This window comes from Anser cygnoides, chromosome Z (genome assembly GCF_040182565.1).
Source record: "Anser cygnoides isolate HZ-2024a breed goose chromosome Z, Taihu_goose_T2T_genome, whole genome shotgun sequence".
NCBI classification, from domain to species: domain Eukaryota; kingdom Metazoa; phylum Chordata; class Aves; order Anseriformes; family Anatidae; genus Anser; species Anser cygnoides.
In genome coordinates this window covers 49,276,778-49,565,135 of record NC_089912.1, presented here as the reverse complement: position 1 = coordinate 49,565,135, position 288,358 = coordinate 49,276,778, and the positions used below count along the sequence as shown (strand labels likewise).

The following is a 288,358-nucleotide window of genomic DNA, read 5'->3' as shown; positions in this document are numbered from 1 at the left end:
GGATGAGGATTGAAGTTGACATCTCTTGCGAAATCCTATCTCCTGTGTGCCCAATACAATGCATCCAAAGGTGCTGAGCAAGCCAGCTGACACCTTAGCAATGTTAATCCTGAACGTCTTGACATGTCATGTATCTTGGGGGAGTATCTCCTAGTGACTAGAGAAAGGCAAATGTGGTACCCACCCCTAGAAAGTGCAAGAAGCATGATCTGTTGAACTACAAGCCAGTAAGCTTCTTTTCAGTCCCTGGGAAAATCATGTAAAGACTCCTCTTAGAAGCCTCTTCAAAGCACATGAAGGTTGTGGTGGTGACAGGTAATGGTCAGCATGTACTCACCAAGACTGAAATTGAGAGCAGTAGATGTCATTTACCTCAACTTTAGTAAAGCCTTCAATCCATTCACCCACAGTATTTTTATATTCAGGTTTGGACATTAAAGTCTGGGTGGACAGACAGCTAGCATGGGTAAAAAAAAAATAGATGTGGCTTAAAGGTTGATGATTAAATGAGTTTGTGCTCTACCTTTAAACCAGTTAGGGGTGGCACTCCATCAGAGTCTCTGTTGGTATCTGTCCTGTTTAACAGCTTTATCACTGACCTTAAGGTGGAGATGTAGTACACCTGCCTCAACTTTGCTTACAACAATAAGTTAGGGTGCCTGTAGTCAAACACTTTGAAGGCAGGGCTGCACAAACAAGTTGTGTGGGAGGAAGGCAATGACAGTGACACCCTGAAATTCAACAAGGGCAAATGCTGAGTTCTTCCCTGGTAAGGCAGAGCCCTGCAGTGATGCAGTCTGGATGTGGGGAGCAGCTTTTTGGAAACGGTCAGGCAGTGAACTGAGCAGGGGCCAGTCGTGTACAGGAGGGCCGGCAGCACCCTGGTTGGCATGAGCAGGACATGGCCCTGAGAGCTGCCGGACTCCGCCTTCTTTGTGCTCAGACCATGTCATGAATACTGCCCTGAATGCAAGAAAAAAAAAGTCAAATTAGCAGGAGAGAGGGGAGGCACCAAGGCGGTGGTGCCGGCAGCCTTGCCCTGTGAGGCGAAGCTGCGGATCGGGACTGGTTCAGCTGAGAAGGGGCGGCTGCGGGGGGCTCCCAGCAGCAGCCCCAGCACCGTCAGGAGGGGATGGAGGAGACACGCCCGGGATCTGCCCAGCGGTGCCTGGCAGGAGGGCGGGAGGCAGGGCACAGGCTGAGGCACGAGGGGCTCAGGCTAAAGGTGAGGAGAAGCCTTTTCCCCACCAGGACAGCCTGGCCATGGAGCCGGGGCCCAGGCAGGTCGGGCCTCTGTGGCCTGGGGGTTTCACACCCCAGCTGGGTGAAGCCCTGAGCAGCCCGGCCTGAGCCCAGGCTGAGCCTGCTCTGGGCCAGGACTGGGCTGGGGACCTCCTCAAGGCCCTTCCTATTTAAAATGTTCTGTCATTTCATTTTTCTGCAAACATGCTCTCTTTCTTTTACTCCACTTAGACAGGTTACAATATTGCGATAGAAATTAAAACTGTCAAGACTTGGCAAAATAAAAAGTGTTCAGGACCTTTCCAGGAAGGTTAATAACATCACTATTTTAATCCTATTAACCAAAAGTCTTCCTAACAAACTCTGTAAGGTGCATTCATAGTTTCTACATGAATGGGTAACATAGGTAGGACCATGCTGTATCTCCTCCTATTTCCTCATTTTCCCTTAAAAAAACAAACAAACAAAAACAAACAAACAAACACGCAGATTCAATCTTTATCCAAAGTTACTGTAACACAAAAGTGATAATCAATACTTGCTCAAGCTTTCACTCTAATTATCACAATAGAACACTGGTGTTTTGTATCTGCTCTCCTTTAAGAACTATTCAAAGTTTACCCTGGTGTTGGAGAGGCTCACTGTCCAGTCATCCATGGTTATTCAACAGCACTGTCCTTGAACTACTCTTCCAAATACAGTAGAAGTTTGGTAGGAATCCTGAGGGTTGTTCTGGTATTTCCACCATTAAAACCATCATCCTGCAAAGAATCATGCAAATCTCAGAGTAGACTGCAAACCACGTACGTTGGTTTTCACAAGCCTGGGAAATAACAGAGCAATGCCATTCATTGTTTCAATAGCTACTTTAAAACCAATCCCCATACAATTACGATGGAGGCACATCAGCCCAGTGAAGCATGCTACCAAGCTGGGGGTTTTCAGCCTGGAGAAGAGGAGGCCTGGGGGAGATTATATCAGTGTATATAAATACCTGAAAGGATGGTGCAATGAGTATAGAAACAGATTCTTTTCTATGGTGCCAAATGACAGGACAAGAGGCAACGGGCATAAACTGGCACCCAAGAGGTTCTGTATGAGCATCAGCAAATACTTCTTTACTGCACGGTAAAGGGAGTACTGTCACAGATTGCACAGAGAGGTTGTGGAGTTTCCCTCCTTGGAGATCTTCAAAAGTCACCTGGCCGTGGTCCTGGGCAATCTGCTTTTGGTGGCTGTGCTTGAGCAGAAGGGTTGTAAAAGATAACCTCCAGAGGTCCCTGACAACCTCAACCACTCTGTGATTCTGTGACCTCCATTTCACTAGACACTGTTGATCTATAAAGTGGTATCTTGTAGAAATACAAGCCTTCTTGCCACTGCAAGAAGCCAGCAGAAGGTGAAAAATTTAATATTCGCCTACATCTGAAAAGCTGGATCCTGTCTAAACTGAAAAAGAAGGCATCCAGCAAGTGACATACAACAGTTTTACTACCTCTGTAGTATAACTGAGTTCTGCAGTGGAAGCCAGAATGCACACTGACACCACTGGTGTTAAAACAGGAGGCTCTTGTCAGATGTAAGATTGAATGAGATCTAAAGACAACTGATTCTCACAAAAAGTCACGTTTATGGAAGACTCCTTCAACTTGTCTATTTAATCTTCTAGGTGATGACTACTAGGAGGAGTTTTTCAGTAAATAAGAACAAAGACTACAGTATCTTAAGGGACGTCATCATCTTAACCACTAAAAAAGTAAGAGAGGCATTTTGTAGTGGGCAAGACATTTCATTGAAGTCCTTTTAGAAATCTTAAGGAAAGTATAAGCAGATTACGTGGGCCATACATTAATTGAGTGACTCAAAAGTTTCCCAAAGTACTGGTACAGAATTGACCTACAATTCCACAGGTTGTAGGGTCAAATTTCCTTATGAAAACTGAAGCCAAGAAAGATGAAGAGGATTGCTGACCATCTATAGCAAAACAAGCTTTTCCAAACTTCACTAAAGGTTCATCAGAAGTCCTGTCATTGCTTTGGAGTCACAGATCTTGTGCTAGTCTCTTTGAATGCACCCTCAAGGATGTCCAATTCAAGGATATTTTGTCCACGTAGAAGAAAGTGAGATTATTCTGAGATATCAGAATTCAAACTCATGATGAGTTTGATGACCCAAACTAGAGCCATCTACCCCATGCCAAAGTGAGATTGTTGATGTACACAGTGTCTTTTTGAAAGTTCAAAAGAAAGAAACAAGATTAGGTTCACGGAGTGAAGAACATCATCCAGTTATCTCTTCCAGAAACTGAAGATTTTTCTGCTGCTGTAGTATTGTAAGTGGACTGTCAGAAATCTCTATTGTAAGAATACTTCAATTTGTTTAAGACCAGAATAACTCTCCGTGGTCATTTCTTCAAGCTGAGGAGAATTCTGGCACCCAGTGAAGTTGGCCCACAAAGAAGTATGAGCAAGTTTTCCACAGGTTCCAAGGGGAGATCCAATATTGAAATGGAACAAAGTATTTTACCAAATTTATTATTTCAGAGGATGATACAGTATGTGCATTAAATGATACTAGAATCTGCAAATCTTTAATATCTTTATTGATGATCTGGATGAGGGGATCGAGTGCACCCTCAGTAAGTTTGCAGACGACACCAAGTTAGGTGTGTGTGTCGATCTGCTCGAGGGTAGGAAGGCTCTGCAGGAGGATCTGGATAGGCTGGACCGATGGGCTGAGGTCAACTGTATGAAGTTCAACAAGGCCAAGTGCTGGGTCCTGCACCTGGGGCACAACAACCCCAAGCAGTGCTACAGGCTGGGAGATGAGTGGTTGGAAAGCTGCCTGGCCGAGAAGGACCTGGGAGTATTGGTTGATAGCCAGCTGAATATGAGCCAGCAGAGTGCTCAGGTGGCCAAGAAGGCCAACAGCATCCTGGCTCGTGTCAGAAACAGTGTGGCCAGCAGGGCTAGGGAAGTGATTGTCCCCCTGTACTCGGCTCTGGTGAGGCCGCACCTCGAGTACTGTGTTCAGTTTTGGGCCCCTCGCTACAGGAAGGACATCGAGGTGCTCGAGCGAGTCCAGAGAAGGGCAACGAAGCTGGTGAGGGGTCTGGAGAACAAGTCTTACGAGGAGCGGCTGGGGAAGCTGGGCTTGTTCAGCCTGGAGAAGAGGAGGCTCAGGGGCGACCTTATCGCTCTCTACAGGTACCTTAAAGGAGGCTGTAGCGAGGTGGGGGTTGGTCTGTTCTCCTACGTGCCTGGTGACAGGACGAGGGGGAATGGGCTAAAGTTGCGGCAGAGGAGGTTTGGGTTGGATATTAGGAAGAACTTCTTTACTGAAAGGGTTGTTAGACATTGGAATGGGCTGCCCAGGGAAGTGGTTGAGTCACCATCCCTGGAGGTCTTAAAAGACATTTAGATGTAGCCCTCAGTGATACGGTTTAGTGGAGGACTTGTTAGTGTTAGGTCAGAGGTTGGACTTGGTGATCTTGGAGGTCTCTTCCAACCTAGATGATTCTGTGATTCTGTAATATGGTTAGTGCAAAATCCGTAGCCACACAAGTATATTTATACTGTAAAGCAGAATATTTAAATTGTTAAAAAGGCTCCTTTAAGATGATTTCTGTTTACTGTTAGTACAGGAAGGTTTGAAAAAAAAATCCAGAAGGTAAAACCCTGCTCTGAAAGTAACAGCGACATAAGATTTTTGAGATTGTGCCTGCACGTTCATAGCCACATTTAGCTTACCAGGACACTCAGTGCAATACCAAGAGCTTCCTAAAGGGTCTGTACAAGGCCAATGGGACTTGCATGGAGAAACTATACAGTTGGACCAGATGACCTCCAAAGGTCCTTTCCAAACAAAACAATTCTGTGAAACTGTAATCTTACTACCTTACTTCAACTCTTTCAGGGAAGAGAAAAAAGAAAAAAAAAGAAAAAAGAAAGAAAGACAGCAGTAGATGCAGTGTGGATTTAGGCCATCAAAGGCTGGACAGATGTCCAATACACAGCGTTGTCAAGACATTGCATGAGAAAACTCGCTCTCTCCAAAGTTAAAAAAGAAAAATAAATTCTGTAACTGCAGAGGCAGAGGGTAAAGGATAAAAAAATTATCAGAGGAACCAGCATCATGACTAACCCAGAAAAAATTCAACTTAATAATTCAAAGCAATGCACTGTAGAATTCTGTCCTGTAGCTGCAAAATGGTAGCAAGTGCCTACTCTAGCTACCCACTCCTGTTACCTGCAATAATGCAAAGAGAAAGTGCTGTTCAGCACTGAAAAATCCAAGAAAATATTAATAAAAAATCATTTTAATACAGATGGCATGCACGTAACCAAGGGAGCTTAGGCAACTGACAAAGGCTAATTCCGTACCTTAAACAAAAATATGCCTTATCTCATGCTAAGATAGCCTAATTCACACATACTATAATAACTACAGAAATATTGCTAGGTCCCTGTTCTCACAAGCCACATCCTAATATTAGATGTGTACATATTCACAGGAACTTCATCTTATTTCACTTTCTTATTAACCACTGTGCTAACAAAAAGTGTCACTCTAATAAAAGCAGTATTAACTTCTTTCCACGCTTAAGGCAGTTTGCAAAGGAAAATATTTCATAAGCTTTTATCTGCTTATTAAAGAAGCAACTACCACCTTCCACTTCTATCTTCTCATCCCGTGCCCCCCAAAAAGTAACCATAGCAGAATTACCCCACCCCTAGCCTAATTCTATCCCAAACAAACCTGAAACTCTTGAGTGGGACTAATAGCATTGTAAAAAAGAATGAAAATATTTAGTTGAATAAGCAAAATAAAAGCTTAACTGCTAAAGAAAAATGGAGAAAACTGCTTTATCTCAGATAGCCTGGGTGGCGCTGGCTGAGCCTATCTTGAATGTCTTCTCTGCACTGCTCAAAAACTAAGCCCTCCTGCTGCGTTTTGCACTGTTTTCCAGACCACCCACTCAGACGTGGATACACAAACCACATGTGCTAGGAATGCCTGCCCTGCACTGAAAGCAGTATCAGCGTTACGACCTTATTACTTGCGTGGCCGGGCTTTTAATGCAACTCATTTGTTTTATCTTTTCAATATCTTTTATTTCGTAGAGTTTTATACGTAGTCTCTCTGATGGCCTTGAGATGCTTATGGATTTGAAAAGGGAATGTTATGGGGGGAGAGGGGGGGGAGGGACACGACATGGACAAAACATTATCAGAGTGAAAATGTTTTTAGAGGATTTTTCTTCCCTAATTCTGAGATGACCTTTATTTCTAGGTCTTACTAAAAACAGGTAACTGACAGCATCACAAACCATTTCCTGAACACAACGCAAACCTCTAATTATGCCTCCCTGTCAGCAATGATAAAATGTAATCATTTTTGCCTTTCAGTGCAGAGAAGGGCAAAAACTGGTAGGACTAGTTTTATAGCATCAGCTCTCTGAAGGAATGTAGCAAAATGCATGACCCATTTAATGCAACATTCTGGACAGGGGCACTTCTTCCACTCAGAATCACACTGAATGATGATGAAAATACGTCATCTCCTCTATTCACAGGCCTACATTTGATTTTGCTCAAATCTTCAGAGTGGGAAAATTAAAAGTAAATGAAGAATGAAAAATGCAAGATTATCACTGCAGCAAAATCACTCCGGCTGAGGTAAAACAAAATGTAAGATGTAATATTCACACAAACGTGAAGCAGACACTAGCATTTCAAACCATAAAACAACTTAGATTTTTGTACTATGCAGCGATACATCTCTCATCAAGACAGCAACAACACGGTTATTACAGCTGTGAACTGAAGAAGCTGACATTCTGCAAGCTGTGTCATCATGGTATCTTACAGCAGAAAGAACCGCTGACCCAGCAAACTGTATTTTCTTTGTTAACGTAAGAATCACTTTCAGCTACCAAAGGATCTCTCTCTCTCTCTTTTTTTTTTTTTTTTCTCCCTCTTCCCTCCTGAAAGGGTATTGTTCTCACTCTGGTAATATTTCTCCTTCCTGTCTAGTCACAGTGGCATTTCTTGCTGCTCAAGCAAATGCAAAGCCCTTATATGATTGTGCTTTGATGTTAATTTATCTGCTCACTCACACAGAGCTGGCCTTGTAAATGTCATTGTTTTAGCTGTGTTAATGCACTGATTAACCCCCAAGCTACACAAAAGCACTGCAGAAATATGAGTTGCAGTCCCCATCATCTGTCTGTAAGCCTTTTATGCCCAACAATAAATCTTCTCAGTACAGTACACAGAAGAGCTTCCTGGTGTAAGCCATATACTGCTGTATACTGCTTAACAATTAAACAAACTACTGAGACTGAAAAGAAGACATGCACTTGTTGAACTTTGGAACGTATTTTATACTGGTTATTTTTGTGGTTCCTGCTAGCTGCTGCTACGGCTGAAGGTTTGACAGAATTTTCACTAATAAACCTCAATCTCAATCTTAAAATCGCATTGTACTACAAGGACCAAAATATATACTTAGGTTATAGACAGTGGCATTTTTGCCTTTCCAATTAAAAAATAAATAAAAACAGAAAACATGTTCTCAAGGCCACATCACTACAGAGCACACAGAACAGCCCTGAGTAAATAAGAACCTATAGCAGCTCAAAATACACTCCCAGTTTAGCACCAAATCGTGGAAACCAATGGACCAACGAGCAAACACAGAAATACAAACTCCTCTTATACGCTGAAGCAAGAGTTTGCCAAAATATTGAATGCTAACTATTACATTGCAATTGGTAAAAGATAGGCGATGATGTGTATGAACAAGGACACCATGAAGTAAACCAAACATCCTACTCCAGTCACTGTTCCAATGGTAAGATAATGCATACGACAACTGGACAGGGTAGTTTTCTTTTCTCTTCAGACCACTCTACAACTTCCCCATTCATTTTGGAAACTAATGGGGCTTGACATCAGTAATCTCTCTCAAGAGAACCCAAAACACTAATATACCTTCTAAGAAATTAAAATTATACTTAACTTCCAAGGACCTGAAACACATAATGAACATACTTTATTTCACCGTGAGAAAGGGAAGGAGATAAAATGGGTCAGGCAAAACCTGAGAACTCCCAATTTTCCTTCTCCTAGACTAAAAGAAACATCAATAGAAATACACTGGGACCCCCCAAATGCACTGTTAATATAATATTTCCAAAATGAAAAGAACAGAATTAATCTAACAAACCAAACCAGTGAAAAGTGTAAGTTCACCAAGAGAAATGATTGATGATTTGTTACAATCCAAACCCTGTGGAAGAAAAAGCACAGGTTTTGTTTAACCTTGGAAGACTCTCAGAGTACACCCTTTCTTGCTCTCTTTACTGTGGACTAAGATATCTTTCAAATTTAGATTCTGAGTATCTTGTAAAGCCTCTCAGTGCATCCAGACTTCTAGAAAGATCCTAAAACTTGCCTCCACAATGTATATCCAGTTCCTAAGGTGAAGAGTTAGTGGCAAGAAAGAAAACTGTCTTTAATGCTGGATACAAATGCTATTCTAGTAGCAGTGACTCACTTGCACAGAAAAAAAAAAAATATCTTTTATGTATTGCAACTCACTACTAACCTCTGTCTGGTCACTTTAGCCCAAATTCTCACACAGAAGTTTGTTTAAATAGCTTGGCGCTACATACAACTCCAAAACATTTATTGCTGAAACATTTTAACCAGTCCCAAAACATCAATGATTTTATATGTTGAAAAACTTGGTAGGGTATCTTATTACAATTTCTTTGAGAGAAATATGACTGTTTGAAATCAATTTAACAATGATTTATTTTGTTTCGGTATACAAAATTAGATGAAAATAGCTAATGTATTTTTTAAATTGAAATCAACATTTGGTAACTCTTATTCTATTGGAATTTTGTGGAAAACTCAACATGCACACAGGCACACATACACACAACTCTTCAGTCTATTTTCTTCCTTCTCCCAACCTTAATGAATTACAAAATTAGAGTTTAAGGATGCTCCATGATTCGCAATAAAGTCATTAGTAATTTGACACTGCAACTGCTGTCATCTCTTTTATGCTTGTTTTCCTACTTTCTGCTTTCTTCCACCCCTGTTCTCAATGAACAATAAAGATTATCCATTATTTTAACAGTAAAATCATACATTTTGCCATTTCTAATAAGACAGTGCAATATTCATACTAGCAGTATCATGGGATCCTTCCCCCTCCTGAGACTGAAGGAGTTGTTACCATAAAACTTAGAAAAGTCAAAACTGACAAAATTCCACATGTATGTTGTGTAACTAAAACATAGGAAGTTGAACACGCACTAGTAGACCAAAGGCTTTTAAGGTTGCTTTTAGATTTCCAAACATTTTCATATAAAATATCAATAAAAATTGAAGTTAATCCCCCTCACATGCACCCCTTCCTCCTCCCCACCATCACCTGTCTTATGCCAAAAGTAACTTTAAGACGATCCCCATCCCCCTCCAACAATTGCACATTAAGACATGGACTTAACAACATAATGCTTCAAGTATGCTTCATGCCAATCGTCAATAAGAGTCATAACATTACTGAAAAAGTACACTTGTTCTTTGGAAGCCTGAGAAGGTCTTCCTGCAGAGTGTGGTCAAACAACATTTTAAATATGAAAATAGTCCCCCAACCCAATCCCCAACTCACCCTCTCAAAAACAGAGAAGTGTAAAATTTTCTTTGGACTTAAAGAAACAGTATGAAGATCTACCATCTGAATAAGAAATAACCCCAATAGGAATTTAGTATTACAGTGCTGCACAAACTGTGTGCATGAAACAATATATGATACAGACACTACTGTTCAACTCTAGATATACAGACTACATGTGGCATAAAAGCATATACATGACATATACTGGCCTGTCCAGAAACAAGATATATTTTTAAGACTGGTAAACCTGAATAAAATTTTGCATCCAGAAGTATGATTTTCTGTTTGTTCATTTGGGTTTTAATTCTTTTCTCTTTTCACTGGGGACTTTTTTTTACCTTGGAAGGTAAATAGAAAGGTGATGGCTTCATCAAGAAACTATCAGCAATATGACAGCACCAATCTTCAACGTGAAACCAAGAACAGGTCCTCTCATTGGATCATGCATGAACAAGGATTCCAATTTTAAGGAATAAAAGATAGTATGAAAGAATTTTGATAGTCAGGAAATCCTTCTGGAAGCACAAGCAGGTTATTGAACAGATACTAAAATATGGAAAGTGTAGCAGATGTGTGTGTATATATATGTGTGAATATGTGCATGTATACACACACATATATATCATATATGTATTTATTCCAACATGTAACTGTATAACAACCAATTTTTTTCTCTTCAAATAAAAAGTTTTAATTTAGCAGTTGTAAAACAAACAAACAAAAAAAGCCAACAAAACAAAAAACAAAACAGTCTAAACAGACCATATACTACATGAACAAACAAAAATGTTATGCCAATAGTTTTATGGTATAAGTCACACACTGGCAGCAAAGGAGTGCAGAAACTCATAGTAATAAATAGCTCCAAATTAAGAATTTTCTACAACATTTCCTTAGAAGACAGGACCAGTATTTCTTCTTTTATGATGATCCTGCAGTACACCTTCACTCATATATATTTAACTTTATAACATTAAAACAGACACAAGAATGCAGACTGCAAAAGATGCTGGATTCAGGACAGTATACATAACATCTTTTTGTTAGAAGTCCTACTGGTTTATTCGCTAAGGCTAGATAGCAAGTCATGTTCCTATTTGGTGCATTTTCTACCATGGTCAGGATCAATAAATGGATAGAGCCTAGGACCTGCAGTCCAGCCTGCTGTGGTCTGGCCCACTGTGACAGCGGAAACAAAATATAGGACCACTGTTTGGTCCCCCACTTTGTATCTTGATTCTTGGAAGTGAAGGAGTGGAAAACAAGACTGTAGTGTTTTCAGTGACTACAGAAAGTCAGCAAGAAGTGACAATTGAACATGAATAAGGTTACTAGGCTTTTGATGGGACTGAATCAAAAGAGCATACATGGGATTCCACTACTTGCAACATCTGGTAGTGTCATTCAGTGACTCAATGACTGGAATACATGTATGCAATAATAAATAGATCAGTAATGTAATAAGGCAGTGTGTTGAACATGCATTCATCTTGTGGACTGGAACACCACAGAGAGATACATGATACCATACACATTCATTAAGACCAAGGTTTTTTGTTTGTTTGTTTTTGTGTTTGTTTTTCAAGGCTATCCAGGCAAACTCTTCCGGAGCATTTTCTTGTTGAGAAGAGCAGTCCTCTGAGTCTTGTCACTTTTCCTCTCCTTCATCAAGAGATGATGACTGGCTTTAAGGAAAAATAAAGCTGAAGAGGGTTGCTTTGTTTTTCCCCCATTTCGGTTGCATCATTCTGAATGTTTCATTTAGAGAACAGTCTTTGATACAGCCAGATGCTCAATTCTCATGAAGTTCCAGATGTTTCCAGATAACTCTGTAGTTTACGGACTGTGGTTTTGTCCAGTGAGCAAAGATCAAAGTCAAAGGTTGTATTTGTGATATGAAAGTGTCCAGTTTCTTCTATAAGATTTACTATCTGAAAGGAAAGAAAAGATGCAGTTGAACATTTTAGTTTTATCAGACATCCACTGTATCTATTAACATGCCTCTAAGTATCACAGTAAAGGCATAGAACAAACCCACTTCACCAACACTTGCAAATCGAACCTCGATCCTTATCACCGTCTTTCTGACACAGAACTATGGTCCAGACTACAGTACCTTGTCTTTTTTTTCAGACCATCATCAACTGTAACACCAGCCTACCCATCTGCTGTTCCAGAAAACATTACCATTGAGAATATATTTTTCAAATGTTAGAAGAAAATCTGCATATTTTCTAAGTCTGTCTTTTAATACAAAATCCAAAAAATCCCTCAACCCCAACCAAACACAGCAACAATGAACCACCCTAACAACAAACAAACCAGATAAGTCTCTCTGGACTATCTACTGTGTGCATAGCTGCCAAACAAGGCAGCAAAATAACTGACATAAGCCTTTCTGCAAGCAAGAGAAAGAAATCCTTACAAAATCTAGTCTAAAACAACAAAAAATTTACGCAAGAGCTCTCAAACCTATCATTAGTTCATGTACTAGCATTTTGTTCTTGAATAACAGACTTAAAAATCATTAAAAAACAAACAAAGACAAATCACACGTGAAAGACTCATATTAATGAAGTAAGACCATTTCCTTTAGTGACTACTCAATCTACAATCACAGCTTTCATTCAAACAAGAAGCAGAAGAGCTGTAAGGAGTCCTTGTGAAGAACAGGGACTGGAGCACCTCTCCTACACGGAATGGCTGAGAGAGCTGGGATTGTTCAGCCTGGAGGAGAACGGGGTCAGCGGGGATCTTACCGATGTATATAAATACCTCAGTGGAGGGTGTGAAGAATATGGAGCCAGGCTCTTTTCAGTGGTGCCATGTGACAGGACAAGAGACAATAGGCACAAACTGGAACACAGGAGGTTCCCTCTGAACTTCAGAAAACACTTTTTTTCTTTGTGAAGATGACTGAATACTGGCACAAGTTGCACACAGAGGTTTTGGCTTCTCTGTCCTTTATGACATTTAAGTCATCTGGACATGGTCCTGCGCAACTGGCTCTAGGCGGCCCTGCTATAGCAGTGACAAGATGACCTCCAACAGTTCCTTCCAACCTCAACCAGTCTGTGATTCTGTGATATCAACAGTACACATCCAAGTAGTGCCTTTCTACTGTTTTGACATTCTGTACTCTCTGAATTGTAGTCTGTATTTTTAAAGAGTACTTACGTTCAACACTGAGTTTCTGTAGTAAGTAACTCCACATACATGTAAGTGCTAGGATGTGCATCTACCTAAAATACCTATAAAGTATCTTGGAAAGCCAAAGCATAACTTGTCACAGGGCTAGCACAGTGCCAACACACTATGGCTATGGATCTCCTATGTGTTTCTTCATTCCAAAAGACAGATATTCAAAGTGAGCACATGGAAAGGCAACCCACCCCATCCTAAAGTGGGCCTCTTGGTAATGGCATGGACTGACAGAACACTGCTCTTCTGCTCTGTCTTTCCAGCCATCTTTTTTAAGGCCCTCTGGATAGGCTCAATGTCATATTTGCACCCCTCAGTTTGAAACCCACACAGCTCTAGGCCTTCCAGACACACATCCACTGAAACACTGCTCTTTAATACTGAGCTTTATTGCTCTATTTCCTTTCCCACAGCTGAAAGAGATACCTATTTACATATGGTTGACAGAACATACCTTAAAATGACAAATCTGCTAGAAATACACCAACTTGTAAAAGAACAATGAATTTACACTAAATGTTTTAAGATTTCCCTCTCCCCATTTCATTATATAAGCAGATGTTTTTTTCTGTTTAGACCACAGAAGAAAAGATTACGTCGGTGATAATGAAATAACTTCATGTACATTGCCAGGCATGGAATGACACAGCCCAGGGTGGATTAAATGGAATGGAAATGAGAAATATTACGAGGTGAATGCCTGTTACAGTAAAAATCCCCCTTTCCCATCACATCCTGTTTTCGACTTTCCACAGGTTGGAAAAAAATAAAAGCAAAATCTATGTTTAATTTGCTTTGCAGCTGTCCAAAATTCTGAAAGTACTTAGGAACGATCCTCCTCTTATTGACACTTCATTTAAATCTGTGCCTCTTGGCTTTAATTTTTTTCCGTATGGGAATTTTTACTCTAAAATTGTGTACTTCATTTGTCCACTTATTGATTTGTTGATTTTTGTAACGCTTTTTCATCTCCTACTGTCCTGCAACCAATACAAGAGAAAAATTCAAATGGAATACAACTGATTGTTATTAGAAGGAAATTTCAATGTGCTATTTATCATTCTCATTTTCATTCTCATTTCTATTGAGCCTCATCAAAGAGAGAAGATAAGGAGTCAATCCAACTCCTAACGCTAGAAACCTAATCACAGACAGTCCTCGAATATCCACCGTGTGATAAATAACTAGCTGTACAAGAAGTTCACAGAAGCTGTGGCCAGGAAGAATGAACTGAACAATTCTGTCTAATGCTTCTTTGTGTTAGTTACAGTGGAAGAATGCCGCCTCTCAAGAATACAACCCTCACAGCAATATACCTGATTTGAAGAACAAAGATTACACAAATGTGTTACCACATGTATTTTTAAGCAGCACTGTACATTAAAAACAGCAACTGATAAGCACTTTTATTTTTCAGGTTCTGATTTGGGCTTTTAAGCCCTAGACCAAAGAAAACAAATATTTTTAACATGCACCTCATCCTGCCCTCAAGAAATATAGCCACTGTGTCAGGGCACCAGACTGAAACCATAGTAAACCAGATTGAAATGAACTTCCAAAGTTTTAATGGATGTACAAAAATATATCAAGATAAACCCAGACGGCTCAATGAAAAACATCTGCCTGTATGCCTGTCAATGAGGAATTCATGACTTACAGTATTAGCATTCACATCCTCATGCTATTCAGAAATACTTGAAAAAGAAAAAAAGGTTGAGATTAGCTGCCAGGAAGTCTGACAGTTAAAATGTTAAAAACACAGCATTAAAATGTTTTATACAGAGAGCTCAGGCTGCAAAGTACAAAAATATCTCATTTGTTCCTGCTATAGTAAACTTTGCTTTTCTGCTGTAATGTACATCTCTGTTTACATAATGTCTCTCCAGCTCAGTTTCATCATTATCCATCATAGTACAACTATTTATCTGCCTTTAAACAAGCAAATGAGTGTGTATGTTTAAGGAAGCTGAAGTGCAACTAATGACATAGTCATTTTTCAGTTTATGGAGGGTTTTAGGCCATTTGATAGTTTCCAGACCTGTAAGCTGCCCCTTGCAGAAAATTTTCAGAAGATAGTTGCCATCTGAATTTAAGTACCTTGTAGACATGAGCAATGTAATTTTCAGCAGTGCTGCACACTCTCAATTTCTTCCTTACGCCTGTGCTGTCTAGTACGCTGGCTTTAAGGAGGTTTTTCAGCAGATGAAAATATACCTTCTGATACTTCAAAATAAAAGGCAAAGTCTACCAGAAATCTTGTTGTCTTTCACGGGGTCACGATAACACCATCTACACCAAAACCACAGATTTAGGAACCCAGCTTCAGACAGCCAAATTTGAACATAGGGGACATGCAGCATTAACATCTCATTTCAGACTTAAATATCCCTACTATATCACTGCAAATCACAGAGGGAAAAGAAGATGCCTTATCGCTGTAAACCATTTCTTTACAGTGAAAGAGGTCAGGGAGATTGCTTTTTAAAATGTAACTTCAGACCAACTGCTGTCTAGCCAATGGTCCAGCATTGGTCTAAATGGTCCAACATTTAGATCAAGATGCTCAGGATTGTCTCACAGGACTCATTTCTTGGTCAAATGTTCTTTTCCACCTGCCTTCTCCCTCTTGAATAATTCTTATATATCTTTAGGTATAATTATACTTCAGGATAACTTAGCTACAGATCCAGGCGCTTGCAAGCTCAGTACCACACCTTTCCTATCTTCTCCTTCTTTGGGTGGATTTATTTGAGCTTCCTTTAACGAAGCATCTCAAGGAGAAACGCCTCTCCTGGGCAAAAGCCACATTCTCAAACAGATGCATTATTGTCATTTCCAACTCAGCTGCATTCCTAACTGCTGTCATTGCCTATAGACTTGGTAACAACTGAGACTGCAAAAACCATCCTTTCCTTTTCACATCCCTCAGCAGCTCAGGTACTAGTTCAAGCTCTTTGACATCACCATTCCTTACAACCCTGATCTATACCTTCATTCTTCTCATGCAACATGCTTCTGTAAAAACTCCTTAAAAATGTGCAGTTAAGACTTTGACATGTACAAGAGATTATTACTTGCTCCAACATAAACTGAAGAGATGACAAACATTGCTCAGGAACACAGACCTCTGCTGCCACTCCATTTCAACATCACAATCACCTTTAAAACCTCTTGCAGCTATTTAGAGCTCTCTGTTGCACATTTCTGCACTCTTTCCATTGGCTCATGAAAGCCATCACCCTTCTCAAGTTTTATCCCTTGCTTTCCTGTCCTTTTCACTAGTCTCTATGGATTCGTACCTTTTGGTCTACAAGTCATTCCTAAACATGTTATCAATTATGTACTCTTTCCATATATTCGCTGGAAATATTTTACATTAACTACATAGCTTTAAAGCAATAAGGACATTTAAAATGGCATGACACATTATTTGTAATGCAGAGAAGCACCAGTTGTTCAGTATTGTGAATGTATTTCTGTGAACTGACAAAATCATACGAACTAGAGAATTGCACAATATTAAGGGATTAAAGGCTTTAAAACCAAACTGCTTTTATTACAGTGTTATTTGTTTTGTAACAGCAAAAACCATTAGCTAGTGTAAGCGCGACTGTAAAGGCTAACAGACAAATGGTAAGTAACATGGCTCTTCCATTGAATTCTAGTAGCGCTCTGCAGCCAATATAAGACATCTGCCGACTGTGTCAGTAGAGTACTGCACCACTGTCCTGGAGTGCATAATCTGGCCATTAAGCCAGAAACTTTCACAGAGGTACATCGACAGCTTACATGCACTCCAAACTGAGGGAAATAATTTGCAAGAACAGCTCCCCAAAACACGACAACACCAACTCTATATGAACCTGAAGATGGTTTTCAAAATTGCTCTTGTAGCCACCTATGTTCTATGCATAGACACCTCTGTGCTCTGCTGTGTCAAATGAAACAAATCACAAATTATGCCTTGGAAAACTGGTGAAATATTTGCTTAGGAAGCAAATGTAGCCAGCAGGACTGGGGAGGTGATCATTCCCCTGTACTCTGCTCTGGCCAGGCTGCACATTGAGTACTGTGTTCAGTTTTGGGCCCCTCACTACAAGAAGGACATCGAGGCCCTAGAACGTGTCCAGAGAAGGGCTACGAAGCTGGTGAAGGGCCTGGAACACAAGTCCTGTGAGGAGCGGCTGAGGGAACTGGGGTTGTTTAGTCTGGAGAAGAGGAGGCTCAGGGGAGACCTTGTTGCTCTCTGCAACTACCTGAAAGGAAGCTGTGGGGAGCTGGGGGCCGGCCTCTTCTCACAGGTAACTAGTGATAGGACTGGAGGGAATGGCCTCAAGTTGTGCCAGGGGAGGCTCAGGTTGGAAATGAGGAGACATTTCTTCTCAGAAAGAGCAGTCAGGCATTGGAACAGGTTGCCCAGGGAGGTGGTGGAGTCACTGTCCCTGGGGGTGTTCAAGGAAAGGTTGGACCTGGTGCTTAGGGACGTGGTTTAGTGGGTGACATTGGGGGTAAGGGGATGATTGGACCAGATGATCCTGGAGGCCTTGTCCAACCTTAACGATTCTATGAATTTACAGTGTGGTGGCTTTTCAGTTTCACTTTTTATGTAAAAACTATAAGAATTAATGACTAATGTAAAGTGGACAGGGTGCTGTAATTCCTACATTTTACTTTCATGCAGTTATTTCCCAATATAGATAAAAACGTGCCATTCTGCAAGTGTGCTTTGGTGAAAAAAAGTACTAATTTGTACTAATGAAAAAGTGAACTTGTGAAACTACAGTACATTTAATAAGGATAACAAATATGTATCATTGTATTTCATAGCATGAAATCTAACACAGCCATCAGGATCCCTCTTTAACTAAGAATATTCATAACCATGATCTTCCTTTTCACTGCCCTGTGAGTTGTTTTCTGATCTTTACACACAATATTAACCCTGGACTAATAAACACTCACAGATTAATGCTGAGGCTTACAAAAAAAATTTAAACACACTTATCCAAGTGCTGAGAAATTTGATAAGTGATTGCAATCATTTAGAAGTGGTACATATTTCCGTCTTTATAACAGGTTGACAAGTGGCACTTAATGGTGCAAAACATAATATAACAAAACAGACGTAATTGTAGAACAGATGGTTAATACTGCTTATTGCTTCATCTTCACAGTTTGTAATCTAATAGTATCTGACAATGCCACCCAAAACACAGAATGACAGCTCTTACTATTGGGTAACATGTAAATACATTTGGAGTCTTCTCAATTTGTACATTTTTTTATTTTACTACTTGCATGATTTCATAAGACTCAACCATACGTGTTTTCCCCAAAGTGAGTTTGACTTTAAATTCCATCAAAGGAAGCATTTTAATTGTGTCTGAGAAAATGCCTGCCATTTTCAGCAAAAAGCAACGAGATTTTTATCAAGTTATGGTGCACAGCTGTATATATTCTCCCATCCTGTTTTCATTATTAGTGATTCAATCTGTTGAAAAATATAATAACAAATTGGTGAAAAACTTCTCATAGACTTTCTTTTTCTGTCTTTGTTTTTTACTCTTGTCATTTGGTGTGGCAACACAATTTAAAGTTTGTATAAAAATTCCCTAAGCTGCACTGAAAGTGTAAGGGGTAGTAAACGGATTATACAGGCTTAAAGGATATTAAACCTGATTAGAGAGATTTAGATGAAAGGGAAAATAAATGTGACTTCACAACTTCAATGAGCACACTGTTATTTTTCATGAGAGTGCTCCTCACCTGCTGCAGTACATGTCTCTCTCTCAGTGTCATTAATCTTCTGTGGAGTTCTACTAGTTCATCGAGATATGCCTAGAAACAAATTCCCCCCCCCATAAACAACTTGTTAATTAAGTCATAGCTGTGTATTTCAAAAATTTCAGATGTCTTCAAAAACAATACAAAAGAAAATTTTATTTTAAATCTTCCTTGAGCTAAATTTTCTTACTCAACAGCCTGGCTTTCCTTAGCTTAATACAAACCAAATTTAAGTTTTTATGGGCTTTCTTAGATACTTCGTGACACTGAAAATCTTAAGGTACTGCTAACAGTATTAAGCCACCATTAAAAGTTATTCTGTCAGAAATTCAGAATAATCTTGGATAGCTGGGCTTGCCTCCAAGTATGATATGAGAACACAAAAACCCTAACAGAATAAACCAATTCATACAAAAGAAGTAATTAGTAGGAACCTTCCACTTCATTCAAAGTATATTTTTCAGATGCACAGAAATATATTTTAAAGAATTACAGGAGTTCAGGGGACAACCACCTTTTCCTTTTGGAAATGAGATGGTTCTTTGCTGTAGAAGAGAACCTCTCCACCTTAGCTGAGGCAAAAGGTGTGTAACAGACTTGGGATGTCAAAACGGCATCTTTAAAAAACATCTTCCACCTTTCCACACAAGACATGCAACCAAAGGCTCACAATCAAATCCCCCTTTCTCTCAAGCTGCATCATTAATTTTCTGTGTCAACAAGGAGACGTAAGGGGAGAAAGATCAAGAATGATTAATCCAATGGTAAATTCCACTTTCCTCCGTCATGGGGTATCAAACCTGTCCCACTTCTCCAAAGTATAAACTTTCTCCTTTAGCATGAGACATTAGAAACATTTTTTTCCTTTTCAACACAAAGAAATACACCACCAAGCTTAGGAAATTTAAAAAAAGTGCATGAAACAGGCCACTGAAAATCTAGCAACAGGTACTTCAACACTGGTCTCCTACCTCATGTTAGCACAAAGGAAATACTGCCCTATATAAACCTTGAGAGGAGATTGTCCACACTGGGAAATTACATTATGTTCATTCACACAAGGACTTAAGAGCTCTTATCCATGGCCAGCTGATGTGATTTTGAACAAAATTACCTTTCTAAGTGGTAAATGTAACTGTCGCTTCACATCATCCTAGTTAAAGTGTTAAATCACACTGCCGTTTCCTAATACACAGTCCTTTGAAAGGATTCTTGACAAGGGTTTTCATCAATGGGTTTATTGACTAGGATTACAGCTGTGAAGATTCCTGTTCAAAGACTATCCCTTCAAATCTAAAGCACAATGCAAATTCATGGTGGAAAGTAGAGAAAATAAGTGGTAAAAAAGAAAATAAGAAAATTCATGGCAGATTCCCACCTTGTGACATTTGCCAAATCACCAACATGGAGATAGAAAACATTTCTAGATAGCACGGAAGAATTACAACTCCCCCACACCCCCCAAAAAAAAACCAAAAAACAATTCCAAAAACAAAAAAGGAAAACAGAGAATGATCTGCATTTAAAGGAACCCAAAGCAAAGATATGCTAATGACTGAGGTTTTCACTCTGTAACAAACAGTATTTTAAGCTTGTTTCCAGCAAACATATTAATATCACATTTAAGGGTAGTTTACTGTTATTTCATTGCCATTTACCTTATCACAATCTCCATTCTTAATTTGTTTCTCAGATTTGTTTTGCTTTATTGGACTTTTCACTTCTAAAATCTGGAAAACAAAGAAAATCTATTAAAAAATAAATGCATCATTGGATACAATTACATAAGAAGAATTCTTTTATCTGTTAATAACACAAGGAATATTACTTCTGGAGAAAATAATCAAACTGGGCTGCTCATTATTTAATTCATACAACCTGCCCAAGTTATTCAGGAAAAAAAGCAGAAAATGCTGAGTTGCTGGAATGAGGTGATATCAACATTACCAATCCTAAGAGGAATTAATTTAACATCATTTAAAGCCTCCTCAACACTGTTCTGTATCTTTTGCATGCTGGTAAGAAAAGGTCTGATTTTGCAGATACAATATGATGCTGAAGTACCCTCCAGTGCCTTTGAAGTAACACATAATCAGTATACTTTTACTACAGGTTTTTTATCAAGGCTATCTCTTTCCTTCTGCAGTAGAGAAAGAGAGATTCTGAAACAGTCTTTGAAATGACTGCATGAGATATAATTAGGAAAAATATTACTAGACAGAAATTTGTCTTGCACTTATATGGTACCCTTCTTTCAATGCAATACAAAGCCACTTACTACAACATCTATGAATGAAGAATGCTTCATCCAGTACTGAAGCACAATTAAAAAGAGCATGTCAACAAGCAGCAGAACACCTTGCTTAATGTGAAAATTTTAGGACACAAATGAGGAGTGTTTAGGGGAAATAAAATTGTTGTTTGTTCTTTCAATTTCTATACACACAACATACATTTTTTGAAGTTAAAAGTAAACACCACATCATTCCCAACTTGCAATATCATCAGTTCTTCTGAAAAACATCAAGTGTTTCCAGCAAGATCCTGCACTTGGGCCAGGGCAATCCCAAACAGCACTACTTGCTGGGCAGAAAACATATTTATAGCAGCCCTGAGGAGAAGGACCTGGGGGTGTTGGTTGATGAGAAGCTCAACATGAGCCAGCAATGTGCGCTTGCAGTCCAGAAAGCCAACCATATCCTCGGCTGCATCAAAAGATGCGTGGCCAGCAGGGTGAGGGAGGGCATTCTCCACCTCTACTCTGCTCTCGTTAAAAAGCACCTGGAGTCCTACATTCAGCTCTGGAGACCGCAGCACATGGACCTCTTCAAGTGAGTCCAGAGGAGGGCCACAAAGATGATCAGAGCGCTGGAGAACCCTTCCTATGAATAAAGACAGATAGCTGGGAATGTTCAGCATGGAGAAGAGAAGGCTCCAGGGATACCTCATTGCTGCTTTCCAGTACCTAAAGGGGCCCTAAAGAAAAGCAGGAGAGGGACTCTGACAGGGAGTGTAGGGATATGACAAGTGAGAATGGTTTTAAACTAAAAAGGGGTGCATTCACATTAGATATTAGGAAGAAATTCTTTATACAGAGGGTGGTGAGGCACTGGCACAGGTTGCCCAGAGAAGCTGTGGATGCCCCATCCCTGGAGGTGTTCAAGGCCAGGCTGGATGGGGCTTTGGGCAGCCTGGTCTGGTGGGAGGTGTCCCTGCCTGTGGCAGGGGGGCTGGAATTGGGTGATCTGTAACTGTCCTTTCCAATCCAAACCATTCTAAGGTTCCATGATTCTGTGATCAAAGGACAATACATATCAGACCATGGAGATTTTGTTTCACATTTTCTTGTAAATAAGACCAACATCAATTCGTGTTGATTTTTCCAAAATCATCCTGGACAGTCACAGCACAGTACAAAACTCAGCAAATAAAACAATGGAAATAAGGCCTGCAAAAACAAGTGTTCTAGACTACCCAGAACCCTCACAGACAGCTTTCTCCAAGTTGCTTCCAATTTCTACTTCCCTTGGTATAAATGACTAAAATTGCATATACGTTTCCCAGGGTGACAAGCACCATGAAAATATAGCAGACAGGTAGCTACTTCCCTGCAAACAGAAAACTGCAAATCTGAGTTAACCTTACCTAAAGTTTTATTTAGCCAAGAGTGATGCATGGCCAGAAAGCAAAACAGGAAACTTTTCAGAAGAAAAATCCCAGTTCTTCAAATTCAACACCCCTGGGGTTATTGCAGTGTAGGCCAGTGGAAGAAAACGTCTTGTCTTGAAAAAACAGGCCTCTAGGCATGGATCCAGTAGCTTTTAGATGCTTTTCTTGTTTTCAAACAAAGAAAATTCTTTGTTTTAAAAAAAAACTTAGCAAGGACACACTGTATTTGAAAAAGCTGCTTTCTTATAGTGCCGTTGATGTGTTAGTGGAATTGAACTTCTTAAGCACTCTTGTTTTAAATGAGATACAGCACTAATCACATCAGAGGACGCTGATATAGAAATATTAGCTTGTTCTTAGCCCCTTAATTCTACAAATGGACTTAGTCTACACAAGCCTGATTTCATCAGTCAAAAGCACCATCCTAGCAAGCAGCAATATGCTACCAAGCACAAACTTGAAACACTGCACATAATTTGAACTCTTGTAATACTTCATGTACCCTAAATTTTTCATTTGCAGCTCAGTTACAAAAATGTCAGAAAATAATGAGACATTCAGTTTTAGCTAGCTCACTGCTATTGTTTAGAGCATCTAAATGTGCAGGCAGACCTCTTGTTAGGTCACTGAAATGGAAAGGAACATGAAAAATGTGACTGAGTGGACTGCTGCTTATTGAGACTCACAATTTCTTAAAAATTATATTTCCTCTTTAGAAGTAAATGTATTCATTAAACAACAAGCCACAGATAGATGTTTGATTTTTCTTATGCTTATGTCTCCAGTAAATGCAATATTCTCTAAACTTTATGGTTTGTTTATTTCCAGAAAGAATCCCTTAAAAAAACTTGAAACTTATATACAGGTAATCTTAGAAAAGCCTACAGAATTTGTTGTAGATAAGAATGCTTTCTGGTCATGGAACCTCCTTTTTCGCTATGCACACACTCTACTGCCTGGTTTTCCCTCCAGAATATTTAACTGACATGAATACAGTTTTGCATTGTCAGTAAGCTTGTATTGGAAACCTTATTTAAGAAGAGGAGGAGAGGGGAGAGATAAATAAAATAAAACAAAATAAAACAAAAAAAAATAAAATAAAACAAAACAATTTGGGGAGAATATATAGGAAGGACTCATCCACAAGGCTCACCCTCTAAACTAAAAAAATTTGTTAATAAACATAGACTAACTACATAGACTCTATGTTAATACTGTAAAGAGCCATTTGTTGCCACCCAGTATATCACATGACTATGCTCTGCATGACACAAGTGATGCCAGGAGTCAATTATAGCTCCCTAAAATAAAAGAAAAATGATCTATTTTGTAAATTACAACAATCAATTACTTAAATAACATCAACTTTTACGTTTAATTTTTATGGTTAGAGATTACTGTACTGGTGACTGGGGGTGAAGTAACTAATTTTGATTGCTCCTTGCCACTTTTTGTAGCTGTAGCTTATTTATTTTTTTCCCCTAAAAAACAGAACTACCTTACTTTCCAACCTCAAAAATAATAATAAAAAGTTAGCTTTTATTGATATAAAATGAGTGCTTTTTCTGCTGGTGAAGTAAAGCCCTATGTCTCCTAGTAAAGTAAAAAATACTGCATCTTCTAGTCAAGCACTGGTGAGGGAAAGAGGACAAGAATAATGAATAAATTCCTGAAAAAAGGCCTATTAATCTGAACTGTGTCTACTGCTAACACAAGCCCAAAACTGTGTGAATTGTAAAACCGATGCTGTAAAGCCAGCTTGCAACTGCTTACCTTACAAAGTTAATACATATGGAAAGAACATATTCTGTAAATACTGATAAAAATGATAGTTTACTCTACAGTATTTGCTAAACCAAATACTTATCCATCTCCTAAAAAAAAAAAAGCAAACAACCCACCCTCTTATGTAAATTTTCAAAGTAATTTCATTTAAGTAATCAGTTACGTAAGTTCCCCATCTGCAAGACATGCTCCTATGCCAGGCTTGCATTTATGAATCCTGACTTTACCTGGTTGTTGTTGGTTTTTAATAAAGGTGGCGCTGCTTCATGATGTAGTGGTGAGGAAGCTGAACTGCTGTCACTGTCACTGCCATCACTCAGACTAACCCTATGGAAAAGCAGAGGCAAGAGTTTATACTGTGAGTCAAAAAGCTTCTTACATGGGTGAACCAAGCTTATACTTTGTGAAAGGACACCAAGAATTGGCTTCCCTTGCTAAGGAACCTATCATTAATCAAAGTCCCTTGGAAAAGTGCTGCTCAGTAGTGCAGGGCTGCACTCTGGAAAAAATTCTGTGTAGCACAGAGAACGAGACTGCCTGCCTTCACTTGGCTGAAATTACACTGCCCAGTTACCAGCAGCTAACATTAAAGAAACGATTAAATATTTAGAAAATTAAACTGCTGTTTCTAGCATTTCTGGAGTGAGTCTGTATCTCAGCCATGTGAAAGGAGGAACGTGTTTTTCAGAGACACTTTTCTGCTCTTCTAAAAGCTTTCTAAAAGTTGTACTTCCTGCTTGGAAATGTGATTCACTGAAAAGTTCTTTGTTTCTTGTCATAAATAACACTCTTTTTCCTGGCTAAAATTTAAAAACTTAGTATCACAAGAAAGGCCAAGTGAAAAAGCTCATATTCTAGTCAGTCTCACCCTTCATTTACTTAGGAACAACAGGGAATATTTACTCACAAGAAGGAAAAAAAAATATTGAGGATATACTAGAGAGAAATATTAGCCTTAAGTTTTGTTAAAAACTAGAACAAAACTTGTAAATTTAAAACAAGTTGATCATAAGAATCCGTTACACAACTATGGATGTGAACAAATTCTCAAATTGCTGGTCTTCCTGCTCTTTTTCTCTATGATTTCAGCTCCAAAAGTGCACCAGGGAAGCAGCTGATGTTCACTAATACTTTCCTACTACCCTCCCATTTAAGCAGTTGCTGATAGAGGCACTCAGGTGTTACGCACTAACAAATTGTAGAACAAGCAAAACCTTTCAGATCAGACAAAGAACCCACTATGAAAAGGTTTGAGGGAGTCTGTGCTTCAGGTTTTCCATAACCTTCAACAAGATGCAGATAGAGCTTCAAGCTGCCTGAACAATAGCTGAATTTTGGAATGCCCTCTTGAGGATGCAGCTAGGAAGCTGAACCATTTTTAAAAAGTAGTTTCTGTAACTGATACTTGCTTTACCTTCTGTCTGCACTTTTACTTATCATTTACTATATGCAGTGGAAAACTAGCTTGGAATTCCACTTGGTTGATTCTGATCCTATTTAACAACCTAAACTAAAGCTGGTAAGCAGAGAGGTCTTGAAAATGATACACTATGTACAGAATAGCTCATCTGGCAATTAAAGGACTTAATTTTATCTCTTTTATGCCAGAGAGTAATTATGACTGCTCCCTGAAGTCACAATGGCATGAAATCAAGGAAAGTCAGATGGATGTGGCTCATCATAACCATGTGGTTTAGAACAGAAATAGTTTATATTGGGAATGGCTATATCTGACAGTTTTTAGGAGAAGCACTTTTATATGCACATCCCTTAAAAATAAGAGTCTGAATTATCTGTCCATTTGCTACTCAACACTCTTTAAGAACATTAGAACTCACCCCATTAGTAACAAGCAAATTGTTTTGGCCACCAGGCTATCTGCAATCACTAGACACTCACCTGCGACTCCTGCTCCCTCCTCGTGTATTTATAGGACGTTCCAATTCAGAATCATTGTCATTCTCATCTGCTTCATCTGATTCATCTTCATTATCATCTGAATGCAGATCTTTCATTATAGACCTCAATGGACCTGAAACAACAGAAACAATAAAATACGCAAATGAAGTTCACTTTGCAGTGTTCAAGGCAAAACACTCAACTTTGCAGATTACAGAAAGTTACCCTCCCAGCATGGTGTTGGGAGGGGAGTGTCAAATATTAAAAAAATGAAGTAATACACTGGGGGCTTATGCTGCTGGCACTTATTAATGAATCATTTACTTACATGAGCAATGCAGTAAGCTTCAATAGACTTACTCATGACAGTGAAGTGACTTGTGTTCAAGTGTTTGCAGGTTTGGCCCCCTGGAACATAGCTGAAGTAAATAAAATACTGTCATGACAAGCATTCTCTGTGCATATTCTAATTTAGGAGAAATGTAGTATTACTGTGTTATTATCAGAAGCAAGATTCTTTCACATTGCTGGGCTTTAGCTTTTCTTGCTTTCTCAAAGGGTATTATACACCAGTACAGATCTATAGGGGCCTATTGGTAATAGTACATTTGTTGTGTTAATTCATGTATTGAGAAGCAGCGTCTAATAAATCGTTCTGACTGTAACTTGTACTGGCCAAGGCAGTCTTTGTCTTCCCATTTTTGATATATTTAAATTTAGCTGTTCCCTGTATTTCAAGGTCAATTTCAGGTCAAGTAAGCACTTTGCCAATGTTTGTATGTAGACAATGCATCGATTCCACACATCATCATCCTCTTTTCCAGAATTAATATAAGACACGGAGCTCGACTTGCTCATAAAACTGTAAGAAATTCAGTTTAGGATTTTAGTTCAACTTTACTCAATTAATTTTGCTGTAAAAGACAGTTACAGAAAAAAAACATATTTAACATATCTGGGAAAACTGCCGCTGCTTGAAAGAACAATGGGTAAAAGCAGCTTAGAAGAGCAAAGGAAGCAAAGTTGATGCCCCAGGGCATTAAATTCTGAAGAATCTCAGCACATCTGAGATACAAAACTGCTAGCAAAAGCAACAGTGATGGCTGCAATATCCGCAGTTACTATCAGGTTTCTTTAATACCCTCAACCGAGGAACCATCAAGTACCAATGTTAATGAAGTAGGCCTCAGTGCTCTCCAAAGGGAGAACTTTACCACTCTGTATTTGTTAACGGGAAAGAGTCAGGGAGAGTTAACCCTGGTCACAGCCAAAACAGAAGAGAGACCTCTGCCTGCCCATACCCCTAACAGGGAGGGTGCTCCCCTGATAGGAAGAGCAGCCCTGTGGATTACTCCAGACCTGGCAAGACTCCGGTCACAGGCATTTTGACCTGTTTTGTGCAAGTGACTTCAAAGCCACTGTTGAGAATGATTTATCGTTAAGGCTGCACAAGAAATTTCCTAAGTTGGGCAGTGTGGGAAGGTTCAGATCCCTGGTTTCTTTTATCTATTTGCACATCTTGAGGTTGGGTGGCAACAGGCCCAGATGGTGCCACTCAGAAAACTTCTGGTGGGCCAGACACTTGCACAGGCCACAAGGAAAGGTGAGTTCTTGTCCATAAGGCAGACTTCTTGTCCGTACAACCACTGCTAATCTGCAGAAGCAACTGATTTGTGCTTTGTTTTCTGCTTCTGCTTCAGTACCAGGCAGACCATGCTCAGCCATTTTCAAATGCTAAGTTGGAGTCCATCTGATTATCTAACCATCCAAACTCTTTCCTCTCGGGAAAGGGTTCCCTCCTTGGATTTTCATAGGAGTAGTGACCATATTTCCTTTGAAACGGAGGAGAGAGGGCACTTGTAGGGGCATCAGCACAGGAATGAAGGAAGAATCTGCCCATTTTGCAAAATATTTTTGCTGACAGGCTTGGCTCTTGGCATGGAAGACATGCCAACAAGAAACAACAAATAGGGGACTAAATAAATTGAGGTAAAGGGTTAGAAAAGAGAATTAAATTACAAATATATGAAAAAGAAATCCATATTTTAAGAGAGATAAAGAGATAAACACATGGGTATTTCCACAGGCTAGCTTTAACCTAGAAAGGCTAGTTTCCTTACTAGGCGAAGATACTAACAACTACTTTTGCAGTCCTACTGAAAACAGTAGTCTTTCTCTGTCTGCACTAAGAGCAGAGACGTTCTACTCAACTCCATTGACCAAAGTCAGCTCACAAGAATGCATTTGTCTCCTCACCACAAAGTACAGGCAGGAAAAAAAATACAGAAGAGACCAGATAAAAAGATTGATGAAAGGAAAGAATCATCATGCTCTTGATGAAAAAGCAGAACAAAAGGACAATGACAGGGAAGGTAAAATCAACCCAAAACTAATTTTGTAATGAAATTTAGTGTGACATGAATAACAGATCTTGCATAAAAGATCAGCACATAACTCAAAAATATGGAAAATGGTAGCTATGCTGGCAGTAGGTTGCAAGTCATTCAGTCCTTTATTTTATTTTTAAATAGAAGAAAAATGAAAAACAGCACACTCTCCTCATGCTCTACATAGGCTGCTCTTCCAAGTTTGAGCTAACTCATTATCCTTGCCTATGTCCTTTTTTCCACGTACAGCAGAGGGATATTTTATCTTCTCCCTTGCTATCTTCAGGGACAATCTGACAGCCCTATCTCAAGCTCACAACAGGCTGATACTTCCTTCTTGGAGAAAAATGAGCGCGGACTCCTGACATGCATCCATGGCAGACAGCCCTATAGGCCTTCAACAATCTGACATTCAGACGTGATTTCATGAAATGGAAGACCATGTCTGCGACTCTGAACAGGTGTTTTGTAAATAAGCTGGTTGACTTCTTCAGAAGACCTTAACAATCTGTAAAGTGTTAAGTTTTAGGCCTTTTTGGTAGCCATGTTACTGTTAGTACTCTGCTCCTTGCTAACACTTCATTTAAAATTTCATGACAATGTCTTTTTAAAGGTTAGAGAAGTTGTCCTCTCCTAAAGGGTCAGAGTGGCTCAGGAGAAACTGAAAACTAGGAGTTGCCCAAGGGAAAATGTTCTTGGCAAGGAAACACAGAAAACTCAGAGTAAGCCCTGAGGGCGAAAGAACTTGAGAAAACTTCAGTTAGCCCAATGTTTATCTGAGAAGAGGTGAAGAAAGTTCATCCTGTGGTGGTTCTGACACTTGAGTGAGCACTTGATTCTGAATACAAAGGAAAAAGAGCAATGGCCCTTGCAAGTAACATTTAGTTAGGGAATAAAGCATGGGTTCTGACCAGAACACAACATATACAATGCAAACATATTAGAGTATGCCAAGTGCTTCATCCCTTGTTATATACAAATGCACAACACCTGGGCACAGCTGATGCTGTTAGTTAACAAAAAGTCCCAGAAAGAAGCAATAATCACTATTTACTTGACAAGAAAGAGGAGATGCATATACCACTTCAACATTTTTCACACCAGAAGGAAAATCTCCCACTTGTGCTTGAGAAGGTACAGAACTGAAAGACAGTCTGTGGTTTGTCTTATATATATGACCCAGGAGAAATAGATGGATCCAGTTTGCCCAGAAGAAAACACCACATCAACTTGTTATCGCCCAACATAAGGATAAGGAAGGTAACATAACAGGAATACAGGAACGGGTATCCAAATCTGTTGGCTTGTAATGACAGCTCACACCACTAATGAGGTTTTCATGAGTGCAGAAATGTTGTTTCAACGAGATAGGTTTTTGTTTAGCCTTAGTTAGAAATCAAATGCCTGAAATCAGCCATCAACCACAGTGCACTTCAAGGCTTGCTTTCTTTCACCTGTAGTAATGCGTCCAGAACATGTTATAAAATCAGTACCAGTCACCTCCAGAAAGGCAGCAGGACAGACACGTATAATACATAGACCTTTGTAAAAACTGTCTGCCTGAGGTACTAGTGTATTTTCATAACCTTAAAAGCAAGTCTACCATTGAGGAATAAAAATGGATAAAACAGATGCAATATTAATTAGTCAAAAGCTGCTTTTTTAATGCTTCCAGATCCAAAGAACAAAACAAAAGCTGATTAAGAATGTATCAGTTGTAAAACCTTACAGCTCAGGGAAAATTGCCAAGCAGGAACTAAGTAGTTTAATAGATCATGTAGAATGAATCTCAACTGATTTATAGAAAACCTGCTTTGGCAAGCTCTCTGGGAAGAAAATTGCATTTCTTTACTGAGTTCTGAGTAAACCATAATTATTGGCCAAAAAAACAAAATGTAAACTTAACGTCAACTTAAAATCTAACTATATTCTTCCCCTGCCATGTTTCCAAAGGTAAGCCGGCATGCTCTGAAAACTTCCCCATAGCACAGGAAGATCACGACCCTTGGGGGGGATATCCACATACACACAGTCATGCACTTCCCGTTGGAAGCAATGCCAGCCTGAGCAGGGCTCCAGATGGCACACAGGTGCCACGCGACACAAACCTGCAAAAGGAAAGCCTCAAGAGCAGAAGCTCTTTGGAGTTTAGCATTTAAATTGACTGGCATGTCATCTGGTGCTTTAGAACAAATAGCCTTCGTGCAGTTTTCTCAGATAGACACACATCATCTCCCCTTTTTATCTGCCCTTACAGTCAGATCTGCAAACACCTGAGCAAAAGTCTCTAAGGCAAAACAGTGACCAGGCTGTAAAGTCAACAGAAAAGTGAGAATGAGATGCCATCAGTTGTTTGTATTGGCCCCTTCATTTCACACATTTCTTTCAATTTCTTTTCCTTCCTGGGTACCTTGTTGTCTGCTGTTTTGAGATGGTGTAAAACTGGAGCTGGAACTGGAGCTGGAACTGGCAGGACTGGGCTGTTCAGACTTAAAAAGAAAAAAAAAAGAAAATAAATAACATTGTAATAAACATTTTTTTTTGCCTACAACTCTTACTTTTAGCTACTGTTTAAGGCATGCTGTGAAGAAAAAAACTACTGAACAGAAAATACTCTCGGATCTCCAGGTGCCAGCAAGCCAAACGTTATTCAAATTGCTATGCACTCAACATACATGTACACTGTATCATGTACAGGCTTTACTAAAGTCAGTTTCTCAAAAAGAAGATACCATGTTTGGAAGGCTATTCAACATGTAAGCCTAAATGAGTTTATAAGAGAATGGACCTAAGGCTACTCTGTCCTCGCCATACTGCGGTTGCAACATTTTCCAAATTAAAAATGATTTAGTGGAATATAAAGAGAGAGAAAGACATAAGAAGATCAAGCTAAACGCCAGAAAACTTTAATCAGTTTTCTTTCCTCATCCTTGGAAAATAAGTCTTAAGATGAGTGTTTAGAATAATTTTTCTTTGCTGTAACTTTATTTCTTAGTATCACAAGATTTTCCTTACATAGTAAGGTCCTATGGATTGCAACTGTGACTAAACCAGAAAGACTTCATTATTTTACACAGGGAAATTATTCTGAACCCACAGATTTAGTTTTCTATCCCAAGGCTAGTTTTCTATCCAAAACAGAGTTGTTAACATCAGTTTACATTATTTATCAAGCAGTCAGTTATATGCACTGTTTTCTACTGCTGTTTAAAAAGTACATATTTCCCTCTAAAATTCTAAAACATTTCTTAGAAAGTCCTATTACTTCATCTAGACTCAATTCTATACAGATTTTCCCACACTGTCTATGGCTTATGAGCATTGCACTGAGAATTCTTGCCTCCTGACCTCCTTGTGTTATCTTAGGCTTGGTGGCTTGCAGTGTGCGGTTGGTATGTACTTGCACACACAGCTAGCTGAGTATATGAGACAAGAACAAATCTCGTACATGGGTATAGGGAATGCCAACAGAGAACACAAAACAGGAAGTGTCCACATGGAAAGCTTGGTGAAAATGTAGGTTACGTAGTAATGATCTAAAAATCTACTACTGAAAATAAAACCTGCTTAATCTTTGAACTTCATATGACTTCATTACTATGACATGTTAACCAGGCTAATGGAAGTTCTCTGACTCTCCTTGCCCGTATAACAACTCTTGAGATTAATCTGGAACTAAAATCCTTGTCAAAAATCACAGCAGTAATATCCAGTCATTGCAAAACTTAAGAGTTTTCATGCACATCGGTAAGTAAGCCCAACAGTTGCCTTTTCTCCATAAAACAATCTATTGTTGCTTTTCATAATGAACAGGCAGATTTACGGCCTTTCACCGCCTTTTCTCACACTGAAAGATGCCTATCTGGGCAACAGAATGTTTGAGAAAAACACCACTGACATCTGCTCTCCTGGAATGAACACAGTTCTCACAAACACAGTCAAAATATAAATTCTGGACATGATTGTATGGGTATATACAAATTGTATACATGTGAACCAACCCTCTGCAGGTAAACCCAACCCAATGAAGAATAAAATCCCTTTCTGACTTCTCACTGACAAGTGCAATTCTAACATGGTTCACAGGATGGGAACTTTTTTGAAGATATGGCAGCACTGCTTGGCACTACTTCAAAAAAGCCAAACAATTCTCTAAAAAAAAATTTGTAATGCCTGAATTTTCTGCAGAACCTTTTTTTTTTTTTTTTTTTACTGGCTGATTTTCTGATTTTAGCTGTAAAATAAATCTGATGAAATGACATGATACAGACTGTACTGCTAAAGAACACAAATCAATGCAAACTTTAAAAACATTACCATTCTGGAAACTAATTTCAGTCTTCCAGCTGCAGGTTAGACATCTGGCTTATCTCTCACTTTCTGCTTTTTGCAGCAAAATTACTAGCTGACTACTGGTTTCTGCAGATTTCCATGAAAAATATTTTTTCCTTTATTAATATCCACACCAACAGTAGATTATGTAAAATCCATTCCTTTAATAAAAATCCAAACACTATCGTATTCAATTTAAAATACTTAAAGAAGTGCTAAAACTGTAAAAATAAAAAAATAAATCACATAGCTGCAGAGTATTTACTAGTAAAACTTCATTTTCCTTTTGAGCCACTTTAAAAATGAAAAAAAGAAAAAAGGGAATAGGACTGATCTTGTTCACAGCATAAGGCATACAAATATCAGTGCAATTCCTCCATTTCAAAACTTTCTCCCAGTATTAACTTAAGAAAAAGGACCACAGCAGTAATGGTTATGAATGCATATAGGAGGGAATTGCACTAACTTTAAGAGGCCAAACCACAGAAACTCCCAATGAAACACAAATGGTCATCCCTACTTGTTTAAAAGGGGTTTTTAATGCCACTTGAAACCATTACTTCCTTAAACTGCCCTACCTGAACATTTATTCCAAGAAATACAGATTTGCATAAATGTTAAAAGTGTTAACTGCTGAAAATGAAACATTTTTTCTGCTCTGAGAAACCTGAAGTGCAAACACACTCAAAGGACGGAGCAAACAGCTGCTTTTAGCATAAGAACGAACATTATTAACAGAAACAACTTGACTTTCAGAAGGAACTAAAAATATGCCTTCCATATATGAATATGGATTAGCGCCTATAGCACTACAGCTTCTTGTTAGCAGAAGCTATCTTTTGTCACTTAAGCAATGCTTTTTGACAGCTTTACAGGCTGTTATCCCAAGGACTTAGATATTTATGGCTTTATTCACTTGGGCTTTCTACTCTTATCCACTGGTTACTAACCACCAAGTAGATTTTTTTAATGGGTCTGAAATTAGCTAAAAGGGTGCCCTTCAACAATAGAAGCCGAAGACAGGACCAGCAAAGACCTTCTCTCATGTCCTTTTCCTGTTTTACTGGTTTTCTCTTCCTGCAGACAAACTAATGAGATTTGGGCCCAAACTGTTCATTAGTGCAATGACCCGATATAATTTATTGTGCTCAGTCTATTTTGTTTTACTGCTCTTGCACTGATGCACAGGAGACGCTGGCTGCTTTATTACTCGTCTCTGAGGGATTCTGTGTTTTGAAACTGTTCATCAAGAAAAGGGACTTCTCCCCAGCTCAGGTTTTGCCTGAAAAGGTACTGTTTTGATCAGCTCACTTGGCTTCTGTCCATTATGAGCTCTCTCTTCTTTGTTTTCGGTAAGTAGCACAACAATTTATTCTCAAGCTAGAAACAATTTTCAGGTAAACTCACCCGTTTATGACATGGCATAAAAGAGAGCTGTTTGCATAATACTTCATGGCTGGTTGGAATCTTGTAGCAAAATGAAAAAATAAACCCCATCATTTAAAGCTCCTTACTTACGCTGAAAAATAGAAAACATCTGCATGTGGGTGACAAGGGCTTTTCATACCTTCCCCTGAACCACCATTAAAGGAACCTAGTGTATTACTTCCTGAAATAAAATTGAAGTGCTGTAGTAATATCCCACTTCCTATCAGCTTCTCTACATATTTCCTGGTTTTAGGCACAACAGTCTGAAGACTGAGGTTTCCCTGTGCTATACGTACTGAAAACTCTACCCACTTAAAACCGCTTATAGTTGGGTATTATTTCTACTTCCACTTTGCCAGAAGTTAGCTTCTCAAGAAGAAGGAACACGTGCCGTAGGACAAACCTTCTTCTAACAGGACTGTTGTACGTAAAAACTTCTGCTCCGAAGTGCCCTGTCATCGACCAACGCTTTGGCTTTCAGGAGAGAAATCCAACCTACCTGTAGCTCAACAAACACCACCAGAGAACAACCCCGCCTCAACCACCCACATCTGCCTCTGCCACGGGAAGGCACCGCTTCCGTGTCCTCAATGCTCTAAGTCAGAACTGAGCTGCCTGCGCCCTGCCAAATTCTGTGCCACCACATCGCAGCTCCAGCACCTGCATTGGCAATTAACCTGCAAGGCAGGGTAAAACTGCCCCTTTTTAGCCATTGAGAAAAGTTAGCTTACAGACTGCAAGCTCACAAAGATGGTGGAAGAACAGAAGTACTGAGAATAAAAAAAATCCTTTTCTTACAGAAATGGAAAAAAATATTCCTAACTATGATGTTTGAGAAATAACAAAATATTGAGAAAAGTAGTTTAAAACTAAGAAGATGCAAAATTTTAACAGGAAATGCCAGATCATGTATTTTTGAGAGGTATGGGGAACTAAAATGGAATTTGATCTCTCACAACAAAAGCTAACATGCAGCTTAGGTAACAACTGAACCTTTATTGCATATTAGCATATTATTCACTTTAAAAATATATGTGCCTAAATGCAAATGCATATGGATGTATAGTTTCTGGATGACTTTTAATTAATTACAACAAATACAAATGCATACAGATGTGTATTTTCTTGAGATTTTTTTTTTTACCAGAATTATGCATTAAAGAAAAAACATATCCAAACAAAAGAAAAAATGGGAAGATGAAGATATGCTACGTAAATTACTTTTTCAATGAATTTTCTCTATCTTGTAAACTCAGTGGTACAAAAGCCTTGTGGAGAGAGAATGACAACTGTGCTTATGTACTCTTGTAGATGTGGAAAGGCCAAGCTAAGCCAACAAGCAATATACAGGTATTGATTTTCTGGGAGTTTGACTTTACAACTCTTTTAGTTTTCCTTTAAAAACTTCCACACACTCTATCCACAAAGCTCTCACAAGCCAGCTGGGCACAAAAGAGAGAAATGGATTTTAGGAAAAAAAAAGTCTAACTCTCAGTCTTAGAACTAGATAAAAGCTAGAAAATTCAGACTAGGCGTTAAAGCCAATGAGATAGTTTTCACTCAACTAATCTACATGTTCTGTTCTATGACTGGACTAATAGCAAAACGAGAAGATAGGTGGTAGCCGTTCTGGTCAGCCCTGACAGCTGCTGCATGGGAAGTCAAAACTTTCCAATTCTCTTCTGTTGCCCTGTTTTCTCTGCTGTGCCTTATTTTATATACCAGTGCTGAGAAGGGCAGATGTTGTTGTAGTCTCAGTTCACTATCTGGGAGAGTGAAAGGACAGTCTCTTGTCACCTTCAGTGCCATAAGGCGGCTGATCATCTAAATTCTCCCAGATTTAAGGTCCTAGTATTAGAAATCAACGTGCTCCTATTAACAAAGAAACAGCTGGAGAACCGCCTGACTACTTGTAAAACTTTTATGGATGTTATTCTGCACTACGGTACATTTCCATACCATTAGAGAGTGGGTCTTCTCTGCAGGTACTCACAGACTTCGCAAATTCACCGTAGTTCCTCTCTCTTCTTATGTAGCTCAAACTCTGTGCAGTGCTCCCAGCACAAACCTACTCTAAATATTCAGTGTGCAGAAATCCGTGAAAACCATACACATCAAGTAAAAACAGACCTAAACATCTGAGAAAGAAAAAAAAAAGCAGCTTTTCTTCTAAACTGCTGCAGTGGAGTCCCTGCACACCATCTTTGCTATTACCACTGACTCCTAAACCAATGTACCAGGAAAAAAAAGTTATTCTCAAAATTTCACACAGAGTACCAATGCAGCTCTTCCATGACAGCAGTGTTGGCCTTGTCAGTTTTTATAGGGAGGTTTGTTATATTTAGTCTTTGCTCAAATGTAATTCCTGGGATTTAAGTAATTACATTAAGATCTCAGCTTTCATTTCTGTACCTTCCAGTTTCAGTAAAAAGCTGTACGGAGAAATAAAAAAAGCTTTGTAATTAAAAAATCTCAAATGCTAGAACAAATTAAAGCCGTGCAAACCATTTTCAGAGCTTGGTATTTATTAGCCAGTCTAGTAATACCGTAGAGTGAACAATAATTTTCAGATGCCAATGCTGCGGTTGCCAACAGCATGACACATGAACGTTTTTCTCAATAGATATTTTTGAAGCATCTGTCAGTATGGTTCCTAAGCACTCGCTCTATGCTAATATTACTATGCATTTGTGTAATGGCTTTCACAAAAGTTTATGCATATTATAAACACATCGTACTGTGCAGTGCTGATTCTCTGAGAAAAAAAAAAAAACAGAACACAGAACAGATTGCCAGATTTTTACTGGTCTTTTACCATTTACAGCTGACATCTGTGTCCTGTATCGTTGCCTCCAAATGTATTTCTACCAATTAATACAAAAAAATAATGCTCATTTAAAGCTCCTCAATACTGAGTCCACTTTGCAGACTTAGAATAGATTTCTGACATTGTGATTTCAGCTCTGTTAGTAGAGAGAATTTTGCAGTTGTTACATAACAAGTAATAAGTTAATAACACAAGATAAAAAACAATAACATCTCTAAAAGAAAGAGCTGTGTATTTTTAAACTACATTTTACTCAAAGCATTATAATGCATTGTCATATAGTTGTAATTGATACAGGTAACTGAAGTTATTATAGTACTAAAAATACTGGCTAAATTAAGGTCTCTTTCCATGTATTATAACCCTTATCAATCAATCTGGAGTTTCACAACATTCAAAGGATCAAAAAGACTGTATATGGCACAAATAAACCAAGCTGAATCATCACACCTACAAACTGTTTTCTTTGGCTAAAACTGTAACATCTACCTTGCAAAATTTTATCTACTCCTCATGGTCCTCTGCCAAAGCGAATTTAGGTTAACAAGAACACTAAGAGTGGCTGTTTCCCTTTTGCAGTCTCCAGCCTTGAGCCTGTGAACTGCTGTGCTCCAGAATATTCAGACCATTTTTTAAAATTGATATTCAGGCCCACTCATATTTTATTCTCCTTAGGGAAGGTGCTATGCAATAGGCACCATCTTGAAATCACATCCTTTTCATCTATAGAATAAAATGACAATGTATTAAATAAACTCTATTACTGGGCAACAAAAAATATGGATACAATGAAAGAAATTAAAATTATCATAGCTTATATTTACTCCTTTTTTGTCATGGTTTAAACCATAACACTTTTGAAGCTGATAATTTGAATCATTACAAGCATACAGGTCGGACTCATATGTAATCTCCTGATAAGAGTAAGGAATGGCAATGACATTGGTTCAGTTACTGCTGTTCCTGCTATCCACTATCCACAGATATATCTTCCCTCAAGAGTGCTCAGGCACCAGAAGAGCTGACTCTCAACTTCAGCTGTAAAATACAGCTCTCCTGGTGACAGGGTATATATTAGCCTCCTTTAAACATTCTCCTGTATTGCTCCGAGGCTGTGATGCAAATTCTCTGACTACCTAAGCAGATTCAGACAGGTTCACTGCTCCATGTATCCCTATCTCCTAACTCTGCTGCCTGACGCATCAACTCCTCCAACATGGAATATCATTTCCTTCACTTCTGCCAGGTGGCTTGCAGCGCTGTTAGTTTTCAGTAAGCAATTCCTTCACAGAGATTCCAACATATGACAAAAACAGCTAGCGTGTCTCAAGATCATTAAAAAAAACCTACATACAGTCCCCTAGAATTATGCAGCCCTGTCTTGCTATCCTACATGTCTATGCAAGGAGTATCATTTTCAATGGGATAAAATCACCACTAATGACCACATTTTTAGCAAAATAACAAGTTAAATACAAATTTTTGAATGGTATGAGATGTTGCTGCTTGGACAGGAGCATTTGACATCTCACTTAAGTCCTCAAAGTCCTCAAAGTATTTCAGTTTGCCAAGTAATTTATATTTTCAAGGGGAGATACAAACCTTGGCTTTTAACAGAAAAAGATATGTTTTTATGGGAATTACTACCAACATAGCTGAATGTTTTACTCAAAGTTAATTGTTTATTTGTTCAAAGGAATTAGTTTGAAGAAAAATCCATCTTACAACAACCTGTTTTTTTTTAAAAAAAAACATCAGCTGTGCTAAATTACTAAGCTGATTAAGACAGCACCACTGAATGACAAAACAATTTAGTTAAACCAAATTCACACCAACACTTCTTAATACAAGTAAATGACAGTTTTCCTGTTGCCAGTGTGGTGATGGATGACTATCTTCAGCTAATGCAAAATTTATTAGCAGAATTAGTTACAGGCGTGTTCTCTGAACAGTAACTGCTGCTCGACATGAACTGATTTTGAGATGGAGGACTGGATGCTATTGCTATGTGGAAGCAGGCAGCCACGCAAAGGGCAAGAAATGGCACTGCTGGATTACATCTGCTTTGAGTTATTTTGTATACCAGGGTCACATGCACATGTCGACACTGAAAGAACAATTACATACAGAACAATCGTCTACAGGTACTGGCATCCTTGAATTTCAGGCAGCCATCAGATGATCACCTAAAACATCCCTCACCCATTCAGGAAGAGCCCCCCAAGACACCCCCAAGGTACAACATCAACCACAGACACCTCAGACAACTCCAGGACTCCCTCCGCAGCATGGACTGCTGAAAGGTGTCACCTCATCAGCAGGCAATAAAATGCCATCAATTCTACACATCCATGATAGATACTCCACCCACAGTAGCAGTGTGCTCAGACAGCCCTCATTCTCCCTGACAAAATTACACTCCAGAGGATTACTAAGCCTTTAAAATATAAAAATTACATTGTGCGTTTATGGTCCGTCTTGGAGAAATCACATCAGTCATCACTCTAGATTGCATGTTTTTGAATGGGAAATTCTATGAAAATTATCTAAGGAATTTCACAGTGAGCTTGGCAGCAAACTTTCAAAAGTACATGCCATTTTTGCCAAAGAAAACAACTATAAACTTGGTGGTTCCGCATTAAAAAGGCATAAAAGCCTCAGATAGATCTAACTGTTGTAGACAGAGTTAAAGTATTTCAGCTGGTAACTAACAGGTGTTGGATTTTATGGTAATTATATAAAGCCATTTCACTAGATCACAACATAATAGACGTAAGCAGATAAAGCAACTTAAAAGCAATGAAATCTACACCAAGGAGATTTCACATGATCATGATTAACATAAGAAATCTACAGCATTTCAGCCACAATCATCTCAACACTGCAAAACTGTCATGACTTTATTGGTCCAAACATATAGTCTTCAATGTCACTGAAGAATTAAGATATTGGCACTGCACGTACCCAGTTGAAATCCTTACTTGCTGCAGGCAAATGTATGAATAGAACTTTCTGGGGCTAAAAGACAGAAAACAAGGCCCCAGTCCAAAAATGCATTTATGCAAATAGTTGAGTTAATCCACGTGAGTGGTCTCCACTGAAACAGATGTAGCCACTCTTGTGAATGAGATCAAATACTGAAGACTAAACCAGTAGCCTAATAACATACAATGATATTCACGTTTTCTGTGTTGAAATATGACACCTCCTAAAATTGAAAAAATAATGCAATACATATGACTTTGCTTCAAGAATGCAATATTTCCTGACTTTTGCAAAGTTGCAGTTGTAACCTGAACATTTAACCATACCTACACAGTATTTCTCCCGTTTAATTTCTAAATCTGCAGTATTTTTGTAAGCCAATGAATTCCAAACACACCGTAGTAACAAAAGCTCAACATCCCAGCTTGCTGCCACAACAGCATCACTGCCTGTTAGTCTCACCGCTTCCTTATCCCACAGTGACTCATCTCACCGCATACAGAACAGTTTAATGTGCACTTAAGCTTTTGTGAGTGAAGCAAAAACATTTTCCCTCCATAGCAATAGATGACGAAAATAGGCTCAGTACAGAAGCTGAATGGCCTCACGCTACAGTAGATGCTGATGACCATTCAGCATACTTGTGCCTGCTATCTCTACTGTTTCTGTACAGACGATTGACCAGCTTAGGCCACCATTTCTCTCTGAGTAGGATCTGGAAGTAAGTATTTTGGACTGTATGGTATTTTATCTGCTATCGCCTGCCCGTGACTACTGAAATACCTCATCCACACTGGAGTGCCGTAGGCAAACAAACCCACAGCAATGGTTGACAGTGGCAGAAAAAATGGATAAAAACATTAAGTAAAAAGTAAAGACTCTAAGAATATGACAGCTTGCAAATCCACAATCCACAGCCTGAAATTAAGGACGTGATCAGTATAAACTTATCCCCTCTGTTCTCAGTATTCAACATCATTAATGATGTTAAGAGAATCCCAATTTCACACACAAAATTCAAACCTAGCATTTTTATATTTTTTCCCCAGAAAACATAGGTTAACTACATGAAAACTCCACATGGAGCTCTCGTTCACTGCTATTATTTTAAACTAAGTATTATCTGAAAGAGATCTTACTTTGGCTCCCAGCCCTGGCAGAATGCAGGACTGCTCAGCTAACAAGGACCTGGAGGTTTTACAAGACAATGGGGGTTTTCCAGATATTCTTGCACATTTGTAATAGTCAAATTAATAGATCTTATGCCAGATCCAAAGTGCTATTTTATGGATTACTTTTAAAAGGTACTCATGTTGCAACTTTAAGACTGCTTTAAGACATGCAAGCACTTCATTAAATACAAGACCCTAGTCTATGCGAGCGCTGCTATATATTCATTGTTCTGTAATGGACTTCCTAAGAAGTTTTTGCATTTTTTCTATAGGCAAATGGCTTGCTAAAGTACCATGCTTTTAAAAACCAAAATGCCTCACCCTCGAGCAGTCACAATTTGCTAGCATGCATTTCTAAGTTTGTATCCCAATAGGCTTCAGCATGCCAAAAAGCTACTACTACTAATGGCAAGGCTGTAATTGCAGGAAGAAAAATACAACACTCATCGTGTGCAACATAATCAGTCTGGAGGCAGCATTTCATATGAGAGAGCTACATTCACTCTCTAAAACATCCACAAACCTCTGGTTTCATACGTGGTGAATTTTAAGAGTTTGCATTCAGATCCCTAGAACCGCTGATGTACTGAGATTAGCAACATCTAAGCTTCATCTCCTTTGTGCTACTCTGCCGCTACAGATTCATTTAGAGCTTTGCACTATTTTTTCTCCCTATCCAGCCTTGCAAAATTGGTAACAAACATGGAAGAAATAAGACAGTATCCCTTCTGCTGTGATTCCACAGTTCAGAAGGGGCAGCTCTGGCCATGGAAGAAACCTACCTTGGAACCAAACCTTTGTATCTCCCCCACCCAGTGTACAGTCGCTTTAATATTATGAGATCATTACTATATTTCATGATCAGAAAGCAAAAACAAGGTCAAGACCATTTTATATTTTATCACATTGCTGCACTGTCCCACATAAGAAGCATACAGTTTTCTTCAATTAAAACATCCTGTTATTGAATTTAAAAGCATAATCCTTGAAGTTTTTCAAGTGGACTCTGCTAATACTCATACACCTCATTAAAGCTATAAATCTAGCATGATTTTACTCCCTGCTTGACTTTACACACTACAGCAAAGCCAGTAAAGCAAATCCTTGGCCATTTCTAACTGAATTAACTAAAGCTCCTGAATAGTTCTGTTAGCTCATGTGACTCGAAAAGACCCATACTGTTTTGAACACCGAGTCTATCAGCAATGCTGAACTCCAATTACAAACATATTGGAAAAGCAATACGCAACAAAGCTGCACAAATTAAAACTGGGACACACACTTCACTTGACAGCAACCCAAAGTCAACAGAAAAACAGCAGTGCCCCATACAGCAACATATGCGATATACCACAGAGAAATCACCACACATGGTGATTAACTCATACGTTGAAAGGTTATTTTAAAGGAGCAGAAAGTTTATCACTAAGCAGAGATGAGATTTGTTTTGTTTCCTGCTGTAACTTTGTAAGTGCATTAGGAGATCAGAACAGGTGCTGACTACTGGACATTGCAGGGTAGCGCCTGCCTTTTTTTCCCGTCAGTCACCTGCCAGGCAATAACAGCATGCTAACCGGCCTGAGTACTTGAGCCCAAGTTGCACGGTGTAGTTCAGAAGCTGGACAAGCCACTGGCAGACATGCGCTACCCTAGAAAGGCAAATTCCTCCTCTCAGGCACTAGATCCTAGGTTGTGATATCACCCGGCAGGCAGCTCAGTCCCACACAGCTGCTCGCTCACTCTCCCCAGGTGGGATGGGGGAGAGAATCATAGAGGTAAAAGTGAGAGAACTTGTGGGCTGAAATAAGGTCAGTTCACCAGGCGAAGCAAAAGCTGTGTGCACAAAGTCAGACAAGGAATTGTTGGGCTACTTTCCAGGCAGTGTGCTCAGCCACTTCCAGGAAAGCAGGGTCTGTCATACCTAACAGTTTCTTGCGAAGTCAAAACACCATCACTCTGAACATCCCTCCCTTCCACCTCCTTTACCCCAGCTGTTGTTGCTGAGCATGACACTACATGGTGGTAGTGTCTACACTGGCTCTCTACATTAGAGAATCTTTTGATGTTGTGGAACTCCAGGCTGGGAATGATAAGGTTGAAACCCTGTGGGTTAGGATCAGAGGGAAGGCCGGCAAGGCTAGCATCCTGGTCGGGGTCTGTTATAGACCGCCGAACCAGGATGAGGAGACGGATGAGGAGTTTTATAGGCAACTGACAGAAGTTGCAAAATCGTCGGCGCTTGTCCTTGTGGGGGACTTCAACTTCCCGGACATATCCTGGAAACACAACACGGCACAGAGAAAGCAGTCTAGGAGGTTTCTGGAGAGCGTGGGAGATAGCTTCCTGACACAGCTGGTCAGCGAACCTACCAGGGGTGGTGCCCCGCTAGACCTTCTCTTCACAAACAGAGAAGGACTGGTGGGAGATGTGGTGGTCGGAAACTGTCTTGGGCAGAGTGACCACGAAATGGTAGAGTTCTCTATTCTTGGCGAGGCCAGGAAGGGGACCAGTAAAACTGCTGTATTGGACTTCCGGAGGGCTGACTTTGAGCTGCTCAGGACGCTGGTTGGCCGAGTCCCTTGGGAGGCGGTTCTGAAGGGCAGAGGAGTCCGGAAAGGCTGGGCGCTCCTCAAGAAGGAAATCGTGATGGCACAGGAGAGGTCCGTCCCCACGTGCCCAAAGACGAGCCGGCGTGGAAGAAGACCGGCCTGGCTCAACAGAGAGTTGCGGCTTGTGCTTAGCAGAAAAAAGAGGGTTTATAATCTTTGGAAAAAAGGGCGGGCCACTGAGGAGGACTACAAGGATGTAGCGAGGCTGTGCAGGGAGAAAATTAGAAAGGCCAAAGCTCATCTGGAGCTCAACCTGGCTACTGCCGTTAAAGACAACAAAAAATCCTTTTACAAATATATCAACGCGAAACGGAGGACTAAGGAGAATCTCCATCCTTTACTGGATGCGAGGGGAAACCTAGTTACTAAGGATGAGGAAAAGGCTGAGGTGCTTAATGCCGCCTTTGCCTCAGTTTTTAGCGGCAATACCGGTTGTTCTCTGGATACCCAGTGCCTTGAGCTGGTGGAAGGGGATGGGGAGCAGGATGTGGCCTTCGCTATCCATGAGGAAATGGTTGGCGACCTGCTACGGAGCTTGGATGTGCGCAAGTCGATGGGGCCGGATGGGATGCACCCGAGGGTACTGAAAGAACTGGCGGAGGAGCTGGCCGAGCCGCTTTCCATCATTTATCGGCAGTCCTGGCTATCGGGGGAGGTCCCAGTTGACTGGCGGCTAGCCAATGTGACGCCCATCTATAAGAAGGGCTGCAGGGCAGACCCGGGGAACTATAGGCCTGTCAGTTTGACCTCAGTGCCAGGAAAGCTCATGGAGCAGATTATCTTGAGGGTCATCACGCGGCACTTGCAGGGCAAGCAGGCGATCAGGCCCAGTCAGCATGGGTTTATGAAAGGCAGGTCCTGCTTGATGAACCTGATCTCCTTCTATGACCAAGTGACGCGCTTGGTGGATGAGGGAAAGCCTGTGGATGTGGTTTACCTTGACCTCAGTAAGGCTTTTGACACAGTTCCCCACAACATTCTCCTCAAGAAACTGGCTGCTCGGGGCTTGGACTGGCATACGCTTTGCTGGGTTAGAAACTGGCTGGATGGCCGGGCCCAGAGAGTTGTGGTGAATGGAGTCAAATCTGGTTGGAGGCCGGTTACTAGTGGAGTCCCCCAGGGCTCGGTACTGGGGCCGGTCCTCTTTAATATCTTTATCGATGATCTGGATGAGGGCGTCCAGTGCACCCTCAGTAAGTTTGCAGATGACACCAAGCTAAGTGCATGTGTCGATCTGCTCAAGGGCAGGAAGGCTCTGCAGGAGGATCTGGATAGGCTGGACCGATGGGCTGAGGTCAACTGTATGAAGTTCAACAAGGCCAAGTGCCGGGTCCTGCACCTGGGGCGCAACAACCCCAAGCAGAGCTACAGGCTGGGAGATGAGTGGCTGGAAAGCTGCCTGGCCGAGAGGGACCTGGGAGTATTGGTTGATAGTCGGCTGAATATGAGCCAGCAGTGTGCCCAGGTGGCCAAGAAGGCCAACAGCATCCTGGCCTATATAAGAAGCAGTGTGGCCAGCAGGTCTAGGGAAGTGATTGTCCCCCTGTACTCAGCTCTGGTGAGGCCGCACCTTGAGTACTGTGTTCAGTTTTGGGCCCCTCGCTACAGGAAGGACATGGACGCGCTCGAGCGAGTCCAGAGAAGGGTGACCAAGCTGGTGAGGGGTCTGGAGAACAAGTCTTACGAGGAGCGGCTGAGGGAGCTGGGCTTGTTCAGCCTGGAGAAGAGGAGGCTCAGGGGCGACCTTATCGCTCTCTACAGTTACCTTAAAGGAGGCTGTAGAGAGGTGGGGGTTGGTCTGTTCTCCTACGTGCCTGGTGACAGGACGAGGGGGAATGGGCGAAAGTTGCGACAGGGGAGTTTTAGGTTGGATGTTAGGAAGAACTTCTTTACCGAAAGGGTTATTAAGCATTGGAACGGGCTGCCCAGGGAGGTGGTGGAGTCACCATCCCTGGAGGTCTTTAAAAGACGTTTAGATGTAGAGCTTAGCGGTATGGTTTAGTGGAGTACTTAGTGTTAGGTCGGAGGTTGGACTCGATGATCTTGAGGTCTCTTCCAACCTAGAAATCTGTGATACTGTGTGATATGGTGTGGGACACCCCTCCAGCCAGCCTGGGCCAGCCGTCCTGGCTCTGTCCCCCACCACCAGGCTCCTCACTGGCAGGGCAGCACGAGGAGCTGGAAAGGCCTCGGCTTCCCTTGGTGAAGCAGATGGGTAACCTTGTCATAAAAGGAATTTAAGTTTGTTAAATAGGACTTTCCCCTCATGAACCCATTTTGTTTATGACCAGTGACTGCATTGTCTTTCAAGCATTTTTCAGTAACTCCCAGAACGATCTTCTCCATAGTTTTACCAGGCACCGAAGAGTGAGTGACAGGCCTGTAATTACCAGGGTCTTCTTTTTCACCCTTCTTGAAAACTGGCACAACACTTGCCAGCTTCCAATTGACTGGGACATCTCCAGATTCCCAAGACTGTTGAAAAATAATTGAGAGATGTCTTATGATGACATCAGCCAGCTCTTTCAGTACCCTGGAATGAATCCGATCGGGCCCTGTATATGCAGTCAGACGGAGCAGCAAATCCCCTACAAGTTCAGGGTCAGCTGGGAGATTCGGGGCTCCAGGGGACACAGGGCCCATCATCACTGTTAAAGGCAGAGGCAACAAAGCCATTAAATGTCTCTGCTTTGCCTACGACTGTATGTGTGAGGTGACCAGCCTCATCAAGTTACAGACCAATGTCATCTCTTGTCCTCCTTTTGCTGCTGACATACTTAAAGAAAGCCCTTTTTGTTGTCCACTATAGTACTGGCAAAATTCAACTTTAACTGAGCTTTTGCCACATGAATTTTCTCCCTACAATGGCAAACAGCATCTCTGTAGTCCTCCTGTCTAGCTTCACCTTGCTTCCAGTGTCCATATATTTTCCTTTTTTTGCCTATGCTCTAGAAGTGTGTGGAGGCACACGAACAGCAGAAAAATGAAAGAATAGATGAATTAGCATGTTTGGGAAGACTTTCTATCCTGCTGACTACTTCTAGCCATAAGCACAAATGAAGGCACCAAATAACCCTTCTCTTCCTACCTCTTCCCTTCTCTACTCATCTGTCTATGAAAGACGATCCTGGAAGCCTATTAGGAGAATGATTTAAATCCTAATCATCAAAAGAATATTTTGCTTGAAACAAATGGGCAGGCACGGTATAGAAGTATTTTCAGAAAATCAAACTACAGTAAAAACACTTCCTTGTTCGGTAAGCCTATTATCTTTGGATAGATTCTATTCATCAGAACGAAGATTCTAGGAACTCCTTCAGAAACTGGCATCACTTAGAGAACTGCCCTTTTCAGCAGAAAGATAACAAACACTCTACATTACTGCAGCCTTTTCCTGAATTTACTCTATTATCCAATAGATGAACACAAACCCTTAGCATGCAAAATACAAGTACTTAAATCAATTTCCCTCAGACTCACAGAAAGCACGAAATTTAAAAAGAACAAGATCAAAAGAGTAATACTTATTTATAACCATCTCCCCTACGCTCATTATTCATAATGCTGGCAGATTTATAAATGGAGTAGACTTGAACAGGTAATACAATTGAAACAGAATACGCATAAGTTTAAGCAGCCAGCAGTCAGCATCCTTCAGTTTGAACAATTTGCCAATAGACGAGAGAAGGGTAGGGGAAAATACAATATGGTGCACAATCGCACAGACTGGAAACACTCAACACACATGAAAAAACAAAACACCACTTACTTCAGATTTAGAAGACAAGTTCTCTTCCATGTCAGAATCATTGGGATCTATAATATCATCAAATGGTGGTAAAGTAGGCGTCTTCTTTTCCAGTGTATCTCTTTCAATTTTCACTCTCCCCGTCTTGAGTTGAGATCTATCCTTTGTTTGTTTTTTGTCAGCTGAACAAGTAAAAATCAGTGGTGGAGCACTAGAAAAACTTTTAAATAATGACTCTGACACACCTTTTTTTCTTTTTTTTGCAGAAGATTCATCAGAGTCCAGAACAGAGGGCCTTTTTGCAGGGGTCTTCTTTTCTTGCTGCTGTCCACCTGTAATGGTAAGGATGGTGGTGTTTTCAGATTTTGGCTCCTTGGACATAGATTTGGGTTCCTTGAAGGCCATCTTAGGAACTATTTTTTCATCTTTTAGTGGTTTGTTTTCTTTGGGTTTCTTAGAGGATTCTTTGGAAGATTTGTTGTGTTCCCTGGAAGGTTCTTTGAAGGCACTTTTATGTTCTTTCGAGTCTTTAGAAGTTTTTTCCTTGTGCTCCTTTGTTAACTTGTGGGGCTTTGAAAAACTGTTACTACTGCTGCTACTGCTATTTGTGTTCAGAAGCTTAGTTGGGTCCTGCAGAAGGAAATGCAAAACTTTACTTCAAAAAACATCAAACAAACAAACAAACACTAAAGCCCAAAAGACAAATGCAATGTAGACATGGGATTCATATTAGAAACTTTGAACTGCAGGGTTAAAACTAGAAACTACAAATGACTATGCAGGAATAGATACAGAAACAATCACTTTGGTCAATTTATATGTTACAAAGTGGTTGTAGGTGAGCAGTTACCACTGCTTGTTGGTATTTCAAAGGGTTAGTTTTTATTTCTGAAGAATGAGATATCGCCTTTAAGATACATTTGAAGATAAACAAAAAGTCTAGGAAATGTTAACGAACGACTATTAAATAGCAGAAACAAAACCATCACAAATTCATATATGTACCATACACTGTTTACACTTCAGGATCAGTGCTGACATTTCAGGCAAAGCTTGATTTCCCGACCATGATTCCCTCTACAGCCCTAGTCAGAGCCTCTCTCATAAAAAAATGGTAACTGTGGGTCCAGCCTGGCTATTGTGGACATGATTTGACATGCAACATTTCACAGTCAATGTTCATTAATGGAAAGCCTCTACAAAAAGGGTTTTCTTCTTTGTATTTATTGCTGCTGTCTATGTTGAATATTCCATTGCATTTTTAAATTCAACTGCTGTAAATGAGACAGGTTTCTGAGATAACTGAAATGACTTGGAGGTCCTATATGATAGACGAAACAAGAGAAGGCCTTAACAGTGGGCAGAAGCATCAACCCAGCATGCAAGCTTCCAGAAAATAACCAACCACAAGTCTCTGAAGAGATGTGAACATGAAAAAGAATTGTCCTAAGAGTCAAATATGGGCACTATGGATTAATGTAAAAAGCAGATCTAATGCGTGCTAAGCGTGTGGGGAGCTGTTGCACTAAAGGGTAAGGAAGTTTGGCAGAACCTAAACCCCCTTGCGTTCTAGCTTGTCCTCAGATATCAGAGGGGTTGGGGGTGGCTGGGCTTAGATTCTGAGTGATGCCCAATTTGGCACTGTAAGTCCAGTTGCATTCAATATGCTGAATTATTACAATCACAGATGCACAAATAGTGCAATACACTTTAAGTCTAGTAAATGACTGGTGCAGTTTATTGAAGCAACAGGAGTATAGGTTCTTTTGGATTGCCGGTAATAAATACACTGTCTGTAAAGTATGTGCAAATACCAAGAGTATGACAAACACAACCAACTACACCGGTGCTAACTTATAAAACAACTCTATAGCGAATGTTAGGTTTCCCAGGGAAGTACTCGGTATAACCAAGAGTTTGCATCTCACCCAGCAGGCATCCCTATGGGGGGGAGGAAGAGAGATTCAGCCCATCGACTGATCCCAGAAGTCAAAAATGTCCTTCCAACTTGTCTGCGATACTGTCTTCCCCTACATTTTCCTCTCTTGAGCCATTTCTATACTATTTTGTTACTTTTAGGTGGAGCTTAAGTGACTCTACTCGTATGTGTCTTCACTGTGATTGTTATAAACTTTTCTTGCTTTTGTTTTAAAGGTACGGGCTCAGAGAAATTCAGAGTGCATGCTCATTGAGGGGTGGTTGCGCCTTGAAGGTGGGTAGCCTTTGGGATGGAGGTGTGTTTGGGCATTATAATGAGATTATAATGAGCAAAGTTCACCCAGAGGACATGATTTGGTTATCAGTTAGACTCAGGGTTGGCCACACAATCTACGCATTCCACAGTACATCAGGTTCCCTATTCCTGCAGTGATAACACGCAGCCTGGCCCTGGTGTCTTCACTCTGCTCCATAGTTTGCACTATATCTCTTAGACTCAGCACACCAAGCTTACCTGGTGTCACCAGTACCTAAAAGGATGCAGGTTATGTTGCCAAGGGGACTATCGTGGAATAGATTGCTCGAGTATCTGCCACATCTCGCCCTGGAATTTTCCTCAGTGCTGAACCTTCTCCTAAAATGTCAATAAGTCACCTCCAGCAATTATTCCACATAATCCACCCCGTGACTATAGCCACTCAAGTTCCACAATGTTCAGAGGGAATTGAGGACATCATATGTGTTCTTGTAGTGAGGATTATCGATTACATGGGAAATGCATAGATGAGTTAGGTATTTCACCATAATCCAGAGTTTAACAGAGAGAGATTGTCAATATGAAAAACAATACATAGAGTATTAATAAAACAATGAGAGGGTGAGCAGTCTTCCTAACAAGGTGAGATTCATTTCAACAGGGGTAGGCAGCAGGTCATGAATTAGCATACAGTTGGATTGTAATAATTGTTAAGAGGTGACAGGAGCTGAGTAACTGAAACCACATCCTAGAATTTTGACCAAGTTAAAAACACAAACATTAGAGTGATTACTTGTATCTACAGTAGTATTATCTATGACTACAGAATCACAACAGGTTCTCATAAAAACACATCCTTTCCCAACATATGCAAGTACAGTTGCTGGAGTTTTGTCAGGATGTATTTCAAAATGATAAATGTTTTGTTCCATATCCAGACAGATGTCTTGGGCCTTAGCATCTATGCTATTTAATATCCCTAATCCTGTTCCAAATAACTCAGTGATATCTCATGGCATGCATCAAGATTGTTTCAGAGAATGTCCATATAAGCATGCCAACCAGCCAGTGTGGACAGTTCTCAAAAAGGTGGCAGATTTTGAGTTGATTTCTGAGATTTCAATGTGCAATGCTAGCTCTACCCTTTTTAGAGACCAGCTAGGATTAAAGAGAACTCATTATTGTCCCATGTTTTCAATTAAGTAAGGACCCTTGTGGAAGATGTGAGTAGTTAGCTCAACAGGAGGCCGAGTTGGTACAAATAGCTGTTTAACTTCAGTTTTGAACTAGAGTGCCATGGTGGAATGGGTCTCAAAATTAGTCCAGGAACCCATTATGAGCACTGAGCAAGATATAATTAAAGTGGATCAACATTCACATCCATGGGGAGAGGCATGTATGTGATCAAAGCCATGTTTGAGCTTACTCCCAGCATCTTCTATAGTAAGCTGGGAAGCCATTGCACATTCAGTACTGTTTTCAATTTGGCATCCTATTATGGTGTCTCCGCTTTTCCCTATTAGAAGTGGAATCTGCTGACCTTTGTCCTCATTTTTTATAACCCATTTTCATTTAGAAAAGGTGTAATTGTTTTGTAATGCTACCACAGACAAACTTATAAATTTGTGGGGGAAGTTCCAAGTGTGTATCCATTATAGCCAGCTTAAGCATGGATCCAGGGCCACCCCGTTGTACAGGTATTCCTTATATTTTGTTTATTAATCAGAAATTAATGTACTCAATTATAGGTTTGCTAAAGGTGAAATTATGCCAGCAATCCAAGTTAGATTGTTTTTTTATAACAATCATCATTGTTCTTTTCTGGTTTGGTAGAATCAAAATTCCACTAGGCCTATAAGTAGACCCTTATAGGCCTATAAGTAGACCTGCAGCCAATTTGTACTTTCTCTCCAGGCATGGCATAGAGTCTAGCCATCTAAAGAGAGGTGTTCCAACCCCATTCATCCTTTAAGCATATTTTGTTTCCACATAAAACCAGAGAGATTTAGGTCTGCCTTACTTTGAGATGTTCCAGTGCTTGCAGTGTATTTGAGCAGTGCATGGTCCCAATGGTCTTGTGCTTTGACCACGGTGAGTATAAACCTACATGTAAGTCCTTTTCATCCTTGTTGCCAAAGACACAAAAGTGGCTTCTACTAGAGTACAGTTACATCAACAATCCCACTTTTCAGTGACACAAAGCTTCATTGTTCTTGGGCCTGAACACTATTTCTTGTAACCTTTTCATGTGTAGATCCATTGACCATTCTACACCTTATCTGAATTTCTTCTCTGGCTATTCCCCTCAGGAGGGGCAGCAATCTTTCTCTACCCCAGTCCCACTCATGTTTGGAATACACTTCAGCCCCATGCATGACCACAGTGGCCAAGTTTAAATTTTCTTTGATGGACCGTAGTCCCATACTCCCAGTGTATTTCACATAAACTTGGGACCATGGCCATTCTGAGTCCTTCTGGCTACAAACCAAAGGGCATTGCATTAAGGCCAGGGTACAGCATAGTATTATCAAACTGCTGATTTGCCATTTTCCAGCTGTCCACATGCTGTTCACTCAGGATTTCTGTGAACACAAAAACAGGGAAAATATGCTCAGTTGTATTCAACCAGAAGGGTCAAAAAAATGGTGAGATTCATCTGGTGCTAATCTGGCACACCTTTCCTGAGCAATCTGGCTTTCCATACATAGGGATTTTTGGGTTTAGCCAGTACCATTTGTACTCCAATCCGAGGCATTTTCACCAGCACAGGCTGGCCTGCATAAAAGCTACTCTAGGGTGCTCCCCTGTTTTTTCACCTGCTTTTGGTAGCACAGTTGTGGCAGAAGGGCAAAAAGCTTTCATCTTCAGTCAACCATCTCAGCTCTATCTATTATTTAACTGATAGATGGCATTAGACAGTCGTAGATACCATTCAGATTCGTAAGTTTTAGCAAAACGCTTGACCAACCCATTTGTTCTCTCAGCAATACCATTGGCTTGGGGGCAGTATGGGTTGTGAAATACCCACTGGATCCCTTCTTCCTTTGCCCAGTCTTGTACACTGTGGCTGTAAAGTGTGATCCATTATCACTTGGAATCTCCTGTGGAAGGGGAAGTGTACTAAACAATTCCTTCAGGCTATGGACTGTATTTTCCCCTGTGGCAGCAGTAGCAGCTGTGGCCATGGTAATTTCTGAGATTACTTCCACCCCTACCAATATGTATCTTTTACCCCCTGAGGGTCATAGTGGGCAAATATAATCAATCTGTCAGCTGTGCTACAACGTTTTCTTATCTCAGATACACAGGGAAGGTGCTTTACTCAGGTGGTCTTTGTTAAGTCATAAACGACATTGTGAACAGGCAGTCACAACTCATTCACAGTTTAACTGATACAGGCCATCCTCGGCTATGCCTCCCCAATATAAATCTGTTTGTCCAGCGGGGCCGCATTTAACACGTAACCATTCAAGTAAGCGATCCCATTCTTGGTCATCCTTTAAGACACTAATTTATTGCAGTCAGGCTGCCTACCTGTTGGTTAAACTCAGCAGCCATCAAGTTTCGATGACCATGTTCGTTCACCCAGCCAATATGTAGTGCCCTCTTTGTTCTACCTCCAGCAATTGTTTCCAGCCATCAGTTGGCCAAACTGAGGTTCTGTTTACCTGCCAGTCATTGACTGCCCAGTGCCCTATCCATTCAGTGGCTCCCTTAAAACAGCATATGAGTCTGTAAATATGGCTGGCACCATGATGTGCAGCTAATAAGACTGCTCTAAGTTCCCCCACCTGTTCACTACCTTTACCTGTTTTACTTAATCTTTGTCCTGTGCCTACTTCTAGTGCTACAGCTTTATTCTCCCTATGAGAGATTTCTCCCTATGAGACGACTCATCAGTGAACTACACCCCAGTGAGATCACTGTCTTCCTTCAGAGGGGTAACTTCCTGAATTGGAGAGGGCTTGCTGGATATAGGTTGGAACAACAGAGTACCACCTACGTCCTTTTGCAGTTTAGACATTTTAATATTACCCTTGGTAATCAGCATTATTTCATTAATTCCTTCCAGGTAAGCATACCACTTATGAACCGTGGATTTCTGGGCAAAACCAGCAGGCAGTGCTTAAATGTAGCTCTAGATGTAGTCTTCACGGACTACATCTAGAAGGCGGAAAGGTTTCACAAGTTATATGTGTATAAACAATGGTACTTCAAGTCAGAGGTGTGCTTGCTTTGTGAAAGATCACCAAGCAACCAATTCTGCAGATTCATTTAATTAGTTAATTAAAAGACTTTTGTGTGGATTCCAACTCTGTGTGCTTATTGGTCAGGTGTACCAGGCACAAACATACAGATAACAATGGGTTAATTTTTAAATCCCCTAAGTCAACTATTAGATTAATATACACTGTTCTAACATTCCACACTAATGAAAGATAAATTAGTTTGAAATGCAAAGTTGTAAATGAAAACCATTATGTTCCTCAACAATAAACAACATTCTGATGACATTTGAAAATCTGAATGTAAGGCACTTCCTTGTTTTCAGGGCCAGTAATTAAAAACAAAAATAAAAAAGCATTAATCATTCCTTAAGATGTATTACTCTAGTCCAAACTCCTCACCTGGTATCTTAAAAAAGGCAAAAATTTATAATACTTTTAAAAAGCTCGATATTTTATGTTGGACCTATTATTAATGCTTTTTTCTTGTTCTATCATACCAGAGCTGTAAGCACTGCCAGGGAGAGGGGAATGCGTGCCATTAAAAACGGGTCCTTATGTTTCCTATTAGTCTCCTTAGGACATATTTTGGATCCCTGAAATGAGGGGACACTCATTTTAGTGGCTGTCCAACAGATGACAACTGTGAAATAGGTCCTGGGATGCAGAAGTATTAAAGGTAATAGGAACTGGATATCTTTCTTGGCTTTTAAATTTTAAAACCAGGGTTCCTTCCTCTTTCTACAACTTGGAAACATATGTTTTCATGGAAATCTTAGTAGAGACATGCCATACTTTCAGTACCACAACATATATACACACCATGCTGTCTGAAAGCTACTTTCTCATTAAGACATCCAAGCCCTTGATTTTATGCTTGCATTCGTTCTCTAGCTAAAAAAGGGATCTTTACTCATTTCCTAATTTTCTGCAATGACCCTAACACAAGCCAACTATGAACTTAGAGGAAGCAGCACGAGGAACATAAAAGTTGAAAGACAGAAAAAAATCCAAATATATTCACTAGTAAAATTATATCAACATAATGATGAATGTGGAAGGTTCGCAAGGATGAAATGTGGCTAAATATTCAGATCATGTACAACATAGATCTTACTGAAAATCAGAATGTACTTTGAACTCATTTTGTTGTTTACAAAACCTAACGGGGTGTTTAAATGTTTGTTTTCCTCCCCACCTTAAGAAGTGTTGCAAGAAATAAAAGTAAATGACATATTTCTATCAAGAGCAACAAATAGAACAGTTGTTTCTCAGGCTGCATATGCAAAATAGAGATTGTGGTTTTTTGACAGGTGATATATTTACATACCGTAGCTTACATTTGTGTATTCATCAAATATTAGTTGAAGCAATCCAACCGAGTGTTACTTTGATACATTGCATAACAAACATCAAAAGAATAATACAGAGCATTAAACAAATGTTAAAATACCAGTAGATGTTTTCATTTCTTAATCCAAGTAACACTATGTACACGCAGTACTTCAACAAATATAACTCCTTTCATAGAACGGTACCGACAGGCCTTTAAAAATAAATATCTTTTGAAGTATGAAAAAAACCTAAGATCTTATCAACACAGAAAATCTAAGATCTTACCTGTGCCTCTCAACGGATAACACATTGCAGATTAAAACAATTCTGCAACTACCGGGCAAAAAAAAAAAAAAGTGTTGAACTCTATACATCTGGCAGGGCTGGATAGTGGCTTCATATCGCATAATTCCCAATTTGCTTGAATATAGATTGGGATAAACAATATCCTCTGGAAATCACTTCAAACATCCCCAATTGCTGACAGACGTTGGGAAGCTAATTAACAAATGAAACAGTTGGAGGGGAGGAAGGTATTGTTTAATTCGGTTAAGTGATTAACCTGAGTACTGTCATGGCTTTGCCAGTCTACTATATTGCAGTATTAGCCCACAAACTTAGGATTATTGATCCCGAAACCATGCGTTATTTCCATTTGTAATTTAAATAACAGAACACGGTATTTCTTCACATGTTACACCTACTGAGAATGCAGCCATAGAGTTAGTTTCAAATATGCCTTCCGCTCTTAAGAGAAAAAGATAAGGAAGGTATCTAGAAGCAATTACATGAAGAAATTCAGATTTCTGTTGAATACAAACGTGTTTGTTATTTGACTACAAACACTACTTGATTTGGAGGAAAACACCAACACAGCTGAGAGTTTCCATAAATGCTACGGTATTCTTTCAACTGCTAGCTGCACTTTGGACATGAATTCGTCTGCTGCTGGTTCAGCTATCCTGGTCTGGTGAAAGGTGTCACTGCCCATGGCAGTGGGGCTGCAACTAGATGATCTTTAAGGTCCCTTCCAACCCAAACCAATCTATGATTCTGTTATTCTTTTTACAGATTTACAAAGCTTTCCACTCTTCAGAAGACTTGCTTGTCCTGCCCGCTGAACTATTATGACCAGTGACATCATAAGAATCAGAAGTAGGAGAATTAGAAAACTCACTGGTTAGACAGAGAAAGCCCAAAGGTGAAAGGGAACACAAAACACTTTTTTTTTCCTAGTCAGACACTGGAATAAGAGCTTTTGTTTATTTGTTTATAAAGTAAACCTCATTTCATTGCAGCTGACAATATATCTCTCTCCCAAAGATATAGTCATCCCAACAATAATTATCAAGCTATTCCACATTCTGTGTATAAAGTATTTACACAGTACAAATAGGCAGAGTAATACAACTTAATATCAGCACAGGTACACATAGTAGCCAGCCCGCAGCAGCTCTGAAATTAGAGCTTTGTTTTAGAATACCACTACTGGGGCTCACTAATATACTCCATATTAAATTAAACAAACAGATTTTTAGAAATACATTCCTGTTTTTAATATATAATTTCAGAAGACCGTGAAACAGAAAACCAACTGTCAGTTCTCTCTTATTTCACAGGCTATTGTATTTTTTGATAAGTGAATGCTAAGCCAACAACACCACTTCTTTGCAGAGGTTTTACAGTCTTAACTGTAATTTTCCCCTAACCATAAAGCCCATGTGGTAGTTTGTGGATGCTAAGTGAGTAAGCAAACATCCTTAGATTCTGATTTTCCACATTCAGAGTTAAAACTTGACCTCAACTTTGGTATTCACCGACAAAAAACATACCCAAACCAAACCAAGCACATCAAAGGGCTACTGCTGTAGAAGGAAAACCCCAAAATGATCAGGGCCAGACACCCTAGAGTACAGACACCCATAATAAAGTATATTATTTACACCCAGAACTACCAAGACACCTATTTTCTACATCTCTTCTCACTATTAAATGTTCCAGTGAACAGCATACCACATAGAAAAAAAAAAGTCAGATACACAGCATTGCTGCTGAATATCCGTATTTTATAGAATCACAAAATCATTTAGGTCAGAAAAGTCTTCTAAGATCATTAAGTCCAACCATTAACCTAGCACTGCCAAGTCTACCAGTAAACCATGTCCCCGTGTTCAACATCTACAGGTCTTTTGAAGACCTTCAGTGATGGTGACTCTACTTCTGTGGGCAACCTGTTCCAGTGCTGCAGAACCCTTTTGGCGAAGTAATTTTTCCTAATATCCAACCTGACCCTCCCCTGGCGCAACTTGAGGCCATTTCCTTTTGTCCTATCTCTTGTTGCTTTGGAGAAGAGACCGACCCCCACCCCAATACAACCTCTTTAGAGTCAGTTGCAGAGTGGTAATGCCTCCCCTGAGCCTCCTTTTCTCTAGGCTAAACAACCCCAGTTCCCTCAGCCACTCCTTGTAAGACTTGTTCTCTAGACCCTTCACCAACTTCATGGCCCTTCTCTGGACATGTTCCAGGGCCTCAGTGTCCTTCTTGTAGTGAGGGGACCAAAACTGAACACAGTATTCAAGGTGCAGCCTCACCAGAGCAAGGTACAGAGGGACAATCACTTCCCTAGTCACACTGGCCACAGATACAAATATTGAATACAATGCTAAGTTGTGGTGTACATCTGACTCATACTGACTCCTCCAGCATCATCTTCTGGCTGTAAAACTGGGTCAAATTCACTGCAGGTGTTTGCTTCAGCAGAAATGAAAGATTTCAAACATTTGTTTTCGAGGAAGAGTGCAGCAAACATGTAAGACTCTCTTCACCCCAACCACCTTCCATGCATGTCAGTTTTCTACACCAAACAAAGGTTCACTGTCTTTATAGGGCGGCCTTAGAAAATGACATCTCAGTTAGCACTGGCTTGTGAAATGAACAACCCTCAAATTCAACACTTACCAAAGAGTACAGTTACTAGCAGAAGCAGTAGTGTAGGACTTGTTATAACTCCTGCACTCAGCCTGAAGTCCTCCTACAGGTGTTTGGGTTGCTTATTTCAGGCCAAGCCTCAGTAGGCCTGTTTTGGCATGCAGTGCAAGGGTGAACCAACATTACACCTGAATCCAAAGTAGTGGTTCAGAAACAGTACTCTACGGAGCTATCCAGCCTCACAAGAACCCCTATTACTGACAGTAAGGTGGCAAAATAACTCATCTTCAGTGTCCAAATATAGGCAGATACGTCCTAGAATAAGCAGATGGACAGTTACCTGCTTCTTAGTCATTAAGTACCAATTTTGAAATGCCAAAGTACCTTCAATCTGACCCTCATCTCCTCACTAGAAAAACAAAACCAACATGTCCATATCTTCTTTAAATGTTGCAAGAACTGCATTACAGATTGTGAGTCACTCCAATACAACGCAAAGTAGGCAGGAGCATGTCAAAGAGCTTTTTTTCCCCTCTATGTATCCTTTCTGTTTTGATAAGAATGCATTCTTATCAATGGACACGCTTAGACATACCATAGTTCATTATCTGACAGTTCTTACAAGAACTTACAAGATAGAAGAACTAGCATTTTTCCAGAAGATAGTATTTTTATAGCTACAGAACATGAAAGTTATTGATAAAGAAGGATATTGCTCTTACACAAACTCAGACACCAGCAAGATTAAGTAATGTATTTCAAACTGAGAGAAGATGAAAAAAATCAAAACAAAATTTAATGGAACATAAAAAGGTCATGTAAGTTAATCCATTCATGAATCAAGTAATTGTGTTGCATTTCTTTCCCATTTAATAACAAGGTGCTCTTCATTCTCTCACGTGATTAATTCATTACATCATACTGAAGTTCCCTGCTGTTTTGGAAAGGCCCACATATTATTCAACAGGTTCATTGGAATTTATCTCTCTGCCATGTCCTAAGTTGGGGTTTCAATCTGATGTCCTAGAGACTGATGATTTGTCAATATATTTGAAACACCTAGTAAAGATTTAACCCCTGAACTTTAAACAAAATGAAAAATGCTACAAAGAATACAACTTCCAGGCTTCACTTCACACAGTTACCTTAAAAAACATTCATTTAAAGATACTAGACAAATGAAATAATTATTATAGTATTTTGTAATATTTTCACATTTCTGTAGATCACACTTCCATGCTCACAATCTCCTAATGCTACAACAGGCAATTATAATTCCTTCTGGAAAAGGAGAAAAACAACCATGCATGTTCAGAAAACAGAAAAGTAATACTTCAGGTAGCACCTATTCTCTGTTTTATGCATTATTTGCATGTGGCTAACGGTAACTTCACATTGAAGAAATGTTAATATGTTGTCACCACTGAACAATGTCACAAATTGCAAAAATACCTAGAAAGGTTTTTCTTCTCAAGTTACTTCCCAGAGAAAGCCCTTTTAAGTATCTTCTATCAAAATAAGTCTCACCTTTGGCCCATGAGATGATTTCTTCTTCACTTCAGAAAAAGACAGGGAGTTACTGGGAAGGTTGGGGAGATGAAGGCTCTGCCCTGAAGAGAATGATGTGCCATCTGACATTACCATGATCTGTTGTGAGAGGGAAAGCATGTAAGTCAAACATTACGCACAGAGAGAGAGTCTCACCTGCTTAAGTTACTAGTAAATCATTTTAGTATGAGAATAAAATTTCTTCAATAAACCATATATTTGTTTCTTCTCAAGAGGAGATGAGACTATGGCCAACCACATGGCCATCCACTATTCAATGAACAAATCAAATCTTTTGATTCTCAAGTAAGTACAGTGCGAGCCCCTCAGAAAACTGCAAAACATGTTCTAATACACCTGCTTACACAGCATTGCAACTGAGTTCTTAACATCCTTTTCTTTGTCTTGAGCGATGTCTGGTACCTTTGAATGTCCATTCCACCTGCACTAAAAGGTTCTGCAGGCTACTGATGTCCCATACAGAAATGTGCATGTGCATCTGCCTTTGCTTTCAACTACAGCAATGCAACTGAAGACTGTAATGGGTACAGGCAGCAAGGTTTTGGTGGCAGGGTTCGCCTCGGTGAGAGACCAGGGGCTGCCCCATGCTGGACTGTGTGAGCTCCAACAGCCTCACAGCAGAACACGGCTGATTCCCTAAAGCAAAGCTGGTTGTGCCTCTGGGAGAACAGTTTTAAGGCTGAGGAGATAAGGGGAAAAAAGTGTGAGAAACTGCAGTGCAAATAAGCAAGGTCAGAGAAGAAGGAAGGGAAGAAACCTGCTCTGGCATCTGGAGCACTAGTTCCCTGCAGCCCGTGGAGAGGACCATGCCAGAGCAGATATCCACACACAGCCCATGGAGTACTTTCACACCAGAGCAAGTGGATATACTCTGAAAGACGTGGAGAGCCTGCACTACAGCAGTTCTTTAAACACAGCAGCCTGCTGACAGGACCCGCAATGGATCAGGGCAAAAGCGTGAGGAGCAAGGAGCAGCAGGTAACTGCTATGGACCGAACCCCCCATACAGCTTGTGGCATGGTAGGAGGTAGAGGAGTCAAGAATGAAGGAGTGAAGTCAAGCACAGGAAAGAGGAAGGAAGGAGACAGTAATGTTTGCCTTTACTTCTCACTATCCAAATGTATGTTCATCAGCAATAAATTAAATCATTTTTCCCTAAATTGAGGCTGTGCTGCCCATGTCAATAACTGGTAAGCAGCAATCTCTTTCTCTCAACCCATGAGCTTTCATATCCCACCTTTTCCTCCTGGCCTATTGAGGAGAAGGAATGAGTAACTGAGCGGCTGCTTGGAGTTTTATCTTGACCCAGGGTTAACCCACTAAAAAGATACACTGTACAAACAGCCTTAGGTTTTATTATGAAAGCAGCAGAGCTGTAGCTTGAACTTCTAACTTCAAGTTTCTGCTTTACCTAGCGTACAGTAAACTGGATAGCTGATGAGCAAACAACATTTTTGCTATGACAAGGGTCTAGCTGCCTTTCTTGATTTTAAAGTCTCATAATTACCAACAGATAAATCCAAGAGACTGCAGATAGTTCAGCCAATCATAGACTTGTACTCTGTGGATAGTACAGAAGTGTTAAATCTAGGCTATAGATTCGTATGCTTCATATTTTCTCTCTCCATTCAAGTCAAGTCAAGAAGGACTGTTATTTACTACCTACAACATTTTCAAGTCATAATTTCAATTTTTTATTTATTCATTTATTTATTAAACAAAAGCTCCACATGAATCTTGCTGTAGACAACATTGTTCTAAAATCATGTGGTAGCCAGGAGAATAGTAAGGGACATGTCCGGGTAATAAAGATTTTTTTCTTTTATTGGCTTGTAAGTTGACCATTACCTTTCCAACACTGCAGCTAGAATCCTAAGGAGGAGAATGCAGGCAATCTAAGTCACAACTTAGTTTTTTTCTTCTTCCTTGACCAGAGGCTCATGTATTAAAAAATATATTAAAAAAAAAAATAAAATATATATATATATAAAAATGCATTCAATAAACATTGTGAAGTAAGATTCCGCGCAAGGCACATAGCACATTTACTCCTCAGTTCCTCTTTTCCATTTCTCAGACCCCTAAGCCAGAGCACGCAAGGAGACAGAACACTCAAAAAACAACTGGGCAGAAAACAACGGCATCAATCTTGTAGTGAGGTCCACAGAGATTAGCTGTTGTGAATCACAGTAAATGATTTTATTTAGCCTGACGGATACTCTCTAACCTCAATTTACCAGGTGTTTTGGCTGAATTCAGCCCAGCTGAATACAAGGAAAGACAGAAGTAACAAATAGTCAGTGATAAAGACAAGGAAAATCTGTTGCCACTTGTGTATACCATAAACCTGTATAAAAGATAGAGAAAAATACATTTGTCTCTATCATTATTTACTCAAAAAAAAAAAGTCAAATGGGTGATTAAATAAGATTGTTCTCCTTTAAATTAAACTTAATGCAATGTTTTAAGCCCATCAACTTCCATCACAGAAAATACCACTTGCATTAAAACCAATTCATCTTTCAGCAGGAGTAGATATAACGTTGCCCATTATTGAGGAGTTTAAGCAGGTATTTTGTTGGCACAAAGCAGTTCTGCTCATGCACTCAAGCAAGAGAGTGATGCATATGCATGTTATGCAGAAACATGGTCTGGAGGATCAGTGTCTGCCTTGCATTGATGATTAAATCCAAAGAAACAAAAAATTCTGCCAAGAATCTTTCTTCTGGGGTCAGAAGCTGCCATTTTCTCCCTGAAGCACAGAATTCTGACTCACTAAAATTAACTGAGATTCAACAACTACATAAATTCTCTTTTCAAAATACACAAACATTTCAGTTTAGAAATACTTCTGAATATTCCTAGAAAGCTGACATTAAAAAAAAAAAAGTATATGGATTTCTCAGGTAACTCAGTTTCTAGACAAGCATTAGAGAATTTTTTGGACCATTAACAGCCTCAGTATGCCAGATTATACATTTAGACACAGGATGACTCTAAAGAAAAATCTACATGGCTTAGACAGACAGCTTTAGTATCTGAGGTCAGGCAGGTTTGGCAAATCTAGTTCCACACAAAGAAAAACATATCCTGTACACTTTTTAGAAGACAAAACCTGGACATTCCAAACTGTGAGCCACAAAAAATTTAGTGTATTGACTCCTTCAGCCTGCTATTTCACTATAAATTCCATGAAAAAATGGCAATTGTAGATTCAAAATGTTCTTTAATGCAATCAAAAATGAATGCAATAAAGCAGAACCTCAGTTCAGCATTCCAGATAAACACTACACGGACAACAAAAGGCCAGGAAAATCTTCTGTAAAATTCACTTCTTGGCCCCTACAATAAAATACACATCTCTATCTTCCAAACCGATCTCTGTCAGAAGTAGGATCTGGTCCTGACTAAAATCCCCTAAGTCAGGGAAAATCACTTGTCTTCTCTTCCTTCAAAAGAATTAAGTTAATATTAACGTTAAAAACTCTCAAATTCTTGCAAAATGTTAGTTTTGTTTGCCAAGATTACCCAAAAAAGGACAAAACGTGCCTACAAATATATTTTTTTTGAAATGAAACGAATTTCCCTTTTGGCTAAACTTAGGAAAGAGACAGTTATATATCCAGTTTAAGCACTACTCCCGAAAGAGCCCAGCAAACAGAACTATAGCAGCTACTGCAGCAGGTACCTGCCCTTCATTCTCCTATTAGCCAAAGATTAACTCTTGCAAACAGAAATGCACAGCATGGCAAGCATACTTCAATGAGTTTTCAGAGCAAGTTCCTACTTTCACATTGCCACTATCACACTGGCAGCATATACTGTTTATACATGTGTCTGTCTGCGTGTGTATGTATATGTACACAGCTACATTAAGTCAAGGCTACATAAAAAGAGGAGAAGATGGAAATGAGTTTATCAAAGCAAGCTATTAACTCTACAGCAAGAATGCAAGGTCATCAAAAGCAAACTAAGAGGTCTCCAACAAGGCCACTCTCTCTATACTTTGTTACTCACTTCCTCCCTTCTGCACTGCCAAGTTCCCTGCCAGCTTAAAGTTGCACAGAAGGGTTTACTCCAGTATGCTGACAACACCTCAGCCCATGTGTAAGCCAGGCACCCAAGACCATTCTGGGTGGGTGCTTGTCTGCTCCAACAATAAATTAAGGGACAAAACCCAGCAAAAGTATTAACTCCTCAGCCACTTCCACAAGTTCCCGATGAACTGGTAATGTGTACTAGCAGAGCAGTATCTGACAACAGTGCTGGTATTAGTGAAGCAAGATGAAATGACAGAGGCAAGAGCTCAGCTTTAAAGGAGTCAGTTTAAAAAGCAATACAATAACACCCTGAATTCACCAGCACTCAAAGCATGAACATCCAGTTATAGTTTTGCTGCTCCTTCAGCGATTTAGGTTAATATTGACTGTATTCAGGCAGAAGAAAGGTTAAGCTAAGATCACAGCATGTCTTTGATGTTGTCAACAGTGACAGTTATGGGAAAAAATACAAGCACAGGACAAATAATGGAGAATTATTCTTTCCCTGTCCCCTACCTCCTCTCAGTGATCTATGGTTTAGGGAATTCCTGCACCAGAAACTGTATCCATATCATTGTTTTTAATAATGCTAATGCTAACTTAAAAATCACAGAAAAGTTTGGGCTGGAAGAGACTTTTAAAGATAGTGAAGAATTTCTTCCTTACAGGAAAAGTACTTCCTCTTGAATATTTTAAACCCAGTGTACGAATTCCATTTCCATTCCACCTAAATCTCCCCTCTTTTAGTTTAAAATCATTACCACTTGTCCTATTACTACACTCCCTGACAGAGTTCCTCTCCTGCTTTCTTGTAGACTCCCATTAGGTACTAGAAGGCTGCGATGAGGTCTCCCCAGTCTTTTCTTCTCCAGGCTGAACAACCACAACTTTCTCAGCCTGTCTTTGTAGGAGAAGTGCTCCAGACCTCTGATCATCTTTGTGGCCCTCCTCTGGACTTGCTCTAACAGCTCCATGTCCTTCTTATGTTGGGGGCCACAGAGCTGAGTATCTCAGCTCTGAGTATCCAGAGCTCTCTGTTGGAGCTCTGAGTATCTCAGAGCTCTCTCACAAGAGCAGAGTATTGGGGGCAAATTATCTCCCTCGACTTGCTGGCCATGCTGCTTTTGATGCAGCTCAGAAAATGGTTGGCCTTTTGGACTGTAAGCCCAGACTGCCAGCTCATGTTTAGCTTTTCATCCAACAACATGCCCAAATCCTTCTCATAAGGGCTGCTCTCAATCCATTCTCCACCCAGCCTGTATTCACGTTTGGGATTGCCCTGACCCAGGTGCAGCACCTTGCACTTGTCTTGAACTCCATGAGGTTCACACAGGCCCACCTCTCGAGCCTGTACAGCTCCATCCCTTCTCTCAAGCACATTGACCGCAGCACACAGCTTGGTGTCATGGGCAAACTTGCTGAGGGGGCACTCAATTTCACTGTCCATATCACTGACAGAGATGTTATACTGCACCGGTCCCAATACCATGGAATGTACTGCGGAATGCCATTCCCTGTGGAATGCCATTTGTCACTGGTCTCCACTTGGACATCAAGATCTTGACTGCAACTCTCTGAATGCAACCATCCAATTTTTAATCCAGTGAGTGGTCCATCCATCAAACCATGTCTCTCCAATTTAGAATCACAGAATCATAGAAAATCCAAGCTGGAAGGGATCCACAAGGATCATTGAATCCAACTCCTGCATCCCCAAAGCACCCTCCAATAAAAAACTGAAAATCAGACCATGTGTCTTGAGAGCACTGTCTGAACACTTCTTGAACTCTAGCAGGCTCAGTCCTGTGACTGCTGCCCTGGGGATCCTATTCCAGTGCCTGACCACCCTCTTGCCGAAAAACCTCTTGATGCCTAACCTGAACCTCACCTGTCACAGCTTCAAGATGTTCCCTTAGGTCCTATCACTGGTTACCAGAGAGCAGAGCTCAGCGCCTGCCCCTCCGCTCCCCTCGTGAAGAAGTTGTAGATAATAATAAGGTCTCCCATCAGTCTCCTCTTCTTCAGACTTGACAATCCAAGTGACTTCAGCTGCTCCTCATAACGTCTTCTCCTGTACACCCTTTACAATATTTGTTGCCCTACTTCAGACAGTAACATCTTTGTTATACTGTGGCACAGTATCGAAAGCTTTACTGAAATCCAGAAAGATTACATTGGCTGGCTTCCTTTGGTCAACGAGTTGGGTGATGTTGTCACAGAAGGAAATTACGTTTGCTAGACATGACCTTCCCATAGTGAACCCATGTTGGCTCTGACCAATGACTGTGTTGCCCTTTACGTGTTTTTCAGTAACTCCCACAATAATCTTCTCCATAATTTTAGCAGGCACTGAAGTGAGACTGACAGGCCTGTAATTGCCCACATCTTTTTTGCCCTTCTTGAAAATTGAGACCACATTTGCCAGCCTCCAGACAACTGGGACCTCTCCAGATTCCCAACACCATTGAAAAATAGTTGAGGAAGGTCCCACAATGACATCAGCCAACTCTGAGTACTCTGGGATGAATCCCATAATGCCCCATGGACTTGTACGGATCCAGGCGGAGCAGCAAATCCCACGCAAGTTCAGGGTTATCTAGGAATTTATCATCCCCACAGTCAGAGTCCTCCAACTCAGGGCAGCAGGAGTCCCAGAGCCCATCACTGGTGTTGAAAACAGAGGCGAAAAATGCATCAAACATCTCTGCTTTGTCTGTGTCTCTCTTTGTTAGGCGACCATCCTCATTAAGTATCAGACCAGTGTTTGCTCAGGTCCTCCTTTTCCTGTTAACATACTTCAAAAAGCCTTATCAAAACTCTTTGAGTATGACCATCCGTCCAATCCCTTACCCACCGAGTGGTCCGTCCATCCAATCCATGTCTTTCCAATTGAGAGACAAGGATATCATGGTGTGAAATGCTTTGCACAAGTCCAGGCAGATAACGTCAGTTGCTCTTCCATCAATGCTGTAACCCCATCATAGGCCACCAGATTTGTCAGTCTGAATCTGCCCTTAGTGAAGCCATGCTGGCTGTCACCAATCACCTCCTTATTTTCCATGTGCCGTGGCATAGTTTCCAGGAGGATCTGCTCCCCTGTAAACTGCCTCAAAATCTTGAACTCCACCATTTCATGGTCACTGCAGCCAAGGCTGCCCTTCTGCTTCATATCCCCACCAGCCCCTCTTTTTTGTTGAGAACATGGTCCAGCACAGCACCTCTGTCCTTGGAGAAGGAAGTTATTATTGATGCGTTCCAGGAACCTCCCTGGATTGTTTATACCCTGCTGTGTTGTCCCTCCAACATGAATCAGAGCAGTTGAAGTCCCCCAAAAGAGCCAGGACTTGTGAATATGAGGCTGCTCTTATGTACCAACAGAGGGCCTCAACCACTCAATCTTTTTGATCACTGTAATGTCACCTGTCCCTGCCCTCCCTTTAATCCTGACCCATAAGCTATCTGTCAGCTCCTCATCCATCCCCAGGCAGAGCTCCATGTACTCCAGCTGCCCATTGACACAGACAGCAACATCCCGTTGTCATCTCCCCTGCCTGTCCTTCTTAAAGAGCCTGTATCCTTCCATTCCAACACTCCAGCTGTGGAAGCCATCCCACCACATCTCTGTAACGTAAGTAAAATCATAGCCCTGCAGTGTGTGCACGTCTCTAACTCCTCTTGTTTATCTGCCATGCTACGGGTGCTAGCACAGAGACATTTGACATCTGAGTTGGGCCTCCGATGAAGGTGACTGACTGGCTGGAGTGGCTGGAACTCCTTTGTGCTGCCCTTCGGGTGCTCTCCAGCTGACCCATGACCCTTCTCCAGGCTCTGGGCACCTATCACTGACACTGGTGTCCAACTGGGATAAGCGAGACTGATTGAGGTTCCCCTCCCACCACAACTCTAGTTTAAAACCCTCCTCACTATCTTGGCAAGCCAGTGACTGAAGATGTTCTTCCCCTCCTCTAACAGGTGGACCCCATCAGCCCCACCAGACCAGGTTTCTCAAAGCTAGTTCCACGGTCTCAGTAGCTGAACCCCTGTCTGTGGCACTAGCCCTGTAACCACCTGTTGATTTACCCTTTCAATCCCCTTCCCTTTGACTGGGTGGGCAGATGAAAAATCTGCCTGAGCTCCTGAGTCCTTTACTGCTGCTCCCAGGGCTCTGTAGTCCTTCATACTCCTCAGGCTGCTCCTGGCTTTATTACTGGTGCCCATGTGAAACACACAGCAGTAGATAACAGTCAGTGGACTGTACGAGACTTGGTAGTCTCTTGGTGATATCCCTGATACAAGCCCCCAGTAAGCCTCTAGAATGCGTCAGGTTGGATGCCTCTGTACCTCTCAGAAGAGAGTCACCTGCTACCATTACCTGTCATTTTTTCTTGGCCACGATGGTTGTTATACAGGGAAGAGATCAGGCTGCCTTACTTAGTTCCAGTTCCTTATTCATCCACTCCTGATGTGATCGATCCTTCCTCTTCAAGCTGCAGAGCAGTGAAGCAGTTCTGCAAGGGCACCTCAGGCTTCAGGGTAAGTCTCTTCCCCCTGCTGGTCCTTGCTGTTGCAAGCTTCCATTCTTCCGCATTATTAGCTCTCCCTCCCTCCGATGTGCTGGTGGGGAAGTTTCTGTTTGCTTGGTCATGGGCTGTGGGTGCATTGCAGACTGTGCTAAGAACCAGCTAACTCAATCTCGGCCTCCCTGATATTAAACCAGCCTTCTCACCACCTCACACAGCTCACCGACCTGCTGAGGTCCTCAACACAGGCACACTTTTTATGGGCAGGTCTGCCTCCTGCCTCTGCCACAGGAAAAGGCCCAGGGACTTCCAGCCATCCAAGGTCTGCACTGCAGCCTCTCCCTTCAGCAGCTCCATGTGGGTGGAGAGGCACCGGCCACTGCTGGGGTAGGTGGTGCAGAGCCCCAGCCAGAGCTGCAGCCTATGCTCTCAGATGAGTGCCCACCATTCTGCTGAAGAGGTTGAAGTAGGACGAGTGCCCTTGACCTGTGCAGATGGTCACAGGACATGTACCTCAAGCCTCCCATTCAGCCAGCAGGACAGCCCTCCTCTGAAGAGGCACTCTCCCACACAAACTGCCGCACTGTGCCCTGGTCACCGGTGCTCCCTAGGGTTGCCTTTCGTGGCAGTGGGGGTTTTACAGTGCACGGCTCTGTACGAAGATGGCTGGCAGCTGTGGAAGCTGGCTGATCACACAAGGATCAAGAGAAACAGGAGAAAATTGCCTGATGAAATCAAGGATATGGCTTAGTCAATACACAATGCCCGGTAGGGTTTCAGGGGATCACTGTTAGATCTGAGTGTGTTGAAGGTATGATGGCTTCTTCACAGCTGATGGAGATTTCTCAAACCTCAAACTTTCTCTCCTGAAACTGTAGTAAAAAAACAGCAACAACAACGCCACTAAAAGAGAGAAGGAGATGAAAAAAACATCCTTGTCCTAAGTCCTACAAATAGTTGGTAGCAAAAAGATGACTAAAGCTGAGTGGTTGCATCAGGCACGAATGACTTTGAAGTGCTGGAAGAGACCAACAAGCAGCTACATGGTACAGACAAAGATGGTTTCTCAAAAGGAAATTTGATAGTGCTGGGCAGCTCTCTGTGGTCATGGCCATGCTGTACCAGTGACATGAGAAAACACTCAGGGAATCTAAACACTAGGCTGAAAAGGACACTTGCAATGCAAGTTTCACTGGCAGCATATTATACAAGGCTTCAAATATCAAACTCAGCAGTAGATAGAAAGGCAGTCTCAACACAAACTTCAGAATAAAACAGGAAAAATGGCTACCACTGGCAAGCCTGCAAACTTTGGAAGGGATACAGTATCTGAATAAAACATGTTCTACGTTAACTGGCAAGGAATTAAACTAGCACTTAAAAAATTAAAGGCAAACTTTTAAGCGTGAGACTATAGAGATGAGGAGAGCATAGAAAAAACAGATTGGGATGATACATCTTTCTGGATAAAAATAGGAAAAAGAAATTCAGGTAAGAAACGATACAGTCTGAACAAAAGGAGTTCTGTTTTAAGTACACAACATAAATTAGATAATTAGGCAATTAGATACAACTACCCTCTATAAATGTTAAAAGATTATAAAAATTTTCGGTGGATTAGAGGACCTGGTTCTGAATGACAAAGCAACGCGACCAACAGAAAACAACTAGTCTCACAGTATAACAATCAGGGTTGAGATGATGCAGAAATGAGAGATTAGGTTGAACTAAAACATGTCCATGTTTTTTGTTTTGCTCTGTTTAAGTCTCAATTAAAAAAGCTTTATCTATTGGTGATAACTTCAGAATCCTCACAAACTTTAATAACTCTTTACACCCATAGGTGTGCATGATATATGTGACAAGAAGGAGCGCTTCTACAAACAGGCAGATGAACAGGAAGGCTAAGAACAATGTGTGTCCACTGCTCAATGAGGCAAGGGATTTTGTGACAAAGGACTTGGCTGATAAACTCTTTTAGCCTGTTTTCTCTAGTAAGACCTCTTTCCGTCAGGCCTCCAAAGTCCCTGAGAGTCCTCAGAAAGTCTAGAGGAGTGAGGCAGTGCCCACAAAAGACAATGAAATTAGGGAGCACTTCGTCCACACGGCCACTCACATTCAAGGTACCAGATGGGATGTGAGGGTCATGAAGGAGCCAGCCAGTACCACCGCAATATGTCTAACATCCTTAAAACTTCATGGTGATTGGGATGGGTTCCTTATGATGACAGAAAGGCAAATGTCACACTCCTCTTCAAGAGCAAGAAGGAAGACCCAGAGAACAACAGGCCTGTCAGCTTCACCTCAGTTCCTGGGAAGATGATGGAGAAAACCCACCTGGAAGACACTTTCAGACACTCAAAGGACAAGAAGGTGACACAGAGAAGTCAGCATAAGTTTGGTAAGAGCACTCCTGCCCAATTAACACAACTAACTGGACTGATTCCTGTGATTCACATTGTGGATAAGGGGAAAGGCATAAGTGTAGCATACCTTAATTTTACGCAAAGCTTTGTGCATATTTGCCATAGCCTCCTTGCAGCCAGATCTATGAGATATGAGATAGATGAATAGAAGAGACAGGTGGGAAACCGGATGGAATACTGGTTGCAAAGGGTCCTGCTGAGATGCACGAGGTCCAGCTGGAGGCTAGTAACTACAGTTATCCCTCTAGATTCAATGCTTGTTTTAGAGCTGTTTAATGTTTTCATTAATGACCCAATGGATCAAGTGAACTGTCAGCAAGTTTGCAGACGATACACAGAGAACTATTGTTCAGAGAGACCCCCTGTGTTGTTCAGGAGAAGCTCCACCATACAACATGAGAGTTGGGGTAGATGATGTTCAAAGAAGAGAATAAAAAAGGGTAGATAAGTTATTTCATAAGGCACATAAAAAGCTAGTGAGTGAAGCCAACTCCCAAGAAAGCTAGCCTGAAATCTACTGAACATGGAGAGATGATGACTACTGGTCAAGACAAAGAACACAGACCAATACCAGCACAGATTAATAGAAAAACTAATTGATGTGAATGAGCAAAAACAGGAAAAAACACAGATGTCCACTGATGTTATTCCTTGTCCTGCTCCAAAGAGTATCAGCTCTAGCAGCACCAAAGACTGCAGTTAATGGACAGTTTTGAGAGGGGAGTTATTTTAATAATCCAAGTCAGAGACACATTCCACTCACTTCCTCTGTGAAACGAGAGCTAGAGCATCAGTGTAGGCAGCTCCTTAACACACAATAATAAACCAGGGCAAGAGAAAACTACTTCAAATTTCCCTTTTTTTTTTTTAACACTGTAACTAGGAAGTTTCCTATACCACTGTTAGTAAGCCATTCCTTAAAAAAAATTTAGCTTAGCATAGGAAAGAGTTAACATCAAAAATAAGGTTTAACAAGATCTCTTCCTAATAACACATCCAAGAAAAAAATAGGAAAACAATGCAAGACTAAACCTTAGTGGAGCATACAAATACATTAACATCTTGCTGGTATTATCTACTATAGTTACTATCTCCCACCACAGAGCAAAAGCATAAGTGTACATAAACTATCTTTTACTGTCATTGCCGTTGCAGGCAAATATACAAGATAGCTATTTTTCCTTTTTTAAACACTCTTCCTATCAGTCAAATCCTAGAGAAAAATGGTATCATTTTGCCGTATGTATCACTATGTCATAAACCACTATATAGAGACAAGTATTCAAACAGAGCTCCTCACAGTACTTTCATGCCTCCAGTTCACCAAACATCCACTTTGCCACCCTGTATCTATTGGGCTAGTAACTGAAACCTTTGTCTGCCAGTTGTTTTAAATAAAAGGGCAAGGGCAAAGGAAAAGTTAATTCTCCCAAAACATAGTAGGTAGAACTGGTATTCATATTGGGAAGGAACAATTGTACCTGCTTCATCCATCTGAAGTGACCAGTCCCCATAATGCTCAGACTGCAGGCACCCTCTAAGTCCATTCCAATTTGATACTCAAAACAACTGAATACCATGGAACAAAAAGTTCTTGCATGCTGTGTTTGATTTATGTAGTTCTGTGTACCGGTGAACAAAGGAACAGATCAGGGAACAACTGTGTACCATCAATTAACTACATAATCACAGAATCAGAGGACAGTCCATGTTGGAAGGGACCTCAGAAGATCATCAGGTTTGACCTTTCATGGGAAAAAGGAGCCTAAAAGAGATTACCTAGCAGACTGACAAATCATGTCCCAGATGAGTTCGTTCCAGCAATTGATTCTTACTGTAAAAAGTCTCATATCAAGAAGGTACCTCTACCAGTGTAACTTGTATCCATTGTCCCTTGTCTTCTCCATATAGCTCCTTGTGAACAAAGAGACCTCTGTCTTCTTTGTAGGCACTCTAAGTACTCAAATATAGTGAAAAGGTTCCCCCAGGCCTTCTCTTTTCCATGGTGAAAAGACCTAACTCCTTCAGTCTCTCTCTATAAGGCAGGTTCTCCAGCCTTTTGATCACCCTCATGACCGTTCTTCAGACCCTCTCAAGTCTGTCTCTTTTTTTGAATGATAGGGACCAGAACTAGACACAGTACCCTAGGTGCTGCCTGACAAGCACCAAGTAGGGTGGGATGATCGTATCTCTGTCTCTTCTAGTAATGCCACTGCGGATGCGTCCCAGGACCTGATTTGTTTCCATTACTGCAGCAATACCAACTCATGTTCAGTTTGTCATCCGCCAGGACTGCCAGCTCCCTTTCAACAAGGCTATTCCTGCCACTGCACAGATCCTGGCATACACTGGGCTCTTTGGATATCTTGTCCCAGGTATAGGACCTCGCAGTTGCCTTGGTTAAACCTGATATAATTTTTGTTTGCCCACTCTTCCAGCCTGTCCATGTCTCTCTGTAAGACAGCTCTCCCTCTGAGGTGTCCACCTCATCACTCAGTTCAGTACCATCAGCAAACATGGTCATGATGCTTTCAATCCCATCAGCCAAATCATTTATGAAGATATATAAGGAGTCGTAGCATTCTATGATGGATTGACTTCATCAGTGGACAAGGCAAAAGCAACTGATGTCATCTACCTCGAATTCTATAAGGTTGTTGACATGGTCCCACAATACCCTTACCTCTAAATTAGAGACATGGATTTGAGAGTTGCTCTGTTCAGTGGAAAAGGAATTGGCTGAGTGGTTGCATCCAGAGCGTGACAGTCAACAGCTCAATGTCCAGGTAGAGACCAATAACGAGTCATGTTCCTCAACAGGCATTACTGGGACTAGTACTGTTTAACATCTTTGTCAGTGATGTGGACAGTGAAATTGAGTGCACCCTCAGCAAGTTAGCCTATGACACCAAGCTGTATGGTGCAGTCAACACACTGGAAGGAAGGGATGTCTTCCAGAGAGGCTTGGACAGGCTTGAGAGGTGGGGCTGGGTGAACCTCATGGAGTTCAACAAGGCCAAGTGCAAGGTGCTGCACCTGGGTCAGGGCAATCCCAAACATGAATACAGGCTGGGTGGAGAATGGATTGAGAGCAGCCCTTATGAGAAGGACTTGGGCATGCTGGTCGATGAAAAACTAAACATGAGCTGGCAGTCTGGGCCTTCTCACTGCATGTCAACTCCATCCTGGGCTGCATCAAAAGCAAGAGAGGTGATTCTCCCCCTCTACTCTATTTTCATTAGACACCACCTAGAAACTGCATTCAGCTCTGGGGTCCCCAACATAAGAAGGACATGAAACTGTTAGAGCAAGTCCAGAGGAGGGTCACAAAGATGATCAGAGAACTGGAGCACCTCTCCTATGAAGACCTCTCCTCTGCTGCCTGGCAGAGAAGGACCTGGGAGTACTGGTTGATAGTTGGCTGAATATGAGCCAGCAGTGTGCTCAGGTGGCCAAGAAGGCCAACAGCATCCTGGCTTGCATAAGAAGCAGTGTGGCCAGCAGGGCTAGGGAGGTGATTGTCCCCCTGTACTCGGCTCTGGTGAGGCCGCACCTCAAGTACTGTGTTCAGTTTTGGGCCCCTCGCTACAGGAAGGACATGGAGGTGCTTGAGAGAGTCCAGAGAAGGGCGACCAAGCTGGTGAGGGGTCTGGAGAACAAGTCTTACGAGGAGCGGCTGGGGTTGTTTAGCCTGGAGAAGAGGAGGCTGAGGGGAGACCTCATCGCTCTCTATAGGTACCTTAAAGGAGGCTGTAGAGAGGTGGGGGTTGGTCTATTCTCCTACGTGCCTAGTGACAGGACGGGGGGGAATGGGCTAAAGTTGCGCCAGGGGAGGTTTAGCTTGGATGTTAGGAAGAACTTCTTCACTGAAAGGGTTGTTAGGCATTGGAATGGACTGCTCAGGGAGGTGGTTAAGTCGCCATCCCTGGAGGTCTTTAAAAGACGTTTAGATGTAGCCCTTAGTGATATGGTTTAGTGTAGGACTTGTTAGTGTTTGGTCAGAGGTTGGACTAGATGATCTTGGAGGTCTCTTCCAACCTAGATGATTCTGTGATTCTGTGAAGACAGGTTGAGGAAGTAGGTGTTGTTGAGCCTGGAGAAGAGAAGACTCTGGGGAGACCTCATTACAGCCTTCTCGTACCTAACGGGGGCTTACAACCTACAAGAAAGGAGGAGAGAAACTCTTTGTCAGAGGTGTAGTAATAGGACAAGTGGTAATGACTTCAAACTGAAAGAGGGTAGATTTAGATTATATAGCCAAAAAATAATCACAGTGAGGGCAGTGAGGCACTGGAGGAGGTTACCCAGAGAAGTTGTAAATGTCCAGAGGCATTTAAAGGGAGCTTGGCTAGATGATCTTTAATTGTCCCTTCAAAACTATTCTATGATTCTATAGATTTCATATTGAATTGGGAGCCCTTTTTCCCAGCAAGTTGGGCAACATTATGAAACCATAACACCTGTACATAATCCTGCTCACCACTGATTTACAAGGTGCCCTACAAAAATTGACCTGACCAAGACAAGTGTTATCAACCAACATGTTAAACAGCTTGGAGTACCCAGCTATCCAACAAGAGCATCCTTTTATCAAAACTCCAAACATTGCTTTTTAGATCTGAGTACAGAAAGCATGAAAAACAGCCTCAAAATGTTCGATAGTAGCTGGTCTTCTCTCACTGACAATTTCTGCAAACATGCATCCTGTGACTCCTGATATGCAATAATCAGTCCTACCATACTATACAGATTTTCACACAGTTAAAAAACTGCACAAGCTGTCACAGTTATTCCACATCAAGACAATCTCCTCAAAGCACATTAGAGTTTCTTTAGAGGAATGAAGCATTATCAAAAAGCTCATCTGTCTCCTACTTTTTGTTTTCCAGAATACAAGAAGGCCATCACAGCTGGAATAATCTTGCCTCAAAAGGGTCCACACCAAGCTACCTCATGTTTCATTTAATTAGCTGGTAATCCAGGAACACCTCCACACAGCAGTCTTAGACAAGTAGATAAAATTCTCCATAACACGCTGCTGAAATATTTGAATTGTACTTCTAGTCTGTTTTATTACATATCTGTTAGAATTCCAGGCAAAATGGCCCATTACATTTCTGCAGCACTGAAGATGCAATTATACTTGTCTGGCATACAGAATAAGCTGATTTCTTTGTGTGGTCCTGGGCTGCAGCCACCCCACACCATTTCACAGTGAAGAACAAGTTCATTCACTACTGAAAGCACTAAGAGAAACAACAAACATAATTTCCCTGAACTACTATTATTCCTATTCAAAAAAATGATGATAATACCACTAACAAAAACCTATAGCCTAAAGGGAATAGAAAATCTTTTTGAATTCTTTTAAGTTATTTGCTTGAAACTAAAGTAATATATAGTTAAAGAAAACTCAATTACCTAATTATGAAAAGCACAAGGTTAAAGATAATCCCTTCCCTCGAGCAGCATTATACCTGAAGTTGGCTCTGGGTAAAAGCCAACTCTTCCAACTGACACTGAAGAATTGCAAAGAAAAAGGAAGGGGAGAGAAGAGGGAAATCCCCATGATTTCATCTTCATTATATGGACAAAGAACATGTTTTAAAACATGTATTACATAGGTTTCTGGAGTATTTGGAAAGATCTCTCTAAACTTTAACAGAGTGACAACACAAAGGTTTGAAAAAAATAGAAAGCAGTGTTTTGGATTTTTTTTTTTTGAAAACCTGAATTTCTATACTCCGACACATTTTGTGTGTTTTTTTTTTTAAAAACTGCACTCCGTTCAGTGTCTTTCTTCCCTCTTGACTCACAAATAGAAACATATTACCTATTAGTTTCTCATCATTAGGTAGTACACTGTGAAAGTAGTGGAAAAAATTTCTGAAGTTCGCTGTGGAAATAACATTTTCTAAGGGAAATGTAATTTACAGTAGATATGGAGACAGAAAAGAGAATTATACTGAATATTTTGACTGAATTTGCCCAGTATACTTAGAAAACATTTTTTTTCTCCATAAACCTTTATTTACATTTATGAGAACGAATGTAGGTAAAAGGCAGAGAAAGACTTAAGCATAACTAAAAATTTTTCAGGGCATAGGGGAAAGCTCATTGTACAAAACGTGTCTGAAGATGGCAAACCCGATGAAGGACTTTGCTAATTGAACGTAGCCTCTGTAAGATTGAACCAAAGGTTTCTATTTATCTCCCTGAGTACAGAAATACATTTTCTGAAGCCAATCTTCCTATGCGGCTAAAAAAGTAATTCTCAGATTCTAGTCATAAGTGGTGTTCCCCAGGGGGCAGTGTTGGGGCCCATCCCCTTTAGCGTCTTTATTGATGATTTAGACAAGGGAACTGAGTGTTCCCTCAGCAAGTTTGCAGATGACACCAAGCTGGGGGGAAATGTCAATCTGCGAGCGGGTAGGAAGGCCCTGCAGAGGGACCTGGACAGGATGGGTCAATGGGCAGAGGCCAATGGGATGAGGTGCAACATGGCTAAGTGCCGGGTCCTGCACTTTGGTCACAACAACCCCATGCAGCGCTGCAGGCTTGGGGCAGAGTGGCTGGAAAGCTGTGCAAAAGAAAAGGATCTAGGGATGCTGGTTGACTCTCACCTGAACATGAGCCAGCAGGGTGCCCAGGTGGCCAAGGCCAACAGCATCCTGGCTTGTATCAGGAATAGTGTAGCCAGCAGGACCAGGGAGGTGATCGTTCCCCTGTACTCAGCTCTGGCCAGGCTGCACATTGAGTACTGTGTTCAGTTTTGGGCCCCTCAGTACAAGAAGGATATCGAGGCCCTGGAGCGTGCCCAGAGAAGGGCTACAAAGCTGGTGAAGGCCTGGAACACAAGTCCTGTGAGGAGCGGCTGAGGGAGCTGGGGTTGTTGTTTGGTCTGGAGAAAAAGAGGCTCAGGGGAGACCTTATTGCTCTCTACAGCTATTTGAAAGGAAGGTGTGGGGAGCTGGGGATCAACCTCTCCTTGCAGATAACTAGTGACAGGACTAGAGGGAATGACCTCAAGTTGCACCAGGAGAGGTTCAGGTTGGAAATCAGGAGACATTTCTTCTCAGAAGGAGCAGTCAGGCATTGGAACAGGCTGCCCAGGGAAGTGGTGGAGTCACCGTCCCTGGGGGTGTTTAAGGAAAGGTTGGACCTGGTGCTTAGGGACATGGTTTAGTGGCTGACAGTGGTAGTAAGGGGATGGTTGGACCAGATTATCTTGGAGATCTTCTTGACGATTTTTTTCAACCCTAATAATTCTATCATTGAAAGCCTGTAGTTTGGTAACCTCCTGCTAATCAAGACTGAGGGCACATTTATGCTTCAGTTCTCATGATATCAAATGTAACACTAAGATAGAAATATTTCACAGAGTTTATCTTATTGACTGGCACCACTCTCACTATCATGCTTAGCTTAGTGGGTAGTAGTGGATATAGAAACACTGCACAGTTGTGCAGTTTAGCTACCTGGGATATCCAAGCGTTACTCTTACTCTCTCAGTGAGCCGCAGGAGAACCAGACCAACCTTTGGGCACATGATGGACAGGATACATATGGAGAAGGTATGAATGGGAACCAGAAGGCAGCACTGGCAATCTCTGTGCTTTTTTTTTTTCCTTTAAGAAATAGGCTATTACTCTGATAGACAGAAGAATATCGGCTCTAGCAAATATTCCTTGCTAATTTGCATTTGGGATACGATGAGGTATGTGGTGTGAGTGAAGAGCAGAGTTGTGAACATCCAAATGATATCTCAAGAAAATTCTACAGCAAGAAGTAAATGCTTAGACAGGACTAAAATGCTTAGACTGGACTACTCTGAAAAAGGCAGCATGCAAAGAAATTCCAGGTTCAGCTCCTGAGTGAAGCCAAATACTTCCAAAAGTAAACACAAACTGCAGCTGTTCTTCTAACTTGCTTCCTTAAAGCGTATGCCTTGTTTTACATTTAAATGATGTGTTGGGTGCATAATGTTTTATATAAAGCCTGCAGTTCTTTCTTCAGAAGGATATAGTCTTTGTTATATAAAAATGTTCTTTAAAATGATAAATATTCATGTTTAGTAGTCTACTTCAGTTGAACTACATCTCCCCTGACTTTTCCTTGGAGAAAAAAATACTAATGAGAGGTCTGGGTTTTGAGATGCACAGAAATTAAGTGGTTTACACTATTACATATAAGCATGTCAGCAGAAGTCCTCCACCTTCAAGTGCTTTTCCTAAAGCTACCACTCAACATTTTGCCTTAATATAGTACCTCATTCATTTTGAAGGACATTAACCTGATTTTGCCTGCCTTGTCACTGGTTGAGGAAAATTCAGCAACTAATTACTCTTTTTCTTAGAGGCAGTTGTAAGCTAGCAGTATTAATTACTGACATTTAAGTAAGTGCAAAATCTACCTCTTATATTTGATTTTCCTGTAAATGCCTTTCTCAGCCTAAAGCACTGTAGTTACAAATAAGTTCGCGTATCATGGATTCATTCAACTGTCTATTCTACCTACACTTGGAAGTGAGAGCTAGCTTTCAACAACTAAAACAAAACACATGGACAGCATGTCATAAAAGTATAATGGACCTTTCAATGTTGGGAGATGTAAGCCCTTCATGAAGACCTTTAACACTGAGACAGACAGAACATTATTAGATCATGTCTCCTGAGTCAGTTGGACATACCCCTAGGTCAGAAAACCTAAAGAGAAGAATGAATGAATGAATGACAGCTTCAAGAAAGAGACCCATTTCTTAGAACCAGATTGGAGAAATTAAAAAAAAAAAAGCATTTTGCCTCCTCCAGAAGACAAAACAGTTCACATCATTGCCTTTTAAGAATGCTGATATGTTCAGGAAAAGACTTCAATTAAAACATCCTGTATTTCATTGTTTACAATTAGGCAGCATTTTTGCCTGTGTTAATTCAAGAAACATAAAATTAGAAGACACATAAAATGAACAATACAAGGGGATGTTCAGTGTTATTTTTTTTTCCTTTTTACTCAACCCACTCTGTCAAAGTCCCTGCCAGAATACATTTAGATTTATTACACTTGTGGGTAAAACTTGTTGACTGACAACTGACCTGATTATGATTAATATTAAAGCAGTTGCTCATGAAGTTTTCCAGAGTACAATCTTGATGTTTTATTTGGAAACCCACTAAAAAGGCAATATACTGTCCAGACATGCATACCCTCTTACACCTAATAAATGCAAACAAAAAACACAGCTCGTGCTTCTATTTCAAAATCTCTACAGTAGTAACAGATCTCTTTTCCAGGAGGATAACAAGGTCTTTCACACTATGCCTACTACTTACTTATGCTTTGTTTTCAAAGATCCTCATCAGCAGACAGAATATTCACAAACTAGCTCCCTCTTATCTTGATTCCAGAACCTACTGTTGTGTATTTGCTTTAAATAGGGCTAACCATTTTTGATACTTATGACTGCCAAAAAATATAAAGATAAGCATTGGCCTAATATAGATACACAAGATGTAGGCTTGCACATCTCTATTTGTGGCCCACAGGAGACAGAACATACTCCTATTCATCAACCTAATAGGGAAGGGAAGTGGATGACACTCAAAAAAAGCAGGGCTGCCACCAGTAGGAACCCAGACAGGCTGGAGGAACAAGTTCATAAAATTCTCATGAGACATAGGACAAATGCTAAGACCTGCAGCCACGCAGCCTTGGAAGGAGAGCAGCTTTGGAGGATAGCCCTGGGTGCTGATGGCAGTGAGCTGAGCTGAGGCCAGCCATGTGCCTAAGAAGCAGTACCTGGGGTGGTAGGAGCAAGGCATGGCCCTAGAGGCAGGGGAGAGCAGGAGCTGTCCGCTCTGCTTGGTGCTCTAGATGCTGCTCCTGTTTCTGGGAACCAGAGTACAGGAAAAACACACAAACAGGCAGGAGGGGAGGGGAGGCACCAAGGCGGTGGTGCTGGAGGCCTTGCCTGCGAGGCGAGGCTGCGGAGTGGGGCCGGTTCAGCCAGAAGAAGGGGCGGCTGCGGGGGGCTCCCAGCAGCAGTCCCAGCACCGACGGAGGAGACGTGTCCGGGCTCTGCCCAGCCGTGCCTGGTAGGAGGGAGGGAGGCAGGGCACATGTTGAGGCACGAGGGGCTCAGGATGGAGATGAGGAGAAACCTTTTCCCCACCAGGACAGCCTGGCCATGGAGCTGGGGCCCAGGCAGGTTGGGACACTGCAGCACAGGCTTCGTGTCCCAGCTGGTTGAAGCCCTGAGCAGCCCGGCCTGAGCCTCTTGTGGTTCCTGCCAGAATGAGTGATCCTGCCATTATGTGAAATTCAGCAGAGCCCTAACAGACAAAATGTCATATAAATACGTTTCTAAAGGTATGACCCTTTCTTCCCTCTGAAGAGGCTAACTTCCTTTGAACTTTTTCATACCCACTAATTCTAAAAATTTGTGAACAAGTCTTGGTAAATTTTCTGGTTCAGACTGTGTAATATATATTATATAAAGTGCAGCACGCTTACCTGTACTTACTGTTTCTAATTTGTTCTACAACTACTGAATTCATTCTGCTTATATAAAGTTATTTCTCTTTAAATGACAAAGATTTTATGCTCTTATTACTCTCATCAAAATAGCCCTTCTGTATTTCACCTGTGGAGTGTCAAGCAAGCAATGCTTCATGTATAAGGCCTAAGATCTGTTTTGCAGAAATAAATATGAATCACTTGGTTGTTAAGAGGCATCAAATGCAACTACCTAATTGTCTATTTGAGGTAGGCACATGCTCATTTGTTCACCCATTCAACTTAAAAACAAGCACTGAGCTCTTCTACTAAGTTAATCACAAAGACACTTCACTTAGTTTCACTGCCAGGTCAATCTCTATTACACTAATCATGCACCAGCAATAAGCAGCAACATCTTTATTGTAATTGCTTTTGACACGGGTGCAGGACTCACCCCTCCTGCCTTTAGCAGCTTTCTTCTGAATTCCTCTGTCGGGTTGTTGAAAGTGAGCTTTTCACAGCGGAGGTGATTTACAGGTGGGTGGCCTTCAAGGTGCAGGAATAAGTCATAGTCAAATCGAACTTTCTTAGGTTCTTCCTGAGGGTTGAAAATAACCAGACAGAAAGATCTAACACCAAAACTAACTAAATTGAAAACAAGGGCTACATAAGACTGTCAATTAAAATTAAAATTATGTTGTTTTTAACCATTCTATGTTCTGAGAGAATTCCTTCTGACACAGCCCATCAGCTGAGCTACAGTAAATCAGAGAAGTTCCTATCAGCCCACGATAACACATGGTAAAATGCATGAACTTCAAGCTGTCCTGACAAGGCTTAGTTGAAAGTGTTACACCACATCTGGCATAGGCTAAAGACATGTATATCATGATTCAATTTACACTAGTTAACTCAGTCACCAACACAATCATTTCAATCATTTCTGAGCTGTAGATAGTAAAGGCAACACTGCAGTAAATTCTTGGATGCAAATTCTTCCTTAGATCCCAAAAAGTTGTAAAAAAGGCTAAGAACGAAACTGTTGCAGCAAACTATATTTGAACTCCCATGTATGGTATCTGTTCCTTTATTAATGATACTTTTTTGCCTTGAACCATTGTGGCCAGATAGAATTCAAGTATTCCACCACAGCTTCCAAGCATTTAAAGTCATCTGCCACTGTAGTAAAAAAAATGAAACTGAATGTTCCCTGTACCAATATGGAGGGAGAAAGAACAGGAAAAGCAAATTTATCTTGGAAGAAAATGCTCTACTGTTCTGAGAAATTGTCAGCTGAAAAAAGGACACTACAGTGACTATATAGACTACCAAAACCAGAGAAAGATATTAAGTACGTTTTGTGTTATACATTTACAAAGTTCTGTTCCAGAAGTTTAGAAATAAATTAATAATAAATTATTATTTATTATTAAACATTTAAGTGCTCTTTTAAAGCAACATTAAATAGCCCTTTCTCCAAGGATCCAGATGTGCAAAAGAAGCCACCAAACCAATGTCAGTCTTAAGGTAGAATACAAGTAAAAGGGTAAATTCAGGAAAGGCTAGCAAAAAGGGAACCAAAAGGGAAGAAGAGGAAGACACAGCAAAATCTCAGCATATAACCCACATTGCATCTGATCAAGATGTGCTCTGTTCAGTGACAGAAATATCAAATGCTTTAAAAAAATCACATTAAAAAATGTTGTTTTGATTCAGGATTCCAAGGATGCAAAGAACAGGAAGTATAGAAATCTCTAAAAGTAATACTGTACAAGTCATTTTTCAAGCACAGTCAAGGGCTCAGCATCCCATCTAAACTTGGAGCAGAGACAACAGAAAGAGACCTGAGATCAGAGGCCTGCATTTGCTTATTTCTGAAGACAGAAGAGAGTAGTTGCCTTATACGGGCTCTTTTCTTCATGGACCATTTTCAAAGGCTACCATGGATGAAGACATTTCTTATCATTAAAGATGAACACATGATTTCTTGCAAAAAAAAATTTGAAGTGCTTCTTAGAAAATGGTCATGTTGCTATAGGGAATCAGCTGGTATCAGCAGCTTTGTCATAAAAGCAGAGTTACAAGAATTTACAAACTGAAGTCTTCAAAGAATTCTGTAGAAAGTTAGATGAACATAACCAATAATTTCAAATCAAACTTTCACTAAACAAAGCACTCCCTTTAGCACTGCCATTACTTCAAAACAGTCCTGAGAGAGAAGACAGAATATAGTGCAGTTTATGAACCTTATTCTAAACTGACTGTTTTTTTCCAGAGTAGAAGTCTTTCCACCTAAAAGCCTTTTTTTCCAAGGACTTCGTCTCAACGGCTATATCCTGATGATGATGTTGATTACATTTTTGGCAGAGGATGGTTTTCTATTTCCACAATCCTTTCGAGCTTGGAACATTTTCTGTCAGGGCGAAATGCCTATTAGATTTTCTACCAATTTCTGTTTAGTTCTGGGAAGGGATGCACTTTCTCCCTGATCCAAGTGGCATCCTGTACTCCTGCCCTCTCCATTCATTAGGGTTCCTTATGAACCAGAAGAGTTTTCTACCTTGAGTAAGTGATGATGTTCTGTCTCCTCTTCCTCCTTCCATCTTCTGTTTTTCAGTTCTGGCATACTTGGAAGTATGGAAGCATCTTGGAGTAGGATGAGTAGCTGAGCCACCAGAAAGCAGTGATTTGCCTCAGGAATGCCAGTTCCACTTTTATGCCACTTTTCCTTCGGATTGTACTGGCCCCAGAAAGGGTATGCTGCTATAACTATATGAAAGCTAGCCGACTCACACTTCAACTGCTGCTGGTTGTGTTCCATTACACCAAAACAGGGTCAGGGATGTTTGCGAACTTCCTAATTCTACATGCTGCTTGAGGGTGAGCTAAGTTGTAATTACTGATGCCCTCTTGATTTCAGTCTAAACAACAACTCCTGAGGAGAACTCCTGAGACTCTCAGGTCTCCACAGTCAAAGGCAATCAGAAGTCTGAGTGAAAAACAGAAAAAGAAATGTGGGGCAGGAAGATTTCTGTAGAGATGCTTCAATGAATCAACGTCTTCTGACTTGGTCCACCTGGTTTGGGGGTGAGCTCTTAATAGATGAGCTAAAAAGAATATTTTTGTTTTCTTTAATAAAATCTGATTTCTTGTAATGAATCAAACTGCTTTCATAACTGAAACAGAGCTAAAAAGCATTCCGAAGAGGTCAGTCAACTTTGAGACATTTCTGTTTCCCTTTCCAACAGGTAACGGGGTGGGTAGACTGAGCCCTATTCCTCACAGATTGATACAGGGAACATATCAAAATTAACTTCAAAACCTACAACTTAGAAAGTGCCTCAGCAGAATTATCTACACCTTACACCTTGACAGAGTTTCTGTGAAAGACAATACTGGAACTTCTACCTGAAAGCACACAGAGCTAACAAAGTTGTACTCTAACCCAAATTACATGAGCAAGGTTCCAGCAAAAAGTCTTATTATGCATCTGTTTTCTTGTCATTTTAGCTTTCCACCAAGCATTTGACATATTAAAGGTAATAAAAAACCGACTTGATTAAAATGATGTTATAAAATAACTAGGTAAGTACCTTAGAAGCATATGTGAAGTATAATAGGGCCACCAAAACACATCATATACAAAAGGAACCTATAATATTGCAACTATTAAAAAATTTTTCATTAAGTCTAAGATATCAGGCAAGCTTTCTCCTCTTTAATTCCACCCAAGTCCAATTCTTTTCATCTAAACAAGTTAAGAGTAACAGAACCCATTATGTACATTAAAGGAAATCTCTGTATTTGCTATCTAAAGGACTGCACTTACTGTGCAGTATTTACTTAGACTTTAAATTTGAGATATCACAATAATGCAAGCATTGTAGAATGACACTAATTTTCCTTTTAAACTATGCCCCCTGGTAATGTTGAGTAGAATCAATGTTCATGTATAAGCTAAAAGAATGTTTTTGCAGACTTAGGACACAGGATTAAAAAAGACTCTCTATCAAAGACCAAAAAAGTGAACAAATTATAAAGATCAGCAATACTCACAACAGAACAATGGGTTCATTATGAAATCAACATGATCAAGATCAGCTTCCTTCAAATTTTTAAAGTGGCTTTTGAGCTTCCTGAAGCATTATTTAAAGCCTGTCTACTTTTGAGTAATGTGTTCTTCTAAGTATCTACTGAATAATTCATCTTCTTTAATTTACTAGGTAATCCTAACTTCAGAGAATTATCTACTAAATATAGTTAGATATTTCTAAATGTTAGTGACTTTGAATTAAAAGCAGTTACAAATGCATCCTTAAACCTTAATTATAACTGTGTTTATGAATTAAAATACACATCTTAAAAGACTTCTATATAGTTTGTTTTAGTTTTTATTTTTGTTGCTTTTTTTTCCTGTTTTAAATGAAAAGTGATTCCTTACCTTATTTTTGAAGTAAACCTCAATTGGCAAAATGAAACCAGCATACCCAGATTCTTCAACTTTGTAGGGAGGATCCTTACACACTGAAAAAGAGAAAAACATCTATTTAACAGAAAGGTTTGAAAAACAAAACATGAGTAAATAATCTGCAACAACACTTCCTTGAAAACACTATTAGAAAGCTGCACACATAGTAGGACACTTTTGCACATATCCTACTGGTCACGCTTCCTGTAATGCAGCCCAGAAAATGGTTGGCCTTCTGGGCTGTAAGCCCGCACTGCCAGCTCATGCTTAGTTTTTCATCCACCAACATACCCAAGTCCTTCTCATAAGGGCTGCTCTCAATCCATTCTCCACCCAGCCTGTATTCATGTTTGGGATTGTCCTGACCCAGCCACAGCACCTTGCACTTGTCCTGGAAACTTCATGAGGTTCACACATGCCAACCTCTCTCAAGTCCGTCCAGCTCCATTTGGATGGCATCCCTTCCCTCCGCATGTTGAGCATACCACACAGCCTGGTGTCATGGGCAAACTTGCTGAGGATGCACTCAATACCACCGTCCACATCACCAACAAAGATCCCAATACCGACCCCTGAGGGATATGACTCATTATTGGTCTCTACCTGGACATTGAGCTGTTAAGCCATTGCTGTGAGAATGGAAAATTTGGAGGATTCCACCCTGAGAAATTTACATATGTAGAGGGCAGAAGGATTGCCCTTCATGCATTCATAACCTAATACTAATAAAATCCTAATTCCAATAAATGTAATTTAAATAAATACTTAAATTAGAAGTAATGGTAATAAAATAAAAATCTGTATTGTCAGGGTAGGCAGTGGGAAAGCATGCAATATGACACGATGACTTTACAGTACGTAATGAGAACCCTGAGGATGGTTAACTGTTTCATTACGTTAAAACAGTATCCTGGTTTACCCCATAGGATTCATAAATCTTACATAGCAGAAGGTTTTACCAGATCCAATATACAACATTTACCTTCAAGTTTCAGTTAAATGCAAAGGCTTTTAGTTCCATGAAATCCCCATTGTACTTAGCTTGAGCTCTCTGATAAATGGCAGTAGCCTGTCAAGCCAACCTGGTGACAAAAAGCATGTCTTTAGAGAGCTTGAAACAGAAGCTTTCTCTTCCTCTTCAGCTGCGTGACAATTTTTATAGAGAATTGATGTTCAGGTAACAAATACAAAGATAGGGTGACCTTGAGAAACCATCCAACTCCTGCAGCACAAACTCATACACTTCTAACACTGCATTGATGTGCACGACAACTAAAGTGCCACATCATCTCAGCAACATCACACGACACTGACAGCTTCTCTGCTGAAGACTCATAGAAGGATGTAATTCATACACAAGGATTGACTTCTTCAGAAAGTTGCTCTAGCTCTTTCAGTCTTAACCCTGAAAGAAACTTCACACTGCCACACAGATCATTTGCTAGTACATGTGCTCTTTTCAGAAGTGCCTTTTAGCTGCTCACTGCACTGTATCAGGTGTGAATTAAACTATTCATATACATCATTTGAAGTGTGTCTTGCAATTAACTGCACAAGACTGAAACACCAAAATTACTCTTCTTTAGCAAAGTGCCATAGGTAAGCACTTAATACCTTCTATCATCCCAGAAAGATGACCAGGCCTTTCTGAAACATCCAGAAAAATAACTGCTACCATGTTCTCCGCAGCACAATCAGCGCATCAGCTTTCCGGGGACATGCAAGCTTGGTTAATCTCCAAGCAAACGAACACAAGTTTTTCCTACTACCTCACCATTCTCCTCCTGCTTTGCTAGCACTAATCCCACGCAGTGACTTCAAGAATAAGGAGGACTCCAAGTCCCTGCTCATCTGCTGCAGTTGTCTATCACTACCCTACTTATCTTACGCAGTCAAAGGAAAGGGAAAAGGACGATAAAAATGGAGGAAAAATAATCTCTTTTACAGAGTTATTCTTCAGCACCATACACTTCCAGCAACAGAACTTATTTTGGTTCTCTTGGCAGGAAACAAGAGGACCTGTAGTTAATAAAGTGGGATTTGAAAATATCTTGTAAAAAAATACTAAGATGATACGTCAAAACTGAGAGGTAGCTTCAGATTGACAAAGCTTTTAAACTAGAAACTAAACATTTTAACTTAGAACCTCAAAGTAATAGTATATCACCTTAAGCTGACATGTCTTCCCTTATGAGGGCTTTGTAGCAACTGAAAACATCAATTTAATAGTCTTAGTTAAACATAGTTAGAGTTTATAGTAACATATACTGACAGCTTTTCAAAGATAGAGTAGCCCTCCTGCTCCTCCTTCACACTCAGAAGATACCCTGCGGGGAAAGCCTTCCTGGTATTATTTGAATGCCCATACAGATGTAAAGACAAGACTGAAAGCCGTTTAAAACAAGAAGATATTAAACATGAGGTATTTATCCAGATGGAAAAATAAGAACTTTAAAAACTGTAATACATTAGCTGCTACAGATATTTCAGGTTCCATTACATAGTATGCCACAAATCATATATATATATATTTTTTTTAAAGTCACATCAACTTCTTCCTGAGCACTTAATTGGTGCAGAAAACACTGTCAGCATAAATATTTTTCTTTTTTCTCTCTCAAATCTCTCTTCTTTCAGATTTACACAGCTGTAAGCAATACTGAATAGTACCCTGTCAGAGTTTCACATTACAGTTCTGAAAATAAAGTCTGTTATACTTGCAGACTTGGTTGAAACTTGGGCAATGGTCTACAAAACCTCTAGCACAAGGAAACTACTCTGCGTGCCTTCCCAAACCAAAAGGTGGGCTTTTGAAAAGATGGAATTCTACAGTCCTGTGGTTGAAAGCTTCCTGGAAAAAGTTAAATAACTGAGCAAAGCTCCATGAGCATAGACTGCAACTACAGTGAAGGCCATGACAATTTTCTTAGTTTTCTTGTGGATGCTGCTACTACACATACTGGCAGATGCAGCACCTTGGTGCAGTCTGCACAAAGACCCACTGGTGTAAGCTCTTTTTTGTTTTGTTCAACTGTCACAGCTAGCAACCAGGGTTCCTGTATCAGCATGTGCAGGTTAACCAACAGGCAACTATCCTAACAAAGTTTGGTGAGTGAGAAAAACATAGGTGGCAGGAGTCAGGTAACCCACAGAAGAGAAAACAAGAGAAAAAAAACACTAAAGAAAAGAAAAAACAAGAGCAATTTTGTCATGTTCAGACCAACAGAGTACAATCAGCAACAGAAATTAGGATGAAGTGATTCTGAAGATAGAAGAACCCAGAAACTCTAACAGGCTTCTCAAAGCTTGTTAGAAAAGCAGCCACTCTGGACCAACTAGATAAGCAGAAAACAGTGCCATGCTAGAGACAACCTCCGCCTCAGCCAGAAGGAGGGAGGCATTTCTCCAGTGATTGCTCCACTCCTCTGAAGTGGCACCTACAAATGTATTTAAGTACCAAAGAAAGAAAGCCTCGTGCATAATGCTGTCACTAAGAGTTAATAATTTTGGTCAGTTTCTGCTACACATACACCACCACTCTCCACCCCTCCTTACCCAGTGAAAAGAGTTTATACAGTGAAAAGGCATTTCCTTCCCCTCTCCTATATACTTTGGATAGGTGTTCCAACTTCAAGGTAGTCTCTATGTTACATACTTAAGGCCCTATAGATTCCTACAGATCCAGTAAAAAAATTAGTTCCTGCACTAAGAAAACAGTTCCAGAGAATATCATTGCTGTGATGCAGCAAGAAGCAGCCAGCAGCAATAGGAGTAACTATAGTTCACTTATAACAGTGTCTCTTCTCATGAGAACAATAAGGGTCAGGCAAAGTAAAGAAAAAGCAAGAATATTTAGATTTATTAAGGCCCAGTGCTCTCAGGAAAAGCACATTTTGTTTCCTGTGTAAGGCAAGACAGTTTGTAACACCTTGCTGTTGTTGTACCTTGGTCAGAATTCAGGATCCTCCATAAAGCAACGCTTTAATCTTAGGTATTGGAAAATGCATTTGCTATGCATTTGCTAAACATAGAACTCCAGCCCCCCAAGGCAATTTTAGGTGCAATTTTGAAATAAAAGTTATATAATGGTGTTGCATAGATTCCTAAGTCCATCCCATCTGATCATAGGTTCATTTTATTTCTGGACAAAGGTTAGTACAACAAACAGCAACGTTAGTATGTTTCAGGTTAAAGGGGAACTTAAACAGGGCTCTAACTATAGAAAAAGCAAGAACTATACCAAATTATTATAGCAAAATAATGCATGGGAGCTCCAGACTATCCGAAACTAAGAGAATACACAAACTGTTAAACTTGTCCTAGGACAAGAATTAGTTCTCAAATAGGTGAAATGCTATTTTTCCACAATGCTAGGGAAGCACACACATGTACGTATGTTTGAGTGCCACTGCACAGATACTACCTTACAGTTACATACAACCCTCGGGTGCTCACCTACAGTGCACTGTCACTTAATTTCCCTTGATACAGGACTATTTAGACACTCAGCTACAGTCCTAGCTATATTAAAAAACACATCTAAAATAATAGGAACAGGCAGAAACATGTTGGCTATAGTGCTATGTTCATTCTGACCAGCTTTTCCACACACACACCATTGCAGTAATTTGCAGTTGACAAAAACACTTGAAATGCTCCTCTAACAGAACATGCATTACCAACTACAAAATATCAAAGTGCATCTTTAAATTAAAATTGCAATGACATAACCATCACTTACACATGATTTTATTAGCAAGGATTCATCCTCTACAAGATCTCAGGACCTGTTTTGGTAATATTGTCTGTTATGCTCACTCTGCACAAACAGATGCAAGTGCATAGTTCTCATTCAATGCACTCTGCAACTAAATTCTGGTAATGTCAACATAATGAATCACCCAAGATTAGAACATGCCAGGACAGGATTTGTAGTTCTAGATTATCTATGTCCCCTACTTGTCAGGGCAATATGCCTTCTCCACAGCTCACATAAATGGATTAATTCATTTCTCTCAGATGTTCTGCTTCTTTATTCCACAAGTGAAGCACTATGTTTTCCATGTACACATTCCACGTGTTGCATCAGACGTTAACAAGGATTCATTTTTTATTAGTAGTAACCACACTGAGGCCTGTGGAAATGAAAATTGTGGTAATAGCCATCAGTTTTAAAAGCTTTAACAAGAGATTTGTTTGGTACTCCAGCACCAAACACTTTGTGTTTATTCCTTGATGAAAAATACAGACAGAATGAGTAAAGAAAGGCAGAAGTTCCTTTCAGGCGGATGCTGGCAGAACAACATCAGGGACATGCAGAACTGACCGTTAAAACTCACAGATACTTTGTGCACACGGCAGAATAGATGATGTGGGTCCCTGTAGGAATTGAAGACTTCTGACAGAGAACCGGCTTTAATGTAAGTTTTTTGCACTGGTAATTTATAGATTCTTGCCTACAATTTGCTCACATCACTCACCCTTCAACCAACTTTCCTGCTAATTATCATCTTTGTTAAGGGACATCTTACTATAAAGGAATGGTATTTAAAGGAATGGTATTTACTTTCAGATGAAGGCAGACTGCAGGACCGAATCTCTCCTGACCTAAGAAGTTGGTTTTAAATATTCAGCTGTGATTTCTACAGAAGCTTTTTGACCTTGGTATCTACTGCCACATCTTCCCAGCTGGTGGGCTCCAGTGCTTTGACTCCATACAAAATGAGGCAAGGGAGAGTAGCCTTACTTCAGGCACACGTCAGTCATTAATACCAACAAATTGCCAGGCAGGTTCAAACAGCAGCTAGCAAAAATTACTGAGTTGAAAGCGGGCTAAACAGTATCTCACACTAGGAATAAAGTGTTCCCATTTGCTTAATATCTTACGCTGACAAGCCTTTCATGAGACATACACAACACTGAAATGAAAGTACAGGGGGATCCAAGAAAAAATTAAGACTAAGCTGTCAGCATTGTGTTTACAGTCTCATTAACTTCCCTACCCCACATACCGACTGCCTACATTCCCACCGCTTCTACCAGTTGGATCAGATAGCACAATAAATAAAGCGAACCCTAACGAAGACATGGAGTGACATTTTCTGTATATAATACCTACATACTGACCATTGGATACCCTCATCAACTGAAATCAAACATACAGAAAACAGGAGGAAGGGAAGCAGAAAAACCTCTGTCATGCCCAAAGGTTTTCCAAGTCCAAGTCTAACTGGACTTCTTAACTCAGCACTGGCCTTTAAACACTGCTAAGAGACCTGCAGAGAGGGTTTCTGAATCCTTTCAAAAACAGACTAAAAAAGGTAAGTTACTAAACACAGTTAAATAGAAAAGTTAATTTAATGCCCAGTTAGAACTCTGCATTTGCCCCCTTAATTCTGCCCCTTCGCACATGAAGGCAGCAATAAACCTTGAACACTCAGCTGCCAATTTCTGAAACACAGCAGAGAGCTCCCTACATCCCCCAGCTCAGGCAGAGCAACTTACTGGCAGCATTGTAAATGCAAAACTGAAATTCAGAAGACTTTACAGATTTTTATGTAATTTAATAATTCTCACCACATATATACTATCTGCATGTCCAAGGAAAAGAAATAAGAACAGTAAACTCAACAGATCTAAGAAGTCCTAACAGGAAGTCCTAACTTGACTTTTTTCTGCAGCACATACTCTGTGCTCTTTGAAAATACAATCACTTTTGACAAAATGAGACGAGCCAGGACACCTCAAGTGTCTTCACTGTTTCAAAATGCTGTGCAAGCCCATTCAATGCACAGATGCTGCACGTGGGAAAGAACACAACTTCTGCCACAAACCGTAAAGGAGAATGGAATCTGTACTGCCAGATGACAAGCAAGGGCTGCCTTACCTTGGAAGTCTCCTTTCATGTTTATTTCAACAGTATAACCTTATTTCCCAGTTTTGCTGAAATGGGAGACAAGTGGGGAAGGACTAAAATGCTCCACCTCACGTATCAGATTCTGGACTGACACTGTCTGGCAGTTAAATCACCGACAGGACCTTGTGAAATGCCACGTTTTACTGTCATGTACCACCCCTTCCAGGACTTCCACCAGGAGGAGCACTTCTCTCGACCATCCCAGCATCCAGAGACATCAAAAGATATTTCGGCACCTGCAAGCTTTCTAATTTTTCCAAATGGTGCAGAAGCTCCACCTCTTGACTCAAAGTACACAGACTTATCTGGCTAGATTCTGCAATGCACATGCAAGCAACAATCCTTAAATCACCATAAATCTAGGTGACACTTTACATGACAATTAAAAAGAAAGTAATGTAAGTAGTTCCAGTAACAAAAGCAAGCTGATTTCTGAATGGCTATAAAGTCTCCCAAGCTAAATCAGCAGTCTCCAGCAAAAGCTAAGCAGGGGAGAATTTCTATTCAAAGAAGATGAAATAAGGTATTTAAAACTAAGAAACAGTGGAGATTTGGATACAACAGCACAATTCAGTTACTGTTCCCGAGAAACAAAGGAAGTGTTTGAAATAATATTAACTAGAATCTAAGAAAGACAGTCATTCAATGAAGTTAGCACATCCTGATTATCTGTTGCAATAGCATTCTACAATTACAGGAACAATATACATTATACCCCTTTATTGTCCTTTGAAGCCTGAAGACACAGCAATGTATTTTAACTTAGGTCAGCAGGAAACCACTTATTACTAAAGTATTTCAGTATTAATTACAATAATTCTTTATTCATATTAAAATAATTGAAACACACTAGACTACATTATCAATGTTGCTTCTGCCACTTCCTTGATAGCCTTCCTGATGCTGTTCAGAGCAGCTGCATATGAGATCATGAATGCTAGTCCACATTTTACAGCTATTTTAGCAATTGCACAGTGGGACTAAGAAGAGAAAGAAAAATAGTGTTTCGGGCATGTTTTGTTAAGAGCATTCACGAGCAGATGGGAAAATAAGATAAATATGATAAAGCACGCTACCCCAATTTAAACAAAGCACTGATACATTAACATGATACGATCTTAAAATTATAGAAGGGTACAGCTAAGGCTGGAACAACTATTTACGCTGTGTTTAAATGAATGTGCCCAATTGTTCTGGCTTTCACTGATCATTACTTCTGTAAGAGACCAACACAAAGCTGTACAACTAAAAATAACCCCTAAGTACACAGATTTCAAGTCTGTGTGAAAACCCATTCTATGATGACTATGATGCAAATGTACACTCCAGGGCATAAACACAGCTTAAGAGCTGTGTTTGAATGCAAGTAAAGCCTATGTTGTGTATGTTGGCACACGAGTAATGATCCCAACAATTATACTATTTGGTTATTTGACATTTTGAGCGAAGAGAACAAGAGAACAGATTGCCACCTGAGACTAATGATGAGAGCATTGTAAAGAATAATCATAGAAAAGATTTTCTTCGAAAAAAATTAAATTGTTAACACCATTTCTGACTACTATAGCACACACGCCCCTTTATTTTTCTGCCTACAATAAATACAAGATTTTAATGCCTGAAAACCAGACACAGCTATATTGCTTCTGAAATACTGCAGCCCTACACACCACGTAGCTAACAAACTTTCCTGCATACATATAATAGAAAAGGGAAGAGGAAGAAGTGTAGATCGGACCTTAAAAGCAGAAAATCTTTAAAGTGATACACAGTCCAATCCTGAGTAATTGATTCAGTTTTACTCCAATTCTAGCATGAAGAGAACAAATAGATTTAGAAAATCATCACCTTACAAAATGCTACATTCCTAAAACTGTATTTGTACTACTAATATGCTGGTAATCTGTAAAACAGTAACAAAAATAAAGTGACAATGCTGTCCAAATATACATTTGATAGATTTTGTCTAGGGATTTCTCTAAGAAAGCAAACAGCTTTCTTAAGCATGAAAGCCATTTGTTCTGTACTCTTTCAACTGTGTTTTAAAAATGTCAGGGAAAAAAATAGACAAAACTGCATAGGTCGTTTTCTTTAAAAGAATACACACACAAAAATACCTGTAAGACTATTGACTGAAACATCAGTAATGCTTTACTTGCTTATGTAGTATAGATTAAAAATATTTTTCCAGTTCAACGACAATAATTTCTTGTTGTAGACTTGCACATAAGCGGGAAACAGGCTCCAATGGCATAAGAGAGGGAGGATCTGAAAGTACAACAGCACCTGGAGATTCAAACAGGCTGCCTGAAAGACGAAAAATAAGAAGCCCCTATTTCATTTTAACCTTGAAGCCAAACAGTTCTAACAGACTACACTACATGGTACAGTTTGAAATAGAAAAATGGCCAAATGAGATGCGGTTGCTCAGACATTTCACACTAAAAAATAAAGTAAAATTTTCATCCCTCAGAACAAGCCAGGCATTGCTTTATACGGTTTCACTAAATGAGTTAAGCTATGATTCTAAAGTTTAAATAATCCAGCACTGACAAAAACATAAAAAGTATTCACAATTTCAACACAGGTTATTCTGTTCCAGACTTAAACCAAATTTAACATAGGAAAATAATTAATGATACTGAATGGTTTGTACTGAACTGTTTTTTCTCTCCTGTCAAACCAACTGAGCTATACACCTACCAAACAAAGCCTGAACAAATGAAAATGTGAATACAGATAACAGCTTAGGAAAAAGACTTAGTAACCCCTCTTACTATTCATCCCTTAACCTTCTGAATCTGACCTTTACTGCTTCAGCTCCAATTCTTTCCCTTTGCTAATAGCAATACATATTTTTTCTCTTGATACTCCTTCAGAGCATTATTTCTCCGTGTATTTTGTGTGACTAAACAACAGCTTAGAGAAAAGTAATTCAGCATAAACACCTTGAACAAAAATTCAAGTGATGAGACCATCCATACATGCAGAAAACAATCTCACACCATTGTTTCAGTTATGGCCATGACTCAACAGTATTTCAGAGGAACAGAAGACTACACTTTTCTTCAGTTTTGATGAAGAGAATGTAATGTTTTACGTTGTGTGAAAATGGAGCAATGCAAACAATTCAAATCTGCAGAATTATGTACTCCTGGAAGTAATTTGCTTCAGTCTAAGAAAATTTCCCCCATTTAACTAACTCCCATTTATAATTCCTTCTGGCATTAGAGTACACATTGACTAGACTACAGTAAAACGCTCAAGTGGCAACTGGTGTTGCAGACACCTTCAGACACTTGCATTGTCTGCTCACAGCTTTTCTATATCAAAGCATACTCCCTCAGACTTCAGTTATCCAAAACATAACTTCCCATAGTACATTTGATTGATAACTAACAGTACATGAAGGGTTTTCAAAATTTTGGGGGTTCCTTAGCTTCCCTTTTTTTTTTTTAACCTACTAATTGAATGATTGCCCCAGGAAGTTGTCTGAATAGATGCACCTTAGGTTATCTTCCCAACCTGAGCTCTCCAGGTTGGAAAAAAGGCCACCCCTAAGCACAGTATACATGCATTCCACTATAGATTCAGAAATAAAAAGAGACGGAAGCACTTATAGAAATGTACCCAAATCAAAGTAAAACTAATCAAGCTTCCTCACTCATTTCTCTGTACGTTTCTGGAAGGACAACGGTTCTTTCCACCAAACAGATGTTTTAAAAGTAGCTTTCTATGTTAAAGACAGGTGATATTTGTTTTTTTAAATTCAAGATGTAGTCCGTATTTAATTTAACATGGATAAGCATGAAATAGGGCCAAATAACAGAAGCAAGTTCGCCTGATTTTTTGCATCATCATCATTTTCTTTAAAATTACTCTTCAACCTAAGCTAGAACTCACATGCTAGACAACACATCAGACAAACTGTCTCCTAGAACATCTTTTTTTTAAAAAAGACAAGAAAGGAAAACAACAAACCCCCTTTTTTTTTTCAGTAAGAAGGTCACAGTGTCAGATATGTGACCGTCTGAGGCCTCATGCTGAGTAAACATTAAGAAAACCTCTGAACATACATAACCAAATATACTACAAAGAAAATGCTAACAATAATAAAATTGTGGCCGTGAAGACTCTTAATACACAGGAGTAGGAAAAACAGAAGTGAATCCAGTAACATATGCCATGATGAGCCCCACAGAGAGCTGTGAAAGGGCTGTAAGGTTCAGAGGAGAACAATGAACTGGAGAAGGGTGAGTGAGGAATAGGAATTGTTCCAACACCAAATTTTCATCCCAGTCTTCAGGAACTGATTTCAGCTGATAGCAGAGCTTCAGTCACGTGCATCAGAAACTAAAGATGCTTTCTTGGCTGTTCACCAGGGCATGTCAACATTCAGTGCCATTTAGACACACCAAGACTACAGGAAGTAGATCAGTTAGATCAGTCACAAGGTTTTCACCCGTGGGAACAAATAAATAGTCTTTCTGCTATTTTAAGTTATAAGACATGCACTCATATCTCTGCTATTGGTTCTACAAGCAAAACCCAGTTAAATGTAATTAAAAAGAAGACTAAGAAGGGCAGTGAAAGGACATTGTTGAAAAAATACATACCCAAAATTCTATTTTTAGATCTCACTACTACCCTCCAAAATGTATTGTAGTTACTTATGGAGAATATTTACATGTGTACGCAAATGGCATCGTCGTAAAATACATTGTGGTCCACACAGGAGTAGAAAATGAACATCTTGATTCTCCCCCAGCTGTTTACATTCCTATTAGGATGGCACAAACGATGAAACCTCCTTTTGCTCCAGGATAGACTTTGGAGAAAGTAGAAATTAATAGCATCTTTTCCTTGCAGGAAATATTTGCTTTACTCAAGACCAGGAACAAAGACAGATAGACCCTATCTGATCCAATTTATTTATTTTTTTTTTAAGAACGATTTTCAGTACCGCACTCTTAAACTTTCCCACAGATAGAGTAAGCTTAAAGATTTCAGACATAAGAGATAAAACAATAAAGGCCAGCAGAGATGTCCACTGTACAGTCAGAGAAATAAAGTGCACACAGAAAATGTACTGCCCAGTAACACAGAATGTACGTGGCAAAATCAGTTAAAGGAGCCCAAAACTTGAACACAGTATCATGATGACATTACCTACTCCTACCTGAAGGCTTCAGAACCAAGAAAAACATCAGGAGGAGCTGGAGAAGAATGGATATAATGTACTACAGAAAAAAACTTCTGTGAGGTGATAAATACAGAACACTCAAACTGGACAAAAATGATTTTTTTTTCTTTTAACTACAAAGGCAGATTTATTGACTTTTGTGATTCTTAATGAGCTACTTTCAACACAGAAGTGCTATTCACTACATTTATTAATGGATGTAAGGCAGGTGGCCTACTGGAAAAAAAATCTTGATAAAAGAAAATTAGGTTAAGATCCAATTGAGCATTATGAAGAAAACCAGGTGACTTCACACAACTTCTTGTACTGAGCACGGTAATAACAAATGAAAATCAGTGTAGAGAGAAGCATATCATACATTCTAAAAGGGCACAATTTGAAACTGTAATTCCACTTTAAGTACCTATCAGTTAGTACCATAACCTACTTATGAACATGAAAAGTCAAAGCAATCTCCATGTGAATCCGGTAAATTGGATGACTGGCTCTTACAGTTAATTATACACCTGCTTTTCTACAGTGTAACATAATTATTCTGGTAACTGAAATTGCTCTAATACTTGTGAGGTTTTCTTTTATCTATAAGATGCTATTCAAACAAAACCTCTTGATATTTCTGTTGAACAACACCCCAAGCTTAATATATTTCTGTATTTAACATCTTCACTTTCCTTCCCCTGCAAACCTACAAAACACAGCTTATAAAAGCTCTTATATTCCTCATTTGTACAAATTACATGTGCTTGCTAAATTCAAGTGACAGATCTCCTTTGATATGCTAATGAAAACATCATAACTACTGAAATATGCAAATTTCACCTTTCTATCTTTACCGACTGCTTTTACAGTATACAGAGGAGGTTTCCAACAAACCTTCAATCTTTATCTGCAAGTGGCCTAAGCAGAGACTTTGGGGCTACAGTATCACCACAGGTAATTAAATGGATCATTTCCATGAAGATACAGAGAAAAAAAGCCTTACACTTGTATATTAACCCATACCGAACATTTTCTGCTCTCTCTTCTCCAACTTCCCTCCCAGAAGGCTGCACAAGAATTCATTCTTCTACTCCTGCAAGCTATAATTTACCACAGGAACACCGTAAGAAACACAGCTACTACCCTTCTAGGCATTCAGATAATCTTCACCTTACCACACTGAACACTTCACAGCCACCAATCTGTTTTATGCGTTGAAAACATACACAGTTGTGTAGAAAATGTGATGTCAGGATGCCAAAACAATCTGTTCAATTCATCAAGAACACTTAAACCTTTATTAAGATGGCCATCTGAGGCTAATCTTTGCTTTTTTTTTTCCCTCCCTCTCGCTCTCTCCTCCTCCTCCAGGGTTCCCAAAATCCTTGAAATAATCATTTTTATATATACATTGTTTTCCACATTCTTGTTCCATCAGCTTGTGGCTGGTAGTTCAGGGGCTAAACTTCATGGACTAAACTTGATTTTGGTTCTCTCCTAAAGCGGAGGTAGTAACTGAAAACATCAATCTTTGGGAATGTGTTGTACAAGCTTTGCTAATACTCCTATCTGGTGGCCTTCTATGATGCAGTGAGTGCATCAGTTGACAAGGGAAGACTGACCAATGCAATCTATTCGGACTTCTGCAAAGTCTTTGACATGGTCCCACATGACATCCTGAACTCTGAAGTGGAAAGAAGGATTTGAAGGATAGACTATCGGCGGATAAGGAATTAGCTTGAAAGTCACACCTAGACAATGGTGGTCAATGGCTCCATGCCCAGGTAGAGGCCAGTGATGAGCGGTGTCCCTCAGGGGTCTGTCTTGGGACTGGTGCTGTTTAATGTCTTTATCAGTGACATAGACAATGGGATCAAGTGCACCCCCAGCAAGTTTGCAGATGACACCAAGCTGAGTGGTGCAGTCGATACAACAGAAGGAAGGGAAGCCATCCAAAGGGACCTGGACAGGCTGGAGAAGTGGGCCCATGTAAACCTGATGAGGTTCAACAAGGCCAAGTGCAAGGTGCTGCACCTGGGTAGGGGCAATCCCAGACATGAGTACAGACCGGGAGAAGAAATCACTGGGAGCAGCCCTATGGAGAAGGACTTGGTGGTTCTGGTGGATGAAAGGCTCGACATGAGCCAGCAGTGTGTGCTTGCAGCCCAGCAGGCCAACTGCGTCCTGGGCTGCATCTGCTGAGCGGTGGACAGCAGGTGGAGGGAGGTGATTGTCCCCCTCTGCTCTGCTCTTGTCAAGAGGTTGCGCCTGGAGGGCTGCATCAGGCTCTGGGACCCCAAGCACAAGAAGGATGTGGACCTGTCCAAGTGGGTCCACAGGAGGGGTGATGAGGATCAGAGGGCTGGAGCACCTCTCCTGTGAAAAGAGGCTGAGGGAGCTGGGATGCTCAGCCTGTAGAAGGGAAGGCTCTAGGGAAACCTCAACACAGCTTAAAGAAGGCTTTTAAAAAAAAAAGATAGAGAACAACTTGTTACTTGGACAGCAGTGATAGGACAAGTATGAACTTATCCTTAAATCAACAGAAGGGATGTTTAAATTAGATGTTAGGAGGAACCTTTGCTCAGAGGGTGGTGAGGCACTGGCACAGGTTGCCCAGAGCAGTTTTGGATGCCCCATCCCTGGAGATCTTCAATACCAGGCTGGATAGGGCTTTGAGCAACCAGGTCTGGTGGAAGGTGTCCCTGGACATGTCAGGGATGTTGGAATTAGATGGTCTTTAAGGTCCCTTCCAACCCAAACCATTCTATGATTCTAAGCCAACTTGCAGCATCTTCTAACTCCTTCAGGCATGCATAGTCCACCCCCTGCTATTTTCTTTTATATTGATTATCAAACTTTGTTAAACTAATTAATTAGTCCATTGTTTTGTAAAATTCTATTTTGCAGGGATTTTTTTTTTGTTTTATTGTTTGTTTTTTTTGCACACTAAGCACGTAACAGCACCCACAGTCCTTCAACCCAACTAAAAAAAAACACAATTGTCTTCCTGATTGATGGAAAGGGATGACGTTTGTTTTATAAAGATAAAAGGTCCTCCAACTAAAACAAGCATACAGGAGCAGAGTTTCCCCTATAAGGATCATGTTAGTGTGGAATCCCACCATATTTTTGTTCAACTGAATAGAGAGACAATTCTAAACAAGCTCAAGGCAAGCGTAATAGTAACAGTTTACCTTGAAGTATTTAACCAAGGAATTCATCATTAGTACTACTGGCATCAACTTATAGAGGATTTGGGAGGGGGGGGGAAGGGGGGAAAACAACACCTTGTTCAAAGTCATCCATCAAATCAGTATCAAAATTGAAAACAGATGTAATGGCCGCTGACTACTGTTCAAGATATAGCTCTACACACAGAAGACTTGTATTTTGCTAGACTTTGGAGTCAAACCTGAACCAGGCTCAACTAAAAGATAACATACCTGTTTTCCTACTAAGATAATTCTTTTTTTTTCCTGTGTTTTGTTTTTTGTTTGTTTGGTTTCAAATGTGGGATCATCTTAAAAAACAAACTATAAACATTTTGTGATTAAAGTAGGAGTTTTCCGAACAGCACATATAATTTGCTTTGTTACTAAAGCAATGGATGAAAGATGACGAATCATTAAATTTTATGCTGTAGAACGCCGCAAACCCAACATGTATTTAAGTCACAGCACAAGACCTGCTATTATCACAAGATAATTAGAAGCAATTGAATGAGGTCATACTCAATATAGATATTGAAGTATGTTTATACATACTACATTACAGAGTGAAATAATTGAGTCACACTTCCATTTCTTCAAAATGTAACAGCACTAGGAATTCCTAAACAGATTTACTACCTGATTTATTTGAGCAGTGTATCAAATATTGACAATTTTGTTCCTAAGCAAAACTTATTTGCAAGTCTTACACTAGTAAATTGCTTTCCTAAAAAGCCATTTGCTTAAATATTCTTAATTGGTAAAGCATGTTTTCCTAAAAGGAAAGAGACTTCCAATCTTTTGATATGAGTCTTAAAGAGGAAGCCAGAATCCTAAGCAATGTTACCAAATGTTTCAATTATACCCTTTGCTATTAAACACTTCATTAAAAGACAAGTAAGCAAAAGCATGCTGCAATCAAATCCACTAAAAGTAAAGAAGCTACGGTACTGTATGGCAGTCATTGACAGCAGCTCAAGGGTTTCAAGGGAGAAACAGGATTTTTACATGGTTACTCTTTACCGGGGTGAACTGCCTTTGTACAGGATAGCGTCCTCCTGACTCAACTTTCCTCAGCATTGGTTCTTACCAACATATGGTAAACAGATGTGGAAGGAAAAAAGTGTTGGGAAGCAGAATCTGCAAGCAGAAAGTTAATAAGATCAAATTAAAGTATCAGCTAATTATTTTCAGTTAGTCTTCCTTACTTTTATAAAGGGAATACTCACTCATACACAAAACCAACTGACCTCTCTTGCTATTCAAAACAATCCCTAACCTGCAGGGGTATTATTTTCACTGTTTCATACCTTGAGGGAGTTAATGTGTATTGACAAAGCAATCATGTCCAAGGGTAGTTGCAACAAGTGAGATTTTGCCATCAATATCCACATATTGCACCCAACACAAACAATAGGGAGAGGGTCACTGCAAGTGCCTTTTACAGGCTGCAATATGAAGTGCTGAAAACAGCACAAGTGAGTAATGATCCTAAAAGCAAAGCCACAAACCAAACAGCATCTTCCTTAGAGAAGTACGACACCCTGCCTTATCTAACAGCCAAGATTTCTTTTGCATTCTTAGTTTGGGTGACTATAACAGGCTTTCAAAAATTATCCGGTTTTCCATCAAGACATCAACATTGCTAGAAGGATCAAACAACTGCTGCAAAACACAGTAAGGACAAGATACATGATGCGTTCTTCCCCTCAGATCTAGGCTGGAACAACAGCTTGGTAAAAGAGAAAAAAGGAAGCAGTTTCCTCTCGACATTGCCAATCTTTCATTGCTTTCCATTCAACATCTTTACCTATGTAATTCTCATTCTTTAATTTTACTATGGGAAACTGGCCAGTTTTTATGTGCCACAAGCACTAGTGTTGTGAGTTCTCAGCTAGCTCACTCGAAAAAACATGGTTGTATCAAAGCGTCCCTTATCCCTTCTTCTCCCACACACTTTCACAAATACCCCAGACTTTCACTATCTCATCGTAAGCTTCAAAGTAAAACTGATGTTGAAATACTTCTTGCAACACTTTTTACAGACATGTTTGTACATGATACTGCATGCTCAGGGGAGGGTATCCGCCCACATGAGTATGTGCATCATCACGTCTGTGGAAGTACATGTTCTCTCCACCACGCATCTTAAATAATCAGCACAAGAATAACACATTTATGCTGGAGTAGCAAATGGATACTAAGCTTGATATTATTTCATGACAGTGCTAGTCTAACTTGTAGAATGCGAAAAGAATTCAGTGACAACATGGAAGTACCTCAACAGTACAGGAACCAGTTACTAATACAAGGGATGGCCACTCAACATATTTTACCAAAATCTAAGACATTCTTCACTCACAGCATGAGTTGATTCAGGGAACCATTACCTACAGATCCTGCCCACTGGATGCTCTAACAGTTCTGAAGCTCTTCCAAGGCAGAATGGTGCCACCAAATCAGTAACAGAACACCATGCACACACATTAATATTGATAGTAATTGGCTACCAAATCGAAAGTCTTTTTTTCAAAGACTACAGTGATGGTAAGAAATTAAGTCAGACTGATGTCAAACCATATTGTTTGTGCAGTTAACAGCCTGTGGAGACCCCATAAGAAGCATGTTATCCAAGACCCTCTTAAAAAAGAAAACAGCAACATAAACACAACACCATCAACAAAAACCAGGTCTTAATTCAACAAGCTTTTAATACAAATAGAAGCTCTAAAGGAATTCTCATGCGTAGTCTCCAGTGATGCAAAGCTTAAGCCAACATGGTTATAATTCTGCCCCAGGCTGTTTTATAATTATACTGCCACGATCAGTAACTGCTGGTCAAATTTAAAGTCACATATCACATAGCTTTCATAAGCCCAGAATCTTTTTGCTCACTCACCTTCACAACATCACAGAATCATATAATGGTTTGAGCTAGAAGGGACCTTAAAGATCGTCTAGTTCCGGTCCCCTGCCATGTGCCACCCACCAGATCAGGTTGCTCAAAGCCCCATCGAACTTGTCCTCGAAGAACTTCAGGACACATCTCTGCAAATCACTGGTGCTCAGTGAAGCACTGTTCTTGTACAATGCATTTGGTCCAAACTAGTTTGATAGGCACTATAGTTTCTATCCACAAGGTCTCAAAACAAGGAAGAAAATCTCATTACACAGAAGAGAAACACACAATTAAATTGAAGAAAAAATATGAAATTATGTCCTGAAAGCTCTATAACAAGCTCAGTTCAAATGAGCTTCTGTAACAACAACAGGCAGAACTACGTTAACAGCATTTTCAATGTGCTCATTTGCACAACTGACTGCATACAGGCAGGAGGAAGAGTTGTTAATCTGCTGGTCTTGCATCTGTGCGGTATTTTCTATTCTTCATTTTTCTATAGTTAATATTTTACTATTTGTTTTATAATCTATTTTCTGTCAGGAAAGATGTACAAGCTAGAGTTAATGCTTCTCTTGGCTCCCAGTTACAACCGCAAGACACTAGTAAACGTAATTATGCAGCCTTAGCACTGCATTAGCAATTTCTTGCAGCGACTGTAAAACAGAACTGAATGACAGCACTACAAGCGTTTAACACGGATCTCCTGGTGATTGTTTATGCTGTGGACAAAACACACACACTCTCTCCCCCCCACACACCCCAAGCAATCAGTGACCATCTCTAGGAGAGCTGGACACCCTCAGGGAAAGGTCAGGTACCTGGCAGTCAGTCAGAACGCTGTACGAGTGTATGCGCTCGGTACTACAGTAATCAGTGAAGGTAATTTAATTGGTCTCTTCCTTCTTTTTTAGGAACTTGAATTCATTCAGAGCTCTTTATTGTTTCTACATCTTTCTGGCATGAGGCTTCATTTACAAGTTTTTCCTACCGATCAGATTTATAAACGACTGCATAATATTCACAGCATCCTACGAGATATTCTGTTATTATATTTGGCAGAAGTATGAAGGTAACTAAAGAACAAGGCATAATTCATCTTTTCTTACTGTTTGATATTTGTATATATTTTCACAACTGCAACTATCTCACTATCACATTTAATAAAATGCTCTAACAGTAGCGATTTTCTGCCAAAAGGCAGCACCAGCCCCCAAATAAAAATCAAAAGGTAAACCAGGGACACTGGGTCTTCTATAACCTACCTTTAACTTTCGTCTTTGATAGCCATGACAGAAACTGCTTTCACATCTTAGTACAAATATTGCCCTATCCACAGTATCTAACAAAAGGTGATCAAACAATTCCACACGATCGTCACTTCTGAATAAAAGGCAAATTTTCCAATAGTCTTTCCCAGCTCTAAGATCTGATTACATCACAGACACTGCAAAACTTCAACTTGTGAACAAAACAGGCAAACAAACTAACCTATTGTCTGGAGCTTGCTGGGAAACTTGGGACACAACCAAACCCTTTCCCTAATTTATCAAGTTGCATCTTAAATAGGCTGTGACCTGTCTCCTCACTGTCCATGCTAGCACGCAGTTCTTTGCTCACTTCTTTTGTAATGACATTTCCTAGTAACTTCCAACCCAGAACTATCCATGGCTGCTTTTAGAGATTAGGTGAACAGGAACCACCAGTGCTTCTTTGGTATGGGAAACATGCAGAAGGGCTCCCATCACCTTTAATCACCACCTCTCTTTGATGGAGAAGTCAGGAACATAACTTGAGCACTCAAATGCCAGCAAACTGAGAAGGAAGAGATGTTCACAACCAAGCCTGACCCCTGAGAAAGTAGGAAAGATACATCTTCAGTTGTGACCGGTTAAAACTACAAATAGTAGAGAGGTAGGGGGAGAAGGAAGAAAGGAAGGAGAGTTTAATCTGCTAGCACCTAAAGCTGTATCAGCTTTAGGAAAGAAAGAACGGAATGAAAATGTGTTAACTTAGAGTCACGTAATGAACAAGCAACAGCGTCTGAAGAACCCTGATTCCCTGTTCGACTGAGCACATATACGAGACACTGGGTGTTGTAATGTCCCAGCACATGGCTACTGCAGTGCTGCTTTCTTCCAGGTTCTCTCTTGTTGCAGTCCACGTAAGTCAGTAAACAAGCACACTGAAAAACACCCTTCCTCAATACATACTACCTACCCATTCCTCTGCCTCTCATTATTCCCTTTCTCGGGTATACAACTTGTCAGGAAAGGCTTACTAGCACAGTCTTATAAGGCATCTGGGCTTGAAACAAACTAACAAAAAAAACAAAAACACTCCAAGGATAGCAACAGAGTTGTAACATGGTATATGTCAGGCTGTTCTCTCACTTCCAGAGGTATTTTCAGATGCTTAAGAACACTGTTACAACTGAAGAGAACAACTTTGGCAAGCAAATGACAAAAACAATTTTTGTAGTCTAAAAAGTGCACAGAACCTTAAAATAAGAGCTCAAGCTCAGCTTTCATTCCAGCCAAATGTAACTGTATACTTACTACACATGCTTTTTATTTCTCTGGTCTGCAAACCATTCCTGTCAAATCCCAAAAGCAAGCGTTCAGTCCCAAGGTCACTACAAACACATACTTCTCTCTCTTCCTCTCTCTCTGTAAATCAGTTTTGGTACATTTTTGGAGGATTTTCAGTCTTCTTGAAGCAACAATAAGGCTTTTCACCATGTCAAATTGTTATTCTAAATCCCCCAAAGGCCTTTATTACTGCTTTATGGGCCTTTGTTATTGCAGTGTAATTGCTACCTTCCAAAACTGCTTTCTGAAAAGCTTGTCCACAGCCACTTAGAAAAGCTAGTTGGGAAAATGTGCTGGCCTTGTATTTTGAATGTCCCAGCACGTGAGAATGTTTCTAACCAGACCAGTGCAAGAGACGGACAGCTAGTTATTCTCTAGTAAGTCATGGCTCTAACTCAAAGGAGAAAAAACACAGCATATAAGTTACTATAGAAACTTGTGCCCTCACTCCCCTTTCCACGCACTGGATTTGATACAGCAAGCAGTGCTCAGCCTTTGAGTTAGCTACTCACTTGCCCCTCACCCTGACTCACCACACTGCTCACCACCACCCAAATCATCCACCTGTCCACAGGACACAGTAATCCCAAGTGGGTACACATTCTGTGGTCACAAACCTGCTGGACAGAATAAAAAGTGGTTTAAAAGGATTTTTCACACAAAACTGCATATTAAAATGGTCATTTACAGTTAAAGGGCAATCACTAAAATTAACGACAAATTTACACACCCACAGTAATCTCTTAAGAGGTGTACACACATCACTGGCATTATTTTAACCTACAGAGTATCTGTAACAAGGGCTTTCAAAGCTGCATTCTCAATATATTTCTTATTTTAGGAAAATGACATGACAGAGAACTTTAGAGAACTCCTCTGCTTATGCTTTTATATAGAACTATGCTATGTGCTGGAGATACTTTAGCTGATGTTCAGTCAGAAGAACTGGAAAAAAAGATTAAATCTGGGGAAAGGGGAAAGGCAAAGGAAACTGTCTCTCTTAGAAAACATCAAAAAGTCATACTGATGGAAAAAAATGCTTTACAGTGATAGTTCTTCTCTTTGACTTCAGATTACTTCAATTTCCTCCCTGAACCTCATTTCTACTACTGCCCCTGTTCCTGCCTTCTCCTGTTAAATGAAGATTTTGCTTTCCAGTTACTCAGAGTGCTTCCCCAGTTGTTTCATAGCACCTGTCTCAAAGATGACTTGTTCTCCCACACTGGAACTGGAAGAGAGTATAGAAGCTACATTTAAGAAGGGAATAAAACAAACTACAATAAACACTCAACTTTGGCAAGGAGAGAAAGCCACTACTCTGCTGCTGTTACACAAATTAGCAGAGACTTCTCTTATAAACAAAGATCTACAAAAGACAGTCGGAATGTCTATCTGCTGTGTCAATCCCCTTACCCCCAAGCGAAGCTGGAAATCCTCTTCTTTTAAGCTGAAGCTAAGATTCAGTGTTACTGATTTTTCCTTACTCCCCTCCACTCTCATTTACTTGCCTGGAGTGAGCCAACATAGAAGTGCTAGGATTTATTGTCTCAAATAGTCTGCTCTGCTTGATGTTCACCTTCATTTTTAAGGGTTTTCATTTCATTTCAATTTAGCAGGGTTTAGCTAACTTCATTTATAATTACTCTGCTCTATACTTCCTATCCATTTTGCTATTCCTGAGAGATGAAGCTTATTTCTCAATTTTTTTCCCAGCAGACCTTTGGAGAGTTAAGCAGATGAAGTCAATCACCTTTATCAATTTTTTTAAGTAGTGAAGACACAGCCAGCTTTTTGTTTTACATTCTCCATCTATTAATTGCACTACTGCCTATCTGATCTCTACCTATCTGATCTAGACGACAAACTGATTTGCCAGTCAAGCAAAAGACAATGGGAAAGAAGACCCTTCCAAACCCTATATATACATACTACCTAAATTCAAAGAAGTTACCACTTCAGGCTTTACATCTTCATGCTAAGGCAGACCTATTGTACTACCATGTTTTATATTTTTAGATTATACTGTTTAGCTTCTCTAAAATCTCTTCCCATGTTACAACCAAAGAACTGTTAAAAACTACCTGAGAAGTTGAAAAAGGACACCACTTTGTTAACTGACAGTGCAGCTAATAGCATTTATAAAGGTAGAAGCAAAGATTTGCATTAATTCTAATGACAACCCCCCGTATGTTACAAGACAATTTGTACTTCCATGTCTCAAAATAATTTCTCCTATTTTTGCGTAGCATATTTTTGTTTTTAAGAAACAAACGTGATCTAAAGATTCATTTAAACAAGTGTACTGCAGACATGCAATGAGTTGTAGCCATGATGGTTCAAGAACCTCAGAAAGTATGCTGACTTGCTGTAAGCTTAAGTTGACAAAAAAAAAGAAATCTGGTAAGTTTAGTATAATGCCTTTCCTCATAATTCACATCAAAAGAAGAGAGCATTTCTGAAGCTCACTCATTTGTCTCCCCAGCTCTGTTAGTTGGCCTATTAATTCCAAGCAGCATGTTTTCACACTGGGTGAAGGGTAAGCAGGAAAGAAAGAACAGCAAAATGACTTGGAGTAACTTGGTCTCCAGACCTTGATGTCATTCTGGCATCTGATACATCCATACTCTCAGAACTCCATAATCCAAATACATTAGAAAATGATGACCAAAGCAGTAGTGTGTTACGGCTTCAGCAAAGCTGGTATTTCCTCATGACACCAGCCCTTCCCACATTTTTTCCCCATAAATTTTGAGCTGAAATGCTTTGAATGATTCCTTCTTTCAAACAAAAATACTAACCTTCTTTACAAGGGGATTCACTTACCAGGTCTATTCTATAGTTTCCTTGAATTCAAATTCCCCGAAGTTTTGAAGATCAAAAATCTGGAGAGAGTCTGTTTTCTTCCTTAATGTTCTTAAGAGTTTGATTACTTCTTGTTTTGTTTTAAAAGGTTAGTTGTCAGAGGTGAGGAGATTTCCTATAGCAAGGACTATGGAGGAGAAAAGGAACACCCACCACAACGTACCTTCAGAACCAAACAGGCCATACACAAAAAAGGTAATTAAGAGTATGAGCAGAAGTCCATCCTCACGGATGTGATTCACAGGTACGGCCATATCTTGCCACACTCCAGACGTTGGTTAAAACATAGAAGCACCATGTGGTATGGACATGTTTGTGTGAGGTCTGTGATGGGCAGATGACCTAACTCTGAGGTCACAGAGTTCTAGTGGTGATGCATGAGGGGGGGGAGGGGGCGGAGCAGCAAAGATATCATACCCCTATACTTTCTCCAGCAAAGAACACATCTTTCTTCCTTCAATCAGATCAGAAACATTACCCAAAAAATGCTCAATTTACATGTTCTTTTAAAAGGGCTGTTAAAATTTTAGAGAGGAATCTTTACACCAACTTCACGGAATTCCACTTGAATTTCAAAGCATTTGCTGAGAATTCCTATATAAGTTATTACAATTGCCTACACTGAAAACAACCTTTTTTTAATGCACTTTTTCTTGTGTCACACAGAGATGGGCAATAAAGATGCCACGTAACACAAATATTCTCTACGACAAACATCAGGTAACTTCTGAGAACATGATGAAACCTCATAATGTTATTCAATGTTTAATTAAGAAAAACTGACTAAACTGAGCATTCAGCATATGCTAATACACACTATATTCTTACACAGTGTAAGTTTTAAGGAACTGCAGTACAAAAAAGAACAGCATATATGTATGAGAAGTGTCGGACATTTTACTTTCAACAGATTTTAAATAGAACAAGCATAAAACAGGCTGTTAGAGGCAGTAGTAACTGTTGAATGTTTAACATTGGAGAGGCTAAAAAGAATTTCTATTGAGAACCAGTATTATCTCCTCAAAAAAAATCAATTATAAATTCAAATCTTTTTTGCCTGATCTCATCTTCTAAATTTACACAGCTGAACGAAGCTGAAGTTAATATTAAAATATCCTTGCAGTACAACATTACTACATTGTTAGTAGAGTAAATCTATTCCTGCATCTCACTTCTTTTCTGAAGCTGATAATGTCTCCTCTGGAAAAATGTCTTCACAAACTCTGCACCTAGCACAGTATCTGACTGAAGACAAAGCAAGTCACAGACACCCAAAAGCAACTACACAAAAAAAAAAAGAAGTTTCCAAGTTTTTATAGGTCAACTGCACATCTGAAAAAATGAACTGCATATTGTTCTTCCAAACAATACATACTTTGATTTAAAGCTCTGTGTGTCTTTCCTCTGAAAGCTATGCCCTTTACTTCATTGAAGAATTTTAACTGGAAGAATTTTTAAATTCAAGGAACAACAGAAAGTTTCTGATGCTGTCAAAGACTGAAATCTAATAGAAAATAAAGACAATTTCACACTCTCCCATGATAGCTTACCAAAAAGATTGCTCAAGTCTGAAATTAGACTATGCTAAAAAAGAACAGAATTACTCAAGTCTACAATTAAGGTTATAGTCTATATTATGCAGCCATAGTACCTCATTTTAAATCACATGCGCCCGTAAACGGAGGAAGGTTTTTCAACAGTATAGTGCAGCTCTGAATAGCCTGCCTGTCAGGCTGTAGAATAAATGGAGATCCTACAAACGTAGCTCAGGAAGGAAAAAAGCACCTATCGTTGGCTATCAACAGCTGCTGCATCCTCAACCAGCCTGTAGGCCAAGGGATTCCTGCGACCATAAAACACGCGCACTGAGGGCTGCTAACAAGGGACCTTCTCCTTGCTGGTGTTGGACTCCACAGCTCCAAGCAGGCTGAGCTGGGCACACGCATCTCGAGGGAGCTCTGCACCACAGACCCCTCGTGCAGCATCGCTCATTGTTATAGTCCTGCTGCAGAGAGGCAATATTTGTAGCTGAACTTCTAGAACAAGAGAAAGCATTGGTTTGGAAGTATCAGTTTAGGAAACATTTCTGGAGTGAGTTTTGATGTCCATATGTAGCATTGTTTTCCCCCCTAGAACTGAGCCCATCTATTCCTTCCCTCCATCCAAAAAGCTTTCTGGCTTTGGAACAATGAGGATTGAAAAACAAGGGATGTATTTCTCCTCCAAAATGCATTGATTCTATTACACTGGAGAACAAAGTTATGGAGAAAAAAATAAAAGTGTTCAAAAATGCTTTAAAAAACACCAACCATCATCTTTAAATGTAATTACACCCCATTCTTTCAGAATCCTGAAGGTTAAAAAAAAATGAAGTTTTCTAATCAAAAAAAGTCACCACTTTTAAAGAGTATTTTTTGTTCTGTTTTTTTTAAACAGATATGACTTTGACAAAGTTTCAGCCACCTCTAACGTAAATTTTAAGACACCTTCACCTCTACACCAAAAACTTTGGCATAACAGGACAGCAGCAATCTCAGCTAGCCTTCCACTGGCTAAAAGAAAGCAAACACAAACAATGCATGTCCTCTCCCTGCCCTGCCATCCCCACACCAGCACACCATATTTCTCAGACAAAGTGCTTTAACCTATAGTGCAAGCCCATTTGCAAATCAATCCATAATGATGTGATAGCCACACACTCGCATTTTAGTAAGTGCATTTTAAAAGCAAGTAAGCAGGTTAGATAGAAAAGCACCTCCTCACAAGCAGACTACAAACTGAGAAGCTGCTCTGTTTATTAACAGGAAAGCCTGCAAGGAAGAGAGATGCCTACCGCCCGCTCCACCTCCCATCAGGAGAGAAGCCTGCTGGCAATCCCCAGCCCAGCCAGGTGCTCGGGCAGAGCTGGCTGGTTTGGGAAAGAAAAGGGATCTCCCTGGAGCAGCTCTATTCCTCCCCATACACCCTGCTGTTGAGAGGACCCACAGGTTGCTCGCTGGCACTTAAACACACAACACATTTTCACAACTGTCACCCTCCATCGTCTTCGTTGATCGTGACATACTTAAACACTGCACTGCCTTAGGGATGGCAATATTTCATGGCATTTGTTAGCAGTTCCTCTGCCTAGTAGTATCTCCATCTTTTGCAACATCCCTGTTAGATTCAAATATTAAAAAGCCCCACTAATTATAAAGCCCCACCAAATCAAAGTACACATAGAAATGTGAATTAGATAAAACAATCTAAAAAAATTCTTAAAAACTGTTTCTTAAAAACAAAAATCTAAAAACAATCTTAAAAAAAAGCTTTTGGTCTGAATATAGACAGATGTTACTCGCATGCCATTATTTTAATCCCCAAATAAAAGAGATAAAGGAGTTTACAAACCAATCACAATTGCTATTTAAACAGTTTAAGGCCAAGTGGGGACTACTCCAGTTATCTTTGCTAGTCTAACAGCTCAGTGCTTATAGACATTTGTTTTGAAAACTAAACATGGTCATGATTAAAATGACTTACATCAAAACTTACAGGTGGGACGTGTTGCAAGGGCAGAATCAGCACTTATTTGCTCAAATCATGGCACCTGAGTTATATGTCTTCTAGAAAAGTTTTATTTTCTCTACCATAATCATTTATGAATTACTAGAAAGACTGTGAACACATGAGTAAGTACTAAAGGGAGTGTAGCAAAAACAACAAAATCCACATACAAAGCAATCCAGTATTTGGCATTTAACATCGTACTGCTTGGGATTAAACAGGGACTGGTAATGAGCTACATACTGCTCCCAAACCAACAACCAGGGAGCAGTACAGCAGCACCAGGGGGAAGCAAAGCAGAACCAATACACAGCTACCCTGCCCATCAATGCCTGCCACTGGCACTCAGTTCTCAATCAGAATTATTTAATCAATGCCAAATTCTCCAGGTTTCTGTTAAAGGCAACATTGTTCAACAACACATTTTCACAGAGGGGAATAGTTCAAGTATTCCGCACTCTCCAGGACACTAAGTTTAGTCTTTGCATCATAAGAAGCCTTCAATCTCTTCAGCATTATGTCCAAGTACTAGCTGTTTGAAATTTCATATTTGCATTATTTAATTGGCACCACATGAGGGACATTGCAGCTGCTGAGTACCATTCCTCATAGGCCTCTCCCTACAGGGGCATTAATGACTGCAATCAGCCCAGTCCCACTTCCCTGCCCAGTGATTTAATTTCCTCTACGGTATGGCTTTCAGCTTGCCTTCGAACACCTCCTTGGCCAGCACTGCACAGCAGACCCCTGTTCTGTCATGCCAGAGAGCTTCTGGTGTATGGTGGCTGGTGTACGGCCAGCCTGCAAGATGTAACCAGCCATGTCACTCACTGCTCTCCTGAAGACCCGTGTTGAAAGGAGAGCTGCAGAAAGGCTCAAGCTGATTTACTGCCCAGCCCCCCGTCGGCCAACCCCATCAATGAGCTAAGTAAGGACTTGAAGGGAACCCTTCACAGGAAAAAAAATATATACAGCACCTCAAACAAAAGCTGTGCACTGGAGAGACTGCCATTAAAAAGCTGAAAAACTAACAGGGTAAAACAAAAGAGTTAGCACAGCTAAGCTTTTGCCAGGGTTAAAACGCCAAAAAAAAAAACCACAACTAAACTGCAAACTTTAAACAAGACACAGAAGCATGACCTGAAAAACATACTATTTTTTGGTACAGCTCATGAACAGGATGGAAAGTCCTGGCATACATCTCACATACAAAAGGAAATGAATGACAACTTTTAAAAAAAATCTGTATTGTATTAATTGCAAGTGATTCTATTTTTAACCTTCCCTGCTTTACTTTGCCAACTTTACTTCAACTCCAGTGTCCTCAAAGGTACTCCATCTTAAGAAGTTGTCACAAATCCCAGAAGTATTTTAGCTTCAGTGATTCAAGACGAATTTTGGCAGTTGCAAGAAACGAGAGAATAGGAGCAATAAATGTTGGCATACCTTACTTCATCCATTTAACAGCCCTCTTAAACAGGCTTCTTCATTTAACAGGCTTCTTAAACACCACCAATGAAAAACTGGCACAATTTCATTCACATCAGTGGTCCGAGTTAAGCTCCCATCTTTCTGTATTCTTTCTGTACTATAGAGAAAGAACACCATCTCAGCTTTGGGAACCAACAGTCATTTACACCACTTCAGTGGAGCTTGAGTTACGTGTTGCTGTTGGGTGGAAAACCAGTGGCTATGCTTTTACCTTGCTGAAATGGAGGTGCTCAACTGTGCATAATGCAGCTGAAATGGCAAAGACTGTTCACACTATATGAAATTAATGAACATCTCTTCTAAGGACAAGAAATGGGGTGTAGGTTTCCATTTAGGGTCCAGGAAGGGAATATCTAGCATGCGAAGAATGTGCAATTTAGAGCTTGCCTTTTAGGGGTCCCAAAAAATAAGCTTAACCATATGATAGTCAGCAGTTATTATATTAGTCCTGCAACTGTACTATATTCAACTGAAATCAAGGGATTCCTTGCACAGGGAGTCTGAAATTAACCCCGAAGTATTTAATAGTCAGGTTACAAGTACTTTTTGCATGATTAAGATTAATTATAGAACAACACCTTCAGTTGGGTTATGCTAAAAGAAGGCATAGTAACTTGGTCATTAGCAACTTGCTATGCTCCTATAAACTAGGAAAGAAATGTGCATTAGAGGATTTACTTCCTGTAGCAGCTTAGAATTAATTGACTATTATTAAGTGCCAGATCTAGTACAGTCAAGGTCAATACGCATTCATTGTTTAAAGAACAATTCAAAGCCCTTCAAAAAATGCCCTGCCTACTGCTCTTTGCACTGTGTGAAAGGTGGTCAGAAAATGCAGCCAACTCCTTGAAGCTGTTTACAGATTTGTTTGCATGTGGGAGTAGAACTACTAGCATCCCTACTTATATTTGAAATAAAGACTACCTATATTTCAAGTAATGAACATGAAGCAGCTCCTCACATGCTATTACTTGAAGTAGTTACTGAGAACAAAGTGTTGAGCATACAGCATGACAGATAGAAATGGTAAGCTGCAGTTCATGAAGAAGACAGTACTGATGATACGCGAGTACAGCAGAAACAACCTCAAATACTTCATTTAAGAAAAACCTCATTTGGGCAAGTGACCTCAGTATCTCATGCCCACTTCAGACTAAAAAAAGTTACTGCAGACCAAGCTAAGCCAGTGCTGTAAATTCACTTCGGTCAGTCTATAGCACAGGCACACTAAAGGACGTATCACTCATTTTTTTATGGGACTGCCAGCACAGAGGGAAATACTGTGTGTGGTCACTAAACCTGACCTACACTGAAGCACTACAGCCTTCAATGTCTTGACAAAACAGAGGACATTTTCCTGACATCTGACTGTCAGAGGCACTGTTGGGAGTGTGGAAAAAAAATGACAAGGAAGGAGAAGAAAAAAAAGGAATGTCACCTGAGGGGCTGGAAGCATGACTGCGGTACCACGTCCACAATCGGGGACTGCATGCACTGTCTTCGCCCACGGGGAAAGCAAGGTGGGACACGCACAGCACCTCTGTGCGAGCACATCACAGTGCTGAGCTCTGTTGGCACAGCAGCTGAGGCTGCTTGTGCGCCAAGAGTAATACACCGTATCTTGAACACCTATGGGACTACTGAAAAAAGTTAAGTGACGGCTTTCTTTTGGAAAGGAAACACAAAGGACAGAAACAGTACGGCAACAGTAGAAGGAAGTTTTCAGTCAGGAGATTATAAGGAGGGACAGGGGTCATGTGCTAGCTAAGAATTTCCTCCTTCGCATCGATGTGAGAGCACCCATGGGCACCCCTGCCACAGAGCAGCCCCACTGTACATTTGGGTACGCAGCCCGCAGGGCCCCCCAGGTGGGACCCAACCAGCCTCACATCAACTGGGTGGTCAAAAGGGCATGGCTGAAAGGAGGGGAAAAGGAACACAAGGGATGAGCTACAGGAAGGGCTCTGGGCTTGTTTTTAATCACAAAACTGAAGCATGTGATCCTCTCTAGAAGACTAGTACAAGATTTGCAACTTTTGTGATTACATGTTCTCTTGCTTGTTTGTTGTTTGTTTTTTTGTTTTTGTTTTTTTAAACAGATCAACCCCTCCCCTTGAGCAATTTAAACATACAAACACTGGATTTATTATCCTACAGAAGCATTTAAGCACAGTGCAGAACTGATCATAGACCTCCCGTCACATGTCTGGTGTAGAGACCCTGGTCTGAGCACATGGCAGAGCTGCACTCTCTTCAGGGTTCTGCCACCAGCCTCGAGGGAAGGTTTGCCACCACATCTCAGGCTCTCCGTTTCTGTAAACCAGGATACGGATGTCTGAGAAATGCCTTGGGTTCCACAAGAGTTAAGCATTACCATGGCTGAACCCCACAGAATCTGAGCTGAAAAGTGAAATAGCTGCCATTGCTCCAAGTACCCCAAATAAACAAAAAAGTCATAAAATATTCTTCATCTTAGAGAATCCCACCAAGATGTTCTCTCCAGAACAGCACAGCCAATAACTTTCAGAATCACAAAGACAAGGAATGGAACAGGAAAGGCATATCACAAGACCCTGCTATGCCTCCCTGCTCTTCTTCCCTCCCAACAGCCAGCAGCAGCTGACCAACAGCAACCATCCAGCAGCAGATAGAGCTGTATTCACCATGCTCAACATACTCAGGACAAAAAGCTTGATGAGAGGCTGGAAAACCTGTATGTGTGCCAAAGGAGCCCTCCACGTATTTCTTTAGAGAAAAGCATTCACTATTTATGCACTCTCCACAAGTCAGAACAGCAGCGTTCTGTTGTGGTATAAACGATGGCACAAGCATTAGACCTAGGACTTCCTTGCTACGAGGAGAAGGGCTGTGAATGCAGAGTAAACGTGAACACAAGGCAGCCCACATGCAATTGACTGCAGACACAAGGATGGGGAAATGCAACACAACAAAGGCTGGAACTGCTTGGTTAGGTACTAGGAAGACAGTGATATGAACAGTCTTGTGGATGACTTTGTAGAAACCAACATTTTCTGAAACGCCCCATATTCAGTCTGACAGCTCAGGTAAACTCAGACATTTACAACAACATACAGTGGTTGTGCATGGAAGAACATACCTAAAATTTTAGTGCTCCTGGCTATGGATTTGTGCATTTGTGTATTAGTGGGCAGGTCAAACCTAAAATAAATTTACAGTATTACAAGCTGTGATAACAATAGGGCAGCCAAAGTTGCTGGATGAAATCAGTCAGAAAGTTTCAGACGTTGATTTGCAATTTGCATGAACAGCCCTGCAGTCCACACAGAAAACAAACAGAGGAGGTTAATTCAGAACCAAACGTGATAGAAGTCTTCTCTAGACTCGGAGAGCACCAGGTAAATGGATACCATTAGACAGATATGCAAGTGACCACCCTTCCACATCCTGTCAGACTGAATTAAAATAGAAAGTTACCTTCATTTATAGTAGTAACAGGGATCACTAAAAACTTGAACTTCAGACTCTCCAAGTTTCTGTTGGTAGTGGTGAGATATTTTTTTTGGGGGGGGGGGGGGGGGGGGGGGGGTTGCCTTTTTTTTTTTTGGCATTTGTTTGTTATTGTTTTGTTTCTCTAGGAGGAGAAGAGGGAGGGTAGCCTGCTCTGTTCTCTTTGGCTATGCTGAGACCAATAGCTTATTTCTAAAGGCAACACAAAAACCATTCGGGAGTGTGATTTCTTCTTTTAAGTTACTCCGTAAAGGTTATTTGTAAGAGTACTGGTCTACCTGACTTTTCCATTCTATCAGGAGGTAGCACAAACTTAAAACTTTCCTTTTATTGTCTAAGATAATGCATCAATACTTTGTCTGAAACTTTCAATTAATTGCATTTCAAATCACCAAATAAAAAATTAATTCAAGCTCTTAGCTGGGCAAAAAGCTATCTGTTTACATCACCAAGCCACATAAAAACAAGACCGGCAGCCCTTCAATGAAGGCAGAACAGTGACAAGGCAGTACTCAAAACTGTCGACGGCAAGTTGGCACATTTCAGGAATGAGTGGTAGCTAATACCTTGGTCTCACCTCTGAACAGCTGTTCACCATTTACAAGGTTACTCTGTGTTCCTGCATAAACCAGAAAGTGTAAGCGTGGCTGGGATTTCAGAGTGCAAATCCATTGTCTCATTAACAGGCTCTGTTCAAATCCCATTTACTAATGATTGTGTTTCCTTGGGATATGTTCCCTCCCTTCTTTAATCCGTGATCAACTTGTAAGGCTCTTTGCAGCAGCCATATTTCCACTACTCTGGAACATTTACATGCCTCACCTCTAACATTGTTCCAAGGAACTCAGATTCATTCAAGTGTTCTGTAGACAAAGTGCTAACAGGCACTGCCAAGAACGTAATTTCTTGAAACCTTCACACCAATTAACTGCCAATCACACAGCAGCTTGACCTGCACCTCTCTTTCTCTATCAGTGAAATTCCATACTAATCTATCATTTAATAAATACAGCCTAGGAGGGCAGCATACTAAAATATTGCTACTGTGTTTTTAACACCTCTAGAAGCTCACAGGAAGATCCATACAGACCACAAGGTAAGACTGAGTGCAACATTCTTATTAATAAACTTACACCTGACCTCAGGTTTCTTTTGGACTGATGCCATAAGCCTGCAGCTCTTGGTCTTGAATAATGCCCATTGTCTCTGAGCTTCTGCAAGAGCAGAAAGTCTGCTGGAGGCTTTACTCCCCTCCGACTAGAAACTGTTTACACAGGTAAAGAAGTTGCCAGCATGATTAAAGATTTTTGTACTTGACAGTCATTCCATAATGAAGACATTACAGAACACTCTTCACAAAACAGAAAAGACAGGATAGCGTTTGATTTTGCAGATCCTACTGCTAAAGTAACCTAAAAGCAAGTCACAAGTCAGCAAGTTATCCCAAAAAGAATAGCAGAAAAGGGAACACCTTTTCTAACATTGAGAAATAGCAGTTTCCCACATTTTCCTTTGCAGAAGAAAACTTCAAATATTTTGAGTAGTTCAACCTTTGTAGTAGCATGCATTTGGTATAAAAAATCAAACAATTAGATTTATTTAACTCAGTAACATACAATCCAATGAATATGCTTCATGCCCACATGAAGTATTTTACTCCAGACAGTTTAAAATGTTATAAAATTACAAATGTCTTCCTATCATCGTGGCAGGTAAGGCCTACTGCTAGAACCATGAGATAATTAAGAGTTCTGACTCCTCACACATGGAAGAATTGTATTGCGAATCTATCCAGCCATAAAAGCATGACAGCAAAGTAAAAAGAAGAAACAGTACAACCAGATGCACAGATGAAAAAATTATTTTATGATTAAATGGGGAAGATTCTCAAGGGGAAAGAGTGGGACAGTCTCTGAATTTCCAATGGAAAAAGACAAAGAACCCCAGGATGAAAATTGCTTCTACCACCAGATTTAATGCACATGCTTCAAATGCATGGAAAAACGTATGCCTCCCAGACAGCAGGAGAGACACCATAACTCAGGCAGTCCGTTTTCAACACTTATTCCTCTCTCTGCTCAGAAAAATCCAGCAGAATTACTTTCAGGGAAAGATATTAGCCTGACATCTATACAAAGCATGGAAACATTAGCCTGAACAACTGAAGTTTGCAGAAATTGTTTCTTGCAAGAGGACACATCTGTAAGACTCCACTGCCAGATTCATTTGTCAAACTGAACACTAACACTACACTGACTTGGAAAGGTATAAACCGCGCATCTCTAAATGTTATCTTTCAAAACTGTGACACGGCAGTGAAGACAAGAAAAAAGTAGCACTGTAAAACCAGATTATTTATCACCACAATCTGTTTTCTCCATTTTTAGCACTCATGATTCCTGGAAGTGCCAGTTCTTTTCAAACTCCCATTTCTATCCCTAACTTCTGCTGTTTTACTTTCCTAGCCTTCCAGACTAAACTTTGCACACTCCAAATTCCTCTCACTTTACACATAAAAAGTAAAATTACCTTAAAATTAGTAGTTATGAAAACATTGTACCGACCCATGACAGGCATAATTCCTCTAAACACCCCGACAAATATCGTCTCCCTATCAAACAGGGAAGACTAGATTTGCCTTATAAATTCCAAGACAGATTAAAACAGAAAAGGTAAAATTATCAATTCTTTTTCAACTCTTGCTTACATTGATGAATTTACTACCTATCACTAAGTGCAAAACAGCACTGCCAATTTATTCCTTTTACATACATCTGAGCAACAAATACACTTTCCATTCTTATCACTTGTGCCTTTTGCACAGATTATTTTGAAGTTTTATAATTAGTATGCCTATATGTTCTTCAATACTTTATCCACTAGGCAATTTTCTCTCCAGCGTATTTTCCATTTTAAAAACCTAAGCTCTGGCTCCACACATCCGTGGAAGTGACATTTGATTTTAATGGAAGTGGGATTCAGCTTCCTCAACTGAGTTTGAAGACCATCCCCCCAGATGGATTATTGCCAGGAATTGAGATTAGAATATAAAAGGGGAGAGTGGAAGAATCTCCTTGTAGCTTCTTTTGTATATATTTTAAAATAAAATATCCTGCTTTAAACTAAAGCAGGATGAGTAGTTTTAGTATCCATGTTAACATGGAAAGCCAAGTAATGAGGACTACTCATTTTTCAGAGGCCACTATAAAAAACAGACAACACAAATATCAGCTCCTAAGCACATCTGCCTGAAACAAAGACATTTCACCATGTCTATATGCTTTCTAAGTATGTATGTCTTGCCAGTTCACAACAGGAGAAAAAATAACAGAAATGAGCCCTTTTTTTTTTATAAATAATATCAATGGGAAAAGCTGTGAATGATAGTCACATTAAGACGAAGAAAGAGGACTTTTGGCCAACCTCTTTCCAACCTCTTTTCAGTGGTTTGTGGGAACAGGACAAGGGGCAATGGCCACAAGATGGAGCACAGGAAGTTCCGCACCAACATGCGAAAGAACGTCTTCATGGTGAGGGTGACGGAGCACTGGAACAGGCTGCCAAAGGAGGTTGTGGAGTCCCCTTCTCTGGAGATATTCAAGGCCCGTCTGGACGCCTCCCTGGGCAGCCTGCTCTAAGGAACCTGCTTTGGCAGGGGCGTTGGACCCGAGGATCTCTCAAGGTCCCTTCCAACCCCTTCAATTCTGTGATTCTGTGACTTTAATACACTTCCAAAACAGACATGAGGATCATCAACAGACAAGTGAGAAGTATTTCTAGTTCTTTCCAAAAAAATGGTTTCAAAAATTTAATTACTATTAAGCTTGAAAATCCTATCAATCTGAAAGAAGTCAACATCGCTGCACAGCATTACCATCACAAAACAGCCAATTTGGAAGTTCTGTTACCGGAATGCCGTAGCTACCAAATGTTGACAAAAAACAATCCAAGGATACAAAACAGCCCCAAAATTTTCTCCAGATAAACTCTTCTCTAAAACTTGCCACATATGTAGCATTTTACAGAAAAACTTTGAGAATAAATTTTCACTTTCTTTGTATGTGAAAAATTAATCAACAATTTTTCCTCATGTATTAACTCAAAATTTCCAGTACTGTATTCAGCTAAGTGCTAGATCGTTTATTTTGGGGTTGTCCAAGTCTGTCCAGAGTAAGTTCAATCACATTCTCAGCATATAAAACCAGGTTTCTAGTACAGATTAATAAAAGCATTTCTCACATCAAATGAGTAAGGTATGATTTCACCTTTTGGTAGTCAAGGACAGTTTTAAACATCCGTTCAAAGCTTCTGTGTTTATATACGTGACACTGAGGTACTCCCTTAGAATTCATTTGCACTCTTCCCTCACCTCCCCTTTTGGGCCAAAAGCTCTTAACACCCTGATGTGCATGTTGTTCACCTACCTACAACAATCAGAGACAGAAAAGATGAAATGAAATGGCAAAATGAACCTTTCCATTCTGCTGTATGAAATTATTTTCTGCAAGGAACTGACTGAGCAGTCAGAAGAAACTGCTGAGAAGCAAGAGAAGACGGAAGGCTCTCAGACAGACAAGCCTTAATTTATTGCAGCCCTGCCGCGCGGCTGGGATGGCGTTGCCCAAGACAAGAAAACAAAAAGTTGGGCGCCTATTCATTTTTACTTCCAAATACAGAAAATTACATTTAACAAGCACAAATTTAGGTTTCTATACAACTCTATGCTCATTTCCTCAGTCCTTTGATCTTTCTTTAATAAAGCAACTGTCAACATTCAGTATCATCTGCCTTCTTCAGGGATTAATCTTTCAGATCTCTGCAAATCTCAAGCAGAGATCTTTTCATATACAGTTAATCACCTATACATGACAGGCAGGAAGAGAAAACAGACTCTAGGATTATGAATACAAGACAAGAGGGTGAAAGGGGCTTGGATTTGTTTTCTCAAGATAGGTTTTGGTTGGGAAACTCCTTTTCAGAAAGGAAATACTTTTGTTCCCTAGAAAGTGCACTTCAGCATCAAATACAGGACAGGAACAATCCAGGGCTGAAATCACACATCAACTACTATGGTGAATCTCCTGTTCCCCAGGTACAATCACCACCCAATACTATACTGTAAGGAGTATTCTTAAATCATTACTAAGTTTCCTAATCACTACTTCTCCAATAATACTAGGGGGCTGGAACGAGATGATCGCTAAGGTTGCTTCCAACCCAAACCATTTTGTGATTCTACTTACCTGAATCAGCCGTGTACAACTGAACTAGAGATGAGTATCTCTATTCTTTCTTGTGCCTGGAGCCATCCCGTCTTCAGCTATTTTCAGCCTGAAAGCCCAAATTCTTTAACTCGTTGTTCACTGAACAGTGGAGTGGTTTACTTCATCTTAGTGTATCTAATGCAGCTGATTCCAAAGTAATGGATAACTAGGAAAATGCAAGTTATGAACTATATTTTTTGTGAACATGGTACTTAATTTTACTGGACACAAAACTGGCATAAGCTGAGTAAAATATCCTCAAGCAACACCTTTTCTTCTTATCAAGCAGCTCAGAACACAGCTCAAAACAAGAAACAGGACAAGCGGCAAAAGAAAGCATTTACATGAGGTACATTCATCGTCCTAAGTAAGAAATTTTGACAGTATGTCTTCTGAGAGCAAACAAGTGAAAACTAAACAAACTTTACAGTGCTTTAACCACAAATAGGTGTGAACTTGTCAAAAAACAATAATGGCATCATGCTGACTAAACCTAGTCAGTGTCCACATGTACCATGTTTTCCTACTATTCATTGCTGATGTTTCTTCGCACTCTTGTTGACATAGAAGCAGAGCCATACCACTTCTTCAGAGGAAACCACAGAATCAAACATTCTGGACTTGTGGTGACACTCCTGCATATCCCGCTCAGCTGCTAAAACAGGTAACTGATGCTTGCCTGTTCAAACTTCAGTCTAAGGTACAATGATACTTCAAAAATATTTAGGACACAATGAAGTTCATAGTGTTCCTCCTCAAAGATAGATACATTAATGTCAATAGTAACCCCTGCACTTTGTACTTTCTAGCAGAAACTAATGGTAATCAAATAAAGTTAATAAAGTAAAGGCTGTTAGCAACAGAGGCAGGAACAATGTAATTCTGAAATAATTATAACTGATGAACAGCTGCTACCTAACACTAGCAGCAGAAACATTTATTACTCAGGAGCAATATCTGCAAAACACCACCCTGAGGTAATAATTCACCATAGTACAGAAAACATACTACAGAAAAAGAGATCAGCATGTAAAATTTCTGAAGGAACAGTGCTAGTGGATCCTTGCCTAATCTATTGTAAACTCTACAAGCTGAGTTCACATTCTCATCTTACACTAATCCTTTTGTACACATAGTGAAAAACTGAAGTTTCCAATCAAAATTTTAAGACTGAACAATGAAAAGAAAAATCTATACGTTCTTTCAAAGCCACATCCCACATGCAACAGAAACGGCACGTCAGCTTTGCAGACAACACTTAGCTTCACAGTGTTTAGCACCCAAGCAAACTAAAATTCAGCAAGACTGCATGCCTCTACAGTCACAGATCCCATCTACACCACAGGCATCGATCCTTACCTGTATCTTTGCTTGTAAGAGGCTCTAAAATGTAGAAAATGATCATGTTTCTTTGGCCTGGCTGACTTAAGTGGTCAAACAATCCTCTGACCAAGTTTCCTTAACCAAACCAAAATGCTTATAATGAACTTGGCTTTCCACTGTCAGTCCTGTATTTGTTGTTCCAGGAAGACTCTGGCTAAGGAACTGCTGCTTTAACTTTGAGTTATGAAAAAAACAGTTACTAGCAAAGTTATATTTTTCTTACCACTGAGAGTCTTGTGACATAGTTAGCCCTTCCATGCTTCAGCAATGGTAACCAGTGAACTAAGAATAAGATTTTTTTACCTGCCATGGACTTCTTTACAAACACACTAATAATGGGAGGTAAGGGGATGGAAACAGAATACAGCCAAATCTTTTGCTTTGGATGCAAAACAGCTGCATGGCCTGTTTACCAACACAGGTCTGAGCTGCAGCTGCATGATGCTTTATATTACCATCTCTGGCACCAAATATCTAAGTTCTCGATCTGCATCTTTTCTGAGGCCTAAAATACAGAGAATCTGACCAGCGCTACTCAGCTGACAACAGATCTGGTGTTCCCATTTAGTATTTGGTTTCCAGCAAACGTATTAATTTAGGTAAGGACAGACTTCCAAGCGTAAGCTTGCATCTATTTGCATTCAGCCTCTTTCTGGGTACAGACATTTCAGCATACCACAAAGAATCCAGCATATGCTATCTATTCTTTAATAGTTTACTTTTACATAAGAACCCCCTATTTTTGCCACAGACTTGCTGCAGGACCGTGGAAGGGTCATTTAATCTATATTTCTGCACAACTCTTCTCAAAAAGAGCTTTTAAGACCCTGAGTAAAGTCTATGAAATGCTGAACTATAAAATCCAGGAATGCCAGAACTAAAGAAAGGCACGAGGTGCAAAATAAATATATGCAGTACAACACTGCAAAATCTCATTTAAAAAAATCTTATCCTTTCAACCACGCAGTCTCTTAGAGTATCCTAGCTGGGTATACGATAGAGGCTACCTACCAGGAACAGGAAAAATATATGAATATCTAAATTTCAGTAGTTGATTATCCAACACAAGTAGTTACAGAAGGAAAGGAGTCTCAGTTCCAAATCCTTGCAAACCTTCAACTGAAGGTAAGGATATGAAAAAAATTTGTTGAGCTGGTAACTCTTTAAATAGCCTAGACAGAAATGCAATGCATTTCAAGGTTTTCCTCTTTGTGGACCATAAGCAAACAAACCCCTCAAATGATAAAATAGGGCCAAAAGAGGAAAAAAGTAGAAGATAGTTGGCAAGCGGTAAGTCATGTTCCAACACCTGTGCATGTGCACAGTTTTTAACAAGCACAACTAAAGCTTCAAGAAATAGTGGAATTCATTAAACACTTCCACCTTCCGTATTCCCACTTCTGCTACTTCACAGAACCACAGAAGAGGTGAGGCTGGGAGGTACCTCTAGTTTCCCTGTTTCTCGTGTTAAGTTCTGGTCAGTTTGAGTACTATCACTTAACCAAAGTAGGTTTGCCAAGAACTTGGCCAGCCAGGACTTGAGCAGCAAGAAGTATGGAGTCTCCACAACCTCTGAGCAACCTAATCCAGCGTTTCAATCATCTCAGATTATCCCGAGCTGGAAGGGACCCACAAGGATCACTGAGTCCAACTCCTGCCTCCATACAGGACCACCCAAAATTCAGACTATGTGTCTGAGATCATTGTCCGAATGCTTCTTGAACTCCAGCAGGCTCGGTGCTGTGACCACTGCCCTGGGGAGCCTGTTCCAGTGCCTGACCACTCTCTCAGTGAAGAACCTTTCCCTAGCAGCCAGCCCTGACCAAATCCCCCAGGTCCTTATCTGCAGGGCAGATCCTTATCTGTTTTTAAAAAAAAATAAATTATTTTGTTGTTTGGTATTTCCTGTATTTCAGTGTGTTCCCAACTGCGTCTTGTCCTGTCAGTGTGCACTACAGAGAGAAGTCTGGGTCTGTACAGATGAATAAGATCCCCTCCCGAGGCATTCTCTTCTCCAAGGCTGAACAGTCCCAGCTTACTCAGCTTCTCCTCCTATGCTCATATGACCCATCTTCCATTCCCTTAATCATCTTCATGGCCTTTGCTGGACTCGCTCCAGCATGCCCCTGTCTCTCCTGTGCTGGGGAGAGGCTGGAATTGGACCCAGATGTGCCTCTCCAGTGCAGATGGCAAAGATCACCTACTTCCAGCAGCAAGACTGTCTAATGCAGTCAATAAGGCTGTTGGTCTTCTTTGCTGCAAGGGCACTTGGCTGTCTTCTAGTCAACCTGATATTCACCAGGACCCTGCAGGTTTTTCTGACAAGCAGCTATTCAGCTGGTTGCCCCCTAGCCTGTACTGGTAGATGGTGGTCATTCCTCTCCAGGTACACGTCTTGGCACTTCCCGGTGCTGAATGGCATGAAGTTCCTGTTGACATTCGCCAGCCTGTCCAGATCCCTCTGGAAGACATCACAGGCCCCTGGTATACCAGTCTGTACTTCTAGTTTTGTATCATCTGCAAACTCACTGTGGGTGCAGATTGTTCATGAAGATGTTAAACAGCATGAGGAACACCACTGCAGACTGGATTCTAACTGGACTTCGTGCTGCCAAGCACAGCCCTGAGCCTTGTAGTCAGCCTGCTTTCGTTACACCTCACTCTCTATCTACCTTGTCTATACTTTCTCAGATTGCCTACGAAAACATCAGGGGAGGCAGCTGAAAATCTTGCTGAAGTCAAGAAAAAGAGCATCCACTGTTTTCCATTCATCCACAAAACCAGCCACCTCATCAGAGAGAGCTATATGAGGCTGGTCAAGCATAGTTTTCCTTCACAAATCCATGCTGACTGCTTCTGATCACCTTGCTATGTTTTGCAAATGATTTACAGGACAATTTACTATATCACCTGCTCAAGAATTGAGGTGAGGCTGACTGGCCTGTAGTTCTCAGGATCCTCCTTCTTTCCCTGTCTCAAGGCATCAATTTTTTCCAAACACCAGGAAACTCCACTATTTCAAGGTGAATCAACAGTAGCCTAGCAGTAACATGAGCCATCCTCCTTGGCACATCCCATCAGGGCTCATTCATATTTTGGTATTCAATTCCTTGATTTTTCTTTTTAGGTCAAATGTTAACAATTACCTGGGGTAACAAAATTGGAGAACTGAAAATTCAGTGCTGTTCTTACTGTTATTAAGAAGTTATTCCCGTGTGCTTCTTCATGTTAAACTGTGCTACATTCCTTTACCCTTACTACATTTTGTGTAAGGGAACTTAACAACATCAGCACTCGATATATTTTGAGTTAGTACATGTATATTGGTATGTCAGCAACTACATTTTAAATCCATAATGTACTGCCAGCACCTTCAGCTGTCAATACCACAAATTAACACTTAACATATAACCTGACTTTCCTGGCAGAGCTGTCTTCCAATAAGTTCAACTATTTGTTAGACTTTCATATCCATGAGATAATAAGCATAGATATCTTTTGAGCTACATTATTACAATGGCAAAGCCTAAATTAATATCAAAAATATTTTCAAGTAAATAAATGGCCATCTGTTTTGAGAAAAGCCTTTACCAATAAAAGAATCATGCTATTAACTAAATCAATAGTAAAATCTCCAAATATTTCAGTAATAAAAGGTATATTTATATCATAATAATCCCCAAACAACTTCCAGGCAGTTCAAAGTTGAATACAAGTACGAAATGAAACATGTTGCAGAGTTTTCCCATTAAGTAATTCTGGCAATAATACGTTATTCTTCTCCTGTTAAAATCAGGCTATGTGGGGGAAGACAACAAAAAGATGTTTTGGAAGGAGTTTAAAGGGTTTTTCAATAGTAGAAAAGAGCTGAGAAAAAAGCTATACTACTCCTAAGTATTACATTAAAAACCAAACTGCTTTATATCACTAATCAACACTACCATACATATTTTATACAGATTCAGTAAAACAGGAAACTCCCTAACAGTGTTTTTAAGGCAAAGCGAAGGGGAAAGAGAACGATAAAAATTCTTTAAAAAAATCTTTAAAAATATGTCATACACAGGCCTTGAAGGGTTTTACTACTATGTTCACAAATCAGTAATTTTCAGAACCAAGGTGTTTTTGCTTTTTAATTAAAGAAACCTTATGTTTCAAAGCAAACTATGCCCATAAATATACACAAGTTTCAAAAAATTAATAAATCTCAATTTTTTTTATTCATTCTGAGAAATTGGTTAAAAATCTGTAGAATGGGAGACAACTGCATAAGTCTTAAATTTGCTGTTGGAAGAGGGTTTTTTCCAAAATAATCTCCAGGTATTAAAGTACTCAAACTGCTGTGCACTACAGTTCATAACCTCAGTAAAGGTAAGTCAGGCTCCCATTTTAGAGAAGCTTATATATCAGAAAGCAGGGTTAGTTACACAGACCCCAGGAGCACCTTGCTTAACAATGACCCCTGCGTAAAATTGGTGTCACTGACAACACACACAGATGTTAACAGACTTGAACTTTTTCCAAACTAAATCAGGTACTCCCTCCCCGCCCTTTTTTCCCTCCCCCAAATATGAAACTTTTAAAGTGAGAAAAAACTATAAAAAAGATGAAATAGCATCTGGATGATAAAACAGACAAAAAAATAGTAAAAGAAGAATCTACTTGACAAAGTCACAACATACAATGAAAATGACAAAATCTTTTTCAAAAAATCTAATTAGCATGCCAGAGGGATCCCTCATGACATTTATCTTAAATTTGCTTAAGATAAGTGAATTTACACCACTTGACTTTGCCATGGAATGGTTCCAGCCTCCCTGCTTGGTTCTAGGCACAGATTGTTTATGTCAGAAGTAGGTACTGTTTTTACAGCAGGTAAAAGATATGGCCTAAGTAGCCACCAGCTGAATCACATCAGCAAAATCTCCATTTTACTTGTTCATTAACTGGGTTATGGGTTGTGATTTTTTGTTTGTTTTTTAAATCTTTTCCCCTTCAAGGTTTCAAGTCTGTGAAGTTTTGCATAAGCTTCTCTCCCCCTGACAAACTGGAACACCACTGGAGAACCAGGTGCACAAGGATGGCAACACTTGTAGGCAAACACAGTAGCTTCTGCATCTTCCATATGCTCTTTATACAGAGCTGCACCTGTAGATCCACCTGTCCTTGCACAGTTAATTCTACTAACTTCACTTAGCATAGAAGAAGGAAATAGACAAACCCTAAAACTCCGGTCTCCCTACTCTGATGAGTCTGCTCATCGCTTTTCCACACACCTTCCCTGGACACTTGGCTGCTGACAAATAGACAGAGCAAACCTTCCTTCCAGAGAATGAAAGAAATAATAGGAAGCCCTGGGCATTTACTTACACCACTTTACTTACTTCTATTAAAACACTCTTCAATTTTCCCATCTTATTTTGGTCAATTCCAAAAGCCAGCAAACAGCTGCTCAAAGCATTTACAATGCAAAAAGTGATAGGTTAGTATGTGCTACCCTATTCATACTGCCCATGATTTGGGCAGCCAAGATCCATGCATTCTCATGTTAACCTGTCTGAGAGCCTGGTGAGGGGGTTCGGCTGTATCAAACACTGCACGTATTTCTTTTTGGAACAGTCTGACAGATTTGTTTCCAGCAGTACCCTACAATGAAAAGCAGTAACTTAACATAGGCTTTTTGAAAAATTGTCAGATTTTTTTTTCTGGTCCCATTCACATCACTGTAGATGCAAGCCAGCTGACAAAGCGTAAGAGATTTTCAGACACACAATTTTAAAAGCCCCTAACTTGCCTGAATGGAACTCCTCTATATTTCATACTTGCACATTAACCCTATCCTGATTTCACCAGACCTCTCTGTGGCTCGTTTCTTCCTGACATCGCTCATTATGCCCTTCAGACACCCATAGCTTGTGAGCAAGCAAAAAAGAGAAGCCTGCAGACAATTTTACCTGTTAAAATGCTTACAGAAGACAACAGCTAGCCTTACAGAACAGAAACATTTGCACATGCTCTCTGCAACAGAAAGTCAAGATATTTTTTTTCCTGTTGCTAATCAGGCAACCAAACTGCAAATGTGTGATCTATAAGACAAAAAGGAAAAACCACAAAGGCCACATCTTTTTGTGGAAAAAAAGATTATGTGAGCACAAAGTCATGCATTCTGAGGCAGGCAGAAATGCAGGAAAGGCTTTTGGACTAGTAGACACAGAAGCATATATAGTAATCAGCTACTGCTCTGCATTTTGGCAGGAAGATTCGGCTTTTGCCAAGCAATTGGCAAGAGTCCTTAGCTTTGCGTGAAGCAACAGTGTTTGCAGTCCTCTAGCACATCCAAGTCCTGCCATTGCCAGCAACATAAAAAACACCCTATGATTCCTAACAACACTGCTCCTTGGCTCAAGTATTATGGAAGAGTCATTAGATGTGTCTGATGTGCTGTAACAAGTGCTGGAAGCAGCACTAGAAGTAGTACACTAATGTCCTGCAGATTTGGGACCAACAAATTTGTTTTACTTTCTTGGATCTGGAAAATGATAATCTGCAGTAGAAGCAAGCAATACAGTCTGAGAAACCAACTACTTTAAACAAAGACTTCACAGCAACAAAGAACCTCTCAACTTCAGATATATACCAAACATAGGCTGTTTGTATGAGGTAAGCAGCAATAAATCAGCAATAAAAACATTCACTACCAGAAATAACAAGTTTACACTGCTTTTATGAAGCCAGGACTGTTTCCAAGCTACGAATTTCTATAGAAAAAGTGATCAGCTCATTCACCTTCAGTATGGATCAATTCTTTTGTAGAGACTTAAAATTGTCGCTTTGGTATATTGCTGCCACAACTATGAGAAGCAGCTTGAGTCACTGCTGGCCTCTTATGTTTATCCTAGGAGACCAGCATTTAAAGAAAAACTTCAGTCAGAGAATAGAATAGGATCACAGAATATCCCAAGTTGGAAGGGACCCACAGGGATCATCGAGTCCAACTCCTGGCTCCACACAGGACCACCCAAAAATCAGACCCCATATCTGAGAGCATTACCCAAACGCTTCTTGAACTCCAGCAGGCTCGGTGCCATGACCGCTGTCCTGTGGAGCCTGTCCCAGTGCCCGACCACCCTCTGGGTGCAGAACCTTTCCCTAACACCCAGCCTGACCCTCCCCTGTCCCAGCTCCATGCCCTTTCCTTGGGTCCAACACTTCGTATCCAGTTAAACTTACCACACACAGTCCAAATCAGAAGTGAAGCCAGATTTTAATTACAGTCTATCTTCTGCCAAAATGTGGTATGTGACTACCTAATTCTGAGCCTGTAGCAGCGACAACTCTCTGACTTGGGCAGGCAGAGTTCAGCTCCCACACCGCTGACTGACTGCAGCATACTCTGTGTCACTGTAAAGTGATTCAGCTGATGAACACTGCTATCAGAATGCCACTGTGCCAAGAGCAGTCTCTTAAATACAGTGCAGCAATGTAAGAAGCTTATCTTCAAGTATCACTTGTCACTGCTAATCCTCATCTCTTGCATCACAGAGTTTTGTCTCTGGAGACAGAAGATGAAATGCGTGCTCATTTTGATTAAACACTGTACAGGAAAAGACACGACCACACCACTTATCCTTTACCCCTGCAAATACCAAAAACCCAAGAAATAGTCTGATTAATTTATTTGGGAATGTAAGATTAACAGTTAAGAAACCAGTGAGACAATTCAAATGCTCTGATACAAAAACAAACCAATAGAAACTAAAGCAAAAAAAAAAAAAGAAATCAAGGAGGTACCTGGAACATAAGCAGGAGCAAAGAGTCTCATGGATATTGCAGATAGATAGGAAAGCAAATCCTGGCTTTGGAGCGACTACTGCAGACAATTTCTCTTTAAACCCCTCACTTCATTGGGCAGCAAAGTTTACCAGAAGAGTGTCTCATGCCTTGCACACTACTAACCTTGTGATCAATCAAAAAAAAATCATGGCTCTTTGGAATTGTATAAATCCTAGAAATACAAGGCAGAGATCTCCTCTTACGAGCCTTCCTTACTCACTAAGTGAACACAATAGGCCAGTTTCAGGGAAACAATGGGGAAATAATGGGAAAGACAGGAGATCGATGAGAAAAAAGCTTTCTAAAATACCACATCTTTCTTTTCAAGTGAAAAGCAAAGCATTCCATTACCTTTACCTATACTACTTTTGCATAGGTCTTACAGATAATCTTCTTTCATATACTGTGCAAACTTTTCCCAAGCTCCATAATTTCTTTCCGACCTTAACATTAATACTGCAGTGTCCTTTATGTCCCAGATCTGCAAGACATACAACTGACAGAATTCATCACAAGTAAGTACAGTTTTACAGCGAGTTAAAGACTCTTGTACAAAGGCACAAGCTGCAAAGCCAAGACCAGAAGACAGCAGTGGCATCAGTGCTATACTTAAGTATTTAAGAAATCTGAGGATGCATTTCGTTTTCTTTTAAACATAGTATCTCACCTCATCCGACTGAGAGCTGCCACTGAAGGAAGTAGTCCTATGTTTCCTCCCACCTCTCAGCCACGTGTTACTACCTCTTCCGTTTGCACTGGATGGCTCTGTAGCTCTACAGTCACTTCAGCTCATGGACCCAACAGAAAACGTCTCATGCAGAGTTCGGAGGCAGAAGCAGTAGAAAAGGCCTGGAAGTTGTTTTCTGTTGAATGAAGGTTCTGGGCCCAGCTCACGCCACTGTCACGTGGAAAACCATGGCATCCCACAGACATGAGACAAGCACAGCCGTTCAGTTTGGCAGCAGGCTGCATGCAGATCTAAGGCATACTGCAAAACTACACTATTAAAAAGTTGTTTGTTCTTTGTATGAATCCAATAATTGTACTCAGCAGAGCTCTAAGACCAAAAACATTCATCTAATAATTGACATCCTTGAGAAACAGGAGGTCAAAATATTTAAATAAGGAGGTGCTGAACAACTCTGGAAGAGCCTACCTTGAGCATTAACTACAGCACAGTAAGATTAGCCATACAGGAATTCAGCATGGTGGATAAGCTCACAAGCTGCAGATCCACTTTCTACCAAAGACCTCATTTTATAGATGTTTAAAAAGGAATCATGTTCCTTTTTGCTATAAACCTTGCACAGAAAATAATGGCATGGCAGCAACAGATTAAAAGAGGAGGTATAAACAAGAGGCCTTGTAATGATCCATTGCCATTTCAAGCTTCTCATGCACTCCTAAAGTTCAGGATAAGAACAAATGAGCTGCAGATTCTTCCCTAAGAACTACATCGCATGTTCAGCTGTGGGATAACACACACCAGCAAATGGAAAATAAACTCCTCCAGGTGCTCCAACCAGTGCATAGAGGGCAAAATAACCAGAAATGCCACAATATTTACATTTTAGGGGCTGAATCCTGAAGCATTTCTTCCACCTTCTACAGGTATATGCAAAAGCTGGAAATCAACTAGTGGCACAACCAGACACCAAAAACTGTTGGGAGCAAACAGCTTCAACTCATTAGATTTAAAAGTAATAAAGACAAAGATGCTTGAGCCATTAATAAAGAAAGTAGTCTTTGTAGTGGCAGGACCGACTCTCTAGCAGGAAGAACATTAATTCTTAGGAAGCATTATTTCTTAAGATAAAGACATCTCCCTCACTCCTTTTTTCTCCCACCCCCCTTCCCCTCCTCCTTTTCTTATTAAGCCGTTCTTATCTCAACCCGTAAATTCTTCCCTATTTCTTATCAATTCTCTCCCCCATCCCTCAGCAGGGAAGTGATCGAATGAATGGCTGTGCAGTGTTTAGCTGCCTGCTGGGCAGCTGCCACAACACCAGGGTACTCAGTACGGTCAACAGAGAAGCAAGGCAAATACAAGCAAGTTGTCACCGGATGCTTGACATATTGGAAAGCAGCAGAACACTCAAAAAGTCCTTTATGGAGATCCAGTGCTTCTTAACCCATTTATTCAAAATAAGATCGCTAACCCATCTCCAAGATGTCTTCTTCAAGCAACTGAAAAAGCAACCTACTACAATTTCAAGCCTGCAAGCCTAACTGCTGTGACTTGAATGGTACCTGAAGAGCAATTTGGAGTGAGACTTTCAGAAGACAGCAAGGGCTTCATGCACATACTCCCAACTAATCCAATTTTTCCAGACGTGACGTCACTTGGACTACGTACTCGTGCTGCAGCATAAGTCTCCATGGAGTTATCCTTTTGACTTCTTAGCAACTAAGTCCTTTTTACTCTGTACATCTTTGATGATGTGACCTCGTACTAAGGGAACAAACACATGTAATTTCACAGTGCAAGCACAGTATTAAATATTCTTAAAGTAGACAGGGTCCTTGTTAACTCTGCTCCAATAATAAGTTTCGTAAACTGTTTCCTTTTTGTTCCTTTGAGAAAACAGAGGCACAGTTTCCATTTACAGCCTAGTTCCTGTTTCCAAAATACCCCTTTAGCTTTTTTTTTTTTTATGGTGGATATAAATGGCACCAAACTGTCAAATCACAGCTATTTTCTGTGCTACCTATACAAATAGGTCTGATTTCTGGCAAGCCATAAAACAATTATGGCTGAATTCCTGTAGCCCTTTGATATCCCAGCTTGCCTGCAGGGCTTCAAAGCCATCTTGGGGCAATACTAAAATCTAACTTCAAAAAGACAGGGCAGATAAAACATTTAAACTCATTGGCATTCTAACAGGAACACACCAAAATCTTAACAATAGGATAATTATATTTGAAAGGAAAGTTGCTTGAGTTCCCTTCTGCCCCAGCAAAGGAAATCCATGTATCACAATTTTTCTAAGCTTTGCATCACCTTGATCAGTTTAAAACTGCCAGTTGGATTTATAGAGAAAAGTTCTCTGCTTTACTGAAGTAGCATCCCTTGTTGAAATTTAATAGGACCTGAACTGTAAACCATCTGCTTGAGTATATAAATAACTAGTCAGAGTTGATTATTCCTTTAATCCAACTAAGAAAGCCATTACTAGTTTGTTACCTTGTATCAATATATTAAGCTGACTTAAAGCAAACATAGAGAACAGACAACATACTGCAACAGTTTACATCAACACTTTGTTACTGAAAGCAGAGATACAAACAGCTGGAAAAAGCAGGGGGAAAAGAAAGCATATTACACCTGCCTCTGAATCTACAAAACTTATTGCAAGATTGGAAGCCCATTTTCATATTTAAGCAGTCTTCTCACCCATTCTGGTGTGAACATACCTGTCACATTTTTTCTCCACACACAATGAATAGGTAGAAAAGTTGCTGCATAAAGTTAACATCACCCTAACAAAACCCATAATTTTGTTTTCAATCCTGATTTCTAAAAACAGGCACAACGCTGGTGTTCCCTAGCAAGGGAAAGTCTTATTTCATAAAATCCTAGTGAAAGTCAAAACAAGACGAGAAACCTTTAACCCATGCCTTTTCCTGATTTTTGCTCCCAATACTTTCATAACACTTCTGAAGAAACACTTCTCATGATCATTTACAGTTTTACTTAATTTTTATTAAGTCCACTATTTCCAACTTAGTCAAGAAAAAGAGTTGCAAAAGCTTTTACTTATATACCTGGCCATGGCTGGAAGGCGTTTTGTACTTACTGTATTCCTAATTTGCAGTTAAACTGGTGGGCCCCACAACGGCTTGGTGAAATCCATTTCTTACAGAAACTGTTCAAAAAACAGTTATTTAAGATTAATACAAAGTAAAACATGCTGCACAAACTGTTTGAAAGAAAATAACCATACTGGGAAAGCAGGAGGAGAAGAAAGTAAGCCATATCTTCAGCGCCCCATCACACAGCAGTCTTAATTTGTTTCAGTGTTTTCCATACAAAGATACAGATGCCAGATCTGAAAATAATACTATTCAATAAAACAAAAGAGTAATGTGCCAGAAATTTTCAGCAGAGTTTAGATTAAGTTACGGATGCCTGAAGGCGAACACACTGATCTAATCACTGCATTAGGTTTCAAAACACTTATGGTTCAAGTCAAAAAAAAAAATAGGCTGTTAAGCTTCTAACGCTACAATACATATGAACATATTTATAGAGTACATGGTAGCTATATAGCTAAATCTTAATATTTACATACTAAAAGCATCATTAAGATGATGTACAAAACCCAGAGATGAGTTTAGATTTTGATCAAGAAGTAACTTATCTATGCTTCAGGATAGACCACAAAGGAGGAAACTAAAACCAAAACATAAAATTTTCAGTTGTCTAGATACAAACCAACAAATTCCCAGATCCAAGCTATTCAAAAACACACAAGACTGAAACCAAAACCTTTTAAACGTTCCACCTGAAATGAACAGAGAATTTGGACCGTATATTTAAAATGTCAATCAACAAGTACTTTATTAGTATTCCAACTCCTGTAAAGTTGTAGTTCAGCCATTAACACAGAAATATCCTAAGGAAACATCCCTACAGGCCAGTATTAGAAGACTAGTGTAACTAAGCTTCTTTTGTTACAAAACCTGCAATATCTGTAATAGTTGTTTAACTTTGCTTTTACAGTACTAAAAATTCGAGGAAGTAATCTAATGCAGATCTGCTTCATGGAAACCAGATTGTTTCTATTTAGTTTCCAGGCAAAGGAAAGGATAATGAAAACAAAAATCATTCCACAGTTTATTTGACAACCTCATTTTTGTCAAATATTAACTTTTATTCTCATGTACCTTCAGTGGAGACATTTAGTTTGTTTGGAAAGAATTCTGTAGGTGAAAATTAAACTTTCCAGCATGGGATGACTCAACATTTAACAAAAAAGCCTGAAGTAAATTCCAAAACTATTCACAACTACCATTTTAAGAACAGTGTTTAAGTGCAATATCCCACAGATACTTCCAGGTTTCCCAGAACAGGGGCATTTAAACACAGTAGGTGCAGCACATCCTCTCAACTTGGGCTGTCGGACAGGTACAGCATCCGCACAGAACTGCTGTTCCTTGCTGCCGCTGTTTGTCAGAAGCGTGTGTGTGCATGCATTTCTGATGCGTTTCTGAAATTCATCATCCCACTAAAACGGTTTGGTCACTGCTCCTACAAAGTTTGAGCTACCCAACTGCAATAACCAGATTCATGCGGAACGTCTCTGCAACAAGGACCTGCCCCGCATGGGTCCAGCTTCATGACGGATGCCTTAATGATGGATGGGGCAATTCTCATTGTTTCCACCCACCCAGCAGAAGAGTGGTGCTACAACAGCTTAGCAGTGCCTGCAGAAGCAAAGTGATCAGCTATAGCGTTGCTGAGCTACCTTGTTTGATTTAAGTTCAGGGGCTGGTCTTAGTGTATTTACACAAGGCTGCGAAAGGCACCCAAAGAACTCGGATGGAATCACTTCACAGTAATATACACGCAAATATCTTGCAGCATTTCTAACAGTTGGCTGTAGGTAGTTTCCCATAGTAAAAGGACATGCATTGTGGGGAAGACTTGCTCTAAAGAATAATAAAATCCAGTAACCTGATAAGAAAGGATGTTAGCTTAGTAAATAGAAATGCTGCTTGTAATAGTGCCACCTCCCCATACGCACATAATGGAGACAAACGAGGTTAATTCCACGAAACAAAATACATTTAGGTGTCCTTGTTGCCTTTTTTATTAAGCAAGGGACACACTAAGACCAGCCTTAAAAAGCAAAACAAAATAGTTGTTTATAGACTGAGAAGTCAAACTCCCTAGAGTATCTTGATTGAGTCTTCAGAAAATAAGGATATCCAATTGTATGGCTATATTGCTGCTTCTGTTAACTCAGCTGTAACAAGTTACCGAGCGTATTACACATTATGGGTAAAATCTTTTGCTGACAAGACATCACAGAAGTGCTCTGCAGAATCAGGATAATACCTGGGCTCAACTGCAAGGCTAAAGAAGAAAAGCCTCCTCAAATATACAGAAGTTGTAGTTTGTTTTGGAACATCTGATAGATACAAGTGGCAACCTTACAATGTTCACTCAGAAAACCACATACTTCAAAAGACACTTTAGGGGAAAGAGTAATATACAGGCAAAGAAATAGTAACTTGAGTGTCAAAAAGCAATTTTAATATGGGAATTGTATCAGATGTGAACAGAATTCTGCAGTTAAGAAAGGTGCTGGCTGAAAAGGGTCAGGTGTTGCATCTGACTATGAAGAATAAAATGGTGCTTATTGTTGTCTGCTTATTTCCCCAAGTTTACCCTCTCAGAGAGAAAATACTGCATTGTTGGACTAAAAGTATTACAAGAGCATGCTGTTTGTTTTAGAAATGAAAGATGTTCAGCTTTAAACATTTAGGGATATCTAAAGGAATACTTTGGAATTGTTCTAACAATGTAACTTCCACTAAGACCCTCTTAGAGAAACTGGTCTCAAATCTATGTTTCTATCCCATTCACATGGCTCCATACGCTTCAAAATATTTTGCAGTTTCGTATTTCGTTCCTTGCATTAATATTAAATCATTTTGAGGCACCAAGCATATCCAGAAATATATTGTGTCCCAAGTCAGGTAAGCAAAAAAAAACACCACACCACAGAAAACCACAAAAAACATCAGGACATGTGCATCTCTATATTTAGAAAGCACATGGGATTTCAAATCCAATCCACTTCTCCCACTTTTCAGTAAAACTGAGTATCAGTGCTGTGATCACTTACAAACAGCCATTCTGTAGTTTCACCAAGTACTTCAGTAAAATACCCACCCAGAGCTTACAGTATGTAAGTCAAAATGTGCAAAGATTTTTTTTTTTATCTTTGTCATTGTTAATTATTGGCCCCAGTATTGAATTTCAAGAGTAATTTGAATGCTATTTACCTGCTTAAAAGGAGAATAGTAACTAATCAAAATTCCTCAAGGAGACTTTTGCCCTCCTGAGTTACCACAAGCGTTTTTAGACCTGCCCTATTTCCCTCACACGACGAAGAGCTCAATGACTGCTGGCTTCCAGCCCATGGTATCAAGTAGTTCTGTCTCAATTATATCTCAACATTATTCCTTTTTGGATTATTTGCCCTTTAAAGTTAGCATATGAAAAGTAAAACAACACCTCCCTGCAAATACACACAGGAAATCCTTGATTTTCCTTACAAATCCACAAATAGAGAACACTTTGTCTGCCAACCCTTGTTTCAAGTGATATGTGATGTTCATATTACTTCTGTCCAGAGTGGGCAAAATAATTTGCAACTGATGGAGTTGGGTGGAGTTTTTCCTCTATAAGCTTCAGAAAAGCAGCCGCAAATAGTAAGTTTAGACATACTACAAGCTGCTCAATACCCTAACAATCAGCAAAGTTTAATCCACCTCACATGTCTCAGTTCAGTTCTCCTTTTTCTTTTTAATGTGTAATAGTGTAGCTTGCGCTGTAACCTCCATTATCACAACCACCTGAAAAGACAAACACCTATCTTGGCGTTTACCTTCAAGAGCGCAGTTCCATACAACCAGCGCACATATCCTACTGTACCGACACACGTTTGTTTACACAAAGTTACATGCGGAATGCTGAGGCCATACGCAGGCAATCCGCACGGACCAACCACTGGAACTAGGTCCTAGCCGTGCCTGAAAGCAGCAGCACGCAACCCACCACTGCTGTGATGCTGCTGCAGGCGAGGTGTCGAAGCGCAGCTCCTCCAGCAGCCCAGGAGGCAGGCCTGTGCTCCTCTGAGGGGACCACCTGCCCACCCAGGAGCCCTCAGCAAGACCCACAGCACGACGTCCCCTCTGCTGGCAAGCATCAGAGGCAGGTCAGCATCCGTACCCTGTGCATGGGAGCACCATCGCAAGGCAGCTGGTGAAATAAGCTCTTCCCATGACTGGCTGCCTGGCAGCAGAGACTTGTCCACTAACACTTAAAAAAAAATGACAAAAAGCAAGCTGGAAAGAAGCTTTTTTTTTTCCTTTTTAAATAGGTACTATATAACAGGTTTTTACCTAGAAATATACATTTTTTTAAATTATTTTCTAAACTGCAGAATTAATTATTTTAGCTGTATCCTTTAATGGTAGGTAGTGTAAGACATTTCATTTTAAAATAACTTCTCACACAAAGATTTAAGTACAAATATTTTAAATACCACTCTGTTCCTCCTCCCTTTTATGTATGAGAAAGCACAGCAAAAAGCCGACAGAAATGAAAAAAACATTTTCCATTAGAAGCCAAGTGGTTTGCAACAGGATGAGGAAGCATAATTTTCAGGCAAATGTACAGAAGTGCTAGAATTTGATTGTCACTTTGTTCTCATGTGCCCATCAATCACTGCCAAAATGATTCCACATGAGCTAAACTCCACTGTTTCAAACATACAGGTGACCAGCATAGGAATCTCACAAAAATGAATGCAGTCAAACTGCAGCAGCTTACAGACCAGATTAAGCCTTTGTAAGTTAGCCTGTTTAGCTGTCACAAGCATTACCAATAGGCTCTGCCAGGTTGCAACTATCAAGTTTTCAGTCTTCTCCACAGGTTCCAACACAAAGGACAGAACAACACTCCAGCGTTTCGTTCCAAAACCTAAGTTAAAAACAAACAAAAAAAACAAACCCCTCCAATCTCATTGCATGTCAGTGTGAGAAGAACAGCCTTCATAACTTGAACAATATCAACAGAAGTAACTTGAACTAAATTAACAAAATCTTACAGATTATACCTGGAGTTCCTATCACCTACTCTATAATAGTAAACAGACACATAGGAAAATCTTTAAGACACCTATTTTTTTCTAAGGATAAAAACTGTATAGCAGTAAACAAAGTAACAACAAACTGAGCTGTTTTCATTTTCTCACAATTTTTATAAACATAACTGTCTACTGATTTAAAAATGCTGAGATCTTCCCCCTCATCTTACAAAAGAAGGAACAGCGCTAATCTCATGCACAACAACCTGGCTCTCCACTTCTTTCAAATGAGTATTGCCCTACAGCTACCCAATTCCTTGTATATGAAGACCCTGAAACTGTACTTCATTTCCTACCTTTTAACATCTGGAAGACTTAGTTACAGAATTAATACTGTAGCTTTAAGAAAACCAAACCATAACTTCTTACAACTAAATATACCATGAATAACATTTCATTGTTAATAAAGTTAACTTGACATGAGATAAAGGCTGTATGCCTTTAGTAGCAACCTAGGCTCATTTTTAAGGATTGTGAAATGAGAATCTGAATTGACAAATCAGCATTGTCCCTTGTAGAAACATGCTATATGGGAATACAGAAAAAAAGAATCTAGCGGGAACTAGACATCCCATGGAGGAGAACGATAATAAATGCAAAACACACAGTTATCCACAATTAAAAACATGCAAGTAATCTTCTGAAGTGTAACTTAGTGATGCTGGATGATGTAGCAGCCTTGTTACTCATGTGTCCTGTTACACTGAGGTACTGCAGACCATACAGTCACTGAGTACCTTTAGCAGGGGTAAGAACCCCTTGTCACACTTTCATCTTAAACATCATTTAAATTGAATGCAATGCATTTCATCCCAGGCAGCAAATCAATTCTGATAAAGATTAATAAATATATGCAGTAGGTTTTAAACTAGTATTACTTAAATGATGGAAAATATACGGAACAGAGCTGTATACTCATAAAACAGATGTATGCTGCCCAAGTCCTTATTATACTGTTTACTTCTAAATAAAGTATCATCTTTGAACTTGATTATGTTTAGAGACATACCAGACAAGTGAAATTTCTTAGAAAAATCTTTAGAAAAAGGTTTTCCTCTACCAGTAGCATCTTATCATCAAAACTGCCAGCATTTACTGACAGCACTCATATAATGATGAAACTTGATAGCTTCAGTATATCCAACCTCTTCTCAGTCTCCGAGAAAGAGCAGTGAGAAATACCCTTGTGATTTACACTGGGCTGAATTAGAAACTGCATTTGAAAACACCTATGTATTCTCACAGCTCTTCAGCTGCTTATTAAAGGACTAGCAACATTAAATCTCTAGAGTTCTTGTTAAACAAACAAAACTGCCCACTAGACATCCAAAGTTCTATCTGGCTGCAGCTGAAATTCACTGATAAGCAAATCCACAGCCAGTAACAACATATTCACAACTTAAATCAGCAATGCCTGCCCTAAAGTTGCAGTATTGAACCTGATATTCTTAAACACTGTATCTCTACGACCGATAGAAAAAGAAATTCATACATAGCCTGACCCTCCAGGTGTGATAGATTAGGTGAAAAATAAAATGAGGGGGAAAAAAACTCAAGTTAATTGTAGCTCTCTTCTTTCTAAGTTCTTAGAAGTGTAGCTAAACACCCTACTAAAATATCCAACAGAAAACTGTTTTCTGACAGTCAAAAGTAGACTACCGACAGTCAGTAGTCTGACCATCTACTTAAGGGAAAACTGAAGTTGTACACTAAATAAGATGCCTGTTGGCCTCTATCCTCACACCTCTCTATTTACTAAAATTGATAGAAAGCTAAGCCTCTCATCGATCTTAAATGTGGCAGGGAGTGGCTACTATCTTTTCATACTTAGTATTAAAAAAAAAAGAATGAAGATAATCACCAAAACAATAAAAAATTGAGAAACATGAGAGAGGTAATACGGACCGGCCATTTTCTCCAAATTTTTACAAGACAAAATGCAAGCTACTAAAAGCAGCTTTTGCATTATGGTCAACAAATTAATAGTAGGTCTACAAAAGGAGGGAAAGATCAAGGATCCTCTTTGCATTTCTTCCATACATCGTAATATAGTGAAATATATTGAAAAGAAAGTTTAAAAACAAAACCACTATATAGTCGGGGAAAATGGATTAGTGTTTCCTAATTAAAGCCATTGATTTCCTTAGCCAGCATATTTTCAATAAATACTTTTAGGGAGCTTCATGAAGCATTTTTACAGCCTTAAGATGGAGCACTAGAGACTGTTTATAACACATCATTGGACATACTTTCACAAGAGGAATAAGCTGTCACTAAAATAAAAATTGTCTCACTGTAACCATTCTTTTTAAGTTGCAAAACAACATATCTCCATGGAGTAGCTTCATTACATCTTGACAATGTACAACCTGTCCGTTACAAGTTTAGTGACTGATACAGCCAACACTGTACAACAAATCCAAATGCTTAGGAGCAGAATTGACTCCCACTTTTGATTTTCCAGGCAGTATATACAGAAAAGAAAGCCATGAATCTTTTCCCCTTATTGCACATTGAAAAGAAGTCTCCCCTTCATAAAAAAATCCGCATACTAAATTAGGGTTTATCTACAGATACCTTTTCTCAAGAAGTCCTTACAAGCACACTGAAGGATGCTCTTTAAGAAGTTTCCACTCTACAGCTGCACTCCAGTACACTGAGATCAGAGGCAGAAGTATGTGCCACTACATACCACGAGATGCCAGAGATGATGTCTACTTGCAGGTTTGCAGGGCAGCCACTTCCATGAGGAAGAGCGCATCCACGCTACTGTCTTTCCACACCGTGCTTCCCCTTCCAAAAGATTCACATCTTACCACCCACCCCACCAAGTACTGTGGTCTCTGGAACAAAGTCACCTCAAAAAAATTAACAAACAACAATAAAACGCAGAAAGACTGCTTCTTTCAGAGTTTCTTCCTCCTCGCTGTAACTCCTAGAAAATGACAGATTCAGGAGAGGAGATTTCCTAACTCTTCTAAGGAGATTATTCAGAAAAATTGCCTGGTTGAACTGCGGGAACAAAACTGGAAAAGCTATCATGGGAGAAGGGAAAGACTGTTTTTATTGGAAAGCAATCATTGGCACTTTCTATGGTTGCTAAATCTATTATGAAATGTTATGGTCCACCAAAGTTTCATTCTGCACTAACGGACAACCCTTAGAAAAAAGAAACGGTACTGGAAACGTGGATTTTCTAAATAACATTACAGTTTGGTCCAGCAGCGTAACAGGCAGCTCCACTTGCATCACTTAGTTCAAGAAGTTTTAGTGATGTACAACACGATATGATAACGTGAGGCAGTAACCTTTGTTCCCCTCAAGTCCGTAGAGAAAAGCAACACCTTCCCTTCTGCTTTTCAAGTTACAACTTTCCGGTGTCCAAACATGCACTTTCATATTAAGTTATTTGCACAGAAATATTACCTAACCCCTTCTTAGTAAGAAAAATCGAATTTGTCAAAATGCACCGCTAATTAACAGAAACTTAACCACTGAGGCCACATCAGTTCCAATGCAGTCTCTGACAAGCACTTAAAATGAGCCGCTGGGAGATATTATGGGATGTGTTCCCTTACTCAACCAAAACACTGTGAGGCAAATAGCAAGCTAGGCTGTTGCTGCAGAGCACCAGCAATCATTAGATAAGAAGAGGAATAAAGTTTTTCTAAACTTCTTAACATCTTAAGAAATAACAAGATACATTGTCAGAGAAGAGCAACAGCTCCTCTTTTGGAGGCAGCTCCCTAGTTACGCAGTGGACCAAAACGAACCATAACCCAGTGACAAATACTGTCCCCGCGGGTGTGCTTTCATGCTGTACTTCTGTACACAGCACAACTTCCTTCACACGACTGAAAAAAGGTAAGCAACATGTGATTTGAAATAAAGCTAGAAACCTCGTAATTCTCCATGCTTTCTGTTAACCAATTTACTTAAGCATCATGAAACAGGCAAAACTTAAAAACTAAGCGTTTTTTGGGGGGTTTTTGTTTGTTTGTTTGTTTTTGGTGACTGCACGATTTTAGAGAGCTTTTGCCTTGCAAAACTCTGCTCCAGAACAGGGCCTGGGTACGATATACTTTCTTTAATCTGACAAGCAGTCCTGTAGTCCCCCCAGTGAAGCTACTCATGTAAGTCAGATGGCAGAAGCAGGCCATTAGATGTGACAAAGTGCAGGGAACCATGGAGAATGACTGTATGCTCCTTCATGCAAGGACAAACTGGAGCACTCGCTCATCATAAGGCAAACAACAGAAAACAAAACTGCTGCCAAGCTCAAGTTTTTAAGGTGAGACAGTGAAGGAGGCTCATTCATTAAGTCACTGTAGATCATGCACACTCTGTTCCCCACCAGTCACCATCACCTTCCCATCTTGACTGGGCACACAAGTCAGCCTGTTCTGCCCTGCAGAAACTGAATGCTGTTCCCAGCTACATTCCCACCTTAAAACTAATGCAACTTCAGCATATAGGACCCTGCGTGCCCTGCCGCAGCTATTAGTAGAACAAACACACGGACACACCTTTGTTTGCAAACGTACCACCAACCTCCACTATTTCCAAAATCCCTGGTACAGCCAGAAGAGATAAGCAAAACCAGAGCTGTAGCCAAACTGACATTCACCCAGCTATTCTCATAAACAAGCAAAGCAAGCGCACGGAAAAGCTGTTTCAGAAAATAATTCATCTCCCCTCCCTTGATGTTTGGATGACTATGCCAGTAATAAAAAGTGAGCTGGTAGCATAAATGCTAGGAGCTAATAAAGCCCGTGATAGCCTATTCATTTATTACTCTCAAATTGATCCAAGGGTTTTGCAAACAGACTTAATGAATTAGAACTTCTCCTCGCAAGCACACACGTCAGAGCAGCCATTCACAGCACGAATCCGGAGATACACAGATCACTCACAGAGAAGCTAAGTGCTACAGCCAGTCGCTATCCTGACACTTAGCTTTGATTAACACTGTACACCTACTTCTGCTCATTAAACGCAAGGCTCAGGAGTAGTTTGAGAACTTATCAAGTAACTCCAAGTGGCCAGTTATCTTGTAACAAAGCAATAAAGCATGTCACAACTTCAGGGACAGCCACCGAGAACCAGCACACGAACACCAACCAGTGAGTTCAGCTACCAGCAAGCCTGCTGCTCCCATAGAACAGGCGACACTTCCACCACCACTACAGCGAGGGCCATCTGAGGTCAAATCAAACCAGCAGCCCCGATTTACAGAGCTCAGAAAACCCAGAATATTTCTGGCAAAGATGTTAACCATATTTGTAAGTTAGAAAAACACGCAAAATGTTCCCATTCACAAGGGGCACGTCACCACCGTTCCTCTAAACGCGTCTGAACACAAGAGAGCGTGCTAGATAACTCAAACACAGCAGCACAAAGCTCATCTCTTCCACTGCGATTTCGAGGGCCTGAAGTCCCTTGCGCTGCCCCCCACTCCCCTCTGCTGCAGTTTTAGGAGGGGGAGCAAAGCCTAGAAGGGAACAGAGAATCTCATCTTACGGCAACCGCTCCCACTGAGCAGCGCGTATTCTCCTACGATCCGAGTCATGTGCAATCACAAAATGACAAGTCCCCTCCCGGGCTATATAAGCTGGCATCTTTCCCAGCAGCTGCCACATCGTGAAAAAGACGCACAGAAATAAAACTCCAAAACAAACACTTTAAAACAATGGCTTAAATGGCTGCATAACTAGGTTCAGCAGCTGTAGACACAAAGCACTCGCTGGAGCAAACCATGCCATCTTTCACTTGCCAAAGTCCTAATATATTCTTATTAGCGAGATCCACATTGCCCCTAGCAATCACCCCTAGGTCTGGGCTGCAAAGTCACATTCCCCAGGGCCAGGCAGAAACAAGTAGATAAATAAATACAGCGTCGGTGATAAAAGCAGAGTGCTGTAAGCACCCGCTATGCAGAGACGGAGCTTCAAAGAATTAAACGTACTTTCTCTCCCTGATTTCAATGTATCATCCCATTCACTACGTACGGACAATGCTATCGCGCCTATTTTGGCTACGCAGAGCTCTGTTTTTCTTCCAAACTATTTAGATTGACCTGAAGTCACATTTTTCTGCACAAGAAACAGGGAAATAGGAAAGAAAGGAAGACCCCACGGTGCATCTGGACAACTTAATTCACAGGGAATATCACAGTATTGCATTATAAGCCACTAAAAACAATTTGTGCAATACCATCCTGCTTTTACATAGATTTTGAAACGTATTCAGCTTTACAATGACAAAAGGGAAATAACAGCTTATGCTCTAGCAGAAGATCTCAGCAGCTGAAGCACTGCTGTTCTTACAGGGCACTGGCTGAGGCAAGCAAAATGCTCTTGAAGAACCACAACAACTGATGTAAAAATACACCAAGAGTCAAAGCTTGCTGTCTTTGAACCGAGTGAAAAATTAGGTTACAAATTAAGTCAAAACATGGTTCTACCTCGCCACAGAACAGCTTTCCCATCCCAACACTGGGAAACGTGCTATCTTTGCCTCCTGAACGCCCGATTTCTGCCCCGCGCCGCTCTGGGCAGGAAGGACCCGTTCCTTGGATCTGCAGGAGCTGAAGGTGCCGTGAGGACCGCAGACGCGTGGAAAGACACCCGCGGTGCCCACGCAGGGAGAGGAACCTGCTCACAAAGGAGGCACCCATCCACCTCCTTTTGTCTGCACCGCTACCTCAGCGCAGCACCCCGGACACCGCCGGGGGGACCCGAGACAAAAGGGCCACGGGCACCCCTGGTCTTTGGTGGGGGGTCTGCGGCCGGGCCCCGCCGGCACCCCCGTCGCTGGGCGAGGAGCCCCCGCTTTTGTTCCTTACCTCTCTTGGGGCGGGGGAAGCTCTCGTGCAGGTGGAAGACGACCTTCTCCACGAAGTGCTGGATGTTGCTGTGCTCGGGCCCTCGGACGAACACCATCCAGTCGTGGGTGAAGCCCTCCACCGTGGGCTTCTTCCTCACCTGGGCTCGGTGCCCCAGCTCCAGCTTCACCTGGACGGCGCACTGCGGGCGGTCAGCGCCGGGGCGGCGGGCGAGGAGCACCCGCGGGAAAAGAATAAAATAAATAAATCAACGAGAAAGGGTAATAAGTGCATTATAAAAACACACAGGAAACACGCCGGGACCACGCCGCCGCCGCCAGGGGCGAGGGCGCTGCGTGCCCCCTGCCACCGGCGGCGGGGAGCCGGGGGGGGGGGGGGGAAGGCGAAAACCCCGAGGTGAGGAGCGGGAGCGGAGAGGAGCGGGGGCCGGGCGGTACTCACCGAGCCGGCCATGCCGGGGCGCCGGCCCCGCCGGGCGCTCGCTCCTGCCCCCGCCGCCGCCCCGCGGCGTCAGCTCATGGGGACGGGGAGCGGCGGGGGCGGCCGCGGGCGGCGGTGGGCATCGTCTGCCTGCCTGCCTGCCGCCCCGCCCCGCTCCGCTGCCGGTCTCCGTCCCCTCCTCCCCGCCCTCCTCCCTCTCCTCCTCCCGCTGCTGCCGCCCGCTCCGCTCCGCTCCGCGCCCGCCCCGCTCCGCTCCCAGCGCTGCCCCCGGCCCCGCCGGCTGGCTGCACGCATGCGCGCCGCGCCGCGCCGCCCGGCCGGCCGCCGCCGCCGCCGCCACACCGACATAACGGCGTGCCGAGCGGGGCGGGCGCCGCGGCGCGGCGGGCAGCCAATGGCGAGCGGCGGCCCGGCCGCGAGCCGCCCCCCCGCGGCCACGCCCCCTCCCGTGGCTCTTAAAGGCACTGGGCGGGGGGGGGAGGTGGCGCCCGGGGGTTTTTTTCGCCCTTCACGCCGGCCCAATTAGCTTAACGAGCGCGGGGCGTTGCTTGAAAGTAACAAGCGTTACCTAGAAAGATCGGAAAGTTTATCGCTGGGCAGAGACGAGACTCGCTTTGTCTCCTGCTGTAACTTTATAAGTTATAAGCTCAGAGCAGGTGCTGACCGCTGGCACCACAGGGCAGCGCCCGCCTCTGCTCCCTCAGCCGCCCACCGGGCGGTAACGGCGTGCTGACCGGCCTGGTGCCGGAGCCCAGCTCGCACGGCGTCGTGGTTTAACCCGGCCGGCAGCTCAGCGCCACACAGCCGTTCGCTCGGCGTCGGGGGAGAGAATTAGAAAGAAATGAAAGCCTGCGGGTTGGGATAGGGACAGTTTATTAGGACATAAAACGAAGGAAAATACTAATCGTGATGATAATAGTACTACTGATAATAATTATGTGTACAAACAAGTGATGCGCAATGCAATTGCTCACCTCCCGCTGACCGATGCCCACCCTGTCCCCGAGAAGGTGGTCCCCCCACCCCAGGCAGCCCCCCCATATAATTGTCCAGCATGATGTCAGATGGTATGGAATACCCCTTTGGCCAGTTTGGGCCAGCTGTCCTGGGTCTGTCCCCTCCCAGCTCCTGCTGCACCCCCAGCCTGCTCGCTGGCAGGACAGAGCGAGAAGCTGAAAAGTCCTTGGCTTGGTGTAAGCACTGCTCTGCAACAACTAAAACATCAGCACATTATCAACACTCTTTTCATCCTAAATCCCAAACACAGCACCATACCCATACCCATAAAGGACATTCCTCTGGCCAGCCTGGGCCAGCTGTCCTGGCCGTGTCCCCCCCAGCTCCTGGAGCACCCCCAGGCTCCTCACTGGCAGGGCAGCACGAGGGGCTGAAAAGACCTTGGCTCTCTGTGAGCTCTGCTCTGCAGCAACTAAAACATCCATGTGTTATCAGCATTGTTCTCATTCAAAATCCAAAACAGCATTGTGTGAACCTCTGGGAAGAAAATTAACTCCCAGCCAAAACCATGACATACAGTCAGGGGGTACAGAACCTTTACAGCCCCCGCTTCGTGAAGGCATAAGCCGGTTACTTCAAGGCTGAATGCCTGAAACTAGCTTGATGCCAATACGGATAAGGGTTGAGCACACATTGCTTTTCTGCCTGATATTAAAGCCCATTAACTGAAAAGATGCACCCTACCGCAGTTCACTGAGCAGCGGCTGCCTCTGAAGAAATCAGGGGAGTGGCAGCATCACCTTCCTAGAGCACCTACCCAGTTGCCACACCCCTGGAGCCATCAGCAGCCACGTATGACTCAACAGAGCTCTGAGGACACCCCGAGACACATTGGGAAACAGGCTGCCGTCCAAAACTTTGAACGCTGCTGGTAATGCTGATGCTTTATGAACTGCCCGGAGTCCTGTTAGCAGAGCTAAACAGCACTGTGACCATGTCCCAAACCAGGGCTTGCCAGAGTTATTTCTACCTTCATTTAATGATACTTGACATCAGTTATGATGAGGACTTCTCAGAATGTCATCCTTAATTTAAAATCCTGCACCCAGCACTTGCAATTGCTGAACTGGAATCATAGAAACACTGAATATACCAAGTTGCAATGGACCCACAAGGATCATCAAGCCCAACTCCTGGCTTCCCACCAGACTACCCAAAAAATCCGATCCTGTGTCTGAGGGCATTGTCCAAACGCTTCTTGAACTCCAACAGGCTCAGTGCCGTGACCACTGCCCTGTGGAGCCTGTCCCAGTGCCCGACCACCCTCTGGGTGCAGAACCTTTCCCTAACACCCAGCCTGACCCTCCCCTGTCCCAGCTCCATGCCGTTCCCTCGGGTCCTGTCGCTGTCCCCAGAGAGCAGAGCTCAGCGCCTGCCCCTCCGCTCCCCTCGTGAGGGAGCTGCAGGCCGCCATGAGGCCTCCCCTCAGCCTGCTCTGCTCGGGGCTGAGCAAACCAAGGGACCTCAGCTGCTCCTCATACGTCTTGCCCTCCAGACCTTTCACCATCTTTGTTGCCCCCTTTTAGTTTTTTTACCCTCTCTAATAGTTTTATGTCCTTCTTGTACTGTGGTGCCCAAAACTAAACACAGTACCTGAGGTGAGGCCACACCAGTGCTGAGTAGAGCATGAACTTACTCCAACAACAAACATGGAGCACCAATGACTTTCGAGCAGTAACAGGGCATGATATTTAATTCATGACAATACTACACCATTCCTCTCTCTTCCACTCCAACGCCTATATTCTCACTTTGTGTAACACGTTAACCTCTCTGCCGTTCTGTGCAGAGAATTCACGGGGAAGACAGGGAAGATGCAGTTTTCTGCTGTCAAAGTGGGGCTTCCACTCCCTTGCCAGTGTGGCAGATAGAGTAAGTTTTATGACAATCATGATGCATATTTCTGCTTTCTTATTTCTGCCTTTAAAAATTACACAAATGCAGTTGAATTAGTAGTAAGTAAACCATAATTTATTTTATAAAGATGATACAGTTTTTAAATGTAGTCACCTAAAATTAAGTGTTTCATATTAATGTAGTTTCATTCCTGTAGGTATTTCATCACAGAAGCATCATAGAATGGTTTGGTTGGAAGGGACCTTAAAGATCATCCAGTTCCAACCCCGCTGCCATGGGCAGGGACACCTCCCACTAGACCAGGTTGCTCAAAGCCCCATCCAGCCCGGCCTTGAACACTTCAGGGTGGGGGAATCAACAAACTCTCTGGGCAACATGTTCAAGTGCCTCACCATCCTCTGAGTAAAGAATTTCCTCCTAACCTCTAATCTAAATCTCCCCTCTCAGCATCGAACATATTCATGTTCATGCTCAACACGTTGAATGTGTTGAACTGTCAGTAGTAAAGTAGAAAGTGGAAGAATACTCAGTGATACAGATTTGTTACTGAAACAGATCTACAGATTAATTTCCATACTCACTGATTGTAGTATCATCCCTAAGAATTTTATTTTATTTTTTTTTCCCTGTGTACCCTCAGCTTTAACACTTGAGGACTACAGAATGTTGCCTTAAAATATTCAGGTACAGACATAATTTTATTACGGAAATGTATGCTGGAGACACTGCAGTTCAAAATCCCACTATATATCAACTTCTGTCTTCGATACATCTTGCCAGCTACAAAATAAATCCTTTTACATTCTCTCTCCACATTCCTGGGCAACTCTTCAAAGATCTTGACTGCCTGTTTGTTTTTGACTTCCTTATATACATAATGGTTTGACATCATGAAGAATATATTTGCTTCTTATGCTGTGGCAGAAGTTGTGTCTTCTTTGTGTAATAAATTATGTTCTGTTGTGGGGTACCTACTGCTGTTTAATCCAACAGGCAGCTAAGTACCATTTGCTCACCCCCTCATCTGCCAGTGAGATGGAGAAAAATAGAAGAACAAAAACAAAAATAAAAACAAAAAAAAACAGCTTGTGAGTTGAAAGACAGTTTAATATGACAGAAGAGAAAAAGAAAATAATAATAATAATAATAATAGTAAAATAATTTTTATTTTTTGTTTATTTGTTTGTTACAAAGCACACGTTGCTCACCACACACCAACCAATGCCCAGCCTGTCCCTGAGCAATGTGTCCTCCCCCTTCCCCAGCCAGCCACCCCCGTTTATTGTTCAGCATGACATTATATGGTACGGAATATCCCTTTGGTCCATCTGGGCCAGCTGTCCTGGCTGTGTCCCCTCCCAGCTCCCGGTGCACCCCCAGCCTCCTCACTGGCAGGTCAGCACAAGGGGCTGAAAAGGCCTTGGCTCTGTGTGAGTGCTGTTCTGCAACAACCTAAACATTGGTGTGTTATCAGCATTATTCTCATCTGAAATCCAAAACACAGCACCATACCAGCTACTAGGAAGAAAATTAACTCTGTTCCAGCTGAAACTGGGACAGAAAATTAGCCCTGTCCCACGTGAAACCAGGACAGAAAATTAACTCTATCCCAGCCAAAACCAGGACAATACTGTATAAAAATAAAACACTTTTTTTTAACGCAGTTTTCATGGTAAAAAATAATATGGACAATCTCTGTGTGTGAGTCATCATAGTTTTGTCAAGTAGGACCAAGGCAGACAATGAAACAAATCAAACACAAAAAGAAAACTATCACTTCAGTTGGAATATTTCTACTTCTTGTCCACCTCCTTCTTGTTCTTTTTCTTCTGCCAAGATTTGAATCATTCTTCCCAAGTTTGTTTTGGAAACCTTTATTAGTCAATATAAGCTTTGGGCCTGCTCAGATTGGTGATTCCCTTTGTATAACAGCACAAATGATCTACAGCTATAGATTTGAGGAAAAGTCACAGTGGGCCTGATCCTGAATGCATATTCACTTGCCAGGATCCACGGTAGAAATGGAAGTACCATTTCCCATTCTAAAGGTCTGCAAAGCTGATTACTGTCTTACAAGTTAAAAGCCATGATAACACATTTTTTAGAAAAAGTATACCTGTACACAGAAATTTATTTGCTCTGGTTCTCTCAGAAGGCTCAAAAGATACAATTCGATTTCTTTCTTTCCTCACAGTATAATAATTCTAAGACAGGAGCAATTCCTTTAGAACTGGCAGCATCAGGTCTACATACTGCAAAAGAGAACAAATAAGACATATGAAAGAACTGTCGTCTGTCTCCACAAAGTCTGTGACTCTGTGCTCCTACTAGATTTTACGCTGAAGTAAAGAAACCAAAGTGCCTTTTGGATCTCCGCAGATTTTTCTTGAAAACTATAAAACTATATATAACCACTTCAATGGCAGTCTTGTCTTGTTACTTTATGACATCTTTGGCATTTTTGTTTTAACAGAATTAGAGTATAGATTAGTAAAGCTTCAAAAAAACTTCATGTCACTTCAAAAGAGAGTGAGAGACATTTTCATGACAGTGTAGGCAAACAGAATACCTATTAGGCTTTTACCAGGAGTTCCAATACAGGTGGTGAAATCAGAACCTGTTTAACGAGAGAGAAGGTGTCAAATTTCAAATTTGAATCTGAGTCTGCAGGCATTTCTGAGTAATCATTAGTGAAACGACTGCCCTCAGTTAAATAGTTAAAAAAAATATAAGAGTGAATAAAGCTCTTATTTACAATGAAGATACACTGAAGAGTATCCACTACACTATATAACCAGGGTTGCTGGATTTTTAACTTTCACCAATAGAAGATAAAGGGAAGAAGAAAAAAAAAAAAAACAAAACCTTCCACTGAAGCGAGATGTTTTTTCTTGGATGGTTCTAGCCTTTGTTCTGGTTGTGAATGAGGTGAAATAAGGTTGTCAGGCAGTAAGTGGAAAATTCATTTATTCTTAAGATACCTGTGAGACAATTCTCTTTTCTGTATTCCCTTAAGTTGGTGCATTTTCTGGCAGAGACTCACACACCATACTCATCTCCATAACTTGGGATTCTACAGGAAGGAAGGGGGCTGGATGGTCCTTTGGAGTCCTCTCTGCTGATTTTTATTTCATATGTATTTAGGCAGAAGTATTTTCCTTTTGACTTGGGACAGGACTGAACTAATACAAGCAGTACCAAACCAATACAGGGTGTTTTTTTGTGTTGTACATCAGTGTAATACTGGAAACACTTCAACCTGACTTTATTCGCTCTTATATTCTTTTTAACTATTTAACTGAGGGCATTCGGTTCACTAATGATTACTCAGAAATGCCTGCAGACTCAGATTCAAATCTGAAGAGAAAATGGAATTATTTAGTATGTCAGTTGTGAAGCAATGTTGTTTTTTAGAACAACAACAAAAAAAATCTTTAAAAAATAGCATTTGTATTTAAGCTGAAGGGGTTGTGATGCCATTACGGACATTTAAAAAATGTATCAATTTTACACTTGAATATAATCCTCAGTTGACAGAAGCAGAATGAAAGAATGATCCTGAGCTGTTTAACCAACAAACTGGTGCAATCACTTTTTCATTTTGGATGAACAGTTAAAACAACCATTCTTTGATCTCATTATGGCAGATGGATGCAATTATGTGCATATTAAAGTGCAGAGACTCTGGGTCAAAGAACTACAGAGTTACAAAGGTTACAGCAATTTTCTAGTAGTACTGTCTAGTATTGCTAAACAAGGGCTTACCATGGAATAATTGTACAGCTGCAGTTTCCCTTTGGAAAATTGGAGACATTTGGGTCATATTCTTAAAGGTATTTAACTACCTTTATTGTTCATGCAATCAGTCACTGCAATGCTAAAAATCCTTGTACACTTTATGTCTGCTGAGATACCTGAGGTAGCTACAGGCCTCCCAGTAGGCACCAGACCCTATATCAAGACACCTTCACACATACTGTGAAGTGTGATCCCAGCTCCCCCTCTTAGAAGGAACATGATAGGAACATGAGTAAACATTTTGGCTCAGTGCACAGCTAACTCTGGAAGCCATGTAGCTGTGTGAATGCAACACTGCAATTGACCTAACAAGGGCCACATTTCATAACTATATTCTTGTTGATTCCACACAAGGCTGAAAGGAACATGGCCTTTCTCTATTATTTTCTTAAACAAGCCAAAAATATCTTGTGTCACTAAAAAATGAAATTGTTTCCCAAGTCATTCAGACACACTAAATTGTCTTCAGTGTTTCAAACGCAGCTGTTTAAAATTAACTTTTCAAAGTTCACTTTCTGTGACTCAAATATATGGACTGACTTTTACATGGGCCTTGTTTTAAAAACACAACTAGCTGAAACAGCTAATATTACTGGCGATAAAGGAAACCACAATGCCTTCTAAATATATCATCAGTCAGAATTTCTCTTTATTTGGGATCTTTTAATTTCCTTATGCAGACAATATATAAAATCATAGCCCGGTCCTGTTCCAAGCCAGATACTTTGATTGCAATGTTAAGATGTTAGTCTGAACCAGAGCCAAAACTTAAAATGAGCCTACAGCTGATCTTACGCATATGACAAAGGATGTGTATAAGCTGCTCTGTAATGCCACTCTGGCTGCCAGGAACTAATGGCAAAATACTCTCACTGGGCTGGCTCTTTTCTGAGTTAGCTATATAACTGGACAAATGCCAAGCAGCTTGGGCCAAGTGTGCGCCTGTTTTGAGGTTTTATTGGCTTGTCCATTTCTACTCACGAATCAAAAAGAAAATAAGCGCTTTAGCTTGTAACATATTAAACCACTAGTCAGTGGGAAAGACCTTTAAGAGAAACGTCTGCGTATTTTAGAAAACAATATAAAATAGTTTATAACTCACCACCAGCCACCTCAGGGGGAGGTAGTAATGACAAAGGATAAATGTATAAAGAGAGTATTGGCTATGCACAATATTACACTACGCAAAGTAAAAAAAAAAATAATAAAATAAAAAAATTAAAGGCCTCTAGGGACACACAAGGAAATCTGTTTGGAGTGGAAAGTCATGTTGAGAGACCTACAAGGAAGTATTTAGTTTTTGATTTCCTCACAACGATGTAGCCCCTACAGGAAATACTCCTGTTATACAAAGAAACACAATCAAATTCTGCAGTCAGTTTAAGCCTGGGTAATGAATGAATTCAGAGAACCTCCTCTGGATTTCCACAGGTGTAGCCAGGACAGAGTCTGATCATACATGCAAATAACTTATTAAGGAATAGTTTTACCAAAATCAGTCTGCTTGGTTCTTTGCCTGAAGGGAGATTTCCTTGCCAGAAATAAACTAAATATTTAAAGGATTTATGCAATTGTCCTCAGTCTGCATCAGGTTCTTGTCCTGGCCATTATACTATGCATGTAAGCTAACATTGCCCAAAATAGGAGTTTACACATAAGGTGATCATTGTGTCTTGGGCACTGAATACTTGTCTTATGCTAGAGCTTAGTTACAAGAGTATCAGAGAGGTTGAGCAGATTGTATTCACACTTTCTGTGGCCAGAACCAAGAAACAGCCAGTATTACCAGACAGTGAGTGAGAAACTAGAATGCCTTACCATTACCTTGGAGAGAAACTAATGAGGAAAAGCAAAATTATGTATCAGAGACATGTACTTACATAACCATAGGGTCTCAGTTGTCCTCATCTTTAATGAACTCATCATTACATCAATACTGTGACTCAGAAAGTAGTTTTAGCCCCACTTAATGGATGGGTAATTGGAACAAAAAGAGATTAAATGACATGCCTAACAAAAACAAAAAAAATAATGTTTTCCAGTAGAGCAAGCAGTTAAAACCAGTGAAGACAAATATTGGCCCTAAAAAAATATATATATATATATATGTATAATCAAAAGTAGCATGGGAGAGCAGAGAGACCAAAATTCACAGCTAGTTGAACAATAAGAAATGTTTGAGAAATGTGGAATTTGAAAGAACATTGCAAAGTTTGAGAAATATATTCCGCCTGTTTGCAGAAGTCTGGTCTTAGAAGCTAGGTAGGCATATATCAGAAATCTAAATAGAAATCATATGAATAAGAAATAGCTATTTCTACACATTATGACGTTTTAAAGAAAGGCTGCTCAACATATGGATGTTTGGGAGCCAGGTTGGGAACCAGCTAGCAATCAGAGCATTACACAAAAGCTGGACATAATTTTTATGAAGGCACAGAGGGGAGCAAGGCAGAATTAAGATAGGGTGGAAATGCTTCGCCAGCTGCTAGAAGGGGACAGAGGGGAGCTGCAGCCTCTACATTCTTATTTGCCACACAGATTTCTGAAACCCTTCCATATAAGCTCTGTGTGGTCCATTGAATTCAGCAGACCTTAGCACTAGAACAGCTGCACTCCGTTTACGCTCCTCCTAATCATAGGCACCCCTCAATGCACAATGAATTTCCTATCAGAAGACTTTCCATCACCATATGACTTTAGTTCCAGATACTTTTCCATATATTTATAATTTCGGTTATAACTCGCCAGTTCTCCACAAGACACAAATGCAAAAACATGGTGTCCTGATCAACTGCAATTTCCACCTATCAGTACTCCATTGCCTCTTTTTAACCTGTTCCTCATTTATCCATTCACTACAGTGTTTTTAAAACCGATCACAACTGTCAGTTTTATCCATGTCAAAGTGCAAGTACATACAAATATATGTGTGACTTATGTATACTATTATATACACAAATAGAGAGAGCAATGGTTTTCTAGAGCATCAGTGATCACTGTTCTTTACTTGCATCCCTCTGTGAATAGAAATATTTGAGAGAAACCAGGGTAAAAAGGGGCATCACTATGAAAATGGATGCCACAAAGCACACAAGTCTTTTGGGGAGTAGTTGGATCATAAATAATCTGCTTTTAGAGTCTAGAAAGAGGGGACAGATTCCAGAATTTTCTTGCACTAAAGGCCTCTGTTCGGTGGGAATGAGTTTCAGAGACACTTTGTAGGGCCAACAAAAGATGGAAAGTTCAGGTACAAGAAGTGTTTAAACTACTATAATGGATCTCAGTGGAAACACTGGAAATAGTTTCAATACAAGTGATTGAGTTAATAATGAATGAAAATCTTGAAGGTTCCAGATTGCTGTCTCAAACAGAGACAGAGGAACTGGTAACTCCAATAAGCCCAGAAAACATAAGCCATCAGAAACGTTGCTCTAAAAGGTCCCTCAAAAATGTAACTGACAGTAAAATATATAATAATAATAATAATAATAATAATAATAATAATAATAATTACAACCAAGTAAAAGACAGAAGTATAAAAATTCACTCATTTCATTAGTCTTCGCTTACACTGCTGGTGCCTGTCATATCGTTACCATTGCTTATGTGGAAAGAAGTATGAGTACTCACAGAATTGGCCAAGAAAGGCTCACACCGGCTCTTAGTTTTCATCTTTGTATTGATAGTTCAGGTGAAATCCAGTGGATTTTAATGGGAACAGTAAAATTAAACTCTCACTTAAGACTAAGGAGGCCTTAATCCCTGCCATTGATCCATGCTTCCTTGTGCACCATAGGCACCACCTGCATTGTCCTCTTCTCTCTTGTTTCCTGACTCTGGCTGCAGGGAAGCAGGGAAGTGGTGACTCTGCACAGCACCTAACAAGTATGTATCTGAAGGTCTATATCACAGTTCTGCCCTTCATATAAAACCTGACCCAGAGGTTTGTCCTCATCACAGGAATTCTCAGTATTGCCCTTCACCCCAACTCAGAAGCTACCCATAAAACTAATCCAGTTGCAGAGCTTTTTGAGCACATAGAAACAAAAGTCATTATTTACATATTTTGTAAAATAAGCCTTTTTTTCTCAAAATACTCAAGTGCTTCACCTTCACGCTTGGCTGCAGAAATAACTAGATCCTGCTGCTCTTGGATAAGAATCACAGAGCATTATTCTGATAACTGAAATGTCTGTGCTGGCTGACACAATACAGTCCTCCTTTCTGAAATCTCTGTGCATTTGCAATTGGCAGAATTGTATAGGCATATTGCTCTGAAGTAAGCTGTCCATGAAATTAAGGTTACTGGGACAGTACCAGGACTTAGGCAAGTGGATGATGAGGACAGTAATTTTAATCTCATGCAGCCTGAAATGTGATAAAGTAAAAACAACAACAACAACAACAACAACCAATCAAACAAACAAAAGAAAGGGTTTTTTTTTTTGTATGTTTGTTTCAAGTAGGCACTTTTATGTTTAAAATTGTAGCTGAGGCATAAATCAATCTAAATCACATCCTTAACAGCAACCCTTTAATCCTTCTCAGGTCTTGCTCTGCTGCATTGTATATATGAAAGAAGAACATGGTTTGTTGTTTTGACATCACTTGTACCCTAGTCTTATGCCTTGGTTTGCTACAGCTGGCAATCTTTTATCTTGATTGCAGAATAGGGATTAGAATATATAGACTATATTTCCATTGAATATGGGAACACCTTACTGATCAAAATGTTCCCATAATACGAAATATGTTTTCAAAATTACAGCTTCAGGGGACTTCAGAAACTTATGGGAATGTAAAAGTTGGCAGGGAGGATACCAAGAATTTGCAGAAATATCTTCAAAACACTTGGCTGTTTGAAGATGTTACATGCTTTTGAAAGTCACTGCTCAGGTTTTGATTTACCACTTGCATTCTGGTGTCCAAATAAAGATACTTCAGAATTATTAATAGTCAACAAATGAGCATCCAGAAGACATGCTATCTTGTAACTTTGATCAACCCGTGTTACAAATCAACACTGAGATTTTAACTTCATGTTTGTGTAAGTATGCACATAGAACATCAATTCTTACTTCAAAGTACTATTCTAGCTTTCTGGAAAGACATTAAATGTTCTTTCTAAAAATCGGATCCAACAAATCATTGTTAAGAATGTAGCTGAGCTTACCTGAATCACTCTTGCCAATTTCAAGCTGTATTCACCCTAGTGTCAACCCCTGGTCTACACCACTGCAGACTGGCCCCCAACTAGACTTTCCAAAGATCACAAACCTTTGAGCTTAGCAGTTCAGCCAACTTTCAGTACACCTCAGTCTCTTCTTATCTGGTCCATAATCTCCAGTTTGTGAGAATGTTATGGGAGTCAGGCATTGGAAGGGGTGCCCAGGGAGGTGGTGGTGTCACCGTCCCTGGGGGTGTTCAAGGAAAGTTTGGACCTGGTGCTTAGGGACATGGTTTAGTGGGTGACATTGGTGGTAGGGGCATGGTTGGACCAGATGATCTTGGAGGTCTTTTCCAACCATAATGATTCTGTGATTCTACTGAAGACTTTTATTGAAATTAGTAGTGGGATAGCCCATGCATGTTTGGTTGAAAAAGAAATTCAGAATTAGGATATTTTAAATGTAGCTTACAAGATGACAAGTGCAATTCCTTGGGGCCAAACTCTCCGTAGATTCCACTATGCACTCCCAAAGCCACTGGCAGCTTTACAGACAGGAATACTGGAAGCAAATTAGAGTTTTTCAAGAATAAGAGACCACAAAATGCAGAAAGGAAATCTATAAAGTGAAACTGCACAGTATTAAAACCTTCTTGGATTCCCTTTGTTTTAGCCACGGTCATGTCTCACCCATTTAAATCTACTTACAATTGTCATTCTTATATGCTCAAAACCAAAATCAGATTAATAAATCAGTAAATGTTTAAATTCTAGAATATTGCTCAGCCAGATAAATGACTTAGTAGTGCTCAGGCACGCTATTCAAATGTAAGGGCGAGGGCAAGTAATACTGACGGAGTAGATAGAAAATTTCACCATGCAACCATGTAGCAGGTGTCAGGTCCCCTTTCCCTGGGGAAGAGGACACATACAAGAACCGGATCTTTAATATACTAAATTATGGAAATACTCTGTAGTGGTAGGTCAGGTGTAGATGCTCATTCAGTCATCTCCCAAGCAATATCAAATGATGACAGGATTCCTAAAGAAAAATTCCCGGTGCGCATGAAACTACGAAGTATCACATCTTTGCCAACAAGACCTTGAAATATGCCCCTACACATAAGCATAACTGCCTTGAGGGTTTATTAGATGCTTTTGGAGCAACTAACCAAAAGTAAGGGATGAAATATGTAATTCGGCATTCATTTTATAGGCATATCTGAACTAAAAACTACAAATATATGTATTACAATTCACATTAGGTAAGACATGAGAACTACATCCAATAAAAATACCAGATGAGAAAAGACAATTTAGGTTATATTTCTTTTTTTACTTTTTATTTTTAGAGAAAATCTTGACATATTTAGGATTTAATACCCCAAATCTTGGCACTCTCAGCCAGTCACTACAATCAATGGGAAACTGAAATGCTCCAGTGTTAGAGGTTAGCCTTTGCCAAGAATTAGTCTCAAACTTTCTACATTGCTCTTCAACAAAACAGGAGATGGATGAGTATATGCATCCAAGCTCTTCTGCGGGTCTCGCTTGCACTACCACAAAGAGAAATTTTATCTATGTAACTTTAAGGTTCTGGAAGGCATTTCAAACCTAATCTTGTGAGCTAAAAAGCACTCCCTGGCAGGTGTTAAGCACCTTCAACTGTCATTAATCTCAACAGGCTGGAGGATACAAATTAGGAACTTCCAGTTCAATTCTACCCTCATTCTACATGTTGAATTTTCATGTAAGTCCATGGAAGCTGTGTGTGTGTGTGTGTTGTGATGGCCTTTCATAACTGACTACAGTTTGCAGTAAAAACAGCTGCATCTGAAAGTTTAATGTGTTTAAAATCAGCCTTATTCTTAGTATTAGCTGATTAGGCCCATTTGCTAAAACTGTGTTTTATTACCAGGCCTAAGAGAAATAAATCTCTTTTATAATAAAAGAGATATAATAATAATTTAGAAATAAAAAAAATTTAAAATAAATACATTTTACTAATAGCAAGCTTTGCTGCTGTTGATTTCTAAACTGGGACTTTCCTTACTCCTTTTTTTTTTTTTCATTTTTAAAGACAGAATTATTTTCTGGCATATATGAAATGTGATACAAGAAATGAGGTATGCAGATTGGGCCATTATCAGTGTTGTGACTGTATGATTTTCATTTGGATAATATCCTTCGCTGGGAGATCTCACAGCACATTAAAAAGCTGCCAAGAGAACCTTCTGGCAGTTCTTGAAGGGTGCTGCTGGCACATCACCCCTCATGGGATGACTGTCCCCTGATAAAGCGACTCAGAAAATCATAGAAAAAGTGTAACTGGAGCCAGTCACTCCTGTGCAGTTTCTCTCCCTGGAACAGAATTCACAGGCCAGTGAGTAGGGCAGTTTTCGTGGATTCACTGACCTTCACAATGTCTCTTGTCTCAGGAACTGAAGGGTGGCAATCCTGTTTGGGAGCCAAATCCAACCTGAGTTCTATTTTAATTGTTTTTTTGTATAACAGATAGGCCACATTAAGACTGTCAGGAAACAATGTTGGCGACACCTCCCAGAGGCGTCAAATTTCTTCCAAATATGACTAGCAAACACAGATTTGGCAGCATAATCTGCAGTGGGTATAAGCGGCTTTGAATCAAACCCAATTATAACTCTGGCACGGATGCTGCCCTAATGACTCCCAAGTATTTCTTTTATCTTAATGGAAGACCTTGGAAGCTAAGGATGCCACTCGAAGGAAGGAACTACAGAAAATATATCTAAGTTTAAAGCCAGGCTCCAGAAGACATGAAAGTTGGAAGACTGTCAAAAAAATCAAATAAAAATCACTCTTCATGAATTTAAGCATGTCCATTAAAGGATCTTCTGCTTTGTTTCTTCTTTTGAGATCCAGGTATAGAAAAAAATGTTATTAAAACAGATAGAGACCATAGGACAGTAAATGGCTCCATATGGATTAGATAGATCCCCTTTGTCTCAAGCCAAAAATGACTTGCTGGAGCTAACAAAAGCCCTTTGCTAGAGTGTTTGGGTTATGTATATTCTTACATTTAATACCATGATTCATTAATGTCCTCAGTTGACTTACAGGAAACTCAGGATTTTGAAACAGTGCTGGGAATTAGGCAACAGAGTTAATGAACCCAGAGAACGAATGTGGTATTACTGATATCATGAACCAAGCATGAAGCCACTCTGGTGATCTGCTTCTCAAAGACGGATGCTTCTCAGTATAAACAGAATTAGACCTTTCAGCACCAAAAAATAAATTAAAAGGATATTTACTCCTTTCCTCTTCAGAGATGTCTTTGTAATTTTAATCTAATTGCAAACCATTTTGGCCAGTGCTCATTTGGGCAATAGCAGACTTTTATTTAGTACTGTACTGAGACCAGGGGTCTCCGCTCTTGGGAATAAAACAGCGCTGAAACACGGACAGAGAAGTTTCCTTGGCTAATACGCTACTGGGATACAATATACCAGTCTAGCCAAGCTCTGCAAAGTGGCAGATTCAAAAATAGAAAAGCTGGTTACCCAAAAGGCTACACAGCAACACCAACAAAAAAATAATCTTTACAGTGGTAAGTAAAATAAATGGGAAGCAAAACAACAGAGGAGCACACCAAAGGCATCCACAATCCCATTGCAAGACTGTATCCAACTGCAGTTGGGACTCACCCACTGTCTGCCCCAGCAGCATGTAAGGCAAGAACCTGATGAGGGGTATCGGGAGCACTGCAGAAGACTGTGCATCTGAGGAGTTAGTGACCTTGAAGAGGCCACGTCTGCTCTACTGGGCCTTATACTTTGGGTTGAAGAAGGCTGCATATTACTATATATTCTGTAATTTACAACGTTGTTGGGAAAGGTGATGGGTACGTGGAAGGCATCCCTGCTCATGGCAGGGGGGTTCGAATTAGATGATCTTTAAGGTCTCTTCCAACCCTAACCATTCTGTGATTCCACATGAATTAAGGAGTGGAATGCAGTGACCCTGACCAGAGACCACTGTACACTGGTAAGTCGGTGAGCCGCGTAACATCTGGCCTCAGTAGGTGCAGACCTGTGCTATGCTGCATGTTCAACATGGCCTTTAGGCCCACCTTGTGCTGCACAGGTCCCCTGGCCAAAGGACAACCTCAGCCAGCCCATTGTACCAGAGAAGCCTGCAGGCAGCTCCCAGTTGGTACCAGCGACTGTCACCTGCACGGCCTTGCCCTTACCTCAAGCACAGCAGAAAGTTCTCACGCAAACAATTGCTTTGAGCATAGTTGTTTTCTTGAAAGAATACTATATAATAGCTTCAACAACCAAAAAGGAGGAACTCCTCTCCATAGATGGGATTTGTGCAGTGCCCTGCAGGAAAATCCATCTCAGACTTGAATCTGCATGAATGCAGAATTTCTACCGTCTGAAGGGATGTGAGATTACTTCCTATCTGTATTCTTTTTATTCTATATTATTAAAACAACTATTTTATTGAGCCATCTGTTGTTGACTGTTCCATACGGAGTGGCAAAAAGAGCCCCACACTGTCTCTGCCTGCCATTTGGCCCCCCACGCAGTGGTGGCAACCTTGAGTGCCCTCTTCCACAGGAAAAATGCTTGGCAATGCAACCCCTTCACAGAGACAAACTTACTGTGATGGGGCAAACCCACATTAAAATTCCCACAACTTAATCTGGTCAGCACATAAAGGCCTAAAATCCTTCAAGAAAATCAAGTCCATTATGCCTTTTTTCTGCTTTTAAGGAAAAATAGGAATGTCCAAAATTATTACTTGGTCCACTGTACAGGCTTTTCACTCTCTGCTTAGATTTTATTTCTCAAGCCTGACTAAATAATGAAGACTTCCTAAGTACACAACACCTTGAATGTTGTACATCCATTTATACTTACTTATAAAACACGATTAAATGTATTTTTTTAAACATATTTAAGATTCAATGATTTCATAGACCAATTTAACAGGCTTTGGGTCTAGTTGTCATTTATACTACTGACACAACAGAGTACCAGAAGGCATAAATAAGGGCCGTGAATGTCCTACCGTGATACAAGAACTAAATGGAGAAAATGAGAACTGAAGCATCACACATGTTCTAAGCAAACAGAACAATAATGAACCAACTGGTCAATGGTGAGATGCTCCCCGCACGAGGCAGAAAGGAGGAAATGGGAAGAGGAGACTGATTTTTGATTCATGCCATTGTTAAAGGTTACCTGGAGACAGACTGAAATGTACCCCCTGTGAAAGGGCCTACACGACCTTTCAGGTGATCTTGGGGTATGGCAGTTTCAGCAGCAAGGTAAGTTGTGAGCCCATTGTGGGCTCAGTATAACAAACCCAAAGCCACACTACAAATAATTGTACATGCCATTCGCAAAAAAAAAAAAAAAAAAAATTACTGTGAAGTCATGTAGACAAAACAAAAGTCTACACAATCTAAGGCATCTGACTGATCTTCATTGTGCATGTACACATGTAGGCAGCTCAGGAAAATATAGTTTTGTCCTCTGGGTGACATTTGGGCTTTTTCTAGCTCTTGAAGCATCAGTATGTGCATTCCCACCAGTTCCATAGGACAGGACCTCTGGGATCCTGGAAAACTGTGTATAGCTTTTATTGGTGAACCTGGTTTCAATAAATTAAGATTCTAAGCAATGCCTATCTAAGCAACTGTTTAAAAATAGGACAGACTTACATTTACTTCTGTTTCACGTTTGTTGGCATTTTACTTCCTTCAACTCAAACCAATTTGCAGTACATACCCTTGAGTTACTCTGCAGAATAATATAGCACTTTCCAAAATAACTTCTCTCAAAACATTTGTGATTTTTGCTTTTTCTTACGATAATTCTGGAGAAAGTCATTTTGATGTTATTAATGACATGTCTTGCAGAACTTTCCTGTTGTTTCCATGTTGAGTAATAAAGTGCTGTTTTCTGTTTAAATACTAATCTTAACTGAGAATACAACCCCTCAGCTGTCTTAGCTGTGTGGAGCTTTCAACCTGTTAGTAACACTGGGGTTGCCAAAACCCATCACGACGGAGCTTAAACTAAGCCATTCTTCTCTCCGAGGTCTGGAAGGATCTGTAAATGAGAAAGGTGTGTAACATGCAGCAAAAAGGAAATCATTTTTTCTTCATGTCCAGTCTCTTCCTGATTTCTGCATAGCATTCTGATCATTGTTCCTCTCAAACCGTTTAGAAGGTTGAAGAGACTCATTCTGCAGTAATTTTGAATCTGTTGAAGATGTTAATTTCCATGTTTAGAGAATGTATCACGAACTCCCTCATCCTTTTCAACCCAAGAAATCTTATTGTTTCTGTGTAATTTTATTATTGTTGTTATTATATTGTTGTTATTATTGTTTATTGTTGTCTTATTGTTTCTGTGTAAAACTTATTGTTTCTGTGTAACTTTTTGGAGTTAAGCCTGCATTTAACTTTGGATCGACAGGCACCAACCTACCAGAAGACTGGCAGAATTCACACTCCCTGCTAGAATTCAAGGATTCACTCCACCACATCCCACGCAAACTCCTGGACCCGCAGTGCCTGCGTGGGCCAGTGCCTGGGCCGGGGGCCAAGCTCTGTTGATGCAGCTTCTTGGGGAAGCTCCCTGGGGAAGCCATCTTGCCCTTGAGGTGCCACCACCGTGGGTCAGCCGTGAGGCATTGTGGCGGTGAGGCGTCATGGTGGTGAGGCATTGTGGTGGCTTGGCGCCGTCCCACTACGACGTCTCTTCTCAGAAAGCGCAGTCAGGCATTGGAACAGGTTGCCCAGGGAGGTGGTGGAGTCACCATCCCTGGGGGTGTTTAGGGAAAGGTTGGACGTGGTGCTTAGGGACATGGCTTAGCGGACGATAGTGGTGGTGGGGGACGGTTGGACCAGATGATCTTGGAGGTCTTTCCAACGCCAGTGACTCTACGATTCTGTGACAGCACCGTGTGAAAACAAGACAGATTTACCCGACTGCGAGCAGTGCCGGGCAGTGCCTGCACAGGGCGCGGTGCTGCCGATGAGTGCCGCCCATCCAGGCACCCACGGGTCCCAACGCTTCCCGTGGCGACCTTCACGCACCGCGCCGCCACCCCTCGCCCCCCTCAGCCCCTTGCGGCCCCAACCTCCCTCCCCTCAAGGCGGGGCGGGCGCCACCCCGAGCCGGGGCGCAGGCGCCGGCCGCCGCGCAGACGCCCTCGGCCGCCGGGGTTGTCCCCGCCGCACGCTGCCGGGCCCCGCCGCCGGGAGCTGGCCGGGACTGGGCACCGGGTGCCGGGGCCGGGCCGGGCGAGGTGAGCTGAGGTGGGGTGGGGTGGGGTGAGGGAGCGGGAGGGGGCCGGGGCGGTGCAGGCACGGCCGTGGGCCGGCGCGGAGCCGTGGCGGCTGCCGCCGTTACTCAGCGCTTTACGGTGAACGAGCGACCCGAAACAAGAGCAGGGAGCCCCGACAAGTTAATTCGAGACGCCGTGAAGTGCTGCGTGCCCGCCTTTGTGCTGTCTGTGGCTGTTAGCGGGTGTCTGGGGGACCGAATTTTGTCTCCTTTGCTCCTGCGGCCGGCTGGCAGGCGTGTGCTGCCTCTGAGTGCCTGAGGCCTTACAGGGCACGGGACAGGATATGGGGCTGGTGCTGCCAAACCCGCCCCGGCTTAAAGCCTGCCACGTTAGTGACTGTAGGAGCTGCTTTCATTCAGACGACTCGCTCTTCCTTACTCTGGGCCTTTACGCATGACTGTGATAGCACATTGGGGGGTAGTTCTGTAGCTCATCCTTGTCTTCCCGCAGTGCGAGTGGGCCCACCCTGCTGCCAAGGGTCGGTGTGCGCTAGGTATCGCAGGAGCCAGCACGGCAGGACCAGCACGGCAGGACCAGCACGGCCAGCTTTTCTGAGGCTTTCCTCTGGTGTAAGCGCTGTGGACGTGGCACGTGTGAGCAGGGGCGGCGTTTGACAGTATGCACGTGTGTCCTCGTGCTCTGGCTTGGGAGGAACACCAGTTTGGGTCGTCAGTCCTTAGTAATAAGCAAAACGCACTAAATGTGGTCTGAGTGATGGTTTTCTGCGTTTTGTTATTTAGTTTAGCTTAACTTGTAATAATGACCTTTAGCAAACTGGCATGGGCCGGATCTGAAGGTGCGATGCCAAGGTAACCCTGCTCTGGCTTGGCTGCACTAGCACTGCTTGTACTTAGCATTAGGATTTTCATACTGATTATGTTGGGGACCCCGGAGTTGGACCTGATGATCATTGTGGGTCCCTTCCAACTTGGATATTCAGTGATTCTCTGTTAGGAAAACAAAGCAGGAGTCTCTTTGCCTATCCATGTCTTTTTTTTTTTTTTCTTTCATTAGTTCTTTCGTGTGTTTGTGTCTGTGTGTTGGAGACACACTGGTGGGTGTTTTACCTGGTTGATGGTGTAAAGTGTCTCTTCAGCAATGCTGATAGGAGAAAAACAACTTAGGCCAAATAAACAAAGAAACAACTCAGGACAAGCAAAATGTAATTAGTTACAACTTAGCAAGGTAGGCTGCTGACCTACACAGGGAGAGTTTGGGGGATACTTAGTGGCCACTGTATCCCACCCAGCTAAGACCAGCTATTTTGGCATGGTCCTTTGCAGGGTTTTAGGAGAGGATTGCTCTAACAATCTGCAAGGTACTCACTCCCTTTCATAGCATTCCTGTATTATTATTATTATTTTATTTATTTATTTTCAGGAGACAGGGAAATGAGAAAGATCTGCTCACATTGAACCTGTTCTGGATATGGATGGATTTGTTTCATGATGTTGATGCTTCCTTTGCAAAGGTTGTGTTTTGTATAATGCTAACAATCCGTGTCAGCTGTAACATGGGGAAAACAATGCTACAGGAGTTGTTAATGTTAAAAGAGATTCAGCTAGGTGTTTTTTGAGAAGCAGCACTGTCCCAAACATTGCAGGCTGGGGTAAAACTTGTAAGTGCTTTTCAGGGCTGTTTCTGATAGGCCATAGAGACTCCTGTCAACTATCATGAGCCTGGCCCTCCTTATTTTTGTGGCAGAAGCCTGATAAAAATAGGAGACACTTCTTTGCAGTTGCCTTTCCAGTTGTTGGGATTACTGTGTGGCAGTTATGCCATTCATGGGAGAGGAAAGGGTTGCACGAAAAACTGATAGTCCTACCTATAAAAGTGGCTTGGCATGCTGACAAGAGTGGGCAGTAACCATTTTTCCAAAAAGATGAGGAAGCAGTTGCTCAATTTTTTTTTAATTAATAGCAAGTGCTCACCAAATTAAAGTATGGAAACTGAAGAATGGAAGAAACCTTACCTTCTTGCTTTACTTCTTTATTTTCACAGCATTTGTCTTGACCTAATCTTGATAGCTTTTAGATCTTCAGTGACAAAAAGCAAGGCACTAGCTTAAGAAAAAAGGCTTTTGGGCAGTAGTGGAGGTGTTTTTCTGTTTGTTTTTAATTAACTCTAGGTTTAGGTAGTGCTGAAGTTCCATTTTATAAATCATGAATGGAAGTGTCTGCAGCGAGATTTTGACTGCCTTTGGCTCTTCAGTTACTATCTACAGCAGCTGTTCTTCTCCTAAATGTGTTCTTCTTTTTGTCTCATTATGTCATCATTCTCAGCATGCATAAATTATTGTGTGACTTTTCTGTGAGGGTTTTCTTGTAATGGGAAAACTGGAAATGGTACATGGAGAAGTGGGATATAAATGAATAAAAGTCATGCTGAGAAGGTGTGCCTGATTCAAGAGCATATTTAGCAGTTCCTAACCATTTTCTGATTAAAGTCTTGAACTGCTAAGTTTGGTTAACTACCAAATGCTAACAAATATATAATAAAAATGCCTCTCTTCCAAAGCCTTCAAAGGATAGTAGCCACTAACTTTTGACTGGGTCCTACTTCCTTATGATTTTCCTTTTTGGATCATTTCTAAATTTACTAAAAGGTTAACCTGTCAACTTCTTGCCTCTTGTCAGAAGGGTGAGATGTCAATGATACTAAGACAACACTGCAGGTGATGATCTTCCATCATCTGTTTATTTGGGGGTGCAAAGTCAGCAGAAGGGAATTAGGTGTTCCAAGTAATGCACAGTGAGAAGAAAGGCTTCTTTTTGTGGAGGTGAATAACTGTGAAATCATATGCGTAGGTTAGTTGGACTGTAAAATAGCATTTCATGTATATGTTGTACTAGTGTGAAATAATAGCGCTCAAGTAACAGCCTGGTTACAAAGAGACATTCTATTAAGTATGTACGGGAGATGAAAAACTTTCTGTTTTTTGTGTCTGTGCAAAATAAAAAAAAATCTTGAGGAGTAAAATAAAGCAATTTGTTAAAAATAAGCTTTATTTTATTCTTTTTGTTCACAGTACTTGAACATTAAATGTTACAGCCTTCATATATTTTATGATTTCTAATTCTTCTGTGTGATTTCTTAAAAGAAAAAAAAAAAAAGCCCTTCAGCTTAGTATTAAGCCTGTAAGCAATTCCATGCGTGCTCAACAGTGTCTTTCAGAATGGGCAGGTGTGCTTTGTTGAACGGTGATGTTACTGTGATGCTTGAAGTTCTCTTTGTAGTTAATGGTGATAGAACTAGATTTCTAGCTTGTCAGGTCTCTAAATACTACGTTGTTTCTAATATGCCCTCCAAAAATGCCATTAAGAGTTGGATGCGCTGGATTCCTGCATTTTCCACAATGTTTTGCAATTGCGTTGCCATCTAAGTTTTGCAGTAGTGCACAGGGTGTCATCTTTATTTTTGATTCACCAGTTTCCCATTTACAAAATTCAGATCAGAAACTATGCAAATATTTGTTCGACCGAGGATGTGACTTTCTTCCTCTTCCTACAGTGAGATTGCATTTCCGTGTGCTACCTTTAGCTGTAAATGGCTAGAGCCCAGCAACTGGGATGGGGAGGGCCAGTAGCAGAGTACAGACCCCGAACTTCAGGAGAGCAGGTTTTGGTGTATTCAAGGTCATGTGGGTAGGTTCCTGTGGGAGGTAGCACTGCAGGGTAAAGGAGCTCAGGACGGCTGGCAGAGCTATAAGCATAGTGTCCTTCAGGAGCAAGAAGGGATGATGCTGATGTTCAGGAGAACAACCAGATGTACTGGGAGGCTGAAGAGGGAGCTCCAGTGTGAAAGGAGCAGTATGCAGGAGGGAGAAGCAGGCACAGGCTACGAAGGCGCAGTTTAGAAATATTGCTTGGTCATACAGAGATGCTGTCAGAGAAACCAAGGCTGAGCTGGAGCTGAAAGTTGCACAGGACATCAGCAGCAGCAAGAGGAGCCCTCGGGGTCACACTCATAGTAAATGTCTGACCAAGGGAAAGTAGGACATTTCTACAATGCTAGAAGAGCTGGTTGAGGCCCTTGTGAAGTTGCTCTTCTAAACCTTTAAAAGGGGGGTGGAAGTTAGCGGAGCTCTGCAACCTGGAGAACTGTAGCCATGTCAGCCTCACTTCAGTCTGTGGGAAAGTTACTCAGCGTGCTCCTGGAACACGTTTTTGGGGATGTGAAGGAGGAGAAGGATCCAGGGAACCATAGTCTAGTCAGCATCACTTCGGTCCCTGGGAACATTAGGCAGTATGCCCTTGTAGAAACCATTTTTAAATGCAGGAAGGAGATGGTGACTGCATGCAGTCAGCATGGATTTACCAAGGACAGATCATGCTCCCGTGACCAACCTCATTGCTTTCTCTAATGAAGTTACTGGTGCTGTGAACAAGCAGGATCTTGTACGCTGTACCAAGACCTTTGAAAACGTCTTCTGTTGTCTCCCCATCACCAGTTTGTGAGGTATGTCCTGGGTAAGTGGGTAGCACGTTTGGTGGAAACCTGGCTAGGCAGCCGGGCCCAAGGGGTGCAGAGTGCACCAGGCTGTCCTGCGATGCTGCCCTGCAGGGATCAGCTGGGGGGCCCGGTACTGCTGACTGTCTTCATGAATGGTCTGGGCGATGGGGTGGAGTGCACTCCATGGCTTTGTGGCTGATGTCAGATTGTAGGGAGTATCCAAAGGACTGGTAAGCAGGCTGTTTTTCGGAAGGACCTGGACAGTTTGGAGAAATGGGCTGACAGGAACATTTGGCAATTCAGCATGGTGCAGTACAGGGTCTTGCATCTGGAATGGAGCAATCCCATACACTGATACAGGCAGTGGCTGACTAGGAAGCAGGTCTACAGAAAAGGCCCTGGGGCACTCGGTCTTAGCAGATGCCGAGTTGTACACAAGTCAGCAGTGCAGGGTAGCGGCAAGGAAGGCTGGCTTCATCTCGGAGCATGTTAGTAAGAATCTGACGTCTGTGACCGTGATTGTTCCTCTCTGTCAGGTACTTGTGAGACAGCATCGTGAGTGCTATATCCAGATTTAGGTGCCCCAGCACAAGAAGGACACTGGGCTACATCCGGTAGAGGCCATCAGGATGGTCAGGGAGCTGGAGCACAAGGCATACAAGGGGAGGCTAAAACAGCTGAGCCCTTTCAGCATAACTTCAGATGTTTTTTCTTTAGATGCTTAAACGCCAGGCATTTTATATTCATTGAGATGACAAATATTATTTTTCAGTTTTATTGCTGTGAATGGAATTTGTTGCGGCACATCATGCGTTTGCATGTTTCCAGATTGTTTGATACAGTCTTTTGGAAAATTGGTGGCAATAATCTGAATGCATTGCACCAATAGCATGTCTTGAAATCGGAATAGAGTGCATGCATATTTTGTCTTGGTTCTTATTGCAAAACTTTAAAATTATCTTTTTAGCAAGTGCTAGGTTTTTGTATTTTTTTTTTAAGAAAGCCATTCAAAGTTACTGAAGGTGTGTTTACATCGAACTAAAATATTTTAATGTTTGCAATTTTTCATCAATGTCAGTGGTGTGCAACCAGGTAAACTGAGTTCTGATTTCTCTCCGATTTAGGTTCCTGTGTGCTTGCAGGTGTCCGCATACTCCAACTTCTAGAGAACTCTGGAAAGTTTTTTTGTCAAGTCTTCCAGCTCCTAACTACAGTTACTATTTAAAGTCTTACAGGTGGGTTTTTTTTGTTTGTTTACTCCTGTTTTTGCATGAAATACTTGAAAAATATATGGAAGTTTTTGCATTTTAAATCATATTTTAGAAACGGAACACTCCTGAGCTGTCCCATTATTAAGTCAATGAAGTTAATGCCCTTGAGGGCATTCTTAAGTATATGCTCTCAGAGTACACATTTGGAACTGTGGAACCATGCGGAACTGTGTGTTTGCTTCATCTTTAAGAAATATTGATCACCCATTTTTCACACGAGAGCACTAAGTATTCAGCATTTCCTGGGTTTAAGCCATAAAGCAAAGTAATGTGGTATGCTTAGGGGGAAGAAAAAGATGCAATACTTACACCTGCTGTTATGTGTAAACAAACACCTGAGCAAATTTTCTGGCAAATAGCAAACATAGTCCCAAACACTTTTTTTTTAATCTCTGTTGCAGAGTATGATTTAGTGTCACATGACATAGCCAAAATGTCAGACGACATCAAGAAGAGGTTTGAATTTCCTAACGCAGTTATTCAGTCACAGGTAATTCTTATTTTTTAAAACATTAAATAAATTGCATTGTCTGTAGAAACCTTTGTTTCATGTCCTGCTGCCTGGCTCTCAAAAGGTGGTAAGAATGAGTTTTTATCTGCGAGGCCAGAAAACCATAAAAGTAGGTTATTCTCAAGTGTCCTGGGTGTCTCAGCCTGGAGAAGAGAAGGCTCTGGGGAGACCTTACTCGTGGCCTTTCAGTACCTAAAGGGTGCTTAGAGGAAAGCCGGGGGGGGCATCTTTGTCAGGGAGTGGAGTGATAGGACAAGGGGGAATGGTCTTAAACTAAAAGAGGAGAGATTTAGAGCAGAGGTTGGGAGTAAATTTTTCACTCAGAGGGTGATAAGGCACAGGAAGTGGTTTCCCAGAGCAGCTGTGGATGCCCCATCCCTGGAGGTGTTCAAGACCAGGTTGGACAAGGCCCTGGGCAACCTTATCTAGTGGGTGACATCCCCGCCCATGGCGGGGAGGTTGGAACTAGATGATCTTTAAGGTCCCTTCCAACCCAAACCATTCTGTGATTGTATGACGTATTTTTCTCCTGTGTGATGAGAACTGATGTTGAATTACTGCAGTCTTGTGTCCTCAATAACTGTGCAGTTCCGCTGTCATCAGCAGACCAAAATGCCGTTATTTTCAGCTCTGTCTGTTGGCTTCTGATCATATCCACCTGTAACTTTCTAATTTAAATCAAGTGTTTACCGTAGTATTTTTGGTGGACAGCAAGGAAGAAAGTAATAAGTTTTGTTATTAGGTCTATTGCTTAATAGACCTATTACGTCTATTTTTCAATAGATCTTTACAGTTTCAGTAATTTCTCATTTCAGTATTTTAAATCTTTCCCTTTAGCTATAGAATCAGAGCTAGCTTCCCGCATTTTCTGCTTCTTCCTATTTTGAATCCAGGATTAAATTTGCAGCCAATTATTTGATGGATTTAGTTGATGTGAATTCAATCTGGGCAACATGGTTCCTCTGCCTTTTCAGTTTAGCTGAGATTGCATTGATTTACAGTGACTGAGTTTGAAAGAGAGACAAAGAAGTCCGCTTGCAAACAGATAAGCTTTCAGGGACATTAGCTTCTTCACTCAATTGCCAGAGTTCATCTTTAGTCTAGCAAAGTGTCTTGTACTGCAGATGAGTTCATGTTGTCTAGCCTTGGTGAGTAGGACTTGGTATCTTTTAACCAGTTTTCAGAACTTCCTTTGGTATAAGTATTGCTGATATTTCTTGGTTTTTCACTACTGCTGTCTCTTGGTTTATCACTACAGCTGTTCGTCATTAAGGAGTTTGTGCTGTGCTTTGGTCATTTCTCTAGCTTCCACTTCTATTCTTTGACTGCTCAAAAGCACACCATAATCTTCCAGCTGTCATCAGGCATCTGCTCTGCAAAGCATGTAGCCTGCACAGACAAAAGATCAGCAAAGTGATGGACTTGAGCAGTTTTCTGGGACAAAAACTTTTACTGATAAATCAAGTTCTTGGAATGTACTGGGCTAATCTTTGTTTTGACTTTTCTGTATATATACTGTACTCCACATGTACTATATATGTATATATATATACTCCAAAAGGCTCTTTCTGTTAATAACCTTTTTTTCCCCAGTTTAATAAAAATGGTTTTAAGGATGCAGGTGTGAATTCATTTTCTGAAGTTCCATATGAGCAGGAAAATGAAAAATAATAGAAGATTTGCTTGTTAAGTTTTCTAAGAAAAGACCTAATCTACCTGGGGAGCATGTTGTTGCTTTTGCAATGGGATAGCTGCAGCGAAACAAAGATCTGACTTTGTTCCACTTACTCACTTTGTTTTCACAACACTAAGATTCTTGGATAATAAAGCATTCTCTCAGTAAAGATTTTTTATTTTTTTGCCAAATATATCAGAGTACATATCAAAACCTTTGAAAGGCATAGTCCCTGTAGTCTAGGAAGGCTTATAGTGACATTGTTCCTGGAAATGTGATCTGCTCTCTTGGAGTTTGTCATGTCAGGCTAGCAGCTAGCATCTAAAGGAGGTGTAAGTAAATCCTGAAAGGAGAAAAACCTGGAATCATTTAAAATCTCTGTTTGTCTTTCTATACGCTAGTGAAACAGAAATGTTACTGGTATTTTTGTTTTGTTTTGTTTTTTCATCTTGGCTTCCTAGTTCACTTTTTTTCCAAAAGTAAATATCAGTGCTTGCTGCAGGAGAGCAGATGCAGCTGTTATTCTGGGTACATTGATAATCTGCAACATTTTTATTTGCTTACTATGAAAAGATGTCTTTCTGCCTGTCTCAGAAAAGCTTGTCTGAGTAGCTGTATCAATGATTATGAAGCAAGACAGAATAAAGCATTAGAGAGAAAAAAGTCGAGATCCAAACACCCTGAAGTATTTGAAATTTATTTAAGGTTTAAGTCTATATTTACATTTTAAAGGCAGTTTGAGGAAATCTGATATTTCTTCTATTGAAATAGAATGAGAAATTTTATTTTCTTACTGCTCAAATGAACAAACACTGTTTTTAGGATTGAAGCCCTGGTCTCGAGAACATTTTCCTGGAGAACCTTGAAAATTTAAAGGAGTATTGTTCATGATTTCTTCACCACAGAATAGCTTTATGAGGAATACAGTTAAATCCAAATGTCTTGTTTAAAGTAAACGAAACGTTTCAGGCAGTAGGTGTGCTGGTGGGTATGTAAAGGGCTTAAGCTATGAGGCTATGTTCGTCAGTGTTTTGCTAAACCTGTGCTGCAGAACTTTGCAGAAGTTTCTTACATGTGTTCTCTTGTTTCCTCTCATGCTTCCAATGCCTTGTATAGTAAAGGATATACAAACGGTCAGTGCTGCAAAGTACACTGAGATCTGGGCAGTGGTGGAGCTGTAAATGTCTGTTACAGTTGATACATTAAAATACCTGCAATTCCTGAGGATATACCTAATACTAATCTTGTAAGATGTAAAAAGTATGGCAGTATTAGGGGGGGTTATTTGACTCTAAGATGTATTTCATCTTCCATGCTAGTATAAGTACGGTGTTTCAAATCATGATCATAGGCAACAGAAGTATAAATTCTTCCTACCAGTGGGGTGAAAAATAATGTTCCATCTGTGTGTGTTTTTTACTTCTCTCTTTTAGGCTGTGGGTCATCTGATTGCTGCAGTACTGAAAGAAAATGTTTCTTCAGGGAAGATCAAGCAGGCATCTCACCAGGTATGTGCCATTCTTCAACTTATTTATTTTCTATCCATAGATGCTTACATTTTTCTGTGGATTTCTATTCTGTAATTTCAAGAAACCCTAATTAAGTTAAGTAAAGTATGTTGGCAATACGTGTCTGGGCATACAGGTGGTGGCTAAGTCTTCTGGATTAGAAGGCAGAAGCCTAAATTTTGTCGAATAGCAACATCTAGGTATGCTCAATTGAAGGAAGTTTTGTTTAAGTTTATTTACATTACCAGAAATGAAGTGTCATGTGGGGTGATAATGCCATTTGAGTAAAAAAAAAAAAAAAAAAAAAAAAATTACATCAGAATAGGTATTTCATAAAGAATATCCTTTCACATGGCTGTACTGGTGTTTTCTTTCATATTAGCTACGTAAAGCTCACATTTCTTTGAGAGAACATGGTGAGTCTGTCTTCTTAAGTGAGAGATGTGAAACGCTGGTGTCACAGCAGTGTAGGAGAGGTCTTAGGTAAGGTTTCCGCCATTTGTCCTCTCCAGAAGCTGATTTGTACAGAAATGAGCAGGAAAAAAGCCTGTGGATTTTTCCTTCTAGTCTGAACTATTAACAACACCCTCTAGGCCCAAACAAGCAAACCCAAAATCAAACCTGAAAGGAGCTGAGTTTTGATGTGAAGGAGTGTTTGAGGTGCATAGTTTCTCCAACAGTAGCTCCTACAAATTCCTGAGCATTGTCATGTTCCTAAGTGACATTATGTCTTGAGCTAAAAGCTGACTCTTCCCTTCTGCTGCCCCATGAAGTTATTGAACTGAAACATAGCAACACCTTCTAAAACAGTAAGAAATAGAAGATGGTTCCCTTTAATATTATAAGCTCATTTTTTTAGAAGTATTTTGCAGTATTCAGTTGATTAAAAACGTTTGTTTTCCTTGTTTCTCCATTCAGAAACCACAAAGTCAGTAAACCAACTCATAAATGCAAATTTATCATCAAAACAGACAGTGGGTTTAGTGAATAATGCCAAATCTTTGTCCTTACTAGCAAATGGAGAGAACTGAAGGCTTCACTTGGTGAATAAAGGCGACTTACCTCTATAGCTGTTTGCATGCCTGCCTCTAGCCGTTTGCACTACACCCTGCTATAGACACTGCTTGATGTAGCAGTTCCTGAGATGTCTCTAATTACAAGTTAGTTTTTCAAGGAAAGTAAAATTGATGCTAGCTTACGGGCACAGCTGAAAAATTCTTCCACCTTATTCTTTTTTGAGAGAGTCCTGTCCATACTGAGAATTTAGGTAATTTTGGACAGGAAACATGGGAATCGTCCTGAGGAAGCCCTTTTTAGGTGAAGAATCTGTATCCCAGCTTCTCTTTGTGATCTCTAAGACTTCAGGGGAAGCTGTTGAGCAGGTTTTTACTTAAAAGTGTGTTTGAAATGAAAAGAGAAATCAATGTCAGCCTTTTTATTGTTCATCTCATACTTCTGATTTCAGACTCCTGCTCTGAACTTGCTCTGGGAGAAGTGCTGCAGTGAGAATGTTGCTTTGAGAACAGCCTGCTCCGAGGGGTTGGTGGCACTTGTTGCAGAGAACCATGCCGAGCTCGACTATGTTCTTCATGGGGCTCTCAACCTAATTCCCTCAGCAAGGTAGCATTTGTTTACTTGATTTTGTGCTTTTTGTCAACTTGTTGTCAGTCTTTGCTTTTTCCTTGAAAATCCAGTGGAAGAGGAGTGGCTCTGTGAATGACTGTATTTTCAAACAGGCACTGAGGGCTGACCGTGTCCTGCCCTTCTGTATTGCTTTCATCTTAGCAGTGACTGTGTGGGTTTGACTCTGAAGGAAGAATTTATAGTCTATCCTCTGCATGTGAGTGGAAACTGGTAGAAGTTTAGGCTAACGCTTCGAACTTGAAACTGGAGAACCTTAGAAGTCATGGCATTGCCTGGTTTGTTGTGTGTACCATGGGGAGAAAAATGACAGTAACTTGCATAATGATAAGAGGTGGGGGAATAACTTCCTAATCAGCGTGTCCAAATAACTGATTATTCATATGGAACTGCCATTAGGTTCTGGGTAGGAATTACGGATGATGGGTTTTGTTTCCATGTCCGCTAAAGAAGAAATCACTTTACCTAACTTCACAGCTATTTCCTCTTACAAAACTCTGCAAATATAATGCCTACATCTCACACTGTAGTTCTGAGATAGCTGGCCTGTCCAACATACTGGGAGAATGCAGCTGTAGTGGGGGAAAAAGGAACTGTGCGTTAAACTTAGAAATGGAAAGTCAAAAATATCAGGGAAAGTGTTTCCACTCAACTCTCCCAACCTTATAAAGTTGACTTTGGACTATCTTTGTGTCTCTTCTGACTTTTGGAAGATAACTGGATTTCTGCACTAAGCCTTCTCGTCCTCTTTCTAGAGAATGCTAGTGTCATTTTTAGCTGAACCTTCTAACTGGTGCTACACCTGTGGTGCATTATGCTGGTGAGCTCAGCACAGAGGTTGCAGAAACCATGCTATTCAAGTTTTCCACTCCTTCTTGCCTCAAAGATTCAGTTCTAGGCTGAGGTTTCTCTTGATCAGTCTGAGCCAAAGGTGAGTTTAGGTGTGAGTAAGCTGCAGTGATATCCTGAAGAAATCACGTGTTCAGGGGAAAAAAAAAAAAAAGACTCTTTCTGTCCTTGTGACTTAGTTGTTGTTGTTTGAGGTTGGATTACTCCTAGGATCTTGCTGTGGTGAAGCTGACTGTGCTCAGTTTACAGTAGTTGGTTATGGATTCCTAGGAAAGGTTTTGTAAGTACATTTTTATAATATGAATAATTTCTGTAATCCACTGTCCTCCAAAGGACCTTCAATTTGGGGTCAAGGGAGCAATCTGCATTGTTAACGAAGAAGCAAAAGCACCTGTGCTGTAGACTGTGAGAATCTGAGCACTGTGACATAATGAAACTTTCCCTTCAATTTAGCTGTGGCTTGTGAACAAAAAAATATTGAAATCCTGATCCATGAAGAGTTGTTGCAGTGTCAGCAGTACATGGGGAAGTTAAATGTTAATACCATTTTTACATAAGGAAAAAAATGAGTGTAAATCAGGATATTTTAGACTGAGCTAGCCTTAGAAATAAAAGTAGAGTTCAAATGTTAAAAGAGCTCTGCCCCATTTCCACGCCATTCTTAGTTTGTTAAAAAAGCTCTGCCCCATTTCCATGCCATTCTTAGTTTTTTTTTTCCATGTGATAAACCAACTTAAATGGTTAGTTGCTATGGTAAGTGCTGGTGGATTACCTAGGAACCCTTTGTATGCATACTTTTGGCATTTCTTTCCTCAAGCTGCCACAGTTCAAACCACTTCCACCATGGACTGCAAAGTAGGGTTTATCCCAAACATAGAAGTCTTCGCATTTAAAATGTCTGCAGCCTCAGTAGCTTATTAAATTGATGGTTTGTGCTTGGTTCATTTCAGTACTGATGCTTTTTATTCTCTTGACTATTTTAGAGTCTTAGTCTGCTGTTCCATCTTCTTATTCCCAGCCAGATTTTCATCCAGGTTTGCTCTGGGGCTTTGCACTGCTGTGTGCACAGTGTCTTTAAAAGAACATATATATGAGATTAGCAGCCAGCAGAAAGGCACACGCAACTGCCGAGCACCTGTCAGTGCTGAATGGAGTTAAGTAAATGTTTTATTGGCAAAGACTGTTGATGTGTTCTTTCTTCCTTTCCTTATGTTATGGAGAATTTAGCAGGGGCTTAGTGTACATGGTGATTTTTATTTTGTCAGGTGTAGCAAATTCTGCGTGTTACAAAGACATTTGTGCTGTCAAAGGCACACATCCAGTGCTTGTCTGTGTAAACTTTTTATGTGGTTCACACTATCTGCTCATTATACAAATGAGAAGCTATTCTTTGGTGCAGTTAGACTCAATATTCAGTTTTCTCTGATGCCTTTAAAGTCTAAACCTGATGGAATGTTGTATGTGTGTTTGGGTGTGTGTATATGTATATGCATGCATACTTTTTTGTGTATATACACATACATCAAATACAAAAGTATGTGTACATAAGTACATTTATACGTACATACATGATTTTACTTTGTTTTTCACATTGATCTCCAGCTTCCTGTGTTTTGATTCAGCAAAACGGCTGTCCTCTGCTTGTAGGAATCATCACAGTCCTTTCTCTTGTAGCAGAGGGAAAAACTGTGGCCTGTATTCAATTACAGATCATCATAAATAATCAAATCATTCTACTAGAAACCTGTGAAACAATGGATTATTGTACTCTACAAGAAATAGTCAGAAAGATTTTTGTGTATATGTGTTTTTTGAATGTTTTTGTCACCTGAGCATGTGTGCTTGTAGGGAAATTCTTGCAATATGTCATGCCAATGTGCTGTTTGAGTTCAGGAGTGGTGTGCAAAGCCTAAAGCAGGCGTTTGTGTCCCCCCACCCCACCCTCCATCAGGGAATTCAGGCCAGCAGTACTGGAATATCAGAACAGTCAAGCCTGTTTTCTTACTGTTTTTATATTTTCTGTGCTGAATAGTTACTCTGTTGAAGCTGGGGGATGTGCCAGCAGATTTACTTTTAAATGGCTCAGAGGTTGTTGTTCTCTTTCTCCCTGTCGCTGTCCAAAAGATCCCTCTACCTCCTCCCCTCCGTGCATTAGGCGGGATGCGTTGGGATCTGGAGACCTGCCCCGCTCTTTTCTTTTGGTTGCTTGGCAACAGATTTCTGCATAACCTCATATTTTCGTGTATGGTTGGATTTCAGTGTTTCAAGAGGCAGGTGTCATGGCAGCCAGTAATTTTAATGATTACTGGCACATTTTGTAACTGATCCATTTTCGGAAGAAAGAAGGAAAACAGGAGCACATTCTGTCTGTTTTGATTGGGGTCAGTGTTTTCCAGCACTATTGGCAAGAGTATAAAAGGCACAGAAGAGTGCATATACTTCTTTGTCTGTATCTGGTATATGAATCTAAACTATTATTGGTGGGATATCCACTGTGGGAATCTCCAGATGTTCCCTATCATAACTTACCAACTTATGGAAGAGTCTGTCTGCAGGTGGTGTTAGATTCAGTTAAGATCTGGCAGTTAGAAATGATGTTTGTCCATTTTCTTTGATGTGAATTTTAGGTTTTGATTTTATAATCATATGATCCTATGCATTTTCCATTTTTTTAATCTTCAGTACAGTACTTGTAAATATCAAGCCTTGATGGTTGTTTGTGATTACATGTTGTTAACCCATGTTTTTGAGCTGATGATGGTCCAGCCAGTGTGTGCAAACTCCAGTCTTTTAACAGTGCTCATATGAGGTCTCAGTGGCCTTTGATGTAAATTCCTTATACGTGTTCAGATTTTTTTGATATCACTTCAAAGTCTGAATGTACGTAGATCAATCCAAAATTTAGGGAGGTTTTTATGGAGCACACTGCATTCTGTGCCAAACAATGTTACCGTATCTCAGTTTGTTCATCTGCTAAGTGAGAATGATGGTTTCTGTCTGCCCTGTGAGAGGCTTGCATGAATTCTGCATAACTTCTTGTTTCCAGCTGGCCATTCAGGGAGTTCCTGCAGTATTACATTCACTGATGGAGAAGTGGAGTTACAGATAAATCGTTTTTTCCCTGCTAGGGAGGAAAGAGGGGAAATAGTAAATCAAACCAAAAAAAAACCCTCTAGCCTTCAATTCTTTTTTCCTTCTGTATTTTGCCATATATGACAGAATCAACTTTTTATCTTTGTCAGGTGGCGATCTTTTATAATAGTATATTGTGTTAGGTCTTCCTGTTCGTTTTGCTTCCACTAAAGGGAGGAATAAATGTGTTTTAGTGATATGAGTAGTGATCTATCTAATAGATTTTTAGGGGATGATATTTTAACTGTATAGTGTTTTCTAGATGAACAGTCCAAGAATCAGTCATGACTTTTTTTCCTCTCTGTCTCCATTTTCATCGTATAATAAGTGATTTGTTATAGAATCCAATCTATTTTCTAAAACAGGGCTTAGTTTGGATTTGATGTGGTCTGGTTTGAAAGGTGTGGAACACTTGATTATGAAGAAGAAAACAAAATTTTAAGATCGTCCTCACGAGCTCAGCCAAGCAGTTTCAACCTCTAGAATTGTTAAGGTCCTTACTGCATGTTCAGGAGAGCTTTTATTCCCCCTTGTGTGGACTTTATTACCTTCATTAACATTTTCCTTGGAAAATGGGGGAAATCCTATCAAACTTTCAGAAATACTTACTGCGTTTTCACTGAAAGTGTACTTAACATAGGCGGATGGAGATAAAATTGTTGTACATAACATTCTCTTGAGATTTGAAGTCAGCATAAACTAGATATCTCAAGTGTTTTTTTTATGAGAACATAAGTTTCAGTGTAGGGTATTTGGGTGATTTCTCTTGTGGTCAGAGGCATGGTGGAAATTTCCGTGTACCGTGCTGAATATTTGCCTATGTGCTTGTATTCAGAGAACAGCTGTTATTAGGCTTTAATGTGCTAAAAGTACCAATGTCCATGAAGCTGGGAACAGCACATGTGCTTGTCAGATTGGGTGGAAAGAAACCATCATAGGTGTTAACTGGTGCATTAATTCTTGTCTCTGCTATTTTGTTCATTTTGTGAAAAGGAAAATAAAGATGTGTGGATACACAACTTGTCCAAAATTGTGTAGACAGGTGTGTGGAGGTCCATAAGGAAAATTCAGGGCTTCTTGACTGTCAGTTGTATTCCTCCTCTTACAAAAGAATCAACTAACTTGGATCAATACCTGATGGTAATTTATTTCTTCTTGTCAACAGGAATGTGCATGGTTTAGTAAAAACTATTTGGAAATTACTACAGATTCAAGCTGTACAACTGGGAAGAGACGGAGATGAGGCTGTTCAGAATCTGTATGAAATCAGGTTAGTTTCACATTGGTTTATTTAGGTGCCTAACAACTTCTTGTTTGATTTCCAGAAACAAACCCCACAAATGTTAATACTGGCTTTCAGTCCTTTTATTTGTTATTTATCGTGGTAATTTTGATCCTGCTAACCAATTCTGACCAAATTTGATAGAGTAGTGGGTATATAAGAAAGTTAAGTATTACATATTTTTTGGGTGAGTTGCAGGACGGGTGACTGGGTAGAACTCAACCTAGCTGACAAAAAGGCTTTGTTTTTGAGCTCAGCCTTTATCACCTTCATAAATGCTTAGCTGCGGGGGAAGATGTTATTCAAAGTTCCCACCTGTAGAAAAACTCAATGACATAAAGTGGTCATGTCTTGGAAAAAAGTTATTGATAATTAACAGTCCTCATGATACAAATCATTAATAGAACTGTATTATTAATGGAATAATTTGTCACAGCCATCACTGCACATGCTTAATCTATATTGTAAAAATCCTTAATACACAGAGAACCAGTGTTATTTCAGAAGTAGTCTATTCATTCCTTTGAGTGAGCAGCAACAAATGAGACAGTTTTACCATTAAGGGGGAAGGCTTCCATGAAACAAGTTAAGTTTGTGCGGATATCTGATGGTCATGGTGTAATTGTCTGAGGTGATTCTTTGCTGCTTTTTTTAACCCAGCTCTGGAATTCCTTTAAGGTCTTAGACATATCTGAGTGTCTCGTTAGGAAAAGTATGGAGTATATCTGAGCTTTTTTCTTTTCACAAAATACTGAAACAAAACATGCTTTAGTTAAAAGTTCCATGCGAACTCATCACTTCCAGGGAACTCATGAATAACTTAGAACAGCATATTCTTCATTTCCATGAACAAGCAATGCACCCTTGCGGCAAAGGAGGCTTATAGCAGCCTGGGATGCATGAGGAAGAGGGTTGCCAGCAGGCTGACAGAAGTGATCCTCCCCTCTGCTCAGCCGTGGTGAAGGACATCTGAGTGCTGGGTCTACTGCTCACTTGTCAGCACAAGAAAAGATAGAGACTTACTGGAGACAGTCCAAAAAAGGACCACAAACATGGTGGAGGGACTGGTGCATCTTTCGTATAAGGAGGGGCTGAGAGAACTGGGACTGTTCAGTCTGGACAAGGGAAGGCTCAAGGGGACTTTATCCATGTGTATAAATACCTGATGGAAGGGAACGAAGAAGAGTTACCTAGACAGCCATGTCTATTGACAGGATAAGAGGCAATGGGCACAAATTGGAACACAGGTGTTTCCATATGAACTCAAGAAAATACTTTTTTTTTTGACTGTCAAGTGATCAAGCACTGGTGCAGGTTGCTTAGGAGGATGTGGAGTCTCTGTCCTTGGAGATGATCAAAGTTCTGGGAAGCCTTCTCTAACTGACTCTGCTTGAGCAGATGGGTTGGACTAGATAATCTCAGGATGTCCCTTCTAACTTAAAAAGTTCTCTGATTCTGTGATATTTGGTTGAAAGTTTTAAGGAGTTTAATAGTAGAGAGATAAGACAACCACCAGAAGCTCAAGAGGGGCAATGGCAACAGGAAGGCTGCATGAGAAAAAGAACAAATAAATACTGGGACTTATGCATACTTCGTAGCTTGATGATTGCCAATGGTCCTTTTATGTTAGGTAGACTGGGGGCCACTTTCCTCTACCTATTTTTCCAGCTTTGTTTCTGCTATCAAAGTGAGGTTACTAAATGCTTTTACAGTTAAAGTGGTTGCCATGTAAAAATAAATGATTTCAAAATGCATTCAGAACTACTAATAAAAAGCAGCTTGTCGTGCAGTAGCAGTCTTCTTGAGGGTACATCTTGGTGATTTCATCCAGCTCTAGAGAAACCATGAGTCAGTGCTGATATTAACAGCTACTTTTGTGTCTTCTTCATCTGGAGAAGATCCAAGCTCTGGTCATGTTTTTCAAATTTGATTTTATTCAGGGAACAGATACAATAACATGTTGTAGCTCTAGTGCTTTAAGAGTATAAAAGGCACTGTTAAGTAGAGGAGAGTCATGTCTTTTCCTCACTATTTCATTTTGCTTAGGTAAAGTGGAAAACACTTTTGGAGAGCTGGATGTATTTGCATTCCTGAACTCCTGCGTGTCTTTGTTTTTCTGGTTACATCAGTTCTTTATACAAAGTTCATACTTCTAAAGAACAATTTTAATTGAAAAAGCAGGTAATGAACGCTAGTGAGATGGAAGTCTTTTGAAAACTTTTTCTTCTGTAGTAAATAAACTTTTTTTATGTCTCATGGTAGAAGAGGCCAAGTTAAAGGGGCTTAATCCAGGCTCCATGTGAAAAAAAGGGTAGGTAGTAGGGTGTGGTTGGAATACAGGAACAGCCTCTCTCCAGTTGGGAAAAAAAGACTATTTATTTTTCCCTTGCAAAATGAAAAATGCTGGTAGCATAAAAGCAAAAGGTGAAGTTTTATAATTCAAAATTGTTTACGGTTATTTAAATTAATAGAGAACTGAGAATCAACAGCAGACTTGCATGTCTTAGACTTAGCCAATACCTTTTTTTGTTTTTCCTTTTGCTTCTGCTTTACTCCAGTGAAGACAAACGTTACATTAGTTGTTTGACTTAGTCTTGAGTACCTAGTAGGTCAAAATGCTCCGATTTTTGACATCTGGCATTTGTTTTTTTTTGTTTACAAAAAGGTATGTCTTTATTCAATGAGTTGTTAAGTAACAAATGTTATAGTTGAATTCTATCATATGCTATAGTGTTTCTAGTATTTTAGTATTCTAGTATTCTAGTATTCTAGTATTGCACCAGAGTGTTAAAGTGTGACTGTCATTAAAACTTAGTTTCTGATAGAAATTTGAGAATTGTACTCACCAATAGAAACATCCCATTATGTTATTCTCATGTTATGCTGTCAGCTATGCAAAAATATTCTATACAGAAATCATTAATGAAGATTCAAAAGTAGAAGTGTGTTCACAAGGAGTTTGCGATTCTCATCTCTTTGGATGTGTGTTGAAACAATATTATGGGCTAAAAAACAGATTTGGCTTTAAGGCCAATGTTAGTTATGGATAATAGAACTACTTTTACAATACGTCTTCTTGTGATGATACAATACTGTGAACAGATCTTGAAAAGAAATGGGGGAAAATAATGTGCAATTTGGGGAATTTTGTCTGGTTATGTTTTCTGATTTCTTTTGGGGAAGCCCTTGTAGTTTTAAGGCTGGGATTCTCCAATTTCTTTAAGCAAATCTACCTTGGAAAATAGGGAAGGGATTGTCTGTCTTGTTGTAGAAAGCAGGAAATGTTCCTTTTACCCTAGTAAGTTGGTAGAGAACAGCCTCATTTATCATTTAGTTCCTAATTGTTTCCACAAGCTGTGTAAGTATTGCTGTCTTTCTGAATAACTAGTGTTCCAAGGGCAGATAAATACCAAACCAAATATGCTATTTTGTAAGGATGTGTGAAATAATTGATGTGACTTTTAAATTCACATATGGGATGGTCTGCATTTTTTGTGATGAAGTTGGGACCAGCTGTAGCAGAGACAGAAGTAGCCTGCAAGTCATTCTCACTTTGGGTGAGAACTGAGCATTCCCAGTGGATTAATTCTCTCTCTGGTTTGGCATAAAGTTGTCTGCTGGTTTCCTGTGAATATTAATATGCCTGTCCAGTAACCCAACGTTAAGCTGAATGGAGTGGAAGGGCAGGGAAGAGCAATTTTTATGAGAAACATTTGTCAGCATCCTCAGTCTAGTTGGGTTATGGCAGACACTCACAGGACCTTGGCTACACATTTTTGCTGGAAGCCATTGACTTTTTTTTAAATGGACTAGTGTTTTATGTTATTATTAATAATTCACTTTGCATGGTTTTGTCGTCTAAAAAATTCTGGAGAACTGTTTCTGCCATGTGTTTAGCTTGTAACAAACTTTCTGAAATCAAAATTTAGAGAAGGTAGAAAAATGCTTTCAAAATTCATGTTAGATGGAATAAAGTACTACCTCATGTTTCTGAAAGGGTCAGGGTTACAGTGGCATGAATAGAAATGTGTTTTGACTGCAGACATTGTTTCCTCTTACAGAAAAAGCAATTCATCACTGAATTTGTTCTCTAAATCAGAGTGGAGCGCTCTCATGTTCAGAGATGGAACAAAAAGGTTGAGGTGACCTAAAAGTTAATATCTTTTGCTTTGTTGTTGTCCCTCCATAAGACAACTCATTGTTTCCCTAGGGACTCACGTATTTACAGCTGGATATCTTTGTCTGGTTGTGCATTTTAGTTTATTCTGAAGCCACTGGCAATAATTTAGGATAGAAGAATTATAATGATGTGCATTTCATACTGTTGTGCAAGGGATCCTTAAGATAAATTTCTGAAGACAAATTTCTGAAGATAAATTTCTTGGTACGTGCCTAGTTCTCCTACTGCCAAAAACATTACCAAGTGTAACTTTTTTGGTTTGCATGTTTTGATGTTTCGTTATTAATCACTCTTTCATTGTGGAGCTTAACAGCTTTCTTTTAGTGTCCAGTTCACTGCAGTTATGTTAGTATCAGAGCACACAAAATTTGCCATAAAAGGTTTGTTTTTTTCTGGATACTGAGCTTTTTTCTGGATACTCAATTTTGAACTTGACCTGTCATGTGTGCCTACTTTTTAAAGGTTTCACTAATCTCAGCATCATAGGAGCACTTAAATGGCTGAAGATACACTCCTCTTGTTAGGGAAGTTAATTAAATCTTAAAATAATGACAAAGGTATTGAAATTTCGCCCAGCGAAACTGTGGATACCCCATTCCTGAAAGTGTTTAAGACCAGGTTGGCTGGGTCTTTGAGCAGCCTGGTGTAGTGGGAGGTCTCCCTGATCTAGTGGGTGATACCCCTGCCCATGGCAGCGGGGTTGGAACTCTGATCTTTGAGGTCCCTTCCAACCCAAGCTGTTCTACGATTTTGTGATTCTGTGAAATAAGCAGGTGCTGTCACACTGTATGTCTTGTACTTGGCTGCACTCTTTCAAGGTTCTGGCATGATATGAGTTGTGCTATTTCTAGCTTGCTGTGTCAAAAATGGTCCTGTCTATGATTTGCTGGACTCTAGTGGTAGGCAGGCAACTACATTTTTGTTTCTGGCATGCTGTGTGTGGTCTTGGAAAGTTACAATGTGACAATAACCTTACTATTTCTAGTCTTTGTACACAGATTGTAGAATACTCTTAATTCAAGTGTTTGCAGAATCAAGGAAGGTGGACATTTGAAGACCACATATATAAGTAAACAAATTTTAGGGTAATGAATATGGCAAGTATGACACCTCTAGCCCCCAAATGAATGCCAGAGTTGGAATGCTTGCATCTTTATGATCTTACTTAATATATGTTTTCTGAACGTGCTGTAAGTAGTCCATCGCATTGGTCAGTCTTGTGAAAATCCCTGTAATTTCAAATTGCATATTTTCTTGAAGAGAATCACACCTTTTTAGAAGAAAAATTATTTGAGGAGCAGAGGGAAGAATTCAGTGTAAAAAAAAAAAAATGTTCTGTGCTTCGTGAATTGTTCCAGTGACTGTGTTTTTTTTTTTTTTTTTTTTAAGCTAGCTACCTGAGTAAGCTGAAAGCTACTTGGGAGAATGCAATGAAGACAGATCTAGACTCTTTTCAGCGGTACCCAGTGACAGAGCAAGACACAACAGACACAAACTGAAACACAGGAGGCTCTGTCTGAACATCAGGAAGCATTTTTTCACTCCGTGGGTGACTGAGCACTGGCACAGGTTGTCCAGAGAGGCTGTGGCATCTCCCTCCTTGGAGATCTTCAAAAGCCACCTGGACATGGTCCCAGGCAACCTGCTCTGGGTGTCCCTGCTTGAGCAGGGGGGTTGGACCAGATGGCCTTCAGAGGTCATTTCCTACCTCAACCTTTCTTTGGTGATGTGAATTAATTCTTTTTTTAGAGATTTAAATACAGTAATTTAAATTGCACTCCTTTTAGATTAATTAAAGAGATGGAAGACATTTCCATTTTCCACTTGTCTTTAGGAATGATAACCTTGTAGTTGGTCTCAGATCCATAAGCTCATATTATTCAATTATGTCTCTATCAATAAAAAAACTTATTCTTCATGCCTAAAAGCATATTACAAAACTTTTTTTTTGCTGCGTGAATATGCTTCCATAACAAAAGATGCTTTTTAAATCAAAGCAAGATTTTCTACATATTTGCACCCAAAGATCCAATGTAGTTTGAAGCTCTTGAAGAAAGAAACAGTTGAACAAAACTTACTTTCTCTTCAAAATCTAAAATTTTTTATTAAATTTGCCGTATCTAATGACACTGCATTTATTTATTTTATTTTTTTTAATGGGATTCCTGCAGATCTCAATTCACTTCACTTGTAGCTGGATTTGTTTGGTGCTGCTGAAAATGCTTGTGTTCGTAGCACAACGCCGTTGAATATGAGTGTGTCTAAATTAATTTTTTGTTGTCTTCTGTAACAAAAAGACTGCTACAGATCTCAGACTTTCTGGTCTTCACTACTTTTTAAAAAACAAAAGTGAACAAACCAAATGCTGCTATAAATCTTCTCTAAAAGACTCATTTGACTGCATCACTCAGTAGTGAAATTAACAGTGTGTTAAGAAAACGAACAGCTTCTCCAGTGTAGTGTTTCAGCTCTCATGCATGAAAATCATGCTTGCAAACACCTGCAAGGAGCCTTAGTATATGTTGGATATGTGTGTGCTGGATGTGTCCCTCTCAATTCCTTCTTACTGTTTTATTTAAAAGGCCTAGTGTCTGAGGCAAGAGGAGAGATGTACCACTTAAATCGGTGGATTTCAGATAACTCAGTGCTTTGTAGGTAATACTGACTGTAGACAGTCAGTACACAATCAGTGCATACCAGGTCTCTTAGTCTGTAGCACAGATTTGACGAGCATGCAAACAGGAGTGCTGCTTAACCAAGCCGAAGGTGGTGTTCTTCACCAGATGCAGTTTCTAGGTTTATGGCAGCATTCTGTCTGCCAGCCTTAAGTGATATATGCACACCTGTTGCCTTTCCATTTTTTCCCGTAGCTGTGCTCTCTCTTCTTGTGTTTAGCAGATCTGTAGCAATCAGCAAGACTTTCCCCTTGCAACTTTTCTGTCTTGCTATTAGGAATGTTGTTTCAGCTCTGAGAGCAGGGAGGTGTCCAGACGCATGCTGTTAAGCTGTTGGTGTCCCGGAAAAGAGTCTACGCGACCATGCTTGTAGTTGGCTGAAGCAGAAGAGGGAACCGGGGAGAAAGAGGATACTTAGCAAGCAGGTGAGAGTAAGGGAGCCAGTCATGGCAAGGACAGTGGGTGACTCCAGAAAAAGGTGTTGGAGGTAGTGATGAATTTGTTTCACGTCAGCAGTTCTTTCCAGTGCCCCACCTCTCCAGGAAATTTAATATTCAGGCTCCAGTACTCTGTTTTCCTTTCTCATGCAAGCATACTGTAGTTCAATAACTTCGTTTTTGCTTCTTAGAGAACAAAAAGGTTACTTCAGGCTCCCCCCACCTCCTGCTCAGCTTCTCTTCCCACTTGCTCCTATCACTGTTTGGTGGGAGTAATCAGTGTTTAAGGGTAGTCACTGTTTAATGGAAACTTAGCAGTTCTGGGTGTTGTAGGTGGCCTTCAGTCATGGACTCTGGAGGTGGGGGCAGTGTTGGTGATAAGAGATGGATCTGAGAAGAGCAGGTGACTCTGAGGCCTCAATGGCCTTTTCAAGTGCGACAGTTGTCACAGGGCTGGCAGAAAAGAGCATGTTTCTAGGCTGCTGGTGTGGCCAGCCGTTCTCTTCCCCCTACCCCTAAAAAAGGACTGGGGGGAAGGATAGTCAGTTGTGAGATCTGAAGTATTTGGCAGGACAAATGGTCTCTCTGGTTTCATACACTGGATATTTGTACATGTGCTTGAAAGACTGGAGTGAAGTGTGCCTTGGTTGAAATTATTCTGTGGGTATTACTTGGACACTACTGCTGGAGCCTAGTGTTGCTACCAGTGCAAGTCAGGCAACACAACTAAACAGTGATCCTTAAGTGTTGATTTTAAACAAAAATAGAAGTGGGTCAAAGCTTTCCAAATAGACTCTTCATTTTAATCATGTTTCCCAAGCATCCAGCAAAATGTGCTCATTTGATAGCATAACAGTCGTAGCAAAGCTGGTAAAGGGAACTGCTAATATGAGTCAAGAAAACTGTCTATTTCAGCAGCTGCTTTTATTCTGAACATAGTTACCTTGCACGCTCACTTTTTGCATTGTAGATCCAAATATGATTTCTCTGTATTTCAGGAACAGTCCTCATCCATTAATCACTGTCCTTGAAAACAGACCTGATTGCTGGCCAGTTCTACTGCAACAGATAACAGTATTTTTCCAACAGTGTCCAGAGAGGTAAATAAATGAATGAACAAAAAATAGCAAATGTGGATAACTGAATTGTGTCAGTGTATTTTTTTCTTGAAGGTAGCTGCAGTGGTCAAGGTTTGTATGTAAGCAGTAAGAAGAATACCTTTCGAAACAGATAATTATAAGATGTAATGACACAATTTAAAGGTTAAAAACAGAACAACGAAGTAATAAGATGATTCAGTAAGAATCCAGGTTTTAATTTTGTTTTCTTAACTCTTCTGTGTTATTTTTTTTTTATGGATTTGGAGAAATTTGTGCAAAGTTGATAATATTTTGGGAAATTTGCTTGAAAACAATCAATTTTGATTACTTGCTTTTGTAAGCAGAGGTAAAAATGAAGTCTCATAATAGTAAATAATATATTAGAATATAATATAGTGCAGAGAATAATAGTAAAAAAAAATGGATCCCTGTTATATGCCAGATACCATGGATACTGTAATTGAGCTACTAATGGAAAAACAGTTTACCAATCCCATTGGAAACTGTGCTCTCCAGTGTATTTTGGCAAGTGGAGTTTTACAGGGATAAAAAATGATGTATGTTTGCCAAGATTTTGACTGCTTAGATGAAGATGATGATTAGTATGCAGATATAAGCAAAACATGCAAATGATGCAGAGAAAGCATGGGAGATTATATCTCATAGTTACGGATGAGGTCTCTACAAATGGTGCATAATTCTTGAAAATCAATGGCACACTCATATTTTAAAAAGTCTTAACAAGAAACAAATATCCAAGTTACCAACAACTTCAACGTTCTTTCATGCTCATCTCCAAGAAACTTGTCCAATAAATCTTCAGTATAAGATACCAAATGTTGTAGCAGCCTTGCAGACAAATGTTTTCAGTGATTTTACAGCCGTATGTATGCATTTCAGATAAAAAAGGATCTCCTTCCTCCTGTTTTCTCAAAGACTTGCGCAAATTCAACAGAATAATGGCACAGTGAAACTGACTTCTGTATTCTGTTGCTCTGATTAAACAAGTAAAATAAGTTCATTAATCTCTTAAATTTCTGGTAGGCCTTAGCTATGTGATCAGCAGTGAGACTCTCAAATAAAAAAAAATAAAAAACAAAATAAAAAACAACATTTTGTTCAATTTAAAAAATCAGAGTCTTTAAAACATTATTTGCAGATTTGTTTCTCAGCTGCTAAATCCAGGACTCATGAAGAGTCTTGTTGGAGATCGGACTGGTGGAATGAACTGTGAATTTGTTGCTGGTGGTTTATATGGAATTAAAATAGGAGTTAATCTTACTGAAACGGCAGACATCTTAAACTTCCTTGCTGCTTTTTGTATAAAGGTTTCTGTGGACTAACTTCTAGACTGAGAATACACTGATGTGGGTTTATTATGGAGTCATGTTCAAGCTCTACATCAGGGCTGAGTCTTGTTTGAAGCAATTTTGATTTTCTGTATATTTTTAAGGTATTGACCATTAACTTAATTTGATTGTTCTAATAATGTCAAGATCAGCTGGTATTTGTAACATGGTCAAACTGGAAGACTTATTCTGTGATGAATTCTTTGTCAGGAAGCTATGTTTGTTAAACCACCTGTTTTTGGCCAATGGTCTTTAACAACTATAGGAAACAACTAGGAAGGAATGGATGGCTCTTTTTAAATTAAATCATTTTTTGTAGTTCAAAGTTTTTCCAAATAGTGTTATCCAAGTACTGGTTCAGTATGATAGAATAGTCTCTTGGAACATTCAGCAAGGAAAGTCACTTTCTTGAATTGATGACTTAAAAAAAAAAAAAAAAAAGCCATGTGTCATGATCTGCAAGTATATATCAAATCATAGTCATGCTTAAATACTGTCTTATCCGAATGCACTTCATTGTGTAGTTGCTGTTTGTGATCTCATGTAAGTTCTTTGTGCCAGTAAGTCAAACTTTTTTTGGTGAGATTTACTAATGCTTTTCGTAGAACCTTCCTGTTAATTGTATCCTGTAAATTATTGCAGACCCAGGGAATCTCACATTGCTTGGGTTTTTGTTGTAGCTTGTTCAGTTTATAGTTGAAAGCAATCTTGCAAACTTATTTTTTGAACTGCAGGGCACAGAGTTCTTGTGTTGGTATAATGGCTCCATTTCTAAGATACCTGTATTGTGAACCATCTCAGTTACGGGAAAATGCTGAATTGCGAATGGGATTACTTAGGATTTTACTTCAGCCACGTGGTCCAAAGCACACTGAAGCACCATCTGTGCTGGAACGCCAGATTCTTCAACTTCTATGTGATTTGATTCCACACCTTCAGGTAGAGTTGTTGCTTGACCTTGCCTTTTATGAATGCTATCAAGGCAGTGATAGTACTATTACTGCATTTCAAGTGTGCAAATATAGCACTGTCTTCCATTTCCTGTAGACCTCCTTTGTTGATAGTAAAGAAATCTAAAAAACTGTCTGTTCCTAGGAAAAAGTGATTATTTTTTAGGTGTTTAAATCTGCCTATTAAGATGTAAATTGAAAGATGTTTACAACAACTGTTTGCCATTAGTTGCTCAGGAAACATATAGTAATCTTGTAGGAGATACCCATGAATATTGTTAAATTGTAGTCTATTTGCCAAAAACTTTGTTTTTTTTTGTTTTTTTATTGTTCTGTTAACTAAAAAATTGTATTAAAATGAAACAAACTATATGAGAAGCGTGATTTAAGTACTTCTAGGTATTTCTGTGTCCCTCTTTGTAACAAAAGGAATTAATGGATCTGAAAGCAAAACTTAGCGCTTCTGTAATATGCTGAAGCTTTTGAATGTACTTTTTAGCTGACAATGACATTTGCTTGGAGCTAGGATTTAATTTTTCTGTCTCCTTTAGGTCTAGGGTATTGATTCAAGTTAATAGTTCTGCTTTGCCTCATGCTTTACTGTGACATTGGTCAAGCTTTTTTGTTCTCTGTGTACCTTTTTCTTTCCTCTGTAATACAGTTAGAACACCATCTTTAGTTTCAAGTAAACATGATGTGTTGTGGTATTATTGTCTTAGAGAGGGTTTGAAAATAGTCATAATGTCAAACTAAATAGGCCACAAGGAATCTGGTAACTTCTTCCTCCTTAGGGATAAAGTATATTTTCTACTGGTAGCTACTTCTCACAACCTTTTGGACAAATAACTTGTATTATACACATCTGTCATGGTTCAGGTCTAGTCTTTGTGATGACAGGTACTTGCTGTTCTTTTTAGTCATAGGGATGCTTCTGACTTTCTGTCTTTATTCTACGAGATTTTCAGTGTAACATTGTGTCCTTAATGTATGACCAAGATTCTGACTTGGTAAAAATTAGCCACAAAATGGCACCGAAGACAACTTGTAAACTCAGTTATGAACCTCTATTTCCTCTGTGCTCATTGGTACTTCTGCTCTTTTTTTTTTTTAAACTAACATTGAGTTACATTTTTTAAACTTCTGCGAATACTTTAGTTTTATCCATTGTATGTTTCTGCCTTGCCTGAGATAATTTCACAATGGAAAGGGAAATACTGCTTGAAGAAGCATGTTTAATGTACTGTCATTCTTTCTCCTTTCTTCTCTGAACCCCGGGTTCTTCTTAAACTTCCTTTAAGGTCAGCCTCATTTAATCCTCTGTACTGAGATATTAGGAAGAGTTTCTTGTTGGAGAGGGTGGTCAAGCACTGTAGCGGGCTGCCCAGGGAAATGGTGGAGTCCGCATCCCTGGAGGTACTTAAGAGACGTGTAGACGTGGCGCTAAAGGCCATGGTTTAGTGATGGGACTCAGGAGGTCAGATTGATGGTTGGACTTGATGATCTTGAAGGTCTTTCCCAACCTAAATGATTCTGTCATTCTGTAACTGTAGAAATACTGAAATGCTTCCTAATCATACTGCCTTACAATATCAACCACTGGTCAAAAGTACAGTTGGTCACTTGCAGACTTTTCTGCTGAAGAATTCAGTGGGCATGAGGGTTCTGGTTAGAGCAGCCGATTCACAGAATTTACTCAAAGGGACTAAAAATCAAGAATAGGCAAGGTTGCTGTGTTATCCTAATGCTGGCTCCAGGGTTTGTAGCAGAACAGCAAGGTTTGCCTGGAACTGGAACTTTCAAGTGCAGAAATGTAGAAGTGCTGTAGGCATATCTGAGAAATTAGCATTTTAAGGCAACCTGTTACTTGAAAACTGTTTGCTTGGCTTTTAAGTATATCACCAAGAGCTTTGGGGTATGCCACTTCTTTGAGTATAGCTTTTCTTTTTTTGTAACTGTTGAATTACATAGTGCTCTGGAGGAAGAAAATACCACTACCCTTCTCTTTTGAGACATATGTTAAATCTTTGTTGCATTACAAGGAAATATCCTGGAGTAGGATATTTCTAGGATATTTCTGTTACGAGAATATATACCTGCTGTGTGAAATCCCCATACAATTTGTTTTATTTGGCTGATAGAACCCCAATAATTGAATTTATTTGCTACTGCATTTGAGGAGCATGGGATTCTTCTCATCAGCTACCAAGAAACCTTTTTATTCATTCATGTGTTTCTAATTTTATTTTAGGACCTTAAATCAGTCAACTCTGTAGTAATCTATATCAGAGATTGCTGAATTTAGTTCATAGGTATTTCTTCAAAGTCTTAATAATATTTGCAATGAAAAGATTGTAGAGCTAGTAGAAGTAATGTTAAAGCTGGGGGAATCCTGCATAGATCGGGAAGGGCAACTAAACCAGAATGTGTTTTTTAATTACCTGTTTACAGCTTAAAGACTTGCCACAAGTTACAGAAGCGTTGTTTTTTCTGCAAGAGCTATTCCTCAGCCTGTTGCGCTATCCTGCATTTTGGAAAGACCAGTTATCTCAATTTTGTCTGCAACTGATATGCTTCTGTGAAGTGTGTTTAAATATAACAGGAGAATGTTCATCTTTGATCTCCTTAATAGAGGACAACTTTGAGCTTTTAAAAGAGGTAAGAGCTTGGGGGGGCAGGGAGGGTTAAAAAGAAAAAAAGAAGTAATCTTAAATTTTAAGAATGTCGTGTCAAAGACATGATGTTGATGCATGACATTAATCTGCAAGTGACCAGTGCTGTTTTGAAAGCCGTTTTTTTTTTCTTGGTTAAAAACCTCCAGGAGGAAAGAAATTAACTGGTGCTGTAATGTGTAAGTCAGCATATTACCATGGAAGTTGGTTTAAACTGGGTTAAAAAGGTTTGAATGACATAACAAATTACAAAGTTGTAGTAATTCTATTAAAATACTTCTTACACCCTATTTGTATTCTTCATTGCATACACTGTGTCACTGTTTGTGCATCCACTACAATGCGAGGAGAAACTCCTTAAGGAGTTTTGTTTGCTCTTTATTTCTAGTGTTTATCCCCACTAAAAACAAAGATAACTTGAACCTCTTTTTGTTTTTCTCTGTAGGTGTTTCCAGTGGAACAAAGTATAATAGGGCTAGCATTTCTACTGCTGCAGACACCAGAAAGTCAGCAGAAGTCTGTCCTGAGTCTAGGTAACTTTCTTGTGAAAGAGGAATTTGCACTCTGAAGACTGTGTATTTACTTGTGTGTTTGGAAAATAGGCACTGCATTGCCCTGAAGTTAGATTGAGTTGTGAAATGTTTTTATTTAAGTAGCATGTTTCCTTGATTTAAAAAGTAACATTTGATCTGACGGCAATAAGGATAAATTTTCCCTGACTTTTTCCATGAATGTTACTGTATTCTAAGCTCCCTGCTGTCCTGAGGTTTATGTTTGATTTTTAAGTCAACAACAGGACCTTCTCAACTGAGATTCATACATCATGATTGGTTTCTTCTGACAGATCTTAAGAGAGCAATCTTGGCAGTCGTAGTGATGTTTGAGCTTTTGATTTAACAGTTTGGTTTAATGGAGTTATTTCAGTAAAAATGAGAGACTATGCTACATTCCATTATTGTATTTCTTGCTGCCATCAGGTACTTTGCAGTAAAGAACAGAAGTGTATGGGTGTCTAAATAGAATTTTACCAACAATATTTTGCATTTTGGCTCAGTTATGTACATAGTGTAATTCTTGAGACTGTTACTTTTTTTGACCAGAGTGTTTCCTGGAAATGTTTGTTTCATACTTAAAAGTAGAAATTATTCTTTTTTTTTCTCTAACTGATCTTTTTTTTGTCTTTGTCCCCACATTGTTTTTAATAGCCTACAAGATCCTTTCCACTTCAGAAACCCAGAATGTCTCAGCCACAGCCCTTGTTTTGGTGATGCCTGTGCTACAGATCTTATCTTCTTCGTCAGTTGGAGACTGCTTACCAGAGGATGATTCTGGAGCTACCCGGCAGCAGCTGGCTATAAATCTTTTGGGAATGTTACAGGAGGAGGGTGTGAAGAATAGAAAGGAAATGGTAAGGCTCTGTGGTTTTTTGTTTGTTTGTTTGTTTGTTTGTTTGTTTTGGGGGGGGCAGATAGCAGATACGTGTAACAGTTTGCTCCATTATGCTTAGCTGACTAGTAAAGACTACATCTATGAGCTTGTCCGTATAATATGTTGTATGGAAACAGTCAAAAATATGTATAATACATAAAACTAGACTGCTAGTAAAATGTGTGTATGTTAGATATCATTTTATTTATTACATGAATTTCTTTCCTTTAAGAGACCATATAGATTAAAGAATTCACTAGCACTGTTGATTAATTAACAGGACTTGGTAGAGAACTATATTAGCTTTACTTATTTTATCTCTTTCAGAATCTTGCTTATTCTGCTGATCTATATGCTTTTCCTTACCAGCTAGTTATCTTGGCTCATTTTAATCTGTGCTGTTGTATTTTTGTGTTTTCATTTTTAATTTGTTCATGTGGGCCCCTCTACCTATTTGTTTCCTCTGTTCTGAGAATAGGTGATAGTAAGTCTCGTGATCAAGATATACTTAGCACTGTAGAAGCTAAGTTTCCTTTCTTATTTATACCTCTGTTGTTTGGTGTGGGGAGCGTGGTGATGTGATGACTTGGAGACAGAAAAACACACCAAATCTGATTTCCTTGTCCCGAAATCTCACTCCAGTTTCATCGTCTATTTCCTACTCTACTCTAGTTGGTGAGGCTACACCTGGAGTACTGTGTCCAGTACAGTACTAGGCTACCAGTGCAAGAGAGACATGGACATAGTGGAGAGAGCCCAACAAAGAGCCAACAACATGATCAAGGGACTGGGTCGTCTCTCCTCTGGGAAAGACTGAGACACTGGGACTTCTTAGCCTAGAGAAGAAGAGTCTTAGAGGGGATCTCATCAATGTATATCAATAACTGAAGGGGGGATTCAATGAAGACAGATCCGGGCCCATTTCGGTGGTGCCCATTGACAGGGTCAGAGGCAATAGGCACAAAATGGGACGCAGAAGGTTTTGTCTAAACCTCAGGAAATCCTTCTTTGCTGTGCAGGTGACTGTGCACAGGCACAGGTTGCCTGCAGAGAGGTTGTGGAGTCTCCACGTTCTAGGAGAACTTTGGAAGCCACCTGGGCATGGTCCTGAATAATTTACAAACTTCGTTTGGTTATGGTATATTTTCTTCACTTTTTTTTGGCAGTAGTGGTGATGGAGAATTATTCAATTTAGGACATGGCTAACCTTAACTGCATTTTTGCCATTAAGGGATTTGTGTATATTTTTCAGAGTTGTAAGCCTGAGATTTTCTGCCTATCTTGCTTGAATGAAGTGCACTTTTAAAGTAAAAATATGGTGATAGCTTCTTTCCATGCAGGTGAAATAACAGGAGAAAGGAGAAAGTACAATTGTGTAGCACAGCCTTAGGGGAAGTAATGAGGGGTGGGAGATATCAATATAATATTTCAGGCTCTAACAACTTTAGCAGTTTTTTTCCAGGCTTTAAAAAAAAAGAAAAAAAGGAAAGAAAGAAAGAGAAAAGTCTTTAACAGCCTGATCTTGTTTTCAAATACTAAGATATAGAGTCAGACAACTAAACAGTATAACTTACAGACACTGATGCTCTTCGTTGACTCTGTGTCCTTGGGTAAAGTTTAAGTAGCTATATCTATGGCAGTTTCACAAATTTATCCAGAGGAGATTGTTGACTCCAAATTATCTTGTCAGCCAGAGAGTGTGGTGTTTTATTGAGTGCTATGAAAAGTAAGAGGATTTCCTTAAAATATGTAAATACTGTTATTATAAGCTTATACTTTTGTGATGGACATGTCATGGTCAGGAATGTAAGTTTTTAATGCACTCCAATTTTATTATATACATTTTAGTGAGGAGGTAGGACTGCAGTTACTTACAGGAGATGGATGCCAAATACAGAGGAATCTCCCAAGTAGAGAATTATCAATGCATTCAATCATCCTTAGTACAAGAATTCACATAAAGGATTGTAAAGAAATGTATTGTGACTTATTCTTTACATTTATTGAGTTGGGATTCTCAAACAAAATACTTGCTTTGGATGACAGAACTGAATAAGTTATTGTTTTTTTTTTTGTTTGTTTCTTTACCTTATCTGTTGGACTGAAAGTTTTGTTTGTGTGTTTCACTGGTTTTCAGATGTCCTGCAAACTCCTTTTTCCAATAACCAGCTCTTACAGTTCATTGTACACCACCTGGAAGATTGTAGAGCTCATGAAAGAGAAGTCAGCAGTTACTGGCTGGTTATCTTCAGTGAAATCACTGCTACCTATTACAACTCAAGTCCCTGCCCATGTTTTCTTTCTGCTGGCTTATCTGTTGATACAAGAAAATGGAGACAGTCTTCGAGATGTACTCCAGACTGCTACGGAATTAGCCAAAGCTGATTGTTCTCAGGTAAAAACTTACTGTTACTGGATTTTGCTACAGGGATAGGGCTTGATTCTGCAGCCTGACAGGGACAAGGCTGCCACTGCTTCTTGCCCTCAGGTCCAGCAAATGGTGAGACTGAGCTTGTATTCCCAGTAGGTACATGCACATGGAGCGCGTGTGCATCATGTATCTGTGGCTGTATTTATATAACACAGAGATGCAAAGCACTCATGAACACAAGGAGCACCAGTGGCCTCATGCTGCTCCCCTTTTCAGCTGTGCAGGTTGAAGGTGTGCTAGTGGGAATGTATGTTCAGTGTGTATGTGTGCACAGTACGGATCTCCCCAGCAGCAGGGCTCAGACAGTGTGTGCACGCAGGTTGGCTTTTGGATCCTGGTCTCCCCATTTGCTGGCATCTGGACCTAGGAGCCCCTGAGGCCACAGCTCCACTGCGGTAGTTGACACAGACTGCCCTCCACTCCAACATACACAAGTCTGTGCATGTGTGTGTGCACCAAGCCAGCTTGACTCCCCTGTGGGGAGTGCCCTTAGAGATGCACACATGAACGTGTACACACTTGTGTACGTACACACATCCAAAGCTCACCAGAACTCCCCTGGTCCCTTTCGGGCTTTTCAACATGAAAAATGTTGTGTGTCACGTACAGCAACGTATGTATTATTTTTGTTTTGTGGTGTTTATCAGTTCTTCAGGCTTAGGAAAATGACTGGCTTATTTAGTGAAACTACCTAATTAGTATGAAAATACAACAAAAAAAAGTTGAAAAGAGGCTAGTAAACCATTTCTGGCTTTTGTTGATTGCATATTGCTGTTCCCTTTGTCCTTTTGTGGTTACTGGAGGACTGCCAGGTCCATTATAACGTATGCAGTCATGCTTTTTAAAAATATCTCTGTAGTCTGTACCATCCTTCCCTCCTTCAGTAGTGAATTCAAGCTGTATTTATGCAGTATGCTTATACCTTCCTGCCTATTTTAGAAATATAAATGTAGATGTCTGGCTTTTTAATGTAGATACAGTAATATGTAGCAGAAGAGTCGCTGTGTAGAAACAACAGTCTTCACTTGTGAAATAGAAAAATGTGGGGAAAGGAAAAATGTTGCTTCAAGTCTCAGATATGCTGTAAAGACACGCTTCATTTTTAAAACTACTTTCTGTTTCAAATAGCTATCATAATCTGTGGCACAAAAGTTGGAAAAAGATAAGGCTTGTGGAGTGCGTGCTTGATGTCTTAGGGTACTGAATTCTACGTTGCAGTTCTGGCCCAGGATGTGCTTGCTTTTAAACATATACTGAAACGCTGTGCTAAAACAGGACCATTATACACTGTTTTGGGAGATAAGTGTAATTCTCAAGCTAGAGAAGTTTTTAAACTTGGTGCCATCTCCATCTTTCGTGGATTGCCTACTGTTAACTTTCTTAAATATGTCTGTTCAATTTTCTGTCAAATTCTCCTTTGTTTTGTTGTTTTCTTTTGTGGGTGTTTTTCACGTGCAGTAGATTGAAACGGATTTGGGAGCATGCGATTTATTTAATTTTTTTTCTCAGCTTGATCGAACTTCTTGCGTTTTGTAAACTTTATTGTATTTCTAGCATTGTATTCAATCATATTCCTGTGTCATAGCTGATTTTTGTGGATTTTAATTATATTTCAGAGAGTCACAGAGTGCTTGAGGTTGGAAGGGACCTCTGGAGATGTAATCCAATTTCCCTGTTCAAGCAGAGTCCCCTAGAGCACATTACCCCAGACTGTGCCCAGACAGCTTTGGAATATCTCTAGGGAAGGAGACTCCACAGTGTCTCTGGGAACCTGTTCAAGTGCTCAGTGACCCTCACAGTAAAGAAATTTTTCCTTATGTTCAGACAGAACTACCTGTGTTTCAGCTTGTGCTTGTTGCTTCTTGTCCTGTCACTAGGCACCACTGAGGAGAATCTGGCCCCACGTTCTTGACACCCTCCCTTCAAATACTTACCCATATTGATCGGATCCACCTAAGCCTTCTCTTCTCCAGGCGGAATTGTCTGAAAAAGCCCTTGCCTGTTCTCACATGAGAGATGCTCCAGTCCCTCAGTTGTTTTAGTAGCCTGTGCTGGTTTCAGGTGGGATAGAGTTAATTTTCCTCCTAGTAACTGGTGCAGTGATGTGTTTTGGATTTAGGATGAGAATAATGCTGATAACACACCAATGTTTTAGTTGCTGAGTAGTGCTTACACCACGTCAAGGACTTTTCAGCTTGTCATACCACCCTGCTAGTGAGGAGCCTGGGGGTGCACAGGGAGCTGAGGGGACAGAACCAGGGCAGCTGGCCCAAAGTGCCAAAGGGCCATCCCATACCATATGGCATCATGTTGAACAACTAATATGGGGTGGCTGGTGTGGTTGGAGGGGGCCGCTGCTTGGGGGTGGGATGTGCATCAGTCATCAGGTGGTGTGCAGCTGCATTGTGTGTCATTTACTTTGATCATCATTATCATTATTTATTAATATTATTTATTTCTCTTCCTCTTCTGTCCTATTAAACTGTTTTTATCTCAACCCATGAGCTCTTATGTATTTTTAGCTTGTGACTTTCTCCCCCATCCCACTGGTGTGTGGGGTGGTGAGCAAATGGCTGTGTTGCTGAGATGTCTGCTGGGTTAAACCACAACATAGCCCTTTGCTGGACTCGCTCCAGTAGCTCCATGTCTGTCTACTAACATTTCTGGACCTATTATTGACCTCTGGGGGACCCTGCTATCTACAGGCCTTAAACTAGCCCCTGTGTGCCACTGATCAGAGCCCTCCGAGACCTGCCATTCAGGCAGTTCTCAATCCACCTCATGGTCCACTCATCCAGCATGCGCTTTCTGATCTTGCCTATGGGGATATCATAGGAGACAGTGTCAAAAGCCTTGCTGAAGTCCAGGTAGACAACATCCACTACTTTCCCCTCATCTATCCAGGCCAGTTGTCCCATCATAGAAGGCAATCATGTTAAGCATGATTTCCCTTTGGTGAATCTATGGTGACTACTCCTGATCACCTTCTTGTCTTCCACATGCTTAAAGATTGTGGCATAATGACCACACGGACACCAGGGTTTCTTTAAAGATCAATAACTTCAACTACTTTATTGAGGACAGGCTCCCTTCTTATACCATTAGCTCTACAAGTGCTACTTTCCCGCTAGCTGTTCATTGCTTAACAAGTTTGCCCGGCAAGAGCAAGCATTTAGCCACTTCCATGTCTTAATGATTGGAGAACAAGCTGTTTGAGACAGCAAGGCGTCTCCTGAATCACCCTTCTTTGTTCCCTCTAACTCGTTTACATTCCTCGTGGCTTCATCATCAGGAGTCCGATGTTATCACCAACCAAGGGGCTTGTCGACCCCCTTGACGATACTCCCACAAAAGATGGCCTCCAAGATGAGCTGTTTCAACGACTGAGTGAGGCTGGCTGCCCTTTACTTACTTGGGTCCTTCTTCTTGCCCCTTTTTGAAGACTGGGGTGACATTTGTGTTATTCCAGTCCTCTGGCATCTCTCCTGACTGTCATGACCTTTCAAAGGCAGTCAAGCGTGTCCCAGCAATGATGTTCGCCAGCTCCCTCAGCACTTGTGGGTGCATCCCATCAGGGCATGTGGACTTAATGGATGTCAGCTTTGCCTAAATGATCTCTAACCTCATTCTTTTCAACCAAGAGAAAGGTTTCCTTTCTCTAGACTTTTTCTCTTGTCTCCTGGGTCTGGGATTCAGGGCTTGAAAGACGCTATTTCAAAGGGTCGTTGTTTGTTTCATATGTCTACACACTTAGCATGTGGTAACATTAAAGACAGATATTTTTTTATTGGATCATATGTGGCAATGTTGTGGTTTAACCCAACAGGCAGCTAAGCACCATACAGGCATTCGCTCAATGTTCCCCCCACCCCCTACCCAGTGGGATGGGGACCTGCAGGGGGGAAGGGAGGGAAGGTAAAAGCTTGTGGGTTGAGATAAAGACAGTTTAATAGGACAGAAAAGGAAGGGAAAGATGATAATGAAAATAGTAAAAGCATGTACAAAGCAAGTGATGCCCAATGCTATTGCTCACCACCTGCTGACTGATGCCCAGCCTGTCCCCGCACAGCACCACCCACACTTTCCTCACCCACCCCCCACCCTCTGGCCAGCCACCCCAGTTTATTGTTCAGCATGACACCACACGGTGTGGGACACCCCTCTGGCCAGCCTGGGCCAGCTGTCCTGGCTGTGTCCCCCCCAGCTCCTGGAGCACCCCCAGGCTCCTCGCTGGCAGGTCTGCACAAGGAGCTGAAAAGGCCTTGGCTCTGTGTGAGCACTGCTCTGCAGCGACTAAAACATACGTGTGTTATCAGCATTATTCTCAGCCTAAACCTAAAACACAGCACCCATACCAGCTACTAGGAGGAAAATTAACTCTATCCAAGCTGTAACCAAGGCAGAAGCAATTCTGACTTTTGTTCAGGCACACAGTAACAGACTAAAAAGTCTGTTTTTTAGTCTGAAAAAAGTTGTGGACTTCTGCTGTGTAATTACTCATCAGGACTGTGAGCATTATGTAGGCATGGAAGAATGTGTAGAATGTGTTTGTTTACTCAAACTGTAAGATCATTATTTGGGGGGAAGGAAATTGTATTATTTACATCTTAGCCAAAGCAACAAAAAGCCTTTGGATGCACTGTTCTACAGTGTAGTTGGGTTTCCAAGAAGTGGGTAACCTCCAAATATGTTTAACTCATGGCATTTCTCACTACAGCTTGGCAAAATAGACTTAATCATTTGGAGGGAGAAATTTAAAAAGGAATGTTTAAGTGTCATTAAAAGGGCGTTTGATTGTGGTGTCTGTAGCTATAGTACTGACTTTTCTTTTTGGTCTGGAAGAAAACAATGGATGTAGCATATTGGCAACAGGTATAATAGCAAAGAGAAAATTACAAACTGAACTGAAGAGCGCAATCGACTTGAGCTGTCTGCAGCACAGCTGTTGCACACTTCAAACCACAAGTAGCCATCAAATAGATTGAAGAAGGTCTCTGGTCAATTTACTGTTGCAGTATATTAGTGCCTGTTGGATGTGAATTAATTAGAGAAGTGTTGAGCTATGTTCATTTTATTGTGTTTTGTAGTTCCTGTTTTTTCCTGTGCATGCTGCTGCTATTAAGCTAATGTTAGTAATGTAGTATTTCATTTCTGTGTGTATACAGGCAATTACAGTGTCAAAATAATACTGTTTATACAAATCTTGAATCTGTGTTGATATTTATTGAACTTTTTAAGAACCACCTGCAAGGTTACACTGTTTGTTTACAATTCAAAATAAGAACAGGACCTAGTTCCCAGACTGTTCCTTTTGAAATATTTATTCAGTGTCCTTGGTATACTCCTTGAATCATGTGTGGAAAAGCTGCCGTGGGATGTTACAGATCTGGATTCAGTGGAAATGATGAGATACTGCAAGTTAGAACTGACTCCTCATAGTTAAGCACCTGGCAGAAATACACAAAATGAAGTAGTTCATCTCTTTTGTGGATATTTCTTCCATTCTTTCTTTGTCCATTTCATGATCTTCTCTTATTTTCTTGTAAAGATTGCTATTTTCTTGCACATAAATTAATTCTTTATCTAAAACTACGGATTTAAAATCCTTCTGTTCTGTTGTAGTCTTGTACCTCTTCTTTCCAGAGGTTGGCTAAATAACATAAAATAGAGGAGAACTAAAAAGTGTGTGGAAAAAACAAACAAACAAACTTAAGTTCTGATTTGCCTGCATGCTTGCACAACACTATTCTCAGAGCAAAAGATTTTCTCAGCTGTGGGAAGAGGGCATTTGAAGATGGTTTTGCTGCTCCCAGTAATGCTTGGTTTCCTTTTAATTTGACACAGCTTTTTTGCCACTCTGTTTAAATGAAAATACCAATGCTGCGTGTTGTTTAAAACCTTATAGTAAAACATACGAGATCATAACTGCTCTGTCTGGCAGGAAGAAATAAGCACTAAAAGTTCCTAAAAAAAAAAATGTTTTCTGCATTACAGAATTGCAGAATGGTTGAGGTTGAAAGGGATCAATGGAGGTCATCTGGTCCAACTCCTCTGCTCAAGCACAGCCACTTAGAGGAGCTAGCCCAGGGCTGTGTCCAGATGTCTTTTGAATATATCAAAGGATAGAGACTCCACAACCTCTCTGGGCAACATCTGCTGGTGCTCAGTCAGCTTCACAGTGAAAAAATGCTTCTTGATATTTAGACAGAACCGCCTGTGTTTCAGTTTTTGTCCATTGCCTCTTGTCCTGTCACTAGGCACCACTGAAATGAGCCTGGCTCCATTTTTGCACTCTTTCTTCAGGTATATATCCACACTGATCCTCCCTGAGTGTCCTTTTCTCCAGGCTCAAGATTTCCCAGCTCTCTCAGCCTCTCCTCACAGGAGAGGTCTTACCTTGATCATCTTGAACTCTTTCCAGTATGTCTAGGTTTCCCTTGTACTGGGGGCCCCAGTACTGTACTGGACACAGTACTTCAGGTGTGGCCTCACCAGTGCTCAGTAGGGGGCAAGGATCGCCTCTCTTGACCTGCTGGCCATACTTTGCCTGATGTAGCAAAAAATACTATTAGGTATGTCTCTGGCGGGGGAGCTGTGCTGATTCATGCTAAACTTGGAGTCCACCAGGACTCAAGGGTCCCCTTCTGCAAAGCTGCTTTGTAGCTGGCTGGCCTCCAGCATGTGCTTGTGCCTGGGGTTTCTCCTCAGGTGCAGAACTTTGTGCTTCTTGTCGAACTCCATGAGGTTCCTGTCAGACCACTTCTCCAGCTTGCCCATGTTCCTCTGGATGGCAGCACAACCCTCTGGTGTATCAGCCACTCCTCTCAGTTTTGTGTCATCTGCAGACTTGCTGCGGGTGCACTCTGACCCATCATCCAGTCTGTTAATAGAGATGTTAAACAGGACTGGACCCAGTATTGACCCCTGGGGTACAGTGCTAGTTACTGGCCTCCCAGCTAGATTTGGTTCTGCTGATCGCCACCCTCTGGCCATTCAGACAGTTTTTGATCCACCTCACTGCTCATCCAGCCCATACATCAACAACTTGCCTATGGGGATCTTACAGAGGGTTGTGTCCAAGGAGGTGTGCTATACTGAAGTCCAGGAAGACAATATCCACTGATCTTCCCTCATCCATTCCAGGCATTGTTAACAGGTTTCTGTTACGAGTGTTTCATAGGTGAGCGTAGCCTTCAGGGGTCTGGGGTTTTGGGTTACATGAGGTATAATGGACTTCAGGGGGGCATTGTATGAAATACATTGCTAGTTAAGACTTTTTTGACCAACTGTAGTAGTGGCCTGCCTTATCTTATGTTATTTTAGCCCTTATTAAAAGGTAGCTTACTGTGCTGGTTACAAGCTTGTGGTGCATGAAATATTGACAAGATTGTTTAAGTGCAAGCTGGAAATGTGGCAGAGTAAAAGGATACAATTTCTCATGTCTCACCTCCAGGAAACATAAAAGCAATCTTTTAATGAGCAAGCAGGTTAGGAATAGGATTGTGTTGCTGGAAAATAACATTTCTATTTCTTACATGCTTCTTACAAACATGTTTGATGGGAAAGAGGTGAGGCTAATCAATGCCAAGGGGAAGACTGTAAAACTTGCAGGTGATGAAAAGTTGTGGTGTGACCATGCCAATGAGATCCTAAGGCAGCAGTCAGAAATCACTCTCCCAGATGCAGATTCTTTTGTAACTGCATGAGACTCTTTTTGGGGAGAGAGAATGCAAAGCTTAAGGTAGCTTATAGCTGCTTCATTGGCATAGCTTTTTTGGCAAGGTAGTTATTAGAACTTTATTTCCTCACTTTAATTCGGAAGCGCCTAATTCTATTCAAGGAGCAGGAGCAAGCAAAGTGAATTGCACTTGTAAAAGCACAGCAGTGCTTGTGGAGAGCAACCTGTGTCTCATCTTTAATGTAGTTTCTTCTTGCAAATCTCTTTCTGTAAGCATTCAGAACTAGTATGAGCAGCACACCCCAGCTGTGACTGTTTTGCCGTGTCTGCTAAATACTCTATAAGCAGAAATACAGGCTCTAGGCTTTGTAAATGAGTTGATTATTGTCAAGGAAAAGGGTAGGCTGCATGTTCTAACACCTGCAGTAGACATATGTCTGTCCTATTCTGAGAAACGTTTCTTCATTTCTGATCCGAAGTGCTGTTCATAAGCCAGTTTTCTTCTTGTGACTGGTTGACTATGTGAAAACCATCAAGGTAGCTCAGGCTTTTTACTTTGGTTCTCCTGTTCTTGTCTTCAGGCCATCTCAAACTTGGCTTGCTGCAGTGGGTCTTCGAGTTCTGTGATGAGTCAGTAACATATTGAAGACACTGAAAGAGTAAAGGCATAATGCTTTGTTTATTAACAATTTGATGTAGTTGTTCAGAATGTAATTTGATAGTGATTAAAAGAAGCACTAACCTGCTGAAAAAATATGACAGAAGTGATATGACACCTGGGCAGCATGGCCTGAGCTGTGGCTGTTGGGAATGATTCTGCTCTGAATTTCACTGCAGCAATATGGGATAGCACAACTGACTTTAAACTAACAGTTTTAGAAACAAATGCAAGTCAGCAGAGCTGCAGAAGCTTTTGACAGATACAGGGAACAGAATTAACCCAAAGTTGTTGTATAGCAAGATGTTAGTGAATTTATTTACTTTGTCATGTTCTGCTGATTTAAGGCGAAGTTTTTGTGGACCAATGCAATAAATAAGATTGACTGATGAATACAGCCTCTTGAGCTAACGATGACGGTCTGTCTACATCAGAACTAAGAAGCCTTTCATTCTGGTGAGAAAGTCCTTCACTGGGAAAAACAGCTTCTGCCCAGATACAATTGTAAGGGGAAGCTGAAACTGTATCGTATTTTTTTGTGTCCCTAGTGATCAGTAGGAGTCCATGTGAATTAGAAATTGCTTAAAATGCAAAACGCAAGCCATAAACTGTTGATCACCTCTAACTGGGGAACATTTCACTTGCTAATAGGGACTGCAAATGGTGAATTTTTAGTCTTTTATATTACTCTGGACTTTAAAATACGTTGCTGCAAAATATGTGAAGTATTCAGATGTCTTCTTAGTAGCATCACATAAAGCAATCAGTATAATTAGTAATATAGCTGCTGTTTGGATAGGTAATGTTTTGGAAATGTGGAGTGAGAAGAATAGTGTGTTTGGATTGATGATTCCCTTCTCAGTCCTTACTTAAGTTCAGCCAAGGAGACTTGCATATTCCTCTGTTAGCACTATCTAATGCATTACTGCCTTCTAAATAATATTCTTTATTCTGAAAGATCTTAATGCTTTTAAAACTGGGACTTATTGCCTGGCTTAGTTGAACTTGGGATCACCTGGCACTTGTCATGACTCTGACAAGTTATTTTAGTTCTGAGTCTGCTTAATGGCTCCAAAGAGATTACAGTGCAGTACAGCAGTGCAATGAAAGGTTATCATGTTGTTTATTGTAGGTGCAGTGCTCTCTCTAAGGCAGGAACAATTATCTAGGGCTTGTCTTTCTCTTGGAGTTAAAGTATTTGGGGGAGAAAGCATTGGAGCTCATGTATGGGAGGAATAACTCATTACTTTGATAGTCGGTAAAAAGAAAAGTAAAGTAAAGAAAGTAAACTTGGGCTAACAGACCTCAGAGTTCAGTATTGCAAAAGGTAAATAAAATGTCCACAGGGCAAAATGAAAAAGTGTGAGCTTTGCAGACAAACTATGGACTACCTCCTGTACTACAGCAGAATATGTGAAAGTGCTAAGGCATTCTGCCAGTGAAGTTCTGTTATTTTGTGGTTTAGAGAATTAGAGCTGATAGCTGTGAATACTGAATAGAAAAGCCACAAGTGATTGCAATGCAAAATCTGAGTTGAAGAACCCTGTTTCCAGAGAAAACAGAGTCAGAAACGGGAAATGCGCTTCTAGAATGTTATCATTTATATAGTTTTCACATTTATTACAGCTCTACAAGTCAGGTTCACAAACAAGATCTCCATCGCCACACAGAATATTGTTCTTATGAAGAGCCCATAGTCGCTGGGATAAATTAATGGAGCATTTCAAAAGCTGTGCTAGGTTTAAAAATAATTAGTATAACTGGTTTTGCAGGCATTTTTCCAGTTTTGTTTATTATTTTTTTTCCTTATCCTTCCCATGAAGTCCTTTCCAGAGGACTTCAGTGTATGTACAGTGTGTTATGTCCTTCACCACTTAATAAAAGCTTGAAAACCTTTCTGTGTTCTGTGATGAGCAATTATATTAGATCCATTTTTAGCTGATGCATTTTGGAGTAATGGTCAGAAACATTGTTGAAGTCCAGAAATCTTTTTAAAAGGCTGATGAATGAAGAGTAGTGTGTGGGCTTTTAGGCTGCCTTAAATCAAATGACTGCAGAGGCTGCACTGACACATGCTGTTCATTAAAGACTTAATATAGTCCTTCTAATCGGATGAATTTTCTTGTTGTGCAAAAACTGTTATTACACTCTGTGTGAAACTGGCCGTGCTGCAGGAGAAGAAATTAAATCGTCTGACTGAGAGGTCACTGGTGAATAGTAGCAAGAGATCTATTACCATTACTAGGGGATTATGAGGCTCTAGAGGACATCTATTCTTTTACGGTCTTTCAACGGCTGGAATGAAACACTTTAGGGGACTACATCCAAAGATGCATTATTTCATGATCTTTAGGAGTGAGAGTGGAAGAAAAAATCAAAATACTTTTTTATTCAGAAGGAGACCGGGTTTAAGGATCTGTTGAAATAGATCTGGCTTGCTCAAGTCGTGCCTGATGATATTGTTCCACATCTCATTATGTGAACTTTGGGAGTAGCTGTTGGGGAATGATCTTGTTGTAGTCTGATCTTGTGGACAGGTTCTTCATGGTTGAGGTTTATTGGTTGAGATAATAATGGAGTATGTGTAATTTTTGAAAACCTTGCTCATGTTCTCTTAAAAAGTGCTTCTGTTTTTTGAGAACTGTTTATAAAGGCTGCAAAATAAACCGAAGTTTACTTACAGTTGTGCACTGAAATGAAGAAACCAGTTCTCAGATGTGTGTACTGTTCAATATTTTTGTTTTGCTCAATGGAGCAAGAAGTGCCAGAGTGCTGAACACTGCTGAAAACCTGGTCACTGGAACCACTGAAAAACTGGCTCACTGTCTCTTGCCTACTGGAAAAACTAGGCTATTCCTACCTCATCTCCAAAATTCAGACCTACGTTTCCTAGAAGTAAAACCAGGGACACATTGCAGTGGCGGACCCTTTTCAGTGGTGCCTGGTGACAAGAGGCAACGGGCACAAACTGTAGCACAGGAGTTTCCAGCTCAATGAGGGGGCACTTCTTTACTGTGAGGGTGGCAGAGCACTGGCACAGGTTGCCCAGAGAGGTTGTGGGGTTTCCTTCTCTGGAGATATTCAAAACCCGCCTGGATGCCACCCTGCACAACATGCTCTGGGTGGTCCTGCTTGGCAGGGGGGTAGGGCTTAGATGATCTTCAGAGGTCCCTTCCAGCCTCAGCCATTCTGTGGTTCTGTGACATTTTGTGCATTTTTGGTTGGCTCTTGGGGGGGGGGGGTTGGGGGGGGGTGGAAGGGGTCTGGAGTGATCTCTTGGTGATAATATTGACCAGAAAGAAACATCCGAAATAGGTATTCAAGCAAAGAGTGTGTGGCCTAAATCAAGTAAAGCAATACCCTATGTTTAGTAGTTAACGTGGGGACAGCATTACTAATACATATTTGGATTACATTGTTTGAAATGGGTTGTTCCTTTTGGACACAGCATTTACTATTTTCGGTCTTTTACTTTGTTTATTTTATTGTTTTTATTTGGTTTTGGCACAAGAAACAATTTCCCTTCCATAAGGTGTAAGGAAATGTCAGCAGAAGAGGAGAAGAATCATCTTCCTTCCCAACTGTCCTCCCATAGCTTGTGTTTTTGAAGAAGAAAAATTGTCCTGTAGCTTAAAAGGGGGGGGGGGGGGGGGGGGGGGGAATCAGATCAAATTGCAGAGTGAGAGCAGTCATTAAGTCAGTAGTCCTGTTAATAAAGAGGACATTTTTTTCTGATATGTTTAAACTTACCTGATACGAGTCAAGTAAAGGGCTGTTTGCATACCTGGGCATAATTTTTGAGGTGCAAATCATTGCTAATAACAAAATCTAGAGTCTTGAAACCCTTTGTCAGACTGGTAATGAGAGGTTTAGCCTTATGTTCACATCCTCCGGGAGGGTGGGGATGCAGGAGGCACTGCTGCTGGGCAGTGTGCCTCTCCGCCTCTGGAGCCGCTTCCTGTGTGCTGAGTTGATGTCAGTTTTTTGGAGTGTTAAGCCTTTGATTTAGCATAGATGTAATACAGAAATTAGTCCCAGCATTATTTGTCCATTACCTGAGTGAAAGAGGAGCAGTTTTGCTGTCCAGGAACATTTTGTTTTATTCCTGATCTTATAACTTCAATGTAAAGTTCAAAACAAGTACATTTAAAGGACAATACCTGTAAGGAAATAATTAACTGTCCTTATAGTTGCAAGTGCTTAACAATTCCTTGAGAGTTCGGTGTATTGAACTTAGTGTAGAATAAACTTCATAACTAGAAAGTTAATGTACCCAGGAGTTGGAATGAACTTCTCATCACAGCTGAGGAAGGTTAGGCCTGATCAGGCTGATTTTAAAGGATTCAAATGCTTTTGTAGCTAGAAATTGATAATATTATTTCTTTTGAATGTCATTTATTTTGCATGTCATTCAGTCTGATTGTCATTTGCATAGTCCATTGCTGCTGCAACTGAAAAAAAGTGCAGGAAATAGCCTATTGATTAGAAAGCTAGCTTAAGACCCAATGGAGTAGTGTAAAGCCCTGTCTGTCAGCAAAAGGTGGGAGAGATCCATAGGAAGTAGCTTAGGTAAGAAGGATGAGCACTGTAAAGACACATCTGACATCTCTCGTACTGATACAGCTTTTCTGTGCACCACAGCACAAACCAATGACAGCGTTAATCAGGGATGGATATGGTTTAAGGAAATAACAAAACCCTCTTATCCTCAGAATCGAGTGTATTCCAGGCATACTGCTGCATGCCAGATATTTTGGATAATGTTAATAGAAGACTTTTCTTCCCTGTTAACACATTATGCTATGCTAACAGTTGTATGGAAGACTGTGTATCTCAGTGAAAGAGCATGCGGTGATCTAACTCATGACTTCTGGACTTACAACAGTTAAGGTCAGTGTTAACAATTGTCCCACCTGGAGGTATGGAATGACCATTGTCTGTTTATCACCAAGAATTTACCTCAGATTACTTGTAAGGTTTAGGTAACAGTAAACCAGTGGGTGATTTATTTTTTTTCTTAACATTCAAGTTACAACAGGTGCCCAGAAATAAACCTACTTACATCTACCAAAGTTCCTAGCTTCAAGGTTTTTTTTTTTCTTCTTTTATTATTTGGTTTCTCTGCAAAATTCCCATTTCTTAAGATTTGACTTAGCCAAAACATGCTCTTGATTTGAAGATGTTAAGTCTTTGACTCTCAGGTCTTCCTTTGTGTTCTATTTAATTTAATCAGTTCTAATTCTGTGTAGTAATGAACATCTTTGTCTTTTAGGCATTGCTTTTGTCCTTTTGGCATGGGTCAAGTGCAGAACACAACAGTGTTGTGCATAGGTTAGGCTAAACAAATCATTGGTTTGGAGGTGGGAAGGGAAAGCAAAGAATTAAATTTCATGTTTTGGAAGAAGTTTTTATTTTCTGTTTTTCAATGTCAATGCAGATGTTATTATTGGATTTTGAGTGGGCCTAGAATTAATTAAATTTAATTAAACCCTGCCATGTGCTGGTGGGCTTGGAGCTACTTACTTCTCCCACTTGCTGTTGTACTTCAAAGAATATTGTGATAACAAAAAATACTTAATTTGATGGAGGATTAATAAAACATTATGACATGACAGTCTTGAAAGTATGACAAGGCATTTCAAAGACATTTAAGCTAGGAGGAGTATTCTGATTAAGGCACATGGTAGGAGCATAAATTCAGGATAGCCTCCAGAGACTAGGGGAGAAGGATCCCAACTGCTACCTGTGCCTGAAACAGCAGTTGAGCTATGCTGAGAACACTACAGAATGAAAACAGACTTGCTATGAACAGAGAAAAAAAGGTAGTTCCGAGAATTTTGGAGGAGGTAAAGACTAAGTTCTCAGTTCCCTTCTACAGGTTACATTAAAGCCTTATTCCAAGGTGATGCTGTGAGATGGATTTTGCAAGGAGTCACTCCTTTGAATTCTGTGGTGTGTACCCATGTGATAGGTCTGAAAGCAGTGTGAGGTTTAGATTTGTTGTCATATGAGAGAAAATACGAGAACATCAAAGAACCACGAGTTATGTTGCTTCACAGGGAGTATGTTATGCTTAGAAGTATGTTACTTCTTGTTATACCTTCACCCTTTTGTCTATGGGACTCTTTATTCTGAATTAGTTTTTTTGAGAAAAGCAGGTGGATTTCAGAGCAACTTGCAAAAAGTTGGCAGCTGTTCTGCTGAAAATCAGATGTACGGTCGCTTTAGCAGAAGGAATGATATCTATCTCATCTCCTGCCTTGAATTGTCATGAAGATGGTGTTACTTTATACTGTTAATGGTGCTGTAGAAGTAAATTTATCTCTGTCTAGAGCTGTCTTAGGCTATTGAGGCTGCTGAGACAAGGTTCAGCCAAGGAGAATGTTGGTTAAGAAGTCTGGTTGGGAATGTTCATGTTGGGGCAGACTACTGAAGAATTAAGATACTGTCACCCACAACATGTGGTTTTATGTTTCTTGTGGCCCATCTGTTTTACCTCTCACTATAAAGTAATAGTACTGTTTATTATAGATTTAGGTTTCAGGCAGAGGAAGCAAAACAAAAAAAAACTCAACAAAGACAAATGCAGAGAGATGCTTCAGATGCTAAATTTGTCACTTATAGCTCTGCATATTCAGATATGCTATTCTCTATCACCACCACATTGTATATTGATATATTCTAGAAGATATGCAGGGGCAGGTAAACAAGTATTTTCAACTTAATTATGTCTGAAATTCTGAAAATTAATTGATGTATTTTGAAATATATTGGATTTTGGTCTGCTGTTTCCATAAATCTATCAGGCCTTGTCATGTTTAAGACAGAAAGTTTAATTAACCCATTTGTAATTTACATTTCCTGTGTGTAAAAATCTTTAATCCTTCTAAAGGAAGAACACTTGCTTCTACAGCTTTTATTTAGAAAACTAGTCATTATGTGCCTATAATTGGAGAAATGAATGTTGTCTCTGCATATGAAGCACAAATAATAGTTCAGTTTTAGCTCGACAGATTCTGCCCTCATCTGTATCTCTGCTGCTACCTTATTTCTATTTTGCTCTTTTTCAGCCATTCTGTTTTTATGTGAAAGATATGAACCTCAAAAATTTAATTTCTTCAAAAAGCTGTAAAACTGCCCCACTTGCCTTCTGTCCAACAGAGGTCTGAAAGAAAAGCAAGGTGGGGTGAGGGGGAAGAGGTACTACCTAAGAGGATGCTTTCAGTTTGGAATAAGCAGGGGAGAAAAAGCAAGGCACTGTTAAGTTTTTACTGAAAATGCTCCTGGATATGGAAGTTTGCAGAAATGAATACTACCATAAATTCTCAGCTACCTCTATTGATTTTTTTTTTTGCTTTGAAAACTTTACAGTAGAGCTACTCCTCTGTCTAGGCAGGTGATGACTACTTCTACAAAGGGTAGACAACAACCTTGGGAAATGGAGGGGAGACGGAACTACTGCCATAGTCAAAAATGTCAGGAGATCTTGGGGTAAATAAAGGAATTCATTTTATTTAGAAAAGCCAAGCGGTACTTGTGAAACTTGAATAAATAATGTATTGTAGTTAATTTCTTATGAATTAACTATAGATTTCAGAACAAAACTTTTAAATTTCTGGAAGTACAGATTTGAATTGCTCAATTATAAAAAAATAGTGCTGTCTTGAAGGACAAATGGTATTTTTGTGGTCTGTACTTCAGAATCAGTAATTGCAGATGGAAGGATGCAAAGTCCCTGAGCTCTTGGATTTCTGTTTATTATTCTTGCTGTGTCAGAAGTTTAGTGACTTCTGTGGACTGAGATGGACCTTTGTACAGTGAAAAGTTTTATCTTCTGAAAATATCTGCTCATGTAAAAACGCATATTGAGAAAATGCTGTAGTGAGATTTCCTATTAATGTGGTTTGTTTGTTTGTGTTTTTTTTTTTTTGACTCACAGTATGTATAAACCACTTACATACATAAAGGGTCAGTTTCACCAGGAAAAAAATTGAGATTTAAGATCACTGAATTATAGACTGGATTGAAAATGGGATCCGGTCTCTTAAAGACTGGATTTGACAGTTGCTCAGTCTTTCAGTTCAGCCCTGTATGTGTGGCATTTCATATACGTTTATTCTCCTGCTTTGGAGTTCCTGAGTTTTCTAAAGTTATGATACTTTAAGTTTACAGAGGAAAATAAGGCTTGGAATAAATAAGCCCCACTCTAGAGGAAAGGCTTGGAATAAGTAAGCCCCACTCCAGAGGTAAACAACAAAAGTGAAATGGAGAACTCTATACATCGTTTACCATTTAAGGAAAAGTTATGAAAGCTGAAAGAATTAAAAATGATTGTATTTGTTATTGCTAAATATCAAATTTCCTAGTTGGCTTTTCTGCTTTTGAGAATGACATTATCTTTTGATACAAGTTTTATCTGTGGAAGTTTAACTGATGTGATTAAGTGAAAATCATTACTATTGTATAAGGGCAGAGTGTGAATCAGTGCTGTGTAATTGCTTTTAAGCATCCGTGGAATCAGGTGGAAAAAAACCAAGCCCATCATGAGTAGATTTAATTTTACATTAGAATCTTCACAAGGAAAACAAAGCAAACAAACATACCCACAAGGCTTGTGGAATTTTTTGTTCAGGTCTGAAAGTACAGAAAACAGGTATAAATTAAAAGGAGAATGATGGTTAAAAAAAAGTCGTCTTTTCACTTCAGGGAAACTGCTGTGACAATCTTCTACTACGATACACTAGGAAAATGGAGTAAATTACATTGAATTATGATGTGTTTGAGGGTTATGATAGTAGCGTCATCAGAATTCCTTTGTAATAACAGAACTCACTTGGAATAATTTCTTCCATGATTTATTATGTTTGTTAATATACCATTTTCACTTAAGGTTCCTTTCAGTATGTCTGTTAAGGAAGTTTCAAGTAAAAATGACTGTATTATGGAAATTGGAGAGGAAACGTTGAACTTCTTGCTATTAATGCTCTTATGTTCAAGGAGTGGAGGACATATGAATAGTTGTAAATATGCAATTTTAAGTAGCTGAATCTTACTCTGTATTTTAATTCTCTGCGTGGAAGGAATTCTTAATAGACTGGTATGATTGAAGAATCATTATACTTCAGAAGGAGAACATTGTATGGTGTCACCACAATGTACATGGTAACAAAACCTGCAGCATTTGCGTTTGGTTATGATGTGGTATGTTTAAATAATACCGCCCAGTTATTAAAGGATTTCTTTAAAAAATGGCATGTGAAGAGGATTTATGTCAATGATTAACAAGTTAGAGCTTATGGATATTACTAATCTCCGAAATGAGGCCAAGTAATACCTGCTGATTATGAGAGCCTTTAAAAATATCCCCAAGGATCTGTTGATATACATACCGAATTCATAATTGCATTCATTTTACCTGATTTTCTTGCCACAGTGGGACAGTTGTTAGTATTCTAGCCTACTGCAGTAGTTATAGCTGAACATGCATAACAAGGTGCTTCCAAGATGATAACATATTAAGAAGAAATAAGTTGAAAGACCAATAAAATTACAAACTTTGAAACTTTCTTTTTTCTATTGGTAGAAAAAGTAATGCAAAAAGGTAGCAGTTTCTACACTGTTCTCACAAAATTTATGATGTATATGTAAGACACCATATCAGAAACCTAGGTTTGATGTTGTTTTCTGGCTTTTGTTTTATTTTAGGTCCCAAATCTGATCCCAGTTCTGATATTTAAATTGGGAAGACCTCTGGAGCCTGCACTTTACAGGGATATATTGTATACCTTGCCTGCACTAGGTGTACACAAGGTCAGAATGAAAAATTTTTAGGAAAATAAGAACTGTATCAATAAGCAGTCATTTATTTACAAAAGAATGAGTGACTTAGACTGAGAAATCCTCAGTTTGGTTAAAATAATTGATTTGCAAGCTTCAGCATAAGTTTCTAATATTTTGGATGGGATATGATATATATGTTAAAGGGTGAAATGTGTGTTATGTTTTACTGTCTGTAGTATATCGTTATTATTTTTAAATATCCTAAAAAGGTGCTCTTGGATTCACTGCACACTGAGGTTTTTGTTTTTTTTTTTTTTCTCGTCTGGAAAACAACTTCCAGCTTCTTTCTGACACTGTGGTTGGACTGTTACCTAAGTTTGATACTTGGTTCTAACAATTTGTAAATTTATCCTTGTTCTTGGACATAAAAAATAACAGTGACATTTGGTTAAAAATAATCTCTTTCAGGTTTGTGTAGCTCAGATTCTACGTACCATACACATGCTGGGTAGCACACCGAAGCTTAGAGCTGTTACTTTGCGGATGATGACCTCCTTATGGGAAAGACAGGTTGGAAAATTCTTGTAACATTACTAAGATACGTGTAACTGTAAATTGTAAATTTCATTCCTCTAACCAGGGAAGGGAATTCATTCTGAAGCATAGCTTACACTAATGCGTCATTATCAGCACTATAAAGTAAATGGTGGAAGTGGTGCCTTTATTGATTATGTTTCAGTGAAGAATTTCAGTAGTATATCTTTCAGGAAATCTGCTTTTCATTTCAGTGGGTCTCAGAATTGATTTTTTTTTTTTTTCCTTGAGGAACAGCTTTCTGTTTTACATAGCATGCAGTTAGAACAAGACCTTAATACAAAGGCAATAGCTTGCTTGCCTGTGTATGAAGTAGCAGTAGAGATTTGGTCTGTAAAGGCCAGCCAGATCTCATGGCAGCATTAGACTTCAAAGGTGAAGAAAAGCAAATTATGATATGCAATAATTAAAAGGAATTGAAAGTCATGCAGAAGTGCTACCAATCAAAAATCTTGTCATCAAGTTTAGAAGGTGTGATAATGATTTTAAAATTAAATTTCTTCTAGGATCGAATTTACCCAGAATTACAGAAGTTCTTGGCAACATCAGATGTGCCCTCTTTGGCTGTTGACAAAGATGCTCAGTGGGAAAAGCTGATTGCTAAAGCTGCCTGCATAAGAGATATCTGTAGGCAGAGGTAAGTAGAAGAATCAGTTATTAATCTTTGTTATCTGTCTTTGAAAGGAAAAACAAGTTTTTTTTAGAGAAGGTGCCTAATTAATTCTAGCTAGTTTGTTACATTAATTATGGATAATATTTTTCTAGTTGGATGAGATACTGATTCAGACATTGAAAATCACAGCAGCTAGTAAGTTTTGGATTTTATAATAAGTAATTGAAAGTACATATAAATAATTTTAAAATTAACATTAAATAGATGTCATCCTGAAACAAAACAAGTGTCCCATACTGATCCAGAACAGAAAATTGAAGCATGCCAACTGCAAGTCGTAATAAGAGTAATGAATTATTGTAAGAAACAGCTAAGACTTTTGATCTATCCAAAGAAAGACTGGGTGCTTTTCTGAAAAGTAATTTTTTGTCACATGCAAATTGGTGGTCTTTATTTAGATCTTATAATGCTGGCTGCAGAACACAGTTTAACAAATCTGTCTGGATGGCATGTTGATCCTTTCCAGTTGTCACAATCCATGAATATTAGTACTTAGTAATAATTTACAGTTTCTGTAAAGATTATTTTTAAACACATTATCAATTACTTCTGGTTTTGTGTACGTTATACCATCTTTTTTGTTTGTCACCTATCTTTTGGGTTCTATTTTTCTCTTTCTTTCTCAAAGGTCAGTTACTAACAGAAAGCTGGAATGAGTCAAAATAAAGATGGAGTTTTAATATTTAATTTTATCAAACAGCATTTTTCCAAAAATACTAAAAAAAAATCCGAAAGAAAAGTGAACATCGAGAGAGGAATTTAAATGCAGCTGGAATGTTTTCTTTGACAAGTAAATGCTGTAATTAACGTTCAGGTATAAAGCACTGTTCATAATGCAGTTAGAAATTACTTGGAAGAAAGTGCGAGCAATTAGAGAAAGCCTGAATGTTCTATGCATATAAATCACCTCAGCAGATGCTATTTACCCAAAGTTCTTACAGAATCAGTGAAAGGATCTACCGAATCAGTAGTTGAAGGTTTTTTGTTTTTTGTTTTTCTTTGATGTTTGTTTTGTTTTGTTTTACCCTGAGAGGCTGAATGGATACTAAAGGACTGGAAACAAACAGGTAGTCCATGAAGTCATTGAAGGAGAGAGACCAAAGAAATAGCTGAAGCAAAAAAGTATTTGAAAAGAAAGTTCCTAGCTGATGTAAGGATGATTTATCAGGCCAAACAAAGTCTTTTGTTGCCAGAATCTGTAACGATACACAGCAGTGAGTGCCTATAGAGGACTACAAGAAATAAGCAGAGGGTAGTGTCTTTAATAGCACACAGCAGATTTTTTTTTCTTGGCAACTTCTTGATGGTATAATATTTTCCAATACATCCTTGGAAAAAGAGTTCTATAACTTAACTATTTGATGATTTATTATTTTTTTTAATTTCAAACTTGATGCTTGCTGATTTACTTCTGTCTGACCTTTAGAGCTCTCTACCACTTCCTCCCTAGTATTTTTTTTCCTCTCAGTTTGTCTGTGTCAGTAGTTACTTGTACAGAACCAATACTTAATGAGTTTTTGTATATCCAGTAGAATTTGTGTGTACGCATGAATACTGTCCTATTATCTTAATGGTTTTTTTTTTTTTTTTTTTTCCTTTAGGCCATACCAGCATGGAGCAGACATGTTGGCTGCTATTTCCCAGGTATTAAATGACTGCACAAAACCCGATCAAGCTTCACCTGCTGCTATAGTATTGCAGGGTCTTCAGGCACTTTGTGAGGCTGAGGTAAGGTTAAATTGCCTTGTCACTGTGTTTCATGTTTTGCTTGCGGACATTTTTTTTTCCTCTAGTAGACTTTATTTTTTGAGTGCGTTCAATTCTCACAGATTTTTTCTTCTAGTGAATAGAATTTCTTTCTTGCAGCATTAGTTAACTGTTCCTGAGAGACTGTACTGTGATTTTTCACTGCAGCAGGTCAGCCCTCAGTGCTTGGGTTAGAACTGAAGTCAGCATCACAGTTTGTGTCAAAAACACCCTTTCATGCATTTTTTCCTTCAGATATGAAAGGAACAGCTGTCTGGCACATAATTCTGATTGGCTGAAAAGTATATAAATAATCTCATTTGTCTTACCTTCTTCCTGGACTACCCTTCTGACTCTTATTCACATAGTTTACCTGGTAGGGAATGGAATCACTTGTAATGGGGAGGCTCCTGTTTTAATGTAATGCATTCATTAGCAATGATAAGGACAGATGAGCACTGGAACATGTTGCTGTCTCTGTTCTTGGAGGTTTTTGAGTTGCATTTGGATAAAACCCTGAGCAACTGGGCCTGATCTCATAGTGACCCTGCTTCAAGCAGGAGATTGGACTAGAAACCTCCTTTCCAACCCAAATTGTCCTGTGGTTCTGTGAACCCCAGAGTTAGGATCCAAGACCCCTTGTTTTCAGTGACATCCCAGACGTGGCGATGCAGACGTGCTTAGAATCATCCTCTGGACACACTGTAGACTGTGCAGGCTGTCTGAGTTAGTGGACTAATGATAGCCTGCAGGAATATGTGATTACCCGTTCACTGCAAACAGCAATTTTAAGTTTATCCACTTCCTGACTCTTAGTGCAGTGTTTACCGCATTTAAGCTGATCCAGTAAAAGATGCCAGCCATTAGCACATTATATGTGTGCAATCACGTCAACAGTTCAAGAACAACACAGAAAGTGGTTAGTAGTGCATAGACATTACTATTTAATATAGTTAAATAGCTTCAAGCAATGGGTACAGAGAACCAACTTGTTCAGGGCAATTAATGTATTTGTTTTTGGTATGCCGTTTGGCTCTTCTTAAGCTCATAGACATTCTTTGAATGCTGGCCTCAGTATTGGTGGTGTTTTCCCAAGCTGGATTATGTTTAGACTTTGTTTTTTGCAAAGAACCAGGAGCTAAGTCTATGACAAATAGACTATCACATCCTATTAAAAAAACATCCTTTGAGAACAGAAGTACTGGACTACTGGTGAGAAGTGGGAAGGCTGAGACGACTCATGGTACTCAGAGTAGAAGAAAGGGAATAATGACTTTATGGACATTGAACATTTTCCTTTCCTAATTCTTACAGGCCATCTTGAGCCTGCTTTGTTTCCCTAACTTCATGACAATGTAATGCTTTGAGAGACTAGACCTGTCATGTTGGGATACTGAAACTTTAATAGAGTATATTCCCTTGTGTTTTGGTAAACTGGGTAACCATTTGGGGGTAAGTAATGCAGTGTATCTTTTACTTAGTATTTAGATTCCAGTCTGCAGAGCAGAAATCTGACAGGTCGTAGTCAGAGCGCTTTGTTTCGGTACTTTCTCACTTTCTGCCGCTGTCTCAATAGATAACCATGTGAAAGGGATTTGATCTCTCTGAGCTTTTCAGTCTGTAGCTGCTTAGGCACAGGATTTTAGTGAGCACCTAATTTTTAGTCAATTTCTGCACTGGTATAACAAGCTACATTTTCCTATGTTTAGTGTTGACATAGTTGATGAGGGAACTGTATACGTTTGGTGACTTGTCAAAGCAGGGTTCTGAGAGTCTCAGAAAGGCTTCTTTGTAAAAGTAATGCTGTAGTAAAAACTTGCTGTAACATTGATTTTTTTGGTCAAATGTTGTGAAAGAATAGTTTTCCAGTTCATTGACTGCAGTAATCATTTGGTGTAAATGTAAAGGCTTTATGCAAAGTAAGTAACACCACATGAATAGCATTGGGAGTATTAGCTTTGCTTTTTGCATGACTTACAAGGAGGGTGAAGCCCCTTTTTTATTTTATTTGTGTGTCTAACTAAAGGTTTTTAATGAGTAGCACACAGTGACTTGCGCATCAAAAATGTAAAATACACACAGTTCTTGCCAGACCACATTTCCTGTTTCTGGGCAAATATTATTATTTTTTTTTTTTCTAATGTGATTTCAACAGAAGTCAGTGTATCTGCTATGAGGCCATCTATCCTGGCTTCTAATTGGTTTCATGTGTCAAGTACTGTATGGAAGCCAAGAAACATTCAAGAATGAAAATGCTAAGCATAGTATTTTAAGCCCCTTTCCAGCCTTTTTGTGGAAGTGGTTTCTTGTTGTTTACTTCCTCAATCGACATTTGTTTGTTTTATTGATCAGAAAGCAAACAGCAGAGCAATATAATGAACTGAAAACTTATGTGAGAACAAATTAGGTTGACTGAGTTTGACATTTAGAAGGAATTACAAAGCCAGATGTTGTTTAAACAGCATACACTTAATAACTGTATTCGTAAAAACATGAATTTGTACTGAGATATTATTGTAAAACCATTACATTCTTCTTGGACTCGAAGTTTCTGTCTCTTTACCGGGTCTGATTCATGGCTCACTCTCATCTTCCTTACTTTGTATCACTGGCCTTGTACATAGTTAACAACCTAATTTATATTTGAACTCTTCAGCCAGGAGTGTCTTACCTGTGCAAATAGATGTTGAAGGCAGATGCCAGGGTCTCCGCTTTGTGCCAGAATAAGCTCTCTGTATAGGTAGGAGTTTTTCATAACAATGAATGAACAAGTAAAACAAGTTGCCTAGAAACCTTATTGGCATGTGCTGAGTCCGGCTGGTCTGCTGAACACTTAGAGTCAGAATATTTGCAATAGTAAGGATACATTTGATTTTCTGATTGCCTGTTGCTGCTGCTAAAAGTGCCTCTGCTTCTTTTTTTCCATCTGAACTTACTGAATAAAAATCATGTTACCAGCTTTACTTTCAAGTCAGCTACCAAAATTTGTTTCAGTGTGTGTTCATTGCTGGTGCGACTTCTGGTTTTTGAAAGCTGGAAGTATCAAAGGTAGGTTGGCAGTGTAAATATGATTCTTCTTCCTATTATTGTATTATATTATATAATTATGAACAGTTCCTCTGAAACCTCAACATCTTAGTCTTGGAAACATTTGCTACAGTGATCTGGCATTTTCTGTGGCATACCAATGTAGTGTAGCCAGTGTTAGCACATTTTCTTCTGTCTTCCTACTTATTTTTGCTGTCCCAAGCTTTTCTATTGTATATATTTTGTTAATTCATTTGATTTTTATTATCAAAATTCTAGCATCGTCTTCTGGTTTCAGCAACAGAATAGCGAGTACTCTTGCAGTCTTTGTAAGAAATGGAATATAGCAATAGCTTTCTGGACAATGAGTAGCTTCAGGAAGACTGAAATCATTGGTGTATTTTAGGTGAAGAAGTTACTACTTTTTCTAAGCTTAGTTAGGAAAATTTGATTTTCTTCAGAACACATAATATGACAATAAATATATGTAAATATATATATACACAATAAGTATATTAAAAACTAAATGTTATCTTAAACTGTGCAATTTAAAACACTAACAATGACTTTTAAGTTGTATTTTACATCTCCCGTTTGGTCTTCATCTATTCATTGCATGCACAAAATAAATTAAGGAAAACTGTGATCTAAATGCTTAGCAGAAACTGGAAAACTGTGTAGTCCACAAAAATTTCCATTTTGTAGCTGAAACTTCATTGTAAGCATTTCACATTTAAGTGCAGACAGAATGGATAGAATGATCACAGCCAGCCTTTTTTTGTGGAAATGGCGCTGAGGTGTGGTTCTGCTGTTAATGCTCAGAATTAATAGAAGGGCTTCTGCCTCTGCAGCACCATCATATCAGCTGATTTCATAGAATCATAGAATATCTTCAGTTGTATGGGACCCACAAAGATCAGACCCAATGTCTGAGAGTGCTGTCCAAACACTTCTTCAACTCCAGCAGACTTGCTGCTGTGACTGCTTCCCAGGGAGCCTGTTCTGGTGCCCGACCACTCTTGCGGTGAAGGGCCTGTTCCTAACATCCAGCCTGATCCTCCCATTTTGGAGGAATGTTGGAATACTGGGCAAAATATGTTTGAAAGACAGATGGGTTTATTTACTCTGATTTACTCCTGTATTGTATTTGTCTTTAAATTTCAGAAGGCAGCAGGGGTCTGTTTTTTGTTAACATAGTGGGTTGCAGTTATGTAAAGCAATAGTATGACCTTTACTTTTGCAAGTTGCAGGTATTTCTCTAGTTGGCTGTTAGGTATAACACTTAATAGCAGAGGTTCTGTCTGGTGTCTTTTGCTGAAATTACATGTTCTGAAAAGAGTCAGGTAAGTTTTGTCCTAGTTGTGGTTGAGAGGAGATGGAGGATTTCAGGCAATCATTGTGAAAGATGTGGGGTTGCTCTGCAATAAATGGTGAATAGAGTGTGTCGACATGGGTACCATCGTATTTATTATTTGGGTATTCAGATTCAAAAGATTTTACAGAAAAGCAAGAGAGGAAGACAAATAATTGAGGAATAACCACCTGAGAATCATGTGGGGACAATGACAGACTGAGGAATCTGGTTTGTCTTTCTGTTGAACCTACCAGATTGGTTTTAATAAGAGCTACAATTGTACTGGGGTACCGTTTTTCTTTTTTGCATACGCTAGTAAGTGATCTCAAGGTTTCTAAGAGGTGATGGAGTTGTTTAGAAAGCTGTTAAATAAGGGCTATTCACAACTGTGTTTTCTAGGTTAGAAAGCAATCCTGGTTTGGTCAGTTTTTCAAAATGCCCTAAGTTTTGAGCAGAATAAATGTCTTGACTGAAAAAAAAAAAAAAGGAGAAAAGCCCTCTTCTTATATGATGCTACCTCAGGATAGAAAATTTATAGGCTGTAAGATGATAATTGTCGCACTATGCATGCTAGTGGTCACATGGAGTGATCAGCTGTGTCAACCACAACCTTGAGAACTGCTCCTACACAAGTGTTGTGGTCCACAATCCACCTAACAGGAGAGGTAACTTGCTCCTTGTAACTTGCTTCTCATTATTTCTATTGCTATTTATCTGCTACTTTTAGAGCAGTAGGTCACATGAAGTAGGAGTGCATTTTATCTCTTTGACATCAGGAAATCTTAGCTTTTATTTTTTTCCCTTCTAGCAAATACGTTTCTGTTTAGTAGGTTGTCCAGAAGTAAGCTTGCCATTTTAAAATAAAACTTCAGTATAACAAGAAAACACAGTGCATTGTTTTATATTTGTACCAGAAGTACTGAGAGCTCCGAAGTTATATGGTTGTCATATAACTTCGGTTAGGAAGATTGCCTTTTTAATGGTCTTCTTACCTGTTATCTGAAAGTGGATAATGTGTGTGATACTCTAGGAGAGAATTAAATGAAACTGTCTTGGTTAGGTTATCATTTAGTAGTCCTCCTTTAATCAGACTCCACTAGTATACAAATTTATTTCTGTTCCTAATTCAAGGTGTATTTTCTGTTTCCAGACAATCAGCTCATTACCAAGTTAAAAATTCAAGATAAGTTTAGTAAGAACTTACTGTGTTAATAGACATGTCTGTTCTTCTGGGTACTGAAGAGATATTTCTCATTCTTGCAAATAGTGTGTTTCAAGAGATGGGAAGGGGAGGCATCGTTTTCACTCCCAATGTAGTCAGATTAATTGTTTCTAGCCTTCAGTGTTCATTACCATAGAAATATTCCCATGGGTTTTCAATTCATAAATTGATTCAACTCAAAAGGCGTCTCCAGTTTTTGAAACTGTTCTCTAAAGTGTTCTTTGCAGGCAGTGAAATGACTGCTTAATTCAGCAATTAGCTATGATATTGAGCATGTTGTTTTTCTCAATGCGGAGTAATGCTAAAACTGTCTTTTTGAATGCTTTTATGGAATATGTTAATAAACATCTCTTCATTTAATTTCATTATATGGGTGGATTTGTATTTGTCTCTGAGTCTTCCATTGTTTTGTTTTAATTTCATAGATCTGGAAAAAAATTTTGTAGCAGTTGCACTGATTGTTTAAGGAAAGGTTTTAATTTGCAGTTCTGGTATGTTTCCCCTTTAAAAGGCTCAGTATATACTTTTTTTTTTTTCTTTTAGACTTTGAGTCTATGCCCTGCATTGTTATGGGTTTGGGTGTTCGTGTTTGTTTATTTTGGTTTTGTTTGGTTTTTGCTTTGTGGCTTTTTGCTCCATTGTTGTTGTCTGAAATCTGAAAGATAAATAGTAGCAACAGATAACTACTCTGACAGTATTATTTTAGACAAAGTGACAACATCTGAAAAGTGAAATTCTCCACAGGGAGCAGTGTGGGATTTGATCAAATGCTGCTGGGAAATTATTGAAGTTTTCACTAGAATATATTGCTCCTTACAGAGAGAAAATATTGGCAACTGGAAAAATCTTGCAAGGAAAAATGGTCAACTTTTTGTACCCATAATAGTGTCTGTTTTCCTATGGAATACAAGCACTTCTCTTTGTGACCTTTTGGACTTCAGCTAGAACTACACAACTGGCTGAATATCTTATACTCATTTTCTAGTGCCTAGAAGTGCCAAAGATTATATTGTATTGACTACTCATTGAACCATCATACAGATCCTGAAAGACAAAAATAAACCAGGTAAAGCTTATTTTTATATCCAGGAAAAGCTAAGTAGAGCCAATCTTGTTACTGCTGTGCTGTAATTACACTAGCAGTGTGCATAGGTACTCATTATTTTCTTCACTATATGAAGTAAATTGAATAAGTTGTGTTGAATAGCTAAGTAGTAGTAAAGACTTAGTCTTTCAGCTTTATTGAAGATAGGATGAATACTGAAGACACCACTGATGGCAGCAACTCTTCTAACATAGAAACATTCTGAACACCTCACCCTGAAAGTTCTCAGTGTTACCAGATACTGCAACATCCTCCTCTGTCAACTCTCAGAAACAGGCTCGTTGATGAATTGACTGCTTCTTTTTTCATATCAAGTGTACATTAGTCCTACAGATAAATTTACCTAATAAAGAGTTAGAGATGAATGGTTTAAAAAAAAAAAAAAAACTTCTGATAAAACTTATATCAGGAGAAGTGGATGTGGGACAGCCACATAGAATATCATCACAGAATCACAGAATGGCTCGGGTTGGAAGGGACCTTAAAGATCATCTAATTCCACCCCCCCTGCCATGGGCAGGGACACCTCCCACCAGACCAGGTTGCCCAAAGCCCCATCAAACTTGGTCTTGAACACCTCCAGGGATGGGGCATTCACAGCTTCTCTGCGTAACCTGTTCCAGTGCCTCACCACTCCCAGAGTGAAGACTCTCTAATCTGCCCTGCCTGTATTTGTGCTTGAGATTGCCTTGACCCAGGTGCAGGTGGTTGATTTTTATTTTAACGAACTAATACCTTGGGGTGCAGGACCTAGCACTTGCCCTTGCTGAGTTTCATGAGGTATCATAGAATCATAGAATCATAGAATATCCTGAGTTGGAAGGGACCCTTAAGGATCATCAAGTCCAACTCTTGATACCGCACAGGTCTACCCAAAAGTTCAGACCATGTGACTAAGTGCACAGTCCAATCTCTTCTTAAATTCAGACAGGCTCGGTGCAGTGACCACTTCCCTGGGGAGCCTGTTCCAGTGTGCAACCACCCTCTCTGTGAAGAACCCCCTCCTGATGTCGAGCCTAAATTTCCCCTGCCTCAGCTTAACCCCGTTCCCGCGGGTCCTGTCACTGGTGTTAATGGAGAAAAGGTCTCCTGCCTCTCGACACCCCCTTACGAGGAAGTTGTAGACTGTGATGAGGTCTCCCCTCAGCCTCCTCTTCTCCAGGCTGAACAGGCCCAGTGACCTCAACCGTTCCTCGTACGTCTTCCCCTCCAGGCCTTTCACCATCTTTGTAGCCCTCCTCTGGACACTCTCCAACAGTTTCATGTCCTTTTTATACTGTGGTGCCCAGAACTGCACACAGTACTCGAGGTGAGGCCGCACCAGCGCAGAGTAGAGTGGGACAATCACCTCCCTTGACCTACTAGCGATGCCGTGCTTGATGCACCCCAGGACACGGTTGGCCCTCCTGGCCGCCAGGGCACACTGCTGGCTCATATTCAACTTGCTGTCAACCACGACCCCCAGATCCCTCTCTTCTAGGCTGCTCTCTAGCGTCACATCGCCCAGTCTGTACGTGCAGCCAGGGTTTCCCCGTCCCAGGTGCAGGACCCGGCACTTGCTCTTATTGAACTTCATGTGGTTGGTGATCGCCCAGCTCTCTAACCTATCCAGATCCCTCTGCAAGGCCTTTCCACCCTCATTCGAGTCCACAACTCCTCCAAGTTTGGTGTCATCAGCAAACTTGCTCAAAATACCTTCTATTCCTACATCCAGATCGTTTATAAAAATATTGAAAAGTACCGGCCCTAAAATGGAGCCTTGAGGGACACCACTGGTGACCGCCCGCCAGCCTGACGCAGCCCCATTTACCATAACCCTTTGGGCCCTGCCCGTTAGCCAATTGCTCACCCATCGTATGATGTTTTTATTTAGCTGTATGGTGGACATTTTGTCCAGTAGGATCCTATGGGAAACCGTGTCAAAAGCCTTGCTGAAGTCCAAAAAAATCACATCAGCTGGTTTCCCTTGGTCCATCATACGGGTGATCTTATCATAAAAGGAAATCAGGTTAGTTAGGCAGGACCTGCCCTTCACAAACCCATGCTGGCTGGGACCAATGACTGCTTTGTCCCCCAGGTGAGCCTCAATAAGTTCGAGAACCATCTTCTCCATGATTTTACCAGGCACTGACGTGAGACTGACAGGCCTGTAATTGCTAGGGTCTTCTTTCTGACCCTTCTTGTAAATCGGCACAACATTTGCCAGCTTCCAGTCTACCGGGACCTCTCCAAATTCCCAGGATCGTTGAAAAATAATTGAGAGAGGTTCCGCGATGACGTCCGCCAGCTCTTTCAGCACCCGGGGATGAATCCCATCCGGACCCATGGACTTGTAGGGATCCAGGTGGAGTAGCAAATCCCGCACACGTTCAGGGTCGGTTGGGAGTTTGTCATCCCCACCGTCCCGGTCCTCTAGCTCAGGGCACCCTGGGTCCCGAAGCCCATCATCGGCATTGAAGACAGAGGCGAAGAAGGCGTTAAGCGTCTCTGCTTTGCCTATGTCATTGTCTGTGAGGAGACCTTCCCTATCAAGGAGCGGCCCTATGTATTCTTTAGTTCTCCTTTTTCCATTCACATATCTGAAAAAGCCCTTTTTATTTTCTCTCACAGACACAGCCAGCTTCAACTCAAGGTGTGCTTTGGCCACACGAATTTTCTGCCTACAAACACGAACGGCATCCCTGTATTCTTTCCATGACACCTGGCCCTCCTTCCAGTAGCGAAACACTCTCTGTTTCCGCCTAATCTCCATTAGAATGTTCCTGGTCAGCCACGCCGGCCTCCTGCCCCGCCTGCCTGACTTGCGATATTTAGGAATTGCTTGATCTTGTGCTTCTAGGAGGTATCGTTTAAAGAATGACCAGCACTGGTGGACATCGAGGCCTTCAAGAGCAGTTTCCCAGGGGACCTTGCTGACTAGTTCCCTGAGCAGCCTGAAGTCCGCTTTCCCCATATCTAGGGATGAGGTTTTGGTGGCACTTTTCTTTCTGTCATTGTAAATTTTGAACTCAACCACTTCATGGTCGCTTTGACCAAGGCAGCCACCAATCACCACATCTCCCAGCAGACCCTCTCTGTTTTCTAGCAACAGGTCGAGGAGGGCACCTTTCCTAGTTGGCTCCGTTAGCACCTGCACCAAGAAGTTATCATCTAGGTGCTTCATGAACCTCCTGGACTTGCTCGTGTCAGCCGTGTGGCACTCCCAGTTAATGTCTGGCAAGTTGAAGTCCCCCATAAGGACAAGGGGAGTTAATCTCGAGGCCTCTCTTAGTTCTGTAAAGAATAATTTATCGGCGCTATCGTCCTGGCCAGGCGGTCTGTAATAGACTCCCACAACGACATCCCCTTTATTCGTTCGTCCCTTGATCCTTACCCAGAGGCTCTCAACTTTGCCATCTCCGACCTGAAGTTCCACACAGTCCAGCCCCTGCTTCACATACATCGCCACCCCACCACCTCGTCTACCCTGCCTGTCCCTCCTGAAGAGCCTGTAACCATCTATCGCAACACCCCAGTCACAGGACTCATCCCACCAGGTTTCGCTTATGCCGATGATATCGTAGTTGCAGGACTGGGCCAGGACTTCTAGCTCATCCATTTTATTCCTCATACTGCGTGCGTTCGTGTAGAAGCACTTCAGGTGCGTCTCCTTACACTCAGCACCTTGTGGATCTGCCCGAAGGACCTCACTGGCACCCAGCCCCTCTGATTCTAGCGTACCTTCCCTTAGGTCTTCACCGGCGTGCCTGGTTTTAGCCCCTTCCCCCTTCGACTCTAGTTTAAAGCCCTATCTATCAGCCCTGCCAACTCCTGACCAAAGATCCTTACCCCTCTCCGAGAGAGGCACATCCCATCTGGTGCCAGCAGGCCCTGTGTAGCATAGACCTTCCCGTGATCAAAGAACCCAAAGTTCTGCCGGTCACACCAGTCTCGAGGTATGTATAGACCCACCTCTCAAGCCTGTCAAGGTCCTTCTGGATGACATCCCTTATTTGCTCAGTATCTCTGCACCAGCTTCTGAAACCAGTTTATGAAATCATTGTGCTCTAGCTGGAGAGTGAAAGCGGATCTTTTCATGTGAGGTCTTAGAGTCTGATTTAAGCTCTCAAAGCTGAATACAAGAAACACATGAACACACAAAAAAGGTGACTTGCATGATCTTATGCGTCAGCAATCCAGTAGTTGTCTATTAATTAGGTCTTATGGCAAAGAGGAATCAGGAAACAAATAATGAAATAACTTGTAAATATTTAAGACAAACTCTTACCCAGTACGAACTACATGCAGGAATGTAGTACAACTGTGCATCTTTTCTGTCAGTATTCCTTTTTACAGTTCGGAGAAATCAAAGCAGTTTCATTCTTCCAAGGTCTCTAAGAAAATAAAATTCTAATGCCTGCTTCCTAATCCTTTCTTATCATTCAAAAACTTAATCTCTCTCTCTACTGTAAAATTTCATACTAATAATCTGTGAATTTCTGAATTTCTAGGCATAGCATCTTAAATGCCTTAATGAGTAGTTGCTAACCATTATATAGACTCATGACTTTGAATTACAGATAATTTGGTAAAGTACATAAGAAAAATTATGAACTTAAGCACAAAAAGTGATCTCATATTTAGTGAGACTGTTCATGTATTTAGAGCTATGCTGAAAATAGAATATCTTTTTGTATTGAGGCCTGGAAAATGAAGCATGTTTCCAGAATATTCTTCCAAGTACCTTGCATAGGAATGAATTATCTATTGACTTAATAAATAGAACCAATATTTTTTTTTTCTGTGAAACAACACTGTAATACAAGGGTTGATGAAAATGTAATTTATAATGCACTTGTGAGCCATGAAAGTCGGAGCTGGCTGGGGCGAAAAAGTCGAGAGATTTGCCATTGCATATCAAGTGCTGAATGTGAATGGGGAAGAAGTTCTTCAAATGGAACTGAATCTTACATAAATTTTGGCTATTAGAGTATATAATAAAGATATATACATATTTATATATCTGTTGTGCAGATCCATAAGACTTAGCATAGTTTTAGCTTAGCATAGCTGTAACACTTTCCACTTCATCTTGGATGGGAATGAGAATTCTTTTCTGATGGTCTTTTTTTGCCACCTAACCCCCAGGACTGTTACGTTTTGAAACTTAATTACTTAGCTTTCCCTACAGGTATTAAAGAGCAAGGTAGAATTCTTTCAATGTGGTGTTACCTTTTTGTTAGAGGAATTGATTTATTTTTTCATCCATGCTTTCTAAGCTGAAAAAATATCAGCCTCAAAATCACACCTTGCAAGGTGCTCTGAGTATTGGATTTCATTATCTGTAATGACAAGGTACTTTGCTTTCCAGGGTACATTTGTCCTATAGCCCTATTGGCATTCTGAATTGAAAAAACTACAAGAGCATAAATTTCCAGTTTATACTGGATTCTTTGTAGGATGGGTGCCTGCAGATGCTCCTTGTTTTAGCTGCATTTCCCAAATTTTGGTGTGGTTGATTTTTATTTTAATGAACTAATATCTTGGGATTGCAGAAACATATCTGAGGGGCTTCTATCTATCAGCTTCTATTTAATGCAAAGTAACTTTCTGGCCCCTAATAGGACTGCAAGGGGAGATTTAAAAGGGTCAGGCTAGCTACTGTCTGCTGAGGACTTGGAATGCAAATTAGAAGACCCCAAATTAATAAATTAATAGAATAAAAATAAATTCCATGATTTACAACCAGTTTTACAGTATTTCTAAGTTAACAGTTAAAAGCATGATGTTACTGTTTGTCTTCCTCACAGAATGATTTTTTTTCATGTTTGTGGTTCATTTTTCCTTTAATGTCAGTTGATCAAGAAATGAACTGCTTAGTTTAGGGCTCATGAAGTTATGGTATTAGTGTTTATTTTAGTTTGACTTCTTTTCAATGCCTTCTGGATTCCTGCAGCTTTACATTCCTCCTTTCTGTTCCACAAATTCACTGAGATTTGGTTGTGTTTAAACATTAAGGACGTTTTGTTTTGGAGGGCTCCTGAGAAACATAGCTTCCCCTGCCTCCATCCTGTTGAACTCCAGAGACAGCCTGCTCGTAAGCTAACTAAAGTCAAGTGGTTGTGTTATAAGAAGATGGATTCTGCATCTGCAGCTTTATTTGTACTGCTGCAGTACTCTATTTATTCCTGTTGGATAGCTGCTTTATCTGATGAGGTTTCATCTAGTATTATTGCATGACATCAGTATATACATTGTGAGATGGTTAATACAAATGTATTTTTAACATGCTTGGAGCTGCTTTTTTTTGTTTGGTTGGTTGGTTTTTTTGTTTGTTTTTAATGCAGCCTATATTAATTCATATTCCTGAGTAGGAGGAAAGAAAGCAAGTGCTGGAAGCAAATGTTGTGCCATGCAGGTTGGGATTGCTGTTATTAATGATGCCTCCAACTTTCCCTTCAGGTTGTTTGCATTCGTTCTACGTGGAATGCTCTGTCACCAAAGCTGAGTTGTGATACAAGACCCCTTATTTTAAAAGCACTGAATGAATTGTTTGCTCTGGTTCCCTCATTAACAGTGAATACAAATGAATATGAGGTATGTACCCATGGACTTAGGTGATGCTTTTTCTTTTCATGTATCTTTGTATATGAGTTTTATAAGTGCCTGCTTATTTTTGACTATCTTTAAAATTGCACCCCCTGCCCAATTAATTTCCGTAGAGTTTCATGATTTTAGCTTGTATTAATGAATCTGAGGAGCTAGGCGAGAAATTCCATTGTAAGGTTGATCAGATGTTTCCCCCTTCCCAGAATGTAAGGACATGTGAGCGTGTTTATAGTTCAGACCTGTGCCCCTTCCACTTTCCTAATTCAGTACATGTTGAAGCAGCAGATTGTGTAAGGTAACTTGCCTTTATTTCAACTGCTTATTTGCTTAAAGAAAATCTTAATTCATGTGTTGTTTGCTTTCATAGAAATTCAAAGCTCAAGTTCTAAGCTTCCTTTGGAAAAACACACAAAACAAGGTAGGTAACAAATGAAAATATTAATAACTGAATATTAAGTTTTATACGTTTCTGTCAAGAAAAGGTTATCAGTGTCAGCAGTCTTATTTTCTTCTTGTCATCCACTGTTCAACACTGGTTTTGAAGCAGTTTGATGCACATGAAAAGTGGTAGGTAACTGGTGGTCCTGAGATATACAACTCCCAATAAAAATTGCAACACCAAAGTAGTTTGATTCTCCTGGTAGACTTCAGCATTGACAAGGTAAAGCTCTTGGTTAAGCTGAAGCTGTGATAACTAACTCAATTTGGAAAATGCCAAAAACAGGGCTTTAAACTAACTAGGTAAGTACAACATGTATAGGTCAGCACAGACCAACTACACAGGTGTGTACAACTGATTTCTTTGGTGGGGTATTGCAACAGTGGGAGTGCTGGGCCATTGTAGCTGTAAGGCTAGTAGAACCAAAGAAATTTATTCTAAACGTAGTTCATTTTTCTACTTACACTTAATACAGTAATGGAGTATAGCAATTGGAATGATATCAGGGCCTATATAATTGGTATTTAGTTGCCATTGGTATATAAAACTAAGCAAGAAATTTGGAGAGTTCCTCAGGAAAACATTGCTGTCTAAACAAGAAAAAAAAATACAGTTATTCTTTTTCAGTGTTCAGTGGTTAGGCTTTTAGTCTGTGGTTCCCAGTATATAGCAATGCCATACGCTATGCTTGTGATTTTCTTTTTCTTTCTGCTAATTTTCTAGGATGCTATTGTAGCAGTTTCAGCCTACAAAGCACTCTCGTCGTTTGGCTCTGAAGAACATACAATTCTTCACCTTCCTGAACAGGTAGCAATGTTGTATGTTTAGCACAGAAGACATGTCGCTTCCAGCTTACATGCGTTGTATTTTCTTAGAAGGGCGTGTCATCTGTATGAGACAACCCTGGGAACATCATAGAAGGACAATGAGCTCCTGCTAATGAAATGGGATGGTATTGCATATGATTAGCATAGCTAAGGTTTATGAGAGAAGAAAGCTACAAGCGGAGGCTAAGCAGGGGCTCAGCAGTCAGAAGATAGATTTTCTTCTTTCAGTAGTTAAGTAGTTAAGCAGGTTATTTGTTTATTTGTTATTTGTTGGGCACCTGATTTGCATTTTATGGTCTTCTGATAATACATGCAATCGAGCCTTGACACTAAGGAGCTTTTTTATGACTGCAATAGATGGAACAGTATTAGTATATTCCTGAAATGGGCAAGTCGTTTTGAGATGTGTTTCTTTGGAACTAAGCTGAAAACTTTTTCTGTGTTTGTTTTGAACTTTTAAAGCATGATATTGTACTTTTTTGTTGATGAAGGCAGCCAGAAAGGAATTGAAGTTATTTATTGGAGAATTTGTTAAGTGTGTAGAGGGCTGCTAAAATCTGGAACTTCAGTCTGATCAGTTGACTCAATAACCTTACAAAATGAAATAGTAGAAGGAGAAGAACATGTAAGGTCATCTATGTGAATTATTTTCTTCCTTTTTAGAATAACCTTGTAAGATAGACTGGGCAATAATTGGTACTACATTGGTACTTTATGATGTAGTAAATATTTCTGTAAGATTTTATTTCCTGCCTTATGATATGATTGGTTCTGTTTGGGAGTAGTAACTGCCTATTATGAAAAGGCCCAAACAAGCAGGTTTAAAATTAAAAGCCATACTTTCTTTATATAAATCAACGAGAAGAGTTGAGCATAAACCTTGCAAATGAAGAATGCTTTTGTGTAGAAGAGCACAAGATAGAAAGAGGAAAAGCTCTTAATGCTGCTGCAATGCTAAGTGCGTATTTCAGTATTATCGGTGCTGCTACTTTACACTTGTTAGAAAACAAATATATTTTCGTTGAAAGCATTTTGAATATGTTGTAGTTCTTTAAATTCTCAAAACTTACATAAAATTATCTTTTTAAATTGAAAATGCTCTGTGCGTATTAAAGTGCCAATATAAAACATTATTTTTCTCTATGCTGGAAGAATCAGAATGAAAATTAAATTTTAGTAATACTATTTCAGTCCATGAATGTCAAGATCAATTTCATTACTACAGATATTATGGATTTACGTACCCATGTGATTTCTATCAACCAATTCTGCATTTAATTTAGGTACAAGGAAAGCTTTAATTCTTTCAGCTTCAAATTAATGAAATGGAGTGAAATTAATGGAATAGGGAACTTTTCATATTTAGTCGCCATTTTTGACATTTGGAATTATGAAAATGAATGAGGATTCAGAGTTTTTGTGCTGACATTTCCTTTTTTTTAATCATTCAGGCACGAGGAGAAATTGACCCACTGGAAGAGACAGACATGAATGAAGAGGAGGAGGAGAAGGAGCTGGACCTTTTTGTTCCAGGTTCTTCATATATCAAACTGTTGTTTCTAACACCAGCTTCTGTTTTAGGAGGTATAGTATTTTCAGTACTTAAGGTTGTTTTGCGGATTTGTAACAACAATGACTGTACAGGCCTTTGGCTTTCTTATAATGGAATGTCATGTTAAAGAGCAGCCTGATTTGTTTCTGTCATCTGAAAAATTACAGGGAAAAAATATAAAGTAAAACTTCAAACAACATCAAAACCTGCAACCCAGTCTTAGGAAAAGAGCAGGTCAGAGGTCCTGATGTTGGAAAAAAACATTGTTATTTAAAAATCATTGTTTTAAGTGGTTTGTCCTATAGCAAAAGGCAGATGCTTGTTATTTGCTTCTGGTATCCAAGTGGCCATTGTTTCATCCAAGTGCAACTTCAACAGGGAGGACCGTGCAGACGTTTTTAAATTCAAGTCTATATTTTATATTGAAAAAGAAGAAAAATAAACAAAAGAACAACAACAACAGAAATCACAACCAAACTCACAAAACCTAGTGTTTTATAAAATAGTTTTCCTAGTATAAAGAGCACCACATGCTTTCTAACTGTGTACAGATAATACTAAAACAGTGCAGTATACAAAAACTAATGAATTAATGAAGATAATCATGCTAAACTTAATTTTAGTTATGTATATTGATACTGAAGTATGCCTCAAGGGGTGTTGTTTTGATGATGTGCTTACTTTGACACCTAGGCAGTTGAATCACCTTTAGTGTTCATTGGTGGGGGTTTTGTTTGTTTTTGTGTTTAAGTTCACTTAATTACTACAGTTTATGCTATCTTCCACTTCCAGTTAGAAAATTGTGACACTAGTGCGTGGACACAGGCATTTTTGTTTCACTGTTAGAATGCCTGAGATTGGTTTGTGATTGCAACCTGCAATGAGATAGTTAATCTTTGTTGTGTTTTCCTCCAGTTAGGGTTCTTAGCTGTTGATGAGATACTCCATGCATTGGAGTCTGGAATACATACAATCTTACCTAGAGAAACAATCTATATCCCCTAATTATTGAATTCTGGAAGTTTGCAGGGAAGACTGGCATAATGTACGTGATATACCTGAACAAAAGCTTTAGTGACTGGCAGAGGTTGTGAATTTTCACTCTTCTGAACAGTTGTGAAACCATACCCCAAGAGCCACTAGGTCTTAATTCTATTTGAGCTGAATCTATGCCATCATACCTGGTGGAATTTTGTTGTGACATGATATTGAGATCTTCTTGCTTGGAGGGAGAAGGATCTAGGTGCTTTTTAGGAAAAGTCTCCAGGTCTCCATTTCTCAAACTTTACCCTTACGTCCTTGCTAGGGCACACTAAATAAACTAAAAGCACTTGCTTCCTCTAGAGATCTCTCTTCTTGCTTTTCCTTGTTGAGTCCTTAAACTCTAAATTGCTTTTTACTTTTTCCTCCCTCCATCCCTCTTTAATCCTTGCAAGGGGAGGAAAATTTTTAACTTTCTTCATCTTCCATATACTTCTTTCTGAAGAGATGAACACTTAACTGATAAGGTAACTGCACAGACCTCCAAACAGAAGGTGGTCTTGGTGCTGGCATTATTATTGAATTGCAGGATTTTTTTTCCTAACAGACTTCTCCACCTCTGTGTGAGGAAAATGTCCAGGCTTACAAATCTACAGGACATGTTTATGCAGCAGAGCTGAGAAAAATCAGAAAACAAAGTAAAGGTAGACTTTCTATGGCTATTGGTTAGAACATGCTGCAATTCCAGTTTACCATAGCTATCTGCTTATGTGAAGCACTGAAAAACGAAGTTTTGAGCAGTATCTTCCTCAGACTCCTTTAAAACTGATTTGTCATTTCAGTATTTGTATTGTGTCAAAGCATTAGAGTCCACAAGGATGGGAATAGGTATGATGAACTTTGTTACAGATTATTTTTGATTTCAGTAGTTTTTCGTCCTGAATGTCTGAGAAATGAAACCTGTTAGTCAGAGAGTGAAAAAAAATCACATATAACAAAACTGTAAAATTCAAACAGCAACTAGTTTTATTATTGTTATTCAGAGACGTATCTCTGCAGGAAAGTTGTGTAGAATTTTGTTTCTGTAAAGTAAGTTGCGTCTTTTTTCCTTCAGACCGATTACAAGCTTTAAAATAAGATTTCCTATCATTTGCTGCACATGTAGATGTTCATGAAATCTACCCAGATATTTCAGTGCTTTTCTATCTGGCAGCCTAAATCCTTGGGTTGTATCTCTTGCATGAAGAATTGATTTTAATGCATTTCAGTCCTTTGGCATGACTACCAAGTGCAGTAATGCAACAACAGTGAGTATTCCTTGTCTTAGGGTGTCTCTGTGAATGTGGATAGTTAACAACAGAGAAAGAAAAGAGTTGGCCTCTTACAGATTTTCTCTCTATTGCTGTAACTGCCCTAAACAGAAAAGCTCTGGGTAGTGGGTAGTGTTTTTCTGTCATAAAATTTAGTTTTCTTGGAAGAGTATATATCATTGAGAACTGAGGACAAAGAGTTATAGTTTCTTCTTGAATCACTGTAGTGAAATTTGCTAAATGCATTGTGAGGTTTTTTGTATGAAATATGTTGGCGTTATATGTAGAAAAAAAATCCACAGATATAGGTACATTTCCTGCCATGATATAAAAACCTATCAGATTTAGACTACTGCTCCATTATGAAGTTGATATGGGAAAGAATATTGCCAAAAAATAAGGTAACTTAGTGAAAGTAGGAGATTTAAGGAAGCTCCAGTATAAACCTACTTTATTTCAAGCTGTGAGAGGTATTTCTGGGACCTAAGAAAGACAAATGAATGCTGTTTTGTCTCCTATGTTCTCAAGTTTCTAGTCAACGCAGGGCTACATCTGATTTGAGAAAAAGTTTCAAGCCTGGTTATTATAAAATCCCTTAAAACTTGGTTGTATAATAAAAGCACTAATAGACTCCTAAACATATCAGGTTTGCAAGATGCTTGTATAATGCTGGCTCTTAGCTGCTAAGAGGTACTTCAGATTGACTTCACAAATGAGCAGTAGTTTTATATTAATTCTGTAAACTTTATTCCTAGCTAGACTATAAAATGAATGGCTTAAGAGCGCAGAACCTAATAAACAACATCTACTGCTATGGTCTCTCTGTCTGTATCCCATTTGCATAGACACATTATACTTTCGTCTACCCTCTTTTCATTGCACTTCTCTTAAATCTCCTTAAGAACAATCTGTTTTCAAAGACAAAATTTATTACTAGGTTGAGAAATATAATTTAAATTTCTCATTTGTTCTTCTGCAAGCCTGTGCCAGTGTAACTAGTGTAACAGTAAAAGAAAACAATCATCAGCTCAGAGAGTAGTTCAGGCTATTTTTCTTCTCTGCCCAAGTGTCTGATAAGACACATTCAGAGCCTCTTGAAGTTGCAGCAGCAGCAAATATGGGTTGAGAATGACCTGCAAAGGGTTCTCAGTTCCTTGACCTTGAGCTTTATTCTAAATGTGTCATTACTGGATTATCTAAGCATACACGCCCTGAAGTATAGATGTCCGTCAGTTGGGGTTTTCCACGGTTTTTGTTTTCCCAGTCATCAGTCTCTGATGTTGCCTTTCCTCTATGATCCCTTCTTTGTGCTTTATCCAGCATTTGAAGAGTTTGCAACATCACTTGTGAAACAGGAGATGACCAACATGCCCCGTGGTGTGTATCATTCCGCCTTGAGAGGAGCAGCCACACGCTCAGACCAGGGGAAGACTGTGGCAGGTATTCCAAATTTCTTGCTGAAGATGTATGAGAGGAACAAACAACCAGGAATGACACCAGGCCTTGCAGGTAGGGTGCCACTTTCTTAGATTTAAGTAAGTATATGCACTTTAATCTAATGATTTATTGGATCAGAATCTGAGAGTGAATCTGCTTAAGAAACAGTGACATCTTATGCCACTTGCATACGTCTACATATGCCACTTAGGCTTTAAGATTGTTGGTTCGATTTAGTTTATAATCTCCTTGGGTTCCCAGTTGTCACATGTAAAACTTCTGAACTATATCAAGAGTATTTTTTATTGAGCTTTCTTTTTGCCTTCCCTCCCACTTTAAGCTGGCATGCTGCTGTGTTACGATCTTCCAGTTCATATCGGCAAAGATGGCAAGCCCATTAATCGCTTTCTGGCTAGCAGGGGACACAATTTCCAGCAAATGTTGGTAGCCCTCATTCATGAGGTAAGGTGCTAGCTTTTTTTTCCCCTTTTTGGAAGTGTTATGCTTCCTTCTTCTCTCATTTGTTTATGGTAATTGGTAAGTAGTAGCTACAGAAATGGCATGTGTAAGTGCATCATAATTAACAAAAGTTGCTGTGAAGGATGGTTGAATTGAACAGGTAAATACATTTTCGAGTGTTTACTGTGAAAATCAGAAAAACAAAAAGGTAGCCTTTGCCTTTTTCTGCCTTGCATTACTACTTACACCTGCCTTATACCTGTTATGTCTAACCAGTTCTAGGTGAATAGAAAGTCTGAACAAAGATGGGGCTCCGCTGAGAAATGAAGTCTACATTTCCCCTAAGACTTGCTGTTTTATTATGTCTCTTAAATGTTGCAACTCCCTGACCTATTATAATACCATGCAATCATCTTTGGCAAACTGTAATATTTGTGTGGTTTTGGAAAAAGAGCAAGAAGTAATCTGCCCATTTAATCATTACAGAAAATGAAGTGCTTATAACCAGTTTTTGTAGAGAGATTAGTTAGGGTATTTAAATGACTGATTTGAAAGTTGAGTTGAGTACCTCAGCCTTACAGAACGGAAGAGAAGGCTCTGGGGTGACCTTATTGCAGCTTTTCAATTCTTAAAGGGGACTTAAAAAAACAACTTTTTGCTTGGGCAGATAGTGATAAGACACGGGGGAATTACTTCAAACTGAAAGAGGGGAGATTTAGATTGAGGTTAGGAGGAAATTCTTCACTCAGAAGGTGGTGAGGCACTGGAACAGGTTGCCACAAGAGGTTGTGGGTGCCCCATCCCTGGAGGTGTTCAAGACCAGGTTGGATAAGGTCCTGGGCAACCTGATCTAGTGGGTGGCATCCCCACCCATGGCAGTGCCATTGGCACTAGATGATCTCTGGGGTCCCTTGGTCCCTTACAATCCAATCCATTCTACGATTCTATGGAAAGTTCATCTTTGAAAATTTCAGAGCAGTAAGGCAAAATTTGCAATGAAAGAGGACCTAGAAAAAAAAAATCCTAATTTTTAGGCCAGTGAGAGGAGTTATTAAAACATGTATGAGTATATTAATTTCTTTTAAAGTTCATAAAACAATTCTGTTAATAGGATCGTTTTGTATTGCTGCAGAGATGAATTATGTGCATTTGAAGATGAATTTTCTGCTCACAGGGCATACATAAGAATGTGTAAAATACATGTCTGACATAAGCAAGAGAGCATAGGTTATGAATAATAATAATAATAATAATAAAACCTATAAAATTTATATTCCATCTTAAGCAGAATCTCCAGAAATGAAAATGCATGAATAGCTGGGCATTTTAAAGACTTTTGTCTTCTTCCCACAGCAGTACCAATTCCTGATGTATTTTTCAAGGGTAGAAAAGCTTAAACTGTCCCATGACTCTTCCTTCCTCTGTTCTATATACCGGCAATTAGAGATTATTTGATTGTAGGCTATTTTGTATGAAAGAGTACAGGGTGGATCCTGTATTGAGACTGAAACAGCACTGTATAATAAAAAGGACTGTTTCATGTTGTACATGATGCAGAAGTTGGAAGAGAGGGAATGAATGAAGTATGAGTTGCAGGTGGCAACTGTATATCATAGAATCATAGAATATCCTGAGTTGGAAGGGACCCATAAGGATCATCGAGTTCAACTCCTGGCACCACACAGGTGTGCCTAGCTGGGTCCTGATATTCTGGTCTGCAACTGTCACACAACAGACCAGGAGCCAACGTGCTGCAGAGTTCCTTAAAGATGTTTATGGCACCACTGACACAAAACACTGTTATAAAATAATTATAACATAGGGTTTGAGTTGGAAGCTTGCGTGCACAGGGCTTGGGGAAATATCTGTTTGCAAACTGAAAGACTGAGCTCTTTTGTCTGCAATGGAAAACACGGGGTGTGTATTCTGATGCTGAGATGTGTCACCTTGACTCCTTGACATTCTCCTGGCTTTGCTGTCATGTGCTGCTTCCTAACTGTTCACATTGCATTTGCACTGGTTTAATCCCTTGGTCTCTTTGGAGCTAACCACGCAGTTCCTTCTCTAGCAAAACTGTCTGCAGCATAGCTTGCTTGAAGTTTTCAGACAGACAGTACCATGCCGAATTTGGCTTCTCCTGCCTAGGTCAGTTTTCCAGCTCTGTCTTTCTTGAACACTTTCACATGCTGGCATATACATAAAATTTATACCCCGCCAGAGGGCTGTGATACAACATCTGATCATTTTGGGTCCTTTGTACTGAAAAGAACGCAAAAATTAATAATCATGGACCACAGTGACACCACATGGGTCATGGTAGAAATTTAGACAAGATGGTACACAGACAAAAGCCAGTCTGCACCAGATGAAATGTGATCTAGAAATCTCTCCCTGTGCTGTTCTATGAAGGTAGTGTCAACAGGCTTGTAAAGTAGCTTAGGTGCTAAGACCTCCCTTCCCACCCCCCCAAAAAAAAGTAATGAGAGATCTTAAGGCATCTAATCAAGTATGCAAATTTAATAGATATTTTTTGCCTTAACCTCTTTACTACTAAAGAATGAAAGCATAAGCTGGAGATGATATCCCTCACCATGAGAGGAGCGTACAGATAAATTCATGAATGTTTCCTAATTGCTTGCATGCTGTAGAGGAGAGCAGAAGGGGAAGTCCACAAGAATATTGACAAATGTCTTTGGAGCAGATTCAGATTAATGAGTTATGAATGAAGTGTAGACTTGCATAGAATTCAAAAAGAAAAGCTCTGCCAGCTGAGTAGTTGCTTCATGTAGTGGGACCTGGGTTCAGTGCCTAATATACTGGAGAAAAATACACATTTAATTATATGATAATAAAAGTCATATATTAAAGCATAACATAAGCAGAATTACAGTGCTGTGAAGGTCAGTTCTGCTGTTCTGTTGATTCTGAATACTGGATTTTTTGAGCCTTGTGAGTCATAAGTCCTCCCCCCTCCCCCCCCAAATAAACTACTGTTTTGTAAACACTCAACTGTTCCCCTACTAACACATTACTTTTTACCAGAGATTTTAATTAAAATGATGATGTGTTTGTATACTAGCACTGATTTAAAACATCCAGCTGCTCGGCAAGAAATGACCTTTCATGAGCTAACAAATTACCTTTTGAATCATAGAAACACAGCCTTAAAATGATTTGTTTTGACAAAGCATATTTTATGTGAATGTGGTGGAGTTTGTAAAATTTTAAGATACTTAACGTAATATTTCAGTCTTGAGTCATTGGAATACATTCATTACTAAGTCAATTTATTCAAAGTGTAGTAATACTAAAAAGAAATTGAAGTATGTTTAAAATCCATAAATACATCTTCAAAAAATCTTAACTGTACCCTTTTGGCGATAATTCTTAAATATAAAATTTAAACTAAAATGTATTAGTAGTTCTTTCAGATCACGTCTTTTAAATACAAAAAAGATTTTCTTTCCTTCGTTTCCTTGTACGTAGAAACAGCTGGAGTTAATGTTTTCAGGAAAAAGGCATTTGGACCATTGACTAGAACAAAAGTCAATTCCTAGGCTCATCTGACTGAATTTCATGCTTTTTAGTATTAATTTAGTTGTCAGTGTTCTTTTGGGAAGCAGATTTTAATGGTAAAAACAAGGAGCTTAAACTATAAAGCTTAATAGTAGCAGTATTGGTATAAGAAAACTATGTCAGTAGTACCTAATCTTTGTTTTGTGCACTGGCCATACGAATTAACTGTTTCTGTGAAGTCATTGCTTCAGATTTCAACACAGCACATTAAACAGTTTTTTTATAGGTTTAAGTTACTGGAATGTCATTTCATTGCTACTGCTCTGACGTGTTTTTTTTTTTTGTTTGTTTTTTTCTCTTAGGCCTTTTAAGCTAAAAATAAATAAATAAATAACATTTTATTAAAAAGAGGTCTTAAAGTTGCCTCTAAAGCATTGCAGTTAGCATAAAGTTCCAAGAAAGCTGTCACATACATGTAAATGCTAAGAAATGAGAATTGCTTGGGAGATTGCAAACATCCCCTTATTTAACCTGTAGAATTTCTCAGCAGTTGTCATTTCCTTAGTTAGGGAGTAGCAGTCATTGGTATAAACACCATAGTGGGATAATTAGGTTTGTGTCTCTTCACTGATTGGATGTGCACTCTCAGAATATGAGTCTGCAGGTTGCATATCTGTCTGGATCTCTGCGTGCTTAGTTGCCATTATTGCACTTAGGTTTTTGAATACTGTGGCATTGGGTGCCACTTGAGGCAACATGTTCTAATTTTCAGAGATTCCTTACGTATAAAAGTATGATTCATGAGATTGTGGGGAAAAAAAATGCAGTGAAAAGAATTTCTTCTTGTGTGTTTTAAAGTCTGTAAACCATACAATTAACACAGACTTGTTTTTAGCTCCCATTCAAATCTATCAGCAACAACAGTAAAGAGGCAATTTACTGTTAAACCTTAATGGACTAGACTGTTTCTATTTTCTAGGCGCTATCCTAGATGAAGGATTGGAGACAGCTGTAACATCTGTCAGAATGGTCAGGCAGGGGATGAGGTACAGAAGGGTCTTTTTAATGTTATTTGAAGTGGTATCTCATAGGAGGCAGAACATACGTTCAATAGACAGTGGTGCATTTGAAATCTGCATTTCTCTTTCCCAGTCACTAGTGACTTGAGAGAGGAAGATCATGATTCCCCCAGAAATGGAGATGTGCTGTTTGATTGTTTATTAAACACGGCTTATTAAACACTTGTTGAAAGGACTTTTAAAGTTACTGTAATCACACTGATCAGAAGTCACCTAGGTAATGTGTTTTCTTTGTTTTCTTTAAGGCTATCTGGACCATACTGTGCAAGAAATCTCTGAGGTTTATCACAGTCACCTGGGCTAGATTAGCCAGTAATTACTTGCAAGTGTTTCAGCCTTTGGAGTAATTCTTTGTAAGGGTTTTGGGGAATAATCTCTTAACAGCTTCACTTACCTCTCAAAAATGAATGAGGATGAAGAGTCACATGTTTGCATCATGCACCATATGTTTTGATGGTTCTGTGAATGTATGTTCTGCATTTAAGGAAATAAAGCTGTTAGGCCTTCAGCTAGCTACCCAGCTTTTATTTCTTTAATGGAGGTGAAGAGAACAGTTTATGCTACATACAAAAAGCACATGAGGCAGCCTGCTTTTGCCATGCAGATGTGGTAAACAGTGGCTTTGACAGTCTGAAGTGGTGCAGTGTTTTTAACATAAGAGGGGAGGATAGTCTTGCCTGTGTATGTTTATCAATACTGAAGTGCTCACTCTGTGTCGGAAATAGTATACTTATATACATATATATAATAATTAACACTTGTAGGCGCAATTGCACAGTTGAGTATTACTGGTGAGTTGTATAATGTTAAAATAAATAATAATCGTGTTAAGCACTCTGCATACTCCCAGACCAAGTCTTATGAGGAACAGGTGAGGGAGCTGGGGTTATCTTGCTTAGAGAAAAGGTGGCTGGGGGAGACCTTATCTCTTACAACTACCTCAAAGAAGGTTGTGGTGGGGTGACAGTCAGTACCTCCCCCACCCATCCACCCTCTTCTACCTCCTCCCCCTAAGCAGCGCAGGGGAATGGGGGCTGCGGTCAGTCCCTAAGACTTTATCTCCGCCGCTCCCTCACAGTCACTCTGTGCCCCTGCTCCACGCGGGGTCCCTCCCACGGGATGCCGTCCTTCCCGAACTGAGCCTGCGGGGGCTGCCCACAGGCAGCAGCTCTTCAAGCACTGCTCCCACACGGCTCCGTACCACGGGGTCCATCCATCCCCCAGGAGCAAACTGCTCCAGCACGGGTCCCCCACGGGTGGGCGGCAGCTCCCCCCAGACCCCTGCTCCTGCGTGGGCTCCTCTCCACGGGCTGCAGCTCCGGCCCGGGGCCTGCTCCTGCGGGGGCTCTCCATGGGCCGCAGCCTCCTCCAGGCCACCTCCACCTGCTCCACTGGGGGCTCCTCCACCCATGGGCTGCAGCGTGGAGATCTGCTCCGCTCTGCTTCTTCAATGACTGATGTCTGCTGTAATGTTTATCTCTCACGTTTTCTCACTCCTCTCTACCAGCTGCTGTTCTGCAGCAATTTTTTTTTTTTTAAATCCATGTCTTCAGTCTGCTCTCCCAGGGGCCCAACCAGTCTCTTTCACAGGCTCGGCTCTAGCCAGCAGTGGGTCCCTTTTAGAGCCGGCTGGAGCTGACTCTGACCTGACATGGGACAGCTGCTGGGCTCTGCTCACTGAGGGACACCCTTCCAGCCGCTCTGCTACCAAACCCTTGCCATGTAAACCCAATACAGGGTGTAAATTCAGATTATGGACAACTTTGTGCTGGTTTCCAGTAATTGGAATTCCACTATTAATTATTCCACTATTCCACTAATATTGAATGCATCTCCTCCAGTGATGAAACCGTGTTCAGGAAATAAATTTGCTGACATATTTTTGCTAACCGTCTCCTCAGTATAATGTGGCTTAGAGAAAGACAAGGAAGACAGACAAGTATTTTCACAAAAGAGAATACTGGGAAGAGTGTTTGGAAGTGTATGCACAGAAGTATGTTAATGAAGACCCTCTGAGCAAAATTTAAGAATCGAAGAGATGCTACTTCACTTCTTCATTGATATGGAAATGTAGTGCTAGTCTTATTTATGAAATCACTGGTGCCACACTTTATATGTCCCCTGTGTGAGAAGGGCGTTTAAATACATGCCCAAACACTTAATTGACATGATTAATGTCTCAAAGACAATTTCCATAGCCACACATTTGTTAAAGAGATGATCTGAACCTAGGGACTATCTGAGTTGATAAGGTTTTCTAGGTAGAAACCTATGGTGTTATAAAGAACGCACTGGAATTCCCATTCTTTCTGCACAACAACTAATTTTAAAATGGGTCATAAATATTGATATCACAGTTTCTAAGTCATGAAGTTTGCTCTTTAAGCAGTATTACCTTTACTAGATACCCAGGGAAACTGTAGAAACAGGGTTTATTTCACTGTTACCTAAACTTGTTTTGTGTGCCCTCTGCTAGCAATGTCTTATTACCAAACAAGTGAGCAATATACAAAGATTTGTGGCAACACAAAAGGATTTGTGAAAGAAAACTCATCCAGATCTTGTCATGATGTTTGATTTTTATTGGGAGTGCGTTTTTTAGTCTGAAATGACTTTCCACTCTTGCAGAAGAGTGCACAGCTTGCGCCATGTGTGTTCACAAGTGCTGAAGTACAGGAGCAGCATCTCCCACGGTTTGTCAGAGCTCCCTCTCCTGGATTTGGCTACCAAAGTCTCTGCTTGTGTGTCTTTTCAATGAGAAGTGTCCTGAAGGTTTTAAGCATTGTTCAACGAGAATATATTACTAGCACCTAGTTCAAAGTGTTTTTCATTGCCTTAAATATCAGGCTGCAACTCTTCCTTGAAAGCTGCTTGACAGCCTGATATGGCTATGCTGACTCCTAAGAACATCCCTGGACCAGGTGTGGCAGGGTTTCACAACCACTTACAGGTTGTTCAGAAGTCTCCTGAGTGTTTTTCCCTTTCCCACCCCAACACTGTCTTCTTACATATAGATTGCACTCTCAAAAGAATCTGTATTTTGCTAACGCTCAGCTTTGTCTATGCTTGCCTAGTGTTAGTTAACCAATGCTTAATGCAACTATCATTGTGTGTTCAGTGATAGAGGAAGAGTAAAAACAGCTAGTGTCCTGTACTGAAACAGGGGGTGTCAACACAGTTTGTGATAATCTTTAGTACCATGTCCAGTCATTTTCAGTATTAGATGATTTTTACTTTAGTGTTCTTTGCTTTGTGGTTCTACTGTCTTCTGTCTTCCACTCATTCCCCATGTTCATAAAATGTTTAGTGCTATGAAAAATGTTAATTCATCAAGAGCTGCTCAGCAGTTCCACTGGTTGTTGAGTACATCTGCAAATTTTAGGTAAGATGTACTGCTAATACATTCCTGATCAGACTATGTTAAATGCAACAACAGGCATTAAGCTTTCTTTTTCCTGTGGGAGCAACTCAGGTGTTTTGAAGGCCTGTTCTTTATCTGCTGGGCAAGTGTAGATTACATGATGAATTTCGTAGATGTGCATTTAGATTTGTCTGGTTTCGTGCTGAAGTCTAAATTAGTTTCAGACTAGAGGCGAAGTGTGAGATTGGTGCTTCTGCAGATTCTGTGGGAACTTAACACAAAGAATTCTGACTGGAGCCTGGGCTACTCAGCAACTTGCTGAAGAAGTTGATACGCGGAGGTGAGACAGGATCTGTGAATACAATTTTGGCTAGTGTTAATGTAGTGTGTGAATAAAAAAGGACTAGTGTTATCGAGGCATTTAAATATGATTTTTTTTTTCTGCAGGGCGTTTTTCTATTGGCTTTGGGGTGGAGTATGTCCTCTCTTTTGGTTGACTTTGGATTGATTTACTTGTGTAGGAATATTAGTGCTTACTCGTAACTATTTTAACTTCATATGGTAACAATGGCTATGGAGCTTTGGCACAGTCCTTTGGGTTTTGTTGTAAGATCCATGTAAAGAAGTAATATTATTTGCTTTATGTAGACCATGAGGGGCATAAAACAGAGGAAGTGACAGAGGAAGACATAGAAAGATAATTAACAGGTGAGGCAAGTTCATTTGTTTATCTTGATTGACTGTTATGTACAGAGGAGGTCACTGGAGCACACAGCAGAGAAAGGGGAATTTTGCATACCTTGAGACATGGAGTGTTTTACATGTTGAACCGTGGTTAAGTCTTCATAATAAATCAGGAAGAATAAGAAAAAGGAGGAATAGTAATCTTGCCAAGTTTAATCCCAGAAGGGTCTTTGCTTTAGGCTTTGCACTATGTTTGATCATAGCTATAGGATGAGTTTTTCTATAACTCAGGAAGCCTGATGTGTCCCTTTAATTTAGAAGTGAAAAGTGCAGACTTTAGACAGTGACTACTGTAATATATCCATCCCACCTCACCTCAGCCTGACATGTTTGCATTTCCATTATTAAAAACTTGTTACCCAGGAAACTGCTGAGGTTAAATAACTCATTTCCAGTGGATTGATGATGATTGTGATGACTTTTTTTCATCTTCTTGGTAGAGGCAGATGGTAGAAATAATTGGGCAGTATCAACAAAAATCGGTTCTGTATTCCCACTGAAGAATACAAGGAGACAACATTACAGCACCATTGCTTCTATAATAGTGTTTTTTTTTTTTGTGGCTTTGAAAGCATGGCTATTTAAAAGATGAGGACACCTTAACTCCTATTTTATTTTAATAAAAAGTTGCTGCAATTAAAACAGTTATGGAGTGAGAAAGGAAAAAAAGAGTATGCAAATTTATTTGTTTTGATGCACATTTTTGTGAATTAACGTAGTTTGATTTATAAATTGCACGATGCGCAAACTGGCGGAGAAGGTGCATACATCACATACCTGAGGTCTGGAAAAACTGCTTTTTTGTGGGTTTGAATTTGTGGCCCATTCTGTTTAATCTACTGCTGTAGTTATTAAGCTACAAGTGGCTAGAAAATGGTTTCTTACTGAGATTACCCAACTCATTTTTGTTTTTCAACATGCTCTGAAAATGTCTTCAAGTCGGTGTTTGTTATAATACTTACTGGAGAGAACAACCTTGGGTTCCCATGGACTGTGCACATACATGAAATTGTACAGCTCGCTGTTTGAGTCATTCCCTTTTTGTGAAGCAGAAGCTGCCATTATCTGTGTGAGATTTGGAGGTAGGCAGGGACAGCTGTTGTGTATTTATTTAAGCTGTCCTTGAGATAGTGTTGTTTTCCTCCAGTTAATTCTAAAATGGTGTTTCCTAGAAAGAAACTTTACAATTCCTTTGTTTATTATTATTTTTAACAATTATTTTCCTTAAGGGAAGTTTGTATTTTGTACTTGGACATAATTATACCTACCCCAGTTATTTATACTGATTCCTTTTCAGTAGTCTCCCCAATATTTAGGTTGTCATCTAAATGCATTTATTATACACATCTGTTTAAAACTTTTAGAAGCAACTAAGATTTACAAGAGTGATCACAAGCATAAACTGCTCTGTTATCCTTGTTATGTATGAGTTTTTGTCTACCAGTGCTACTACAGTGTTGTGCTTATTGTCATGTGCAATTCCAGTGCTCTTTCTGGGATCGATTATCTAGTGATCTATCTGAAGCAAACAGTTTTGGCTGACCTGGGTAATAAAGTTGCAAAGTAACTTGATGTGGGTAAAACCAGGAAGGAGAATAAAATATGCTAACAGTTTTTATTTTGTACAGTCATGTATAATGTCCATTGGGCATTACCAAAATATTGCTTGCAAACCACAGGTTGGAAAACATACATTCAGTGTATGTTAGACTTACTGTAACCAATTCTACCCTTTCTGGTGTGTTGCACAGGTTAACATTCAACCTTCTGAATGGCATCGCTCTATACTGCTGCCACAGTCCTGGTTAGGATTCATGAGTCGAACCTACAATGCAGTCCTACAGGTAATTCTGAGGTACATAGTACTGTGCGTACTAATGCTCATTCAAGCTGTATGGATTTTCATTTCTAACAGCAAGAGCTTCAATCATCAGTGCAGGTAACAAAAATTTAAAAGTAAAGCTTAATGTGTTTAATACAAGTTATGAAAAGAAAATAAAATTCGAGTTTTCAGGCAGCACAGTCTGAGATGCTTTGTACAAATATAATTCCTGCTCATAGTTCTGGTTCTTGCAGCCTTTTTCCTATGTGAAGTTCCACTAAGGTCAGTTCCAATTGCAGGTGACTTTTTTGAATGTGAAATTTTGTCTAGACTTCTGTTCTATTATTTCGGATAGGAATTTTCCAATAATGGTACCACAAAATGATCAGAAGCTATTGAGACATCATTAGTTGAGTATGACTTCTCTTATTCAGCATGCAATGTTATCATATTGTAAGGACTCATTGCTGATTTTTCCAACCGATCTAATGATAGGAAATACAGGAAATACCTTAAAACTGCTCTTTAGTTAGGTTAGCTGGCCTGGTAGATAGAGCAATGTTGTGTCTTTTTTTTTTTTTCTTCAGTAAATAATGATGTAAAAACTAGTGACAAATTGCTCCCTTATAGAAGTCTCCCTTTGTACTGTTTTATACTGTTTATGTTTCCAGGTCACATCAGTTTTTTTCAGTATGAGCAGCTCAGGTTGCTGAGCAAAACAGAGAAGCTTTGACTGTTCCTTTGCTATGCAGTAAAACATACACTTCTGTAACGTTTTTTAGAAGAAATTTTACCTTGGACATCGGCAAACATCAGATTCTAAACTGAGCCCCATTACAACGCAGGCAGTTACTTTTCAAATAGTAATTTTAGATCTTAACCACAGAGCAGGCCATTGTCGCTTTTTATAATGTTTTGCTTTGTTTTTGTTTTTGTTTTTTTAAAAAGGTACCCAGTATCTTTATTCTGTTCCTTGTACTTCTATAGTACATTTCGTATGAGGTGGCCTAAAGAGACTATAGTATAAGCTGAATAGTCTGGATAGTACATAACTCAGTATTTCTGAGCAGGTATACAGTAACATTTTCTACTGTTTGGAGGCAGAGGTTTGTAGAGTCTGTGCTGGATTATCCAGGCATACTCAAAACAGTTCACCAAAGTACTTGTTTGAGGATTTTTTCCTTTTGGACATCTGGAAGTTCTCCTGTCTTTAGTATGTCTACTCAAATGCTTAAGCACTTGTGCCAATTTGCGCGTTCAGCATGTTTGGGAACTCAACTTCATGATAATCCTACAGTTCTTGATTTAGTCCTGAACTTAAGCCAGTGTTTACTTGTTTGGGAGTATTGCAATAGATTTAAACATACTGTAAAGCCAAGGAATTTCTCATCGAAGGTTATGCTTCTGACAGCAGGGCATAATTTTTATGCAGCTGTCTCTATAGTCATTGTATCATACCTGTTGCTTTAGTCTCTGGGAGTGGAGAATCACCTCCTGAGTGACATCTGTATTTGGAGGATTGACAATCTTTTGTTCTCAGGTTTTTATGAAACACAACTTAAGTGTCTGTTTTTCACTTAAGGCTTAATAACCAGCTAAAGAGCAGCAACTGATAACTCAAACGAATTGAGCTGTAGTTGTCTCAAGGTTTGAGAATGAGCGTAAGGCAAAGCTGCTTAATAGGTTTAGATAAAACATGTGGCCAGAATCCACATCATCTCCTTTGAGGTACAGAAGAAACTGTACTAGAAGGAGGCTGAGATCATAAGAAGGAAAAGGATGAGGAATTATTTTTTAAGTAGTGAATCAAGAAAGTAATTTTTTGCTCTCAGAACCCATTTTAGGTGCTAGGCTTCTATATTTCATTCCCTGCTTGTTGTACACTCTCCACTCCCAAAGGGACCTTGTCTGTTTCCATAAATCTCTCAGTATCTGTGACCATTTGTGCCATCTGCAGGTGTTTTTCTCACTCAAGAATTCTTTATTATTATTATTATTTTCTTATATAATTATAGTGGGATCCCATATAAAGAACAATGGGGTTCACTTACAAAGTAGCACTCAAGGGAAAGGTTACATCTGTTACCCAAGCGTTCCCTGAAAAAATCTTAACACTGATTGGCCATGTAAGGGCTACTTCTGACTTATGCTGTGATTCTGCAGGGGAGACAAGCAAAGCTGGAGATGGAGTTAAAGCAGGGAAAAGAGGATCCTGAAGATGTACAGTACAAGCAGTTTACAGCATGGCTCTGGTAAGGAATTGCCTTCTTGCTCTTTACGACTTGTAATGGCAAGTGAGGGGGCAGAAGGTATAGACTTTAGTGTTAATGCGTTATTGTGTAAGTACTATGTAATTCTGCATTGATGTTTGTCAAGTTGATGTCAGTGTTTCCAGACTAAGTGGGTTTGAAACAGCATACTTAGATGGAAACCCTGACTGAATTTCTTTTAAAGCCTGAGTAATATGTATCTCGGTGTATATGAATCTGTTTTATGAGGCATGCATTCTTAGACTTCTAACAATGTGTTATGGAACTCTGATTGGAAGGTATCTTTTTGTGTAGGGTGACAGTCATGGCCAGGATTTATGGGTAGGTATTGTATGTTGTGGTGTACAAGATCTCTTTCCTTACCAAAATCTGACTAGGTAGAAGATTCACTGCATCTTTGCTTCTGTCTGGATATGAATGTAAAACTAAACAAATGCAGACAAGTAGCCTATTATAAATTGAGTACAGTTATATGTAAGAAATTGCAACTACTCCTTTTGCTTTCGTTTAAATTGATTCAGTTTTCTACAGTCCTTAATAGCATAACTGTCCATAGTTGTTTCCAGGAGAATGACAAGTGTTGTATAAATTGTTACAGTTGTCCATTGTAAAACATCCTCATTTTATTATGCCAAGACATAGTGTGGTGATTTGGATGCCTATATGTAACAATGCAAAGAATAAATTTATGGCTGTTGAATAAACCTGCATTTTGCAAAAAGTATGAAGTCAAATAAGGGCCATTTACAAAGCACTGGTAGTGCAAATTAGTATGAAGGAACATTGAGTGTTAGTTGAGCACTTTTGTAGTTTTAATACCTGAGATTAATTTGTGCGAAGCCGCCTAATAGCAATTTGAGATAACTGTTGACCTAGAATGGGCACATGTAAGGCACAAAAGGAAATTAGCTGAACTCTTGCTGTAATATAACAACGTGGTCTAAATTCGTGCTGTTTCTGTTGCAGGGTCAGAGATATGTTGACTGATGTCATCAAAGGTGCTTCAAAGTAAGAACTACTTATTTGTCACAGATGAGAATGAGTTCTGTTTTGTGGCAGATGATGCAAAATACTTCCCACAACAGATCATCTACCAATTTCATGTTTTCACATGACTGCTGCTCAACAAAGGAACTCATCCTCACTTTATTTGAGCATTTTACCACTGCCTATGTCTATTAGAAATGCTGTTGGGTAATATTTTGAGTAAAGACTGTATAGTACTGTAGTATCTTCTTTTTTAAACAGCAAACTGTGTTTGCGTCAAATTGCTCTGTGTATCTAGAAATTGGCTGGTCTGTAGCGGACCAGTGGCCTTTCAAAACTATCGCAGTTTCTGTTAAGGTGACTTCCCTGTGCCTGGAAGCCCACAAAGACAGGTAAGTACATGTTTTCAGATTGTAACAAGCTTGTTAATTTGCTGTTAGAATTGGCACCTGGCTTTCAGGCAGGAATAAGTGTCTTAACCTCCCTTCATATGGTAGCTTGACTTTCTCCCATCACCCTCTGCTGGCAGCTTTCTTCTTATGCTTTGCCCTTGGTTAGCCTGAAATTAGCCACTTGCACCAGGTTAAGGAAAAGCATTAAAAGCAATGATTCCTCAGAACATCAAGTGCTTATAAATCATTAAAATGTTATCAATGGAAGAGTTACAGTGAAAACTCATAGACCATTTCAGTATATTCTTGTAAATGAAGAAAAGGTTACTTTGGCATGCTTCTGTGAGCTGAAGGCTCTGGATATTTTAATCAAGACTTTCCATAAAGGTTTGAACTCTTTTGTCTTTTTTAACTTACTATTGTTCAGATATTTCCAGCTGCTCAATTTTCTTGCATATCAGCCCATCTTGAAAGGGTTCAGCTAAGGAGGGATGAAATTGGGAGATCTGTTTGATATTTTAGCTACTCAATAAATACCTGTGTTAAGGTAATGTAGCAGCAAGAGATAAAGGAGGAATAAAATAATAATTATATTATTTATTACTTATTATATATCTACAATTATTAATAAATTAAACATATAAAAATCAAAATATATTCTGTGTCTCAGAGTGAAAGTTACGATTTTAGTTATAAAAGTTCATTAGCAAAACTAATTGAGGTGGTAGCATTTTGCAGATTTGGAAGTGGTGCATTTTCTTTAGGTAACAGGAGAAGGATTTCTTGTGCATAGGCCATGTCTCTAGAAAGAACTTCTTTTGTTTACTGACTTTCTTCTAAGAAAATACTTAATTTGTTCCATATTTTCATTAAAGAATAAGGCACTGCTGCTTTTCTTCCTAGGATTTGTTGTTAGTATGATGTTTTTTACCCCATTAAATTTACAGCATCCAGCTTTCATGAATGTATAGATTCAGAAATTCCTCTCAGTATGAGGTACGTTACAAAGTGTAGCCTCTTAGAAGCTGATAATAACAAAAAAAGGACTGTAGCATAAATTGGGAAATGACTTGAGGCAAGAGATAGGGGGAGATTTCAAAGAAGTTAACTAGGCACCTGATTTTAATTATTTGTAGTTCTCTTATCTGAAATGATATACTTTTAGCGTTTGAAACAGGAAAGGTCAATGACATTCCAATGAGATTTGTGTCTTTTAAAAAAAAAAAAAAACTACAACATATTTTTGTTGTGAAAATGAAATCTTTAGATCTGGAAGCAAATGCCTAAATTTGCAAGTGTGTACTTATAGCAACAGACGAGGAAGTTTCCAGAAATGCAGGACTAATGCAGAAAGTGTAATACACCATGTATTGGTCTAGTGTAAGGCTGTCATCAGTGGTCTCCTACAGTAGTATCGTTCAGTTGCTATTATTGTAAAACACCTAAGATGGCTCTAGCAAGATTATATTGTGACATGTTTTTCTGGGAATTATGGGAAATGGGCATCTTTCTTTTCACGAAACTGAACAGTTATATTCTCTATCTTATGCCCAGGTGGCAGATTATTTTTCTTGAGTTCCTTTCAGGGAAAAGTAAAGGTTTGCACTGCGGTTGTAGTCATTACTCTTTGAAACCAGTTATTTTCCATGATATGATTGTTTCATAACGTAGGGAAGTAATAAGAAAAAATAATTTAAAACCAAGTTTAAACTGAGATTTCAGTGATGGCTTCTCCACTGAAACTCCCAAACAGATGCTATTTTGAAGTGACACCTGGCCTGCCTAGCAGTCTCTACTTGGAGAGCTTTTTGTGTTATCCTGTCTAGAGATGGTACAAGATAAGATCAATTGATGCATTTCTGTGAGTGCACGTGCTCTGCAAGATGGCAGCACTTCTTTTAGTGGCAGCTGAAAGGGTTTTTGTTTATGTATCTGTTTGTGTATGGTAGGCTATATATAGAAGACAGCCCAGTAAAGTTTCCAGGAGCAAGTGCTTCCACTTGTAGCATAACTTGCCTTTATTGAGATGCATGTTTTGCTGCCGGCATGTCTGTCATGCCTCTTGATTGTTCTTTGTCTTTTTCTGTCCAGAGACAGCCCAGTGGTGAAAGGAAACTCTATTTTAGCCTTAACTGGTCTCGCAGTTGCTGTAGCCAAATACGAAAGCAGCCTTTCCTCAGACACTGAACGGATGCCTGAGGTAAGTCAATCTGAGAAAGAAGTTCTTAGTGGAATGTGATGAAGCAATATCACCAGGTGTGTTTGAGGGGATGGTAAGAGGTTATGAAGTCCTTCACACTTTGAAGGTCTAATTTCACCCTGTTCAGTGAAAGTCATCTAGTAATTGCTGTGTGATCCATACAAAAGTAGCTTGGTGATTTCAGTCGGAGAAAGTAGGCACCTTCTCACAAGAAACATGCTGGCTTTGACAGATCACATAGAATGAACACTGAAGCCCAGCCAGTTTCTTTCCTTACCTTTTAATCGGATGCATCAGAATGTTTTAGGGTGGCATAGTAAACGTACTCACTGTTTTTGCATCAGCACAGTGTCTCATAACGTTACAGTAACTGTAAGGTGCCATCTTTTGGTAGCAGCCGTGGAACTATGCATTATTTATGAGTTATGTTTTTTTGTGACAGGATGAGTTGAGGTTGCTGATTGTTTTTGCACATGAGGAGCGGCATAAGGCATGTTTTCTAATGCCTGTTATTATTGGCCAAACCTCTAAAAGATTGTGTGGGGAGAAATAGTCTTGTTTTTTAAATGCCTTTTGTCAGCTTCTGTGTGGTAGATACTTCAGTAGAATTTAGATTTTCCTGTCAGCTTTCAATAGATTAAAATACTTAGCCTAGATATCCTTGGCAAGTGTTTTACTTTGCAACCAAACTATAGTTACTCAGATAGTCATGCTTAGTTTCCGTGCCTACATTAAATTTATATTTTGGGCCAAGAGGATTCATAAAAGCTGTAACTTACTAAAAAGATTAAAGAGTTCAGAGTTGTGAATGGAACTTGTTTTGTTTTGTTTTTCCTGCTGTTGTTGTGAGGCTCTCTGACAGCTATCATTTTCTTTAACTGAATAATCTGATCGAAAGTAGTGTCTGGAGGGTCAGAGTTGTCAAATAAACATGCTACTTCCTGTGCCTAGGGATAGTAAGATCTCATTCTGGATGGATCATAGGTGGAACATCAGCTGCTGAACTTCTATTCGGGTAGAGCCTGATTTAAGAAAAAATAACAATGAATATTTGGGTTTGATTTTTGCAGACTGAACCTGATTTTCTTCCCACACAACAGTGGATTTATATGGTTATAGAGACCATCTTTAGTATTGTGAATAGCCGCTATAAGCCTAAAGGACAAGTGTTCCCATGGTTCTACCAGGTATGTGCTATGGTATTAAAGATGGGAGCATATATCTGCATTTTATACTTCAAATTCTTAGTCTGGAGTTCTCTGTTTCTGTTTGTCCAGTAGTAGTTGTAATATAGAAGAATATTTTTTTTCCTTTCTTTACTTTTGCCTTGGGTTTTTGTCCTAATTACCAAGGTAATAAAAATTATATGAGAAGATAATACCCCATAAATGAAGGAATTTTAAAAAGGCAAACAAAAAAAAACCAACAACAGAATATTCTACAAAACAACCTTCTAACTGGAACAGACTCTCCTCATACAACAATATCAAATTCTTGAGTGATTCTGAGAGTATGCCATAGGGCTCTGAAGTTTAGACTTTCGCAAAATCTAATAGTTACAGAGCCAGCGATTCTCATTTTACAGTACTTCTTGAACACCTGAGGACTAGTACAAATTGTCATAAGTGCTTTCTGTGTGATAACCGGCCTGAAATTCTCAAGCAACAGAAGTATCAGGCAGTTATTAAATAGGACCTTGAGATGGTCCTAAAAGCTTGTTATAGATTTTAAAGAATAGGTATTGCCAATTCTTGACTGTGGTCAAGATGACCAGGTTGGAAATTTTTTGTGTTGTGGATACAGAAGGGGCTATGTGTCCTACAAGAACAAATACCAGCCAGCTAAAGTATCATGATGTTTTCGAACCTGAACTTTATTAAATGCATTCATGAACTGCCTTTAGTCCAGTCAGTGAGATGTTGGCATCTCCAAAATCAAATCACTAAATCAAATGGAGCGTTAAATAAATGCTAGACTGGCTGGATGTGAGGAGATTCAAGCACTTGGTTGGCTTTAGCAGTTTTTGCTGACTTTTTTTTAATGACTTCTGTCTTTGGAAACAATGTTGTTTAAAAAAGGTATTTGTGAGATGGAACAGCGTGACATGGTTCATATTTCATTTCTAAACGCCATTCTGTTTAAAAAGTAAATAAATCCAAAAAACATTGTGCTTGTAGAATTCTAAGGCACACAATGGAAACCATGGCCCTGCAGAGTACATTGCGTCCTGATGGGATTTTTTATCTTTTCAGAGCTGCACACAAGAAGATAAATGTAGATTAGGCTGTTTTAAAATGGAAATAAATTAAAAAACTTTGTAAGGGATCTTTCTTCTAGAAAGCATCTCTGCTGGTAATCTTGCAAGATCTCATGTTTATTCATTCTAGGTATGATGCTTCTAAAGAAGTACATTTTCCAGCTCACTAAATTCACAATGTGTTATAATTATGCAATTACCTTGCCAGTGTGGCTGGTTTCTGTTTGCCCTTCTGATTACACTCCTGAATATTTTAGCATGGAAGCTGAAGACTTAAACAGATGAGCTTACTCATGTGTAGTATAGTTATTAAATTCCAGTTTTCGCCTGTTTTATCCTTTGTTTACAACTCCGTATTTTGCAATCTCATTTATACTTAGAAGTTATATTCAATTACACTAGTTTAATTACCTATGCAATTACAATAAGTATAAACAGCCTGCAGGGTAAGGCAAAGAAAAAAGGTACAATTGGCAATGCCATGAAATACTGTTTATTGCCAGATTGCAATACCTCTGTGCTGCCATTTGCTGTATAGGTATTTATTTTAAATTCATGAGTTGCTGAATGTTTCTACCAGGAAATGAGTTTTATATCCTTTCCAAAGAGGAAAAGGAAAAAACAAATCTTTTAAAAATATTTTTCTAGAAATCCTATTCTGGTGAAAATACTGCTAGTGCTATAGCTCGTTCCTGTGCAGCCACTGCTTTGTCTCTCCTGGTGCCGGTTATCATTGTATCATGCAAGGAGAAGGTTGAGGAAATCCTGAGTATGCTGACTGCCAGGTTACCTGGGAAGCCAAATGCTGATGAGTCTCAGGCTGTTCAAATCCACATCGGCCTTGCTTTGGGGATGTTCATCTCACGTTTGTGTGAAGAAAAAGTCAGGTAAGAATTACTGCATGTAAAGTAGGTGTGCTTACCACCTTACGACTTTATTCCTGCAAGTGGCTTCTATGGTTTAGGGAATATAGTGTTTACAAGTCATAGGCAAATGATTCTTGAGGTGTTTTGCAAATTTTTTACAAGGTGTCTTTTATTACAATAGCCTTTTTTCTCCCTCTGTGTTATGTTCTATATATTTTGCCATTTCTTCAGGTTGATTGATTAATTTTCATGATACCCTACGGTGCATGTGCAACCTGGAATTTGACTGCTTACATGTCTTTAAAGAGGGCTAGATGCCCTGGGAAACTTAATTGTAAAATTATTCACAATTCTCACTAGCTCCTTTCTAAGTGGTGTTCTGCACACTGGATAGTGTCCACTTGCATCATGTGAGTTACCTGTATGGAGACAGAATGCTTGATTTCTTTTTGGGTGTTGTACCAAAAATGGGTGCCAGTTAAGGTCTGAATATGTTTTTGTATTATTTGCATAATTACATAAGTATGTTCATATGAAAGTGACACAAATGGCCAGTCATAAAGTCACTGATTACAGGCCAGTGTGAGAGCCTGTTACAGCAAGAAAAGAACAGTACTTAGTGGCGTATTCAGTCTTATCAGGAGGTTTAATGTCCTATGTGATTTGAAGAGCAGAGCTGTGTTTTGAATTTTTTTCAGTTTCTTTTTTGTTTTGTTTTTGTAGTGAGGTACCTGGTCAGCAGATGAACTTACTTCTAATGAAGTCCCTGGATGCGCTGGAGGAGTGTTGCTTTGACTCCAGTCTGGAGTACAAGTGAGTTTCTTTCGTTTCTGATGATGCTTTGGGGTTTTCTTCAGCTCCGTTGTTTTCATTCAAGCTTTTTTTCCTAAAATCTACAGACAGGAGTATAACAATATGGTAAGGAAACAGCCTGTTCTGAATACTTCCCTAGAATCATGGACTCATGCAAGCTGGCAAGGACCTTGGGAGGTCCACATCCCTCCCTGAAACAGGCTCAGCTTTGGGGTTGTACTACATTACCCAAGGCTTTACACTGTCAGGGTGCGAAACCCCCAGGCCACAGAGGCCCAACCTGCCTGGGCCCCGGCTCCACAGCCGGGCTGTCCTGGTGGGGAAAAGGCTTCTCACCTTTAGCCTGAGCCTCTAGTGCCTCAGCCCGTGCCCAGCCTCCTGCCACACACCACTGGGCAGAGCTGTAAATGTGGAAGACTTTTGTCCAAGCTTGGCATTTGTCAACTTTTAAACTGCTGCTCTAAAGCAAGAGCCTCTCCAGCAGGATGATAAGCAAAGCTGACCACAGGACATGTGCCTTACATTGACCTTATGTGAGCACTTCACCCATACTCAACTGGTGATGCTTTTTTTTGTTTGTTTATTTATTTGCAAGCTTTTTGAGAGTTTTTGTTTTAAAAATGGGGGAGGGCAGATTTCCCTTTTTTCTAAATGCCAGCACTAATCTTTTTCTCTCCTGTGGCTGCTCTGAGGTCAGTTATGTTCAGTAGGGCTCTGGGAGAAGTGACAGACTCCTGGGGCCAATTCGTCATCCTGCCATGGTGCAGACAAGGTTTCTGCATCCCTGCCCTGCTGCTGCAATGTCGCAGGCAGTCTTGTGTCACACTGACATCTGGCAGAGAGCGAGCCCCCCACCCTGTGCCTTTCCCTGTGTGCTTTCCACTCACCCACCCTGGTTGCAGAAATGCCTGCGAATGTCAGGGGGATGCTCGGGCTCTACAGTAAATTTTTGAGATGTGGCATACCTCCTGATTGTTTCAGAAAACATGCATGTCTACCCAATAATATGCTTCTCCAGGGAGTTAAGTGAGACATCTCACACATTGGAGGACATTACTGAGAAAGAGGCTTTTTCTGTTTTGTTTTTTTTATCCTGTCTTGACTTTTTGGTAATAAAGAGGCTTATCAATGTGTGTACTATGCAGTCTGGATACCATACTGCAGACTGGATACCACACAACCATGCTTCACTGATCATGTCAGCCTTGATAGGAATGTTGTTTATGTACATTATTTTCTTCGTTCTATTTAGGAGAATTTTCTCTTTTTTTTTTATGGGAGACAGTTAGAAAGTAAACAGACCTGTTTTCAATAAATACTAAGCTATAAGAATGTTTTTCCATGAGCCAGTGACTTAGCATGGTGGGAGTCCACTTAGGATCTGTAAGAATCTGTGTTAAGTCTGTGTTAAATTACATAAAATACTCTAAAAATTTTCTTTTCTGGAAAAGGTCGTTGTGGGAATAATGCTTATAAATTACTACTTTTAAGTATCTTAAACCACACGGTAGAAAATAATGATGATATTCATAATCTTTTAGAGCAGAAAAACATTTCAAATCACTTCCAGTGGTTAAGTGTATGTTAATATGATGCATCTTCAATTTTTATGTGAAACTAAGTTTCAGAGATTGCAGAACCTTAGGGACTGCAGTTGCTGCTGATTCTAAATGGTAGGCACTCAGACATTATTGAGAGATCTGGGAGCGGACCATTAATCTGTTTGTATGTTAGACAGAAACAGAAATAAGGATGTTTAAAAAATACACTGATATTTCCGTGTAAACATGTATGGAAAATATGCATGATGAATTATCTTTAGACACTTAATTCTTGATGCTACTAGGTTTTGTCAAAGTTATTTATTACAGAAGCCATATAACAGCTCATTTTTCTTTCCAAACCTATTTTATGTAGAGGCAGATAGAAGGTTCAGCAAGCAAGTGCATTCATGACTGTTAACTTTTCCTTTTATTCATGTAGATCATATTGAATGGATTTTCTCACATCAACCTTCATGTTGTGGGGTTGGAGGGAAATCCAAGCTAGGTTTCCAATTATAGCAGTACAGCATATAGGTAACAAACGTAACAGTACCGACAGCCCTTGTATTGGATGGCTGTCTCTTCTCCAAAGAAAAACATGTTGCAGTGAAAATTGACCTAATGCTGTTGTTTGAAGGGTTTGCTTGTGCAAAGCTTTTGAGAATCATGGGGAGCAGTAGCATTTTCTGGCTTGCCTTGCCATTTCGTATATTAAGGATGAATTCTACAAGATCATTGCAGATGTGTCTTTTTGTATAAATTTGTTACCAGGTAGAATTAGCTTGCATCTGCAAGAATAAATATTAGAGAATTATGAGTAATTGATAAATGCTAAAGCTTACATGTTGAGTAAAGATGTAGTAAAAAGCAGATTATTATGAAACTTGAAATGCATAATAATCTTCCTTTAAATTGCTGGGCAGAGCATTTGACTTTTTGTGGAGTTTTTCGCAAGGTCAGTAACTGATTTGGATATGAGGCATTTTCATTCAAAACCATCATCAGACTTTTCTTTACTGTACCTTCAGAAACCTGTTAAACTCCACAGACCTTAATAGTAGGATTTAGCCCTTAAAAAATGTCAGTTTTTCTTCATCCTAAAATATAAACCTTTTATTTTATTTCATGATTTATTAATGAATTATTTCATTCCTTGGCATGATAGTGTCATGCGCTGTACATTGCCAGGTTACCTTACTGAGATAAGTGACAATGGATTCAAAGGTGGATCATGACAGACAGCAGTGCTGAGTGTTTGATATACTGGCAGTGAAACACCTAGAACATGTTGAGAAATCTGAGATACCACGCAGATGAAGTGTGCTTAAATATTAATTTTATGTAGATCACAAACAAGATGGCCAAGTGAAAGAGAGTGGTGGGGAGAGGGCCCTCAAGTTTAATGTTGTGAAAAAAAGTGTTCAGAGCAGCAAAGGTATGGCTAATGTACATATTATGAATGCATATATATATATATGTGTGTGTTTTTTCATTCTCTTTAAGCACTGGATGTATTTTGGGAGTAGGACTTGTTCTGTCCCTTATGAGTTACAGCAGCCAAACAGAATCACGAGTGCACGTTTCTGCTTCACTGCGAAAACTCTGCAAATACCTGGAAAGCAGTGAGGACCAGAGCAGATCGGTCCAGGAGGTATGATCTGTTTTATCACAGATTTCAAATCTTCCTTTTTGTTTGTTGGCTGTCTTTAATAATTCAACTTTTTACCAAAATTTTATACCTGTAGTACTGGAATAACTGGTGTATAATATTTCTTTCACAATATCAAAGCTGTGTGGAAGTGTGCAGAGAAAAAGGATCCTGGTTTGTATCAGGAATAGTATAGCCAGCAGGACCATGGAGGTGATCATCCCCCTGCACTCAACTCTGGTGAGGTTGCACCTCAAGGACTGTGTTTAGCTTTGGGCCTCTCAGTACAAGAAGGACATCGAGGCCCTGGAACGTGTCCAGAGAAGGGCTACGAAGCTGGTGAAGGGCCTGGAACACAAGTCCCGTGAGGAGCGGCTGAGGGAACTGGGGTTGTTTGGTCTGGAGAAAAAGATGCTCAGGGGAGACCTTATTGCTCTCTGCAGCTATCTGAGAGGAAGCTGTGGGGAGCTGGGGGTCAGCTTCTTCTCGCAGATAACTAGCGATAGGACTGGAGGGAATGGCCTCAAGTTGCACCAGCGGAAGTTCAGGTTGGAAAGGAGGAGACATTTCTTCTCAGAAAGAGCAGTCAGGCATTGGAACGGGTTGCCCAGGGAAGTGCTGGAGTCACCCTCCCTGTGGGTGTTTAAGGAAAGGTTGGACATGGTGCTTAAGGACATGGTTTAGTGGGTGACAGTAATGGTAGGGAGATGGTTGGACCAGATGATCTTGGACGTCTTTTCCAACCTTGATGATTCTATGATTCTATCAGGCTGGTTTTATATCTGTTTAAAAAAAAAAAGAATAACTTGTAATGCTGTGCAAACATTAAGAAATTTCCTGAAAAGGTAAAAAGATAGCTACAAGCAAGCAGACAGCAGTATGCTTTCTGCTTCCTACTTTGAAAGCTGATGTCACAAACTAATGTGAGTCTTGAGCTTGTGAAAGCTGCTATGGTTCCATTTGCTGTTCTCTCTCTCTGTTTTGAAGACTTAAAAAACTGAGCTGTGCTAAATTTGAGCATGCTTTTCAATTTTAACTGTGAGTTGGAGATACTCAACATTACATTAACCAGACATAAAAGCCAGTTAAAACGGCAAGAATGTAGTTTTCTTCCCTCTCTTTTCTGTTGTCATAAGGAGCTATAAACAAGATGGATAGAAATAAAGATGGACCTTTCCACCTATATGAGGCATCATACACAAACTCATTTTTTCCATTTTGACATAACAGAAGCTTACATGTGCTGACCATGGACTAATACAGCAACATTCATTATTTCAGCATGGTCTGTGAGTGAACGAGTCTGTAACATTGCTGAGGTAGAACTTGAGAAGGAAGGCTGATGAAATGGGATATGTTAACAACAGAAATCAAGAATTAGGATAAGCACGTTTTTGCACAACCAAAACAAAACAAAAAACTGTACCTGTCATATGCAAGACTACATCAGCTGAACAGCTGAGTTGCATAATCCTGTTCTATTGAGGGAGTTAGAGATCGGTAGTATTCTTCTCTTTTCCTTCTTAGTACTGCTCTGAAAGTTTGTTCTTTATTAAAGCTCTTCATGGTGTCCATGCCCTGCCCATGGCAAGGGGATTGGAACAACTAGATGATGTTTAAAGTCACTTCCAACCCAAGCTGTTCTATGGATCTATGATTATGGAGTTAACTTCTTTTGGCATTGCACGTGTGTTGGGGATTAGTCTTGTTCAGTTTATGGATCGTGCATTAAAGTGACTTAGAACTGTGAAATTGTTTATCTCTCCCGAGAGACCTCATAGTCTTTTACTGAATTTAAACTGGGTAAATAAGAAACTTCTGGGATGAAATGCAGCAGCTGTTCACTAACGTGAATTAGTTTGGAATGAGATACCAAACCTACCTTTATCAATTAAAATCATATAAGGCATTGCATAGATAATCACATCAGTAAAAGTTGGCCAGCACCCTAGGATGAATACTACTGTATTTATGAAATGCAATAGAGGCTCTTTCAGTGCTATAAAAGGCTGGCATATAATCCTCTATCTGAGAGGTAGATTTGGCCTACTGCAGCAAGAGCAGGCCAAACAAGGGCATTACTTCTTTGAGGTCAAATTGTTGCCAACCCTGTCCAGCAGGCAGGAGCTTTCTAACTCCTGTAGTCATGTGTTGTTCTGCTGCTTTGCTTTGGTACAAAGGAGTTTGACACAGTTGCCTTGTTGAAGGTTCATACTTCATTTCCTTTCTTTCCACATCTAGGGCTAAAGAGCAGAAAAATAGTGTCACCTGTGTTCCTTATACAAGCCTGTTGTCGTAGCAGAACAGTTGCCCACGCACAGTGTATGTGCTTCTCTTCCTGAATGTAGCTCTGATGGGATCGCAGCATGCTGTGGGTGCTCGCATAGATAATGATCAGATACTTGCATAGAGAAAATAACTACATTTGCATGGAAGATCAGAAGTTTGCCATACGTAAACAAAATCAGAAATACTGCCACGCTTTAGGTGTATTCATTTAATGGCATAGACTAAGAATCTTTCTTAAACATGTGAAAATATGAATTGAAAATGGCATGACTTTTTTGTCATGCCAGTGTATTGCTCCATTGTTCATGAAAGATATTCTCACGATACCTTGCATTTCCTGGAAGTTAATTTTCTTTTCAATTATGCTATATGTGGAATTTTATAATTTTATTTCTGTTACACAAATTATCCATGATTCTGATGAGACAGTAAAACCACCATTCCTTTTTTAGTGCTTATGCAGTTGTCAAATGAAGAGTGTAGACTTCATAGTAGCTTACAGGAGGAAATGGTACAAAGTCTAGAATGATGTTTGTCAGTTTCTGACACTGAACGATTGCAAGGGCTTAAGGGCTTGTGTCTTAGCTTCCGCAGGCCCTGTTATCCCAGATACTTTGCAAACTACCTCTGGGCAACAGCCATAACAGACAACAGCAGACAGATTTATAAAATTTGTTGCTTACAACAAAGAATTTAGTCTGTATTGTAAAATAATTCAGTATGTATAGTAAAGTGCAACATTTTCACCAGAAAAACAGTATGTACAAATAAAAAAAAAAGTAAAAGCAAATGTGACCAAGGTACACAACAGCAACAAATGTTGGAACTGCAGCAGCAGATGCTGTTTGAGCTGCTGTACAAGAATTCATTATAAGGTTTTGCTCTGGTAGTAACCAGGTAGTATAAATCCTCACTGAGGAAGCAAGTATTGAAAGTCTCCGTGTTGTTTTTTGCTTGGTTGCCCTGTCTTTATTTTGTTTCTTTTTTATTTTGTGGGATTACTCAATGGACCTTGTAAATAAGATGCATTGGTGCTGCACACAGTGAAGTTATGGTAGCATTACAAGCTATGGAAAATGTTCTTTGGCTTCAAATCTTTGCACTGAATTTGAATAGTACTAGTTAACATAATTAAATAATGTTTTTTTTCAGGTACTTTCCTATTCTGTTGCCTGTTCCTGTGTCTCTGCTTTCAGTGTTGGAATCATAGAAGCAGCAGAGGCTGAGGACGCTATGAACAAGCTGCGGACCCTAGTGGAAAATAATCAGCAGGTGAAGATTCAGAGTTTGGGCTTTGCTTCAGTTCTGTTTCTCTCTTACCTATTTAATACTGCATACTACTCTATCCAGACTGCCACTTGATGAAAATTGATCTGCTTTCATCATTAACTAACACTGAGCATGTTGCTCATGCTGTATGGTTAGCCTGACGACGATTTGGTCCATTGATAAATTGTCTGCACGTTTATAGTCATTACCAGGGAATGAAATAAAAACAGATTTTATATGTTTGATTGCATGTAAAAGGGAGGCGGTTGGTATTTCTGAGTTCTTGATGTCTTTAGTCCCTGTGTCCCACCAGTTCTAGTCTTTCATAACATTTTTCTTTAAATAGTTTTTCGTGATAGGTTAACATATCTTCTGTGCTCTTCTGATTTTTTGCCTTCCCTTAGACTCCAGGCAGTGCATCATAACCACAGCCACAACTTCTTCCAGTTGTAAAAAGTAAAGATAACTTCTTTATCCCTCAGTGTTCCAGAGTTACCCTCTAAAAATGCACAGAATAATCTCTTTATTCCAGTACTTGTTAATTTTGTTGTTGTTGTTTTGTAGTTGTTTTTGTTAAATGTTTGCCAGAAAAGGAAAAATGGAAAAAGAAAAAATATTAAATAATTAATTAAAATATTTAATATTAAAGCCTGCTATTACACTAATCAGCTGTTTAATATGTTCATCTGTAAAATAAGTCAAAACAAACTATTTTTGTAGCTCCTTTTCATCTTTGTATCAGAAAGTGTGCTCTAGAATAAAGGTTCCAGAACAAACTATGTGCCAAAGATCAGTATCTAAACTCTGAAAATCCTGTGTCACTTGACAGGAGAAAACACTAGAAATAAGGAACCTCTGGTGTTCTAGACAAAGATGTGACTTCTATAAGTCTGTGACTCCTATAAGGAATAATAAATACTTAAGCAGTATTTCAGTAGTAAACATTGAACAGAATACAGAATTCTTTGGAAGATCTGTTTTTTTAATATGTGTCTTTCTCACCTTACAGACATCCGCTTTTGCTTTAGCTCTAGGTACAATTGTTCACGGTTTGTCAGTTTGTGGTCACGGGAAAGCTGAAGACCTGCGTAACAAATTAATGCCAGCCTGGATAAAAACTTTGATTGCAGAGGTAAAGGAGTTTGCGTTCACATTCTAGGGTTTTGGGGGGATTTTGACAGTAGGGACATAATTTGCCTCACTTCTGCTGGACCAGTGCTAGGAAAAGTTAGGATTGAATATGGATATGCTATTTCGCTGATGTTTGGAAGCAAAAATATGTCGTTAGGCTGTTCACTACAGAAGAAAAGCCCTGTTTGGCTTGTACCTGTTTGCTTTATGGGAAGTACTTATTTCCATGGGGGGGCGGGGAGGAGGACTCCATATTCAGCAAGGTCTCTTTTATTCAGCAAGAGATAGAATATAGTTCTCCGTCATGCTGGAGTCTGACCTGAAGAGGTTATTGGAATGGAGGGCATAGAAGTGATAACAGCTGTGATTTTTAAGTTGAAAGAAAAGCCCTTTTGTTTAAGTGAAACATCTGTTGTGGTACAGATGCAATTGTAGTGCTGTGTGGTCCCAATGATTCACTGATCCTGAACTACATTTCCAGGGTTCTCCAACAATGCAGCGTCTGGCAGCTGTCAATGGACTGGTTGCACTGGTTGGTTCTGAAGCAGGCATGATACAGGTGAGAACATGCAAGCAGATGATACTTTTATAGCTCTCCTAGAAATCTGACAAGAAGGCAAGATAGTGATGCCTTGAACAAAGGCTCCGCTGTATCTCTGTAGTGCTTAAATTATGCTTGCTTGAGCAACTTTGAAATGTTGGTATGTATAAAAATGACAAGAAAACCTTGAGCTTTGTGTATGCACAAATAGATAAGAAGCCTTAGGCCTTGCTGAGCTTTGTGGTTACAACCAACTAAGACTAGTTTAGAACATGTAACTGGGAAAAAGAGATGAACCATCTGGGGTGACCCACACTGCACATGCAATAAGGGAGAGTTCAACTAGAGGACACCAAGAAAACAACCAGCAGAGGGTCTCAAAGACCTCTAAAGACCACTGACCCATTTAACAGCACATGTCCAAAGGGGCAGGCACTACGTAAATGATTTGGGGGTAAAGTATTGAATATGTATATGCCTCACAGGAAAACTTTTGCATGTGTTACACCTGCAATGTATGTTCAGGAGTTTCTGAGTCAGGTATGCACTCTAGGAAGAACTATCCCCAGTACATCCAGCGCTGCAATAAAAAAATAAAAAATAAAAAAAAGCCTGCTTTCTAAAACTCCAAAATTGAGTCTTTGAGAGTTTCTTCAACCAGCTTTTGTGGTAACAATACAATGATTTCTCCTGCATCCATACAGGAGTGGCCATCTACCAGAGCATTCCATTTACACAATACTGAGCTGTGTTGGGTGTGAACCAAGTGGGATGGATTACAGTGTGTAGGATGGAGTCTGTTCTGTTTTCCTATCATATGGCCCACACCAGTGTCACTGGGAATAAGTTTACTGCTGTGTAGGTTTTCTTCTCTTCTCTATTCCCCCACAAAAAGGCATGGGTGCAAATATAATCTGTCTTTTCAGCATCCATTCTGTTTTGTTTTTCTTCCCTTATAAAATTCACATTTTTTTTTATCCTTGCTTTTCCTCTGGTAGCTGAAATCTGAGAGCATCCAGTCGTCGCAGTTTCAAAGCAAGCTCAATGAAGTCATCAGAACCCTTACACAGGTAAGGAGGTAGTCTCTTGTTTTCTTCTTTGGACAGTGCAGTAGGGTATTTTGGCACCTTGCACAAACAGACCAGTTCTGTTTAAAGAAACAATGTAATGTCTGTGTCCAGCTTAATTGGGGCAACATAGAGAAATCTGACTAAGTATTGATTCATTGTCTCAACAGATAATCAGTTTTTCAGGGCAGATTGGCCTTCAGACAAATGCAGCAGGACTTCTGGGACACCTTCATATGTCCTGTTTGTCTTCTACCCAGAGCAGGGCATCTGGTAAGATGCTTTAATATTGCTACCTAAAGAACATATAGCAATAACATCTAACTGAAAAGATAGCAAGGGACACATCAGACACTTGCAGTCTAGACACTGTAGCCCTATTAAATGACACAACAGACTTTGGATCAGAGACCTCATAGTCCTGTGTGTCCCTAAAGGCTGGAACATACAGCAGGAATCAGTGTGCTGAACAGGATGCCCTCAACACCCTGGCAATCTGTTTTTACTTCCAGTATCAAAGTAAGCTACTCAGTTGTTCTGGCCAACCTCATTTATTGCTTCTGTCTGTACTCTGTTTAAAACACCTAGAATAAATTGTAAAGAAGTTTTGCATTGCATATGACAGGTATGTTGTCTGCATTATGCAGTCGATGCCTTAATGCTGATTAATTACTCCTTGTTTTAGCAAGATTAAGATCTAATCAAGTACCTTGTTTTATTAGATTAAGATGTAATCAAATACATCTTACTTTATAAAAAAGCTAACACTTAAAAACTAGTCCATAACAACAAGAAAAAGCTGATTTTTCAAATGAGTATTTTACTAGTAGGGGTCTCTAGTGAGCTGATGTTGAAAACTGGTGTTCTATGCCCCTTTAATGTAGTTACTGTGATTAACACAGAAACTGGTATTCTGTCAATATGTTAATATCTTCTGGTGCTGTTTCAATATCCAATAGGTGAAAGAAAAGTAGAATTACAACAGTGATGAACTACCAAAGGAGGGAACTAATGAATTGGAAGCTGTTCACTTCAGTGTGAACCAAGTTGGGAACCAATAACATGAAGTATAAATAAACATCCTCATCAGCAAAATAAATAAATAAATCTTAGATTTCCTATTTCTGTATAGGATGACACAAGGGCCTGAGGTTAGATAGATATGGAATGTTTTTTGTTGTATTAAGCTTACTAAGCTTTTGAAACTCTATTTTAAAGCCTGACTTGCAGTGTCTGTTGTATTTTAAGGAAATTCTTACCCCAGCTTTTCAGTTGGTCATTGAATTTGTTTTTTAGAGCTGACATCTCTCATCAATGCTGGCATTTAACTTACCTTAAGAACAGAAAGGCCAATGCATCTATCAATAATCTTTTGGTCTAATTGCATTGAATCACATGCAGACTTAGTTAGCTCAAATAAAGCTCAGTTTGGCCTTTAAATTTACATGGCAGCTGGAAGTTATAATTCCTGCTTGCACATTTTAGTATATAAAGAGTCTTTTTGTCTTCACAGTTCCTCCGGATTTTAGCTACTTGCCTGAAAACAGCTTTATCAGGGCAGCCATTGACTTTGCCGTTGAAAGTGGAAAAAAAGGTAAGAAGGATCGAACTGTAATATATGTCCAGGAAATGTATTATGGCTTTAAAAGGTGAGCCTAATGTCCTGCTTTTATTTGCTAAGAGAACTTTTCTAGATACTAATTTGAGCTTTACTAATGCAGTCATATCTCTAAAAATTTCTACACAAACTCTTTTAAAACAAAAAACTGGATTACTGTGATGATTTTTTCTGGCTTCTTAGATGTTTTCCCTTTCCCCTTTCCTCTGTCTGTGAGATGACATCCTTTGTGGGAATGAAAGTCAAATCACTTTGTGTTAACATGGTTCTTTGGGAATACTTCGTCATCAGGGAAGCTTTCTTCTGTCCTGTATTTCAGCAATTCTGGGTTAAGATTCTATGTAATGGTCTGGTATTCAAGTGGGTTAGTGCTATGTGTGATAATGCAAAGGAACCTGAAGAAAGTATCCTCTTACGTGAGGTGTGCTAGCAAAAGAGAGCTCTCTTGGATTATAATCTTAAAGGAGGTAAAGCAGTAGAGGTTACTGTTGTGCAGAGCTAAGTGAACTCACTGCTTTTTATTAAGCACATTTTGCTTTTATTGGAGGTAGAGATAGCTTTGCTTTCATGGAGGACTTTTACTGAATTAATTCCCCATCTTTAAGTAATACAGTACATAGTAAAGGTTAGCTTGTGTTTGACATTGTTTTGTGGCCTGCACCTCCAGGATGGGACATGAGAACAGTATCAGTAAATTTGGCTGTTCTCTTACTAAGGAAATGCAAACATAGTTCCCTACTAGATGAGGAATATCTGTTACTAACTCATAAATTGGTCAAGGGGGAGAAGGAACCAGAAACCTTCTGATTCTCAGTAACAAAAGCCTTCTTCGGCAGGTTATTAATGTTAAAAATACAGCTGATGATTACGGACAAGAGACAGCTAATTCTCAGATACCTATTGGTTACATGGTTGTTTTTTTCTCCCCCCTGTAATTTTATAACGCTCTAGTTCATCGCTACAGTTTGGTCTTCAGTGCAGTGTGAATTGATAAACTATATTCATTTTTTTCTGAGAGACTTAACGAACGTATGTGTATAAATTTTAGACTGTGACTGAGTATTTTGTTGCAGGCCCTGAATCTGTTCCAGCTCAGCTGTTGAAAGTAGCACTGGCACCCATTGCAATAGTTGGAGAAAGTCATCAGTATCCACCTGTAAACTGGGCATCTGTTCTTTCACCATTGATGAGGCTAAACTTTGGTAAGCTTTATAATTTTTTGTTAAGTCTTGTACTTGCCACAAGATGACTTTACTAACATAAACTTCATAAACTGCAGCTTTCAAGGCCAAATTTCTAATATTCACAAGCATATATTTTCAATCAGTGTGTGGACACAGGTTGTTTTAATAGAAGAATAGGTTAGAGAAGATCAAAACTAAGAGGTTTGGAGGAGTTCCCTAGAACAGTGGTGGATTTGGACTGTTATAGTGAGAAGAGTGCATCAGAAAACTGGAAATTAATTATATCTTATTTTCACCATTTAGCACAGCTCCAGTGTCTGTGTTGGAAGATGCAGGCAGCTTTATCACAAGTTTAAACTGCTCTGCAGTTCACTGAGTTATCCCTAGTTTGAAATACTGTGTCTACTAAATTACACTGAGTAACAGAGGAAATCATATCCCTTTTTTCTGTCACATTCCTGATTTCTGTGCTTCTAGGAACACTTTTTCTTCATGTTGGAGAGTAGCTTTGATTTTGAAGTATGGGCTTGGACAGCCTGTATAATATTTTTCTACTGAGGGTATCTGTCAGTGCCACTTTTGGTTGATATAAATGACTTTGAACTTCAAACCCATTTACTTAAAAAAAAACACCTACTATGGAAAGTTCTGTATTCCCTTGTTTGATTCTGCTGAGTTTTATTTCTCTTGATTTATGTAGTTGTCATTACTGGCCTTACAGATTATTTTATTTTTTACAATTGGACTGGGCAAGTGCTGTTGCATTTGAATTGGTGTGCTATACAGCCTGGAAAATGGGAGGTTGTTCTTATTTCTTTTTGATACTTACTTTACGTATTCAAAATGCTTCTAAATGCACTAGATATAATTGAACTGTCTTGTGAGGATCAAATACTTGCTAGAGCTAGATCTAGAAAGACTTGGCAACATGCTAAATACTTTTGCTGATAATTGGGCTGGATCTTCTGCTTTATTTTGTATTCTTGCAATTGATTGTGGAACCTTTTGTAAAAATGTGAAAGAATTTCCTATACTAACCTGTGCAGTCCATGCTGATGCAAATTTGTGTGCGACCTTATGAATAGCTGAAACTTTATAAATGCATGGGGAAATTTTTTATTCCTGTTTTTTTACTTGGAAGTCTAACTTTTCTAAATCAGGGGAATTCCAGAGGAAACACTACATCATTTTTGTGACTATGTTTTTATTAAGTTTAGACAGCGCCATAGTCTGTTTTTACATGTAATTTCTCTTGACTACTCTGCTGTATTGCTGTGGAAGTTGCACTCCTGCATGTTATATATGCATGCAGAAATAGGTTTTTGCTGTGTGCAGTGTGCTAATGAGCAATATTCATGTTGTTCTAGAAAGCATAATGCAGAACAGTTGTATTATGACCTGTCAAGCTAGATACATGAAACTAACAGTTATTCTGGGACAGATATGTCACAAATATTTATATGAAAAATACACTCAGTTCTCTCAGATTCTCTAGTTCACTGTTATTCATGCCTGAGAATTCATGAACATATATTTCAAAAAAAAATCTGTGAAGATATTTTCATCTGTAAACATATTGAAGACAAAAGATTGCTTTCCCGTCTTATAAAGTTTATTGCAGTTGTTGATGATGAACTATATAATGTGACTTAGGAGGTATCTGTTTGGTATTTAATAGTGCTCTGAAGGGAACAGTCATAATTAAATCATGATCTGTGATTTATTAGTCGAAGCTAGTGAGAGAGTTTTGAATTGGTTACCAAAGTATCATGTAACAATTTCACTCTTTCAGGGTTCTGCAAATGACTAAACATCAAGTTTCTGGTTTGGTAAAAAGCCTGATGCTTGATTCTTGAATGGTTTGCTTTGCTCATGCGCTGTTAGTGAACTGTGTAAAAGTCATGCTATATAGATGACTACTTTCATTATTGACTAGCAAAGCACCTATTTAAGTTTTATGCTGACAAGTAGCAGTAGTCTGTCTGAGGAGTTAAATGCTGATATAATACTTAAATTATTTGTTCTTCTGTTGCTGTAACAATCATGATCTACATGAAAGCAATGCTGTTCAAAAGACCTCAACATGTTTATGACTAATTATTCTATTAAGATGATTAGTTATTCTGTTAAGAAGAGTCTGTACTAGTTATTACAAGGACTCTAAAGAGAAACCGCTAAGAAGGATTTCATAACCATCATAACCTTTATGCACTGTAAGGTCTTCCCATATGTTAACCTGAAGAATCCTGCAAGCAAGCACCACCAGAAATAACAGTGACTGTTCTGTGACATTTTATATGAACGTGTAGTATATGGAAGTATATAATCATGCAAACCAATGCTAATTACTCCTGCATTCAACAGGAAGGAAAACTGACTCATTTCTCCGTCTATAGATTAAAACTTGTTGCTAATATATATATATATATTATATATATATATATATATATATATAAATTCTCATTTTCTTCCCATTTCCATATTTCTCTTATTGGATGAACTTATGTGAACTCTTAGCAAGACATTTCAGGATTTGTCAAACCATGAGTGGATGAGTGGGGAGAGGTGACTTCTACACTATATATGTTGAAAACTATAAGGAGCATCTCTACCTATGCAAAGTTTAATATAGTGCTCAAGTAGAACAATAACTTTCCTTTATTTTATGAATTTAGAATAAATTTAAAGTAAAGATAATCTATTTCCTAATTTCTGTATGTTTCTTCTGTTTTAGGTGATGAGGTAAAACACCTCTGTCTTGAACTGGCTGTGACACAAGCCCAGTCATCTCAAAATGCTGCAATGCTTTTGGGGATGTGGGTGGCACCTCCCCTTGTCTACAGTCTCAGTGTATGTATGTCAGAAAAATCTGTGGGACCTCAACTCAGACAGTACTGAAGTTTAGAATGTCTTGCTAGAAAGTGACTTCTGGGTTCAGAATTATGCAGAAATATTATTTAGCAAATATTTATGGTGATAGACTTCCAGTCTCTTGAAAAGCTCTTGAGTCTCTCTCAGAGGCTCTTGTGGGACCTTGAAATACAAGATGGACTTAAGATGTTCTGCATTGTTTTTATTTAGATGTACTCAGATCTCTTGACCTTTTCCCTCTTTTGTTTCCTGCTGCATCTCTGATAAACCTAGAGATGTAAGAAGGTACGGCATGTAGGGAGCACAATTGTCTTTTATTTTATTTATACCAGCTGATAGACTTTTAGAAAAACCTACCTATTTGTCAGAAAGTTTACCTGCTTCTTCTAGCAGAATCTCTAGTAAAATCAGAATCTAGTAAAAGGTGTTACTTCTAGAAAACTTTACCTTAATTTTGTAGGTAGTCAACAGACACACTTAGAGTGGAATCAAGTTGGAGCTTATCCTCCCTACAATGCAGTTCTTTTTATGGAGGTTCAACATGAGTTCCATGATATGGTTTGTTAAATCTCCCTGAATCCCACAGTTCACTTGGCTGTACAGCTCTGTCTTTTTATACTAGCTGAGGAGTAGCTCCAGGACAATACTCAGAAAATCCGTTCTAGATTTTTGTGATCTTTTCCAGTTCTTCAAGGAGTATCTTTGTCTTGTAATTTTTAATTAATTAATCTTCACAGATATTTAAACACCTGGTGGCTATTTTAAGATAGACATGAGGTGGCAAGAAATAAAATACTTGATTTCTGAGCCCCAGTTTCCCAGTACAATGAGGTTTTGAGGTCACAAAGTGGACTTAGCCACAGAGTGTATTAGTTTTTGATTTCTTCATATAATTGCTCATTTTTTCCTCACTAAACAGTAATATTAATGGTGCTAGGAGTACTATACTTCTGTCCTTAGCTGCCCGGGTTCATGGTCTGTATGCTTTATGTAGGAATGCAGTGGGTAGCATACAGCAAAATCACAATTTTCTTTTCAGTACAAAAACATGTTATTTACTGAGGTAGGGTTCATTGGAAGGGAATTCCTCATTTTTTAAGGAAAACAAAACATTGCTATGTTTGTACTCTTTTTAATTCAAGCAGTTCGTCAAAAGAGGGAAGACGAAGTTAGAAGTGTTTATGGAAGAGATTTGATTTAACTAGATTAAGAGTACTTTTTTGAAGTAGTATTTGAGCTGTTTGTTTGTTAGTTTTTTACAATTTCATGCTTTATAAGAATAGTTGATTCAGGCTGGTATAGAATTAGAATCTGAAACTAAGCAAAAATTTTAGTACAAGAGACAATTATTGGAGTCCGTGAAACATACTGATTTATATCGCATGGAAGAAAAAAAATCACTGGCTACTTCAAAGCAATTTAAAATTTTGTTTCAGTCTGTTAAATGATAAGTAATACCTCACCATTTGTAAATTGCTTGTATGTTGTGGAACACCACCGAAGAGGATATCAATCCAGTTATGCAGGCTAAACAGAAAGACCCAAACATAATGAAGACACTTAATCTGGGAATTATGGCAAACTTTATGACCCTCATATCTTGCATTTGCTTTTCAGATGAAAACCCAGAAATACCTTCTCATGTCCCTGCCCCTGTGGATGAAACATGTTGCAGAAGACAAACTACAGTCTTTTACAGAGGTGTTTCTAATACAACAATTTGAAATGAAGAGTCGCACAAAAGAAACAGAAATTTGCCAGTGTGTTTTACAGGGACTCATGCAGGCAATGAAAATTCCAAACCCTGCCCAGTATTGCTGGAGCTTTCTTTGCCAGGCTGCTGAGAAAATATTTGAGCTCTTACCAAATGAGATTCAGGTAAGTAGTAAGTGTGGGGTGTATGAACTTTGTAACTAGTAATTTTTACTGATGTTAAATCCCGTCTTTTTGCACTGACCCATCAGATTTGAAACATGAAGTAGAATGTAAAGTATTTGGTGAGAGCAGTTAAGATTCCTACATAATATCAATTTAAATTACTTTTGCATATTGTTTAGAATATGTCCAAGTTGTGAAACCAAGTTAATGTACATTTTGCCATCTTAAATGATTTGGTAATGGAAAAACATAGTATTAGTATTGAAATAAATGTTACTGAAACAGAAACATAGAACAATCGGAGGTGTTTCTCTTTCACCAGAAGATTCAGCTTCTCATAGTGATGTATAGAATGATGTAGCTAGAGAAAATATCTCCCAGGAATGGCAGCTGAAAAATAAATAAACTATCACTTTTCCCTAATTATTAAATGCATTGAAGTCTCCAGCATATACAGAATGTGTAAAACAGAATAAATATTTAATCCAGTCTCTAGCCTCATTTTAGTCATCATGATCATTAATAAAGTTCCCAGACTCACTGGTTTTAGTGAAGGCGAAACCTGGTAGTATGCATCCAAACATTCATTTACTTTTCCATTTCCAGAGGGGTGAACTGGAGATGTATGTCAGTGTAGCAAAATGTATCTCAGAAATGGCTGATTCAGAGATGGATCGCATTGTCCAGATCTCTAAGGTAATGATGTTTTTCTCCTGACCTTTTATCACCAAATCACATGAAATAAGCATGCCTTATCATTTTTCTTTTCGCCAGAGTGTGTTAGTTCCTGAAGAGCATTGTTTGTTTTGTGCGTCATGCACATAAGAGGGTTTGGGCACTGCTTTGCAGGCATCAGAGGGAAGTAAACATGATCAGAGTCATATCTAAAACTGATTCCACCTGGGGGCTATGAACTGGAATGTTACCAGAATAGGAATGGTGTTAGATATTCTTAGTCCAGCAGTGCAAACATCAGACTAGCCTTCCTGTGTTAACATAACCACCTACTTGAAACAGACTGTAAATACATCCTGGTGATCAGCTGTACTTGAACTGTCGGATGTATGCTTTTATTAAAAATTTCAAATACTTCAACTGAACAGCCTTTCAGTCTTGACTTAATATGCTGTCTTTGTATTCACACACAAAATGTTTCCTGGTGGACAAGATAGATAATTATAAAAATTATAACAATGGAAACTTTCAGCTTCCAGCTCACCAGATCGACTAGCAGTGGAATTCTTAACAGCTGAAAAATACTTGACATTAAGGAAATGACCCATGTGGAAAGACTTCAGAGCAGATCATTATAAGCAAATATCCATGACATAAATCAAGCATTTAAATAGGTCAGGGAAGCAGAACTGTCATTTCCCTAGTTCTTTAATTTTGTATTTCTACACTTAAAACACAATTTGAGAAAGCGCTTTTTTGTTGCTGTGGGAAATCTGTCTTGCAAGAAGTTTCTCCAGAACTGTCAGGATGGCTTATTTCAGTTCAAAAGGGAATGTAAAACTTAAAGCAGTATGGAAACAATCAAACTGTACTGAGTTGCACTTTACTATGTAGATGCATGTAAAATTAACATAGTATGTACAGTCTTCTGTAATGCACAGTCTTTCGTAATATCTTAAAGAATGAGCCTGCTGAATAATCAGAGAATTCCTTCCCCGTCTTTATAAAGGGTAATATGGCATCTCCTACTGTTCCCACAAGAAAGGTATGTTTTAATTTAATGTATTTTATTGCATTTGCAGAACAATGTAGAGAAGGCCGTCTTCACCAAATTGTATTTAATTTCTCAAGGCAGACTGCCTCTGATGAACTTGAGTGCCATGATTTATACTTTGACAGGCTGTCACCAGAAAGAGTCTATTGCATGGATGTTCTTGCACAGTTTCTATCATGCTCGTATTGTGAGCCATGAAAACACAGGTAAGGCCAGCCTTAAAGAAGAATCAACAACAGTATAAACAAAGATCAATGGGGCAGCACTGTTCGTTTTAAAACAATACTAAGGTAGTCTAACCCAATTCTTTTCAAACTTCTTCAGATTAGAAACTGCTTAATCTTCAGATTTTTTCAGCTCTTCAAATACTTCTATCAAACGTTGCTTTAATGGTTTTCTCCAATTATTTATGGTTCCGTGGATCAGCTACAAGTCATTTAACTTAGCCAAGTGATTCGCAGACCAGAGTTTTGACTAGATCCATGTGTCCTAGTCTTTCTGGTGTTTCAGTTCAAGAAACACGTATAGAATATTAGAGACAAGTAGCAGTGCAACTCTGCTACCCTTCAAATCTAGTATCTAACTTATCAGTGTGAGACACAGTAGATAGAGGTGTTTCAATGACAGTGGTTGAGCCAAGGAACCTCTTCTGAGCTCCTTGTGCTGAGTTAACACAGGAAACAAGTCACCCTTCCTCCTCCTCCCCACCATAACAGATAGTTATCTGGTAGGTTAATGAGTTGGTTGGCTTGCCTGGAGGTCTGATAAGCACTGGAGCTGATAGAAGAGGAGTAGCAGAATCACTCAGTAGGATAAAGGAGGAAGAAACAAGCACAGAAGGAGTAAAGAATGCAGCCTCCCCATTTTGTTGGCTGCAAGACCTTAGGTTGACTGTTTACAGACCAAATTTAAAGCATTATATTGCTAGTGCCTTAGGTGCCAACTGTGATTGAAGAACTTCAAGCAGTAGTGAGTTTTGAATGAGTGAAGTGAGCCTCCTTTGGGTAAAAGAGGAGGCAACATGGAAGAGGACATATGTAAAGAATAGCAGGAGATGGAAGTGTATGAAGTGACATGGTCTCAAAACCAAAGATGAGATAAAGATGGTTATTACTTTGCAAGAGACAGAATGAATTTTGGACAGAATAATCTGAATTGATGAAATATGTTCTATCCTTGGGTTGAGGGCTGGTTTTATTTCCATTCCTTAACTGTATTTTACTGATCTTCTCTGCATTGTAGAAGAATTTTCCCAGCACTCCCTACATTCTTATCTGATGTAGTGACATCAGGGAATGAAGTACTGGGGCAAAAAGATCAGCAAGGTTTTAGGTTTCAGCAGCAGTCATGTCTGCAGCGTAGGCTGCAATTAGGTGAAATGAATCTCACTAAACATTCCTTTCTCAGTGTGTTCAGTGTGTTGCCAGCATTACAAGCAAAGGTTTTGTACTCTTTAAGTGCCTCCATGCTTTCTGCCAGTGGCAAGCATGAATTAATTGTGATGATGGTATTGGTGTTTGTGTTCCTCCATAGTCAGTGTGTTGTTGCTGCAGTGATTTCCTACACTTGATTTTTAAGGAAAAATGATACATCCTAGTGTTTTAAGTAAGTCAATGTTCTTGTTCTTTTTAGGAGTGCTGAAAAGAATGGATTGGCTGCTAGACTTGATGGGCTACATCAGAAATTTAGCATACAAGTCAACACCTATACAAAATGTTGATCTTAAAGAGGTATGTGTTGTGAAAACAATTAGCAGTTTTCAGGAAAAAGGCTTTTTTGGTGTAATTCACATTCTCTCTCAGCAATGCATATTATTCCCTATGTTTTAATATCTTAGAAGACTGTCAATTTCATAGAGAAATTCTTTTCAATTTGTTTTGTGAATGTGCATTTAAAACTCTTACTTTAAAATAACCATGACATCTAAATTGTGAGAAGAGCTATAGGCAACTAAAGAAACCATTGCTACAAACTTGCTTTATTCAGAACAATTAAAGGAAAGTTTGAATTCTCCAGTAGAACTATCTAAGGCGATCATAATTTTGCACTTGCTGTTTCTAAAAGGGCTGGGGCAGTTTTAGGGTATAAATATAGTTCATTATAACGTGCCTTCAGCTGTTTAAGTCATCTGGTTAGGGCATCAAGTAAGCCACGTTCATTGCATTGCTGCAATATTTCCCAACCATTTGTAGCACCAGAAGGGTGACCATCCCTAATTTCCCTCTACAGTCATGTTGTTGTAAAGATATTTCCCCATTTTAAATGAAGTGTGGGTCGTCCCACTTAAACTAAGTGATGACCTTAGAAGAGTGTGGTTTTGCTTGTCTTTCTGTAGATATTTTAGTTTGATTTTGAGCTTGGAAAAAAGCTTATACTGCTTCAGAGCATAAGATAATATTAAGAACTTTTTAGTTCTTGCATTTTGAATTTTAGCTAAATTTTCTGATGATTACTTTTAAGAGTAAACCACCATGTGTTTGTTATTTTTTTTCTCTTGTATAATTCATTTAATAAGGTGTATTTTTTATCTTTTTACTCTTTAGTTCGTAGATTTCCTCCTGTGGCTGTTTGCAGCTTCTGTGGTGGCCTGGGCTGACCATGGTGCACCATTACTGCTTGGCCTCAGTGCCGACTGGTCATCATGGAAGCACCAAACTGTGTTACCAGAATTATCTAAGGATCACATTGGCAGGCACGCCACCGACAAGCTTGCTGTGCAAGAGACTCTCACTCTCCTTCCAAGTAGCATTTTCCTTTTGCTAGCAAAAGAGCCGTGGAAAGAACAAACACAGAAGGTAAAATTGCATGTAGGGGTAAGCATTTTCCAAGAGTCAGAAAATACCCTGTTTGTAGCAGCCAGCTCAAGTCTTAAGTGAAGTGGTTATTTCCTCTAGATCTGTTGCATCTGATATGTGATCTTGTTTTTCTTTACTTGCAATCAGATATGACTTGTCTTAAAAAATGGAACATAGTTTCTCAAGTAAAATAAGAGTTGTGAGAAATAAGGAAGATTCCAAGAGTCAGACTCTTGAGGGTACAGCTCAGAGAGGAGAGTTGGTAGCTGCTGGGAGCAAGTTAGCCTTGGAAACACCAGAAGGGCAGATTCTCTGTAGCTGGACATAACTACAGTGGCAATTTAAGACAAGCAAAGATCTTTGCCATTTGTAGTGTTTCATTTTATTTTCAACTATTTGACAAAAACAAGTGTACAAATTTATGCCTATTTTGGCAAACCCACTGTAGATTGCTTGTGGTTGAGATATGTGGAAATATTGCTATGAATCTGTAGTTTCACAGCTACTTGTGCAAAGCAGAACCATTAATCACTGGCTCCTGCACATTTCTGTGGTCTGTGTTTCCACTGAAATCAGAGTTCAGAATGTGGGAGGAATGTAGGAGTGGGCTGTTAATATGTAAGTTCATGATTAAGCTTTAGGGAAGAATTTGAGTCTATGCCCTGAAGATCATCCTGATAAGTTTGAAATACCATGTTATCCTGCAGGCACCATGCACTGCCAGAAGAACAATGAAAAATGAGAGGATGAAAGTGGGACAAAGGCGATAAGAGTACCGAAGGATTTGCCTTAAAACATTTGAACAAAAGATTGATACAAAAGGATCATATTAAAAGATTAGAGGCATAAACTGGCAAGATGAAAGGAAATTTACTGTGCCGCCTTTGTTACAAATAATATTGCTGAGGCAGGGGGAGGGAACAAAGGGTGTATCAGATCCAGCAGTGGGAGAAATTACACTGATGGTGAGATGCACTTTGAGTAGTTTGAGCAGAACCTCGATTGGCCACTTCCTCTGATTAGATAACTATTCAAGTTTAGCAGCAATTGGATGTTGTTTGTCAAAGTGAAAAGAATGTGTGGTGTTTTGATACAGAGGCTCCTTTAATTCAGTTTATCCTTTTTATTTCTATCTTTAGTTTATTGACTGGCTTATCAATATGGTGGAAAGTCCTAAGGAAGCATTATCAAAATCTTCCACAGACCTGCTGAAAGGTAGAGTATTTTTAATTGGGTCCTTATTTTCCCATAACTATGAGTCCAGAGGAAGAAAAAAAAAAAAAACAAAAAAACCAGTTATTAAAGGACTAAGATGAGTCCATGATATTAGCAGGTGTAGGAGAGCCATATTTTGTCTTTAACGCAACCTTCACAGGTAACATAACTGTCTGTAACACCTTTTCTAATTCTTTGATTTCTCATCTACTGCCTCTTACGATTTACTTCTGAAGATTCAAGGAATGTAATTGTGCACCTGGTCCTATGAGTGTATTTCAGTGATAGATCTATCAATTGCTTTTGAAGTTACCCTTAACAAAAAAAAATACTCTTTGTAAACCCTACTATACTAGAATAGAAATTGCAAAACAAAATTTATTCAGATGCAACTGAACTGTGGGAAGGAACAAGAGACAGATAGTGGCAGCCTAGTACAGTGGTCTAACAAGTGCGAGGAGTAACAGAATAGAAGGGAAAGAAAGAAAGATGGGAAATGCATATTTTGAATTACAGAAACATCCTAGCTTGCACCACATAGCCCACCTTAAAATGTAGGATTGTGATACAATCTGTGCAAGTGATTTTAAGAGGACACTACAAATATTCTCAAGCAAAGGGAGTGTGCTTTTTCTGCTTACTGTTAGCACAGGGCACCTCCTTTGAATCACTTGATTTGTTGTACCTGAACATGCCTTCTCGAAATCCAGTTCAAGTTCTTTGCATTACTAGGACAATTAGCCTTCTTTTGAGGGTCTAGAGTCTCTAGTCACTCTTTGATAAAAGTTCCCCTATTGTGTCTGTTAATCTTCACCACGCTCAGAACAGCAGAACTAATACTAAGAGATATTGGGGAATCTCCTTTATAATCACAAGATTCAGCTACACACAGTATACTGTCACTGTGCCCTGTTTGAGACAGGTCCTTGTTTTCCTTGAGTCTTCCATTGTTTTCTTTTTGTTTGTTTGTTTGTTTGTTTTTTAACTAGGACATCAAAATCCCTCCTGGATGACTAGAATGTGACTGGTTTGGTAACTGGGTTCTGCCTAAAAGCGTGACCCTTTCAAATTGAAGAATCAGTGAACTGCACTGTGAATCAATGAATTGCACAGAGAACAGACCTTGTACTTTCTGCTTCTGTTCCTCCCAGTTCCTCCTATCTCTTCTCTTGCATCACCTGTCATTGAATTCAGGCTTCCTGCAGTGTTGGCTGATCTATGTGGCACTTCAAAGTGATAGTCTAATTAGAAGATGGTGGTGTGATATTATTTCACTGGAAGACATGCCATAAAGCAGGTGAAAGGTCTAGTACAGCATCACATTTCAGAGGATTTCAGAAGGACGTAGAGACTAGTATATCTTGTGAACAGCGGAAGTAACATCAGACGCTGTCAGGCTAGGAAATGAAAGTCATGAAAACAGTCTGTAAAAGGAGAAGTGAATCTGTACCTGTTAGTAAAATGACAGAGAGAATACTCACACATCCTTTCTGGATGCATATATCAATGTGGTTTGTCCTTGTCTTCACAGCTACGCTTCTGGCCTTGAGATCTCTTGCAGAATTCAAGAAGAAAGCAGTGTGGACTAAAGCTTACAAGTGGTAGCTGCATCCCATATCCTGTCCAACAAAGAAAACTGTTCATACTTGAGAGCACGTTATTATTATTCAGTCATCAAGAAGACCAATTTTAATGATGTTTCCTATAAGAAGGTTTTCAATTTTTGTTTATTTGTTATTGTTAATCTTTTCTCCTCCTCTCAAAGACTCAGAAGATGAAAAACGATTTATTTTTCACTGGTGGGGTGATGTTCTCTTACAAACTGTCTGGCACGGTTTGAGCTGTGCTGAATCTAAATGAGAAGTACACATTCATTTGTGTTTCAGTTGAATTGTTTCAGTGACACCTGGGAGCCTCAAAAGCTGGAGTGGAATGTTCCTGTAACCATGGAAGCTTTGTTAGGAGCAAGTGAAAAAAATAAAATAATGTAAAACTTGTTTGGATGTAGCCTATTTATTACAGCGTATTTTAGTATAAAAGACTTGAATGAACATTAGTTTTTAAGTGACAATCCTTTCTTAGTAATAATACGATGCCCTTGTGCAGTAGTGACAACGCACTGAAGGTATATAACATGAACAGACTTTCTGAAAGGGGTGCTATGCATGTCAGTTTTGCAACTGCTTTATCAAGCCCATTTGTCAATGATTCTAGTGTCTGCTAGGACACTGGGAGCTCTAAGGTAGTTGTAATTTTCTGTCCACTTGAAGTCATTCTTGTCTGCAGAACTCTACATGTAAGAAAAGCTCTTCTCTT

The 288,358-nt window shown here is 39.8% G+C and overlaps 2 protein-coding genes across 10 annotated transcripts; one reads left to right on the top strand and one right to left on the bottom strand.

Annotated features, from left to right (window-relative positions):
- Nucleotides 1-8,272: 8,272 nt before the first annotated feature.
- On the bottom strand, nucleotides 8,273-149,388 carry MLLT3 (MLLT3 super elongation complex subunit). Of its 5 annotated transcripts, none has more exons than XM_066988034.1 (12): nucleotides 149,366-149,388; nucleotides 148,357-148,537; nucleotides 85,939-86,021; nucleotides 81,952-82,095; nucleotides 59,976-60,095; nucleotides 47,787-48,395; nucleotides 31,075-31,153; nucleotides 26,278-26,410; nucleotides 24,606-24,705; nucleotides 20,583-20,654; nucleotides 18,907-18,978; nucleotides 8,273-11,870 (listed from the first exon to the last, which is right to left on the bottom strand). In XM_066988034.1, the coding sequence occupies exons 2-12, from the start codon at nucleotides 148,451-148,453 to the stop codon at nucleotides 11,739-11,741; spliced, it is 1,641 nt and encodes a 546-aa protein (XP_066844135.1). In that variant the 5' UTR covers nucleotides 148,454-148,537; nucleotides 149,366-149,388; the 3' UTR covers nucleotides 8,273-11,738. The 5 variants fall into 5 exon arrangements, with proteins under 5 accessions (XP_066844135.1, XP_066844133.1, XP_066844137.1 ...); XM_066988032.1 differs by lacking the exon at nucleotides 149,366-149,388 and adding an exon at nucleotides 148,798-149,056; XM_066988036.1 differs by lacking the exons at nucleotides 81,952-82,095; nucleotides 149,366-149,388 and adding an exon at nucleotides 148,798-149,060.
- An 18,413-nt stretch (nucleotides 149,389-167,801) lies between these two features.
- On the top strand, nucleotides 167,802-288,039 carry FOCAD (focadhesin). Of its 5 annotated transcripts, XM_048073498.2 has the most exons (46): nucleotides 167,805-167,947; nucleotides 168,437-168,555; nucleotides 173,563-173,673; nucleotides 174,111-174,199; nucleotides 177,329-177,403; nucleotides 178,869-179,023; nucleotides 184,191-184,295; nucleotides 192,598-192,699; nucleotides 194,783-194,987; nucleotides 197,447-197,653; nucleotides 198,113-198,200; nucleotides 198,873-199,075; nucleotides 201,233-201,490; nucleotides 219,568-219,672; nucleotides 220,111-220,212; nucleotides 220,743-220,873; nucleotides 222,511-222,637; nucleotides 235,805-235,939; nucleotides 236,319-236,369; nucleotides 237,114-237,197; nucleotides 238,669-238,801; nucleotides 242,381-242,569; nucleotides 242,838-242,959; nucleotides 253,408-253,500; nucleotides 255,642-255,730; nucleotides 256,715-256,756; nucleotides 259,219-259,327; nucleotides 260,398-260,514; nucleotides 262,233-262,471; nucleotides 263,174-263,263; nucleotides 266,311-266,458; nucleotides 269,897-270,016; nucleotides 271,023-271,145; nucleotides 271,626-271,703; nucleotides 272,684-272,755; nucleotides 272,923-273,025; nucleotides 274,266-274,346; nucleotides 275,444-275,572; nucleotides 278,289-278,404; nucleotides 280,043-280,303; nucleotides 280,910-280,999; nucleotides 282,061-282,238; nucleotides 283,665-283,762; nucleotides 284,576-284,827; nucleotides 285,967-286,042; nucleotides 287,574-288,039. In XM_048073498.2, exons 4-46 carry the CDS (start codon nucleotides 174,143-174,145, stop codon nucleotides 287,645-287,647), a joined length of 5,412 nt encoding a protein of 1,803 aa, XP_047929455.2. In that variant the 5' UTR covers nucleotides 167,805-167,947; nucleotides 168,437-168,555; nucleotides 173,563-173,673; nucleotides 174,111-174,142; the 3' UTR covers nucleotides 287,648-288,039. The 5 variants fall into 5 exon arrangements, with proteins under 5 accessions (XP_047929456.2, XP_047929455.2, XP_066843708.1 ...); XM_048073499.2 differs by lacking the exon at nucleotides 168,437-168,555 and having other exon boundaries at nucleotides 167,802-167,947; XM_066987607.1 differs by lacking the exon at nucleotides 184,191-184,295.
- Nucleotides 288,040-288,358: the final 319 nt, after the last annotated feature.

What these genes read in the sequence shown, in the direction of transcription:
- MLLT3 (XM_066988032.1), bottom strand. An exon ending in AGGTTTACTTCAAAAATAAG is followed by an intron (nt 82,096 to 85,938) that starts GTAAGGAATCAC and finishes TTCAACCCTCAG; the next exon opens with GAAGAACCTAAGAAAGTTCG. An exon ending in GGAGGGAGCAGGAGTCGCAG is followed by an intron (nt 24,706 to 26,277) that starts GTGAGTGTCTAG and finishes GCTTTTCCATAG; the next exon opens with GGTTAGTCTGAGTGATGGCA.
- FOCAD (XM_048073499.2), top strand. Translation starts at nt 174,143, where the DNA reads ATGTCAGACGACATCAAGAAGAGGTTTGAATTTCCTAACGCAGTTATT. An exon ending in ACGCAGTTATTCAGTCACAG is followed by an intron (nt 174,200 to 177,328) that starts GTAATTCTTATT and finishes TCTCTCTTTTAG; the next exon opens with GCTGTGGGTCATCTGATTGC. An exon ending in AGAGCAGATCGGTCCAGGAG is followed by an intron (nt 266,459 to 269,896) that starts GTATGATCTGTT and finishes GTTTTTTTTCAG; the next exon opens with GTACTTTCCTATTCTGTTGC.